The sequence below is a fragment of the Martes martes genome (assembly GCF_963455335.1).
Source record: "Martes martes genome assembly, chromosome: 16".
Lineage (NCBI taxonomy): Eukaryota > Metazoa > Chordata > Mammalia > Carnivora > Mustelidae > Martes > Martes martes.
In genome coordinates, this window is record NC_137904.1 from 53,434,546 (window position 1) to 53,678,338 (window position 243,793).

Here is a 243,793-nt window from a genome sequence, read left to right on the forward strand (position 1 = left end):
CTTCTATTCCTGGTTTATGAAGACTTAAATTTTTTTAAGCCATAAATTTTTGCAAATATTATCAAATATGTATCAAATCTGCATCTAATAAGGTAATAATGAAATTTTTCTTATTTATTCTGCTAGCATCGTGAATTATAGTGATTGATTTTCTAATGTTAAATGAGTCTGGCATTACTGGGATAAATTCAACTTGGTTGTGATATAGTTCCCTGCATTTATATCTCAGAATTTGGCTTGGCAATTCTGCCAATTTCACTCATGATTTGCATCTGTGTTCATTAGATACATGGACCGCTGATTTTCCTTTCTTGCAAAGACCTTGTCAGGTTTTCGTGTCAAGATCATGCAGTCTTCATAACTTGAGTTGGAAAGTATTTCATCTTTCCGGTTTATTGGAGGAGATTATGTAAAACTGATGTTACTCTTTTCTTAGATGTTTGAAAACAATCTGCTAGTGAAGTTATCTGCACCTGGATCTTTCATTGTGGGAACTTTTAAATCACAGATTTAAAAAAATTTTAAATTAGATTTAGGACTATTCACATTTCTCAATTCTTCTAGTGTCAGTTTTGGTAAGTTAAAATTTTCTAAAATTTTGTCCATTACATCTAAAGATTTTGGTATATAATTCTTTATAATATCTTTTTTTGCTATTATTTTAATGTCTTTAGGATTTGTAGCGATACCCTCTGTTAAGTTTAATTTCTGATACTGGTTATCTATGACTTTTCTTTTCTTAATTTTTAAATTTTAAAATAAATATTTTTAATCAGTTTAAAGAATCAACTTTTGGTTTTATTGAATCTCTCTATTTTATGTTGGTTTTCTGTTTCATTAATTTCTGCTCTGAGCTTTATTTCTTATTACTTTCTACTTTGGGGGGGTTAACTTACTGTTGTTTCTTCTAACTTGCCGAGTTTGGTGCTTAGATCACTGATTTTCAGGTTTTCTCTTTTCTGATGTATGAAACTAAGGCTATGTAGTCCCCCCAAGTATCACTTCAGCTGTATCACACAAATTTTATACCGTGTTATATTTCATCATTAAGTTAAAAACCTTTTCTTTTCTCCATTATGATTTATTCATTTACCTATGGGTTATTTAAAAGTATATTTTAAGGATGTCAGTGTGGCTCAGTCAGTTAAGTGTCCAACTCCTGATCTCAGCTCAGATCTTGATCTCAGAGTCATTAGTTCAAGCCCTGCATTGGAAAGAAGGAAGGAAGGAAGGAAGGAGAATGTGTATTTGGAATAAGTCCAATTTTTCATGTTGTTCAAATCTATTATATTCATACTGATTTTTTTTGTCTCTTCATTTTACTGTAACTTCAGAGACATTTTAAAATCTCTCTCTGTGATGGTGGACTTAACCATTTTTTTTTCTTGCAGTTCTGAAAATTGTGGCTTCATACATTTTGAAATCATCTCATTTATTGCATGAAAATTTAGAATTATTACATGATTTGTTTATGAACTTAAACTTCTAGTATTTAAAACATTTTTTCTTTTGTAATGCTTGTTCCTTGCTTAAAATCAACTTTGTTTTAATATAGTTATACAAGCTTTCTTTTGTTTCATGTTTGCATGCATACCTTCTTCCATCCTTTTACTTTAAACCTTTCCATATCTTTACATTTTATATTCATCTTTGGGGAAAAATTGTATGGTTCCATTTTATAAAAAATAACTTATTTATAATATTTGCCTTTTAATTAGAAAATTTAGTCCATTTACATTTTGTGTAATTACTAATGTATTTGGGTTGAAATCTATGATCTTACTTAGGAAAAACTCAGTAGGTAGGCCTATAACCAGTCTAAAATTATGGGCAGAGGAATACTGTGCCTGATATAATTTATAGAACAATTTCTTTCCCCACCCTTGAAGGTTTGCTCTGGATTGAGGAAAATAAAACTTGGTACCACTGTCCTTGCTGCTTACAGAGATAGGCAGGAGTATTGATAGACCTGTTGAAGAATTTTGTCCAGCTAAAATAGAGAAAAAGTGGAATTTCAAAACTTCTGCTCAGCGTTCATGTAGCTAAGGTGGACATGAAGAATGCATGACTTTATGTGTGGTGGTAATGTTACCAGTATAATTTCTCATGCATGGATGGACGAGTGGACATGTTCTAGAAGCAGAAGGATAAACAAAGAAAGGGAAACAGAAACCGCCTATATTTCTTTATAAGGGACTAGGGACCTTTTGTCCAATAATATTGTTTTTAGAAACTGTATATCATCCTGAATATGAATTTAGGCTCTATTGTCTCTGAGAATTATATTATATCCATGGAAAATATATGTATCCTGTCCAAAATTTACCCACAGGAGTGTGAAGACTGCCCAATGAATGAAGGAGTGTGTCTTCCCTTGCTCTGGACTGTCCCACTGAAGACCCTCATGGTTTTATGCCAGACTGAGTAACTCTGATGGTTGAGCTCTATTTTGGGGAGTATTGTGTTCCATGGGTTGCACTGGTGGGTGGTGAAAGAGCTCCCAGATGAGAAAAATACCTCTGGTAAGAGGGAATATTTTCCCTAAAGAGAGACAGAGGTTAAGGAAGTGACTCTGTATTTTAGGAAAGGAGAAGACCTCAAGGCAGGGAAGGATAGCTTGAAAGCTTACCCTATTTTATCTTCCCCCATCCCTCTGGTTCTGGAAACATTCATTTTTATATTCAGTTTTAAATGCCTTTTTTACGTTAATGTTTTCCCTGTTTTTCTCTATACTGTCAGTAATGTCTGTTGCACAAACCACAGGCAACCCTGTGTTGGTGATGTGTATGTGCTGGGGGAACTGGGGTGGTCCAGGGAAGAAAGGTCTTCCAAACCAGCATCATTCCCCCTCTGAAGCCAGCATTCCCAGGATTACAAGTGACAACCAGTAGAATGATTAACAAGCCCCTGACCTCATCCCAGTTGTCCCTTCCACCCCATACATTAGAGGAAGATGCTTTTTGAAGAGGAGAAGCAGATGTTTGTGTTACAATGAACCGTTACTCTGAAATAAATATCCCTATTTATTGGACCCTCATATTTGGGCTGCATAGAAGGATAAGAGGATCTGACAGGGTCAGAAGTAGAGTGAGGTCATTGAGGTGAGTTGTGCAAGGGCATGACCCAACCCTATCGTTATTTTAAATTTTGCTTTTTTTAAAAATCATAGACTTTTTGCATTAACTTGGAATTTTCAAACCCTTGAACAAAATTTCATTCATCTTGATGACAGAGTCTTTTAAATGCTCCCTTAAATTTGTGCCCTAGGCAAGAGCCTCATCACCACACCCTAGACTAGGCAACACGTGGACACACCCGTGTGTGTCTGCACATACACAGGTTGTAGCCTCTGCTCACTCCCTACAAAATATATCACAGTGCTTTGAGCATGCCTCCATGCTTTGGCACCAAATGGATTTCCTGCCTCTAGCGCCATTTTTCTCTCTCCCCTACCTGCCTACGCAACTCCTAAGCTGTGTTCCAAGACTTGAAGTCAGCTTTAATGACCTCCCTAGAAAGAAATGATCACTGTTTCCTCCAGGTTATTCCTTCACCCTGTACATACCTCTCTCCCTGTACTCGTCACACTGGATTTTAATTATCAGCTCATGTGTCTACCTTTCTCAATAGAGTGAGTGGTCTTCATGGACAGACTGCTGGTGGCCTTGGGATCTCTCCATTTCCAGCAGCCAGCACACAGTAGGTGCTCAAGGAAATACGCATTCAATGCCCAGTGAAAACAAGGACATGGTTGCCATTTTACCAAAAAGGAAATCAAGCTCAGAAGGTTGGGACGGCTTGCTCAAGGCCACACTGGGTCAGCCGGGCTCAAAGCCAGGTCTTCTGCTGCCCACATCCAGCGCTGCGCGCACTGCCCAGAATAAGCAGCGTCCCTGCAGAGAGCCAGCCCCCACAAGTTTGTGGGGAGCCAGTGCCCCCCCGACCACCACAGCTCGCTGCCCAGAGTTCCGCACCGCCCCTGACCCACCCTTGGCAGCTTTCCAGGGCCCCGCTCCCCGCACCTCTTCCCCCAAGGAGGCTGACTCATGTGGATCCCAGCAATGTTCCTGGACTCTGCCCCTGTAGGGACTGACCACCAGCTCAGCCTCTGATCAGCACGGCAGGGTCTACCGAGATCAAGACAGCCCTCATCTCCAGAGTGGAGCGTTGAGTTTGGCCAACAACTCTGGGAGCGAATTTCCAACATACCCGAGGTGTTGCCCTCAGAGGGAAGATTTTGCAGCATGAAATAGTCTATTCTTCACAGGACGTTTTTCTGGAAAGCCTCAGGTCCTGTAAGGGAGCCACTTAGGCAGTCAGAAAGAAGGCTTTTGTGGGTTTCTCTTTCTTTCTTTCTTTCTTTTTTTTTTTTTTTTCCTTGCTTTTCTTGTCTTTTTTAACCTTCTGCTTCTGACTCTGCCAGGCTGTGTCTCTCTCTCACCCCTGGAGCTTTCTTTTCAATACTGGTCATTCGTGGAGTCGGTTCTGCCCTCTCTGCTTGTGACTGGTGGGAGAGCGGGGCCGCCTCCCTCTAATGAGAGGCCCTCCAGGTCCCACTGCCCTCATTTTTGATACCTGGGGAGAGGATGTACAGACAAGAGGCAATTGGATCAGAAAGGCCCCACTGAACAGACATCACAGCCGAGCTCAAAGAGAGCAGGAAGTAGAACAAAGAACAAAAACATTTACAGAAGTGCTACAGTGTAAGGGGAAAATGTACTAGCAACTCTAACAAGGTCAATGGTGAGGGAAAAAAAAATTTTTTTTTTGAAAGGAATTGCTGAGGGAAAAAAAGAGAGAAACCTCAAAAAGGGGCTGAAGACTCTGAGTGGGGCCTGCTGGTCGGCTCCTGGAACATTTTCCTTGATATCTTCCCATGAAGCACTATTTCTACAAGACTTCAATACGTTGGAAAAGTTTATGCAACTGGTTAGGAGGAGGGTTAGAAGTTGTGAGTCACCATCATCAGCTCTGTGTGTGTTTGCTTTCAACACGGGCTTCCTGTGGGACCACATAAATGGAGCCTTTCTGGTTCTTTGGCATGTGCTGGGGTGGGGTGGGGTGGGGTGGGAGCTCCCGGCCAACCTATTTCAAGGGAGTGTGGGACGCCCAGCCTCTGTGGCTACTAAGGACGGAATGAACGGGCTGACTTGCCTGTGCACCGGTCCCCGATGTCAAAGAATAGCAGGAAAGACGTAGGTGGCACTAATGCTAAGTTCTGTGACTTTAGGCAGGTTTCTGAAGCACTCTGGGCCTCAGTTTCTTTGCCTGTAGAATGGGTACAGTCTAACCTCTTTTGCAGGATTATCCTGAGGATTAGGATATCCGGCCGGGCACAAAGAGTTGTTACTCTTTCTGGCCCACCCCCCCTCTTTTTTTTGCCCCTCTTGGTTTTTTTTTGTTTGTTTGTTTGTTGTTTTTTTTTTTTAATTTATTGCAGAAAACGGGAATGTGGAAATAGAACTTCACAAATTTTGGGCTTTCTGAGCAAAGAGAGTGACTTCTTATAAACTTCCTTCCCGGGAGATTTTTTTGAAGGACAGGAAGCAAGAGGTCTTAGGTGTGCTGCTAAATTCTGCTTTCTTATTTTGGGGATTACCTATGGCAAATACTTTAAGCTGGCAGGCCGATGAGATTTATTTAGGGTTGTTTCCATTTGCCCACCATTTTATGTGCTCTCGGTAATGCAATTCATTTGAACATCATCCTAACAAAAATATTTGCCAGCTAGGGCTGTCACGTGCAGAAGTACATAAAAGGGAAGGATGGTCATGATTTACTGTGCACCTGCTAGACGCCAGCCTTGGACAAGCCCTTCATCTGCTTTGAGCCTGAGCCCTCCCCTATTTGCTCCTCCTCCCCTTACCCTGCTCTTTTATTCAGGTTATTTATTTCCTTCAAACCTACCAGATAACTTACTTAACGGGATACTTAAAAAAAAAAATTATTTCTTGTTGGTTGTCCCTGCCCCCGCACAACCAGAATTTAAGTCTATGAGGGCAAGATATTTTTTCAAGTACAGTTCTTTATTTTAGAATACAGTTGACCTTTGAACAACATGAATTTGGAACCGTGTGGTTCCACTTATGCATGGGTTTTGGGGATTTTTTTTTTTTTTTTAGGTAAATGCAGTCTAGCACTGTAAATATATTTTCTCTTCCTTATGATTTTCTTAGCCTTTTCTTTCTTTTTTAAAAAAATATTTTATTTATTTATTTGACAGAGAGAGATCACAAGTACACAGAGAGACAGGCAGAAGCAGGCTCCCTGCTGAGCACAGAGCCCGATGCGGGGCTCGATCCCAGGACCCTGAGATCATAACCTGAGCTGAAGGCAGAGGCTTAACCCACTGAGCCACCCAGGCGCCCAACCTTTTCTTTTCTCTAGCTTACTCTATTCTAAGAAAACAGTATATAATACATATATAAAATACGTGTTAATTGGCTGTTTATGTTATCAGTAAGGCTTCCGGCCAACAGCAGGCTATCAGTATTTAAATTTTGGGGGAGTTGAGAGTTACACATGGATTTTCTATCATGCCAGGGCCAGTCCTCCTAACCCCGGCATTGTTCGAGGGTCAACCATAGTTTTAGATTAACAGCGAGTTTGCAAAGGTAGTACAGAGTCCCTAGGCATCTTACACGGGTTAACCCCATTCATTGCTGCATACGTTTGTCACAACTAAGGAAATAATAAAAGTACATTTCTATTAATAAAACTGTAAACCTTTTTCAGAGTTCACTAATTCTTCTCAAATGTCCTGTCTCACCTTGGGACCATCCAGGATCCATCCAGGATCCATCCAGGATCCCACGTTGCTTTTAGACATCATGTGTCCTCGGTCTCTCCTGGCCTGTGGCAGTGTCTCAGACTTTCCTTGTTTTTGATGACCTTGACCGTTTTGAGATGTACCAGTCACGTGTTTTATAGAATGTTCCTCTGTATGGGTCTATCTGATGTGTTTCTCGAGCTTAGATGAGGCCGATGGGTTTATGGAAAGAAGAACATGGAGGTAAAGAGCCATTTTCACCCTCATCTTGAGAGCTATACTGTCCGCATGACTTCTCACTAACGATGTTGACCTTGGTCCCCTGGTCAAGGTGGTATTCACCAAGGTGGTATTCACCAAGTTTCCCTCCTGTAAAGTTACATTGTCCCCCTTTCCTTTAGTCTACGCTTTGGGAGCAGGTCACTAAATAGAGCCGCTAAGGGCCAAATATGCCCCCCACCCCCCCAATTTATATGGAAGCGCTAAACCCTATCCGCTAGGATAGGATATCCTATCCCCGCATATAACCATATTTGGTTATATGCGGGGATAGGATATTGAAAGAGGCAGTTAAGTTAAAAATGAGGCCTTTAGGGTTGGCTCTCATCCAATATGACTGGCAACCTCATAAAAAGAGGAAATTTGGACATGACATGCTCACACACAGAGGAAAGTCTATGTGAGGACACAGGGAGAAGGCGACGCTCTAAAGCCAAAGACAGAGACCTCAGAAGAAACCAAACCTGTCAACACCTTGTCCTTAGACTTCCCAGCCTCCAGAATTGTAAGAAAATAAATTTCTGTTGTCTAAGCCGCCCAGTCTGTGGCATTTTGCTACGGCAGCCTTAGAAAATTAATACAATGGCTCACTCTCTCGATAACTGAGTGCCTACAGAAATTATACGGAACTGTTCTCTGTGGGATTTTGTTTCTTCTCCCTCGCTTAGCTATTTGTTCAATCGTTTTTTGTATCGGTGTGGATTCATGGACTCATGGATATTAATTCTATACCTTAAATTATAATCCAATATTGTCACTTATCTTGTCACTCAAGTTCTTCCTGCTTTGGTCATTGTGAGCTCCTTCTGGTTGGCTCCCACGTAGCGAGGACACACCCTGTCATCTGGTTTTCTGAGCCCTTTTTCACTTTCTTTCTGGTGCTACAAGCTGCTCCAGGTCCCTCTTGTACCTTCCCTGCACAATCCCTAGAAACAGCCAATTCTTCAAAAAGCTCTGGCTCCTTGTACGGCAGAAAGGTGTTGGAACCAAGAGCTGGGCACTCGTGTGCTCACAGCTACTGAGGGATCTTGGCTTCCAGGCCCCACACGGGAAGGATTTTTCTAGGTTCTGTTCGCTGATGAATCCAGAGCGCTCCAGGGTCTGTCACTGAACGGGTGCTCGGTAGTATTTGTTGAATCCGTTAATGAGGGGATAATCTTCAGAACCGCTCTATAAAATCAGTGCTATTATTATTACCCTTTTATACATGAAGCAACGGGGTTGGGGAAGCTGAGAAACTTGCTGAAGGTGTACAGGAAGAAAAGGACGAAGCAAGGATTCAAATCCTGTGTGCCTCAAACGGCACCGAGTTTTTCTGCCCATTTGAATTACCTGCCTGACGATTCTCTTGGTCCCTGATGGTAATCTGGACATCTTTGGAAAAAAACAGTGAAATGCTTCATCTTTTTGTAATGTTGCAACCTGGCGAGGTGAAAATAGCTCGGAGGATAGAGTCAAACAGACCGGGGTTAAATCTGGGCTCTATCCCTTAAGGCAAGTTGACTTATCCTCCCTGTGCCTCAGTTTCCTTAACTGGAATAGAGAAGACAAGATGAAAAGCAAAAACATGGATGAGCTGTTCAGAACAAGCTCAACAGACAGTAAGTGTGTTCGTTTCCTACTGCTGCTGGAACAATCGCCACAAATGTAACAGCTTAAGACAATGCAAATGTATCATCATCAGGAATTCTGGAGGTCCGGAGTCCTAGGGTCAGGGTGTCAGCTGGTCTGTGCTCCCTCTGGAGGTTCTACAGAAGAATCCGCCGTCTTGTCGTCTTCCGCATCTAGAGGCCACCTGCCTTCCTTGGCCCTTTCTTTGTCCCTCTGTCCCCTGCTTCCCTCATCACCTCACCTTCTCGGATTCTGACCCTCCTGCCTCCCTCTTCTAAGGACCCTGAGATTGCGTCTAGGGTCTACCAGATAACCAGGATAACCACGCCCCTCCCCAACTCTAAGAGCCTCTGCAGTGGGATGTATATTTTAGACTGATGCAAGGTACAGGTCTGAGAGTGGCCCTCTCTTGATTCACTCTTCCAGATTCCACCGCCTGTTGTCGGCCACTCACGTCTTCCAGCTCCATCAACAGAGGAGGGGACCAACGAAATGTGGTTTATAAAGTGATGGCAGTAAGGTGCGGCCCCAGGAAGACGTGAGTGGCCAACTGTAGGCAGTGGAAACCACAGCAGACCTGAGGTGGTGTGGGTGGGGGCTGGGGGTTGGAAGGGAGGCTGGTGGGCTGACTCCTGGACCCTTTCCCCTGTCCATCTGTGCTGTTCTAAGACTCTAACTGTGTCAGCCCGCGGTGGGCCGAGGATGTCACAGAAACTCTGTCACTCTTCCCAGAGCCAGTCCTTCCCATTCCCACCCCAGGATCAAAGTGAGCCTCCCCTTCCCAGAAGCCCTTTGTTTATTTCCTCGATATCCTGGTGACCTACTTTCTCATCCCTGCTTTTTATTCCTGCTCTCTGAACAAATCCTTCATCCCGCTCCTGCTGCGTTGGAAGGAAAAGAGGCTGACCTTCCAGCCCAGATGGTGGCCCTTGGGCGGCTGGCGGCTCCTCATGCTGGTGGGAGCCTGGCCAGGCCTGAGCTCCCCGGCAAGCCTCGCTCTGGGGCCACAGGAGATCCCCAAGGACCTGTGGGTATGGGGGTCCCTTTGTTCTTCCAGCCCCCGCCCACAGGGTCACCTCCCGAAGCTGGAAGTGTCAGCCTCAAAGCCAGGTGTGCCCTCTTCCCTCCCTTTTGAAAAAAATCTCATTCTCCCTTTTCTCACCGTAAACAGTGCACAGATGTTTGATATAGACATTTGGATAGGACAGAGTATTAAAAAAATTAAATGAAAAATGACTCACCAAGCCCCACCCGAAAGACAACCATTGGTATTTGGTGTATACTCTCTTCTCTCACTCAAGCTCTAAAATATATGGGGATGTATTTTATTATTTACACACCTATGTAACACGTACCAATAACATAAGTAATAATAAATATCACCTAATAGATTTGCTCAAGTGTACTTGTGGTTCTGTAAGTGCTTCTTTTCTCCATTAACAGTATATTATAAACCTCTCTCCTGGCCATGCCTTGTTTTTCTACAACTTCCCTTTAAATAACTACACAATAGTCCATAACACGGGCATTCTGTGGTTCTGGGGTTCTTCAACTGGGGGCCAGAGGCCTCTGAGGACTCACAGGGCATCATCTGTTCACTCTGGGAATTTTTACGTTTTTTGCCTTGTCATCTTTTGAGACAAGTAGAAGCTATCAGGAGGAGGAATTAGGGAAGAACCTCCCAGCTGGGGAGAAGAGCCTGTTTCATGATGTAGAACGAAGGCACAGGAGACAAGCATCTAGGGTAAAGCCCCTCTATTCTGTCCCCGCCCTTGTCTCCGTGGTTCCATCTTCCAGGGCGGAGTGGAGGGCTAGTTTCCCTCCGGAGTTGTCCCCCCACTTGCCACAGACACGTTTGAAAGGTGTCTGAACGTTGAACTGGACCCTGGCTCCCTGCACAGTTTCCCCCTTGGCATTGGTTTAGACGCAAGGACCCAGTCTGATCCCCCATCCGTGTGATGGCTCCCCAAAGTGGGAGCCCAGCCTCTACGAGTCTCTAAGGCTTCCCTGCTCTGAACATCTCTAAGTGAAGTCGCCCAAACATCTTTAGCCATTCTTTATCTGAAGAGTTTCCAGACCTTTCACTGTCCCCCCCGACATCCTCCAAATGTGCTCCAGTTTCCCCATGTCCCTCCTCCAGCATTTTCTGGAACCAAAGGGGAGCTCCAGATGCAGATGGCCCAAGCCATGCAGGACTGCCTTCTTCTGCTGCAGTCCAATATTGTCTGTACTTTTTGGCAACCACATTTCATTATTGCTTCGTATTGATTTGCAGGCGACTCAAACTCTACCGTGGTTTTTTTCTTCATATGTGGTCTTGTTAAGCCATCCTGTTCTTGTACGCCTGATTTTTTTGGGCCGAGTCTATGAGCTTCTATTTGTCTATCCAAGAGCTCCTTCTTGTGTGGTTTAAGTCCCATCCTCGTCTGTCGGACTTACTCAGAATCCCACGTTGTTCGTCCAGCTGTCCCTCTGGCTTTGGGTCAACAGCCGATTTGATCCGTGTGCTTTCTAGAGTTTAGTCCAAGTCATTGATGAAGATGTTGAATAAAACAGAGCCAGTGACATAGCCCCGTGTTGCTAGAAATCTTTCTTGGGGTCAGAGGTCCCATACAGATGCTTCAGTGGCCAAATGCAACTTACAGATGTGTTTTGTTTGGCCGGCATAGGGTTTTCTTTAAAAAAAAAAAAAAATCGAAAACAAAAAAACTTTGAATCAGTGGCCAACATCTGGATTTCTAACTTCTCCTGGAAGATTGAAGGCATCTCAACACTGGGTCACCCAATTCAATATGGCAGCAACCAGTTGGTGCAGCCAGAGCAGCTGTGTGTGGTTATGTAGGTTGTGACTGCAAGACACAGGCTCTCCATTTTTGTCTCTGTCCCCACCACTCCCTGGTATCAAGCACCCAGCCCACTCCTTCTCATTGACAACACCTGTCTCACACACAAAGGCATTGGGTCAGCAGCCCCTAATCCCTATATATCAGCACCCTTTGAGTATAATCCATCAACTTGTCATAAATCCACCTCATTGTACCATCTCCCAGGCCATATCATCTCCCTTGGAATTGACAAGGTCTTGTCAAATTCTGTATGCCACTCAGTTATCAGGGGTCTCTGCCTCTCTTTGATCTACCAGAGTAAGACTGTGGAAAATGACATTGAGATTAGCTTGTCCTGTCTTGGTCTCCAGCCACTATCTACCTTTCTAAGAGGATACAAACTGTCCTTTAAAAACATTGTTTTTTAGGACTTTTGGGGATGGAACCTGGAATTGGTAACCAATCCACCAAGCAAGCTTACCCTCTCCTTATGAAGACCAGAACGTCTACTCATCTGTAATTCTCAGGTACTTCTGTTGCTCTCATTTTCACAAATTCTCTTATGATCTCTGAAGTAGAACCATGCAGGCCAGGAGATTCAGTCCATCTGGAGTCAGTAACTGTTCCAGGTGGGGCTTTGATTCCTTTTTACTGATGTCCTTTCTGCTCTGGTCAGTCTTATCATTCTCTTCCTAAACAGAGAAATCTCAGGCAGGGAAACAAGAGGAGATGAGGTATACCATATTCCCTTCTCCATCAGAAGTAACCTGCCACTAGACTTCGAAAAGAAGGTCTGCTCCTTTCTTGATTATCTTCTTGTGTTAATTATCACTTAAAAGTTTTTAGCAGACACAGCAAGCTGTCTACCAACAGTTTATGCTTCCCCTTCCCTTGGACAGCATTGTATCTGGGAGGAGCTGCCTTGCTAGGGACTACATTTCCCAGCCTCCTTTGCATCTAAATGGTGCCACTAACTAGTTCTTTCCAGTGGAATGTGGAGGAAGTGATAAGCATCCCTTCTAGGTTGAAGGGCTTAGGATGTGAGTAGTCTTCTCCACCTCCCCTTTCCTCACCTCCACCAAGTGAGGACAGAGGGCTCTGAGACCCTGGCAGAGGGTGGAAAAAGAAGGTAGAAGAAGCATGGATCCCTGCATGACCACGTGAAAGTCTGCCTGCCAACGAGGGCCCCCTCCTTGAACTGTTACATGAGTGAGAAGCTAGCTTTCATGATGATACACCACTGAACATGTTCTGTTGGCCTCAGTGGCGAGCCTTGCCCTAAATAACAGAGTCACCCAAAATATTTCTCAGAAGTCTCAGCCACCCACCATTATCGTCTCAACTCTAGACTATATCCACCTCATCCTCCTTGTGCACTCCTTTCCGTTTGGGGTCGTATGTGTCCTCTTGGAACCTCAGCTCTCCTGAAGTCCCCTTTGCAGCCCATCTCTTCAGGCTATACCCCAGACTCTGCTTCCTCCCTGGGACCATTTGAAATTGCATTGTCAGAACTACCTTTTTACAAGCTTCCACCTCTCTTGAGGCTTGTTTCTGCTGCCGCCATTGCCGTGGAGGTGTGTACAAGACTCCAGAACTGTCCACCTGGGCTCCCTTCCCAGCATCACGTGCCCTCTAGAAACCTCTCAGATCAATGGTATGAGTTCTTTCAGAGGCTGAATTCTAGTTCAGATAGCACCACATGCTAAATAACCCCCAAGGTGTACAATGGCTCAAACAACAGAGAATGTTTATTACTTACTTACATTAAGTCAAAACGGGTTTCCCTAATGGGAGACAGGCTTTCTTCTGATTCAGGCACCCAGTCTCCTTCCATCTAATGGCTCTGCCAGCGTTAATACCTGCGTGCCCAGATGTTCTGATGGCCAAGCATGGTGCTCATTGTTTCTGTATTGCCATACCTGCGTTGTCGTCCCACTTGGGGCCACGGGAGAGAAACAGTACCCAGCCAGTCTGCTTAGTCTCTGCCGCAAGGTTTAAGGTTCCTTATATTTTGAAAACCACGTTCATAAATATTAGCTCCTATTTTTAAAATTCAGTCACTTATAACATATTTGCGGAACACTCACTGTGTCCTAAGGGTTTAAGATGGGATGGGTCTTCTGTACCTCCTCTTTTCCCCCAGAAGCATTCACAGGTGCTTCTGTGCTTGTGAATTTCTCCACTCTTAGAGACCCTGCGGCTGGGCTGGTGAGATTTGGCTCCCTCTCTTCCACCAGCCCAGTGACTTGGCAGCTCTCAGGCCAAGTGGTTTCAACTTCCAAATCACGACAGATCCTTTCTCCAAATTTATCTTGTTGCCAAGCACTGCACAAGCCACAGGAATACAGAGATGGTGTGTTCAAAATAATTTTGTAAGGTAGGCAGGGCACTTTTTTTTTTTTTTTTTTTGAGAAGGAGAGAGAGTGGAGGAGGAGCAGAGAGAGAGAGATAGAGAGAGAGAGAATCCCAAGCAGACGCCACACCCAGCTCAGAGCCCGACATGGGGCTCGATCTCATCACCCTGAGATCATGACCTGAGCTGAAATCAAGAGGCAGATGCTTAGCCGGCGGAGCTCCCCGGGACACCCAGAGAACATATTCTTATTCCCATCTGAAAGCTGAGTCAAACAGCCTGCCTGACATTGCACATACAGCCACTGGCCGACAAGGGCCAGTATGCAGGCCTGGCACCAGAAGGAATTTGAAGCTTTGTTGGTTGTTGGAAGCTGGGGTACCAACACTTGAAAAAACGAGGACACGTACATCCTGTCCTTGCTGCTGTACTCGGTCGGACGGGTAGAGCTCCCATCAGCCTCTCTGCTTGAAGCTGGTGGAAACTGACTGGTAAGTAGGGACTCCCCATTTTGGGCCTCCTTGGCGACAATCACACCTCGAGATTTGGCCCCGAAGCTCAGGCTGTTCCATTCTGGTGAGTTTCTCCTTCCGGACTGTCATGCTGTCAATTCGTTGGCGTCCTTCTGAACAAAGCCCCAAACTTTTGGTTTGGGCTTTGTTCCTCAAGTTACCACTTACCTAATATGCTTTGGTTCTGCTTCTAAGTAACACGGCTGCAGAAAAGCATGCCACTGACCAAGGTCCTTGCCACCGTGTGGCTCCTGCCAGGCTCTCCCTGGGCCCGAGCATCAGCCACACACACAGGCCTGCCAGGAGCCCGCCACGGGAGAAGCTCGTCTCTGGACCCTTCTCAGGCTGCACCAGGGCACAGAGACAGGCTGGGTCGTCAAGAAATAACCCCAGACTGGAGCAATGGGGCCGGTGGGTTTACTAGAGGCTGAGGTCTTCAGGAGTGCCCTGCTTCGAAGAGGTTAAAATCATCTTGAGCCCAAAGTCTGAAATTTATACACACTTTTTTTTTTGTCTTATTATACCAAGTAAGTTGTGTTTATTACAAAAGCTTTTTTTTTTTTTTTTAGATTTTATTTATTTATTTATTTATTTGACAGACAGAGATCACAAGCAGGCAGAGAGGCAGGCAGAGAGAGAGAGGAGGGAAGCAGGCTCTCCCCTGAGCAGGGAGCCCGATGTGGGGCTCGATCCCAGGACCCTGGGATCATGACCTGAGCCGAAGGCAGAGGCTTCAACCCACTGAGCCACCCAGGTGCCCCAAGTTTTTTTTTTTTTTAATAAAGGAACTAAAATCTACTTCTATCTTCATCCCTTGGATGTAATTACTGTTAACATTTTAGTCTCTGCTGTGGATCGAATTGTGTCCCCCCACCTCCAAATTTCATACGCAGAAGCTCCAATGTGACTATATTTGGAGATGACGGTTTTGAGATGGAATTAGGGTTAATTGATGGCATGAAGGTGGGGCCCTCATTCGATAGGATTGTGGCCTTATAAGAAGGAGACCCCATCCTCGTATGCACACGCTAAGGAAAGACCACATGAGGACACATGGAGAAAGTGTCGGCCTCTACGCCAGAAAGAGCAACCTCATTACAAACCTAATCAGCCAAAACCTTGATCTCGGACTTCCCAGGCTCTGGAACCGTGAGATAATAAATTTCTACAGTTAAACCACCAGTCTTAGAGTATTTTGTTATGGCTAATCCAGCTTATTTTTATTTTTATTTACCAAATACAAAATCTTATTTTATATATCTGACTTCACACATTTCTTTCATATCTTAACTATATAGTAAGAAATTCCTTCTATGACACTGATTGTTGTTTCCCATGTCCTGTGTCATGGCTGTAACTTGGGTAGGATAGAGTTTTTTTTTTTTCTTTTTTTTTTAGGATCTATTTACTTATGTGTGAGAGAGAAAGACTGAGCTGGTGCAGGGCTGGGGAAGCGTAGCAGGGAGAGGGAGAGAGCATCTCAAGCAGACTCCACGCTGAGTGCACAGCCTGACACGGGGCTCGATCTCACGACCCCGAGATCACCACCTGAGCCAAAAATCAAGCGTCGGACACTTAACTGACTGTGCCACCCCGGCACCCCTAGGATAGAGTATCCTTTGGTGGGGATCTACTGCAAATCATTTAAGGACACTTCTTTTTTTGTTTTTGTGTTTTGTTTCTTTGGACACTTACATTGTTTCAAAATTTTCACTTTATAAATAGTGCTACAAGGAACATAGGGATAGCCTGGGCTCTGGAGCCTGAGCGCCTAGGCTTGAGTCCTAGCTCTGCAGTTCGCTAACTCTGTGCCTCAGCTTTTTCATCTGTAAAATGGGGATAAGAAGAGAATCTGCCACACAGGGTTGTTGTGATGATCAAACGTGCTGATCCAAGTGAAGCACTCCGAACAGAGCCCAGCACAGAGTACGTGCTCAGTGCGTAAGCTATCTTGAGGTCAAAGGATGGTTCTTGTGGCCTCCCAAGATCCTTCCAGCCCAGGTGAGCTGTGTCTTATCTTCCCCCAGATGGTTGCAGCCAGGTCCCTCCAAGCCCCTTCCCTTCCTTCATCTTGTGCCCATATAAGTTTGGCCCTACTCCCAACAGCAAGAAGGAACGGATACCCCGGGACCACCCGAAAGCTACAGAACAGTGTGGAGGGGCACCCGACTGGCTCAGTCAGAAGAGCATGAGACTCTTGATCTTGGAGTCGTGAGTTCAAACCCCACATTGGGTACAAAAAAAAAAAGAGTTAAAAAAAAAAAAAAGGATTGTGTGCAGCCAGCTCCCATGGTCTTCTGTGTTCCCAATCAAAATATTAGGTTCTTTAAAAAGAAAAATAGACTGTCTCCAAAGAGGAGGGAGCAACAAAAACCGCTCTGTGGTTAGTATCAGAAAATATCTAACCCAAGCACGCTAACAAATGAGTGTGCTCCTCGTCTGAGAGACCCAGTTGAAGGGACTGGGCTTCCAGTTAAGCCCTATTGTCCCCTCTTATTATTAATAGCGGTCTGTTTCTGCGGAAAAGGAAGAGAGAGGAGAAAAGTGAGTGGCAGCCTCACTCCCTCAAAAGGAAAGAAATCCAGATTTCAAAACGCTTAGACTTATTTCTCTTTCAAAAGGCAACTTCAGAAACCTGTTCCTTCCTCCATCAAAGAGCAGAGCTGTTTGAAGCCACCCCCTCCCCAAGCCTACCTGCTGATTATTCAGGGAAAAAAATTATATTGACATGACTCTTTAGAATATAAAGGCTTCGCGGTGTTTGGGTACAACCCCGTGACTATCTTGTACCCACACATGATTAAAAATTTAGATGGCTAACTTTGAAACAATCAAATGCATTAGAAGCTCCTTAATGAGCCACTATCTGAACTACAAACTTCAGAAAAGTGCTTCTGTGGAGATTCCATTGTCTTTGATCCGAGAAAGTCACGGCGGGGTGGTTTTATTTCAAGTTTATTTTTTGGCATACTGGTCCTCCCGAAATATTGGGAGATATCTTTCTGAGCAAGATGCAGGAGAAAACAATGGTGCTGTCTCTTTCATTTATCTGCAATTTGACAGGAGTGCAGTTTATTAACTTGAAAACAGGCAGAGACATTATCTGAAGCCCGGAGACTCTGGTGGGGACCGCCTCCCTTTTGTACCAGTGGGAGTTGGCGACATTTTGAACCTGCTCACCATTAAATGCCTTCCTGAGTAGGGGAAAAGCCTTTAAAAAGAAAGCCGATGCATTTATGATGTAAATTCGTTATTTTGACAGTCTTTGAAATCTGTCATATTCACATCCAATTTAATGCCTTGCAAAAAAAAAAAAGTCCCTTTTCTTTTAAAACACTTTTAAGATTTTCAAAGCCATTTTCATGTAGCAAACTATTGTTATACCTAATATATCCTGAAAGTATTTTAGCAAAGGAACTTACAGGATTCTGTTTTAAGTCATGTTGAGTTTTAAAACATGGCAGTCTTCAAATAAGCTTTGAGCAGGATATCTCTTTTTGATTAGTTAAAAGCTGGTCTTGATTTCCCCGTACACAATTAGCTGGCGTATATGCATTTAACCGGTTTCCGCCATCGTTTAGCAAGCTGGGAGGTGGGGCCCTGTGAGTGACCACATATGTTGTTGTGTATTTTAGGTGATGGAATCTTCCAGATCATTGAGTACAAGGTCTCCTATTGGCTATTTGGAACACCGCTGAAACCCCAGAGCGAGGGTTGCCCCCCAGGGGCAATTTTGCCCCCTATGAGACACTGAGCCATGTCTGGAGACATTGCTGGTTATTCCAGGTGGAAGAGAGGTGCCGTGGCATCTCGGGGGTTGAGGCCAGAGATGCTGCTAGACATCTCGGCATGCGCGGGCCAGCCACTCACAGCAAAGAGTTACCCATCCCACCATGGCAGAGATCATGAGGTTGAGCTGTCCCGCCCCGGAGGCAGGCCATGAATTTCTCCTTCTGCAGGCCCGGACTGGGTATTCCCAGGCCGATGCCCTAGGCTAGTGGTTACCAAACTTGCAAAGTGTGAAGACACGGGGGGGTGGGGGGGGTGGGTGGTGGAGGTGGGCATCTTCTCGACAGAGAGAAATTCCCAGAGGCCACCCTGCGCCCGTGAAACAGGTCTTCCGGGGAAACAATTGTGGGCCTCTGTACCATTCAGATGCTCCTCCAAGCAAGGCTGATGTCATTAACGCACAAGCGGGCATCCAGGAACCATCACATTAGACCGCAGACATCTTCTCACTTTTAGAGAGCCTCTGCCTTGCTCAGGAGTATGAACTTGTACGTGGTACACAATGTTAGTGACATGGCTCCTTTCCTGGCTCAGGATGTATTAATAGTACGGCGGAGCTGGGAGTACTGACTGTAGCAGAAAGTGACAATATCCAATAGAAAAGGAAGAGGAAGAAAATTTACAAAGAAGAAGAAGAAGGAGAGGAGGAGGAAGGGGAAGTCAGATACAAATTCCCAAAGCACAGCATCTTCATTAGGGAGCTGGGTAGACAGACAGTAAACAACTGGGTGAACCAGTAAACAATTACCCCATCGGCTAGTAGCCAGCACTACACAGAGAATTCAGATAGGGTGATGGTGGGACTGGGTAGCTACTTTAGTTTGCAAGGTCAGTAAAGGTCTGCCGAAGCTGAGATGAGAACGAGAAGAAAGCAACCACCAGGAGATAACTTTCCAGGCCAACAGCCAATCTAGTGCAAAGACCCTGAGGCAGGAATGAGCTTGGGATATTCCAAGGAAGAGGAAGAAGGCCAGAGGCTGCTCTGTGATGGCCCAGAGGGAGAGGGGTGGGAAGTGAGGTCAGGGTATCGGCAGCAGGCACCTTGTATGCCCTGATAGGGAATTTGGGTCTCTTTCTAAACACAAGAGGAGGCCCCTGGAAAGCTTTAAGCAAGGTAAGGACGTGATTCGATCGTTTTAATAAGATCGCCTCGCCAGAGGGTAGAGAATGGATTGCAAGGGGCAAGAGTGAGAGAGGGGAGGTCAGTACGGTAGGCGGGCCGGTGGTGGTGGTGGAAAGGCTGGGGAGAAGCAGGCAAATCCCAGATAGGTTGGCAGAACTTGCCGGTGGATTGGACATAGGTGAAGAGGAAAATGAGAATCAGGGATGGGCTCCAAGACCTTGGGCTTGAGCACATTAGTTTAGGGAGGGCCATCTACAGAGATGGGATTGGCTGGGGACCATGTAGGGGACTCAGGGGCTCTGTTTTGTCCTTGTGAAGTTTGAGGGGCTCCTGGGACATCCATGTGGAGATGTCAGTAGACAATGAAATACGGCGGTCAGGAGTTGCAGACAGAGGACACCACACACCAGCAAGCACTGGCACTTAGACACACAGGGCATCACTAGGAGCTGGACGGGAGAAGGAAGCACAGAGGAAGGAGCAGACCGAAGGAAAAGCAGGAAAGGGAAGAAGATGCCAAAGCAGGAGGGGGTGGCTAGCGACGTCCCTGAGGCAATCGAGACATAGGCACAGTGCCCCGTGAGCTGGGGATGTTCCCGCCAGACAATCCCTTTGTGTAGGGAGATAGTGAAGATGCTTAGGCGCTGATCGGACTGGCCGATCAGGGCAGACACTGGGCGTCGGCAGCAGGTGTAGGATCTCAGAGACCTTCGGTTGGGTCAGGTGTTAATTCTGTGGTGTCTGAATTGTGGAGGAGGGAAGGAGATCCTGGGGGAGGGAAGGGCAATTGAGGCAGCAGGTGGCACTCGGGGGGGCTAGAGGCTGTTACCAGCCCGTTACCCCAGTAGTCCGGTATTTTTACCACCAGTCAGGATATACACAGCAGCAGCCCGCAGCCCGCCTCTGTGGCGTTTGCTGGTGTCAGCTGGGTCTGGAACTACGTTCAGCAGTCGGGTCTGGGGGCTCCTGGGCGGCTCAGTGGGTTAAGCATCTGCCTTCGGCTCAGGTCATGATCTCAGAGTCCTGGGATCGAGTCCGACATCGGACTCCCTGCTTGGCGGGGAGTCTGCTTCTCCCTCTCTCTCTGCTCTTCCCCCGACCCCACTTGTGCTCTCTCTCTCTCTCTCAAATAAATAAATAAAATCCTAAAAAAAAAAAAAAAAGAGTTTGGTCTTGCTCACCTGCATTAGAAGCCCTTGGGGTCTTACTAAAAACCCAGTTCGCTGAGTCCCACCTTAGACTATGCAACTAAGACTCTGTGGCCAGCACCCGGAATCTGTATTTCATAAGCTCGGGTGATCTGTGCACCTGAGTAAGCCTGAGAACCACATCATAGAGGAAAAATCCTAAGAAAGACTGAAGGACTTTCCAAGTCGGAAGGTAGGGGCACTGCCGGGGTGGGGCTGGGTATCCCCGGTCTATGGGATCAGGGTGGGGATAAGGGACTGGTGTTTGGGTTCATTTTGGATTAAATCCAAACCTCACGTATTTCAAACCTGGCTTCCATCCAGACAAACCTCGGGTTCACGAATGCCTATTACGGAGTGGATTTTAGCGGGATGCGCACTGCCTTATCGGCGTGCAGGACGTTTTCATCTCGTACGGAGGTCTTCCTGCAGTTCCGCTTCAAAGTGGCCAGCCCAAGAAGGCTGGAGAAGGAGTCTCAGCGAGTGTTTACAGATGCCTTATCGCTTCTGGGGGCAGGGGTGGGGGGGGCGGAGGTTTGGGCCAAAGAACACGTTTCTCCAAAGCGGCGCAGAGCTCACCTAATCTGGTGCGGTGATCAAACAGTAGCTTGAAAGATCTCTCTTACAAAGAGAGAAATTAAGTTTTCTGGCTTGTCCGTCACCCAGGATCTAGGCGGGTGTTTTCTAATCGGTAGACTGTCCTTTACGGGGTGCTTATTACAGGATTCTGGGGGCAGCTGTGTGAGGGTGTGCAGACACACACACACACACACACACACACACACACACACACAATTCATCTTGTGTGTGGGTGTTCATGCATGCGGGTGGGTGTCCGTGTAATTAAGAGGGAGAAATGTCTTTCTTCCAACTGCCCTGGAGAGGGAAAGTGCTCACTTTGAAAACCTTTATCTCTATTCCGGAGTTGAATGGGGGGGGGGGTGCGTGCGGGGCAGGGGACTGGTTTTTCCGAATCATTCACTCTTTATTGCCCGACCTGAGGAAGGGACATGCACTTACACTGTCTTCTTCCCTCCCCGAGGAAGCTTCTGCCCCTCCCAGGGCTTCCCCCCCGCAGAAGGGAGGCTGAATGGGTCTGAGGCTCAGGGAGTCTGACAGGCAGGTTAGAGCTGCACAGGAGAACCTTGGGCCTGGCTAGCGTTGGCCCTTCCTCACCCCTCGAGGGGAGCGTGGCTCAGAGATGGGGCCTCTGCGTCTGGCCTTCTCCTCCTCGGCATAAGGGAGGCACCGGCCGCTAGGGAAAAAAAAGAAGAGAAAAGAAAAACCAAAAAAACACAACCCAGTTTGGAACTTGGCCTAACAGCCTTGGTCCTGGTTCAGAACACAGTAGGCCACAGAAACCACTGGAACAGGGCTGGGGGGAGAGAGGGCGCCCCGTGTTTGGCTAAACTGTGGGGGATTCCCTTTGCAGACAGCATATTCAATCACGTTTAAGTATAGGTTTGTTGTGGTGGGGGGAGACGTCTCTGCTCTCCTGGATTTTTCCCACAGAGGGCTTGGCTTCTCCTGGGTCAGCCGCTAAGCATCCGGGGCCTCCCTCGGACCCGCCTCCCCCCGCCGTCCCAGAGAAGCCAGGCTGTAGCCAGTCAGGTCACAGTCAGGAGATCACCTTGGGGCTGGTGGTTCAGCCTTATGGCACCCTACAGTTGCTCAGAACTCACAGCCTCTTCTCTCTTTTCAGTTTCCTCCTTTCGTAGGGTTGGTGTGTGTTTTGAGGATGAACGCCCCATGGGTCTCCCGGTTAAGAGGAATCTAGAGCTGTTGTCACCTGCTGCTGTCGGGCTTAGACCTCGGAGGGTCAGTGAGCTCTTAGCACCTCGGGGAGCCCTGCTCAGGGGCAGGACGGGGTTAAGCTGGGCCCTGAGCAAGCAGGCTGAGAAGGTTCTCCCCTCTTCCTTCCCGGTCAGCGGCTGCCGGCCTCAGCAAAGCGTCGCCCCTGTGCTGGGATCTTACTGTTTATTTTTCCACTAAGCCTGGGGCTCCAGACTCTCTTCTCCCTGGTGAAGGGGACCCCCAGCTTCTACGTGACCCGCTGCAGTGCGTCCCTCGCTGGCAGCCAGAGCCGTCTGTTGCAGCAGGAACCAGAACTCTCCACCCCCTGCTAGAATCCCTCCAATAAACACCATGTCAGCACCTTTCCACAACCCGCCAAGGCCCCTCGGTGCGGCCCCCTTGGCCTGAGCTCCTCTCTCGGCAGCCACCCCAGGCCACGTTCGGAGCCTCTGACTTGCCAGGCTCACTCCTGCTTCAGGGAATCTGCCCTAGCGGTATCCACTACCCAGATTTGGCTTCTCCCAGCTCCGGATCTCAACCCAAATGTCACCTCCTCAGAGAGGCCCTCCAGGACTACCTGAGCCAGAGCAGCCCCTCCCCTGCCAGACGCTTCACTCTGTGCTTTCATGGACCTGTGTGGTGACCTCAGATATGTGGCACAAGCAGTTGTGACTCAACTGTGACCTCCCCAAGAGCTCAGCCCGCCTGACACACCCCCTTTTCCCTGAAACCCAGGACAGGACGTGGCACACGCCGTCATCGGCATCTATATTTTCTACATGATGGATGGAATGCTGTCCCTTGGGGCGCTTGGGGGACTCAGTCAACCGAGCATCTGACTCTTGGTTTTGGCTCGGGTCGTGATCTCAGGGTCCTGGGATGGAGCCCCTTGTGGGCCTGTGCACTCAGTGGGGAGTTTGCTCCCTCTGCCTCTCCCCCCACTCATGGGGGTGCATGCTCTCACTCTCCCTCTATCTTAGACAAAATGCTGTCACCTATTTTGGGGGGCCCTTTGAAGTGGCTGTGACTCGGGATGTGAGGTCTGGGGATGGAGGTTATGGATGATAATTGTTCTTGTTGCTCTTGTGGTCTTGGTCTATGTTCTTATGGGATAGGGAAGCCAGTGTTTCTAACACTTCTCTTTCCCCCGCTTGTGACCCCTGACCTCATGCCAGCTGTCATTCCCTCAGTCTTCACATACCATGTGGTCTCCGTGAACCCCAAGCATTATCTCTGGAAGGGGTATCACAGTCACCTGTTTGCTTAAGTCAAACTCAGTTGTAGGCTGAGAACAGAAGGGCTTTAGGGAAAGTAAATACAAACTTGTTGAAGAGTAGGAGAGGAATAAGACCGTCCAGGTCAAGGATGGACCACCTTATGAAGGTCAGATACCTTGACTGCCCAGAGACATCAAAGTAAGCTCAGTTGGCAGGTGGTTAAGACAGAACTTGAACCCGACCCACTGGTCCCTCCTGCTGAACCCGAGGTGTGGGCAGTCTAAGAGCTGCCTGAGAGGGTCAGAGATGGGTGGGAAAGGAAGAAGCACCAGAGGATAGGCCAGCTGGTGCAACAGAGTTCAAGATGAAGGACATCATTTCTCAGTCTTGACCTTGGCCCATGGCCATTGCTGCACCTGTCTGGAAGAGACCCTGAAGCCCCAGTTGGCCGACCCTGCCTACTCCCAACGCCTCCACCTGTCCCAGAAGCCCTGCTCCAGTCTGGCTTCCCAGGAGAACCTGCAGGTTGGCCAAGGCCAAGGCGACATGTCCCAGGGATCGCCCAGGCTTGGCTTCCCGGCTCCCAGGCTAATCACTGTCATCATCTGCTGCCTCACATGGTGATTGCCAGGATGAAAGAGCTGGAGACTGAAAACCCTTTTGATCTGGGTGAATGAGAGGGTTTGAAGAAGAGAGCTGGAAAAAAGCAAAATAATGGGCGATGGGGGTAAACTGCCACTCTGGGTGCCGCGAGGAAAATCATGTCACTTCTCCAGGCTCACGCCACCCTTTAATTCAGGAGTGGTCTTTCTGCAACCACCACATTTTCTCTCCCCCTCCCACCAGGAGACATACAGATGGAACGACGTGACTCCTCGTTGACCCCCGATCACTCTCGAATTGCTTTGGATTAAACGAGCCAGGCTCAAAAGCCTCTTCTGCGACTCAGAGATGTGGAGAGAGGGTCAGAGAATGGGACATCATGCCTGCTGCTCACCTGACAGGTGCAGACAAGCAGGACACCTGGAGAAGGGGAGAGGGTCAGTGGTAAGAGGAAGGCGGATAAACAGAAAGGTCCCTGAGCCTTTGTGGAGGAGAAAGGCAGGTGTGGTCCAACCCACTGGCAGGTGCAGCCCAAAGTCCTTCAACTGGCAACCAGCCCCTGGAGGCAGCACAGTTGGGGAGCAGTTTGCTTTGTGATCTGAAGACTGTGGTTTCTCCGAGGAGGATGAAAACATTGCCAGACCTGAAGACTCTTCTTAAAGGAGGTGTTTCCTTGTGTTATAGTCTTGATGTCTCAGGAATGGGAGTGCAGAGTGGAGAGGAGATCTAGAGCACCCTGCCTGCTTCTTCGTGAGCAACAGTTACAGGTTGGGTTCACCAGTGTTCCAGAGCTCTCCACTAAGGTCACCTTGACGGGGGGGTGCGAGCAAGATGTGAAACGGAGACGGAGAGCGGTGGGGCTGGGCTGGAGGTGACGTCCAGCCAAGCAGAGGCTGTAACCAAGCCAGTGCAAAGTACATATTTCTGATTCTAGAAAGTCTGTGATTACCCTTTGCTGGCAACACTCTCTCTTCTGAAGCTCAAAGTGGTTGGATTGCAAATGACAAGAAGTCAGGGTTGGGATGAGAAACGTTGAGGTGTTTCTCCAGCAGCTTAAGAAAAGCCTCCAAAAGAAGACACTTAAGATCATAAGCACTTGCTGATGACCCAGATGGGAGTCTTAGATCTCCACCGATGCCAGAGGCAAACGCAGACCATGTCCGAATATCCAGGAACAGTTCTTTCTGGAACCGCTCCAAACTTCAGTCTTCTTTTAGCATTCCAGGGAGGGGGTGGGAGTTTGTTGTTTTTTTTTTTTGTTTTTTTTTCCGGGGGCGAGGGGGCAGGAGATAGGCAGCAAGAAAAGGAAGCACTGAAGGGACACAAAGTTGTTGTCTGAGATTCCCTTTTAAAAGGCCAACCACTGTAATTAAGACTACAAAGTGCAGGTGCTTTCATATTTCAAATATGAGATTGTAATCGTTCCTCTTTCCCTGTACTCCCTCTCATCAGATGTGTGTGTGTCTATGTGTATGTATATTTATGTATGTATATGTGTACATATTTGTATAGAAATATATATATATATATATTTGTTTCTCCCTTCATCTGGACCATTTGACAGGAGGTTGCAGAGAGCATACCCTGGTACCCGCTTTTAGTGTGCATTTCCCAAGAGCAAGAACAAACCTCTTACGTAACCACAGCGAATTACCAAACTTGGGGAATTTCCATTAAGACAATGTTCTTATCCAATCTACCATCTGCATTCCAATGGCATCGATAATCCCAATAATGTCCGCTATAGCAACGTTTTTCTTTCTGCTTCTGTCTCTGCTCTGTCCAGAATCGACAGAGAGCAGGGATAATCTTTAGGTCCCAATGGAACTTCATCAATGTTCCTCCTGTCTTGTTCCTATACTCTCCACTGGGTTTCAGAAAGGATTTCAAACAATGTATCAGAAAGCCACACATATGTAATAAGATAAAACATGAGTTTAAAATGTCGGATGAAAAAAACTGAAATATTGGACGAAGGACATGAAACAGAGAGATCTGAGAAAGGGAACGAGACACTGAAGCTGCAGACGAGAGGCCTTCATGATAGACAGCTCAGGAAGTCCGTTATGTTCGTTGCTGGAAGTCAACCATGTTTTTGCCTTGAGCTCTGTAGTGGCCCAAACAAAGAAGGAAACAAGATCTGATAGACGTGGCGATGGGGGTGGTCCCAGGTGGGGGTTTCTGTCTTCTAAGGCAGGTTTTTTGTTTTGTTTTGTTTTGTTTTTCATATTAATGTCTTTAGTTTGTGACTGTGGTACATACTTTCTTCCCGGCTTCTTCTCCAAGCTCGTGCCCCCACTGAGCTCTGGAGAAGGGAGACAGAAGCGAGGAGAGGACCCGGAAGCCTGGTAATCAACAGTGTTTCCCACGCTCTCCTGCCGGGGTTCACTACAACCTCTCTCCTGCTGGAGCGGAAGCTCCCGGAGGGCAGGGACCCCATCCGACCGTTCCCCCGTGTTTCTCTAGGGCCCAGAACAATCCCAAGCACCTGATGAGTGCTCAAAAGCTTTCGCTGAGTAAATGAGTGTCCCCGGGAACCTGCTTTACCCCCTCTGCACACGCAGCCCATCGCAGGTCCCTCGTTTCTCCTCTGCCAATCCTGAAGGAGGCAGGAAGGGGGCTTGAACCCCATCCTGCGCTCCAACGTGGAATGCAAACTCTCGGAGGACGGGGGACAGCTGGTGGACACTTGCTGACAGATGGACATTGGAGCCGGCCGCGCAGGGTGGGGGACAGAGGCCACGTTGGCCAAGGAGGTGAGGACACCCGCCCCCCTGCTCTGTGGGCTGCAGCTGCACAAAAGAGCCATCTGGGCCACACCCGGCGGGAAGGGGGGCCCAGTGGCGCCAGTGTTCCTTGTGAGCGCTGGGCAGCCCTCCGCCTCCGCCCCACCGCCCTCCTCTCCCGCGGAGCTCGGAGCCTCGACAGGCGCCTCGTGGCATTGGGGCTCCAGCACCCCTCGCCAGACGCTGGGCTCCCGAGGGTGCCCCGCCAGCCACACCACTGGCTGGCACCTTCGCGCGGCCACCTCCGCGCACCCTTGGGGCGCACGCGCCCGTTCTCCCTCCGCAGCCCCAGCCCCGGGCTCCCCGCTACCTCCACCTCCTTCCCCCCCGCCCCGCACACGAGGCGGGCTTTGGTTTCCCCAGGATTCAGTCAGAGCCTCCAACACATCTTTTATTAATATTAATTCTAAAAAAAATTTTTTTTTCAGTGCTATTTACCATCTGTTTTTTCCCTTGGCTGAAAATAATTGGAGATGAACCGCCTGCTGCTCGGGTCCCCCGCGTCGCCTCCGAAGGAACAATGGGAACAGACAATGACTGCATTTTTTCCCCCAGCAAAACAAGCTCGAATAAACTCCCCTCCCCGGGTTGCCGAAGCTGCACGAAATCCAGTGGGTCTCACATCCTGGAATTTCTTATCATCTGCCTCTCCCGAGCCTCGTGCATCTTGGGTCCAGAAAGCCTTCTGGTGGTGGTGGGGGGGGGGTGTCTTTGATTTCTATCACCCGAGTTCACTAATTTTTCTCTGTCCTAACAACATCTGGTGCATTTGATGTTCCACTAAAGTTTGCACCATCTGTAAATATAAATAGCCTGGTCTTGATTCCATTAGAGGCTCATGAATGGAACAAAGATATTCCAAACTGACTGCCGTGAGACCGGGGACCCCGAAAGGACCAGGCTCCTGCTCTGGAAAAAAGGAGACATGTTTTCCTCCTGCCGGTGGAGCCAGTCTTTTCGGCTTCCCTGGCCGAGGGGCTCTATGCCTCCCCAGATCCCTTCAGAATCACGGAGCTGCGGGCCCCTGTGGAAGGGAACTTACAGAGGTTCCCTTGGCAGACGAGGTTCAGGGGGCGGGACAGGCTGTGCTAAGTCAATTTCCCGGAAGCAGGCCAGGAACCCAAGTGCCCTTTCAGCAGGGAGGTGTCTTGGGGCTGCCCCTCCCCAGGAAGCAGCGGCCAGGGACATGCAAGTCCCCAGGGACGCTAGCCCTCGTCACTCAGGGGCACTTGTGGGCACCTGGCCGATGTGGCGCTGGGCCCTCGGGGAGGGTCCTGCCAAGCGGTCCATCTCCTCTGTCCTCGTGCCCATCCACAGGCACAGGGACCTGCTGTCACTCCATGAGCTTGGCATGCAGTGGCAGCTGAATTCCAGTTGTTAAGGGCACTCACGGACACCCTCTCCGTCCCGTCAGATTCTTGGCTGCCTCCTGCCCTGATCTCCAGAGGGACATGTCTTCTCTGGTCATTTTGTGCGTCCTTCTACACCAGGCTGGGCTTAGGCAATCTGCAACCTCTCTGTCTCATTCTTTCACTCCTCTTGATTTCTGAGGGAAAACAAAACAAAACAAGACGGGATCCATGTCGATCTACGTGTTCGAGACAACATGTTTGTGTCTCCTGCCAAATTCCCGCATTGAAACCGGGAGACCCCCAATGTGATGGCGTTGGGAGGGACATCTTTGGGAGGTAATTAGGTCATGCGGGTGGGGTCCTCACAGTCGGATTAGTGCCCCTAGACAAGAAGACGGGAGAGGGTTCTGTCCCCCCCCGCCCCGCCCCCGCATGGGGACACAGCCAGAAGACGGTGTCTCTGAACCAGGAAGCAGGCCCTCAGCAGACACTGAACCTGCCAGCGCTTTGATCTCGGACGCCCCAGCCTCCAGAACTGTGAGAAAGAAGTGTTTGTTGTCTCAGCCCCCGTCTGTGGTATTTTTGTGAGAGCAGTTCAAATGCACTAAGACGCTCGCTAGGCCTCACGCCCACCTCAGCTGCAGGCAGAAACGGCTCTTGCCAAAATACTACCTCAAGTTTGACCCAAGAATGCCCCGGAACTTGGCCTGTTGTCCTCCCACCTGAGCTGGTCTCACAGCTCCCGTTTGCTTCTATCCCACAACACCCCAAACAGCTCCCGCAACATAGGCGGACGTCCTCCCCCAACGCCACACTCGTCCACCCGTGTCTCCACGTCCCCCACTGAGACGTGTCAGAACCTGGCCCAGGGGGGGCCCACCTCAGTGCACGGTCATCTGTGTCTCCTTTCAGACAACGCTAACTTCTGCCAGCCGTTCTGGAAACACGGATGTCCTCTAAACATCCTGCAGTGTTCTACTCCAAAAAGGAATTTGCTAGATAAGAAGGATTGAGACACTATGTGTTATGGACTGAATATTTATGCCCACCCCAAATTCCTATGTTGAAGTCCTTGACTCCAGTGTGGCTGTATGTGGAGATGGAGCCTCTAAGGGAGAATAATTAAGGTTAAATGCGGGGGTAAGATTAGGGCCCTGATCTAATAGGATTAGTGTCCTTTTAAGAAAAGATACCAGAGAGAAGGTGGTCGTCTTCAATCCCAAAGGCAAGACCTCACCAGACACCAACCCTACCCGCACTTTGATCTTGGACTTCCAACCTCCAGAACTATGAGAAAATGAATTTTTGGTTTTTAAGCCACTTGGTTTATGGCATTCTGTTATGGCCGCCCGAGCAGCAGAAGACGCTGTGTTAAACCAAGTGGTCGGAATGTTGGTGATGCCTCGAAATAAAACAGATACAAAGCCCTTGGTGGCCGCAGCATGGGCCACAGGTGGTAATCATCATTTTGTCACATGTCAGCCCTGCCCTGGGTGGAAATGGGAGGATTCGAAGGCTCTGGTCCAGGTTCCATGAGCAAATCCCCTAGCTCCCTCCAATGGCGCTTCCCCATCCAGAAACCTGGTTCCTTTCGGGGAAGCCAGATCCCAATTGTCTTTGGGTACCTCTTAGAGCTGCCCACCCCCAGGCCTGGGGGCTGCTGTCCCCCGCAAGCCCCATCTTCCACTTGGCCTACAGACCCCGCACCGGGACCCATGGAGCCTAACCCTCTATTTTTATTTATTCAGCGGTAATCATTCCCCGGCACTTAAGCAGAGGTCTAATTATGAAGGCCTCATTCCACATTTTCCCTGGCAGGATGATAGCCAGCGTGTTCTTTGATCTGCAAGAACTCCATCAGAGTTCAAGATGGCCTGGATTTGTGTTTCCACACTCTGATCCGTTTTATTATCCCCCTGAGGGGCCGGCAAAGCTTTTTCAGACTTGTGTGTTAAGAGCACCTTGCCAGGTCCTCTGCCTGTTTGTTTTGCATGAGCCTGGTCACCCCACTCCCCCCCTCCCCAGTTCACCTCCCTATTAAAACTCTTCGGGTATTTGCTGAGATCTGGGATTAAAATATAGCCTCTCTTCGCCGAGGTTTGACCTCCAATATTTGTTTCTTCTTTCCACATGTTCTTGGTAGGTATGCCAGGTCCGAAGAAAGGGGCTTGACTCGATCTCTGCCTCCAGTTCCCTGAGTGACAGTGGGCGAGTTACTCCAGGGAACGGAGTCCTCCAAGACCCAGCTTTCTCTTCTGAAGGGTTGAAGGATCTCCTGATGTGTTTATTCGTTTGCTCGAGCTGCCCCAGCAGAGGACCACAGGCTCGGGGGTTTCAACAACAGAAATGCATTTGCTCACATTTCTGGAGGCTTGAAGCCCAAGATGGAAGTGTGAGCAGGGTTGGTGTCTTGTGAACCCCCCCCCCTTGGTTTGCAGGAGGCTATCTTCTCCCCGGGTCCTCACGTGGTCTTTGCTCCGTGAGTCTATCTGGGCCTTCATCTCTTTTTCTCAGAAGACACCGGTCATGGTGGCTTCAGGCCTGTCCTCAGGACCTCCTTTTACCTTCATTCCCTCTCTAAGGACCCCATTTCCAAACCCAGTCACAATCTGAGGTCCCAGGGATTAGGACTTCAACATATGAATTTGGAGGAGACACAATTCAGATGCAACATAACATGGGGGGGTCGGGGGGGGGGTGTTGTGTCCCACCGTATAAGGTGCATCGTGGAAACCACATCGGCTGGCAGCTTAGTGCCTTAGTCATTTGACAGGTTTCGCGAGCAATTGTTAGTGATCACCTCACGAGTTTCATGCTTCCCCAAGGGAGATGGGGATGCTCTCGTAAAGGGCACTGTCCAGAGTATTTGCGGTCGGAGAGGAGTCTGAAACCGCATCGGACTGCCCGCCTGAGCGCCAATCCCACGGCCACCACTGTTCTGGTGAATCTCACTGATTCACGGATTCTGGTGAATCTCACTGTTCACCAGCGCCAGGAACTCAAACACCTTATGTAACTTTTCCGCCGGGCCTCATCGGAAGGCAGGACCATCCCGGGACCGTGGTACCAATGAAACAAGATAACCATGCAGAGCTCCTGGGAAGGAAAGCCCAGAGCATAGTCAATGCACCTCTGGGATCCAGCAGCAGGACGCCCGGCCAGCCCTCCGGAGGAAAAGAGGCAGATGGCAGGAAAGTCAAGGCTGACACGGGGTTTGGGGAGTTCCTTTCTGGAGCTGGGTTTTTCAGACTCTGCCTGGCTTTTTCCAGGCGAAATAGTTCCAATTCCTTTAACCTTGCTTCACAGAGCCCCGTTTCCACAGCTTTGATCATTTCTGTGGCTCCTGCCAGGACACCCTCCAGCCTCTCCCAGCCCTTCCAGGAGGGGTGACACAGACTCGACCCAGCAGTCTGTTGAGGAGCGGACGAACGCGGACCCGTGATGGGGGAGGACGTGGGGGCCGGGGCATGTCACAGGCCTTTCATGTGTGCAGAATCCAGCGACTTTGAAGAAGGCAAAAGGCTCTGCTGACTACGACCAGATGCCCGGGATTTTCCGGGACAGGCTTTTTGGAGATGGCTCAGATTGCAAGTATTCTATTTGCTTGTCCCCATAAACCAGCAAAATGTCCCAGAAGAGCTAACTTTCTGCAACCCAGCCAGGCAGGCCCCCGAGTGCCTCTTACACGGGTCTAGGTAGGTTTCTCCAAAAGCGTCATTGCCACGAACATTTGCGTCTCTTATCTAATTGGCCATAAGGCAATTTTGCCATAAATGATTAAAAAAAAAAAAAGTAACGGGTTTGACGGTTGATTGGTTTCATCCACTGGCTGGCAGTGCACTTTCAGTTTTGCATGCCATGCTAGTCCCGTTTTTATGTTATAGAAATCTCAGCCCTCGTGATGGTCTATGCAGCGGGGCAGGATTTCGAGCCCACGTTTCACACAGAACTCTGGAACAGCTCTCAACAGACACGTGACGATTCACCAAGAACAAACGACAGCGTAGGCGGCAACACTCTTTCCCAGCGTAGTACAAAGCTCCCCGGCAAACAGGCATCCCGGTATTTGGAAAGGGATACCTTGCTTAATGAAGGAGGGAAGTTGAGCCAACAAAGAAGGAGGAGACCCATCAAGATGCAAAAAAAAAAAACAAAAACAAAAACAAAAAACAAAACAAAACTACAATAATATGAACGAAAGACTTTGAAGACAAGTACACAAAGCACAGCTATTTGCACAGTATTGCCACGAGTCTACTCATGCTTGACATGCATTCAAATATTTTGCGTTTTGCAATAAAGTCTTTTTAATCTTATTATTATTATTTTTTTAGTGTTTCATTGTGTCCCTTTCAAATGGATGTCCCTCTCTCGTTTGTCATGATTTTATCTTTTACAGCAAAGCGGCCCTTCAAGCAATTAGTTACGCGGCCAACATGCTTGCAGCGAAGATGCTATGGTGAAATCGTCAGATATGCTCTTACATGTAGCCTGGGAGGGAACAGACGACGCCTGGATATAGCGAGGGCACAGTTCTAGAGTGGGAGGGTTGTCCTGATGCCAAAGACCCTTCCCTTTCATGAACCGGGAGTTGGACTTCGCACCAGACAACTCTGTTGGGATTTTGTAGGCAGAAAATATGGTTGCGGGGACGATCCTCCTCCTTTTTCCTCGGCGTGTGGACAGTAATCCCCACTGGCTCTTCTTTCTCCTAAAACCTATCCGTGTCCGGCCCCGAATCATAACTGAAGGTCCGACTCCTCGCCGGGGCTCACCTGGTCGTTGAGACCGGTTGGAAGCTGGTCCTGTCTTCCTCCTAAGCATATGGTGGCCGCTTGTAGCCCTCAATCTGTCACCTTATAATTGTACTATTGAATTTCATCTGGTTTTTTAGAGCCATGTTTTCAATTTGCCACGGTTGTTTTGAATTTTATTCTTGGCTTTCCAAGTGCGAGCCACCCCACCAAATTTAGTATCATGTGAGCATCTGATGAGTACAACCTCCCTTCTTTTGTTTAAGCCATTAGTGAAGACGGTCCCGGCCGTTCATCCCCGGAGGAGCGGCATTCTGGCAAACAGATGCCACAGCGCCGACTCCCCAATAAAGAACAGCTTCTCCCTCTGGCTGTAGACACATGTGTTCATTGCAGGACATTTACAAAGGGCAGATAAGTGTAAGAAGGAAATAAAAGTAACTTGTAATCCCCCCATGCTGATGTCAGTGCTGTCATTTGATGTGGATCCCTCCTGTATCTGTGAACGTCACTTGGCATGGATGGAGTGATCTAGGGGCCCTAAGACGGGCTTCCTGGAAGACAGGATCGTGCAGCATGACCCCCGAGAGCTAGTTCTTCCTCCCCGACTGCTACACAGACGTTCCAAATCAAAAGACTTTATAGGCAATGTGTACACACACGTGACCCAAACTATGTTTCGTGAATACCTGCTCCGTGAGGTGGCCCAAGAAAATAGAGGCAGCGTTGACAGTTCCTTTGAGAGATGCTTTTCCGCACACGCTTCTAGATCCAGGTAGAAGACATAACAAAAGGTCTGAGAAGTCCTTCAATTACAAACAAATCAAAACAAAACACTATGTAACTTTTTTTACCTCCTCATCCCCCCAATTTAATTATCCATAGGATAATTTTCTATTCCTTTGAGAAACATTTATAGAAATGCAGTTGAAGGGGCCCCTGGGTGGCTCAGTGGGTTAAAGCCTCTGCCTGCGGCTCAGGTCATGATCTCAGGGTCCTGGGATCGAGCCCCGCATCGGGCTCTCTGCTCAGCAGGGAGCCTGCTTTCCCCCCTCTCTCTGCCTGCCTCTCTGCTTCCTTGTGATCTCCGTCTCTCAAATAAATAAACAAAATAAAAGAAAAAGAAAAAAAGATGCAATTGTAGATTAAATCTTAACGTCAGGATGAAGAGTAATTGCAATTTTTAAAAGCTTCTTCCACTCAGGTCATGATCTCAGGGTCGTGGGATCGAGCCCCGTATCGGGCTCCCTGCTCAGCCGCCTTCTCCTCCTCCTCCCTCTGCCCTTCCTGCCGCTCTCTCCCTCTCTCCAATAAATAAGTAAAAAGCACATGACTTAAAGTCAGGAGACAGGATCCCTCCTCTGCTCTTAATGAGCACATGACGTTGGCCAAGTTTTGTCTGAGTCTTGGTTTAGCAAAATGGTGGGCCTCCTCCAGGAATCCCAACCTATGACGTGCTCCCCTTACACTGAAGCTCAGTTGCGGTCACATTGTCCGGGATGATGTATGCTTTACAACCTCATTTGGTCATTTCGTCTTGTCCTTTGGAAACCGTGGCCATGGCTAGAGCACGCCACGCAGGAGGGCTCACCGGACCCTCATGTCGCCCTCATGGTGAGTAGCAGCCCGAGCGGATGGATTCACTTGCCCTAGCGCCGCGTCCCCAGAGCGAGAAGGCGGATTGGAACACTAGGACCCCTGCTCTTGGTCACTAAGCTGTCCCACCTCTGTGCTCCCCCAGATGGTCGGCGACTTGTTCTAGCACCTTCCCAGGAAAGCTTCAGCCACTGGCCATTGGCTAACAGTTCATTTGCTCCCTTTTTCCTCCTCGAAGGTGAACAGTCATTTGCCACATAATATCCACAGGGATCTCCTGGTCCCCTAATGCCACAACAATAATAGTTCCACCCTGACATGCACCGGCCCTGCGGGACCCCTCAGGGGCCTCTCTGCAGGTCCTGAAACTTAGAATTGACCCAACTTCCAGCGGCTTCTCTCCTCCACGAGGGCTTGCCCTCAGCACAGAGACTTCACCCAGTCCCCTGGTGGCATCCGATCTCTGTACAGAGGAAAGGAAAGGGCATTCCTGTCTACAGCCCTTTTCCATTGGCTTCTTCTTCCTATCTTTAACGGGAGTACGGGCAGGTAAGCAGGTCCCCGCCTCTCCCGCCTGCCTGATCTGCTTACTAAGAAATCACAAAGATGTACTGAGTGCGTACCATGTAGCAGGCACTCTTCACGTGGGCCCTCATCTCAACAACCCTAGGGGATCTTCTATCTTCAGTTTACAGGCAAATCCACAGAAACAGAGAGGTTGAGTCATTGACCTAAGGCCACACAGCTCATAGAGTTAGAGCCATGATGCAAGCACAGCCCTTCCTCTGGGGCTTCTCTGTGACACTGTCCCCCACTTCTCAGGGGTCCCTCCCCCTCCCCCCCTTCCTACCCACTGTACCCAGGGACAAGGTGCCCCCCATCCCCCCGCTCTGCAGGACCCCTTCCACACTGCTCAAACCTGCACTGCCTCCTGTTCCTTCCCAGCCTCCTCTACAATGTTCCCTCCTTCCTTCCTTCCAAGAAGCCAGGGCCTGAGGAAGCCCCAGAGCATCCCTTGGGCAAGGTGGGCCGTGCCACTTGGCAGAGAGGGAGGGAGGCATCTGGTTTGTGGCGCCCGTCCTGCAAGGACTGAGGGGACGGAAACGGCGTGTAACAGAGACACCTGCTGGCTGCTCCTTGCACAGGGCCCCCAAACCCCGGATCCGAGCACATCCCTTGGAGGGCCGGGTAGACAGAGCCATTCAGCAGGGTTTCCTGTCTGGCCTGGCGGGACTGGTCCTCGAGAAGGCCTGTGAGGACCCTGGTCTCTTCCTCTTGTTCTGCTCTGAGGGCAAAGCCAAGGGAAAGGGGACAACTTTTACTGCAAGGCGTCATCTCCTTCATGAAGCTGCTCACAGATTGGCCAGGTCATCAGGAAGGAGGGGACAGAGCCATTTATCACCAAAAAAACAAAGGGTGGCTTTTCTGTAATGCAAATGGAGGGAGGAGGTTGGTCAGGTGTGGAGTGTATTACTCAGGAAGGACCACCCTCCTGGGCAGGCTGTCTCGGAATCAGAGTTTACAACCCCATATCCAGGGCCCGGCCAGTCTGGGGAATTGCCGTAATTTGCCAGTTCAAATATTGAGCTATAAGGTGGCTAGAGAAGGGACTTCCCAGGAAATCACCGAGCCAGAAGATAGCCAGAGTTTGTTACTCAGATGTTCTGCCAAGGAGTGGGGTGGGATGGGACACCACTGCCAGCAACACCCCCTCCCGCATCTCCCCCATCGCAGAGGGACATCAGAGCTGGGGCAGATCACACAGAGGAATGGGGGACAGTTGTCTCCAAGGTGTCCCCAAAATCCTGCCCAGATTCTAACCCGCCCGAACCTCCCTCCATTCAATTTGTTCTTCTGAATGGGGACCTCATTCTCCGTGAACTCTATCCATAAACATCTATGAATATGATGTGTCTCGCGCAATACCGGGGTTTTAGGAAACAGCCAGCTGCTTAACTATGATCACCATGCATCTCCAATGTGACAGGGAGATACAGGGTTTAAAACACCTTCTTTGGTTATCCTGGTGAGGATACTCCTGTGAGGCAAGTCCAAGGAAATACAAAGTCCGTGAGATAAAGATCGAAACCCACGAAAAGTTAAGGAGCAATACGTTCTGTTAAGAACAGTTGCACACACACACACACACACACACACACACACACACATAAAAATAAATTTAAAAAAAAGAACAGTTACAGGCCAGAGCTTCCCCAAGACCGTCCAGTCATCATTTCCAAGTCCTTAGTGAAGACATGCTCAGAAGATTCGAAAGGTGGCCGTGCACGGTGTCCACTCTGAAGGCTTCTCGGAAGAGGAGGGATTTCAAAGGGTCTTAAAGGATGAATAGATTTCCACAGACAGACAGAAGGAGGGGATGGGGCCAAGTGAAGAGAGCATGCGGGGAAATATACCCATGTGTTCAGAAAGGGAAGAAAATCCCTTCTGACAACAAGGCTCCAGAAGTGGACTGTAGCCAGTTTGCAGTAGGCTTTGAAACCCCGGCCAAGGAGCCCGGGCTTCCTCTCGGGGTCAAGAGGCTGCCACTGAAGTTTCTTCGTTGGGGATCGATACGTTCAGAGCAATGCACCTGGAAAAGCGCAGAAGGAAGGGGTGAGAGTTAGCAGCAAGTGGTAAGAAACCAACCAGATGGTTCTAGAAGAGCAAAACCAAGATGGCCACGTGACTGGTGGATGCAAAAATGCAGTTGCGTTGTGGGGCGGTGCGGGGAGCACAGCTGGTGTGGAGGAGCAGGGTTACTGGGTCTTTTCTCCGATGATGCAGGTTCAAGTCTGGGGCATTTATTAGACGTCCTGAGCCTGGTCTTCAGGGACTCAGATGCAGCCACGGTTTCTCCAGGAGTGGAGCAGGTCTGGGGCCGGGGTTAGACGGGGCAAGCCTAGGGCACTAGCATCAGCATGTCACCGAAAGGACTGAATGCAAGGAGGGACAAGCCAAGCCAGCACTCTCTAAGAGAGACACAATTCTAGACTCATATGTAATTTGAAGTTTTCTAGGGGTCACATTTCTTAAAAGAAAAAGGAAAACAGGTGAAATGAATGCTAGATTTTTTTTAAAAGATTTTATTTATTTATTTGACAGACAGGGATCACAAGTAGGCAGGGAGAGAGGGGGAAGCAGGCTCCCTGCTGAGCAGGGAACCCAACATGGGACTTGATCCCAGGACCCTGAGATCGTGACCTGAGCCGAAGGCAGAAGCTTAACCCACTGAGCCATCCAGGCGCCCTGAATACTAGATTTTTAATGAGTCCCAAAGAGCCAGAATATTCCCTTTTTTAAAAGATTTTATTTATTTCTTTATTTGAGAGAGAGAGAAAGAGCATGAGTGGGAGAGAGGGGCAGAGAGAGAGAGGGACAAGCAGGCTCCCTGCTGAGCGCAGAGCCCAATGTGAAGCCCAAACCCAGGACGCCGAGATCATGACCTGAGCCAAAGTCAGATGCTTAACTGACTGAGCCACCGGCACCCCCAGAATATTCTCATTCTAACATGTGATGAATGCTTTAAAATGATCACTGATGTATTTTCCTCTCTGTTTGCTTGTCTTGTACTCTTTGAAGTCTGGTGTGTATTTTATAGTCTGAGCCCATCTCAATTCAGACCCATTACATTCCAAGGGCTGGAGAGCCACATGTGGCCAGTAGCCACCAGACTAGACCTTTAGAGTACTGTTTCTCAACCCTGGCAATTGTATTCCCCAGGGGACATTTGACAATGTCTGAGGACAGTTTGGGTTCCTACAATAGGGTATAGAGGCCAGAGATGCTGCTAACCATCCTACCCAGCACAAGGCAACCCCCCATCTCAAGGGAGAACTATCTTGCCCCAAATGCTGACAGAGGCAAGTCAAAGCTCTAAGGAACCCTGGGAGGAAGTGGGTACTCCATGCCAGGTTGTCAGGGTGATGCCACTGCACACTCCCGCTAGAACTCAGGCCTCGCCTCAGACAGGGCAGGCTTCCAGGCGCCAGTGTCAGAACTTCCTGGTGCTTTGTGATATGGCATGGACTACACCCTGAGCCACTCAGATAAACCAGATTGTGTTTGTAATGATTATACTCCTGCAATTACCCTCACTCCACCCCACCCAAACCTCAGCATTGTGGTTGTTGTATAGTGTGGTTCCCGCTCAGGCAAATGTGCAATGAACAGTCATGTGAACAGCAACCCCCATGTTGCGCAGTGCACAACCTATGCAACTGTATGCGGCAGCTCTCCTTCCAAACACCAGGATACCATGTCTTATCATCACAGCAGCCTCTTTTGGTTTTCTTCTTGGCCACCCCTGTGTGTAGAAGCTCTAAAGAAGTAGAGAAGTTGATGATTATGCATGTAGTAGAAGACCCTTTCTTTCAAGGTGGGGGCCATAACCAAGAATCAGAAGTGCCACTGAGTTCCTGTCCCGCGTTCCCGCTCTTACGACAGAGAACTCGGTCTTTTTATAAGGACAGCTGTTCTCTCCTTTTCTCGTTCCTTCCCTCCCATCCTACAAATATTTATTGTAGTGCAAAGTTGAGAGCTTATAAGGATGTTGGGCTAGGGCTCCAAGCAGATAAGGGTAGAAGGATCACTGCTGGTTACACCGGCATCTTTGCAGGAAATCAAGATAAACTTAGAGCAAACTGTTTCCAATAGAACCAGCTCAGTTGATGTTAACAGGTGATATCATCAAAAAAATAAGGGCCATTCTGAGTTAGAGCAAGAGTATACACAGCGTTAGGATTACGAGCACTCTGGAGCCAGGCTTCCCGGATTAGAAACCAGGCTTCTCTATTTGCTAACTCTGCTATTTTAAACAAGTTACTTAAATGCTGTGTCTCAGTTTCCCTGTTTGTAAAGCAGAATAATACCTATCTTGGAAGTTTGCCATGGGACTTTTAACATGCTAATATAGGTAAAATGCTGAGAATCATGTTCACCACAGGGTAAGTGTAATAAATGTTAGTTTGTAAGGTAAACAGTTTTGTTTTCTTTACTGCAGAATTGCCCAGAGTCTTTGATATGCTTAAACACACCCTGACTCTCCAAGTGGGGAACAGGATAAAGTAGGCAATATTGCCTAATTTTATTTGACCACTGTTTTTGACATTGAAGTAAAGATGAAATGGCCAGTGTTTTCTTTGTAGGGTACAAGCCTTGGGGGGCAGTGAGGGTGAAGGAAGAAGGCAATGGGAGAAGAAGCAAGACCCAGCCATGCCTCCTCACACTGGCTCCTAATTTCCCATGAGGTTACCCAGCAGGTGGGTTTGCTGGGTACACGGCATTTCTCCAGAAGGGCTGCAAGGAGGAAAGTAGGAGCCAGAGGAGTCCCCCAAAGAGAGAAAGAGGGATTTATCTGCCCAGCTTCCTTCCATGTCCTCTTGGTCAAATTTCCCTCCCCGAGGAGCTGATTCCACTGGTTGTGCCATCTGGCCCCTTGGCAGCTACTCCAGATTCCACACCTGGAGGTGTGAGTTTCCATCTAAGTCTGGAAGAGTGTCCTAGTGAGGGTGGGAACCAACCCAGAGCAGAGAAGACAGACACAGTCAAGGGCATCTGAGAAAGCACATGGGTTCACAGCAAGCAGAACCAGAGAACCCACTGAGAGGAGCTGTCTCGGTAGATGCTCTGAGAAACCGGCTTCCATGGGCCTGGAAGGGCTCCGAGAGCCACACTCCCGAGCCACACTCCCAATCCTTGCCCTCAAGGAACCAAAAGGAAATTGCTACAATGTGAAAAATATATATAGCAAGTTTTGGGAGGATCCTGCTGGGTTTGGAGAGGTGAGAAAGTGAGGTCCGATGTAGTGAGGCTAAATGATCAGTAGGTGTGGGTGGAGGGAAGGTGAGACCGGCAGTGGAGGGTCAGTGTCCATGACAGGGGATGTTAATTTCCTAGGTCCACCATAACAAAGTACCATAAACCAGAGGCTTGAAACAAGAGAAATTTTTCTCTCTCAGGGTTTTGGAGTCCAGAAGTCTAAAATCAAGAAGTCTACAATCAAGAAGGAGACTTCCTTGCCTTGGAAGGAAGGCAATTTCTCATGGTTGCAGGCAATCCTTGGCCTTCCTTGGCTTCTGTCTGCATCTGTCCGAGCTCTGCCTCACATGGCCTTCCCTCCTGCATGTTTCTAGGTCTCTTCTTATAAGGACACCAGCCATATTGGATGGAGAACCCACCCGACGCCATTATGACCTCATCTTACATTACATCTGCAACAATCCTACTTCCAGATAAGGTCACATTCCAAGGATCTGGGGGAACATGAGTTTTGGGGGGAATGCTATCTAGCCCCTATATGGGGGGGACAGCATGGGCAAAGAAAGAGGAAGCCAGGCCAAAAAAGATGGCCAGAGGGGCCCGTGAGGCTGGAGGAAGAGTGTGGTGGACCCCAAGGGCTCTGAAAGCTCAGGGGCTTACCCTAAGCAGGGGACTGAGGGCTGTCATCACATGTGTGGTCTAGACCCGTGGCCCCTGCATGGAATACAGTTTGGAGAGATCTGAGTTGGGCCATGTGAGGTTGTGATTTACAATAAGAAATATGCACATGGTCTTGGTCCTGTTTTGAAATTTCCTGAGTGATGAGAGCAAGAAAGGTAAGGTTTGTTATGTTAATGAGATGACTTTGGACCTAATGTCAGGATGGGGGCTGGTTGCCAGGAGACCCAACCAAGGATTAGAGGGTTGGAAATTTCAGTCCCACCTCCCACCTCTTGACCTCTCCCACCTCTGGGAAGGGGAGAGGGGCTGGAGGTTGAATCAGTGGCCAATGGCCCATGATTTAATCAATCATGCCTAAGTAAGGAAGCCTCCATAAAACCCAAAAAGGCCTAGTTCGAAGAGCTTCCAGGTGGGGGAACACTTGGAGATTTGGGGGAGGGTGTCATACCTGGAGAAGGCACAGAAGTTCACGCTCTTTCCCTATCCCCATGCCCCACATACATCTTCCATCTGGCTGCTCCTGAGTTCTATCTTTTACAATAAACCAGTGATCTAGGGAGTAAAATGTTATTCTCTGAGTTCTGCAAGTGGCTCTAGGCAATTAATAAAACCTAGCAAGGGAGTTTGGAACTTAGAGTCAGAAGTACAGATGATAATCTGAACTTGCAATTGGCATCTGAAGGAAAGTGGGGGCAGTCTTGTAGGACTGTGGGCTCTAGTGCTTTCTCTAGGTAAATAGTGTCAGAATCGAGTTAACTTGTAGGATGCCCCACTGGTGTCACAGAGAATTCCTCAGTGGTGGGAAAACTGCCACCACCTCTGCCACTGGAACTGGTGTCAGAAACTGATGCAAATTAACCTGGGAAGGCTTCAGGATGAATTTGAGATTTGAGCTAGGTCATGTCCAGATTGGCAGGGAGGGTGGGACAGACTAAGAGCCTCCCTAGAGCCAGGAACAAGCTGTGTATTGGTTCCACAAGTGCTTTTCACTTGGTTCTAATGGAGACAACATGCTGGAACAGGGAGCAATGCTGGGTGGACTGGGAGGTCCAAGGTGCAGGGGTCCTATTGTTTGAGTACAGACCCACCCACTGAAGGAAGATGACTTTGCTGGCTTCTGTGGTGGGCAGTTCCTCTGAGGTTGGACTAGCATGAGCTGAGCCACAGTTCTGTGGCTCCTGACTCCACCCCAGACATCCTTTGAAGGACCTCAACCTCTCCTCGAAGCTTCTAGAGGCTTTCCTGGAGATGGGTTTTCTGAGACAAAGCTACAGAGGAAGCAGTGCTCCCTGTCCCCAGGGGGGTGGATGAAGTCCTCTAGTCCCTCCTGCTCTGCTCTCCTCCTTCCCCAGTGCACCACAAAGCGCAGAGGTGGGAATGTGCAAGAGCGCTGTGCAGGAAATGCTGGGGTCAGGAACTTCGGGAAAGAATGTCAACTATGAGAGGGGTCTGCTGACTTAAGATGTGGGTGGCTGGGAGCTGCAGGGGATTTCAGATGAAAAGAGTTTCTGAAGACACTTCTTCAAGGTCACTGACAGGAGGATCCAGGCCCATCTCGTGCCTTCTGCCAAGAATTCCAGAGGCCAGGACCCTCTTCTGGGAGCCGAGGTTGGAGAGTTTCCCATGGAGCACCCTCATGGGGGCAAATTCCAACTTTGCCCATGTTTCCCTCCTCTGGAAGCCAAAGCTGAGGGAGATGTCAGCTTGGGGTAGCAGAAAGTGGGAAAGTGCTGGGACAGAAAGACACGGATTTGAATTCCATCTCTGCCCTTATGAACTATGTGATCTCAGACAACTGACTTAACCTCTCTGAACCTGTGTCTTCGCCATAGCAGTAGATGTAAAATGCTTCAAGGCACTGACATGTACAATAGATACTTGCTCTCCTTTTCCTCTTAGAAACATGACTAATGGGGCGGGATTGTACACAGGCACCACACTGCTGACCAGAGCTAACCAGTCAGCTTTCATTCATTCATTCCCGCACACATGTAAAAAATAATTCTTGAGAACACTACCCACCAGTCGCTCTCATGGGCACTAGGGATTCGGCAATGAGCAAAGCAGTCCTGAGAAGCTTGCACTCTGGTGGAGGGAGACAGCAATAAATAATCAGGGACACCTGGGTAGCTCAGTCAGTTGAGCGTCTGCCTTTGGCTCAAGTCATGATCCCAGTGTCCTGGGATTGAGTCCCCCATCGGACTCCCTGCTTTGCAGGGAGCCTGCTTCTCCCTCTCCCTCGGCCCCTTCCCATGCTTGTTCTCTCTCTCTGCGTCAAATAAATAAATAAAATCTGGAAGAGAGGAAGGGAGAAACAAATATAGAATATATCAAAAAATATATCAAAAAAATAAGAATATATCAAAAAAAATAAAGCAGCCCACAAAGCCATAAGTGCTGGGAAGAGAGATACCTGAGAAGACCAGATCAGAACTTTTTTTTTTTTTTAATGTATTTTTATGGGGAAGCATTTTAAACAAGGACTCCAGGGAAGATCTTAAAGTAAATGGCCTTTAAAGAAAAACCAGAGTCAAGCCAGGTAGAACTATAAGTGAAAGGGCCCTGGGAAAACAGACAAGGAGCAACCACAAGGTCAGGACAGTAGAAATGCAGAGAACAGAGGAGCCAGGGGTCAGAGGTGAGATCAGAAGGAACTGAGCACGTATCATGGAAGGTCTTGTCAACCACAGCAAGAACTTTGGGTTTTATTGACAATGAGATGGGAGCCATGTTATCAATTGTAATTGATATTACTTTTATTTATTATTTTATTTTATTTATTTATTTGTCAGAGAGAAAGAGCACAAGCAGGGGGAGCAGCAGAGGGAGACAGAGAAGCAGATTCCCCACTGAGTAGGGGGCCTGATGCAGGACTCAATCCTGGGACCTTGGGATCATGACCCGAGCCAAAGGAAGACACTTAACCGACTGAGCCACCCAGGAGTTCCTTAACTGTATTTTTTCCTAAGAAATGCTAATTAGGCTCCTACTTGGTCCCTGGCATGGGGCTAAGCACTTGACATATACTTCCCTTTTGTAAGAACCCCATGAAGTGTGTACCATTACTTACAGATGGGAAAGAGCACGTGTAGAAATCCTGGAGCACAACCCAGCCTAGAAGTCCCTGACTCGAAATACTCCTTAGGTTATTTGAGGTTATCCTTCCTGCAGTGCCTCCAACTCTCCAACTTACTTCCTTGTTATCAGAAGAAGAAAGCCATGTGAAGACAAGCACGGACTGAAACAAGACACCTACAAAGCAGCCAACACCCAGAGTTGCCAGCAACCGCCAGGAGTTTGGAGACAAGCATGGAACAAATTCTCCCTCAGAGCCTCCAGAAAGAACCCATGCTGCCAACACCTCCATTGTGGACTTCTGTGCTTCAGAACTGTAGAAAGGATAAATTCCTATTGTTTTCAGACACCTAGTTTGTGGTAACTTATTATGGCGGCCCTAGGAAATGAAGAGAGTTTTGTGTGGCATGATGGAACACTGTGTTTAGAATCACACCTCCTCGCTTTAGCTCTATACCTCCTAGCCTTGTGTCTTCACACAACTCCATGACTTTAACCCAGGCTTCAGTGTCTTTCTCTGTAGAATGGGTCCACTATGACCTAGGTCTGGAGGCTATAGTGGGAATGAAATGAGATCAAGGACAGCATAGCTAAAGCATCTGGAAGAGTCAGCAGACCTCCTACACTGTTGAGGGGTGGCTGTCGGCAGACGACATGATGAGCTGGAATCCCTAGTACTCAGGATAGGGCTCAGGACAGGGCTTGGAAGCAGCAACTCCTGGGCATTTGCTTCCAAATGCTCCACCGTGTTGCTGGCAAAGTGGTTTTTTCCTGACATCACCTCCTGAAGAGGGAGAGTCCAGCTCCTGGGCCAGGCAGAAGTAACCATTTGGAGAATGAGTCAAGGACCCCTGGCACTTGGATATTCAATCATGACCTCCTGCCAGGATTCTGGGTGTGTGTGTGTGTACAAGAGAGCCCTGTGCCAACAAGAGTCTTAAGGCTTCAAAGCCAAAGACAAGGCAATTAAGTTTATGGTGGAATTAGTCTGGAAATTATAAACCTAGGACATTACCCCTGTACAGTAGATCCTTTTAGCACCATCTGAGAACACACTGAACAGTCCAAGCCTTGGTTCCAACAAAACTGTCTCTTAGGAGTAAATTTAGAGTCTAGACAAGGTTACCACGACCTCCTTGCCACCCCCTGGGTCTTCATATGTCACCACGTTGCGGAGTGTGCCCAGTGATAAGCCAAGATATTCCAAGTCCTGGGCCCCCAGCCCTAACTCTACCCCTCCCTGAATCTGGGAGGGGCCAGTGGAGAAACATGGGAAAGAAACTGGAGATGGGGCATTGCACAGCCCATCAGAGCAGGCTAGGCTTGAGTGTGACTTGGCCTCCTACACTCGACTGGACTCACCCCAGTCCCCACAGTCTTAGTTGGTGAAATCAGGTTTTAAGTAACCAAATGATGACTTGTAGGCTACAGCTAAGCATAAACGAGCTCATTTCATAATGATAAAAGGATCAGTGAACACGAGGACATAACAATCATGAACATTTATGTTGCTAACAACAGAGTTGCAAAATCCATAAGGCAAAACTGAATAGAACTGCAAGAAGAAAATGACAAATTGACAAATAGACAAATTTCATTTGTAATTTGAAATTCAAGCACTCCTCTCTCAATAATTGATAAATCATGTAGACAGAAGATCAGCAAAGATATAGTAGACTTGGGTGACACTATCATCCAACTTGACCTAATTTACTGGAAATAACCCAAATGCCCATCAACCGGGAATGAATAAGAAACCTTGGTATATGTTTCAGTGGAATACTGTCTGCAATAAAAAAAAGAATGAACTATTAATCACTCAATGACAAGGATAGATCTTTAAATAATTACATTTAGTAGAAGTTGTTTAACAATGAAAGAGTACATACCCTATAAATCCATTTATATCAAACTCTAGAAAATGCCAACTTATCTATGATAGAAAGCAGATCCATGGTTACTAGGCAGAAGGACGAGGGCAGGAGGGGTAGGGAGTGACTAACAAGGGACATGAGAAAACTCTACAGGGAGAGAACTATGTTCACTCTCTTGGTTGTGGTGATGGGTTCATGGCCATATACATTTGTCACAATTTGCCAAATTGTACATTTCAGGTGCAGCTTATATGTCAAATATGCCTTAATAAAGCTATTTTTAAAAATGTCTTCAGGCTCTACAGAAGGCAGAAAGGAAAGAATCCACTTGGAAATCTTGTTTTCAAGGTTGTACAGTTTGCTTGGTGCCCAGGCTCATATGTTCCACTCCTGAGACATTACTGGAAGACATCAGAACACCTCGGCTTTCTCAGTTCAGAGGCAGCATCTCTCGGATCCCAGGGAAAGTGCCGAGTGGCCCAGGTAAAATCCCTTCCAAGAAGGGAAAACGAACACAGATGCTTTGTAAGTAACTACAAAGATTTTACTGGGGCAGAGAGACATAGAGCTCCTATTTGTGCCAGGGCTGGACTTCTGGTATTCCTGGCACCTGGAGTTGCAACACCCAATCCCCCGGTGTCTATCTCCATCAGAGTCTGCACAGGGACAAGGAGCATGCTGGGAAATAACCTTCTCATACACAAATGTCATTCAGTCATTCACAAACATACTTGGCAAACTTTGGGTGGCATTACTGGGAGGGACCCAAGTCATCTGAGAGAGAACCAGTCATCTGGGGAGAAGGAGTTTGGCCAGAGGGTGCCGACTCAGCCACAGGAACCAAAGAACAGTGTTGAGGGGAGCTCTGGGCAGAGCACGCCAGTTGGGTCTTGGCCCAGCTGAACATGTGAGCCCTGGGAAGGAAAGTGGTTTCTTGTGTGAACTAAATCATCCCACTGACACCAAAGTCCCTGCTCTTAATTTATGTACCATATTGACCCCCAGACCAGCGGTCTGCAAACCACTAGCCTCAGGCTAATGCAGCCCACTGCCTACTTGTGCAAATAAAGCTTTATTGGAACACAGACACCTCCATTCCTTCATATCGGGCTATCCCACCGCCACAGAGTTCCTGTAGCTCCATGATTGCAACAGAGACCCTGTAGCCCATAAAGTCTAAAATATTTACTCTCTGGCCCCCACAGACTTTGTGATGTGAAGAACTTGCTTCTTGTATTTTAGATGTATGTATACGTAAATACACATATATGTTTTATTCATATATTTATATTTATCAAGTGGAATCTTATTCAGCCTTTAAGAAGAGGGAAATTTTGGCACAGGCTACAACATGGGTAAACCTTGAAGACCTGATGCTACATAAAGCAACCAGAAGCAAAGACACGAACGTATACTCTGATCCCACTTCCGTGCGCTCCTTAGAGCAGCCAAATTCGTGAAGACAGAACCTAAAATGTTGCTTGTCAGGGGCCGGGGCCAGGAGGGTGGGGACTTACTGTTCACTGGGGACAGAGATTTGGTTTGGAAAGATGAAGAAGTTCTAGAACTTGCACAACAATGCGAATGCATCTGCCATCACTGAACTGTATACTTAAAAATGGTGAAAACAATAAAGTTTGTGTTATAGGCATCATATTACAGTTTTTTAAAAGAAAGACAAGTAGAATGTGATGAAGTAGAATGCAACTCTCCATGAACTTTTTTTTTTTTTTTTTTTTTTTTTTAGTTCAAATGTTACACGTCTAAGAATTTTTGGGCATCTTCAGTCACCCCTGCCCTGGGGGACATGCGGTGGGGGGGGCGGCGGAGATTTCTCCAGAAGCTCTACATGTCCCCCAGGTTTCCCAGGTGCTCTGAGGGACTCATTTGATTAAATTCCTCTTGGGTCCAGGGAGCCCCATACGTTCAGGATGCAAATGAAGGACTTTCTAAGCCCAGGGGGCATCTCAAGAGGGCGGCTGCCCATGGGCCTGCAGGAGTGGGCCGCACCCCAGCTGGTGGGGTCCTTGGGGCTCAGAGACCCCGGTGCCACGTCTGGCATCTCCCCCTGACCACACCGTCTGAGATCTCCAAGGGAGAAGCAAAAGAGATCGCAGAGGGAAACGTGCAAAGACTTTTGTACAAGCTGAGAGCACGTGATGACGGCCGGACGTCTCCTGGGCCTCCAAGGGGTCACGTCTGTTGTTACAGGTGGTGCAGTGGTTACATACGTGGGCCCAGAAATCTGAGGACCTCCGGACAGGCCATGGCTCTATGACCTCCCGGCTTTGGGACTATCGAGGCGAGCCTCTTTCCTAGGGTGTGAAAGGGAACGCCAACAGGTGGCCACGTGAGTCAGTGAGGTCTTGCACAAAACCCCCCGGGCATGTTCTCGGTGTGGGCTCAGGTCCTCATGCCCCAATGAGCCTTGGGGTGGGAGGGAGCCACTGGGCAGCCAGCTTGTCCCCAAAAGTCTCTCCAAAGACTGACCTCTCACCCCCAAACCCGAGGGGGGTCTTCACGGTAAGGGTGGTCTGAGAGAGGTTATCGGATCCCCGCTTGGGCCCCACGGAGGCCAACATCTGTGTGTACCCGCCCCGTCCCGCGCCCACAGGCCTGTCAGAGTGTTGAATGAAGCTGTCACGAGAACCCCCACTGTTCAGCTGACTTCTAAGCAAAACAGGGCAAGGTGGCGTGGCCTCAGAGCAGCACTGATTATTGGGACAAACTGATCTACGGGCGGAGTCGTGGAGTGGCCACCAAATATATTGTCAGCATGGGGGCCTTCCGTGCTTGGAGGGGGGAAGGAATAACAGAGCTAAAGAACCAGGAGACCAGAGCCCACCAGCAGGACGTCTGAAGCATGAGCCACCTTCCTGGCCTCTGGCGGGACTGTCCCTGTCACAGGAGCGCAGAGCTCGCTGTCTGCAGGCTGGCCCAGAGCCCACCACTCAGAGCTGGCTTTTGGTGCAACAGGCTTTTGGGGAGAACCCTGGAGGAGCCCAGCGCGCGGGGTTCCTGCAGGACTCAGGGGACGCTGCCCTCAGACGCCATCTAGACCCGGAGGATTTGGATGTGATCAGGTTCCCGCTGTCGGCACTGGGGAGAGGCTGCTTGGGGTACTGGGCTGAATGGGAGAGACGAAGAGAGGGACAAACCCCGCCCGGCTGGATGCTTTTGTGTTCAGAAACACACACACCCCACGGTCTTAAGAAGGCTCGCACTGACCTTCCTCACCAAAACAGAAGCCGAAACTGAGAAATGAAAACAGCGCTGTTGCTGTGGAGATTTTTTTAAATTAAATAAAGGGGGAAAGCAAATGATAAAATGAAGTAGATGGCTCTGGGCTAAGGCTTCCCATCTGCCCCTCTATCCAGTCGGCAGGTGTACGAAGGGACATCCACTCTTCTCCTCTTTCTGAACGCTGCTGGATTGTCAAATGACACTTTGTTGAAAATATTAAAACCTAGAGGTCACGCCAAACCCAGCTTGAAAGCCAGGAGACGGTCTTTCGTCTTAGCACAGGTGCATATTTGGAATTGTAAATGCAAATTCTTTAGAGACAAACTTGCCTTCCTGGCCGGCAAGTACAGACGGAACGTTTGAAAGCAGGTCTCGCTTTAATTTTTGACAAGTGTTAGGAAGAGATACTCTTCACAGCTTGAGAGAGAAGGAGAATGAAAACCAGCTTTCAGGTCAGAGTGTGTGGGGGGAGGACGAAGAGAAGGGGCTTGGCTTCTGGAAGGGACCGTCGGACTCAGCTCCCACCTCTGCTGATGACTCTCTGGGACGGTAAGCCAGGGGCGGCAGGGATGTCACTAAGGGGAGCCCAGTGATATCCCGGCAGCCAGTGCACAGGGGCGGGGACCTGGGAACCTGGTAAGCTACCTGAATTTTTCCAGTGGAGGGGAGAGGAGGCAGCGACAGAGGCTCAGGTTCCCAGAAACTCATCAGAGTTCACCTGGTTTAGGGTGGTTTGCCGGTTTGGGAAATTCACCCAACCTGAGCCTTTCCGTCCAGCTGAGTTCCTGAAGAGCTCAGGGGAAGTAGCCCTCATAGGCAATCTCGACCTGATGGGTTTGTTAGTGAACATATTTCCCTCCCTGTTAGAGGCTGGGTGAGGGTACGTGAGGACGCAACTTACCCCTTCCCCCATCCTTCCCCCATGCCCGTCCTCTCTTGTATAAACACTGAGCTCTCACTACCCTGGAGGAGAAGGGGAAGCGAGGCATGAACATTAACATTGACTAGATACAGACCAGGTGCCTGGAACTTGACAGTGAGTCTTCCCACCAAACCACATTGTAGAGGAGGAAATTCAGGTTGATGGGGCCAAAAACCAGCCCAAGATCCTCCAGTGAGCAAAGGGCAGAACCAAGATTCTGGCTTGTGAGGCTCATGTTCTTTCTTCTGTGCCAAACCACCCACACACATAAGAGAAAATCAGGATGTATCCAATGGCCAGATAAAAATCGTGAAGCAATGGAAGAAACAAGCCTAAAATATGCATGTCCCTGTCACCTAGTTTGAGCCACTGTCACTATGAACATGTGACCTCTTGCATGCCCCACTCACATTTGATGATTATGAAAAATGCTAGTGTGGACAAGAGAAGTGAGTCTTGATGCTACTAAGCTCTCGCTTGCCCCCTTCACTCTCCTAATCCATTTCCCTAATTCATTCCCATGACTTTTTAAAAAATTTTAAAATATAATTCACATACCATAAAACTCACCCATTAAAAATACACGGTTCTGTGGGGTTTGGTGTATTCCCAAAGTTCTCCAACCTTCACCACTATATAATTCCAGAATATTTTCATCACCTCTAGAAGAAATCTTGTACCCATTAGCAGTCACTCCCTCGCCATCCCCAACTCTTAGCCCTTGAAAACCACTAATATATTTTCTGTCTCTATGGATTTGCCTATTTTGGACATTCACATAAATGGAATCTTGTAATATGCGGCCCGTGTGTCTGGCTTGTTTCACTCAGCATCATGTTTTCAAAATTCCTCCATTTGTAGCATATATCAGTACTTTGTTTCATTTCATTCCCTACAAGGGAATATTTTTCACCAGTTGATGGGCATGTGGGATGTTTGCACCTTTTGGCCATTATGACTAATCCTGCTGTGAACATTCATGTACCAAGTTTTTGTGTAGACATTTTTTTTTTCCAGTTCTCTTGGGTGTTTACCTAAGAGTGAGTTGCTGAGTCTTATGGTAATTCCATATTGGATTTTTTGAGGAAACTACTGAACTGTTTTCCAAAGTGGCTATACCACTTTACATGCCCACCAGCAACGTTTCTCCACATCTTCACCAACATTTGCTATCGCCTTTCTTTTTGATGATAGCCGTTCATGTGGGTGCGAAGTCATATCTCATTGTGGCTTTTACTTGTATTTCTCTGATGATTAATGATGTTGAGCATTATGTGCTTATTGGCCATTCATCTGTCTTCTTTGGTGAAATGCTTATTCAAATCCTTTGTCCATTTTTTAATTGAGTTATTTGCCTTTTTATTTTGGAGTTGCAAGAGCTCTGAACACTAGACCTTATCACATACGTGATTTGTAAATATTTTCTCCCATTCTGTGGGTTGTCTTTTCACTTTTTTGATAGCATACTTTGAAGCACTTAATCTTTTTTGTTTGTTTGTTTAAGATTTATTTATCCATTTTAGAGAGAGAGAGAGAGAGAGAGAACATGAGGGGGAGGGGCAGAGGGAGAGGGATAGAGAATCTCAAGCAGATTCCACACAGAACATGGAGCCCAGTGTGGAGTTCCATCCCAGGACCCTGAGCTCATGACCTGAGCTAAAACCAAGAGTCGGATGTTTAACTGACTGAGCCACCCAGTCACCCCTGAAGCAATGAAACTTGATAAAAGTCCAATTTATCTTTTTTTTTCCTTAGTTGCTTGTGCCTGTGGTGTCATATCTAAGAAACTATTGCCTAATCCAAGGTCATGAAGATTTTCACTAATGCTTTCTTCTAAAAGTTTTAGCTCTTATATTTAGTTCTTTGGCTGTTTTCAGGTAATTTGTCTATATGGTGCGAGGTAGGGGTCCACCGTCATTCTTTTGCATGTGGATTCACAGTTGTCCCAGAACAATTGTTGACAAGACTATTCTTTCCTGCATTGACTTGTCTCAGCACATTTGTTCAAAATCAATAGATCGTAAATATATGGGTTTATTTCTGGATTTTTAATTCTATTCCATAGATCCATAGGTCTATCCTTATACCAGGATTGATTATTGTAGTTTCATAGTATATTTTGAAAGCAAGAGTGAGTCCCCCAACTTTGTTCTTTTTCAAGATTGTTTTGGCTATTCTGGGTCTCGCATTTCTTTTCTTTCTTTCTCTCTCTCTTTTTTTTTTTTAAAGATTTATTTATTTATTTGAGAGAGAGAGAGAGAACATGAACATGAGTTGGGGAAGGCAGAGGGAGAGGGAGAGAGAGAATCCTCAAGCAGACTCCTTGCTGAGCATGGAGCCCAATGTGGGGCTGATCCCAGGACCCTGAGGTTATGACCTGAGCCAAAATCAAGAGTTGGATGCTTAACTGACTGAGCCACCTGGGGCACCCTTGGGTCCCATGCATTTTTATATGAGTTTTAGGATTGGCTTGCCAATTCCTCCAAAAAGGCCAGCTGGGATTTTGATCCCATCACCTTTAATACCTGAAAGGGGAGGGAAATAAAAGGTAGGGCAGGTAAGGGAATTTTCTTAGCACATGAATAATGGGAACAGGACAATATCTGTCCTACAGACTAATTATCTTACATAGGCTAATGAAAACTGATATGGCTATGACTCTGTGATAACGGCTGAATAACACAGGGTTTTTGTCCAAGCGACCCCAACGCAGAAGTATTTTACATTTGCCTATCCATCAATCCATGGTCCCTTCAAAGGAATGAACTAATTTCCATCAAGTCTAATCTATCACCAAGACTGTCAAGACGCACAATGAATTTGTTTTGGGTTTGGCATACCATCTTGAAATTAAATGATGTATCTTCTGTGATTTTTAACCAAAGTCCCTGAAATTTTTAACCAAAGTTATAGAAGCCTCATTGTGCCAAATTAGATTATTATTAATCAATTAATGCCACAATTAATTATATGTGGACACTCGGTGTGGGCATCATTTTTCTCATCTGTAAAGAGATCAGTCTTTGGTCTCTTTCAGCTCTGAAGTTCTGTGGTTTCTGTGCTTGGCTGAGTTACAGCGAGCAGCTCCTTCATACCTCAGGTCCTTCCCCAGTGCAGGAACCACCACCTCCACTGGTGATCCTCATTGAAAGGGACTCCTCAGAGCTACTTCTTGGCTGAACACAGTGATGAAAGGAAATGTATCCTTTTGAGTACATCCTGCTGCTTTAAGAGGTTCTCTAAGATAAGAGAACAAAGGTCTATAAGACCAGGGGAGCTCACTTTAGTGACTCTTAGAGTGCTCTTCTCATACAACTTTGGGTTAATAATTCTGACTCAGGGGAGGCTCGTCTTATAGGATCACCAATACTGTTCTTTCTCAGCATCTTCTGAATCTTTCTGCATAAGGCACTGATCAGCCTGATTAAACCAGGCCCATGTGAATCCGTTCCAAGTTCTAAAAGTCTTTCATTATTGTCTTTAAGCCCAGAACAATGGCAGGCAAGTATCCTCTGACCCCTCACCCTCTAAAAACTTGTAATCTATCTCGGAGGAAGGAAACGAGTGTTTGTGTGACCTCATGCACCAGCTCCCACGGATGGGTAGTGATTTCTTAGAGTACTGTGTTAAGAAGGATTCTGAGGATGAATTTCAGATTCAGCAGGAAAAAGAAACAGAATGATGGGGTGAGTATGCACAGGATGGGAGCCTGGAGACATAGACTCTACATAGTGGCCATGCCTCATCTATATACAACAGCAGGTTTCTATGTATGTGTGTTTACCAATCTTTGAACACTAATGTAACTGAAGATTCCCAAATCATCTTGATACACAGCATTATACATAGAATGAATAAATAATGTCTACCACGGACATATGTGATGATTTTTCAAACATAAGTAGATGAAGTAATAAAATACAAACTTATTTCAAAGAATTATTTAAAAATTATTAAATTTAGGGTGACCTGGGTGGCTCATTCGGGTAAGCCTCTGCCTTTGGCTTAGGTCATGATCCCAGGGTACTGGGATGGCACCCCATGTCAGGTTCTCTGCCAATGGGGAGAATGCTTCTCCCTCTCTCTCTGCTTGCCTCTCTGCCTACTTGTGCACGCTCTCTCTCTGTGTCAAATAAATAAAATCTTTTTTAAAAGAATTTTTAAATTCAGAGTAGATTTCTTTCATTATATATTTTCTGTTTACACATAAGGAAAATCCAGCCACTACTAGGTGGGGATCTGCAACAACTTTTTGATATTTAAAGGGGTCCTCATCCTGAGAAATGTGGAAAACACTCTTTAAAAGCCATTCCATGAGCAAAGGCTGAAAGACAAACAAAGGCACCAGACATAATCATATCATGATGATTTGACATGAGTCACACATGCTCAATGAGTTCTTTATATAACCTGATATCAACGTAGAGTCTTCCCAAAAGCCAGGTGAGCCTACTGTCTTGGGAAGGAAGGTCCTGATGAGTAAATGAATTCCTTCTCACACTAATGGGTCCCCAGGAACGAAGGAACGACCCCACTCTCACCTTTTCCTAATTTTGATCTCCTAGAAGATGAGAACCGGGGGCCCTTCTACACATTTGCTTCCATGGGTCTCAAACAGTGCTCTGAGTAGCAGATTTCTTCTGCCGCAAGATCTTACCCAGATCTAGAAAATACAAAACATTAAAAGGTAGCCGTTTCAGTTTAGGGGAGAAAAAGATACCCACAGTCCTTCCTGTTGGTCATCATCAGTGGCTCTACCTGCAGACTCCCAGGGTTGGGCACCAACTACATTAAACCCCTGACCTCACTGGCTGCTTTTATCACACTGGGTAAGGAAACCCAAGACCCTGCCCCCCCCAAACCAGGTCCCATCCAATTGACTTAACAAAACCCAGGCAAGCCAGAGGGGTTAGCCTCTTTCCAAAGTGGCAAGCTAAAAACAGCCACTGCATGGTGCGTGGACATTAAGATCATCATGACACCAAAGGGATGACCAGGCAAACCTTGAAGGTTCTCCATTCTCTTGATGACGAATCCTTCCAGGCCTTGGCTTTGTCTACATCTTTCAAAAATAAACAAATAAAAAGGAAAAAGATGCCAAAATGCAGGCATACGGTGTCTCGTTCGTGCGTGTACCTGGACAGTAAAAGCCGCCCAGAAAGTCCAACTTCCCCCAACCTCCTTCCTCCCTTCCTCTCCCCCGCCCCCATCTCTCTTCCCACTGTTTCCCTCACCCCACTGCGAGCAGGGCTGAGTCAGCCTTGCCTGGGTCCCGCCCCCATGGTCTCCGGCCTGAGCAGCCCGCAGAGCAGTGAGGGCCCGACTCGGTTCCACGCCACCCCCTGGGCAGTTCCTTGGCAGAGATTTGAAACGTTTCTATTTAAATGACATTTGAACAAACGCGGAGGGGTTCCGTTGTACTTCAATCAAATTCCGTGGGATCCAGTTGGGAGCCGGGTCCCCGTGGACAGTGCGCATGGAGTTCCCTCTGTTTTCTGATTTGAATTGCTTTGTTCTCTTTCCAGGAAGGAGGAAAGAGGGGGGATGCATTTGGCCTAAAATGAAACATTTCCCTTTTAAGTCAAAAACTTGAACATGGCTTGAAGGAGCGAGTTTAAGCTCCATAATCCCTGGTCCGGAGCAAAGCAGTAACAAGCCCGCAATTTCCGTTTTGGAGGAGAGAAGTCAGGGCCGAGCAGCCTGGCGCCCTCGGTGAGCCTGCCCTGAGCAGCATTTCCCATGCTCCTGGGGCCACCGCTCAGACAGGCTCTGTGCTTCAATCAGTTGGGGGAAAACCCCAGGGGCAGCTTCTCTGTGGCTCCCAGTTCTTTTCCCACTTTCCGAGCCTGGGCAGGGCCCACCCACTGTGCCCATCACCACACCGGCAGCTTTTGGTTCTCTGCTGGCCCTGCTGCCCCAGAACCTGCGTGTTCAGTCCCCTCCTGGCGCACCAGCCACCATGGAGTGATGGCGTCACAGGTCTTGGCACAAATCCCTCAAGTTCCCCAACTTTGGGTTTGCCCATCCCAGGCATGAGAAAAGTGGACCAGATCACGTTCTGAGTTACCATCCATTTGAAAGTGGGTCAAATCATTAAGTAATAGCACCAAAAGGGATATGAGCAAGTATCCAACTTAGATTTTCTTATTTTTATCTGATGAAAAAGAGCGCATCTGGCTGAGCCCCAGCCACCAGGCACAGAAAAGTCTTGCTAATTTGAGCTTGACCTCGTGCTTCCAGCCTGCCCTCTCAGAAAGCCTTGTGCCAGTTCTTTCAACTCTATCAATATGTGTTTAATTAAAGGGCAAATGTAGAGAGAGATGGAGAAACAGATGAGTGGATGGATGGAAACTCTATTAGATTAATGAATATTTACTATCCTGCCCAGGGTTGATACCACAATAAAAAGGACCAGAAGCAGGTGTCAGACACAGAGAAGAAGTAACCCAATGTGTCCCACCTTTCCTTCGCCATGAAAGACTTCCTTGGCCAAAGGTTCGTTTCTTTGAGGCCAGCCTTGCCTCTGATTTGTCCATTCTGGAGGAGGAGATATTTCACATGGTGATTTTACATCCTTGGAACTCTGAGTTCTTTTTCCAAGGAGAATATTGCACACTTCTAATTCAATTTCTCCGTGTTAATATTTATGTAGGAAGCTAACAACATTAATTAGAACACTGTTGGCTGCACATGCCAGAAACTTGACTCAACCTGGCTTATTCCCTAAAGATAATTTATTGGTGTACACAGTTGGTCCTTGAGCAAGGTGGGGGTTAGGGGCTCCCAATCCCTTGCACAGTTGAAAATCTGAGTATGAACATCAACTCCCCAAAAACTTAACTAATAATAACCTATTATTGACCAGACGCCTTACAGACCACGTAAACAATTAGTGTATATTTCATCTATTGTAAGTATTACATACTATATTCTTATAATATATTAAGCTAGAAGGAGAAAATGTTAATAAAATCATAAGGAAGAGAAAATACATTTACTGTGAAAAAAAAAAAACCTCCATGTACAAATGGACATAGACAATTCAGATCTGTGTTGTTCAAGGGTCAGTTGTATAAACAAAGACTCCAGGGGCACCTGGGTGGCTCAGTCAGTTAAGCATCTGCCTTCGTCTCAGGTCATGATCCCAGGGTCCTGGGATCTGAGCGGGATATCTGCTTCTCCCTCTCCCTCTGCCCCTCCCCCAACTCCTGTGCATGCTCGCTCACTATCTCAAATAAAGAAAATTTTTAAAAAGAAAAAATTCCAAAGGTAGATCTGCCATTGTGCACAGTCAACACCAGGTCCATAAACAACATGATCAGAAATCTTTCTTGTTCTTCACCTCTCAGCTTTGCATTGTGGTAAGACAGGCTCTTGCACACGGAACCTTAGCAAAGCTGCTACACAGGAAATAGGTCTAAGCTTGCCTGATCCTTAGAGCCAATGACTCTCCAGGATCTCTGGCTGAGGCTCCATGGCTGATTCCCATAGGCCCGGCTTAGGCCAGGTGACTATTCCTGACCCAATCGCTGTGACCAGAAAAAAATGGGCTACATATTCTGATTGGTCAGGCCAGGATTATGGGGCTGGCTGACTGAGAACGGGTAAAATGGACAAGGAGGGCTCCATGTCCAGCAGAGAGGAAGGGATATGAAGAACACAAAAATAGCACCTGGCCACTACACTGACTTAGCTTTCGTGTCCCAGGCTACAGTGTATTTTTCTCCACTTTTCCCTAGGACACCTTTATCCTTATAAAAGATAACGTTTATGGTCTTGTGAAGCAATTCTGGAGCCCATGGTAAGGGATCCTGGCAGATGGCCCTTTCTAACAATGGCGGCAATACTGTCTTCTTTCCCATACCGCCATACTATGAGGAAGGCCAAGCAACCCATGGAGAGGCCCATATGGACAGGCCCTGAGGCCCACAGATCTGGCTGAGACTGAGTATCTGAACAACAGCCAGCACCACCTTACCAGCCCTTTGGGGGAGCCATCTCTAAAGGGCATCCTTCAGCCACCCCCACCCCCAACTGAGTTACTCCAGCTGAGGCCACATAGAGGAGGGGTGAGCTATTCCTTCCAAGTGCTGTCCAAATTTCAGACTCATGAGCAAAATAGATGATTCTGTTGTTTTAGGACACTGAGTTGTGGCATAGTTTATTCCACAGAAATAGATAATGAATAGCCCAATCTAACAGTGATGGAGGCTGGAAGCCTTGAGTTAATGACGTACCTTCCACTCGTGATGCCTCTTTCACCTGCTCGGGATTTTGATAAATTAGATGTCACTCTGTGCAGAGAAACCAGAAGATGTGCAAGTCATCCAGTCTATACTTCTAATTAGCTATGCGACTCCACAACAGGTATTTCACATTGCAAATACGCAAATACGAGTCCCATCATGCCATATGGCAAATGTAAATCACACGAGGCACGTAGAGCTTTCTGTCGAGAAGATTCTCTGCAAGCAGGTCATGGTTTCTGACTCAGGGGCTACCCGCATATTTAAACTGTATTGGTACCTATAACCTGCCTTTCTGGAGATACGTTAACTCGGGACACAAACTTGCCATTTATAACAAACATCCCGCTTGGAGGTCCTTAATTAATCTTAAACTTAGTCAATATTAAAATCAGAGCTTAAAGAAACCCAGAGGTTCTGCCAAAATGAAAGTAGGCTTGGGCAATGAGTTCCCCTCAAGATAAAATTGCACATAAGACCCTGACCCAGCCTCACCCCAGTCTGAATTTCTAGGTTCTGATCTGTCCCCAGTGCCTCCTGGGCTCGGGTTTTACTAGATTTCTGACCTGTCACTCAAAGGTTCTCATGGTCCTGCTTGTACCCTTTCCTCTGAGTGGGACTGCTTCTCTCCTGTCCCCTCTCCTTCTCCAACACGCCTATTTATGCTCCATGACACACCTCAGAAACTTGTTCCCCCCATGCCTTCCATGGTGCATTGCAGAGTCAATGCCTTCCTCTCTCTCCCCTGTTCCTGCAGGCATCCACACACATGGATCCCCTGGGATGAGCTCGGCTCCCAGCTACAGAGTCCTGACAGAGGCTGAAAGGCTCTGATTATCTCCCCTCACAGGAAGTCCGGGGCAGGGGCTGTTCTGGGCTTGGCACAGCAGCTCAACAAGGCTCTCCGGGAATCTGGCTCCTTTTCCTTTCCGTATTGCAGAACTTAGCATTTGGCTTTTCACCCTTTGTCTTGTCCCAGTATAGCTTAGCTGCCTCCTCTCCACCTGCCATGTCTGTACACAACCATTCTCGAGTCAGGAAGGAGGAGGCGAGATCTCATTGGCCAGATCTAGTCCCATGCTCACCCCTACACCCACCCCTCCAAAAGTGGGAATTACACTTGTCTTGGTTCAGTCATGGTTTATCCCTTGGGACTGGGAGGGACACACCTGTCCCGAGAACGTGGTCACGTGGAAAAAACCTCAGGGCTCTATAAACACAGGCGTAACAGAAAATAGTTGTTGCGGGGCACCTGGGTGGCTCAGTGGGTTAAAGCCTCTGCCTTCTGCTCAGGTCATGATCCCAGGGTCCTGGGATCGAGCCCGGCATTGGGCTCTCGCTCGGCGGGGAGCCTGCTTCCTCTTCTGTCTCTGCCTGCCTCTCTGCCTACTTGTGATCTCTGTCTGTCAAATAAATAAATAAATAAATAAAATCTTAAAAGAAAATAGTTGTTGCATAGGCAAATTAGTGGGGATGGTTTTTTGGTCTGTTATCGCATACTGTAACTGCTAGTTATATACACAACTGTCTTCCAGTGGGACTGAGTTTTCCAAAGAAAAGAACGATATTTATTTCTCCCCATGTTCACAGCCCTACACCCGGAGCCAGAGACTTTGAAGGAACTCAGTAAATATTGCCCAAATGAAGATCAAATTCCCTTTGGAGTCCCCATATGCTCCTCTTTCCCTACAAACCCTTTATACCTCCCTTATGAGTAACTTCTTAGCTACCCCCGGCTACTCAGGATGGCTCCCTGAAAAGACAAATGGGTGAATTCTACTGTTTCTAATCACATACATTCAATATCATCACTCAAAATTAATATGGACTGTGGAAAACTGTATGTCAATAAGCATGAATAAACTTTACATAGACTCCAGAGATAAATCCTGTAAATATAGTGTATGACCCATTTATATGATGTTCAGAAAATTCAATCTAAGGCAAAACTAATCTCGGGTGTTAGATATCAGGGTGGTTGTTTATGGAGGGGGAGAAGTAGCTGGCAGAGGGCACGAGGGGGGAACTTCTGGGGTTCTCGAAATGCTTGTTTCTTGATCTGGTTGCTGGCCACTTGGGTATGCTCGCTTTGAGAAAATTCATCAAGCTGTATACCGACCGGGTCTCTGTGTGAGCCTCTCTATTTATGTCAAACTTCAATGAGAACGGACCTTAAAAAAATACTGCCTAGTTCAGAAATTACACTGAGCAGATCAATGTTGATGCGATTCATGTGCCTTTGTGTTTTAATAACAGTTCAATTCTTTCAAAAACGATTCTTTCATTGTTACATCAATATAATTCATCATGGCAAGTTTTCCTTTCACACTGTACGGACAGCTGTGTCCTCGGGCCCCATGCTGGCCAGCCCTTTGTATGGACTCTTCTGTTTATCGGCAAGGCCAGCTCTGCTCAGCACCTGTGCTCCCTTGGAATCCCTAAACCCATCCCAGATGCTTTGGCTAATTTCATGTTTAGCAGAAAAAGTTCCCCTGATAGACAACAGGGCATGGTGGAAAGAACACAAGACTTGAAGCCACAAAAGACCCGCACTGATAGCACTTATCTGCCACGTGAGGTCAGTTGCTTACCTTCCTGGAGCCTCAAACGTCTCATCTGTGAAATGTGCTCACCACGGTACCTACCCCAGAGGGCAGGGGTGGGGAATGAACAGGATAATGTAGGTGGCCAGCCCACTTGTGGCGGTGACCATTTCTCTCTCTGTACAGATGTTGAATCGTTGTGTTGTACACCTGAAACTCATGGGCGGTCGTATGTCAGTCTGACCTCAATAAAAAATAAAACAAAGCACTAAAGGCTGAAAGCCCAGCGTGTTGAGTTTCCACCCTTAGTAAATGTGAGCTATTGTTGTCATGGAAGGATCTGCAGTCTCTCCTATACCCCTTCCAATTTCAAAACTAATGAATGAATGTTCTATTGAAAACACACACACACACACACACACACACACACCCCACAGGAGATCACCAAGAAAAAGCAGTAATCACTCAGCAATAACCACCGAATCATAATTTTGAGGTAAGCTCCTCGAATCTTTTCCTGTGACTTAGTGAGCTTCAGGTGGGCAAGAAATACATCTTTATTTCCTCTAGATCGACTTGATTTCTGTTATGAGCCCACACTGCTCTGCAGGCGGGAACGCAGTCTCGCTAGGTCGGCCCCTCTCCTTTCCCTGGGGTTTTCTCTAAATTACCATGGCAGACGGGGAGGGTGAGAAGGACACTGAGCCAAAAGAGGCAGGGGGAACGGGGTCTGGTCCGTGGATCTGGGCATCCGTCTAGATGGTTTGCTGCCTGGAGCCCCTCCCTTCCTTCTGCAGGCCCCATAGGTCCAGTGCCTCTGCCTCGTGGGTCCCCTGGAGCGTGGGGACAAACCAGGGTGTGTCGCAGAAGGTGAGCTGAGGTCTCATCACCGGACCCTCTACCCACAGTGTCCCCTTTTAGGAGGTCAAAATCCTCTCAGGGTTTGGCGTCAGGTCCCCTTAGTTCTTGGAGCCTTTGAAGTATCCTTGGCCTCTGGGCAGCTTCCAGCATCCCAGCCAAGTGATAGACAAGGCTCTGGACTGTTTTCTCAGGAACTCCCTAGCGTCTAAGCTCTCAGCAGTTCTCCTCCTGCCCCAACATACCCCTCCCTCCTCCCCCTTATGCCCCAGCCCTACTCCCCACCCCTGTCCACCCCAGAGGATCTTTCCCGGGGTTGAACGGGGTGGGGGGGGGCAGCAGGGGGGGGGTTATCCGCCCTGACTTCTGTTGCTGAAGCCCCTGTTGACTTTCCTTTTCTGCTGCTTTCTATTCACATCCCTTCCCCGAGGCAGCAAGCACCAAAGAACTGAACTTCAAGACCAAGGAGAGTGGGTAGGGAGGAGGTTCAGCAAAGGGTAAAAGGAAATTCAGATACAAAAGTATCCCTTAATGTTTTAAAAATACTGTACACACACACACACACACACACATGCACGCACGCGCACTCACACATGCACACGCCAGTATGATGCTGCTTTGTGACCTCGCTTTTCCACTTAACCACGCATTAGGGACCCATCCCTGCATCCTTATGGCATTTTGATTGGCTGCATACTATGCCACAGTATGGAGGTATAATTATTCACCTTCCTGCTCCCAGGGTTGGAGAAATACGTTATTTCCAAATCCTTAGTACTCTAAGTAATATTGCAATGAGCATCCCAGGGGCACGCCCCTCTCAGCAGGCAAGGGTGAAAACCTCTCCGAGTCCCGGCATCCTGATGTGAAATCACGGACAATACCTCACAGAATCACTGAAAGACTTGAAGGAGATAATATACGTAGGGCGCGCAGTGAGCTCATGTTCAAGGATGATGAAGGCGATGGTGTAAGTAGCACAGGTTCTTAGAAATCCCTATTTTCCTCGGGATTCAAACCAAGACACTAAACTGCTGGATTAAATGATGTGTACATCTTCTAAAGCCTTCTGACCGTGAACTTGACTTACCCTCCGTATACCCTGCCCAGGGCCTCTTTGCCGGGCTGCTGCACCTGCCTCCCAGCTGTGGTTCATCTCGACAGCAGAGGGCTCAGTGCTGCACCGTTACCTGGGGAATTGCCCTTCGCCAACGGGAGCCACATCCCCGGGAAGAACCTGGAATGTTGGGCTGCCCACATCAGCCAATGGCTGATGGATACAGGGTACAAAGGCCAGCCCCTCGCCTCAAGGTGGGACAACCTATGCAGTCATTCAAGCCCCTTAGTACCCCAAGGGATGAGCTAAGACCAAGCTTCAGCTTTGTTGGGCTTCTTCCTCTATCCTGTCTCTTTATTCCTCAAAGGTCCTTCTCCAAGAACCTCCTTCCACAAACACATCACCTACAAGAGTAGCCCTTATGTCGAATCCGTCCTAAGAGACTCTTCCAATAGTGCGTATGGAGGTGTTCAGGGGGGAGGACTTAGGTTCTACATGGAATGTCGCTCTTTAAAACTACCTCCAACAGAGCCAGGTAACTATGAGGATGTGGGCTGGTGGAATGGGGTTCTCAGTCCCAGAAAGCTCCTATTCCAAATGGTTGCATCTCCCCAAATGCATGTGCACAGGATGTCTGCCACCCCCGCCCCCAGCCAGCCTCTGGGGTCCAGGAGGCAGAGTGGGGGCCAGCAAGCCATTCGAGGACCTACGAGCCAGCAAGAGAGGGAGACGGGGCTTCCCCACCCTTCACAAAGATGGACAACAGAAGCCAGGAAATAGCACTGGGGGGACCAGGAAGTGGTGAGAAGGATAGATCGGGAGGCTGACAGTGAACACGAAGGTAGCCGAGACAAAGTTCAGAACGGGGCCAAGGTGAAACAGGAAAAGAGCCTGCCCCAGGTCGTGTACAACCATTTAACAAGGACACTCATTGATAAGCAAACCACCTGATGCTCGCATACTAGAAAAAATAATAATAAAACACCTGGTACTGCCTTTGGGTTGATAAAGCCAATATCTTTCATCTTTCTCTTTCTTTCTTTCTCTCTCTCTCTTTTTTTCTTGATGACTGAAGTACCCACTCTGTGCGGCCTTCTGCTCAATCCACACTGGTAATAGTGACAAGACTTTGATGTCCTCCTCATTCAACAGAATGTTGTTTAGTTCAAAGTGAAGAACAGAGGCAATTCTTTGCTTTTAAATTATTAGCTCCCTAAGTCTTCTGTAATGATATAGTTTGACTGAAGTGTGCAGTTTATTAACTACATAAAGACGACATTATCAGAGCGGAGAAAGGCCGCTGTGAGTTTTGCCTTTCAGCCTAGCAGCGGGGGTTCTAGGTACTTTGATCTCAATCAATGCTAAATGTCTTTGTGAGATAGAGAGAGGGCTGAGATTATCTTTGGCATGGCGGCTGCATCAATTATTCAAGCCCTTTTCCTTATGAATTAAAGTGTTCTTCAACTTCCACCCCACTTGTGGGTTTGGGTTTTTTTTTTCTTTTTTTCTTTTATTGTTGTTTTTCCAGTCAGGAAAGGGCCTTGGAATAAATCTCCAAGCGCTCACGAACCATACTCGAGCTGACCTTTGAAAATCCACATCCACCCCTCCTCCTCCTCCTTCCTCATTGCTCTCCCCACCCTCACTCCCGGCTCTGGTCTTCCCTGAGGTGACCCAAAGGACAATTTAGAGAAAAGGGGGACATTGTTTCTGTTTGGATGTGTGCCAGGATGGTCGGCAGAGGCCAGTGATGTAACCCTTGACAGAAACATTGGTTTGAAATCTGATGAAAAGGAGACATCCACGGGCTGTAGGAGTCCCCCCAAGCTGACGTCAGCTGCTCACTGTGCCCCCCAAGGAAGAGTTTGACTATCAGATTGCCCTTATGACCAAGACCCAGGTGTTCACAGGCCCACCGTCTGGGATGGTGGTTTTCAGACTGCAGGCTGAGACCCATGAGTGGGTCATCAAGTCACTTCAGTGGATCGTGTCCAGCAGAATAGGAAGGAAAAGAAAATATCAGAGTCATTCGATAGATTGGACTAAGTATTGTTTCTTGAAACGTCTGTTTCAGAGATGAGCATATGAGATCACAATGTATCATCACCACCTCGTTGCATCCAAAGAGAGCCTAAGACAAGGCTTTGAGATAAGTAGTTTATTTGGGGGTGGGGAGGATGATTCCAGAAAGTACTGTGAGGTAGTGAAGTAAATGAGACAGGAAAGGAGGAAAGCCAGTGAAACATTCATTAATGAATGAGCTACTACTACGAGCCACTGCAGCTCAACCCTCCGGGGACCCTTTAAGGGACCCTGTGGAAATGCCTCAGAGTTGTCCTCCTGGAGGTATGGAAGCTGTCCACAAACGTCTATCCTCCATTAGTTAGGGTCTCACCTGGGCATTAGCTCCCTAGCACTTCTAGGATGCCCTACACATAGACTAAATATGTCCTCTTGGCCAGAGGACACCTTCTGGCTGAGAGACAGAGCGGCTGTCAGAATGCAGAGGAACTATCTGTGATGACCTTGGAATAGACCAAAGGAATCTAGATGGAGCATCGGCAGTATCTGCTCTGTCATGGAAAATGTATTTCTTATCACGAATGGCAGTCACCATGCTTGGTGCTTTCGGGAATAGGGCCCTTACAGTGCTGATGATCTGACTGGAAGATAAACACAAGCAAAAAGTGCTGGCTAGAAAACAGCACGCAACCAGTCAACCACCAAGTCAGAAATGAGAACTTGTCCTAGTGTGATGGTTAGTTTAATCTGTCAACTCACCCGGGCCATTGATGCCTAGATATTTGGTAAGTTAATCTCCATGTTTCTGTGAAGATGTTTTTTTTGGATGAAATTAACGTTTAAATTGGTGGACTTTGACCAAACATACAGAAAGGTGGAAGTGCCTGGAAGAGTATACAGAAAGAAACATGAAATCCTGTGAGGCACGGCTTACATTTCAGAATTCCCCTGGGAAAAGATACTGAAGTTACTCTCCATTCTTCTGAAGTCCATCCTTACTTGGCTTCTGCCCCTTCCCTGTCCTGCTTTCCCCACTACTTGACTAATTTTACTAGAAGCACTTCCATAATAAATCACTTGCACCTGGGTCCTCATCTCAGGGTCTGCTTTTAGGAAACCCACCTACAACATTGCTGTTGATGCTTTACTGCATCTTCTTCCATTCTTTTTCAATACATACAATGTATATCATATGGTACGGACACGTTGTACTTTATGAAAGATTTGGCTCTGATCTTCCCAGAAGCCAGCACTCTCAGAGCCATGATTGGTCTTATGACTCATGGCATCTATGAGCTTTAAAAAAAAAAATCATGACCAGGGAGAAGAAGAAGTATTTTCTGGCATTAAGTGCAGAGAACATTTTTTCCTGTGGATTGTAGAGAACCACATCCTCAATGGCTTCTTACAAAGATGATAGTAACGAATTCCATAAGCTGATGGCAAGAAGCCCAAGTGGTGTGGTTGAGGGAAATAGCTTTTGATGCTCTGACAAAATCCAAGGATTAAATTCAGTGTGTAATAAGGGATTGCACAAGCAAACGCCTACAGGGGCAAAGTGGGTAATGTAAATGAGGTACCATGTAAGAAAAAAATCATGGGAAGCACACTTATTAGCTGAGAGAGCCGCTACTCAGGTCTCATTGGGAGTGACCATGGGAGAACATTGATTCCAGATCTTCAAGAGGAACTGGCATTTTCAAGAAAGACATAGAAACCAGAATTTACATGTAAAATAGCTCAATTTTAAAATATTGAAGATGAATTTTATTTTTAAAACACTGTGCCAGATATGATTGTAGACCAAATTCAACCCATGACTGACAATTTGCAACCACTGTTCTAAAGGGGAAAATATGCCTGCTTTTCAGATAAGTCATCAAAACGACTACCTCACACACAATTTAGCTTTTAATTGCATTTTTCTATTGCTAAAAGCATGTTGTATAGTCAGTTTTATATTATGCTATTTTCTTTATCATAGTATAACCATTTTCATACATCATTAAATGCCATCCATTAACAATAGATTTTAATGGCCGCAACATTGAAGTACCGTGATTCACTTAACCATTCTCCATGTTTGATAACTTAGAGGGCTTGGGGTGCTGTAGTGCATATTGTGTTTCAGATACTTGCCCTGCAAACATGTATTTCACACCTAGAATTAGTTGATATGACTGGGCTCCAGGCTTTGTTTGGGTTCTGGTCCTCATTCCTGGACATGCTCCGAAAGAGCTGGGTTCATCTGGGATATGCTCTTCTCAGACTGGAGGGCAGAAGGTCCAAGAGATCTTGTTGGAAACTTGTTGTGCTTCTTAGGACCTCAGCCAGTAATTGGTACATTGTCATTTTCTCTCCCACTCCCATTGGTCAAAGCAAATCACATGGTTCACAGGGAGGGAAGTCATTGCAAGAAGGAACGAAAATTTTTATACAAATAGTAAATCTATCACACTAGTAAACCAGAAAATCACTGAATTTTGAATTATTGTCTTTAATCCTCTTACTGAATTCTTAATTGATTTAAGTAAGTTTAGGTGATTCTTTTGAGTTTTCTGTAGTTACAATTGTATTATTTACGAATAATATTTTTCTTCTCCTTTTCCAACTCCAGTCTCAACTCTTATTGCATTATTAGCAAAAATAATAGAGATACCTTGGTGGCTCAGTCAGTTAAGTGGCTGACTCTTGATTTCAGCTCAGGTCATGATCTCAGGGTTCTGAGACTGAGCTCCGCATTGGGCTCGGCACTCAGCAGGGAGTCTGCTTGAGATTCTTTCTCTCCTTCTGCCCCTCCCTCAGCTTGTGCTCTCTCTCACTCTCTATCTCTCTCTTTCTAAAATAAATAAATACATTTTTTTTCTAGGATAGAATGATTAAGATGGTATAAAACTATTATAATGAGTAAAATATCATGGTGTGAGTGTAGGGACAGCAGAAATACTTAGCAAAATTTATGAGAAAGTGTTAAATGTGCAACAAATTGAACTTGAGGGAAGTATACAAAAATGAACTTTGTATATCTTGGTACTAGGATAGATTATAATGACATTTATTTATACGTCTGTCTTCCTAAGGAGACATTCAGTTTCTCAAGGGAAGGGACAGTTTCCTATATATCTAATGTCCGATCAATGTTTCTGGCATTGATATTTGAATGAATGAATTTATACCCTGGCTAATAAATGTCCCTGAACACATATATTCCTTCTGGCATATAGTGCTGTGCCTCTGTGTACACTGCTCCTTTGAAATCCATGTGACCTTACTTTGCCACATCCCCAACCTGAATTCAATTCCATTAAACACTGTCTTCTTATCCTTGACCCTCACTTTCCTGTATCCCAATGGTCCCCCAAGTTCTGTTGATTCTACTACCTACACATCTCTCAACTCTTTGTTTTTCTCCATCCTCGTTGCCACTTCCTTATTTCAGTTAATCCATTTCCCCCCCACATCACTGTTAGAGAGAAATTTCAAACATGAAAATTGCACCCTATCCTTCCTGATTTGAAATCTTTGGATGTTTTTCCACTGTATTCATAGAAAACTCTCATAATTAGAATGCATTCATGATCTGGCTTACCCCTCTAGCTTTATCCCTGGTCCTTCCACCTCTCATACCAATTTCCAGCAGTGCGAGAATCCTTGCAACAATCTGAAAATATTAGAAGAGCTAAGGATCAGAAGGGCTCATTGGGAGCTACATAATTTTTAATTAATAAAATGGGAAAATGCTAAAGAAATGCCCTTTCTAAACTCCTTCCAAATCTGGTAAATGTGGGTGGAATGGGGTATAAAAAAGTCTTTACTGGTGTGGTTAAGGAACCACTGAGATACAGATGAAACATAAATGATCATAAATATGGACGAGGGAAGGAAAAATAATATTATCACTTGTATGTCTGTCATCCCATGTGAAGGGCGGAGGAAGTGGGGAGAAATGTACAAGAAAAGTTTTTCAAGGATAAAGCATGTTTTCCTACATACTATATAGAAGTGATGTCACCAGAAAGTTACAACTATGTCTCGGAAAAAAAGGAGAAGGGGTTGAAAGTCACCAAAAATGTGACTTTGTGAGGTCAAATATGTAGAGTCGGCCTACAGGGAGAACGGACTGAAGGATATGTTTGGACACGTAAGTTAGTAGCGGAGCTGAAGCATCTGCATGCCTGTGGAACTGTGACATGGAACAGCCACACCACTCCCAACTGTCCTGGGCACCCCTGGTGGACAGTGAGGTTCTCCAGCCACCAGTGGGTTCTCAGTACCACCAGGCCACCCTTCCTCTTGCCATCCTCACCCCCACTCCTCCAGGTTCTGCTTTTATATCTTTTGTCTTCTCTCCCTCTACTCTGTCCCTCAACACCCCCATCTATTCCCAGGCCTTCTGTATTTTCATTATGCCCATAAGGGAGTCCACAAAATTGACCTCTCCCTCCCTGTCTCCTATCCCAGAAACACATTTGACATTTTCAAATGTCATGAGTTTATCTTCCTGCCTGATTTCCTAGTCCCTTCCCATGGCCACTCCACTCTCTAGTGCCCTGGGTTCCATATGTCAGCCAGACTTCACCCTGTTCTTTCCCCAAAGTCACACTCCAGGTCTGTTCAACTCCTTGGACTGTTCTCTCCAGCCTCATTGCTGTCATCAGAGTGTAGTCCCCTTCCTGCTGCAGTCCTGGGGAGATCTGAAAAACTTACTTCCCAGCCCATTTGATCCCTGCCTCCAGACTGACTGTTGAAAAATGCAGATCCAGTCAGCCATCTACAGGCTCAAAAGCTCCCCATGGCTCCCCATTGCCTATCAACTGAAGTGTCTCCTGAACTCAGCCCTGGGACCAACCCAAGTTTAAAACATTCTTTCCCATGTCCCTTTAATAAAATGGAATCCTCACTGTTCTCAAGCATATCCTCCCTCCTTTCCCTTGCCACACTGTTGTCCTCATGGTCCCCTCCAACAGGAGTGCTTTCCTTTTCCTCTACTTGTCATGTAAGGTTCAACCTAAACTCACCTATGAAAACCCCAATGGCACCAGTGGCATGATTCTCCCCACTTTGAATCTCTGTATTCTCTAAGCCATTGACCACATCCTGCTTTGTACTATTTTAATGCATGTTTTAGTGCCCTCATAGCTTGGACAGTTCTTGAGGGTGGAAGCCATGCAAGCCATCCTTGTATCCCCCAGCGACAACCACACAGTAAGTCCTCCTAACGGGTGTTGAATGAATCCTTAAAATGTTGGTGTTGCTGAGACTCCCTGAGCCAGGCCACATCTACCTCTTCCTCCGCTCTGCTATGAAAAACACACGCACATCATCACGTTTGTGCTTTCCTCTCAAGTCAAGGAGGGCGTGTGCATGCCCTCAGTACAGACCCATCCAACTGCTCTGTCTTCAGACCAGAGATCTCTTGCCCTGAGGGTTTCGAGCCAACTCCTCCAGACCAGAATCTCAGTCTCAAAGCTTAGCCAACTTCTGAGAGCCTCGTTCTCTGTCTTCCTGTCCCCAGCTTTCTGCTTCTGGGACAATCCCCAGGCCCAGGAGCAAAGCCAAAGTTTGACCCCAAGGCAGTGTCCCCTCGGAACCAGCTTAAGAGCAAAAAAGAAACTCTGCCTTCCCTGAGATCAAAGCTCTGTGCAGCCGGATCACCCGTGGCCTAACGCCATGCTGCTATGGCAACGTGAATTTTAAGCAGTCATCTGCAGAACCTGCTCTTCTAGTTCCCCAAGCCTGGAGCCAGCCTCTTCAGGACAAGACTCCCCACAAAGAGGGTCCAGAATGCACCTGAGGGACCTGAGTCATTGTGGGGGGGGGGGGTATCAGGACAGTCCCAGCCAGTAGCTGACATCCTGACACCTGATATGGGGAGAGAAGGGGGTGGTCATATTTATGTCTCCAGAAATAGAGTACATTGCTGGGGAAACCATGGGGGGCACCACCAGCCTCAAGGACACAAGCCTAACACGGAAGGTCTAGATAGACAGCTCCTTGCTTCTCTCCCTTCCAAGAACCCATGCTCCTCTCTGCCTTTTGCATCCACACAAAGATGACTGAAGTACTGCCCAATCCTGAAGACGTCACCATCTCTAGGGAAGATAAATCACATACTGAAACAACACAAAGTGTATTGCAACTGAGGTCATCACAAAGATTCCCTCACTTCCCATAAAGCTGCATACCAGACACGAATCCATAACGGGGGCACCAAACAGACAGCCAAAGCCCTGGCAAGGCTGGGACGTCCCAGAGGACAGACAGGGAGGCTGTGGTTGTCCCCACCACCCCATCCTCCCAGGGAGACCGCGGCCCCTGACATTCTCAGCTTCGAGCACTGGGCTCTAGAAGAATGTGTATGACTCCCTGTGGCCTCACAGCAGACCGCATAAACACCAGCACAGACAGGATCACAGTGCCAATATCAGCTCTCTCAGGAAATGATTGCCCTCGTACATCGTGTTGGTAGAAATCTCAATGCATATAGACTTCTAAAAAGGCAATCTGGCATGGTGGATTGGTCTGTGACATAAGCATGCTTTTTAACCCAGCGATTGCCTCTTGTTCCCTTTTGTCCCAGGAACGCACCTGGTGTTCATGACATTATTGTCATGAAAAATTGGAAACAACTTAATATTCATTTATAGAATAATCAAGGCATGTTGTAAGCTTCCCAGAGCTGCTATAACAAAGGGCCCCGAACTGGGTGGCTTAAAAGAACAGGAACGTATTCTCTCCCACTTCAGGGAGCCAGAAGTCCAAGGTGTCAGCAGGGTCGAGCCCCCTCTGAAGGATCTAGGGGTGGCTCCTTCCTTGCCCCTCCAGCTTCTGATGGCCCCAGCAACTCTCAGCAATCCCGGGCTTACAGTCACACCGGTGCCATCTGTGCCTGTCTTCACACGGCAGCGTGTGTCCCCGTGCGTCATCTCCTCTTATTAGAAGGATTCCAGTCATTGGATTCAGGGTCCACCCTAATCCAGTATGACTAATATTTCAGTAAAGTTACCAGTAGGGATATTTTTTGGGGGAAAAAAAAGACACTAAAAATCTCAGGCCAGTAACTCCCATGAAGTCATTGACTTTTCATCCTATTTCAACAAAAATACTAGAGACGTTAAAAAAAAAAAAGTAGTAAAAAGGCCACCGATTCACAATATTAGCCTTAATTTATAAAGTGATATATATGTGGGCATTTGCTGAATAATCAGGAGATGTTTATCTTAATAGATGATCCAACATCTTCAACACCCCGCTCCCCAAACTGAGTTAGACACTGCCTTGGGCTCTGGACAAAGATCAGGCTGCGGCTATGACTCCTGCCTTTTAGAGTTCCTATTGTTGACATTTATTAAGATGAGAGAAATGAGCCGTATAAATAAAATTCAATGACAACCGTGACATAGTGACAGAGGCATGCCCTCCAGTAATCTAGAGGCTTGGCCAAAAATCCCAGGAGTGCCATGTTACTACAATGCTTCAAAATCTCCTTGCCTTGAAGCCAAAGGAGAATGAGAAAGCACTGAGGACTGGCCCAGGGAAGGACCAGAGCTGGGGGTCTATAGGAAAGCAGAGAACTCAGCAATCTAAGTTGTTCTGATGTCTAAGGAACACACACAATGGAAGTTACTCATGTGGATCGGGTGGTTGGACCCAACTAGGTACAAAGCTCATTGTCCTCTTGGGGTGCATAGTCATGTTTCCCTGCTGGCTGAAATACATTCTGCTCCTTCCTTGCTCCTTGGGTCTCCAGGAACTGGATCCCAGAAGATATTTTATGTCAGCTTCTTACTGAGGTGGATGTCTCCTGCATTCTGCGCCCCCTTGTTTCAAATGGGTAACATCTCACCATGTTCTGTTGCATTTAATTGAAGGTGAGTATTCTGAGATTATTTTTGTATGTTCCTGGCCTTTCCTACTACATGTTCCTCACGGGAACTAAAACTTTCCATACACTAGCCCAACACATACACAGAGCCACATTCTGGGGCCAACAAGACTTTCTAGAGGTTCTTTTTTGCTTCAGTACCACCTCGTATATAAAAATAGCAAATATTCATCAAGCACTGATCTGAGCTTTTTACACAAATTAGCTCATAATCTTCACGCCCTTGTACAAGGCAGGTATTACCCTGATTTAAATTTTATGTGAGAGAACTGAGGTTTGGAGGGCTTTAATAAAATGCTTAGGTCACTCAGCTAGGAGAGAGTGGGACCTGGATCTTTCCTGCAGCAGACGAGAGCAGTACACACCAGGCAGTGTGCTGCTAGCTGTCATGCTCTTACACCCCTGCCAATGCAGTGTACTCTAACTCGTAACTTAAAAGTATGCTTTCCAACTCAACTATGAATCCTTGAGAACAGGACCTAACTTCAGTCATGAGAGCATGCAAAGTATCTAGTAGGCACTTGGTGTAACTTGGATGGATGGTTGGATGGATGGATGGATGGATGGAAGGAAAGATGGATAGAAATATTAGGAGAAGAAAAAGGTTTTCCCTCTACCAACTTCTGTTCAGGGATGGAGGGGGGCCTGAAAATTAACTGACAAAAGAAAGACTAACAGATTAATAGAGATTAATCCTCAGATTAACAGAGAAAAGACAAAGTTTATTAACATGCATGAGAGCACACAAAGAAATGGCTCCTGGGGCACCTGGGTGGCTCAGTTGGTTAACTGGCCAACTTTTGACTTCTGCTCAGGTCGTGATCTCAGGATGATGGTGAGGTCGAGCCCTGCGTTGAGCTCAGCACTCAGTGGGGAGTCTGCTTCTCTCCTCTCTCACTCTCTGCCCCTCCCCCCAACCCTGGCTCATGTGTTCTCTCTCTCTCTCTTAAAATAAATAAATAAATCTTTAAAAAAAGAAAAAAGGAAATGTCTCCTCCAAGAGCTAAAGTTAAGGGTTTGTATATCATCCTAATAGGAAGAGAAGTTAGCATTTCAAGGAAAAGCAAATGGTGGGAAATAATGAGAAACAAGTAGGGGAAAACCAGCAAAAAGAATGAAAGGCATAGAAAATTTTGGTGAGGTTTTGTTATGTAATTTCTCATCCAGGTACAAGAGGTCCTTCTCTTCTCTAACTGTAAACTTCCTGGAGAGGGGATTTATGGAGGACACATTTTGAGAAGAATTGTTTAAGTCAGGAAGAAAGAAGTTTAGATATTTTTTTCTCTGTGTCTGCTGTTTGTTTAGATGTTTTCTAAGTTGAGCTTTGTACCACATCAGCTGTCCAAATGGATCCCATCTGTTGGATGGATGATTGGAGGCATGGGTGGATGGATGGATGGAGGGATGGATGGAATGTTGAAGGCAGATAGTATAGACTCATTTGTGTGTTTATGATGGAAAGTGAAGAAGCATTTCATGGCAGAGTCACAACCAGAGTCAACCTCATAAGACATTCACTGACTGTAAATCTCTGTGCCCCTAAATTATTTCCACAGCATGTTTGGGGCCTACCATCCTAAGTTTGGAGATGCATTTTCTTGAACCAGAGGTCCCTGTTAAAATGGTGCTACAATGAAGAGGGAAATACACACATACATACACACATATATATGAAATATATGTATATAATAATAGGAGAGAGAGAGAGATGGCTGTGTGGCTGTGTTGTGGTAAAAAGAAAGGCCCTGGGTGGACTTCTAGTCCCAGCAAGAGGACAGCTGAGCTAACATGGACTCCCCTCTGTTATAAAATGTGGAAAACATATTGAATGAAGGTAGAAATGACAAAGGCCCTGAAGGAGAGCAGTAGGGGGCTGCTGGGGACCCAGAGACTTAGATGACTTGACCTAAGACCGCTCCTTCAACCCGGGATACCAGAAGGTATCCGGGATACCTGCTCAGGCCAGGAAAAGGGGACTCAGAAAAAAGGAGGGACTTCTGTCCAAGGTATAACAAACATATAATAAGAGCTGCCAAAAGAGAACCAGAGAGAATGGAGAGGAAGGAGAAACATTTGAACAGACAATGGGTGAGAATTTTGAGACTGAAAACCAGACCTGAGTCCTCAGACCGAGGAAGAACCACCAGAGCAGGATACCCACGAGCACATCCATTCCTAGACGTGCTGCAGGAGAACTACAGAATGCTCAAGACAAAGACCAATGCTCAGAAAGTAGAAAAGAAAATCTATGAAATGACAGCAATTGGATGTCTCATCAGGAGCAAGACTGGGCAACAGATGATGACATAATTTCTGAAGGGCAGAGGGGAAATTACTCTTAACCACTCATCCCCCCCCTTTTTTTTTAAAACAACAACAACAACCACCAAGTTCTACGCCCAGTGTGGGGCTTGAACTCACAACCCGGAGACCAAGAATGACATGATCCACTGACTGAGTGGATCCACTGACTGAGCCAGGCAGTTGAGGTGCCCCTCAATCTATCCTTCTTTATTCAGGCAACCCATCATTTAATGGTAATGAGAAAGATAAGAATAGGGCACATTTTCAAGCAGAAAACTCAGTTTGCTTCTCCAAGCCGTCAATGAAAGAATCACTCAAGATGCACCTCAGTACAAAGAAAACAGGACTTGAAAGGAAAAAGTAGGGTACTAGGGGCAGAAGTGAGCAAAGAGCGGGGTGCACGTAGAGCTGAAGCTAAGTAAGCACTGACTGTAAAACACAATGGTAACAATCACAATGACTCATTTTTCAAAAAACCACAATGAAACTCACAACATAGAACAAAGGTTGGCAAGCTTTGACCCTTGAGCTAAATCTGCTCAGCAGCCCGTTTTCCTATGGCCCTCGTGGTAGAAACACTGTTTATATTTTTTTATTGTGGTAAAATACACACGACATAAACATTACCACTTTAACCATTCGCAAGTGTACGGTTTGGAGGCGGGAAGTACATCCACATTGTTACGCACCTGTTACCACCGCCCGTCTCCATGGCTTTCTCAGCTTCCCAAACTGAAGCTCTGTTAAACAATGATTGTTTAATAATGGGAGGTGAGGAAGCAATAACTTCCCATCCCCTCCTCCCCCAGCCGCCGGCAAACCTCCGTTCTACTTTCCGTTTTTGTGACTCTGACTACTCTAGGGACCTCATGTATGTGGAATCATATGGTATTTTTTTTCTTGCTGGATCATAGGGTGATTCTGGTTTTAACTTTTTGTGGAACCATCATACTGTTTTCCGTGGTGGCTGTACCATTTTTTTAAAAAGATTTTTTCAATTTATTTGGCTCAGAGAGCAAGCGAGAGCATGTGCACAAGCAAGGGAGAGGGAGAAGCAGACTCCCCGCTGAGCAGGGAGCCTGATGTGGGGCTTGATCCCATCACCTTGAGATCATGACCTGAGCTGAAGATAGATGCTTAACCCACTGAGCCACCCAGGCGCCCCGGTGGCTGTGCTATTTTATGCTCCCCAGTAGCACACATGGGCTCCAGCTTCTCCACGCCTTGCCAGCACTTGTGGTTTGGGGATTATCTGATAGTAGCTACCCTAACTGATATGAAGTAGTAAATCACCGTGGTCTTAATTTGCATTCACCTACAGATTTGTGATATTAAAGCATCTTTTCATATCTTCAGTGTATATTTGCATATTTTCTTTGGAGAAATACTTATGCAAATCCTTCACTCATTTTTTCATTGGGTTGTAGGCATTTCTGCTGTTGAGCTATCGGAGTTCTTCATATATTCTGGATATTAAGCCCTTGTCAGGTATAGGAAGGTTTTACTTTTTTTTTAAGTAGGCTCCATGCCCGGTATGGAGCCCAATGCAGGGCCTGAACTCATGACACTGAAATCGAGACCTGAGCTGAGATCAAAAGTCAGACACTCGACCAACTGTGCCATCCAGGTGTTCCAAGATTTTATTTTATTTTTTTTGTTTTTATAAAAGAAGAATATGTGACAGAAATCAATTATAACTTGCAAGGTCTAAAGTATTTGATGACTGAAATATTTACTGAAAAAAAAATGCTGACAGATGCTGTGATTTTTTAAAACATCACAAGTAATTAGGGCAAAATGTAGACATGAGTTAATTCTAGGCATATTTTTAATTCCAAAATTTAAATCTAATGCACACACACAGAAAATCAAGTGCACTAGGCATCCGTGGTAGTGTTCCTATCAGCTGTAAGTGGGAAATCACATCTTCAAATGAGGGCAGTGGTGCTGTCCCCCAGTGGTGCTGTAGTGAGGATTGAATTCAAGCAGGAACTTACGGGACGAGATTTTAAATGTCTCCTGTGAACCGGGGCCAACCAGATCCCTAACTCCCTTAGAGAGCTTCGGGACAGGAGAGCTTGGTGGCTTCCTCTGGGCTGAGAAGGAGGAACAGGGGTTACCAAAGCTGGCTGGGAGATGGACAATGAAGGATTTCTTTCTGAAGGTTCCAAGAAGAGATCCACTATACGTGTGCTGGGACCAGTCCGGAGCTTGGCCTTGACCCTGTCCATTGAACCTCACTGCACCCCAGTCCCCTCATCTAACACACTGTGTCCACCTCTCCCTGAATGTTTGGGTCAGAGAGACAGAGGCGTTCTCCATAAACATCCACCTTCTCAAGAACATTCCTAAGGTGCTCTCCATGTGTGCCATGGTCTCCACGTTCACTGCCGAGTGACTGTGGTGCTGGGTGTGCACAGTGTGGCGTCTGCAGCCGGCGCCAGCCCCCTACTCACGGCATGCCCTGTGTGCCCCACACAGATCCTCCACGCACCACGGCCCACGGTATACACACGTAATCCCACCCGTGTGAACACACACACCTCTCTGCACGTGGCAGGACTCCACCCCTCCTTGGACATGAATGGATGCTGATACCCCAACGGCTAATCCCTACTATGCCTCTCCTACCCACAGGGACCTTTGACTACCCTTGTTCGACTGGGTGAGAAGCAAATGAACCTGTTCCTCCCTAGGTCCCCTGTCATATGGCCACACACAGTTCACTCCCATCAGCGGAGAGGTTGAAAAGCTTGTTTTCGGATGCCATGTATTTGCCCTAAATACCTCCATGCACCAGCCCCTCTGGCTGTCCCAGGCCTCCAGCCTCACCCGCTTAACAGAGGGTCTGACAGATCACTGGGGCCCGGAAATGGACCCTGAATGAGGCCCTGTCAGCTCCCAGTCCCAGGGGACAGAGATTTGCGCAGAGGAAGTCCTCAAAAAGTAGAGTTCTATCACCGATCTATGAGCGGAGGAGAGAGGCTCTTTCTGTGGGACTTTTCTGCAGAATCACAACCCTCACCCAAGTCCAGTAGGAACAGAGCATCAGCCCCTCGTCCCCCCCCCCCCCCCCCCCCGAGAGCACAGCAGCCAGGAGAACCTTGCCTGGTGGGGGGTGGAGGTGGGGGCACAGCCAAGAGCAATGAGCAAGGAGCTTCTCTGGCAAAGTCCCTGCCTCCACCAGTTCCAGGGGCTCTGGCTCCGGGGACAGGAAAACAAAACTCAGAGGGGAGGCCCGGCTGCCCTCACTGCCCCCCAGCACCCTCTCCCAATCTGCACCTCTAAGTCCCCTCCAAGCCTCCAGAGCTGGGCTCTGAATTCCTACAGGAAATCCTAGCCTCCTCTCTTTGGGGATCTGTGAGCTGTGGACTCCCCCTTCTGGTGAAGCATGAGGAGGCGATGCCCAGAGCAGCAGGCAGGGCCTCTGAGGCGGACAGGAGTGGAGACCCCGTGTCTCCTCCCCCTCCCCTGCTCACCTTCTCCACACCCAGGGACCCTGCAGTATTTGGCCGGCACAGTCTCCTTAAAAATATTTCTTCTTTTCTTTCCTGGTAAAGAAGCAAGGGGCAGCACTGTCTCCTCTCAGTTTCAACAAATTCACAGCCTCAAATAAGCCATCAAGAGTCCCCTCTCCAGAAGGCAAAAGCACAACCACCTTAGCACTCCCAAAGACATTGCTCCGCTCATAGCTTTTCAAGAGAAAGAAAACGAGCGCCCTCCTGACACGGTGACAAACATAACGGAATGTTAAAATAGGAGTTATTCTGTCTCCATTTCTGCTGTGGCCACAGAGGCCAAGAAGAAAACAGTAGGTGCCAAGCACTGGCCAACCAGGTCCAAACACGTGGGCATGACTAGCACAGGGGGTGGTCCAAAGTCATTCTTGCAAACCCTTTCACGGGATGAGGGTGCTTGCCTCTTTATTAAGCTAAGAAAGGAGTTTTACGAGTCACTCAGAGGACTAACTTGTGCGGTCAGTGAGAGGGAGGGAACCAGAAGAAAGCCGAGCTCAGGTAAAGCCATGCAGCAGAGAGGGGAGAAATAGGGCAGGGCTGCCCGGCAAGGGCAAGGATGCCAGGGTCTGAAGGATCTGGACAGCAGGAAGCTGGTGCCTAGACATTTGACTCTTGCCCCAGCATCCAGGGGTGTGATCACAGCCGAGATGTGGACCATGGGATGAATGTCTCACACAGCCAGCTGGAGGGGACTTGTGGTCCCTTCTGACCAAGGAGGCTGAGACCAGAAGATCCCAAGAATCCAGGAAAACCCCAGCTAAGGAAGAGCCCGCAGGGGGATCCCAGCAACCATCATGACCGATGATGCTTTTGTGACCGTCAACTAAGAACTTTCTGGCTCACCAGCCCACCCCTCCAGGAGCCACGGGCTACATGGTGAGTGGGGAAGAAGGAAAGCAGAGTGACACAGCAAAGAGAGAAGAAGCTGACTGCCTTCCCCAGTCTGACTCAGTTCAAGCTGGAGGAGGGAAGGAGCTTTACCTTTGGATGAAGTTCTGAGTTTCGCTCAGGACGCTCACATCTGAATGGCACGCGGACAGAGCTACATTGTCACTGACCGTGCTTGGAGGATTTATTAACTGAAAGCGACCAGGAAAGTTATGGGACTCGCCAGAGCTTTCATCCAGGGTTGGAAAACCAAACTCACTCAACAGTGTAGGTTTACAGGGAGAGGGGGCTGGGGAGGGCTGGTGGATAAAGTTGTTCCTTCTTGCACCCTGTAAAGTTCTGAACAGGCAAAAAGTTTTATATGTATCATTGCATTTTGTGTGACTTCAAATAACTCTATGAAGACGGTCCAGTGAGCAGCCCCCAGCTTGCAGATCAAGGAATCAAGGAGCTGTCCCATGCTGGGAAGGGGCGGGCAGGACTCGAGTATCCTGTAGTCCTGCGTCTACCGGTGACCCGTGGATCTGACTTCCCCGACTTGCCTCTGAGCAATAAGGGAGCCCCATGAGAGAATCGGCTGCACTCCTCGCCCCTCCCCTGGTGTTTGGTTTTCATCTGGATGAAGGCAGAGCCACCCAGTCGCGGAAGAGAGCAGAGCTGCGTTTTGTAGATATTGAACAAAGATTTGGCCAAACGCAAACGAATGAGCTACTCCCAGCTTCTCTTGCACCACCTCCTACTTTCTCCTTTTTACAACCACTTACTTTCCATTCCCTCCACCAAGCCCGTGTAATCGTTTCGGTGGGGGAAAGACTGAGCTCCCCCAATATCCGTCCTACCCATCTTCCTTCCTACTGTTGGAACCTCCAGAAGGTTAGCCTGTGACAAGCCGACCTAACCGGAGACTACATTTCCCAGCATCCTTTCGGCTAGGGGTGGCCATGCAAACAAGCACAGACCAACGGATGGCCAGTGGAAATGGCAGCTGCTACTTCTAGGTTGTGAACTCAAAGCCCCTCTACTTTCTCCTTTCCTGCTGTCTCTCTGAGCGTGAACATGGACGTGGGGGCGGGGAACCAGCTTCAATCACTACCCCGGGCTGGTGGTTCTCGAGCTTCTCTGGACATGGGAATCATCTGGGAAAGTGTCTTCAAAAATCCTCCTGCCAGGGCTCCACCACCAGAGACCCTGACTTGATTGGACTGGGTGTGGCCTGAGCATCGAGATCTTTCAAGGTTCCGGCAGATTCTAACATCCAGACAAGGTGGAGAATGATCGTGCCGGTGACTAGGGGATGGATGGAACCCTTAGATCTCTTCTCTTCCCTGGAATCCACTCACCATTGTCTGCCTCCCCACTTTGGGCAATGATGTCACAGAGTCAAAAACTCCTTCATGTTCGAATCCCTTCCTTCCTTCCTTCTGGGTCTATCGGTTACGCACTTGAGTCTGGACCTCACCTAATCCGATCAGCAAATCCTGCAGCCTTCAGTATGTGATGCTGAAAATTCAGGTGGGCTTGGTTTCTCTTTAGGTCCCTGGGGGCTTAGGAGTGGAGCCCCATAGCTGTAGGGTGTGAGTCTGGGCATGCTGGCCGCTGGTAGATGAAAGGTCTGGATTGCTTTGCCTGTAATCTCGTGTTGGACCAGCTTTGCCAATAAAGACACCAAATCATCGATCTACTCGCCTTCCAAGAAAGATCCAGCCCAGTCTCTGTACTCTCTGGAAGAAGTTTCCTTACCCCTCAATGAGTGACCCTCGAGCCTCCAGGAGTGAATTCCATAGAATGTAAAACAAGATGCTCCCTCCGTACGAAATCATCTGTGTTTCCCTGCATGGTTGGCAAGTCCAGGTGTGGGCCGTGCACCTCGTCACCATTCAGGCTCTGTATCAGGGCAGGTGACTCAGTAGCCCCAGGGTGCATGGGCTCGATAAGGTAAGTTGTCCAACATTCAAATAAGTGAGGGGCTCTCGTCTACTGATCGATATCTGATGAAGCCAAGAACTAAGGGGAGCGGCACAACGAGCGGTTTGGCAACACACTTGCATTTTTTTTCCTGTGAGAACTTTCCATGCAACTTTTAAGAAAGGTTTTCTGGTTTTGGTTTTGTTTTATTTTGTTTTGTTTTGTTTTGTTTTGTTTTGTTTTACCGTGTAGCCCTTAACCTCAACCCACTGTTTAATCCACTCAGAATCCAGCAGGATCCCTTCAGGTAACACATCAGGGCTTTGAAACCAGAGACAAGCAGTGCTTGGCCAGCAGCACCGGACGTAACCTGTAACCTCTGTTCTAGGAGCCCTCAGCGAGGCCACTTCATGTGCCGGGTAAGATCACCTTCTCTAGTGACGGGGTAGGACACTCACCCGTGCTCTGTAGAATCTCAGCCGCACCCCTGCCCTCTACCCCTGGGTGCCAGTAGCATTCCTTGCACCCAAAAACATCTCGAGACACTCCTCAGTGTCCGCTAGAGGCAAAGCTGTCCCTGGTTGGGAACCACCGCTGTAGACGAATTGCAGGAGGCAAGGAGTCTTACCCACAGCTGCATGCCCAGGACCTAGCATGGTGCCTGGCACATAGGAAGGGCTCAATAAATACTTGTTGCGTAAACAACCGGGAGAAAAGGGTGGGGCACCACCTCCAGGGTGCCTACCAGATTGCATGCATCGGACAGGAACATGCGTGCTCAGATCTCCTGCCGCAGGGAGCATATGGACAGATGGCCACCAGTGTGTCCTTGCCGGGGCCAGGCTTCCCGAAAGGTGTCACCCACCAACGACCTTGCATGTGGAAGTCTTAAGGCAGAACCATTCCTGCCAGACAGAGGACAGCTCCCATGGTGACGTTGCCTCACGGACACCCCAGCAGCGCGGCCAAAACTTTCTGGGAGCTGCACTGCCATCTGAGGCTCTCCCTGCCTGCTCCCCCGGAGGCCAGCCCCGCACACGCCCTGAGGGCCCTCACCTACTTCTCCGGCTTCCATTCTTCATGCTTCACAGGTGTTTCCCCCAGCACATCCCCATCTAATCCCACCTTGTTTCTACTTCTTGGTGGATCCGAAACAACACACCTGGCATTCTAGAAAGATGCCTTTCCCCAGCACCCCCTTTCCTGCGTGGTGTCACACTCTGGGGGGCTCCGCTGATAAGAGTGTCACGCACAAACCCATGCAGACAGGGAAGGCGTTCTTGACAGTGACTCAATGTCCCTTTGTCCCTAAAACCGAAGCAGAAATGAGTTTAACACATAACCTCATAAGTAGTAGCTCCCTAACTAACTAATAAAACCAGACACACACTAACATTCCAATCCAAAAGACCCTTACAAGTTAACCTTTTATCGGTTTTAAGGCAGCAAGTAAAGTCGTCTGATCCACATGCCTTTCTTCTGCCCAAGGGAGGGAAGGTCAGGAGAAGGGTAGGAAGTGGCCATCGGGACCCCAGCCAGGGCACACGTCCCCATAACCCAACCCATCTTGTCTCTCTGGCCCCCAAATGTGATCGCAATGCACTTTGGTTCGAGGGCAAGCGTGCCCATGGTCCCATCTGGCGGGGTCTGCCGGGAGCCTCTTCTTGGTCCGGGGCCCCGGGCTCAGCTGGCTTTCCCTTGGGCCAGGCTCTCCCAGGGGCAGATGACCTCCTTCTCTACGGCCTGGTCGCCCGAATCTCCTGTCCCGCCGTCCTCCGGGTCCATCAGGCAGGCCCCACTCCGTGCAGGCACGTCCACTTTGATCTGGAAAAAGCTTCGGGCACAAAAAGAAAGCAAGTGCATAGGGACAGGAAGGACACCATGTCCTCGCTGCGCTCACATCCCCGGAGAAGGGTGACACGTGGTGTATTTGCCAAAAGCTCTGGGTGCAGCAAATGGCTCAAGGGATCTCTTTTGCTGGCAGAGGCAAGGGACTCCTATTTTCCTGCTGAATTAAGGCTGAGTCAAAAGATGCTTTAGCTTCTTTTTTGAGGGCCTTGAATTCTTGTGGTTTGGGGGCGTTCAGGAGGTCCCAGGAGGGCATGCCTGCACGGAATCCTCAGTCTAGCTAGACTGGTGGTGACACCTGAGCAAAGAGCCTCTTAAAAGCCCCAAGCCCGTGTGTGTGGCACGGCAGGGGCTGCAAAGCTCGAACATTCCCCGAGCAAGGTTAGTTGGGAAAAATCGATGGACGGGCTCACCCTCGATCCTCACCCCCCTCCCGCCTGCCCGGACTGACCGAGGCAGCAGAGAGGCAATCACCTCTGTCCCCTGCCGTCCCCCCACGTACACTTTGAGGCAGAGGCCGGGGACGCAACCCGAGACCTCTGCAGGGAGCTTTCCTTTCCCGTGCCAGGCGAGGCCAAACACAGGAGCAGGTTGCTTGGTGCAGGGATGCCCCTGACCGTCTCCCCAAAGCCAAATAAAGGTGGGGGCTGGTTCTCAGTTTTGCATGGTCTGCAACTTTCCTTTCTGCCACTGGTCCAGGAGCTACCGGGCACCCCTCAGAGAGTTCTGCACCCCAAAAGGTGCCTTAGCACACGTGGGGTTCTCGGAGATCAGGAGATCTCGGAAACGGGGTAGAGAGGGGTCACCTGTCAGAAGAGACTGGGCACAGCGGTTTTCACGGGAATGACTGCGGAAGCAGGGATCCCTGCCCGCCCCTCTGGGAGCCTGCAGGGGGATGCAGGGGTGGGGGTGGCAAGGCGAGGGCACCTCAGACAGGGAGGGGACTGGAGTCCCCACCCCCTGTCGTTCCCACAGCCGCCACTGACCCCTCCTGCCCTTTAAAGGTGTGATGGGTTCGTTTGATTAATGTGATGGGGCAGAGTGATGGGGCAGAGTGTGGGCAGCCCAGAAGGGGGAACAGGATAGAAAGGAAAGACACCTGATCCTTTTCTTCCTCAGGAAGTAGGGAAGACAACACTGAGTTTCTGGAAACTATCCCGAGGCCAAACAGCCTGCTCTCGTGTCTGCTAGGCTACCATCCTCGTTACTCAACCCACCAGCCCCCAGTTCTAGACCATGGTCAAGCCACAGTGCCCCAGCACCCACCACAGACATACATGCACACTCATGTGCCCACCGACAGATGTGCACACACACACTCACATAGAGAAACATACGTGCACACACACGTGCTCACACAGGCAAATGTGGAAACGTACACACATACACAAAGACATATGTGGATGCTTACACACAGGCAAGTGTGCACATATACACACAGGCAAGTGTGCACACATGCACGCTCACACAGACAAATGTGTAAACGTGCACAAATACAGATATGTGCAAACATGCATGCTCACACACACATGTGCGTGCGTGCACACACACAGACGTGCATACATGCATACGTAGAGACGTATGTGCACACACGCACGCGTACACACGCAGCACCACCCCTTCTGGTTCTTACTTCGCAACTCTCCTGGATTTCAGCCGTGGTAGCTGCTGGCCCACATCCCCCAGGGGCTGCACCTTCCCGTGGGACACAGGGGGACACTTGGGAGAGAGCCTGGCAAAGACAGGGGAGGCTAAACAGCCGCGTCTCAGAAACCTGCTGAAGGACAGAGCCACGCGGGCCTTGGGCGGGGCCCTGGGCTGGGGCCGGGGCCAGGGGTTCTCGGCGCCGCAGGCCTCACTCGTGTCAGTGTCGGAGGGCCCCGGGCAGGCACTGGATCCGCTGGCCTCCCCCTTCTGCTCGGAGCTCTCCAAGGCCACCCTAATGGGTGAGGGGCAGATGGCGCTGCTGGGCCTCCTGATGAAGCGGCTGGGTGAGGGGAAGGGCCTCCTGGGGGAGCGGCAGGACGGGGAGAAGGGACTGGAAGGAGAGGGGGGCACGCAGGTCCCGGTGTACACGGCCAGGTGAGGGCTGGGAGCAGTGTGCTGGCCCGGCTGCAGGGAAGGAGAGAGAGAGCTCAGAGTGAGTGGTGTCGGCTGCTCACTTAGCCCCTAGGTTCCCTGAGCACAGCCTGCTGAGTCTGCTCACTGGGGAGCTGGGAAGGGGGCCCCAAGCCACCCGGGACATTGGCACAGCCCCACAGAGGGCTTCTGCCAGGGGGCCTGCCCTTTCCCGAGCACCGGCCTAGCGCTGGGCGGTCACATCCCATGCTGGTCTTCCTCCGAGCCTGGGGTGCTGGGGTGGGCCCAGGCAGGGATTTCCAATCGCCCGACTCCCGTCCCCCAGTGAACGGTGTTTAGTACGCAGCACGTGCCGGGCCATTGCACCTCTCCCCTGGTGCCCAGCCTGAGGACTGGAGGCTTCTAGACATGGGCAACAGAGCATGGCGGGGAGACCAGAAGGCCCCCGCGTGCCCTGCTGACTCTGCCAGGCCTGAGACCACCCACCTGGTCCTGAGCCCCGGCCCATGTCCCACTGGCCGTCCTTTGGGGAGGGCCCAGCCCCGGCACCGGCCTGTGCCTCCCGCAGTAGGGTGGCCAGAAAAAAAGGCCAATGTGGAGCCTGGACATGTCAGAGGAGAAGGGGAGACGCTCAACCTCCCTGGGCTCCCGCGGCCCTGGAGTCAAGGAGCAAGGGGGCAGGAGTGCCGGACTAGGAAGGTTTCCGGCAAAGACACCCGAGGGACCTTTGAGCTGACAAAGTTAGAAATGGGATTTTCAGGGAGGCTGCCTGCTGTCCCCTCTCTTTCCTCCACAGATGGGCCTCCGAGGACCCATCAGCCCAGTTGGCCAGGCCCCCTCCCGAAAGCCGGCTGTGGCCTCGCACCACACTGAACCCCAGCTAGAGGGTGTGCGGTCCTGATGGGGAAGGGGGACCCTCTGGGACAGTTGGGCCGACATGGCCCCTGACTTCAGTGAACAGCGAACACTCTTGGAAACTGGCTTGGCCACCCAGACGCCCTGTGTACAGAAGCCTGCCTGCCCGCAGGGCCTGGGCACTGCCTTGGGGCCACAAGAGGGCAGCTCTGGGCGCTGAGCTGGAGGCCGCTGGCTCCCTTGGGGTGTGGTCTGATTTCTAGGTCACCTGAGTGAGCAGATCCCAACCCGAAGAGGAAAGGGCAGGCACAGCCAAGGACAGCTTTTGGAGGAAAAGAAGGGCCAGGAGGCCGCAGAAGGCTTTCCCACAGGGGCTCCATTCTCCCCCCAACCCCAGCTCCCCGAAGCCCAGCTCCATTACATCCTGAAACAGCAGCTGGGGGTCGCTGATTCTGTTCCTCTGCTCCGACACCCACAGGCAACAAACCAGAGCCAAGGCCCAGACCTGGGGTCCCTGGGCGGACAGAGTCATTGTAAACGGCGTTGTTCATATGCAGTGAGAACTGGCAAATAGGAGGTTCTGGGCTGAGTCCTTTCCATGGATCATTTGCACTTACTTCCGGGGCCACTTGGTGAGGTGCCCAACTCTCATTACGCCCATTTTGCAGATAAGAAAACTAATGCTTCGAAAAGCAAGCCCCAAGGACAGGCCACTGGGGATGGTGGGGCGGGCTTGGAAACCAGGCTTGTGGGCTGTGGAGTTCACGGTGTAGTTCACAGCGAGTTGCACGTCCCCAGGGGGGGCCTGCTTATCAGCCCACCTCAGGATCACCCCGGGGGTCTGCTGCAAGTGCAGATCCCAGCCCCAGCCAGATCCACTGAAGGAGACTCTCCGTGGTGCCACTGAGGGAGGGCATCTTCTACCAGACCACCCGAGGTCACGCTTTTGTTATCATGCCCAGTGGGTTTGAGAAGCCCTGCACTGTGCTTCCAACACTGTCCTTCTATGGGGACAAGGGTCTCCACTTGGGACACAGTCTGCAGACAAGAACGTCCAAGTCCTGGTTTCAGCTCAGGTCGTGATCTCAGGGTCCTGGGATCGAGTCCCGCATTGGGCTCTCCGCACTGCGGGAAGCCTGCTTCTCCCTCTCCCTCTGCGCCTCCCCCTACTCCCATGCTCTCTCGCTCGCTCTCTCTCTAAAGTAAGTAAATAAGTAAAATATTTTGTGAAAAAAAGAATAACAACAAAGGGGAAAGCTTGCTCTAATGAAGGGTTCAGGAGACAAGAATTACGGGAAAAGAGTATGACCCTATCACTTATCAAGCATCTACTATGTGCTGGGTAATCTATGTATCTGTCACTCCCCCATTTTAGAGAACAGATATTTGAGGCCCAGAAGGGTTCATCGCCCTCCCGAGGCTCCCACAACCGCCAGGGACTGTGGCAGGTGGACGGCTACGTGGTCCCTACGTTCTGGCCCTGTCTGCCAGGGTGGGTGTGAGCCGTAAACGTCCCATGATAGCCCCACTCCCAGGCCACGTGCTGTGATAGGTGACACCAACAAAGGATCATCTGAGCAAGGCTGACCTCATCACATGAACTTCAGATCTGAGCCTAGGGGGCAGAGACCGACGTCAGAGAGGTTGGAAGCATGACAGGAATTCAATGAGGGAGAAGTTCTCTGTTATTGGCTTGGAAGATGGAAGAGGGAAACCCGGAGAGGGGTTGGGGCAGCTTCTAGGAGCTGAGTACAGCCGTCCGCTAACAGTCAGCAAAAAAAACAAAACAAAACAACAACAACAACAAAAAAAAAAACACTCCAAAACTGGGGCCTTCAATCCTATAATGAGACACTGAAATCTCACCAGCCATCTTAATGAACTTGGAATAAGCTCTACCCAAGAGCCCCCGGATAGGAACACGAGAGCCTGGTGTGATCGTTGGGTGTGAGACCATGAGCAGAAGACCCAGCCCGCCTCACTTGGCCAACTATGAGCTGAAAAACATTGGTGCCCATGCGACTTTGGACAATTAACCCAGCAACTAAATGAAAATTCGACCCCAAGAGTGTGTAACCCCAGAGCCCCTGCTCTGTCTACTGATCCATATGCCATCCTCTTGCGTGTGGGGCTCAGGTAGGACCTGGGGTCCTGCAGAGTGGGCTGGAACACCAAAGTGGGGGAAATGGGCTTTGGCAAGAGAGATAGAGTGGCACCAAACTCTCCTCCTCCAATAAACTGAGGACATCCCACCTCCTGTTCATTACCTTGAATCCCACTTTCTCAGAATCTGTGATGAACTCATATCTACCCCACTTTATAGATAAGAAAACTGAGGCTCGTGGAGATGACAACTTGACCAAGATCATACAGCTTATGACAGGATGGGCCACTCCATTTGCCTTCCTCTACCCCAATTCTATGCCCTCCTCCTCATCCCACACTTCCTTTTCTAGGATGAATGACAGTCCTGTAGCCACATCCTGCTTGACTTACCTGGTCCAAGAAGGTCCTTTCTTCTGGGCAGATGGCCATAGCCCCGTTGGCCCTGGACCCCTTTTTTAGCCCATCCCCCCAGGGCTCTGGCCCCTCCCACAGAGACCTACCCTGCCCCCCAGCCCATGCCACACCCACCGCGGGTGCAAGGTAGCGAAGCTGCGCATGCAAGGCACGTAGCAAAGAAATGTGACACGCAGAGACACAGTGAAGCTCTGAGAGCTCGCTTTGTTTCATCTTGTGCTGCTGTTTTATTATGCAGGGAGCCGACAGAAGGGGGAGAGGAGCATGAAATGGAGTGGGTACGTTGACACGAGAACACAATCACAGGCTTTTCAATGGGAGACAAAGCAGGCAGTGCAAATAGATGAAATTCGTTTTCTACCTAGAAACCGGCTGAGAATTTGCGGGAGACCTCAGAGCCACCTGGAGGCCCATGTCCGTGACCCACACTCAGGTTCAACATGCAGTGTACATGGCGCCCCCTCCAGTCCCTCCTTGCTCTCCTTTCCCCCACTGCCTCCAAAAGCCAATAAGCAAAGCGGGCTCCATGGAGAGAAATCCACAAGGGTGAACACATTATTCCTCCTACCTACCATTTCATCTGGCACAGTCCAGCCCAAGACCGTCCCCTTACCGTAGTGGTGAAAATTGGGACCAAAAGATGGACAAGTCACTGCACTGCTGCTAGTCAGCCCTTCATAGACAGAGGACATGACATCAGTGCCCACTCTCCTCCCTTCAAATATATCCTAATGGCCGCTGGAGAGCAGGGAGGGCCACACTGCAAGACTCTGAGAGAGAAGCACGAAGGTTCAGGGAAACAAAGCTGTAAACACACCTTAGGAAATGCCCTAAATAATAAAGAATAATGAATCACGGTATGGTATTGCACTGACAGATGTGAGAAAGCCCAAGCTTACCCTGAGACCAGATGCTACTAGGGATGGTGGTGATGGTAGTGGTGATGAGGATGGTGGTGATGGTGATAGTGGTGATGGTGATGGTGGTGATGACTGTGGTGATGGTGATGGTGGTGATGGTGAGAGTGGTGATGGTGAGAATGGTGATGGTGATGGTGGCAGTGATGATGATGATGGTTATGGTGGTGGTGATGGTGGTAGTGATGATGGTGATGGTGACAGTGGTGATGGTGATGGTGGTGATGATGATGATGGTTATGGTGATGGTGGTGATGATGGCAGTGATGATGATGGTGGTTATGGTGATGGTGGTGATGATGATGATGGTTATGGTGGTGGTGGTGGTGATGATGGTGGTGATGATGATGATGGTTATGGTAGTGGTGATGGTGGTAGTGACGATGGTGATGGTGACAGTGGTGATGGTGATGGTGGTGATGATGATGATGGTTATGGTGATGGTGGTGATGATGGCAGTGATGATGATGGTGGTTATGGTGATGGTGGTGATGATGATGATGGTTATGGTGGTGGTGGTGGTGATGATGGTGGTGGTGATGATGATGATGGTTATGGTGGTGGTGGTGGTGATGATGGTGGTGGTGATGATGATGATGATGGTTATGGTGGTGGTGATGGTGGTAGTGACGATGGTGATGGTGACAGTGGTGATGGTGATGGTGGTGATGATGATGATGGTTATGGTGATGGTGGTGATGATGGCAGTGATGATGATGGTGGTTATGGTGATGGTGGTGATGATGATGATGGTTATGGTGGTGGTGGTGGTGATGATGGTGGTGGTGATGATGATGGTTATGGTGGTGGTGATGGTGGTGATGATGATGATGGTTATGGTGATGGTGGTGATGATGGCAGTGATGATGATGGTGGTTATGGTGATGGTGGTGATGATGATGATGGTTATGGTGGTGGTGGTGGTGATGATGGTGGTGATGATGATGATGGTTATGGTGGTGGTGATGGTGGTGATGATGATGATGGTTATGGTGATGGTGGTGATGATGGCAGTGATGATGATGATGGTTATGGTGATGGTGGTGATGATGATGATGGTTATGGTGGTGGTGGTGGTGATGATGGTGGTGATGATGATGATGGTTATGGTGGTGGTGATGGTGGTGATGATGATGATGGTTATGGTGATGGTGGTGATGATGGCAGTGATGATGATGGTGGTTATGGTGATGGTGTGATGACTGTGGTGATGGTGATGATGGTGATGGTGAGAGTGGTGATGGCGATGGTGGCAGTGATGATGATGATGGTTATGGTGGTGGTGATGGTGGTAGTGATGATGGTGATGGTGACAGTGGTGATGGTGATGGTGGCAATGATGATGATGGTTATGGTGATGGTGGTGATGAGGGCAGTGATGATGGTGGTGATGGTGATGGTGGTGACAGTGGTGGTGATGGTGATGGTGACAATGGTGGTGATGATGGGGGTAGTGGTGGTGGTGATGACACTTATGGTGGTGTTAACAGTGGTGGTGATGACAGTGATGGTGATGACAGTGTTGTGAAGAGGAGGACGGTGAAGATGAGGATGACAGTGATAACTATGACACTGGTAACAGCAGCCAGCATTTATTGAGCACTTACTATATGCCAGTCATTATCCGATGTATCTACCTATTGTCCCTAGCCCTTATATTACCCCAACCCTCACAAGAACAGTCCTCACTCTAAAAAGGAAGCTTGAGAATGAAATTCTACAAAGGAAATCCTGGTACTTTACCTCATAGTTTATAGTCTAGCGTAAGATATACACCGCCATGGGTAGAGAAACTCAAGCTATTTAAAATACGCCATTAAGGAATTAAGACAGCACCTAAGTACACAGATAACAGAGACCATCATAATCACTTAAATACATCAGTAATAGTGTCCAAACAAGTACTACTTTCGAAGCTACCTAGATTCAAACAGACTTCACGGGGCTATGTTACGTCTGTCTCACAGAAACAAGGCCAGCAGGGACAGCTGCCACTTGCTGGGACCCAGCAGCAGACCCTCTTAGGAAGCCCCCAAACTGGGGTCAGAACCTGTGGCTCCTTGTCCAGCAAACATGAGAACTTCCCAGTGGAGTCCCTTTCGGTCCTCCAGGCTAGATGACCCTCTCCTACCTCTGCGTGCCCCCGGGGTGTTGTACAGCACCCCATTCAGTCCCCCTTCTATTTCACATGGCAGCCATTTGCATCCACACACTCTTGTCAGCCCCTCAAGGGCAGAGAACCTCGCCTACATTTTTGTATTTGCCGTAACACCCTTCATTGGTCCTTACCTAGAGCGGGTGTTTAAGAAACCCTCGTAGGATGGATGCTCTCTGGGAGCAAAGCCCTTTATCTCCTGCCTTCCTTCAGATGGGGAGTGTGGCAGTGCTCATTCATGCATTTATCCCATAAGCATGATAACCAACTTGAGCTACATGCCTGTCTGTGCCTCTCATCAGACGGTGGGATCCTTGTGTGTCAGGCATTGAGAAGGTTTCCACTGATATGCGTGGTGTCCCTCCCAGGTGCCTAATACAGAGCCCCTGCTAGTCGGCTGTCAGGCAGACATGTCCCATGCGGGGAGTGGGCGGGCAGATGACTGAGTCAAAGATGAACACAACCCAGTTTGTAACGGGAAGAATTCACGATGCACTTGACACCCCGCCATCCTCATCACCATCGTGTCAGGCATGTGATCTTGACTCATGAGGGGGTAACCGGAAGGGGTAGTGAGTACATATTCCTTGTTTCATGCTTCTCAAGCTTCCCTAGGAAAGTAGGACAAACAGCAGGAGAGCCAGGTAAACGTCCTCTCCCAAGAGTCTGAGGGCAGAGCCTGAACCTGCCACAGCCAGGCATGAAATGTCTTTGATGCCTCAATTTTTATCTTAAAAAATTCATGTCCATGTTGCATTCTAGTTCATAATCTATTCATGATTATTTTAATGCAAAAAATGGAAAATTACCTGTTTCATCCCATTCCAAATCTTCATGTAAAATGGAGGCCCCAGGCTGGGTATATTCCTGGGACTCACAAAGTCTGTTTCAAGAAACAAGCATCTGGTCCCAAGCCCTCACTTCACGAATCAGGAAGCAGAGACAGTGAGCGACTTGTTCAAGGCCACACGGCTAGTGCTAGAACCGGAGACCGAGAGGCCGTCTCCAAACCCAGGGCTCTTTTCCTTCCTTCCTACCACCCTCCCTTCATTCCTTCCTTCCTTCCTTCCTTCCTTCACTCATTCATGTGAGACATGCTTCTGCAGAACCCGCCAGGCCTCAGGCATTAGGCTCCAAGCGATGAGACATGGCCCCACCTCGTGTCACTCAATATACAATGGCCATTACCAGAAATTTCTGCTTGGAGTACTCTCCCTGAGTTGGAGGACTCCGACATTTTTCAAAAGAGAGATGACCAAAACATACCTCTGGTGGCCCTTCCAAAGTGTAAGCTAGACTACAACTACGGAAAACGGAGGGAGTCATGGGATCATTTTGCCAACACAAAACCAAGAGCCACAAACTCCTTACGATGACTTAAAAAGTCCCTGATGACCTGGCCTTGCCCACCTCTGTAAGCTCAAGCTGAACCGTTTCTCCCGCACCCACGAGGCTCTATTCGCCTGGCGCTGCTGTCATTCAAAGCTGCCTCCCCTCAACGGGCCTTTCCTACACCTGCGGTCCCCTCTGTCTGGAAACTTCTCCCTGCCTGCCCACATGCTTTGTAAAACCCACCTCTCCCCATCCTCTTTTCTGTCACTGCCTCAGAGAGGCCTCCCAGTAGACGCAACCCCTTCCTCTCCCCTGTCATGGCGCCGTTTCCACTTCCTTTCTAACACCTGGTACAGGTCTTCCCGCATCTTGGGGATGTTGACGGCAACGATGGCTCCCATTCTTCATCCCTTCCTCTCTCGTCTTTTGCAACAAGACTTTACCATTTCTCTCACTAGAGAGAGATAGAGTCTTTTTCCTCACCCCTTGATTCTAGCTTGGCTTTGAAACTGAATCTGGCCAAGAACGTGAGGTAGAAGACCACACACCGGTTCCAAGTCTACACCTCAAGACTCTGGCGTTTCCACTCACTGCCTCGCAATTCCGCCATCGCCACAGACCGTGCCGAGGCCAGGCTGCTGGAGGACAGGAGACATGAGAAGCGGAAGAGAATCATTCCACTCATCGCAGCTCAGGCTCCCACAGACCAAGTCCCCAGGCAGGGAGGTGAGCTCCGAGATCAGCAGAGCCACACAGATGACCCCAAACCCATGAGCAATGAACACTGATTATCACATGGCGCCCCAGCTCTGCAGCTGTCAGCAAAGGTACTGATATGGTCGCCTTCATTATGGTTTGTCAGTCCTAGTCTGTGAGCTCCATCCATTGTCCTCACCAGTGCCTGGTACATAGTGGCTAATCGGAAGAAGTGTCAAATGGGTGAGTCTTGTGGCTGTGCAGTGTTTGTGCCTTTCTGGCTGACTTGTTCTAACTCCTTTGCGTTCCTACACAGGTGTATGAGGTAAGGCTGGCTCCAAGGATTACCCTGTAGTCCTCCCAAGGTCAGAGCTAGAACTGCCCTCCCTCGCCACCCTGACCACAGGGCTGACCCAGGCCACAGCTACACAGGAGGGAAGCACCAACATCTAGAAAAAGATCTGGGGGAGTATCCTCTTGGACCCTAACTTGTCTTGAAAATGTCCAGATATCCAGCTACCCTCTCTCTTCCCACGAATGAAGACACCAGCGCCTTTCCTGTATCCAAACGATGCTCAGCGGAAGGCCATTTTCCCTTGGCCGCTCTGGAGGCTTCCGGCCCCCGTCCGTCAGCCCCACCAGCTACGTATTCCCCTAGCAGGTATCGGGGTATGGAGAGACAAAAGAGAAGGACCCTCCGTAACTGCTTCCGAGAACAAGCTCACCAGCCCTGTCTCAGCAGGGCCTCTCTGCGAAGATGCAACATGTCCAGGGACGGGCGTCTCTAGGGGACCCTGTGGCTAGTGCCTTGGAGGGATCTCAGACTGCTTTAGAAGCAGAGTCTCGAGTGGAGAAGTGGGGTAAGGACCTTCAGGAAGCTGTTTGACACGGAGGTACCTGCAAGGAAGATGCCTGGAGGGAGGAGGGGGCCCTTCTCATTCATTCTCCAAAGCAAATGTGGGACACGGAGCAGCCTGTTTTCTCTATGCTCCTGCTACAAGAAGCCCCCCAGGGAGACAGGCGGTCACACGGCAACCAAGTCAGGCGACCTCCCCCCACCACTGCCGACCCTGTCCCTTGGTGAGCTGGAGCGGGAGGACGAGCTCTAGTTGCCGAGGTACTGGGAAGGCCCCCGGGAAGGAGTTCAGGGGACTCCGGGGTGAACCTGGCCGTTCCAGTGCCCCACTAGCGCGGAATGGCATCCTCTAGACTCCGACCGACCCCGGCCTCTTTGCTTGCCTCCCGCAGATGCAGCGCCCCCCACCCCCGCCCCCAGCAGCCGCGGATTTATTTCGGAGGTGGCTCTTTTTTGAGTTGGCTCCTACGGTCCAGCTTGCTCATGACCTGGGTGATGTCCACTGTGTTGGCTGCTTCTCGAGCCTTGGCTTCTTCTTCCAGCTGCCTCAGGATCACGGGGCTCGGGCTGGAGCGCAGGTGGCGCCGCATGAAAGGGAGGCCGGAGCTGGAAGGCAGGACGGGGCTGCGGTTGGTGGAAAGCCTCCCAGCTGGCCCAGCAGGGACGCGGTCACCCCCAGTGGGAGACGGAGCTGCAGGACCAGAATCTGGGCTTGTTCCCCCATTTTCCCGGTGAGCCCCAAGGTGGGGGGACTTCAGGGGCGTGTTCAACCTTAGCTCTTTCTCCCCCTTGGGAGGAGGAGCCGGTGAGTCCAGCTGCCATCGGACTTCGGGCTAGGCCCAAGGGGGACTGCCTATGGTGGTGATAACATAGCTTCTAGAATGTTTGGAAATCAATGTGCCAGCTTAACCACCCATGGGCTCTTCCTAAATGAAGGGGGCAAGGGGAGTTTGACACTGGAAGCCCAAGGGTTCTGGCCTCAGGGCGGAGCTGGAGCATTTGTTTTCAAAAGCCAAAGATCTGGGAAGGAGGGAGAGCGCTGGGCTGTCCAAGAGGACGAGGCGGGGCCCACAGAGAAAGGGGGAGAGGCCTGGAGAGGGCTGGGCGGGGGGCTGGCGGTGCTGGGTGCAAACACTGGGTGAGTCAGAAACTTGACCGAAGTCACACATGGGTTCTTGGGATCCAACTCTGTCTACCACGGCCTTGGGTACAAGACAAAGCTCCAGGTGTCTGAGTGAGGCAGGAAATGGGGAGTAGCTGAGCCACCCAAATGCCCCCAAAACAGGTCTTTCAGCAGCGAAGGTGGATTTAAAACCTAGGATGTCCCCAAAGCTCCGGATCACAAAAGCCCAGAGAATTCTTGGATCTACCCTAGGGAAGAAGGCGAGGACTCCCCTACTAGTAAATCAGGACGGAACCTGGGTCTCCCACCAGCCCTGCCAAGGGGGAGCCTGGAGCTCGATTTAACTTCTTCTAGAGAAATTAAGGTTCATATATTGCCTGACACCCTCGAGTCTTGGGACAAAGGCACCCACCACAATCCCCACATTTACGGGCTGAGCTCCCCTCGGTACGAGAACATCCGCCTGTGTCTTCTCACTCACAGGGACATTCTCAGACCACAGTTCCCCACCCCAAAGCCAAGTGGTGCGGCTGGGGCCTCCCACCATCCGCAGCACCCCAGGCACCCGGGGCGCTCCAGAAAAGAGCCCAGCTGATTCCTCAGGTCTGCCCCAACTGGTAAAATATCTGGAGAAATACGAGACTCTTCTTCCTTTCCCTCTACTTTCTGGCAGAACTTCTAGAGCAATTACCCCCCTTTCTTGTGGCTTAAAGGAGACCCTTTCAAGCCCCCAGGGATGCTAAACTAACCCCCTTCCCCGGTAAGCCTAGAAGAATGGCACCACAGAGACCTCCTTTCTCTCCTTTTTATAACAGGGCCATTATCCTCAAGAATGAAACCAAGTTGGGTTTTTTTTTTAAAAAGCTCCTTTAATAAAGGCTCCGGTCCAACCACCCCTCTTTTGAATTGACCGGCGACACTGGAAAAGAGCCCAGCGTGGGCTGAGCCGGCAAACAGGGGAACGTTTACTAACCACAGGGGGACAGGCCACGCGCTGGCGCCAGGAAAACCTCCCCCAAAGTCCCATGTCTTTGTTCAAGCTGTTGTTGGTTCCTCTTTGGAATCCTCAGTCCCCACAGAGTTTTCTTTTTTCCCCCAGAAAAGACTTCCAGCTGGTCCTCAGACCATGTCCTCCTTCGCCCACAGGTTCGGCCAGAGGAGAAGATCCACATCTCCAATGAGGAAGGTGAGCACGAACCAGTTAGCGGGGGGACTTGCCAAAAGGCGGTCGCCGGGGTCAACAAGGAGGCTTACAATGTCGGTGCTCATCTCCCCCAGGAGCCTTGCCCTGGAGTCTGCTTAGCTAAGGTCTTAGGACTTCCCAAGGATACAAGGATGTGGCTAAGCTACTTCCCACAAATCAGTTCCAAGGTGGAGAAGCGCAGCAATTAACAAACCAACGAGATGCTTCCCTTTGCGCTGGGGTAATGATCACTGCGATAATCTGCACTTTTTCCAACCCACTTTATTGGCAGGAATTACTAAGGAAATCTTGCTAGGCTCCTATGAAGCCAACAAGGCCATCCTACCCCTAAGAATTTCCTTCCCGGTCCCCGGTATTTTCATCAAGCAAATTATCTCCATCATGGCCATCTGGCTGAAAAGAAGACCCTCCCTTCCCTGTAAACAAAACAGCAGGCAACGTGCAAATTGCCAGTGTCTCCACTTGCCTTCTCTTGGTGGTTCCCTGCGGTTCAATAGCTTTGGCCAGCATTTCCTTATAGATGGGAGATTTTAAATAGCGGGCGTAAGAATCCTAGGGGGAAAAAGAGAGAAACAGTGATTAAGAGAGGAGAAGCGTCAAATCAACGGACTATGCTTGCTGTTTTCGAGCCCTCCCTGGGCACCGAGATGGCAAAGTTCAGGGAATCTGCATCCTGGTGGGAAAGGCATTCAGATGTGGGTCTAAAGCAGTGATTCTCCAGTGCGGTCCCCAGACCGGCAGCGTCAAGTTCACTGGCAAATTGCTAGAAGCGCACGTCTTCAGGCCCACCCAGTCCTCCGAAATCAGGAATTCCTGGGATGGGACCATCAGAGTCTTCACAAGCCTTCTGTGGGTTCTTTCGTACTTCGGCTGCTCCGTGGTCTCTAATCCCCCACATGAAAACCAACCTTGGTGGGGGAGGGTCTTTCATGAGCCTAGCATGAGATGACAGGACATCTGTATCCCACCACTCTCCTCCAGTACCTCCTTCCCCAAAAGAATGAGCTGCCATGAGCTTAGAACCCACCTCAAAGCCAACAAACATCCTTTTCTGCCCTGAATTGGGGTATGAAAGCAAGAGAATTTAAAAAAAAAAAAAAAAAAACACCAAGAGTCAGGTTTCTCTTGTGCGGCTCTTTCCTGGGACGTTGGGCAGGCTCTGAGAAGTGGCTTCATGAATGCTAGTCACCTCCAAGTCAACTCAAAACTCTCGTTCTAACAAATACGGGACAATGTCCACAGCAACAACCCAGGGACTGAGAGGTTTTTAAGTTTATCAAAAGGGTCCCATCCTAAAGACTGAGTGGTGGCTAAAAGTTACGAGAACCACAACAGTCTGGGAGTGGGCATTATGGATCATCGGGTCACACTGAGTTTACTGGCATAAGACGCAGCCTCTAATGACACACAGTCCGCTAAGCGTATACACCGATCTCAAGTTACCCACGACTCCATTTCGTTCTGCCTAGTTTCCGGCTTCCCTGTGTGTCTCTGTGAGAGGCTGTATAAAACCACATTTTTAAGAATCAAAATGTATGTGAAAATAACCCAAAGGAAGTCCATTAGTAAGGGTACCTTCCTGTGAATCTCCTCACAAGGCAACCAGAGAAACCCCACTGATGGAAATCAAGTGGAGAAGGCAATGTGGCTTGGTGAAAATTCTAAACTATTACATATCTTAGAAGCAAAGTAAAAGTGTTTCTTTATAATAAAACATACATCAAACACTAAATAAAATATAATTAAGGGATGCTAATAAAAATTTGCCGCTCAGTCATCACATAATGAAAATTTCTAGAGATACTCTATCGTAAGAGGAATAACTATAGTACTGTGAAGTTAAAGCAACTGTAGAAAGTCTTATTTGTTTTAAGATGAATTTATTTTTTTGACAGGGAGTTAGAGAGAGAGAGAGGGAAAGTGGCGGGGAGGGCCAGGAGAGGGAGAGAGAGAATCTCGAACAGACTCCCCCTGAGCACAGAGCGGGGCTCGATCCCACGACCCTGAGGTCATGACCTGAGCCAAAATCAAGAGTTGGCTGCCCAACCTACTGAGCCACCCAGGGGCCCCTGAACAAAGTTATCAGACCAACTAAGAACCAAACTGGACAACCTCTCTTAGGCCAATGCTGAGCCCCCAATTCTAATTTCTTAAGAAAGGAAGTGACTGACTTCTGTCTCAACCTCCCCCCACCCCTTTCTTAACAGTTTCCTAAAACTTCCCACCATGTTCACTTTTATTAATAACTCAGAAAGGCTACCTGAATTCCCACTGGGTTTTACCATCCTCACACTGAAGTTGTCTCTTTCCCATACTAAACGGCCCCCCAACCCCAACCCATGATACATGCTTCGGGCCGGGGCCACCAGAACGGCCACTATCCCCTGGTAGAGACTAAGGTCAGCCTTGGGAGGCAGGCGGACACAATTTGACTCCTGACTCCACCTCCAAGGAGACCCTGGACAAACTAGACTCTGGAGAAGCAAGTCCTGCCTCGTGGGTGGTCCCCGATACAAAGTCCCATGCTTTGCACCGTGACTGCTGCTCCCAAGTCCTTGGTAAATAAGACCTATTCCAGCAACGTCCTCACCACCCATGGCATGGGTGCCCGGACCACTGTCACAGAGTGACAGCCCATAAGGACACACACAGCATCTGCCTGTGGTACCCCCCCATCCCCCAGATCCCGAGACTGGAAGCCCAGCGAGGTTCCGGAATAATAAATGGGGGGAACAAGGCCATTGACCATCCTGCACCCCAACACCGGCCAAGCAGAAGCCACACGGTATCTCCCCCTATTCCCGTCTCCAAAGACTCTCCCAGGTGCCCGAGAAGGGAGGGGCTGCCCGGCCCCCCAGGACCATCCGCACAGAGCCCACCTACCTTCTTCATGAGCATGTAGATGTGAGTCTGCGCCGCATCTAACACATAGCGGTGAGGATGTCTCAGTCCCTTGACGGTGATGTCCATGGTTTTGCCATCTATGTTTATCCACCGTCTCGCCCCTGGGGCCAAGAAGAGCCTGGAGCGGGGAGGAAGATGTTAGCCGGCAGCTCGACCGAGCTGGCAAATGAAAAGTTCACGGCTGCCTGGGCGGGAGGGAGGGCCGTGACTCAGGTCACGCAAAGGAAGCGGGTCACCGGCAATGGCCAACGCCAGTCGTTAGAATAAAGAATCCAGTTTCCAACTTAACGCCTTTTGCCTTATTGACGAGGATTTGGGGCCCACAGGGAACTAGGCCGTTCCAAGCAGGTGTTCCAGGCCCTCTGCTCTCCCTTGGTTCAGCCTAAATGTATTCAGAGTTTTTTTTTTTAAAGTAATCTCTGCGCCCAATGTGGGGCTGGAACTCATTGACCCCAGACCAAGAGTGGTATGCTCCGCTGAGCCAGCCAGGCGCTCTAGAGGTATTTAGAGATGACCCTCAGAGGCTGAGTTAGGAAGCAGTGCACAGTCCCAACACCCAGAGGCTGGGTGGCTGGGGTGCCCCTGCCGACGGCCCCAGTGAGAACCCAAACTCCGCTGCATGGCTCTCCAACGTTTCCCATTCTGACTTGTTCAGGGTTAGAAATCCGGGAGTGCTTTCCCACCCTCCGAAGCTGCACATTAAAATTTTGGATTTCAGATGACGATGACGTCATGGGGAAGCCTGGGGAGAACCTGATAGAAAGGCGGAGGCTGCAAGGTTTTTTCTAGCGGAATTCTGGAGTTAGGAGCCGTGCGTGTGTGTGTCATGGTGGGCGAGGCCATCAGGAACCACTGTTGTGAGCGTGGCTGTCCCAGGACCTTCCTGGAAGGACAGCCCCACCGGCACCTCCTCTTCTCCCTGGGGGCGGAGGTGGGGACAATCCTAAGAAAGGCCAAGAGCCTCCAAGCATGAGAAGCGAAACCTCAGCTCTTCCCTTCAGTGTTATCGGCGCCTTCCGGAAGGTGCAGTGGTCCCTTCTGAGTCGGTCAGAAGGACAGACAGACACCAGAGGTCCAAAAGGGCAAGTGCTCGGAGGGGACAGGACCTCTGGCCTGCTGCCCAGAGCTCGATGCCACGGTCTGGGGGCTGCCGAGGGCCCGGCCCAGCCCAGCTCAGCGCTCGGGCTTTGAGAACCACAGTTATGTGTGTGGGTGTGAACTGAAGGTGCTGGGCCCTTGGGGCCCAAGGCTGGTGTCCACTAGGACCGGTGCAGAGAGAAGGGCTGGCAGGGAGGGCCCCACAGCAAGACAAGGCCCACCCGGCTCAGCTCGGGAGGAGGGAGGGCGCGCATCTCAACAACCGGGCACCTGGCAGTCCCCACCGGGCCAGAAGAAGTAAGCCTGGCTTTCTGAACTGAAGCCTCAGGTTCTTGGGTAACACGGAGGGCAATTTTGGGGAGAAGCAGGCCTGGAGCAGAACACTCACTGCTACACGGAGCTGTGGGGTCTAGAGCCATTCCATGCAAAATAAGAGAGGACCCCACATTTGCACCCCAAGCTGGTGCACGGGGCGCAGAGACTTGGGGAGGCTCCCTCCCGTTATGGTCTTCACTCCCCTAGATGGCTGGGGACGGGGGTGGGGGGCTCCTACGCCACCTGTTGTCCCTCTCCTCGCTCTCAAACATGCACGCATGCACACCCCTCTTGGGACAAAGAAGAGGGGTTAGTCAAAAACAAAGCATCACATGGTAACTCAGGGCAGCCGGCTTGAACTCCCGAGCACAGTCCCCTTGGAGAGGGCAGTGACCTCACGCGCCTCCCAGACTTTCTTCCAAGGAGCCCCAAGTCTTAGTGGGGAGGTATCTATGGACAGCACGGCGGGTGGATTGGTCCCCCCACTCCCTCTCAACCTCCAGCACGACGAGGGTGGCCCACGGGGAGGCTCTCCCAACCTTCCGATGAGTCCTCACTTGTAAATCTCCTCTGCTTTCTCCTTGACCTTGGACTGATCTCCGTACTTCAGATCTTCACAGGCTTCCCAGAATCCCAGATTCTCCCCTGCATGGGGAGGAAGGGTCACGCAGACGAAAGGCAGGCGGGAAACACGGCGGGAGAAGAGAAGAGGGAAGAAGAGAGCTGGGTCAGCGGAGGCCAATTCAGTCCCCGCGGCCCAGGGAGCCTCTCCTGTCTGCAAAACCGGCCGGAGCAGGCTGTGAGGCTGGACAGGACAGCCCTCAAGAGAAGGAGCCAGGTCTTACTTCCAGGGCCCAGGAGAACATCGTTAACCTGCAACCACCCCACAGGTGGTCTCTGCAGTGAACCAGACTGGAGTGCACCACGTTGCAGCCGTACGCGGCGACCGTGCCCACCGGCCTTTCCCGGGCGACGCACGGGTCGGAGCTCACAGCAGCCCCCTTGGACTGCCCCAGCCTTTTCTGCCCTGGAGTTTAGCTGGAGCAAAGCCTGCTTGAACAAGTGAGCCTGGGACCGGCTCGTGAACAAGTCCCGAGAGGCTTTCTTCATAAAGGCCACTGTTCACTGTGCCCACGTTCAGCGACTGCATGGGACGGCTGCCCACTTTGTGGGCGTAGACCACCTCCCCAACAGCCCCCCACAGGGCAGAGTCCAGCAAGAGGTCCTCAGAGAGAAGACCTCAGGAACGACGTCACAGAGGGTCACCTGAGCCACAGAGTCTCAGCTCCTCAGGGCCCCAGAGGCAAGCCAGTCTCCTCCCGAGCCCTCCCTTCCTTTTCAACTTAGAGCTCTCCAGGCACCCACAGGCGGTGTGAGCCCTGGGGTACGATCGTCCCAGGTGGTCATTTTTGCCTGAGAAAATCAAGATGATCATACTGGTAGGAAAGCAAGTGGCTGCGTGTAAGCATGTGTGTGTGTGTGTGTGCGAGCAATTATGTACTGTGTGCATGTGTGTGTTGTACGTGCATAAGCGTGTGCCTGCATGTAAACCATGGCACACTGTGGGGTTCCCCCACTTTTCACAGCATTTGCCAGAAAGCTCCCAGGTGCGTCGGAATGGAAAAAGCAGCACAATTCTCAACTAGTGGACGTCTGTCCCACAACTCGAGAGAGGTCCTTCCTCTTCAACATGAGCTTCAGGGTGTTCTTAGGCCTGAGGTCACGGGCAGGAGGAGACAAGCCAGCGATGCCTTTAAATGACATCCAGTCTCACGTTGAGTGCCGCTAGACCACCTTATCCAGGAGAAAGACAAGCCGTTTCTTAAGGTTAAAATGAAATGAGCAGCTGTTCACAGGCAGCCAAAAGTGGAAGCAAAAATGTCCATCAGCCGATGAACAGATGAATGCAGCATAGACATACAGTGCAATATGATTCAGCCTTAAACTGAATCATATTCATCTATATTGTAGCCTGCGTTCGAATAAAATTCGAACGCAGGCTACAATATAGGTGAACCTTGAAGGCATTACACTAAGTGAAATAAGCCAGTCCAAAGGGACAAAAAGATACGTGATATATGATATGATTCCCCTTCTACAAGGTACCAAACATAGAGAAATTCATGGAGACAGAAAGGAGAATGGTGGTCGCTGGGAGCTGGTGGGGGAGGGGGGAGAGGGAATGGGGGTAGTTAGTGCTTTACGGGGACAGAGTTTCCTTCAGGGAAGAGAAAAAGTTCTGGAGATGGACGGCGGTGATCGGAGCGCAACAACGTCAGTGTACCGACCGCCACTGAACCATACATTTAAAAACGGTTAAAATGATACATTTTATGTGATGAATTATTTATTGCCATAAAAAAGTAAACGAGCACACGAAAAGGTGTGCGGGAATGTGCAAAGCAGCGTTAGTCACGATAGCCGAAAAGTCTAAACCCAGAGGGCCACCGAAGGATGAATGGATCAACAAAACGTGGTCTACCCACACAACGGGATATTATTTGGTCATAAAAAGGAAGGAAACACTCTTAAGAAGGATGAACCCTGGAAACACTATGTTGTGAGAAAGAAGGCAAAAAGCCACACATCGCATGATTCCATTTATATGAAATGTCCAGAACGGGCATATCCGTGAAGACAGACAATAAATTATTAGTGGTTCCCCCAGGTGGGGGAGGGAGAAGCAGGGGGAGGGGCAGGCAGAGGAAGAGTGTGGAAGAGGGAATGACTTTTAATGGGTAAGGGGTTTCTTTGTGAGGTGGTAAAACTGTTCTACGATTATATAGTGATGACAGTTGTGCAGCTTTGTGAATATACTAAAAACCCCGGATCTGTAGCCTTTGAAAAGATTAACGGCATGTGAATTACATGGTACATGTGTTTATGGTATGAGAAGCAGATCTCAGTTTTTTTTTTAATGTCATTTAAATGAGAAAACTCATGATTCATCTTCCCTGCTTACCCCTGAGGCCTTGGGAAATCTCTCGCAGAGATCACCAGAAATACTATTTTAATAACACAGGGATTTCTTTTCAAAGGATTCTCACTGTTAACCAAGTACGGGGTTGGTTGTGGGGGGCGGAAATAAGCCCAGGGTGCACTTTGTCATTTTGCCACTAGATGGCACCCTATCCCCTTCCTCTGGAGTTGCTCAGGGGCCCCAGGGCCCCAGCTAAAAGCACTTGCCTTTCCCATCGTCTATTCTGGGTTTTATCCTATCATGGCAATTAGGCTTGATTAGAGAGAAGGATTGTCAGGAATCCGTATTATGATGTAATGCGCTGCATCAGGCAGTCAAACGGGCTAATGGCACGTCCCCTGGGATTAGTTCCAGGCGCAGCCCCATAGACAAATGGGTCTTGGGAGCAAGCAGCTGAGAACGGAGGTTAAATATGATGATACCCAGCAGGCTGGGGAGTCAGTAAGCAAGTGAACAAACCCCATAAAAACACATCTTCCAGCAAAGGGTCCTGATCTTCCCAGGTGGTTCTCAGGTAGTGTATTTAAGAGGCTACGGGTGCCTCCCTACCATGCTGAGACACCCCGAGATGGAGTCTAAGACGGGGCCCCGCCTGTCCCCCCAAGACCGGCACACTCCTAGGCCCCCGTACGTGGGCAGCAGAGCGGGGGCTGAGACCGTGGTTCTCAATCACAGCCACGTGAGAGAATCACCTGGGGAGTTCTCAGACCTGCGGGTATCCCAACCCAAACCAACGTAAAAGGAGCATCTGGAGAAAGGATCCGGCGGGTGTGTTTGTAAAATTCCCCCAGGTGAATCGAATGCACAGCCTGGGCGGAGAAGCAGGGGGCTGAAGGAAACCAGGCCGCCAGACAAAAAGGGAAAGCTGGATTTTCCGCTTCCCTTCTGGCCAGGGTCTCCCCACGAGCTGCACTTAGCGACAGGGGACGCGGGGACTCGGACCGGTGACCCCAGAATCAGCACGAGGAGGTGGGAACAGCAAGAGGGGACAGAGCCCTTGCATTTGGGAGGCACGCGGCCTGGATTTTGTCAGCAGAGTCAATCCCCTGCCCCTCGGCTAGGGGGGCCTCTTGGAATGGATGGAGAGGACGCGTCCAAGAAGGGCGCACAGCAGCAGAGCTGGGAACACATCGACTGAGAACTCCTCGGAACCCTACGCCAGACATGACAGGAGTGTTCCTGAAAGTAAAAAAACGGTATTAAAAAATCAAAAGACCCACCACTGAATTCTTTCTTGAGAAAGTACTGGAAGCTCTGCCGGCCCTTGGGGTCTCGGATCAGCTCACTGAAGTTGAAAGCCCATCTTTCCACTCGCATCTTGGTTGGGATTTCCACCCTGCAAAGATGATGGTTTGTAAGTGCACCAGACGCTCGGAGTGAGGCAGGGCCCCCACTAAGCTCACGAGTCCCACGCCCCAGGGCTCAGCCCGATCCTCCCCCCTCAACCCCCCGCACAAACCACAATCCAAGTATCCAGACACTAGGAACTGCAGCCTTAGAGGAGCCCCCTGGGGCTCATGTGGGAAGCTGGTACCCAGAGGGGAGAAGGATGCCCACAGCGACAGCCTCACACTCCCGCCCGCTCCCTTCTTCAGGGCAAAGGAACACAGATGCCCCCCTCCAAGGCCTGTGGAGACTGGCCAGCAGCGGGTCAGTCAGGCTGCCCCACCAGACCAGAAGATTCCAGAACGGCCCCGGAGATGGGTGCTGTGGCTACTGCCTCCCCACCCCACGCCCCTTCACCACGGAGCACAGGGGCATCTGGAAGGAGTCGATGATTCTTCCCATACCTGCCCTCAGGCCCCAAGCCCCAGGCAGACCCTCTGTCACCAATGCGCCCTCCCCCAGAGCCCCCGCCTAGATGCAAGTCCCATACCACTTCCATGTTTGGGAAGGTCTCGCTGCTCCCAGCGAGGACATTGGAGCACAGCTGGCTGAGGTCTAACATTCCAGAAAATGAGGAAGCCTTGGCTTTTCTCCTATTCCTTAGGAAACCCTCCAGAGCCTAACACAGCGCCTTGGAAACAAAGGTTTCCAAGTCTACGACACCACCCGTCCCACCGAGGTAGCCGCTAGAACTGTGACCGGCTGCCATTCACGACATCCACATCAGCCAAGCAGGCTCGTGCTTTCTCTGACGGCAGCGTGAAAACAGTAACAACGCTGTCCTAACATTAAGAGTCACCTTTCACAGAGGGCCACCTGCTGGGAGGCCCCACGCTCTACATGCACATCCCCAGGTGAGAACGCTGTGAGCTGCCCGTTGTCATCCCCGTGTTACCGCTGAGAAGACCCAGGTTCACCCGAGAAGCGGACCCAACAACCAAACAAAGACAAACAGTGGCGTGCAAGCTTCAGAAAGGCCTGAGAGATTCATAAAAGCACAGACTGCCGGGCGCTATCCCTTGAGTTTCAGGTTCACAGGGGTCGGTGGGGCCCAAGGGTTTGCATTTCTAGCAAGCTCCGGGTGATGCTGCCGCTACTGGTCCAGGGACCACCCTGGGCGCCGCTGCGGCCAACCGGTGTTAGGAATCCCAGCTGTTCGTTAAGGTCAATGGGAACTTTGAAAAACCACTGCTGCGGACCGGAAGGCAGCCCGGACCAGTTAAGAGGCTCTGGGGGCGAGGGCTGGACATTGATATTTGTTTGGTTTTTGCTTTTGAGGCTCCCAGGTGGTTTTAACACAGCTTTAAGGTCTTAGCCATTCAGAACAAGGCTTTCTGTTTTCAGGGGGGCACTTGGCTTCACCCCGTAGCACCCTCGGACAGACGGTTCCTACACAAAACATCGCTCCCGTTCTTCTCCCCAGCAAATCTCTGCCTCACCCCTCAATACCATATTCTCCCTTTCATTTAAAACTGGGCAGCTCTCCACGTCTCCGTCCCAAGCCCTCCCGGGACAAAACTTTGCCCAGCCAGGCGGCTCTGCCTCCTCCTCCACGGAGAGCCAAATTCTGCACAAGAAGATTTGGGTCGCTCCTCTGCCCTGACACGCTGGGAGGCTGGTGTAGGTTCCAGAAAACCACCCTCAAAACTAGAGCCCCCAGAGCGGGAGGGAAGCCTCTCTAGAAGGTGGTTCTCAAGTCTTTGGCTCTCTAGGGGACACTAGTAGAGAGGTGACCCCAAACTCTAGATGAGAGCCCTCCTTAACCCACCAGCAGCCCATAGCAGGCCAAGAGGAATGGGTGAAAGCGTTCCCCAAGCTATGGGGCAGCTAGGCCTCTTGACTTGGCTGGATCTGTGCTACCTGCACGTTCCTCATGCCTTCATGGCAATGACCTTGGTGGTGACCTGAACTGTGATACGCACCTGATGCTCTCGATCTTTCCCATCACCCCACCTGCCTTCTCCGCTCCCACCGGCCCCTTCCTTCCTCCCCTCCTCCTCCGTCTTTCCCTGAGATGCGACTGTACTTCCCTTCTTCCTTCATTGGTTTACGCTCTACCCTTCGCATTTCCGCCTTTGTCAGGAGCCCTAACGGTTTAGAATTCACAAACAGAGCAAAGGAACGAGTGGTACAGTCAACGAGGCGGGTGTGGAGCCCTGCCCTCCAGGCACGTATTTTTTCTCTAGTTAGAGATAAAAAATGCAAAGCCATAGGGGCGCCTGGGTGGGTCAGTCGGTGAAGCATCTGCCTTAGGCTCAGGTCATGATCCCAGGGTCCTGGGATCGAGCCCTGCATTGGGCTCCCTGCTCAACGGGAAGCTTGCTTCTCCCTCTCCCACTCCCCCTGCTTGTGTTCCCTCTCTTGCTGTCTCTCTCTCTGTCAAATAAATAAATAATCTTAAAAAAAAAAAAGTAAAGCCATAAACATGATTGTTTTTCTTTTCAGAACCAATACATTGTTATTATAAAGTTACCATCTAGCCCAGATTTTCCACTACCAGGTACACACCCAAGAGAAATGGACACATATGTCCACATAGAAACCTGGACACGAATGTTCGAATGTGCGCAGCAGCGTTACTCACGACAACTAAAAGACAACCCGAATGTTCATCAACTGATGAATGGATTAAAAAAAAAAAAGCCTATCTCCTTACAGTGACTATCACTCAGCCATAAATAAGGATGGAGTACTAAACCAGCGCCCCACACAGATGAGCCCCAAGAGCATTATGCTCAGTGGGAAAAAGCTAATCACAAAAGACCACACAGTATATGAATCCATTTATACAAAATGTCCAAGGTCTGGGGCACCTGGGTGGCTCAGTGGGTTAAAGCCTCTGCCTTCAGCTCAGGTCATGATCTCAGGGTCCTGGAATCGAGCTCCGCATCGGGCTCTCTGCTCTGCAGGGAGCCTGCTTCCTCCTCTCTCTCTGCCTGCCCCTCTGCCTACTTGTGATCTCTGTCTGTCAAATAAATAAATAAAATCTTTAAAAACAAACAAACGAACAAAAAAACCCCCCACAATGTCCAAGGTCGGCAAAGGCACAGAGACAGGAAGTAATTTGGGGGTTGCCTAGGACTGGAGGGGTTTGGGGTGGGGGAGGGGTTCTTATTTAGGTGAAATGTTTTAAAATTAACTGTGGTAATGGTTGCACGACCCCAGGAATATAGTAGGAACCACGGAATTGCACCCTTCAACTGGGTGAATTGCACGGCACGTGAATTATAACTCAAAAAGCCATTTTTTAAAAAACACCAATATATCCGATACGTACAATTTGGCATTTAAGTCCCAGAACTGGGTGTCATCTGTTATCCAAGGATTGCTGGGGAGGCAGCCTGACATGATGGCGTCATTGGACAGAAACTGCTCACTGTATTTGACGATCCTGAAAAGCAAATGGGAAACGATTTCCTAGAAGTTCAACACCCAAGAGACGAAATCAATACTCGGGTTGATTGACCGGCCTGTCCTCTTTTCTCCTGATCAATTTAGTTACATACTTATTACTGCCTTCTTGGAAAAAGGCTCGAATAGCCCTCGGGATTGGCAGGTGTTTGACGGGACCTGTCCCTCTTCTATTGGGGACATGAAAGATCGTCTTCCCAGCCAATCCCTTTGCAATTTCTCTACCGCACCATTAAAATAAGCCCTCTTTTTATATGGGATCAGGAGTCCATTAAAATAAGCCCTCTTTTTATATGGGATCAGGAGTCTTCCAAATTTAAAGCCAACTCCATTTGCATGGCGCCATCTTGGAAGCACGAGGTCTTCTGAGATTCTGTTGTCACGTTCCACCCTTTGTCAGGAGATCGCCCAAATTTGGGAACTAAGATTCATCCTTCAGAGCCTGTGGTCTCACTGAGGTGTGTTCACACATTCACAAACGTGAGCAAGAGCTAACGCCTTCTTCGTGAGTTGGACCTTCCCAGGCAGCACATTTCCCGGTGTGCGGGCAGTCTGGAGAACCTGCTGTGCCTCCACCCCTTTGGTGGGCCCTGTATCCACTATATACCCGTAAGACACCTGCTATGACATCTGCCCACAGCCAGGAGATTTTGATAGAACAGAACCCATGCCCCAGAGATGTCCCAGAGCATTAGGTTTCTAGGTCTGTGCAACACTCAAGCCCCTTGGCTTCATTTCTCCCAAGACCCTCTTCTCTCTCAGCAAGACCTTTACAGGAGAGCAACTGAAGGAAAGAAAAAAAGAAAACTGGTCCACGGGTCCAACCACAAGTGATGCTGCATTCTGGTAATGAAGCACTAAAACAGATAAAAATTGGAAAAGAAGTGTAAGGAATATCCGATAGCCTTTGAGTCTCCTTCAATGTGCTTTCTGGTTCGTTTCATTAAATTGGGTTTCTGGAACATCACAGTAGATGGTTTTTACTTTATCATACAGCAATGATTATCGTTATAACCTAAAGCTGAGTGTCCACTGAGTATACGGTTACACTCTCCTCTGTAACCAATGGAGCCCAGCAGGGGCAGACAGAAGTGGTTGAAAAATGTGGGGGAGATCCGGGCACATTTTCTCAGTTGGGTGGTATGTTTGCAAATGAGAGATTTGGAAAGATGTAAAAAAGGTATCAGAAGATTTTTATAGGAGCCTAACCCTTAGCCCTACTGGAAGAAAGGCACTGGGCAAAATACAACATCTTCCATCTTGATCAGCACCATGACTCGAATCTCAGTCACAATAAATGATCAGTCAGGCTGTGCCCGTCCAGAAACAAGCCAAGTCCATTTTCGTGTGTGCAGGAAGAGCTTAGAGTTAGCAAGGTGGTCCTAAAATGAATTCCACCTTTTAAAAAGATAACTGCTTACACGGGGTGGGGGGGGAGGGGGGAGGGGGGGGAATAAATCCTTTTGTGTCTCCCCAGTGATGTCGTATAGGGGACTAGATCGAGGTACCCTGAATGTTCAAGAAGTCGAGTGTGAATTTCCAATTTATCGTAACTGGATTTTAAATCAAAGATTAACATTGGACATTCGATAGTACACTGAACCAGTACACGTAGCCTACAGATCTCTAATAAATTTGAGTGGGTACTGGTAGGAACACAGGCAAATGTGGATCCCCCACGGGGTCTAGTCTATGAACTTCCAATTCTCCCCACCACCTCCATCCACACGGCAGTGCTTTCCAAGAGAAACGAGGCTTATATAAAACCTCACCCATCCCTGATTTGCCCAACCCAGATGACACCTGGACCCATGCCAACTGGGGAACAAGGAATTGAACCCTCGAAAGACTGGTTTCGTCCCTCCGAGTTCCTGAGGAGCTTGTGCCAGCCCGTGACTGCTCAAGTGTGCCTGGAAACAGAAAGTTCTCCTCTTGTCTACCTCTTGTTCCAACCTCAGCAAGACCAACAAATTAGGGACATACCCTCCAAGGGACACTGAAGACTTCACGGTGGACCTCATTAAGGCCTGTTGGTAATACATGATCTGAAAGAGACACAGTGGTTAGAGGATGCCCAACTTCCCTGCCCCCGAGTGTCGCTAACACTGGCCCTTGCATGTGGCCTCCAGAACCATCCCATCCCCTCAAGCCACCCACCACGGTACGAACAGAGTCCAGGTCCATGTAGACAGGTGACCCCAAACTCCAAATGAAGGGTCTCCATAGCCCATCACGTGTCTGTCCGGGAAAAGGCACCAACCGGAAATGCAAAAGGTCCTAAGGAGCATTACGCCGAGACGGGGGGACAGATGTCTGGCTTTTCTCTCAGGGGCCTCTGGTTAGCAGGGCTAACTTCAAGAGCCAGTGCCTTCCAGGGCTCTGCCTTGGGCCCTGGACACAAGATTTGCCACAATAGGTAGTGTGCCTATTCAGAGAGATTCTGAACGGCCCTGTCATTGTAGGAGCCGGGGCCAGGGTAGGGAGGCAGACGCTGTGACAGCCAGCCCACGTCCCTCAGATCTGGGCCGTCTGGTGGTGTTTCATATCCTGAGCCTCGGCACCGATCCATTTAGATCTTACAAAAGACGCTTTGTCATTCTGTGTGGTCCATTAATTTAGAAATAATTGAACATGACACATGACTTTTCATTTCATTACTGAGGGCAGAGCGCAAAGCCAAAATACATGTAATTTGTTGGAGGACTGAAAATCAAACTTCCCTGGGACCGAGAAACTAATTACCTCTTTCCTGACAGCAGTGATGGTTTGTTTCTGTAAAAACAAAGAAGCAAAAACCATTAAACAGATGCCATTAAGTCACTGCAGTTCAAATATCCATTTGAGAAATGAAGATCTTTGCCCACGAAAAAAACCAGTTTTTCACCTTTTCTTACTTGAAAGACAGAATTTCCCCATGACCCCCGCCACTGGAGAATTAATTCACTAAGGCTCTGATGAGGGGAGATGTACGATTTACTACTATAACTGTACGTTGTTCCCCAAAAAGCCAAGATGAATTCAAGACTATGTCTTGGATTCGTCCCAATCTACAAGACTGCCTACAGAGCCCTCCTGAATGGAATGAGACACACAGATGGGGAGACAAGTAGGCAGCTAAACGTTTGTTTCTTTCCTCCCAGGAGAGAGCTCCGAATGAGTGGTGAGATCCATTCCTTGCGTATTCATAACAACTTGACCAATGCAAATTGGGGTGGGGGGAGAAAAAGCCACATTGCCAAGCATAAAGCACGCTATTTAAAAAACTGAGACCAGCGTCCACCAGAAGCTAGGTCCCAGAGGAGAGCTGTATCCACGTATACCCATGTGATATCCACATATCAGGTGGGTCCTATCCTTGTGTTGAAGCAGCCGGAGCAAGTTCATGACTGGCGTGAGTGGCAGAGCACCTCCTCTCTGGATTTTTTGCAAGCTAGCAGACTCTATAGTCAGAAAAGCTGACTCTCAAAGGAGACTCCATGTATAGGTTCTTAGAAGCTCCTGGAAACCATTCATACCTGTCTCCTACTAAAATTCTCTAGAACCTGACATGCTTCCTTAGCATCACTTTTCCGCTCCATGTAGCTCCCAGACTTTGGGCACAGTGGGTGATTCCAATCTCGGTTTTTCTAGGTTTGGCTGCTTGGTGCTGACTCTCATACTTTAAATCGATCATCTTCGTTCCTGGCCGTCAGCATCCAAGCAGCTTAATAATACAACCAGATCTCCACTGGGAAGGGAATCAGGAGCTCAAAGGAGGACACTATTTCCCGGAGCCTGTTAGCAAAATAAGTACTGGCTCATGAGCCCATTGACAGGGAATGGAGGAGAGTTTGATCTGCCCTTTCCATACGTATCTCTCTTTTCTAACCCATGTGGGGGTTCACTTTGCGTCACTGGATTGCTTTTATGTAATTGCTTTCCATAGGAAATCCTTTTTCCTGGGTGGGGGGGAGTAAGGAGAGTTATCTCAGAAAATTAACGGTAGGTGTCCCTGTCTTGGGCTCCCATGCACCCTGACTTCTTCCTTCACAGCACGTACCCACAACCGTAATTAAATATTTGTCTGTGTCATTCTACTTCATACGTGTATCACCCACCGGGCTCCATTAAGAGCAGGGTGACCACGCCTGCCCCTAGCATAATTTGGGTGCGCAGGAGACGCTCAAAAAACCTCAGATAAACGATGACTGCCATGTGCTTGGAAGCCTAGAAAAATGGAGAGGTAGTCTAATAACAATACTTTTCCAACTCAACAGTTGAAGACATTCCCCAGATGATCCATATTTTGGCAGTGACACTGATTTTCTGTCTCCATTGTCTCTTAACATAAGGCACTATTTGAGAAGACTCACATTTCAGGAAGAAAAGGACCCTGGGACCAGAGTGACTTTGCATTCAAATCTAATATAATCAGGCTCTCTCGTTAGAGTGTGCTCGAGTGGATTAAGAATCCTACCTACTGGTCTACACCTTCTGTTCAAAGCCGATGCTGGACCTGTGCCTAAAATAGTAACCACTTAGCAATGACTGCAAAGCAATGTACATCTCTCTGATCCCTTACAAAGTTTAGGGGAGGCCGTTTTCCTATTCTGATTTTCAGCTGGGGATACCGAGCCACTGAGATGTTACGGGCAACTTTCTCCCTACCTCCTTGTCAGTAACTAGTTGAGCCAGGATTCAAACCTAGATTTTCTGTTTGCAAACCTGAGGAGTGACCCACAAGCCTCAGAAGACAGCCTACTCTTCACCAGTTCCTTCTTTGCCTTAAAGCCACGGGTGCTGCACTGAGGACTGACTCAGTCTAGCCAAGTCGTTTAAAATTAAAGCAAAAAGAGAGCCAAAGCCCGAATCACAGGATGCGGCAGAAAGACAGGAAACACTCCTTAGTCAACACTAATGACAGAAAAACAAATTCCCAGCTATGAGAAATGAGATCTGGGGCTTGGACAAACAGCACAGTGACTTTAATGAACAATACTGTTGATATACTTGGAAGTTGTTAAAGAGTGTAGATCTTACATGTCATCAGCCCACACACAAATCTGACTTCTGCAATGGCGTGGAGGCGTGGACTAACCTTATCGTGGTAATCATTTTATAATATATGCATAGCACTCATGATCGCACTGTGCACTTTAAATTTATATACATTATATGTTGACCTCTCAATAAGACTAAGGAAGAGAAAACACTAACAATGGTGATGATCGCAATCATACTAGACCTGGGCTCAGCAGACAGAGGGCACGAACACCCTCCTGCCAAGCGCCCAGGAGCCCAGATCAAACCTCCTGCAGGCGCGGGGCTCCTGAGTGGACCAACAGAGACAAAATGAGCCAGATTCTCAGTCCGCCTGACCTTCTCTGGGCCCCGAGGCAAGCTGTCCCTGCAAGTCAACCACAATCACGTGCACTCTATCATCTCCCCTTTACCTGGCATGGCCTGGCTTTCAGCCTAATATGTGTCTGGGACCATGACCTCAGTCTTCGGTGTGTTAAAATGTTGAATATTTTAATTCACTTTTTTTTAATTGTATTAACCCACAAGGGCTTCTGCACTGGTGGTGCGGTTTGCTGACTGTTTTCGGGTTCCTAGGATTACCAGCCACCCCCTGGGAGCGGGATGGCAATGGCTTTGGTGGAATCCGAGGCTCCCCTCCTCTACCTTGGATTTCCCACATGGATTTTACTGCTTTCTAGCTGTAAAAATAGCTTTCCATGGGATCGGCTTCCTCTAGACGGACATACAGGGCACATCTCTGTCCTGTTAGGGGTATGGACATAGGGATGGTACGGAAGAGGGTCCTAGACTTTTCTAAAAGACAGAGAAGGAATGGGATTGGGGAGGGGAGGGACAGCTTAGGAAAGAGAACAGACTTCCAGATAGGGCCCAGGTAAAATTCCTGATCCTGTCACTTACTGGTTCCACGACTTTAGATGAGTTGTTTAGCTGTCAAAGCCTCTTTCCTCATTTGTAAAAGGGGCTCAGAAAAGGGGGAGGGCATTAAATGAGATCAACGCAGAGGGGACGGGCACAGAGCAGAGGCTCAACAGACAGCAGCCACGGAGTAGGGTTCATGCACTGCTGCCAAGAGTAGGCACAGTGCAGTGTAGACCCCCAACTCCAAGACAAGACCCAGGACGCCCCTGCAATTTTGGGGACCTACGTACACTAAAGAAGTTATTCGTCATTTATCTGATAATCAAATTCAACTAAGAATCCAGTATTTTTATTTGCTAAATCTCGTAAACCTGCCCAGGTTATTATTACTTAACCAAAGGCCATAAAAAAGACGTAAAGTGGAGTTATTTAAAAATGCGCGTGTGCACACACACACACACACACACACGTGTGCCCATTTCTAAGCAATTCATAGACAACCGCTTCGTGAAAATGTAAGAAATGAACATCTTTTTCCTCCCCGTAATTCATGCACAAGCTCCCTGCCTTCTTGACAGGTGGCCCTCCTGGAGGGAAGTCACCGCTTTATTCCTCATCCGAGGGACACACTTTGCTACAGTAAGATACTCTGCCTAAGGAATCATCAAATGCTACGCATTCTTGGAATTCTAACTTATTCTTTTCCCCTTGTGGAGTTACCCAAATAGGGATGCCTCTAGAGCCTGCTTACACAGCTGTGTGGGGGGCTTGTTGGCCTCCCAACCCCGGGGGGGCGGGCTGCAGACAATCATGACAGGTGGGAGGGGCCGGGGGGCCATGCCCTGGGAGACCCTGGGGCCACTGCAGACAGGGGTGTGGAAGCGAGGAGGAGGGACAAGCAAGGACCCTGGGACCAGGCAACCAGGCAGGAATGTACAGGGAAACAGAGGCGAGGGGTTGGGTTAGTCACAGAGTGAGAATCGAGATAGAGACAACCATGAGGAATGGGGGAATGTAGGCATTGAGAGCAGAGAGGGGGTCAAAAGTCAGAAACCAGGAGGTCTGGGGACGGATAGGGTTAATGCAAAGCAGACAGGAGATGGGAGGCAGCTCCCTGCCCAAAGACTCAAGAATTTGAGGTTGCGATCACCTGAGGTTGTCTGTCCTGCCGTGAGCTTCCTGATCCAGGTGGAGGCAGGACAGACTGCGTGCGTAATTTGCAGGGTCTGGTGCAAAACACACCTACAGGACCCCTCGTCCAAAGAAAGCATTAAGAATTTTAAGGCAGGGGCACCTGGGTGGCTCAGTGGGTTAAAGCCTCTGCCTTCGGCTCAGGTCATGATTCCAGGGTCCTGGGATCGAGCCCTGCATCAGGCTCTCTGCTCAGCAGGGAGCCTGTTTCCTCCTCTCTCTCTCTCTCTCTCTGCCTGCCTCTTTGCCTACTTGTGATCTCTGTCAAATAAATAAATAAAATCTTTAAAAAAAAAAAAAAAGAATTTTAAGGCAGTGCCAGGCGAAATGAACCCAAGCGCAGAGCCCTACTGAGTGTGGAGCTGTGGCCCAGTGCCCAGGTCATCCCCCCACAATAGTGACCCTGGGGGCACACTGGAAAGGTGTGGTTGGGGTGGGGGAGGATGGGGAGGGATCAGAGGGATCGTGGGATCAGAGGAGAGCAAGAGCCACAGAACTAGGAAGTCATGGAGCCAATAAGTGACAGAACCAGGAATTTGACCTGGGCCCCATCTGGAAGTCCGTTCTCTTTCCTAAGCCGTCCCTCCCCTCCCCAATCCCATTCCCTCTCTGTCCTTTAGAAAAGTCCAGGACCCTCTCCTGCACCATCCCAGAAATGACCTCACAGCATGGCGACTGTTGGGATAATGACAGCTACTGTTCATGGAGTGCCTCTACATGTTGGACACCATTGCAGACACTTTGCATAAGTGATCTCATTTAATCCTCGGAGGAAGGAGCTACTGTTATTCCCATTTTGTGGATAAGGAAACTTAAGGCTTTGAATAACTCAAGAGCTTGTCCAAGATCACACGTCCAGGGAGTGGCTGAGCTGAGACTCACGGTGAGGTCAAAGCTTTCTTCAGCACACCACACTGGGCCTCATCACAAAAATGACTACGGTCACCCTATCTGGGTCAAGAGAGGAAGGGCCAGCCCTGTGCATTACCACCACGCATGGCCAGGCTAGTGCCCAGCCGCCATTTTGTCTCCTCAGCGAAGTAAAAGGAAGATGGAAGATGGGGGGCTGTGTGTGCCCCAAGGCATGGGAACTGAGAGAGGACACGCTCTCTGGGTGTGGCCCTGGGACCACAGGCAGTTCCTCCCAGGGCTGGGCGGCCACACCAACCAGCAGTCGCCAGCCTGCAGAGATGGGTCACCTGGAGCCCCAGGACAACACTGACTGAACAGCCTCTTTCTTATGCTTGCTGGTGTTCATTTCTTTTGGGTTATTTGCCTCCATTTAAGGAAAACAGGCATCTTTTCAAGAATTTACTAATTCTCAGAAATGGCCTCTCTTCAAACCGGGAATGAGAGCCCTTCTCCGGAATGAGGCAAAAATCCGGAACCTCTGCATGCCCAAGGCCTCACAGAGATACCTCACGTTCTCTCGACCCTCTCCCCCTCAGAGCAGACAAACCGGGGAGAACGGAGGACACTTAATCAGTCGGTGGGAAACGCTGCCAACACATCAAACATGGCACCAGCCTCCATCCCCCCAAGTGGCTGGGCCTGACACACACTGGGGCTGACGGGGCAGGACAGGTCCCCCTCGCATGAGAATTACGGTTCTTTATTCTTCGGAATATTCCAGAGCAGCCAGAGTGCAGACAGGAAAAAGAGAGCTGGTGAGAGAGAGATAGAGAAAGGAAAGGTAAACAAAGTGTACGCTCCCCGGGGTCAAACATGGCTGCGGGAGGGACAGCCCCCAGCCTCACACACTGTCTGGTGCTCTGACTCGGGGCAAAAGTATCGCCAGCATCTGGCAAGGAGTGGGTAGAAAGTGCCAGAAGGTAAGCTCTTCTCCCATCCTGACTGCCCGTGAGCCTAAAGATGCTTCCAGTGAGAAGGGGTCTGGCCAGGCCTCTTGGGAGCTACCCCCCAAACAGCATGGAGGAGAGAGCACCTCAGCTCCTTGGCTGTCCTGCCAGAGCTGGAGGGTAAGGCCTCCTGCACCACAGACACACGTGTACACACACACACACACACACACACACACACACACACACACACACACACACTAAGCCAAATCCTGGCGGGCAGGGGTCAGAGTAGAGTGATGTGCTTTCCACCTGTACCCTCCCCTCCTCCACACCACAGAGATTTCCAGAACTGCCAGTTACCCATTTAAAAAAAAAAAAAAAAAGCAGATATTCGTCCCCGGTTCAGTATTTTCCTTGATGCTTTTGTTTCCACAGCAACCAAGCCTACAAGCCTCAGCAATTATCCTTCATCGGATGAGGTAAACGTGGAAAAGGCGGTGGAGGCTGACAGTCCCATACATGTATTAAAGGCAGGGTCACTTTGAGTTGTGGGCAAGGGACGCCCTCTGGGGACTCGATGTCCCCTCGCCACATGAACTCCACCCCTAAACCCACGTCTCTGTCTCATGCACTGGACCCGTGAGTTCCAGGTCCCAGCAGACTGCCTTCTTCCTCCTTTCTGGCATATTCCTCCCATCTTCCTCTCAAGCTGTTAGGCACTGCAAAGGCTTAGAGGTGACACTCGAGGCTGAAATGTCCCTGACCCCTTGCTGCCCATGGACAACATTAGACAGAAAGCCAAAGAACCATGTAACACTAGTTCTAGTGGGTTTTAGGCTCCACGGTTCTCATTCGGGGCCCTCGTATTCCGCCGGGCACACTGGACCACGTCTGGGACATCTGTGATTGTCAGGACTGGGAGGCTGGCGGGGAAAGGCATGGAGTGACAGGTGCCCAGTGGGCAGGGTCCAGAGGTGCTGCCAAACATCCTGTAGGACATGCAGAAAATCCCCCCAAGGAATTATCTGGCCCCAAATAACAGTGCCATGGTTGAGAAGCCTTACCCTCGATGCCCCGTTTCCATAGCTCATGCACTGCATTTCTTTAAATAAAAAACTGTCTTGGGAAAATGGCCACCCATTGTAAATGGTGGCCCATTTGGGGAAAGGGTGCCTCTAAAACTCAAAGCATAAGAGAATCTTTGCAAAGGCCCTGCCCTACTGAGATGCAAAAGAAAGTGTGACATTCTGGGTCATGTGGATTAAGGTTTAACTAAACCCAAAGTTGATTCAAAGGTTTTGAGCCTGGGGCCTATAGTCTCCAGGAGGTCAGGGAACTGGCTGAAACTGTGGGCAAAACATCTGTCTGGGCATCGTTGGAGGAAATGGGTACATAATTTCCATCAAGTTTTCTAAGGGAGATCTGCCTCAGAAGTCTGAAGCCCAACCACCTACATCCCATTTGCTCTGACCTGTACTCCACATTCTCTCGTCTCTCATCACACAAGACCCTGGTCACAGCCGGCCCCCTTCCTGGCACTGGCACCACAAGATATCTTCTTGGCAGTCCCAAAAGGGCTACATCATTGACCCAACAGAGACAAATAGACAACAGTCGTGTGGACACCTTCCCAGTCTAAGAACTTTACCCAGGTCCTACCCAGAGTATGCAGCCGAGACCTACCTGGTTTACCTGAACTTCATTCGGATTGGTCACTCGGTCCAGGCCATAGTCCAGCACGTTGTTCATTCCCGGCTGAATGGAATAAAAAGAGTGTAAGAACCACTACTGGACGAATCTCCAGTTTCTGATTAACTTTGGGTCTTGGCCAAACTGCCAGTTATGAGACTGAGTTGAGAAGGGCTTGTGGCTTAGCCCATGGGGAACCACAGCTGTTGTAAGACCCTCTGGGTGAGCTGGGAAGCTTCATGGGGCTGTTCCACCACCACGGTATCCCCAGAACCCAACACAGAAGGCTGGATGTATGGGTGGGTAAGTGTGTAAAGTGTGTAGAGTGGTGGGAGAACAGACGGATGGATGGATGGATGGATGGATGGAAGGAAGGATGGACGGATGGGTGGATAGATGGATGGATGGATGGACGGACGGACGGATGGATGGATGGATGGATGGAAGGATGGACGGATGGATGGATAGATGGATGGATGGATGGACGGACGGACGGACGGACGGATGGATGGATGGATGGAAGGATGGATGGATGGATGAATGGAAGGATAGATGGATGGACGGATGGATGGATGGATGGACGGATGGATGGATGGACGGATGGATAGATGGATGGATGGATGGATGGACGGATGGATGGAAGGATGGTTGGATGGATGGATGGATGGAAGGATGGAAGGATGGATGGAAGGATGGACGGATGGATAGATGGATGGATAGACAGATGGATGGATGGATGGATGGATGGACGGATGGATGGATGGGAAGGGAGGGAGGGAGGGAGGGAGGGAGGGAGGAGGGAGGGAAGGAATGGATAGATGGATGGATAGACAGATGGATGGATGGATGGATAGACAGATGGATGGATGGATGGACGGATGGACAGATGGGAAGGGAGGGAGGGAGGGAGGGAGGGAAAGAAGGAATAGATAGATGGATAGATAGACAGATGGATGGATGGACGGATGGATGGATGGATAGATGGATGGATGGATGGACGGATGGACGGATGGATGGAAGGATGGGAAGGGAGGGAGGGAGGGAGGGAGGGAAAGAAGGAATGGATAGATGGATAGACAGATGGATGGATGGACGGATGGATGGACGGATGGACGGATGGATGGAAGGATGGTTGAATGGATGGATGGATGGAAGGATGGAAGGATGGATGGAAGGATGGACGGATGGATAGATGGATGGATAGACGGATGGATGGATGGATGGATGGATGGACAGATGGATGGATGGGAAGGGAGGGAGGGAGGGAGGGAGGGAAGGAATGGATAGATGGATGGATAGATGGATGGATGGATGGACGGATGGACGGATGGATGGATGGGAAGGGAGGGAGGGAGGATGGGTAGACAGATGGGTGAATGGAAGGAAAGGATGGACAGGTGGGTGGTTAGAAGGATGGATGAATGAAATGGATGGGTGGGTGGATGGGTAGATGGATAGAAGGAAGGAAGGAAGGAAAGAAGGAAGGAGGGAAGAATGGATAAATCTTAAACTCAAGAGTCACTGGGATTAGTACGTGGGACTCTGACTCCTCTGGCAGTGCTCCTTCCCCACCCCACCCCCAACTTCTAAGGCAGTGCTTTGGAGAATCCGGGCTTCAGTCCGCACCTTTGGGTTTCAGTCCTGGATCTGTCACTTCCTAGCAGTGAGGGAGATTTTGGGAACTACCTCTCTCTACACTTGCTACCTCTCCTGAGAAATGGAGATGATCCCTCCCGCCTGTCAAGTTCTTGCCGAGGATTTAACAAGAGGATGTGCAAAGCTCTCAACAGAGGGTAGCAATTACTGAGCAAGGGCTTGTATTCATTTTAAGATGGTGTTTGTAAAGGCCTGGCCCAAAGAGGGGCCCTTGGTCATTACCAGTCCCCTTCTCCATCAGGAAACCAAATCTGTAGCCAATCTTGCTTGGTCTCTCCCAATTCCTTGGCCAGAAAGTTGGGTCTTTCATGTCCTTTTCTGTTAGTTTTTTGCAGGCCACCATCAAGTTCCCAGCACATGGGACCAACCAGGCCCACTACACTGAGGCAGAAGGCCACTGAGCTTTGCCCCCATCAGATTCAAGCTCACCCACATGTTCGGTCCAGACGGATGGTTGCCGAGGAAAATACAGGATGCCCAGTTAGGCTGGGTGTTCAGACAAATAAATGACAGATAATTTTGATACATGATTTACATAAAAATATATTCCATATGCTTTTGATATAAATATACAATAAACATCAAAATAATGTGACATGAATCATTTGCCGTTTATCTGAATTTCAAACTTAACTGGGCATCCTCTATTTTACTTGCTAAATCGGCCAACTTAGCTCAGCAGGCTACCATGGGGGGCACATATTGGGCACACAGCAGAGGCAAGGAAGAGAAGAAAGAATGTAGTGGAAAAATCGGTGGGGAGAAAGACAGGGTTAAGGGAGTGGCTGTCCTCACCCCCGCTGTCACAGACGTGGACCTCCATCAACAAATAGTTATCAGGCACTTCCCGTGGCTGACATGGTGCTCAGACTGGGAGCCTGTGGGGGATATGACACTTCCAGGCATTTCCAGCTGGCATCCCAAGGCACTTCTGGTCTCATGGGCAAGGCCCCTGGCGATTTATCACACAAATGATAAATCACAGTTGTGACAAGTGCTACAAGGGACAATACAGAAGTCCCAGCCAGTCTTCCACGGATGGAAGGGGGCAGGGACTGGGGGAGCGGGGGGCGGTCATCAGAATCTGTGCCTTTCCCTAAAGTGAGTTCTAGAAACTGTCCTTTCCAGCTGGTACAAAGAAATCCCCCCAGGGTAAGTGAAGACAGACAGACACACACATACACACACAGCTCGAGCTCCTGGCCCTCACAACCTCAGCAGCTTCGGAGCATGTGTCTGCCCAAGTCTTGAGTTAGTTCTCCAAATCTTTCCTTTGAACTTGACCCACGTTCTGCTATCACTCTGGCTGCCCCGGCACTCACAGGTGGGCCTATATAACAGTAATGAGCCCCACCCACCTTGCTGCCCCCGTCTCCTGCCTCCCCCCACTGAGCCACGGTCCCCTCCCAGTGCCCTGACTTCAGAACTGCCCAGGCAGCTGCCTTTGTACCTCCGCTGGTTTGGAAGACTCCCAACCTGGCTGGCTCCCTCCCTCCCTCCCTCCCTCCATCCATCCATCCACTCATCAGGTAGCATCAAGTCTTTGTTCCCCGCGCCCACTGCTGATGTAGTTCCTGGCAGGTGAGGGTGATCGACACTCAGGTGACCCAGAGCTGCCTGCAAGTGCACAGGAAACCAGGGCAATCCCTGCAGCGGGCTGCTAGCGGAGAAGGAGACACACAGACCCATCCAGCCCCAGTGCCACACGCAGACAGCCCACAGACAGCCAACCCTCCCTCGGCGAGCGCCAGGGTGTGACGCCCCGGGAAAAACCCTCGGGCACAATCCGAAGAGGCAATTTGCTAAATGCGTCATAATTTAGGTTAGGAAAGAACCTCTGTACCGCCCCCACGACTGCTCCATGAGGAGGCGACATCCCGGGAATCAGCATTCCAGAGCAGCACCCGACCGGAGTACTCCTCCCCTATCCCTCCTGTCCCTTCTCCTGTTCTGTTCTCCTTGACCATCACTCGTCTCCCTAAGGTATCAGCTCCGTCGATTCTGGTGCATGGGACAGAACGCAAGTAATAAAATACCAAATAGCTGTATCAACAAAACAAAGCGGGGGAAAGAGACAGAGCTAGGGCAGCCGTGGGGAGATGGGTTTTGGCTGGAACAGCGCTTCCCTGGGGAGCTGTGCCCAGGCCCTGAGCTGATACAGGACCCCTGTCTCTTTCCCGCTGTCCTGCCTCTCCACACACATTTGCCTGCACATTCGCTCCTGTCTCCGTCTCTCCACCAGACTGTCAGCTCCTCGAGGGCACAGGCCGCCGTCTGTCCTGGCTCATCGTTCAAAAACCCCCACCTGGTACAGGGTGGACACCCACGAACTAGATGTCGACTTCTTTCTTCCTTTGAATCAGAGAGAGTATGTGGGTTTTCCACCTGTTTTTACAACATCACGTTATAGGTCGGACCATTTTCCTAGGTCAATGACTGGCCTTGGAAAATACAAAATTTTAATAGCTTCCTAATGCTCCCTCATGTGGATATCGTCTCATGTTCAAAGATTTAAATGCATCTATTTATTTATTTAAATCTATTTTGCTGTTTCTCCGTTGTTGGACATTTAGCCTGACCTCGACCAGAAACGGAAGGCAGAACCTTCTTCTCTGGTGAGTGTCAGTGTTGGTGGTTGACATGAAGGCCATTTAGATGATATTCAGACAAGAGACCCTGTGGTTTAGAGCACACAGCACCACTGTCCCTGGACCACAGTCTCCATATATCCATAGTTCCTATGTCAGTGGACCCTATCCTCGGGTCCACTGTGACTTCTGTGACTTCAGGTCCACTTCACTTCTGAGACTCAGAAGTCACAGACAGTGCCGCAAAGATGCACCAAAGGCCCCCAGATGACTTCTCTAAGGGAACCATTCTCTCTCTGTTGATTTACACAATTAACCGTTTGCTTCCCGTCCAGATCTGTACTCTGTTTCACTTGGGTAAAAAATGGGAGAGGAACATCGATTTCCTTCACTATTCTCCCCTTCTAGACCCTGTCCCCAGTACCTGGATGCTGAGTCCCAGGCAGCATCTGGGCTCAGGATGGGAGTTGGGTCACATCCCTCAGCCACCACCACCCACATCTGGGCCTGGCCTCTGCCCACGATTGTATCCCTGATATAGCATCTGACACCACACTCACGTGGGTGTCCCCTCCTAGAGCAACAGCCCATCAGACAGAAGTAGATTCACACCCCAGGGCTGTGCAACCTCCTGGCCTTCTCTGAGCCTTGATCACCCCATCTGAGTGCTGGGGGTGGGAAGACTCCCTACTCGCCAGCATCATCATCAGGTGAACAGGATCGTCCACACCGAGAGCTTACCATGGGCATGCAGCCGGTGCTCGATGATTTTTAGCCGTTATTTTATGCCCAGCACCAAACTCAGCCGGCACAGAGTCAGGGCCCGTGAAGGTTTCACAGATCAAGGGACAGACAAGGGAACAGGGGAACCGCTGCGGGACAGCAAGCCGCGTCCTGCGCTACGACAGTCGGTTACAGACAGTCCACAGACCGGCTGCTCCACGCTTCACGGAGCCAAAAGTTAGTCTGCCTGGCTGGCTCTCTTCCCGCCAAACTGACAGCCTGTTTGGGTCTCCTGGAGACGGTCTGACAGCCCCTAAGCTCCCGGGCTTCGCGGGTTTGTCAGGGAGACTGCTCGATTTCTAGGCTGAGACAGACCTCCAGCAGGATGCCCCTCAAACAGAACACCCCGCCCAGAGGCTGCCGGGGATTTAGGGAAGTCAGGGAGAGCAGGACCCAGAGGCAGCCCAGCCCCATCTTGGACCGCCCGTGCAGTCTGGACCCAGGAAACAGCACTTCCAGAGACCGGACGTGAAAAACAGTTTTGTGTCCATGGGGTTGAGAACTCAGCTCCCCGGCGCTCTCAAAGAGGGACTGGTTACCTTTGAACCCCGGTGTCTTGTTAAGGCAGCAGGGACTCATGCAATGGTCTAATGACCAAGGAGGTGACAGAAAGGACTTCGATGCCCTAAGACATCCCATGCCATTGTGGGGGGAGGCAGAAGAGCACAGGGGCCAGGAGACAGTGCTCTATAGTCTGGGCCTTGCTAGCTGTGCGACTCTAACAACATCCCTGAGCCTCAGCTTTCCCATCTGCAGAATGGGATGAATAACAGCACCTTCCACCCAGGGCTGTGAAGATGAAATGAGAGAACAGACCCAGAGTGCAGCCCAGCACAGTGCCCAGCACACAGTGATGTGTGCAGTTCAGGTCTGCCGTGATGATGATGATGATGATGGTGATGATGATGATGGTGGTGGTGGAGGCGGAGGAAATGGCAGCGGTGGTGTAGGGCGGGGAGTCGAGGCAGGGCAGGTGATGGCGGAAGCAGTAATCAGAGAGTCACATGGTCAAATTTTAGGGAGTTCTGCATCTGCATGTGAAGAACCTCTCAGCCATCTGCCTGGTACGGGGGCCGAGAGCTTGTCTCTGGAGAAGTCAGGGAAACTCAGATCATCTGTTTTGCACTTTGTCCCCTATGGGTCTCCTGGTTTCAGGGACAGAGGGGAGGAGAGAGACCCAGGGCAGGTCCTGGGCACCACCAGTTTATGCCGCTTTACCAGGGACACAGTCACAATGGCATTTCCCCACTATGGGGTCTCTGTAAGTAATGTGAAGCCATTCTCCACCCTGCAAGGAGCCGGGTCCCCTCCCCATCATGAGTGCCACGGGCACCAGGGTGTCTTGCCCAATGAGTGGCTTCCCCACTCATTGTGCCCTTATCCCTGTCCAGGCTCCCCCTTCAGGAACAGATGACAGAAGGCAGGCTGAACAATGCCAGTGTCCTTGTCCTACAAAGATCTCACTCCTGAGCTACAATGAGGCGGTGGGGACAGCAGGGGAACGTGTGCTTGGCTGTTTCTCTAGAAACCTCTCATCCCAGCCGTGTACTCCTTCACCTAGCTCCAGGGACCCGTGTCAGGCATCAGCTAACTGATTTGTCTAGAGGAGGAATCCTGGAACAAAGCAAAACCAAATGAGCTTCTTGGGGATCAACCCCAGGACCTTAATCTCAGCAATGAGGCATGGAAACCAACACCCCCATAGATGGAGCACCGTACACGTTATCTCTTTTGAATTTAGAAAGAAAACAAGCAAAAATGGCCAAAATCTGATGAGTTCCAAGGTCCAAGATCCAGAAGCTTTGGCACAGGGACCGGCCCGGTTCACTTTCTGGTTCTGCGAATGTGGTCAGCTGAGCAGCAGGGAAACTGAAGGACGAAGAGGAAGGACATTCGCTTTGACCTCTTCACCTTCCAGAATCCCCCTGACAGCTCCCACCTCCAGCGACCCGCCGGCAGTACCCAGGTGGGCCCCAGGAGGAAACTGAGGCAGGATTAAGCCCCGTGGGTGACCATTCCCAGTAACGAGCAGTAACGAGCCACACTACTTATGCACAACGTGTTTCTCTGGGCCCCTAAAGTCCCTGAACCAGACACACAATGTGCTCTGAGGCATGAGGCATGGCACACACTCACTCCTTCTCGCCTCCTCCCACCACAGCTGCTGGGGACGGAGCTGGAAAAGAAAAAGGAGAGGAAGCAAGAGACACAAGTCCTGGCTTGGGCTGTGCAGACTTCCAGTTCTCTACCGCATTTCATGGGGGGCCTCGGTTCTAGTTTTTTCTTCTTGTATTCTTTTTCCAAGGTGTCACAGCCAAAAAAAAAAAAAAAAAAAAAAAAGTCCAGCCCTCCTAAAAGACAAGCTCATTTGGCTTCCCCCCAGAGGTCACTTCGCTTAGACCCAACACCACCAGAGGAACCATGAGCTCACTCCACGCAGGCAGTCTCTGTCCTCTTCCACCAAGAGGTGCTCGGACGCTAACCCAACACCGAGAGACCCACTCGTGCTGATTCCATTGCAGGCCCAGTGGGAAATGGACCGGCTGAAGGGGTGATGAGTACAGGGTGGGGGTAGGGGAGGCGTGAGCTGGGTAAGGCAGCTGGGCCAGGGAGGCCGATACTCACGGGGCATCGGTGGACCAGCCAATATGCCTTCTCCTGGCAATCCAACGCGTACCTGTCCGCCTTAGTCCTTTCCTTTCCGGTCCTGAAAAGCCAAAAGCCACGTAAAGGCCAGTCAGACTTCGCGCTTTTGCTCAGTGATGTATCCGATTCCTGATGCCCCAGACCACTCTCCCCGCCTGTCCAAGTAATCTGTGTTTGCCAGAATCATAATGACAGCAAACACGAGGTATCATACGAGCACTAACTCACTTAATCCCCCCAGGGACCTCGTCCCCCAGACTTAGAGGCTCCAGGGATGGAAGCAGAGGTAGCCTAAATGTGTCCCGTGGAGGGTCACGCTGTCAGCAAGGAGCAGAGTGGGACTCGAACCCGCCTGTGGCCCCCAGGTCCAGCTCCACCCCAGCGTGGTCCAGCCACGCTGCGGCTACCCCAGCGTGACTGGCCCCAGCATCGGACCTCTACCCCTTGCACCCCTGCAGCGGGTGTGGGTGACATTCTGAGCTGACATCTGACGCCCCTGGCTTCACGTTTCCCTGTGGTGATAAACAACGTCGTCAACGTCTGGCCATGCCTGCGCTCCGTGCCAGGGAAAATTCTGGGCCTGGGGGAGGGGGACGGAGAGGTCCTTATGTCTCCCTCCCCGTCCCTTCCGCTCCGTCTCAGGGTTTTTCCAGACCTCACTGATGATCGTAAAAGGCTATTTATTTTCCCGCTTATCTCTGTCTCCCCCTCTCCCCACGACGGAGAGGAAACTATGCTGCGCTTCCCTCCCACGGAAGCCGGGCCACATTAACAATCGTGCCGTGGGTCTCATTCAGCACCATTTCCACGGCGACCTGCACTCACACGCGGATGCTTGTTTGCCCGGGGAACGTGGGATGACGCATGTGCCCACCCCGAGACAGGGACGGCAGCTTTATGGGCCCACTAACGGATTGTGAATAACATCATCGCATCTAGAGAGCCAGATGCAAGCAGAGTGCCATTCCGGCGGGCTGTTGGGCCAACCTCCTCTGGAAATTAAATATGAACACTGTCATTTCCACTTCCCCTTGCCAGCCTAACTGCATTTTCCACCAGGTTGACGACCCTGGGCCTCAGGAGGGGGGGGACACAGATGGCCTGAGGCACCGTGCGGTCTCTACCATGGCCGAGGGACTTGCGCATTGAGTCGGTGGCTAACTGACAACAATGGTCCTTTCTGGCATTGCTTCTGTGATGGGTATAACAGGAGACACTCTCCCTCTCTCCCTCTCCTGTGAGGACACAAGAAGGTGACCATCTGAAAGCCAGAAAGAGTCTTCACCAGAAACTAAGCCCTGCCATAACCTTGAGCTGGGACTTCGCAACCTCCAAAACTGGGAGAAAATAAAAGTCTGCTGTTTACGGCGCTCGGTGTGTGGTGTCCCAGGGTAGGGAGATGGGGGCTGATGGAATAGGGCAGGTGGGGTGGAAGGAGTTTTGCCAGGGGTGGCCCACAGGACTGGATGACCGGACACTGGGCATGGGGGGCTTGGGGGTGGGAGGAAAATGTGGTCCCTTGCACGGGTGTGGGTAACACTAGAGGACGAGGTTTGGGGTATGAGGGAGAGAAACACTCAAATACGAACAAGTGAAGTCGGAGGTGTGACATCAACATGCGATGTTAAGTAGCTAGATACGGAGTCTGGGGTTCAGAAAAGAGGTGTGTGTGGAGAGGCTGAGGATGACAAAATGGCTGCCTCATGAGCCAACCCAATTTTGTGGTGAGACCCTCTGTTTGTATTAATCAGGGCTCTTCAGAGAAATGGAAACAGTAGGAGATTAGGTAGATAGATAGACAGAGGCACAATTTATTTATTTTAAGGAATAACACACAATTGAGGTGGCTGGCAAGTCCAAATTCTGCAGGACATGCCAGCAGGCTGGAGATGCAGGGAAGGGTTGATGTTGCAATCTGAGTCCAAAGGCAACCTAGAAACAGCACTCCTGCTTCAGAAAACCTGTCTTTATTCTTAAGTCCTTCAACTGATTAGACAAGGCCCACCCACACAATGGAAGTAATCTACTTTACTCAAAGACTACTGATTTAAATGTTAATCTCATCTAAAAACTACCTTTACAGAGCACCTGGCTGGCTCAGTCTGTGGGGCATGAGACTTGATCTCGGGGTTGTGAGTTTGAGCCCCACACTGAGCATAGAGATTCCTTAAAAATCAAAAATTAAAAGAAAATTAACTTTACAATGTCATCTTGGACTGGTAGTGGGCCACTTATCTAGGTACTGTGCCCTAGACAAGTTGACACACAAGATTAGCCACTTCAGACACAAAATCTGAAATCAGAGGCAGCCTTTGAGTCAAGCAATGGAATCAGTGGCGAAAAGCCAGTATCTCAGAAGGTGAGAACCTTTTATAAATTTCTCATCCCAAGATATCTGGAAGGGATGGAGGGGAGGATGTCCTATGGCATGGGCAGCATGGAGCTTTATCTAGGCTGAGGCCAAGGCCCAAGTGCTGGGGCCTGTGAAAGCCACTGAAAATAGCTCTGAACTGCACAGGCAGCTAGCGTGTCCTGAAAAGTCTATGTCAGGATCTGTGGTCCTGGGGATCACTGGGCTATCCTTCCTGCTAAGAGCAGAGAGCTAGAGGAGGACGAGGAGGTTCCATTTCAGTGTGGAACACAGTAGAAATTCAAAACTGGAGACCATAAGCAGAGCTCACCAAATGAAGCCTTATGAACAAATACAAGTGATGGGAAGTTAGAGCATTCCCCACAGCTGCTCTGTCTCTGACACAGCCGGGCAGAAACATGTCAACGGTGAAAGGCCCAAGCCAGGTCTCTGAGTAATGCTCCTCTACCTGAATCTCAAGCCTCAGAGCAGATATTTCCCCTTGGAGGCAATAAAACCATCTGCAATTAGAATTTTTGTGTTTCTCAAACTGGCACTCCTGTATAACAGTGCTCACCTCTTGTGATGGCTGATTTTATGGGTCAACTTGACCGGGTCGTGGGACACCTAGATATTTGGCCAAATATTATTCTGGGTGTATCCCTGAGGGTGTTTTCAGATGAAAGTATTTTAAGTTGAAGGCCCGAGTAGAACAAAAGGGATGATGCTTCCCTAAATGACAAGGAATTCCTCCTGCCTGATGGCCTTGAGCTGGGACATCAGTCTTCCTGCCTTCGGACTCGACTAAAACATTGACTCCTGGGTCCCCAGCCTGCCAAATACAGGTCTTGTGACTTCTCAGCCTCTGAAATTGTGTGAGCCAATACCTTATCATAAATCTTTTGATATACAAACATACATATATATATATCCTATTCTCTAGAGAGCCCTAACAATCCCTACTACTCCAATCCCAAGGCCACTTGATGAGAGCCTGCTGTCCAGCCCAACTATGCACCAGTAAAGGCAGACCCTCCAGAAACTGGACCTGTCAGAGTGAGTGGCTGGGCCCGCCAGACTTACCCATTTTGGTACTAACTGGTATTGGTCTCCAGGTACTCTAACTCCCCTTTGTCACAGGTACACAGTAGGATCGTACATCCCTACCCAAATACCTTTGAAGTTGGGCACAACCATACGAGGAGCTACTCTGGCTAACGAATTGTGAACAGAAGTGACAGGCATCACTTGTGACCCGCACAGGCTTTGTTTCCCTCTGTTCCAGCAACAGGCAAAGCCTGGATGGTGCTGTTCCTTCAGCATGGCTTCTGGAGTGGGCACAAGGCACGTCAGGGCCCCCGCTAACCCAAGTGGGCATGTAACGCAAGCAAGAAATGAACCCGTGGTTTCGTGCTCCCAGGACCTCGGGGCTGTTTGTTATGACGGCCTGACCTCGTTCTGACTGATTCATTCTCTCCAACATGTACACGTGGCTCTCAGAGACAAGGCAGAGCCTTCCAGGGACTTCCGGCTCTAGTTCTGAAGTGGACAGCAGGCAAATGAGAGCAGCAGTGGGTGGTTCTACCACACGAATCCACTTAAGCTTTGTATGGCCCCTCAGGGCCCTTCGCACAAAACCCGCTCACAATCTGCTCCTGCTGACATCTCGGGTCTCGCTCCTTCAGTCCCAGGTTCCCTGCTCTCTGCTTCAGCTACACTGTTCAACTGCATCAAGCACGTGTTCTTCTGACTCCAGACTCTGGTTCTGTCTGCTTAGAAGATCCTTCCTCACACCTCGCCCTTCCTCTCCATCCACCACCACCATTCTTCACCTGGAAAATGTCTATGCAGCTTCCAGGTCCAATGTTGTTCCTCCAGCTCCTTCTGGAAACTCCTGTGCGAGGCCCTCACCTCAGTGTAGCGTCACAGCCTGTTTGCCCATCCACCTGACCCCAGACTGTGCCTTTATATCCCCCAGGCCCAGCCCACTGCTGGACACATAAGTGCCCAAGAAAGGTTTGTTTTAATAAAAAGAAACAAAGAAATAAGGGAGGAAGGAAGGACGACCAGTAGACAAACATTTTCTTCTGCTTACCTGTACTGCTCTTTGGCCTGCATAATGACAAAGTCCCATTTGTAGTTAATTTTTTTGTTCAAGAAATCATAATTTTCCTAGAAATGGAAAACAAAAAGAACACTAAACCCCGTGACATACCAGTGTGCAGAAGGCAGAAAGCTCTAGGTCAATGATGGCATGCCTCTGGCCCTACAGCTATCTAGCCCCAACCAACCAAACGGGATCTCCCATCCCAGCTTTGCAAAGATATTCATTCAAAGGGTAGCACCAAATTCTCAAAAAACCTTTACAACAAAAGCCACACCCTGGCTTTAATTTTTTTTAAATAACTATATCCCAAATATGATTAGGAAGAGGAGAAGAGAGTGGGAGAAAATGCAGAAACTCAATATTCAGTGACAGAGCATCACAAAGATGCACAAAGACAAGTCCTAACATTGGTTTGATGCTGGCTCTTCCAAAAATATGTTTGTAAAGAATAAAAACACAGCAAGATTGTTGCTGTCTGCCCAGAAATCTAGCCTTTTGAGGGTGAGGGTGTGTTCTTTGAGAAATCTGACTCATCTGGCCTATAACAAAACTACACTATTGTTTTCCCATCACAAACTCTAGTTCAAATCTGTTCATCACATAATATCCATTATCATATTAATTGTCTCATTGTTTTAGAACAGCAAAAGGAAGGTAGTAGCTACTGTGTGTCCAGTAGCCACTGAGGCAAGAGCTTAAATTACAGCAGGAGAAACTGAAGTTTGACAGGGGGGAGGAATTTACTTCAGGAATTGCTTCTAAACAGATGGATGGATGAATGGTGGATGCATGATGGATGGATGGATGGATGGATGGATGGAAGGATAGTTGGTGGATGGATGGAAGGATGGTTGGTAGATGGATGGATGGATGGTGGATGATGGTGGATGGATGAATGGTGGGTGGATGGATGGTGGATGGATAGATGGGTGGATGGATGGATAAACAGTGGGGTGATGGATGGATGATGGATGAAGGGTGGATAGATGGGTGGATGGATGGATGGTGAAGGGATGGTTGGGTAGATCGTAGATAGATGGGTGGATGATGGATGAAGGGTGGATAGGTAGATGGATGGATGATGGTTGGATAGATAGTGGATGGATGGATGGATGGTGGGTAGAGAGATAATGGGTAGATGGACAGATGATGGATGAAGGGTAGATGGGTGGATGGATGGGTGGTAGATGGATGGATGGATGGTGGATAGATAGTGGGTGGATGGACATATGATGGATGAAGGGTAGATGGGTGGGTGGATAGATGGATGGGTAGATCATGGATAGATGGATGGATGCATGGATGGATGGATGGATGATGGATAAATGATGGATGGTGGATGGATGGACAGATGGCTAGATAATGGATGGAGGGATGGATGATGAGGGTACATATAATGTAACAAAGGGAGAAGCAGAAATAAAACAGCTCAAGATTTTATTCCAATTATAACAATTTATACTTGAAAGCATCTCTGTACCTTTTCATATTCTTCTAAAATCCCTTTCTTCTTTATATTTCGCTTGGCTAGATAGATGGCTGGGAAAAAAACCAAAGATATTTTCCATCATCATCATATCTTAAAACTGCCTCTGCACCCTTTCCATGCGTGAGGCTGCTGTGCTTGGCTTGATGGGAGGAGGTCTCAGCAGACCCCTGCTCCCTTCTCTGGGAACACTCCCAATACAGATGTGAACTGACATAAAGTTTGTGACGACAGCAAGACAAATGTCACCAAAATGTGGCAAGTAAATAAGCAGTGTGTTAAACATACCAAAAACATGGGGGAGGGTTGGGGTTTTACCATAGTCTGTATCTTCAGCCGGCCACTGCTGGGTGGGCCAGAAATACGGCGTCTACAAAAGAAACCAGGAAACCATGCTTAAACACTGGGCTGTGACTGTCCTCCCAGGCCCCCAGACCTGTGGCTCGAGATGTAACTACTTTAGACCCCCCCACCATTTCTAAAGTACTGAAAGTTCTGATCTGTGAGGCTATGAAGCCACACAATTACCTTCTCAGATAAGATTAATCCCATATGAACACCAACATCGAGGCCAAGACCTACCTGAAATCGGTAGAGGCTGTTGTCAGGCTTGAGAACGAGATTCCTGGGATCTTGCAGGGGGTAAATGTAGCCATACTTGACAATGAAGTTGCCCAAGTTCTGTGCCTCTGAGAAGAAACAGTTAAGACATGGAAGTCAAGAGCAGACACCGAAGGCAGAAGCAGCTCATTGCCCGACTCCCACAAAGCACCCCACACTCCAGGAGAGGTGCCCCCATGCTAACAGTACTTCATCCAAGAAGTGAGGGCAGTGTTTCCTGAACTTGGCTACGGGCAAATACCAGCTGGGGAGCATGGTAAGAGGAAGATTCCCCAGCCCGACCCCTGAGAATGACAACTCCCAGGTCCAGATGGAGCCCATGAACCCAAATGTTAATGGGTACCACACGTGGTTCCCTGCAGATGTTAGAGAAGCTTGCTTGGGCCTCTGGGTCTGGCAAAGTCCCCAGGAGCAGGGAAAGAATGTCTCTGACCAACAGAAAGTTCCTCGCTCAAAGAGGAAAGGAAAGAGAAGGCCGTGTTTATTGTCAACTTCTACTCCAAGTTCAATCCTGCTTGCATCCCAGGTCCAGATCCCACTCCTCCGCACCTTACTTTAATTCCAACCACTTCCACCGTGCTTGGAAACAGTTTTGCTTCTGGATTTGCCTCAGTTAAAGAAGAACCTTCCTGGCTCTTTCTCAAAGGCCCCAAGGTAGCAGGTGTCTTTCCATCCATCATTGAGAGAGAATTCCATCCCTCCAGTCCGCAGGCCCAAGGACCCAACCCACGTCCCATCCCCTATCTCAGTCTCCAAAGCCTAAGAAGACTTTCTCCCCAACCCTCCTTCTTCATCCTCCATGTCTCATTCCCTCCATCATCGACAAGTCTCATGTTTTATGTCTTGTTGTACCAACAGCCTTTTTTCTAGTGGGAAGTCTGTTCCTCGGATTTTTTTCTGTTCTGATCCATCCCTCAAACTCCTGCAGACATCCTAACTTATATATGATTATAATGCACACTGCCATGCTCAAAAGTCCCCCATGGCTTCCTATTACTTGTCTCCCAGATAAAACTTGGAATTTTCAGGGATGCTGGATGGCTCAGTTGGTTAAGCATCAGTTGGTTAAGCATCAGCTCAGGTTGTGTTCTTGGGGTCCTGGGATCGAGCCTGAGTCAGGCTCAGCACTGAATCTGCTTGGGATTCTCCCTCTCCATCTGGTCTCTCCCTGCACATGCTCTCTCTCTCTCTCTCTCAAATAAATAAATCTTTTTTAAAAAGCCTGGAATCTGAAGACATGTCTACTATACCCCTATCGCTCCACGGCTCTCCACACTCAGCTGAAGCCATTTCTCCCAAGTTCCCCTCATTCCCACTCCTTGTCTCATTCATTCCATTTCTACACCACTGCTCAGGGCTCCCCTCCACAATTCACGAGTACCCCTTCTTTCAAAACTAGCTGTATGTGGGCATCACCCCCTCCAAGAATTCTGTCTTGGTTGATGCTTCCCCAATTACCCATTATTCACGTGCTCTCATATTTGGTACGAAACAATTATTTTTCCCCGGATTATCACGCCTTCACTTTTGATTTGGGCTGTTTTACATGTAAATGCCTTGTCTTCTGATGTCAACTTCTCAGAGACAGGGGTTAAGCCTCCCTTTAGTTTCCACCCTCCAGGGCTTCTCTGGGCACACACAGCTGTCCTTGTTGCCGGCGTGCCAGACAAGCGCTCACCCAGATTGGAGATCCAAAGCCGCTGGGCTATCCATTGTAGAACGTCACTTCCTGCAAACCAGAAGTATTTGGCCATTGTCAGAGCTTCCAAGCACATCATCGGCCTCCACTCCCTCCTCCATGCTGTTGCCTGACTGGTCTCCACTGGGCTCAGCTGGGATCTCATCCCTCTTCTGCTCCAAACTTTCAGGGGCTCCCCTCCCCCACCCCTCCCACGATGTTCACTCCAAACCCCGCAGCCCATGATTCAGGGTCATCCAGGATCTGACTCCAGCCAGATTTCCTGTTGAACGTCTCCCATACACCTGCGACATTTACCTCTCCGGTAGTACTTATTTTCTTACTTTACAACAATTTGTGCATGGATTAACAGTCATCAGATAGGAAGTAAACAGCCCACGTCTTAACACTAGAAAAAAAATGGACCCAAGGCGTGCTGTCTGTGGGGACCCAGATGGAGCCTGGCCACGTGAAGGTAAATCAGAGTAAGAGATGGGAGGAAAAGTGGGAATGAGCTAAGGGTGAGGGGATGGTTTGCCTAGGCTCCCAAATTCCCAGACAGACCCCCAAAGAGTCTAAAAATTCTAAATTTAGACCTGGTCTCTCAGATCAGTGTAAAGGTACTCTGGTCAAAGCAGGAGAATGGGACGTATTTGGGTAACACTCTGTGGGCTGATTTATAACTTCAGACAAGGAGATGTGGACTCCACTTGTAGTCTTGGGTTCTACAAGTCTTACGGGCTGGCCTGGGGACATTGCGGAGTGAAGACTGGTGTGGGGAATAAAGCAGAAGGGGCAGACAGGGACGAGATCAGGAGAGGTCAGGAGAGAACGAGCACTCCCCCCCCCCACCCATCCCCCAAGGACTCAGATTTTTTTGTTTTTAATGTTTTATTTTTTTATTAACATATAACGTATTATTAGTCCCAGGGGTACAGGTCTGTGAATTGCCAGGTTTACACACTTCACAGCACTCACCACAGCACATACCTTCCCCAATGTCCATCAAGGATTCAGATTTCTCTAAGGACCAAAGCAAGCCAAGTTCCACCAACAATCCAGAACTGTCGCTGGACCCCAAGGAAACTCTATGCTTCTGCCTCACCCTGGGCCCTGCAGCCCCGTAAGCAGAACAGGCTTCTTGGAGGAGGAGGACAGCAGCTCCGAGGAAAGACAAGATGCCCTCAGAAAAACCCACCCCAATTCAGACGCCATCTTGCAAACACCAATGACCACATTTTCCAGCAAGTTCAGCCTGCTTTACAAAGGCCAAGCTTGGCCCTGATTGCATGGGAACTGGCTCACAGAACATAGAGAGAAGAAGGACCTGGGATTTGAGATGCCACTGCCTGTGTCCTTGTGGCTAGACTGTTCCAAATAATTCCTTCCTCAGCGGAAGGGAAGAGGCATTTCTTCCGGGCTCCGGGAGCCCTTACGACCCACTCATACACTCTCTGGGCTTCATTACCTGCCCAGGGCATGGCTAAAGATGGACAACCCACAATTCTTATCTTCCCCCCCAGTGTCCTGGGGCACAAGTGTCCAGACGTGACCTCTGTCTATGCCCACATGCCCAACGTTACTGCTCCCGGTGGGCTCTCGTCTGTCGCTCTCAGTTTTATTCAACCCTGGTTGGCTGTTCTAAAGCAAAACTCTTCATCTAAAATCCCACATCAACTCCTAGCTAGGACTGGGGGTCTTAGACTTTCTCCCCGGGGTCTCCTCGAATGCTGCTCAGAGGTATGCAGACCGAGAGACAGAGAGAACCCAGGCAGGCAGCAGCTGGACCCGTGCTCTCCACCAAGGAGCTGAGGGTTTTCTCATCCACTTGACTGCTTCCTAAAATAGACCAAATAAGATTACAGGGCCACCAGCTTCTCATCACGTGGTCTTCTGTGTAACGGTGCGGCAGGCTCCCACGTCAGCCGCCTTCCTCCCCAGAAGTCCTGGGTCACCTGCCATCCCAGGCATCCAGCTCCATCCATCCGAGGAGCTGGGTGCTGATTACCCAGTTAGCTTGTATCAGCGCTGACGCAGGACCCAAGGCTTCAACCTGAGCCCTGTTGCGAAGGCAGCTGAAATTCACCCACAGGACGAACAAGAGAAAACATGGCGGTTGGGCGGCCTCACCCGAACCCAGGAGCCAAGTGCGCCCTGTGTGCAAGGAGAGAAAGTAGCTTATGCACACAGACCGTGGGTCAGGGATGGACACTGGGGTCACGTTGCTGGGGTCAGATCCAAGCTCAGCCATGTGCTCGTTTAGTGACAGGGATACCAGTGGCTGAAAACTCTTGTCTGCAAAAAGCAGATGGTCCCATCAACCCTGAACTTGATCGTGAGCGTTAAGTGATACAGTGTAGGAAGTCACCAGCTATCGCCACAGGTCAAGCTTCCATGCCCGCTGACCACGTGCTCAGTACCATCCCACTGAATTCCCACAGTCATTCTCTTCCCCAGGGGTTGCTATTCCTGCTTTTAAAATGAGATGATTAAGACAAGGGCTACACAGCTTGAAAGAGGCACCCGAAGGAGCCAATCCCAGGGTAACTGACTCCACGGCCAGTACTCCTCGCTCGGTGCTAGACCCGCACAGACTCGCACATTCAAGAACCTTCTATTAAACCGCCACCCTAACAGCTAGGCTGAGCATGGGAGTCACCCAGGTGAGCAGGACAACATATCTCCCCTTGAGGGCTTTCCAATCCCATGGAGAATTCAGGCTGGAGGTAAGGACAACCAGAAATGGAGAGGGGAGGGGCCAGGGACGCCTTCGAGAAGAATCGCCGCAAGTACATCTTAAATGTCGGGGGAACGCAGAGCCACCCTGAGACGTCTGCCCGTCAATCCCCACTCTTTGGGCACCTGTGCGACTCAGGTTCCCAGCCTTTCCCCAGGGTAGCTGGTCAGAGTTTCCTTTCCTTCTGTGAGCTATTCTGTCCCATTCCGATCAACCGCTGTTTTGCTTCCAAAAGCCAGGCTGGTTTTCTGTCGCTTCCACTCAAGGGAAAAAAGATGGAGACACGCCTTCTTCCAAGCAGACAGAAAGGGAAACAGGGGGACACTGTCGTCCAGCTTGCCTCGGCCAAGACCAGAGCACCTTGAGTGAAAGACAGTCAGGCTATGGTGAGGAAGAGAGAGAGGGTTCGCAAAGAGTGGGGCAGGGTGGCGAGTCCCTGGCTAGTGCTTTGAGAAGCTGTTTCGGCAGACAATAGGTCTCAGTAGGAAACATACTCTCTACTGAAAGACCAAAATCATCAAACACATGCAACGCATTTATCCAAAATCATTCTTATTCTGCGGTTCAGTCAGAAGGGTCTGCCGATAGCCTCAAATGATGCTCCACATCCAGAGGAAAGAGACACTGGTGCCGTCCCCGTGGCGTGGTTAAGAAGGGTGTCAAAAAGAATCAGGAACGGGTAGAGCAAAGACCACATTTTTTTTCTGCCAAAGGGTATTTTTTTTAATACTACCTGATTTCATGAAAACCGGGCAAACAGAAAATGGCAGCACAAGCTTTTTAAATGACCTCCTGGGAGGGATGGCTTCACAAAGTGACCTATGGATTCCTTTTCTCCTTTCCTTTCTGAACCCTTCCTCAGAAGGAGCCTGTGGTCCAGGAATCAGCAAATTCCCTCTGTAAAAGGCTGTAAATATTCTCAGTTTTGTGGGTCATAATTCAGTCTCTGTACAACTACCTAACTCTGTCATTATAGCATAAAAGCAGCCAAAGACAATATGTAAAGAAGGACGTGGGGGCACCTGGGTCACTCAGTCAGTTAAGCCTCTGTCTTCAGCTCAGGTCATGACCCCCAGGGTCCTGGGATCGAGCCCCACATCGGGCTCGCTGCTCAACAGGGAGCCTGCTTCTCCCTCTGCCTCTGCCCCCCCCCCCACACTCATGCTCACTCTCGCGCTCTCTCTCTCAAAAATAAATAAATAAAATATTTTTTAGAAAAATTAGGGATGTGAATGTGCTCCAATAAAGCTTTATGCACAAGCACTGGCCGTGGGCTGCCCTTGGACCTTGGGCTGTATAGATCGTCAGCCCCTGCGTGTGGACAGTTCCAGGCCAAGACCAAGTCACGAGATGCATTACCTGTCATGGCGTGGGGGACACTGGTGACCAGAACCTTCTGGTTCTGCATCCTGACCCCCGTCTCCGGGTTCTGCATGTCCTTCACCAGGGTTTCGATCTGCAAAACAGAACCGAGAACATTAGCTAATCAGAGCTGTTCCAAAAGCCAGGCAAGGCCCCTCTCTGCACTACGGAGGGAGCAAGAGATGCTGAGAGGAATGCAGGGAGCTGACCATCAGGAGCTTGTGACCCGGATGGACCCTGAGAGATCGCAACACAACCAGGTTCGGCGTGCAGTTCACAGACACAAACCCCCCGGCTGGGTGCGGGAGCTCAGAGAAGTGTGCTCCGGCTTGGAGATTCTGTACAAGCTCAGAGGAAAAGGGGAGACGTGGGAAACGAGGATTTTGCTGGACAGAAAGTGAGAAGACACAGGAGCTAGAGGCCAGGGCGAGAGAGGGACGGACAACAAAGCAAGAAAAGCAGCTGGGGCCAGATCACAACGGGCCTCAGATGCCATTCCCGGAGCGTGCATCTGGCTCCCGCAGTGACCGCTGGGCAGTGGCGTGATTCAGCCCAGGCTTGGGGAAAGTGGCCCATGACAGAGAAGATGCTGAGGTATGAGGAAGGTTGCCAAGGAGACGGAAAGAGGGGAGGTCCATTTGAAGATACTGCAATGGTCCCAGCAAGCAATGGTGGGTCTGTCTCCCCCCTTGCCACTTCTCCTCCTTCTCGGGAGAGCAGCCAGAAAGACTCCTCCAATTATTTTAGAAGATGTCACTCCTCTGCTCAAAACCCTGCAGGGGCCATTCCACTCAGAGGCAATGGCAAAGTTCCCCAACGGGTCGACGTGGTGGGGACCCCTTCCTCCCCGACTCTCTTCCTACCACCACCCACGTGGCTCCCGCTGATCCAGCCACCCTGGTCACCTTGCTGCTCCCTGACCATCCCAGCCTCCTGCTCCAGGACAATTCCTTGGGCCTGGACGGCCCTTCCCTATGTAACGAACTCACTCACCACCTTCTTCTGCTAACATGCTCAGGAGGCCAGCCATGACCATCCTACTTAACACTACGACCTTGAACTCTATCCGTGGCATTCCCGATCCCCTCCTTGCTTTTTCAAGAGCACTCACCCTGCAACATATATATGTTAACATATATCTGTAACAATTATCTGCCTCTCGATTACATTGTTTATTATGTGTCTCCTTTTTCCTAGACAGTAAACTCTTCAAGGGCAGGTCTCCTGTCTCTCACGGTCTGATGCTGTTATCATGCGCGCTGGCACGATGCTGGACACGGCCACGGCCATGGCCATGGCCACGTAGCTGGTACTTAATAAGCAGCTGGCGCCTGAGTTAATATGTAAATGAAAGCAATGGCAGGGGTGAGAGGAAGGCACCGCTTTAGAGCCCTAGTTAACTCGAGTGAACTGTACTTGCAAGTGATTGACTTGTTCAGTGAGGGTGGCAAAGTTTCTAACTCCCATGATCGGAGCTGCCGGTTCCCAGAATAGAAAATGTAGATGTGCCAAAGAAGGAGCACCTTCCGAAAGCAAAGGATTCTGCTTTGGAATGCTGACCGAGCTCCCCACGGCATCTGGCAGGGGATGGGAAATGAACATCCCAAGTGCGAAAGAGATAAGGGTCAGAGAGACAATTTAGTCATGAGCCTCGGAGAGAGAGTTGACGCAAAGAGAGCCAGAGAGTCCCTCAAGGGAGAGAGACTGCAGGACGACAGCCACAAGGATGGCCCTCGTGCTCTTTATTTTTTGAATTTTATTAATAAAAAACAGTTTCTCACTTGAAAAAAATCAAAGGGAAGTAAAATCAACTGAAGGGTATTTTCAAACAAACTGGATGGGGAGGCACAGTTGGAAAAAAAAAAAAAAAAAGACAACCCAGGTGTGTCTCTTGTCAACGTTGTCAGTGTCTCTTGACACTGACAAAGCCTCCCGTATCCGAGGTTTCCACGCATCTCCCTGCCTGCCGTGCGCTTGCCGTGGTCAGTGAGTCATTCAACAACCAGGCAGTCACTCTGGAAAACCAAAGATAAGGCGATGTGGTCCCCGAGCCCAAGGAGCTCACTGGTGCCAGGATATTATGGGACAACATGGGAGGTACAGTGACAAAGGTGAGTGCAGGGTATCATGAGAACACAACAGCGCCAGGAGAGGGTTAGGAGCGGCGACTCCTGGAATGATTCTTAAAAAAAAATGAATAGGGGGCACCTGGGTGCCTCAGTGGGTTAAAGCCTCTGCCTTTGGCTCAGGTCATGATCCCAGGGTCCTGGGATCGAGCCCCGCATTGGGCTCTCTGCTCAGCGGGGAGCCTGCTTCCCCCTCTCTCTCTGCCTGCTGCTCTGCCTACTTGTGGTCTCTGTCTGTCAAATAAATAAATTTAAAAATCTTAAAAAAAAAAATAAATAGGAATCGGGCACCAGAAAGGGGGGGAAATGGTGGGCCAGAGCATTCCAGGCTCCAGGGAGAGCAGGAACAGAAACAGAACACGAATGGCCAAGTAGGAAGGAAAACCTTTCCCGTCCTTCTCTGTCCAGAAACCCTCTCCTGCCTACAGCTGGCTATATCCAGTGGAGGCTATATCCAACCCAACCCGTCCACGTTCCAGCCACTACCCAAACCAAAACAGGTCAGTGATTCACCCACTTCCCCTCAATTTAACTAACTTGGTTATCTTACCATTATTCTCCGGCTTTTAAATAAAATAACATCCCCTTGCTCCGTGCAACACTTTACGATTACCAGTCCTTTTGGACGTTGCTCCGTGGCTGTGGTACAAAGAAAAGAAACCCAAAGAGAAAAGAAATCTCACAGCTCCATGGGGCTTCCTTTCTCTGCCCACGGTGGGATTTCACTGAACCTCTCCAAACGTCCTTTCTCTACTGTAAAATGGGGACGGTGACAGTCTGTGCCCAGGTAATTGACATACTTTTGTAATTTCTTAGAATCTCATTAAGTACTTGTGTAAAAATGCTTTATAGGGACAGACATATTATATACTCATAAAGATATAGACTTCATTAAGGCGCCTGGGTGGCTCAGTCAGTTAAGCATCTGCCTTCAGTTCAGATGGTGCTCCCGGGGTCCAGGGATCGAGCCCAGTGTCGGACTCCCCACTCAGCAGGGAGTCTGCCTCTCCCTCTCCATCCGCCTCTCTCCCCTCACCCTACTCTCTCTCTCCAATAAAATCTTTCATAATAAAAAAAGATACATACTTTATCAGGAGAGATTCATGTTCGTGCTTATGGTTAGAATCATTCATATTAGTAGCTTTTGTATAATTAATGCATCTTTGGAACTTTGCATGCGGGGCTGTGTTTAGAGGCCTGTGTGAATAAAAACCCCGCTCTCCTCACTGTTCAAATATTAAACACGTACTTACTGAGCATGCTTAAGTGCATTGCATTTTGTATATGGGGAGTGTGGTACAACAAGGCGGAAGACATACTCCAAGTCCCCAGAGAACTGGGAAGACGTTTGTCTGAAAATAAAAAGTTAACTAAGGTAAATGCTAGAGATCTGGATGCAGAAAAAGCCCGGTTCAAATCCCTGCTCAATGTAGAAGCTAGGTAAATTCCTAAATGTCACTAAGACTCATTTCTCTGTAAAACAGAGATGACAATAGCACCTGTATCATCAGAGGGATGTCACGGAGATTATCCGAGATTAAGCGTGTAGAGCACTTAGCACGGTGCTACGCACAGACTACTCAGTAGACAGCGAGGGCGGGCTGAATTCGGCACCAAATAAAGGGGAAGGTGCTGACCCCAAGAGACCCAAGAGACGACAAGGACGGCTGAGAAGATCTCCAAAAACTGTGCCCAGAGGGTGGATGGGATCTTCCCAGACGGTGAGGATGGAGTTGTACTCCAAGGGAGCGATGGTCTGAGACGGCCAGGGCTTCTCTACGCGGGAAAGTGAAGAGATTGAACTTGGAACCCTTGTGCATTGTTTGGTGGGAAAGCCAGACGGTGCAGCTGCTACGGAAAATGGGACGAAGGTTCCTCCAAAAATTAAAAACAGAATGACCGGCAATCCCACTCCTGGGTGTATACTGAAAAGACTTGAAATCGGGATCTCGAAGAGATATTAGCTCCGCCACGTTCACGGCAGCCAAGACAGGCGAACGGCCGAAAGGTCCGTCAACAAAGGAAGAAGTAAAATGGGGCAGAGACAGACGGTGGAACATTAGTCCGCCTTTAAAAAGAAGGAAACTGCAACAATACGGTCACCACAATAAGGACAAACCCGGAGAACATTCTGCTACAGAGAACATTTTGCCAAGTGCGACCAGCCATTCACAGATGGACTGCATGATCCCACTTCGGTGGGGTCTCTAAATTCACAGAATCCAAGAGTGGGAAGGCGGTGCCAGGGGTTGGGGGAAGGGAAATGGGGCGTGGCCAGCCGACAAGCATCGGGTTTCAGCTAAGCGAGGTGAAGCCGGTGATGCCGCTCTAGAGACCGGCTCTGCCATACGGTTTGTGCACTCCAAAATTTAAGGGGGTAGATACTCACAGCAAGTGTTCTTCACTCAATAAAATACAATTTTAAAAAGAATGATAGACAAAGACTGACCCCGCTGCCCTGGAGGAGAGGGGTCACGCAGGGGAGCAAGGCTGAGGGCCTGTTGCACCTGCCCAGATACATTCTTGGCTCACAGATTGTCTGGGAACAGAAACTATCCCTTTCGGCTCCATTCAGAGCTGCCATTCTTGGCCTTCTGCAAGGTCAGTGCCCGGCAGCATCTTGGCCACTGCGTCAGCCCAGAGCCTGTAGCAGTGAGGGAGGGAGCAAAGGGGCAAGCCCAGCACTTCTCCTGGACACCGGGGACCAAGAGGCCACAGGTGGTGAGGGTCACTCCTTCCGCAAATGTACAGGCTACTCCAAGAAGTAAGGAGCGGGCTTAGGTCTCCCCTTTCCCCCATTCGCTGCCAGATGAAATCCCATATTTGTTCAAACATTTTTTGGATGAAACAGCCATGTTTCCTAGAAACAGGGGGCCCAGATGTTGGAGAAGGAAAAGAAATTGCCTTAAGAGTGAGAATTCGGAGTCCCTCCAAGAGAAAGTCCGCGGATTGGATCCCGTCTCTTCATGTTAAGGGGGAAAAAAAATCTAGTTATAAAGAGTTTGAAAATAATCTTCAGGGGAGGAATAATGAGAGTTATTTTAAAAACACAATGAGGGGAGTCACATTTCTCTCCAGCAGGTGTGTCACCGTTCACAGAAAAGAAGGGCCAGTGGGAGGAGGGAGCATCACATGAACCTCGGGAACATATCGAGGGCGTTCAGCCCGGTGCGGTTCCGATCAATTTTCCTTAGAACTTTCCTCACACAAATCCCTCTGAGGGGCCTCCCCAGTCACACAAGGAGACACTGAGAGACTCTGTTATGGGCCGAACTGTGTCCCCCACCCCCAAATTTGTATGCTGAAGACTTAACCCCCAGTACCTCAGAATGTGAGTGTATTTGGGGAGAGGGTCATAAAGTGGCCATTTAAGTAAAATGAGGTCATGAGGTGGGCCCCGATCCAATATGACTGTGTCCTCATGAGAAGAGGAGATTAGGACACAGGCAAGGCCATGTGAGGACACAGGGAGAAGGCAGCCCGTCGTCAGGAGCCAAGGAGAGAGGCCTCTGAGGAAACCAGCCCTACCGACCCCTGGTCTCGGATTTCTAGCCTCCAGAGCTGTGAGGAAATCACATCCTGTTGTTTAAGCCACAGAGCCCGTGGTACTTTGTCATGGCGCCCCCCCCAAAAGAGTAGACTGCGCCCTATCATCCACCCCAAGAGAAAAACCTCTCACCCATCGCAGAGAGGAGAGAATCCCAACCATTTCCAAGTTCTCCAGAGAGCCAGCGAGAAGCCCTGGCCTTTCTACTCCAAAAGGCTGCCAACTCTCACACCTCCCCCTGGTGTCCCGTGGGCGTCCCCGGGAGCTGAGGCCGAGGCCGGCCTTCCCCACCATCAAATGTCAAGGCCCACTCCCAACCAGATTCAGCCAAATCTCGTTCCAGGCACAAACACACGCCGCACAGCCAGGCCGCGCCGGGCCGCCTGGGACCCCGTGTTGGGGGACAGCGGTGAGGATGGGGGGTGCGGGCCCCACATTTCTGCTCTCAGAAGCCAACGTGCTGCGGTGTGACTGTGGGCGTGCCAGGGAACCCCGACATCCCAGAGGAGCAGACACGGTGGCTTCGACGCCCCAACATCCCACCGTCCACGCCCACGCCGCTCCTCACATTAAGGAACTGTCAGTCACCGTGCAAGATCTCTGGGGCTGGAATTTTCCTTCAAGCCGGAGAAGGCTCCCAGGGGGATGAGACTAATCAGCCCTTCTCTGTACAAAGAGGGTCAGAGTGATCCAGAACCACCAGGCTGTTTTGCTAACAGACAGGAAGGTGTCCCTGTTAACCGACCCGGCCACACAGAGGCCAGGTGACACCCCCGCCACCTCACCCTGCCATCTCACACACCCTCGTGAGCTGCATACCCTCGTTGGTACTCAGGGGTCTTTCCCCAAGTCCTGCCCTTCCCACCTTGGTCAAAGGCCCGGGAAGCATTCTAGATGGCCCCAGACAACAGCAGCCAACTTCCGCTGACTCTGCTTTTGCTTCTGAGGTGTGTCTTACCTGCCCTCTAAATCCTGACTCATGGGACCTTCCTCCCTCCCCTCTGGACCATCAGGCTCTGCCTTCCTGCCACGTGCCTTTCTACTGGCACAACTCCAGCCCCCGTGTACCATCCCTCCAGACCAGGGTCCCCCCCCCCCCCGCAGCACTGCTGACATCTGGGTTCAGACCATTCTTCATTGGTGGACCAGCTGCCCTGTGCATTGAGGGACAGCTAGCAGGACCCCTGCCCTTCCCCGCTGGATACCACCTGCACCGTCGTCTCCAGGTGTGACAACCCCAAATGTCTCCAGGTGTTGGCAAACGTCCCCAGGATCCTTTAGCTCGACGGTACAGTCAAATCCCCTGGAAGTTTTTTTTTTTTTTTTTTTAAGTCACCAATGCTTGGACTCTACGGCACTTAATAAGTTAATTACCTGGTAAGAAAATCAGAAACTCAAAGGATGGGGACTTGGTGTCAATCTGTTGTAAGGCCAGCCAGCGCAGAGAAGCACTCGGACCCTCGAACCAGAATCATCCCTCTAGCACAGAAACCGACTCATTTTAAAACATCCAAAGGCTGGGGCGCCTGGGTGGCTCAGTGGGTTAAGCCGCTGTCTTTGGCTCAGGTCATGATCTCAGGGTCCTGGGATCGAGTCCCGCATCGGGCTATCTGCTCGGCGGGGAGCCTGCTTCCCGCTGTCTCTCTCTCTGTCTGCCTCTCTGCCTACTTGTGATCTCTGTCAAATAAATAAAATCTTTAAAAACAAAACAAAACAAAAACATCCAAAGGCTTCTCACTGAATGCAGAAAGACTCTAACTCCTCAGCACGAGGCATCCAAAGCCCCCAGGTCTGGGCCCTTCTGAATTAGAAGCCTTAGCACCCGACAGCTGCCCGCTCTCCCAGCCCCGGATAGCTCTCCCGCAGCAGCGTGGGGTTCGACATGTCTGTTGTGTATCTGCCCCAACAGTCGCTCATCTTCCCATCCTCCTGGCAAAGAAAACGAATTTCTTGTACCTCAACTCCGTTGCGAGGCCCCCTTGTGACACCTGTCCTGATTCCCTCACCCCAGGCAGATAAGGGCACAGTTACGTATCATGGTGAATGAAAGAAGGACACAGCAAAAGATACCCTGTTCTGCCCACACCTCCTAATAGTTCTGTTTCTGCACTCCCTTCCCAAGCAAACGCAGACGCCAGAAGCCACACCAGAAAGCACAGCATCCAACAGAAGGCTGCTCCATGCGGCACCATGAGAGCCAATGCCACGGTGCTTCTCAAGGACAGCAGTGACTGGTACTGGCGGGGATGGTGATCTGGTAATCACAGAGGGGACAGGCCAGCCCTGGCACAGGAGGCCACAGGTCCAGCAGCCACAGGGAGCGGCCCACCGCGTGTCACACACACACTGAGCACACACCGTTCCCTCTGCCTGGAACGTCCTTCTTTCTCTCTGCCGATAACACCCACTTATCCTTCGCTCTCAGCTGCACGGCCCCCAAGCATCCAAGTCAGGCCTTCCCACAACCTCCTCTCCACCCAAGCTCACAGCATAGTATTGCCTTTGGCGACAGATGACGGTCAGTCCTGTTTTTCCTGGTTCCACCCCTTAGTGGCTATATGACTGGGGCAAGCCCGCTTTCTCACCTTCGGTTTCCTTCTCTGTAAATGGTGATGATCATGTCTGTCTTTGTGGACACGCATGCCCCCATGACGGGGACACAGCACACTTTATAAACATTCACTGAATATTTCGTCGAATACTCCTCGAGTGAGTGGTGAATGACACTGCACCCATGTTCACGTTCCTTTGGTCTGGATCCTCCTCCAGAACCCCAAGCATCCAGTTCAGCGGGCTCAGCATGCAGGACCCCCCTCCCGACCCCCCCCCCGGCAGGGCTCTTGAGACCGGCTCTGGGGAGCTCTGGGACCTGACTGGGGACCTCAGAATACATAGACAAGCAGGCCCTCCCAACAAGGCAAAGGGAAAGAGCAGTCCAGGGGGTGTGGGCAGAGTCTGTGGGCAGCAAAGGAAGTGGCTCGGCTCCAGGGGCTGGGGAGAACCGGCCTTCCCAGCGGAGGAGTGGGAAGTTGGCAGGTGAGGAGGAGAGAACGAGCTTTCCCAGGAGAGGAGCCTGAGGTATGAAAGGGCGCAGAGTTCCTAGAAAGATAGGGAGGACATTGAGGTGAACGCCCCATTGAGGACTGTGGCTGCTTTATTTTGTTTCCCTGGAGGGCAGGTCGGTGGGAGGGACAGAGAGACAGGTCAAAGCAGGATCCCGAATGCCTGGGCGGAGCGGGTTGTACTTGATCCTGTGAACGTGGGAAGCCAGGGGAGGGTTTTAGGCTGAGGAGATCAGCATTAGCTTAAGAAAGAAAAAGCAATGTGTTTATGAAGCATACCGTGGAGATAGGCAGGCTGGGGTGTGCGGAGGGAGGCTGGAAACCAAGACACCAGTCAGAAGACCTGGCCAAGAGAGGAAAATCTACCAGGTAACAGTCATGATGGAAAAGAGTGTCGAGATTCAGAAAACAGAATGTCTCCAGACCGTTGCTCTCTGAGCCTCCAAGCCAGAGCTGCCCTGTCTGGGAGACAAAGGCAGTCCCGGGGGATCCTAGAAGATGATTTATGGCTTTCAGATATCAGCGTTAAGGGGTTTCTTCTGCTTTTAGGAAGCTGTTTGCAACACAGGCTCTAAGGCTTCTTTTTCTGGATGACCCTCACACCTCAGCCACCTGGAATGTTCACGAGCTTCTTGAAGGAGGTGGTCCACGTGGGACCAACTATCTCCATTGTGCCTGGGACTGTCCAGGTGTTAGCACTGAAAGTCCTGGTCAAATCAGGACACTTGGTCCCCAACTACACCAGTCTGCTGAGCTCCAAGGGCTCAAGGCAGGGCTCTTAATTGTCACAAAGCATTCAGCTAATTCTACTCAACAAGATAAGCCGAAAAGGGGGACACTGCACTGTGTGAAATGGCTGCAGATGGGGTGAAGGCTGGGCAAGTGACCTGGGACCTAATCCTTTATCTATCTTCTCTGACGCTAGTTACCTCAAAAGCCCAGAACAAAAAAATGAGCCAGTCGGAACCCAACACATCACCCCACAAGGTGCATGCCGCATCCCAAGTGTCCACGGGCTGGATACCCTGTGCCTGGCCACTTGGTCTGAGAAAGCCTTTGAAATGGAAAGGAAAGGCTCTGACTTCTGCTGCCAACACAGACAGACCCAAGATACACAAATACACACACTTGAATGAGGAATCTAGGGGCTCTGAGAGCGGGGTGTCCCTTTATCCTACAAATCGCACCATTTTTGTGGTCTATGTGTACACACCACACACACTCCGACTTAAAAATACTGCAACTGGGGATTAGAAAAATAGCAAAAATGTCAAATGCAACATCTGGGAATCTTATGAGACTATCAGGATTCTGTCTGTAATCTGACACAGCCTTGGCTGAACTGCCTTGTGGTACCCTCCTCTCCAGAGTAACAGGTTGTTTTCCAGCTTTCAGTGGACCATCGCCCCTGGCTTCAGATTCCCCGCTACGAACAGGTTACGTGGAAACCTAATCATTACAGTCTTTAACACACACACACACACACACACACACACACACCCTCTCACAAGGCAAATAAGTCATTTAATAACACCAAGCAGCACCGACGGACCACAGGGATGCCCTCCACTCCGGCCACACGCGCCGCGCCTCGCCAGCATCTCCGCGGACACTTCCCAGAGTTGGGACCCCGCGCACCTCCCCGGGGCCCAGGGCACCGGACCGCGCTCACCTTCTGCAGAAAGGCCATCCTCGGCCTGTACTGTTGGCCTTGGTGTCGGATCGTCATCCTGGACCCTGGATGAAGGCACCACCAGAAGCAGAGCGGAGCGCAGGAGAGGAAGCCCCCGGCCAAGGCGCCCGCGTGCCCCGCACACGCCCTGGCGTCCCGGGGGAGGAGGGCGGCCCGGAGCGCGGGGCGGGGGCGGCTGCTGCCGGCGGCGCCCCTTTACTCTGCCTTGGCCCCCGCCCCGGGAAAGCCGCTGGAATCCGCGCCAGCCAATCAGCGCGCCGCGCCGCGGGCTCATTAGCATGCCCTGCGCTGGCAGCCACCTGCCGCCAGGGGGCGGTGTCTGGTCCCGGCGGGACCCCGCGGAGCCTCAGGTGAGATCCGCGTGGGTCTGGCCCGGAGAGTGGGAGGATCTGTCGCAAAAAGCAGCCTTTTCACCTGGGCCAGAAGTGAGTTATATGCAGAAGCGAGACAAAGAGGCCTCACTAATAAGCGCGGTGGGAAAAATGGTCTTTCCCATCCCAGCTCTGCCACTAGCTAGCTGGACAACCTTGGGCAAGTTTCTTAAATTCTAAGCCTCAGTTTCTTACCTGAAAGGTAAAAATGAAACATGGGATGGTCCGATCCAACGGACGGGCTGCTATATCATGCAATGGGGAAATGTGTGACACAGTGCTTGGTCCTCAACAAATGTTTAGCAGTGTTTAGGGAAGCAAATTGTAAGTGGCTTGGTGAGGTGTTGGTTAATGAAAGAGGGGGAGGGGGAGGGAAGGAAGGAACACAACACCAGCTCAAGTTTGCAAACAATTTCAAGGGCTTCATGGCTGGTCCCCTTTGAGAGGGGTCCACAACTCCCTTTCACTTTAGAAAATCCAGGACCCAACATGTGTCCATTCATGCAGAAGACCAGAGATCCTACTAAGCAAACCAGGCCACTGGGAACTATGTTCCTAGTGTGAACTACAAACCAATATCCTTATTGAAATATGACTTTTTTTTTTTAATGGAGTGTCTTTGGGGCCTGGACTTACACAGAACACACACTGGGATATGCTGGAGCAGATGAACTATGAGTTTCCTTCCACCTTCAACGTTCCTTGATTCTATAAACCCTAAAGGGAAAGGAGAAAAGTGGCTTTCCCGCAATCAAGGAGGAGAAAACTTAAATTTTTCAGGAGCAAAAACCGGAAAAATACATGAGCTCTTGCTCAGGAATCAGATAGGCGAAACTCCGTAATGCATGCCAGTGTCTTCTCCTTCACTTCTATCAGATCCTGCCCACCGAGCAACCTTATTTTGGTGGGACTCACCCTCCCTTAGCTCACTGGACCAGGGATGCCGAGGATGAGAACCACCAGCCACTTCCTGCTCAGGCTGTGGCCATGATATGGATCTGAAAAGCTTAAATGAGCTTGCTAGATTATTACCTTCACAAATGTCAGCTTGAGCCAGACAGAGGTAAAGACAAGGCCAGAGAAAGCTGGGGCCAAGTGCAAGGTGACGTTACAAGGAACACAGAAATGAAAGTGGAGCAGAGAAAGCCCATTGGAAAAAGAAGCAAAGAAACTCAATAGGCTGAGAACAGAGGAGGGGCCGTGAGGCTGACTGAGAAGTCCCCAGAGCTCACCTGGCTCCCTGCCTTTCCAAGGGCACGTGCCATCTCCACAAATCCTCCCAAGTAGCTTGAGTCTTTGTTTCTCACAACCGAAGGGGCTTAACGCATAATGTGGTGTCAAGACTTTAGTGACAGCGTCCTGAAAAATAGAATTGATTTAATTCACCTACGCATTTAAACAACAGACTATCGCACGCCACGCATTGTGCTAGAGCAGAATATGACCCAGTCCCTGTCTGGAGGAGCTCACAGGTTCATGGAGGGAAAGAATACTTGAACAAAAGTAAGTTATAAACTGAATGTATATATCATGGAGATCCCATCAATAGAACACAGAACTTTGTAGAAGAGTACCTTATCCATGAGTGGAAGAGAAAATCAGGGAGACATCCTGGAAGAGGAGTCCTAAAGGAAAAAGGGATCGCCACAGGTACATCAGACAACAGCAAAAGAATAGGCGCAGAGGCAAGGATTAACATCGTTTGAGGGGGGTGGCGAGGAATGCATTGGACGCAAGGTCTTGGGAGATTGATTAGAGGGACATGGGCAGGAATCAGACATGGTTGGCTTTGGGTCAAGGATTAAATGGAGAGGGGTGTAAGGGGAACTTTCTGGAGTGACAGAAATGTTCTGTATCTTAATAGGTATGGTGGTAACCCAGGTAAATAAGTTTGTTGAAACTCATCCAACTGTACTCTTAGAATTGGAGTATGACCCAGTCTACAGACCATACCTCCACAAAAGGATTGACTCCCAAAAGCAAGGATTATCTTCCAACATGGTAGAGGGACATGGTACAAAACTGAAATCCTCCCATGACTCAGGTGGGTGAGCATTCCATCATCATCGTCTCTATTGTCATCAAAGGCTTCCTTCTCGGTGTCATTCAGACCCTAAACGGGTCATGTTGCCCTGGCTAGTATTCAGTGTCATTGACATGGGCCTGAACCTTGTCCCCTGTAGGATAAACTTCATCGAGGCACCGTGACGTGGTCAACCATATGGCAGTGTCCTTTAAAACCCAGGTCTAAGGTCACCTCCCGGTAAAATATCCCTGATCGGCTCAACAGTTCAGTTCAGCTCACAGTGCTGAGGAAGTCAGGCTTTAGAAAGCCACGCTCGCAGGTCCCAGCCTGGGAAGGGAGACAGAATCTTCAACAGCTCATTCCCACATGATGGATGTATCAGACCACTTCCTGGCAGAGACTTCACAAAGGGTCTTCTTCGAGGGGACACGGGGTTAAGGGAAACCCTAAAAGAGGTCAAGGCACCCAGAGATCAACTAATAATGGAAGCTACTGCTATTATCCAGATATAAAGGGCTTGGGGGGTTGGTGGGCAGAGCCTTGGTGGAGGGGCTGCCTTGCAGGGCTGTCATCTTGGAGGGACACAGCCGTGGCTAGATAGGATGCCAGGAGATTAAACACTCTGACCTGCTCTCCTCCTGGTGCCTCCCATTGCTTAGTTGTGACCAGGAGCCAGGGGGTAGTGGAATCTGGGTGAGGCACCTGTTAGGGTCAGGCTCCTGGAGCACACAGGGGAGGGCAAAGGATTCAGGAGGTGGGAGGGACAGAGGGTAGGTACACCACGAAGAAGCAGCATGACGTGTTAAATGTCTTTGATAACTCAGAAGCCCAGAGGATCATTCTCAGAGTTTATCTTGTGTCTCCAAGCACTTTGAACAGTAACAGCGCCTCCCCTACCTGCACAGATGTCTCCCTGACTCAGACAGAAATCACATCGAACTCATTTGACTTCCCGGGCCACTGCCCTTTTCTACCCCTTGTTTGCATTTCATATAATTTTGTCTTGTTTGAATTTGTTACAAGTGTATATTACATATGTGATCCTACCAAATCATTTAGAGGAAAAAAAAAAAAACCACCTTCCATGCATGAATGTTTCTTCCCAGCACCTGCTAGAGAGGCAATAGCTCATGAAAACGTATTTTGGAGGGAAACCAGAGGAGGGTGTCTTTCTCCCATAGTGAGCATACCAGGCCAGCCGGACAGAATCTCTCTGTGCGCCCACGGGTCAGCTCTGGTTGAGTAATAAAGTGACGTGTGGGTGAGACCCATACTCCCTTTCTCACCGAACTTTCACCTTCTCTACGAAGAAGCTATTTTAGACCTCGGGAAGCTGGCCACACCTGGTGACCCTGGCTGTTCGATCTGGGGGTGTGAAAGAAAAAGAAGACTTAGAACCTTTCTGGAAGGTTCCCTGCCTCCTCCTCATGCAAGGATTGCTCAGAAATTATCTTGGCCCATTAGGGGGTCATCAAAAGTACAGTACATCACAAAGCACAGTTTTTTGTTTCTTATTTTTTGGGTTTTTTTGACAGACAGAGATCACAAGTAGGCTGAGAGGCAGGAAGAGAGAGAGAGGAAGGGAAGCAGGTTCACTGCTGAGCAAAGAGCCCGACTCGGGGCTCAATCCCAGGACCCTGGGATCATGACCTGAGCTGAAGGCAGAGGCTTTAACCCACTGAGCCACCCAGGCGCCTCACAAAGCACAGTCTTATGAAAACTCCCTCCTCTATCTTTTTTTAAAATCCAAAATTACATTGTCTGGCTGTATCCAGAGAGCATACCTTTCACAAGGAACCACCAGGCATGAACAGGTAAATGGAACAAAACCGTGCCTTGCGCTGTCCCCACTCTCCTCCCAACTCTGTGGGGTACCCTGCTGTCTATCTATGGACCAGCTCCCACTGGAATTTTCTCGAATGAATGACGTCTGCTACTTTCTGGTGAAGGGTGTTATTATTTTATATTTATATCTATGGAAAATTTGGAACTGTGGGGTTTTTTAAAATGACATTAAGAGAAAAGGCATTTTTCACAACTTCACGTGGGCTTTGGTTTTCAAGATAGCGTTGGGGCTGAGGGGAGGTATGAAGGCCTCAAGGTACAAGATGTGTGTTCTGGGCCCTGCTCTATTTCTCACAGGATGTGTGACTTTTTTTAGACCGCTTTATTGAAGTGTAATTGACATACACCAAAAAGCACCATATTTAAAGTGTACAGTTTTATAAGTTTTGATATACCACATCCGTGATCAAGGGAGGGAGCATATTCATAACCCCCAGAAGTGTCCTTTGTGACCCCTCCCCCTGCTGTCCCTAGGCAACCACCCCTCCTTTTTCTGTCACTATGAATTAGTTGGATCAAGCCGCCTAATCTCTAATCAAGTCACCTAATCTCTCCAATTCACTAGTTTCTTAGTAGTAATAAGGAAAGATCGGATTTGATGAATCTAGAAGTCCTCTCCTATTTTAAAATCATATGATTTTAGTATTCAAAGTAGAATGAAAAACTCCATCGGCCCCAGGGCTGGCAGAATGGGAACTAGTGCTCCCTGCGACGCCCCTCTGAACTTCAGCCAGCCACCCCCAAAAAATGGGATTCCGTGGAACAGACATTCCGAAGTGCTGAGTCCCCAAGTGATTTCACTCATATGTGGAATTTAAGAAACAAAATAGATGACCTTAGGGGAAGGAAAGGAAAAATAAAATAAGGTAAAAACAGAGAGGGAGGCACACCATAAGAGACTTTTTTTTTTTTAAGATTTTATTTATTTGACACAGAGAGAGAGAGATCACAAGTAGGCAGAGAGGCAGGCAGAGGGGGAGGGGGGAGCAGGCTCCCTGCTGAGCAGAGAGCCCGATATGGGGCTCGATCCCAGGACACTGAGATCATGACCTGAGCTGAAGGCAGAGGCTTAGCCCACTGAGCCACCCAGGTGCCCCCATAAGAGACTTTTAACTCTAGGAAATAAACTGAGGGTTGCTGGAGGGGAGGGGGGAGGGAGGATGGGGTAACTGGGTGATGGACATTAAGGAGAGCATGTGATGGAATGAGCACGGAGTGTTCTATGCAACTGATGAATCACTAAGTCCTACCCCTGAAATGAATAATACGCTAGATGTTCACAAAATTGAACTTAAATTAAAAAATAATAAATTTTAAAAAGTGCTAAGTGCTACCGTCTACGTATCCCAACCATTCCTGCCGCAAGTGAGTAAGAGGAGTGGGGGTGAGAGGGGAGAAAGTCCCACTTTAGGAGAAGAGACCCCAGGAAAATGTATCACTTGGTTCACCGCAGGAGTCTGGGTCTCACTGAAGTCCCCTTCTGTTGTCAGACCTGCCGTGCCCATCCTGCGAGGATGCTGAAACCAAGTGCACGCAGCCTGGGGTCCTCTGCTGACACTTGGACTCTCCCCCTGCCTGTGTGGGTGGTTCGGGCACCACTGCCCAGGCACCACTGCTCCCCTGCGGCCAGCAGCCATCACTGCCTTTCGTGAAGAGACCAGAGGGCAGCAGAGAGCAGATGTCTTTCTTAAGGCTTTCCAAAACAGGGGATTTTTCAAAGTCTCTGCCCCTTCTGCTTTTCTCTTGGTTTCCCCAGGAAAGGCAACGTCTGAAAGGCTATAGCAAGACAACCCATAAAGGAAATGCAAATAAAATAAAAACATTAGCCCCTGCTAGACTATCTTCTACCATCTGTAAGTCCTTTTTTTAAAAGATTTTATTTTATTTTATTTTATTTGACAGACAGAGATCATAAGTAGGCAGAGAGGCAGGCAGAGAGAGAGGGAAGCAGGCTCCCCACTGAGCAGAGAGCCCAACGCGGGGCTCGATCCCAAGACCCTGAGAGCATGATCCAAGCCGAAGGCAGAGGCTTAACCCACTGAGCCACCCAGGCGCCCCTGTAAGTCATTTCCTTCAGAGGTTGCATTTGAAGACCTACTACTTCACCCCTGCTCCTCCCTCTTCGCTCCCATGTCTGGATCTAATAATGCTTTCTCTCTCTTCTTTCTTTTTTCTCCTTTTCTCTCGTTGGAGAAAGAGGGATGTCCAGATACATCACCTGAACCTTGAAAAGCCGGTTCTGCTCTTCCTTTCTCTGTTTATCTTTGGTAGTCAGTCCCTCTGGGTTCAAACCTCAGGCCACTTTACAGATATCAGGTTTGGTGTTTTGTAAAAAGCGCAAACCATCCTGGAGCGCCTGGGTGGCTCAGTGTGTTAAGCATCTGCCTTTAGCTCAGGTCATGATCCCAAGGTCCTGGGATGGAGTCCCGCATCAGCTCCTGGCTCAGTGGGGAGCCTGCTTCTCCCTCTCTCTCTGCTCATGTTCTCTCTCTCTGTGTCTGTCTCAAATGAATAAATAAAATCTTAATAAAAAATTAGAGTACAAACCCTTAGGACAGGAAGGAATCCCAGGGAGTGGCTTCTAGTGAGTATGGCGCTTCTTCTTGGGTGATGAAAATGATCTTCAATGAGAGAGTGGGTAATGCTGGAATGACCTTGTGAATATACTAAACAGGTTGAACTATACACTCTAGAAGGGGCACACTTATGGTCTGTGAATTACACCTCAATTCTTAAAAGTGCAAACCTAGAGAATTAATTTTCCCAAGCTATTGCTATTATTAGGATGTCCCTCCCTTTCCAAAAGAGGTAGTACCTCCCATTCTCCTCCCTAATAAAGTTCATTCGTTCATTTGTTCAAAAATCAATGTGATTTTTCGGGCATGGTTTCCCTGCTCATCAACACAAGCGGCCTTTTCTAACCAGACCTGAAATGTTCTTTTTCTCCAGCCCGTGGAGGAATTTTTTTTTCACCATTATGTCTTTTCACCATTATGTCTTTTCTCTTGGTGGGTGTTCTGCTGATAATCCCCTGGTGCCTGTATTAGACAAATAAGATGCTCTCTGCTGCCCTCTGTCGGAATCCAGATCAAGTTGTCCCCCACCACCCAAGGGGATACTTCCCCTCCCACCCACCCCCCACCCCACCCACCTCCCCCACCCCCCCCACCCCCCGGCCCCGGCTCCTTCCACATGGAGTCTGTGCCTCGTGTTCTCCACTCACAACTTCGGGTTTGCAGCTACTTGCTGCATATCTTACATCCCCTCCTCATCCATGAGTTTCACCAGGGATAAGGGCAGCCAGTGGCTTGAGAGTAGTGGTTTCCCATTGCTGTGGTATAAATACTCCTACTAATGTGACATCGGTGACCACAGAGATACTGGATGGGACTTCTCTGTTAGTTCATGGTGCAGCACTAAAGATTGCAAAGGATTAGCAAAACCTGAATTGGGACATAGTTACATAAGAAGCAATTAGTGAAGCCACTATAGGAACACAGAAATGGATGGAAGTTAAGATGAGCACAGTGATGTTTCAGCAGGGCTTGACTTTAAATTGAACAATGTTTTCTCTTCCTCATCCTTAAAGCCTCCTGCTCCCCTTCACTTGTTTTTTGGTGCAATCCTTTCTTCCAGGAACTCAGCGTCGACATTGACATCCCGCTGACCTCAATGTATACTTAGTAACGAGACTCCCCTGACCAGTGCCCCCGCTGGTGATGAGACCACCTTGAAGATGTGACCAACCCGGCTGGCAGCATGGACCAGATTCCAATCCAAACCGCCCAGACTCTGTATATTCCAGTAATACCCCCCTCAGTCTTTCAACCCTGGTGGGTCTGCAGTTTGGAAGGCATTAGCCTGCTCCATTCTCTTTCGCCTGGCAAAGCAATAAAACTGTCGTTCCCCTGTATCCCCAAAACTCTGTCTTCATGTTATATTTCAGCTCCAGAACACAGAGGTCAGTTTTTGACAACGTTAGGACTCAGTGCGAAAACTTTCTAGCCACTAGAACTGTCCTATAAACTAAATAGTTTATCTCTTGGCCCAGGAAACTGGGTGTCGTTGGAGTGTCATGGTCTACACCACACTCAGTGGTAAACTATTTAACTCTAAGAATTTTTGAGTCTCAGATGGGCATGACTCCAAGGCCATATGGCAAAGAAATGGATGCTGTTATGACTCACCCAGTGTCACGGTCAGAAATTTAGGCAATCACCCATGAGAAAGGTTTCCTGGCTGGCTTGATCTACCCCGTCCATCCCCCTAATGAAGCCTTCCTCCCTTAGGCTCCCTGTCCACTTTGCATTATCTGTGTGAATTTTGCATATGAGCATTGGGTTTGCAGGGCGGTATCTGATATCCTGAGGGCAGATTTGATCTCTCCAAAGGCAGGAGCCATTTTTCCAACAATCTCCAAGGGAAGAGACACGTTCTAAATCAGGGAAAGGAAACAATAATTCACCAAGTCCGCCTTAGGTACCACTCTGTTGCTGAAATTCAACTGCCCATTATATGAGAACAAGTCCGTGACCAAGAGAAAATGGAATCTGTAATCTCCAGGAATCAGACCATGTTTTGTAAGAAAATTTTTCTGACATCATGCAATTTTTCTCTACTTCCCTTTTATCATCTAACATTTATTACATTTTCATTAGCTGTTCCCCCTTTCGCCGCTCTGTGTCGGAGAATACACAGTTTTGTCCAACTAAGCCTTTATTGAGCACCGTTTCTGGGGTGGGTACTCCTTAAGCACTGAGTAAGATACGGTCCTGGCTTCAGGATGTTTCCCGTGGGAAAGAAAGATATAAAATATAATTCTGGGACCATGCAGTGGATGATATTGCAATTTAGGGGAGGCAGAAGGAAAAGTAAAACAAGGAAGGGTGGTAAGAGCTTGCTTGAGGGCAGACAGTGATAACAGCGGTAACTAACAAGCATCACTACACCTGCTTCATTCATCAGTCCCCACCACAACCCTATGAAGCAGACCTCTAGCCTTCATATCCCCATTCGACAAATGAGAAAATGAGACTCACAGAAGATAAGTAACAAGCTGGGAGCAGCACAACCAGAGCTGGGAACCTGGCAGTCGGGTTCTGACTTTGCACCTTACCACCTGGCCAAGCTGGGATATCCTGATTGGCCAAACCTGGGTCACGTGCCCACCCCGGAAGTAGATTGAGGTTCAGGTGGTTTCCCACAGAAAAAATCATTGTGTTAGAATCAGAAAACAACAACAACAATAACCAAAAAAGCCTGGTTCTTCAGCAACCAAAATCAACAGCTGTCCACTGCAGAATCACTTCAGGACAACAGCTCTTCCTCTCTCTTCAATTATCTGCTTGGGATGCATTTTCCACAGATGGGATCAAGTAGTTTTCCAACAGGATTGCCTCTTTTCATCCTGTTGCCCGGAATGAACTTATTTTACCACACCCTTATCTTTGACAGATGCTATTGGGTTTAAACCTAGACAATGCTGGGGTACCTGGGTGGCTCAATCCGTTAGGCTTCTGCCTTCCCCGGGGGTCCTGATCAGGGATCCTAGGATCAAGCCCTGCCTTGGGCTCCGGGCTCGGTGGGGAGTCTGCTTCTTCCTTTCCCCTGCTCCCATGCTCATGCTCATGCGCACTCTCTCTCTCTCTCTCTCAGTTAAATAAATAAAATCTTTTAAAAAATGAATAAACCCAGACAATTCTTATTTTTACTAGATTCTGTATTTATATTTGCATAGTCTTCCCTTTCGCCTTTTAGGGCAGAAAATCCAAGTAAGAAGTTTATATATAAGTTATATGTAAGTTAACACCAAGCTCTTAACCAACAGATGGTCCACTTGGGGCCCTGGAGGAGAGGGGAAGGACAGGTGTGCCCACTCAACCCTGCAGTGTCAGTGGAGGAAAGAACTGGGTCTGCCAGAAGAAAGGAGCAGCAGGTCCAGCCCCACCCCTGGGGTTCAAGTTCAAAAGGTACTTTCTATGTAAAACCTTTTTTTTTTTTAAATTTATTCAGGGTCTCTTCACCCCTGTTACTGTTTTAAAGTTAGACCTCATGCCAGTAAAAAAGGTATGTGCACCTCTGCTAATAAAAAAAAAAAATAGTTAGAGGGGCGCCTAGCTGGCTCAGTCAGTAGATCATGCCACTCTTGATCTCTGGGTTGTGAGTTCAAGCCCCACCCTGGGCATGGAGCTTAACGTTAAAAATGTAACTACCTAACTAAATAAATAAAACTAAAAATATAACTAACTAAGATAGAGATAGATTAGATAGATAGATAGAAAGCACTGGGGTTTTTTTTGTTTTTTTTTTTTTTAAGCTAGAAAATTGAGACATTCCAGAGTGCCCCATTGTGAGTCCGCATCTCCGGTTTTCTAAATCGTGAAGATGGCAATTCCCATCTGTCTTCCAGTAATGCTGCCAGATGCACACGTGAAAAAGGCCAGCAGGGTGTCCCGAAGACAGAGATCGCTGCTCTACTCCGCAGGCCGGCGCCCGGTTTCTGCCTGGCCATACAGCCGCCGGCGTCCAGACCATAGAGGTCAGGGTACCTCCAAAGTCCTAGAGAGGAAACGCGACTCTCGGAAGGCGGACTTCCGCTGAAGGCCTCTTCCGGCTCCGCCCCAGCCCGGCGGTGGGATGGGTTGGAGGGTGGGGCCTGGGGTTCCGTCCCCTGTTCTTGCCTCAGGCTCCGGGCTCTGGGAGGCGGGAGAATTGGGCGAGGGTCCCAGAAGGCGGGTCCGGGGGCCCCGCATGCGGCCATCTCCGAGGGACCGACACACCGCAGGACGGGAGGGCGGGGAGAAGGACTTCCGGGAGGGGCCACCCTGAAGCCGTGGCGTCGGACCCTTTGTCCCCGAAGTGATGCCTCGCGTTCGGCCCCTCGGATACCCAGAACCGTGGACTTGTTTCCTTTCGATGACTTCTCGAGGCCGTTTGGCTTGTAGAAAATAACGGCGACACCCCAACTGAAAAAACAACAACAACAACAAAACACCGTTTAGGGCCCGTTCCCGCGTACCAGAGAGAACGACCTCCTTGTCCATTTAAAACGGTTCAGTAACTAAAACAGAAATAAGTGCCTTAGTATTTCATTGTGGCCAGAAAAGGGAAACGGGAGTCGGGTCGAATCATGATGAACTGTGGCCCGGGAAGAAGGGGGGCGCGGGGGAGACAGAGCAGCCCCCAGAGGGCAGTTGGGAAGGAGGTGGGGACACCCTCCCTGTGGCAGAGGAGGGTGCAGGCTTGAAATAAAGAAAGATCTCTTTACCGAGGGGAAATGGGACGCTCGCCATTGCAGATTGTTTGCGGGATGCAGGCCTGGTTCTTTCTCTTCTTCTGACAGGTCGACTGCCTGAACCTTGGAACTCGATTGTCCTTGATTTTATTTTTTTTTCTTAATTTTATTTATTTATTTGACAGAGATCACAAGTAGGCAGAGAGAGGGGGAAGCGGACTCCCCGCTGAGCAGAGAGCTTGATGTGGGACCTGATCCTGGGACCCTGAGACCATGACCTGAGCTGAAGGCAGAGCCTTTAACCCACTGAGCCACCCAGGCACCCCTGTCCTCCATTTTAAAGTGAGGATAAAAAGTAATAATTATAAAAAAAAAAACTCAGTGAAGATGATGCCTGCCATCTCTCCTGCTGTGCGTGATTGTACAGTGGTCTGGGTTCTTTGGTGAAACTTATTTTACTAGATCGTGGAATACTTCCCATAATAGGTTCCGCATAATGGACGAAGAAGTTTTGGATTTGAACTGTGGGCTCTTGGAACGGTTAATAAGAGAACACAGAATTGTTCTGAGAAGCCCTGCAGTAATGGAACTTGTCTAACTTTGTTTAGCATGGTGTTTCTCAAGCATCTGACCACAGAAACTTTTGAGTAACACCCTATTAATATCTCTCCAGTGCGGTTTTTCCCAGAACAAATTTTGGGAAATACTGACAGAGAAACCATTCACCTGGGCGCTGACCAGCTCAGAAGTCACTCTCACTTCTCAAAAGCCATTTCATAAGGGCTTTTTTGAAAATCATCTGGATTTCAGTAAAGACAGTTGCTTGAGAAAATGGTCCATAATTAACAAAGTACTACAACCCATGTAACATTTGGAATAGGAAGTAAACCCTCCTTGCCTCTCCTCCTACGTGTCATGGACAGTAGATAGTATCTCAATATTATTGAGCAAATACTATCAATATATAATTAAAAACAATGGAAATAATAATCTGGGGAGAAAAAACATGAATTGTTCCCAGCAGAAATTCTACATTTAAGCCTTCTTGATGACAAACCAAGGAAATCTATTCATGGACTCCTAGAAGGACCTACTTTAAATAGAATGTCCTAGAAGGACCTACTTTAAATAGAATGTAGCTAAAAACCATGTGAGTGAGTTGTACCTATGACATTCAGTGACATTCACTGCAAACTTGCCCTAACATAGAATAAAACGCAATACAAGTATCGTCTTGAACTTTGCTCAGGATTGCTTAGTTACTGAAGTAACAACAGAAGCTCTTAATGAGGTAGTTTCAGGTTTGGCACAAACCTCTGTCAGGGAGAGCTTTGAAGTAACTTCTTAGTATGTTACTAAATTTGTGGTTTGGAGTAAAACCCGCCTGAAGATGAGGATGAGAATAGGTTGGACTGTTCTTGTTCCATTATGTAGTGCCAGAAACCTAGTTTTATTACTTTGCACAGAGGTAAGAAGGCTCCAGAGGACACACTAATACTAACCAAACTTGAAAGGGATTGATGTATAAACCTAGAGTGTGAGTTAATTCCTTTCTAGTGAAAAATACAATTTTCAGTCATCCGGATAATTTTACTTGCGAACAGTGTGTTCCTTCTTGAAGGAAGGTCTACATGGGAGACCTGATTGTTACAGTACCATATGTTGTATTGAAGACAAATCAACAAGGAGAATGATATCCAAGTTTAATAGCATCTGGTTCCTTCACTCTACAGATACACCTGTCAGCTTGGCTGGATATTTATGTTCATGACTAAAAGGCACTCTCTCCTGTGGTGCTAGAGGCAAGAAAAAAACTTGCCTTTTGAACGCCCTTTCAGAAATCCTCTCCCATATTCTTTCTCAAGCTAGAGTGCAATGCAATTCACTTGGTTTAAGCTTTTCTGTTTATAGCCTCTATCCAGCTGTGCCTCCCTGAAGTTGCTCCCAGCTCACCAAGTTTGGATTTGGGGTCTGTGTAGATAGTCTCTTTGTCCTTTCCATTGATGATTGGTTTCATTTTATATATTTGATCTCTTTCTGAAATTGAAGTACCTACTGGCCCTGTTGTTGGTTCAAACCCTTGGGAGCTTCCTGGGTGAAATCTGGAACTGTTCCCCATGCACAGAGCACAAGGAGAGACCAAAGAAAAAGGCCAACCCCAGATTAGTAGGTAGTGGCTCTAATATGCAAGGCTTGTCTTGAGTGGCTATAAGACGAGTAAATCTCATCCACCCACCAGAATCTTAAAAGTTTATTTAGGAACCTTAATGGGGTTCAGTCCTGTGTACTGTCCAGATGAACCCAACACACATTGCTCTCTCAAAGCTACGTCCTTGAAAATGACTCTCACCATGGGAACAGCAGGCAGAATGTACACTCCAAGGATGGGAGGGGTGAGGAGCCTCCAATTGCCCAGGTCCAGCCTAAAGGTCAACTGGTGACTGGTGTCCACTTGATGACTTCCTCCAACACCCATTTAACCCAACCAAGAACCAAAACCCGTATTCATGTATTTAATAATCTCCACTCCTCTATGACACTGTACTTGATGTTAAGACTAACTGTACATAATTTTCTAATCAAATAGGACCCTTCAGTTCCATTGGGTACATGGTCAAAATTTGTCCCTTATTGAGATATTAGAGCTATAATTATCTAGATAGTTCTTAGGTATTTTCTCCACTTCTAATTATAAATTCTAGTAGTAACTGGCCTTGTGTATATTTTATATATGCTCCCAACAGCAGCTGTCATTTATCTACAGTGGTCATAATTTAGTATACTTGAAGAGTGGCCCAAAGGAGGAATTTCCAGGAATTTGAAGAGCTAGCTCTTGGGGTTGGAGCTCAACAGCACCTATCTGTGACAAATTAATAATTAAAGGGCTGAAGAACTTAAGGTCCCCATCTCTACCTGCACAAGAGGAGGGTGGAAAAAAAAGACTACTGGGGGTGGAAATGCAGCCAGGAAAATAGCACCAGGCCAGGCAAGAGATCTTACATCAGCGGTTTAGAAAATTCTCATGCCAAGTGATGTCAACAGCCCATGAGATTTTGAGCAGCTCCAAGAGCTGTGTCGTGAACTGAGTCCAGACATTCACATGGGAGAGCGGGTGCCAGAGCTGCTCACACCACAGTAGTTCCTATTATTCTGCAAGAGGATGCCAGACTCCAGTGGGAACAGCACCTACCAAGTGCAGAAGGAGTTGCCATTGTTCTAGAAGCTCTTGGGGGAGATTCAGGATAATGGGTAAGATGCAGGAGGTTTGAGCATGTGGAGAGTTGGGGAAGGGGGGCACAGAGGGCTGGGACCACCAAGCCAGATGCGTAGTCCCAACAGCGGTAGACGGGATCCTGAGATGGTCTCTGCCAGGCTGGACTGAAAATCTTGGTCTCTCCAATCCGACTCCCTCAGATCTTGCCCTACAGCTTACTGTCCTTGGAAATGAGTGACGATTTGGCCTTGTTGCAAATCTGGCACACAGCTTCTAAACCCTTGGCATCTCAACAGTGTTAAGAGTGTCTTTTGGATGCTGAAGAGCTAGCTGGTGGCTGGAGGCCCTCAGGGATGATCTCCAGAAAGACCAAGGCTTGACTAGAAGGTTGGAAGTTTCAGCCCCATCCCCTGACTTCTAGAGTGAGGAGAGGGGCTGGAGTCCATCACTAATGCCTAGTGATTTAATCAATCACGCCTATATAATGAAACCTCCATAAAAACCTCAAAATGATGGACTCAGGGAGTTTCAGGGTTGGTGGACACATCTAAGTTCTGGGGGGGGTGGCTCACCCTGAGAGAGCTTGGAAGTTCCAAACACCCCAGCACCCTCCTGTACTTTGCCCCATGCATCTCTGCCATTTGCTGGTTCCTAAACTGTATCCATTATAATCAACTGCTAATAGTAAGTAAAACAATTTGTGAGTTCTAGGAGTTGGTCTAGTGAATTATCCAACCAAGTGCTTGGGGATACTGTGGATTGATAGCCAGTCATCGGAAGTACTGGTGACCTGGGACTTGGACTGGCATTTAACGTGGGGACAGTCTTGTAGGACTGAGATCGTAAACATGTGGAGTCTGATGCCAACCCCAGGTAGTGTCAGAACTGAACTGAACTGTTAGACACCCAGTTGGTGTCGAAAAACTGATTGGTGTCAGGAAAGAAAACAAAAAACAAAAAGCCCCATTCTTGAATACAGATGCAAAATCTTCAGTAAAATATTAGTAAATAAAATCAAGCATCTAGGGGTGCCTGGGTGGCTCAGTCGGTTGAGTGTCTGACTTCAACTCAGGTCGTGATCTCAGGGTCCTGGGATGGAGCCCCATGTCAGGTTCCCTGCTCAGTGGGGAGCCTGTTTCTCCCTCTTCCCCTCCCCCCACCTCGTGCATGCGTGCAAGTGCGCGTGCTCTCTCTCTCAAATAAATTAAATCTTTAAAAATAAATAGATAACGTAGATAGATGAAATCTTTTTAAAAAATCAAGCATCCAACTAGGGTTGCAAGGATGATTCAATATTCTAAAAATCAATCAAGGTTAATTCATCACAGTAGAAAAAAATTCATTAAACTTTAGAGATGCTTTGTTTTGTTGTGCTGCATTTTATTCACATCACAGATCCTGTGTTTTTCGCAAATTGAAGGTTGGTGGCAACCCTGAGTCAAGTAAATCTTTTGGCTCTGTTTTCCTAGCAGCATTTGGTCACTTTCTGTCTCTGGGTCACATTCTGTAATTCCCACAAAATTTCAGACTTTTTCTTTTTTTTTTTTAAGATTTTATTTATTTATTTGAAAGAGAGAGCACAGAGGGAGAAGGAGAGGGAGAAGCAGACTCCCCCACTGAGCAGGGAGCCCAACGCGGGGTTCGACCCCGGGACCCTGGGATCATGACCCAAGCTGAAGGTAGCCGCTTAATCGACTGAGCCACCCAGTCCCCCCTGAAACTTTTACATTATTATTATATTTGTTACAGTGATCTGTAATCAGTGATTACCACTCACTGGAAACTCAGGTGAGAGTTAGCATGTTTTAGCCATAAAGTCTTTTTAAAATAAAGTATTTTTAATTAAGATACATACATTGTGTATGCAAGCATAACGCTCTTGCACATTTACCAGACCACAGTATAGGGTAAACATAACTTTTACAGACACTGGGAAACCAAAAAATTCACTTGACTCGCTTTATTGCCATGTTTGCCTTGTTACAGTGGTCAGGAACCAACCTCAAAATATCTCCAAGGTAGGCATGTCTCTAGATATACACATAAAATGATGACTTTGGGGAAAGTGATTTCAAAAAAGTGACACTGAATTCATCTTGCCTTCCTCCCTCCCCCTGAGTTTTGTCCCTCCAGTTTGGATTAATTTGTAGGGAGCTGTAGTGTCTGCTGGCCCTTGCCTGTGCCATCGACTATACCATTTGTCATGTTACAAGGGCCCTTGATTCTGTAATCACGGCCCCCCGTGGCTTTACACATTGCTCCCCATCTCTGGCTCTGCGTCTTTTACTGATTCTTCAGTCTGCAAGACAAAACAGATAGAGGCTGACAAGCAGGTACTACTGAGTGACTTACCGCTGTAGTAAGTACTCCGGAAGGTACCAGACGGACAGAGAGGAACCGAGGTTCTCACCAAAGGTCCCAGTGCAGATAAACGGCAGGGCTGAAATGTGAGATGTGAACCCAGTCAGTCCAGTTCCAATATTCATCCTCTTAATCATTCCATGTCCCTAACTCCACAGGCACTTAAACCAGCCAGGATGCTAAGCACTGTCAGACAGACATAAGGTACCCCTACCATCAAAGTACAAAGGAAAGTGATTAGTTCTGAATGGGTATGGGTTGATTCTGGAAAGCTTTTTTTTTTTTTTTTAAGATTTTATTTATTTATTTGACAGAGATAGACATAGCGAGAGAAGAACACAAGCAGGGGGGAGTGGGAGAGGGAGAACCAGGCTCCCCACTGAGCAGGGAGCCCGACGAGGGTCTCGATCCCAGGACCCTGGGACCATGACCCGAGCTGAAGGCAGGCACTCAACCGACTGAGCCAACTAGGCGCACTGGAAAGCTTTTAAAGAAAGAGGTAGCAGGGCTCCCGGGTGGCTCAGCCGGTTAAGTATCTGCCTTCGGCTCAGGTCATGATCCTGGGGTTTTGGGATCAAGTCTCAGGTCGGGATCCCTGCTTAGCTCACCATGGAGTCTGCGTCTCCCTCTGCCCCTCCTCCCACCTCTCCCGTCACTTGGGCTTGCTCTCTTTCTCTCAAATAATAAAATCTTTAAAAAAAAAAAAAAAAGAGGTAGCATTTAAATGGGGACTTAGAAGGTGAAGATTTGGGCAGAAGATAAGGCTGTATTAGGACAGACTGGACCACACTGTGGAATCAAAAACTTAACACAACAAAGACCGATTTCTCTTATGCAAATGCGAATTCCAGTGGGCCATGGTCTGGGGCATTCTGTCAGGTGTCCTGACTCTGAGATGCAGGCCACTGCCACCACTGGTCCTGCCTTCCAGCACCTGCTTTCCTGATCTTGATGCAGGGAAAGAGACGACACTGTGGGGTGTACACACCTACACTTCACTGCTTTCAGTCCGGGAGCCGCACACATCCCGTCTGCTTGCGGCCCCCTGGTTCTAACAGGAGAGCACAGGGTGAGAATGCCTCGCCTTGCCACAGGAAAAGGGGGCGTCCCAGACCAGGGGAGCAAACGTGTGCAAAGGCCTGAGAGCATAAAAAGGCATGGTGTGCCTGGGGGAGAAGCAGAGGGAGGCAGGACCCAGAAGACTGCGAATGTCATTTCATAACGTGTATCGGTCCCTACCCTAGAGCAAATTACCATCGATGGGGTTGGACAGGGTTGGCCTAAACAACAGAAACTCTTTTTCTCCTGGGTGTGGAGGCTGGGAAGTCTGAGATCAGGGAAGTCAAAGTGGGTTTCTTCCAAGCCTCTCTCCTTGGCTGGCAGGTGGCCATCCCTCTGCCTAGTGTCCCTTGTGTCTCTCTGTGCGTCTTAATCTCCTCTTATAGGAACACCAGTCACACTGGATGAGACCCTACCCTACTGGCCTCATTTGAACTTAATAACCTCTTTGAAGGTTCTGTCTGTCAGGAACTCAATGTTTGTGACTCTCCCCCTCCCCATCTGGACGGTGAAGCTCTCAACCACCAGGAAGACTGTATTTAGAGATGGGGCCTTTCCGGAAGTCATTAAGGTTAAATGAGGTCAGAAAGATGGGGCCATGCTCAGATAGGATTGGTGCTTATAAGAAAAGACCTGAGGGCCCCCTCTCCCCCTTCTCTTTCTCTGGGGTCTCCTGCGGACCCAGCCAGAGGACCGCTGCCTACAAGCCAAGGACAGAGTTGTCAGAACAAAACCCACCTTGCCAGCACCTTGCTCTCCGGCCTCCAGGACAGGGAGACAGGACATTCCTGTTGTGGAAGCTCCCCCAGTCAGTGGGATTTTTATAATGTCTAAATACAGTCACATTCTGAGGTCCTGGTGGTGAGAACTTGAACACGGGACTCTGGGGCAGAGGGGGGGACCCGATTCAGCCCGCAGCCCCCGGCCACTGGGAGCTCTCAGGAAGGAGCATCATCGTCTGCCTTGGTTTGTAGACGATAAGGAGAAAGGGGGCGTGCAGCGGTGGGGGCCCCCCAAAAACTGGTGCGAGCTGTGGTCTGGGCCATTGCAGCAAGGACAAGACGGAGCGCAGGCCGGAAGCACCTGCAGGTGTGGGTCGTTGTCCTTGGACACCGGGGACAACTTGGTGAGGGAAAGAGAACAGGATTCCGGGCTTTCCAGCCTCCCTGCCAGGCAAATGAAGGCATCTGGGTCCAAGCTAGGAAAGCCAAACGCAGCAGCCTGTTTGGGAAAAGCAAGACTTTGGTGGGTGCTGGTCTGCCGGAACAGACGCCCAGAAGCATCCAGGAGATGCCTGGACCTCCAGCCTCAGTCTCCAGCTCCAGGGAGGGAGGGAGCAGGGCATCCCAGGATGCGCGCACCGCCCAAGCAGAGGGAGGGACGCAGGAAGTATCCCGGTTGGTGCAGATAACCACAGTGAGACCAAAGGTCTTTCCTCGCCATCCCCACAGCCGCTGGGTCTGGCCTGCCACATCTCCACCCGGAGGACCCCTGCCAACCATGGCTCCCTCTTGATTGAACTCTTTCAATCCTGCAGTAGCTTTTTTTTTTTTTAACGTGTTTATTCATTTGAGAGAGCAAGAGAGCCTGAGCAACAGCAGAGAGAGGAGTAGACTCCCCCCACCACCACCACCGCCCCCGAGCAGGGAGCCCAACACGGGGCTCAATCCCAGGACCCCAAGATCATGACCTGAGCGGAAGGCAGAGGCTTCCCCAACTGAGCCACCAGGCACCCCCCCCCTGCGGCCGAGGAAAGTCGGCTGCAGCGACTTTCCTCCTATTCATCCCAACTCTGTGCAACATTGTACAAGCCCTGAGTTCACAAAGCCCTCCCAGTGCGTGAATGTACCTGCGGTCCCAGTGGGACCCCTGGTCTTCCCTGCATCAGAGAAGCGTTCAGGGTCAGCTGTGTGACTCTGCGCCCATCATTTACCCTCTCTGAATCTCTGCAATTTTATCCACTGAGGGGAAGAAATGTAATTCCTGTCCCATCTATTTAAAAGGGTAACTGTGAAGAGCAAATGAAAACATTGACGATGAAACAGATACTCTCTAAGGCAACACAGAAACAGTGACAGCTGGGGTGGGGTGGGGGTGCCAGTGACAGAAGTTATTGTCATAATCTGCCCTTCAGGGACCAGTCAGTAAAGCTACAGAAGAAAAACATAGCCGGACAACCTAACCCAGAGAGAGAAATGTAATTGAATTCTTCTTATGGATCCAATGCCTCGATTGCTAAAAAGATACAACATTATCTTTGTCTTCCGGGAGCTGGGGTAGCAGGACAGCCAGAGGTCAACACAAAGCACAGAAGAAAGTGTGCCCCACGTGGACCTCAAAGGGAGCCAAGATGATCAGGGTGGTCAGGGAATGCTTCCTGGAGGAAGCGGACTTGGAAGGAAGACCATGATGCGGCCAGGTAGGGAGGAAGGAGGTATACACTGACCCGGCTGCGCTGGAAAGAAGAGTTGGGCAGGGGAGCCCTGAACTGGAGAAATTCTACCTGCCACCCCCTACTCAGAAGTCAACGTGCGGGGCAGGGGCTGGGATTCCTCTTTCCTTCTATTGTTAAACCAGTATTTGGGGCGCGTGGTTGGCTCAGTGGGTTAAGGCTCTGCTTTCGGCTCAGGTCATAAGCCCCGCATCAGGCTCTCTGCTTAGCAGGGAGCCTGCTTCCTCCTCTCTCTCTGCCTGCCTCTCTGCCTACTTGTGATCTCTGTCTGTCAAATAGATAAATAAAATCTTAAAAAAAAAAACCAGTATTTGGTGCTGAACCTCCGTCCTTAGAAAGGGGCTGGAATCAGGTGCACTGTCCGTTGAAACCATTCCAGACGCAGCCAGCCCGTGGGGGCCCAGGTGGCACTCAGGGCTCCTCGTGCAAAGCTGACTGCACACTTCATCTGCAGGGACACTTTCCGGGCTCACAGATGGCTCCGGAACCGTAACAGCATCTTGGCCACTGGGCCAGCCAGGGGCCCACAGCAGCAAGGGAGCAGAGGGGCTGGGAGGAGGCTGCACCTCCTGGACATCGGGGGGCTGGGGGAGCCACTGGCTGTGGGGGTGTGGCAGCAGCCAGAGGTACCTTCTTCCCCAACACACACACACACACACACACACACACACAACCTGTCAAGCTGGAGTTAGTTTCTAATGACATGGCTGAATACTTCCTCCTTTACTCATAACTTCTCTAGGTTATATATAACTTCTACCAAAAATACTACATTTCACTGGATGAAATGGCCATCTTCTTGGTGGGGGGTCAGGGTGGAGGGTAGGGGATCCTAGGCAGCAGACGGAGGAGCTTTTACTCACGGGGCCACTTAGAAACTGAAACTTCTCTGATAAATATATCCAGCAGGTTCCTTTCTTTCCCTTTGTGTTTAAAAAAAAAAAAAATCTGTCCATGAAAAATTTGAAACTAACCTCCAAAGATCAATAAGAACTATTTTGAAACACCCAGGAAAAAAGAGGCAGATTTCTTGCCAGCAAGGAGGTCCCACTGTGTACGAAGGGAGGTTTCGTCAGGGAGAGAGGAGTGTGTGTGTCCCACGTGTATCTTTCAGGAGCTGTTATGGGCTGAATATTTGTGTGACCCCAATAGTCATAAGTGGAAACTGTTAGAATCCAAAACAAATGAAGAACAGCCTTGAAAATTCCCTAAGCAGGGAAAAAAAAAAAACAACAACAACAAAAAGCCAGTTTAGTTGTACAGACAAAGGTTGATTTAGCTTATTTTGCAAGGCTAACTTGACCTGGGTCGTTTCTTGCTTACACCTCTGGAAATTACAAGCAAATGTGAACTGTTGCCCCCGGTTGAGGTGAGGTAAGCACGGCCGACTTCCTTATCATTTAGGAAAATTCTAATATTAAAACCAATCCCTATAAAGAATTAACTGTCACTGCCTTCACGCGTTCTAAGTTGTTTTTGAACAATATGTCCCTGAGCCCCATTCCAGGCTTGGGTCTGAGTGCTCCTGTTTTGCAAACTGTCTTGGGGGTGGGGGGCGGGGGGAGGACCATCAACTTTTACTAATTATCACCTCGGTGATTCATTAGTTTTATTTCTGTAAAGTCTTCATCAGTGACATTAGCGCCCTGAGAATCAAAGAGACCCCAGCGAGCTCTCTGGCCCTTTCCACCATGTGAGGACACCGCACGAAGTATGGGGCTGGGAAGAGGGTTCCCTCTCACCAGACCCGACCAGGCTGGCGTCTCAGACTTCCAGCCTCCTGAACTGGGAGAAATAAATTTCTGTTGTTTATAAGCTAGCCAGGCTGTGGTATTTTGTTCGAGCGGCGCGGAGCTGTCTAAGACAAGAATCTTTCCATCTGGGTCCAGAAATATTTTCTTCTGACCTTTTCCAATGTAAATTCACTTAAGTGGTTCCCTAAAAAAGAGTCATCATAAACCTAACATGTAAAATGTGGGACCGACTCCCAAAGTCTCAGAGAGGTGATCTTGGCCATCTCCTTGTCCACCAATAAAAGAAAGTGCACACGCGCATGCACACACACACACACACACACACACTGCTGTCCAGACCACAGCCTCCTGGCTCCCTAGAATCCTGACTTCTCCACGACTAACTCCTGAGGCCACAAACAAAAGCTGCAAGAAAGCGGTCGTCCTTGGCTTCTCTGACCCCACAGCGAGCCTGGTGTTGCCCTTCGCAGAGTCCCCCTGGCTGAGGTAGGACATCAGACACTGCTGAGAATCCAGACGGTCACTACAAGTCCGTCAGAAGCAAGAGAGTCCATAGCCCGTCCACCCAGGCTCACAGTTTCCCCTCACGTTAAGTGGCTGTCACTCTCCATAAGGTGTCAGAGAGCAGAGTGTTCCTATAAACCAGAGAGGGCTCCCTGGTGACCAACCTAATCGTATCCTTCATTGTGCAAAGACGTTACAGGGTCCCAACTACCCTACTCTCTTCTCCAGCAGGGCTCCCATCCCGACGCCACTGCTGCCAATCACAGTCTATAGGCCCGAGTCCCACATGCCTTGCTAGCTGTGTCCAGCCCCAAAAAGTCCTCACTTCTGTTACATTCTCAACAACCACTGAGAACCTTTCCCAAGTATTCCAGAACCTCCCTCTGGAAAGAGAACTGCTGGTTGGCCAACACCATCCAACTCCAGTCAACAACAGACACACCACAGATCCCCAGCTAAGTGCATGTCCTCCTGCTCCTGTATCCCTCCCCCTTCTGACACCCCATCTGTCTCAAGAACACCCTCGCACCCTTCGAAAGCCAGCTAAACCACCACAGAACCTTCCAGAATCCTTTCACGATACTGCACCCGGGATGCAGTGAATGTGCCCGCATAGGCACTTCCTCTACCTCCAAGTGTCTGTCGTGGCACCTGTGATGAGCCACGGGATTGGCGTATGTGGCCGTCTCCCCCTACTAGACTAGAAGCCACTTGTAAGCAGGGATCAGGTCTCAAATGTCTCTGCCATTCCAGCATCTAACGATGTCTGAAACACAGGAGATCTCCGTATGCATGTGCTACGTGGAGGCATATACATATATATATGCTTTCCAAGCTATTCTAGATTTTTTTTTATTCACTTATTTGACAGAGAGAGAGAGAGAGGAAGCACACAAGCAAGGGGGAGAGGCAAGCAGAAAGAAAGGGAGAAGCAGGCCCCCCACTGAGCAGGGAGCCCAAAGCAGGGCTTGATCCCGGGACTCCCGGATCATGACTCAAGCCAAAAGCCCAACCAACTGAGCCACGCAGATGCCCCTCCCCAAGCAAGTCTAAATCCCTCCATGCCTTCTTAAGATCCCTACTCCTTGTAGTCCTTGCCCAGGCCCAAAAGCCTCCCTAAGTTGAACAGAAAAACACTTTAGAGGCCTGGAGGAACATTTTGTCCACCTCACCCCTAGCTGGCCAGAGCTGCCAGGACACAGGAGATAGGCTGGAATCAGAACAGAGCCCTGTGGGTGTCGGGGGCCACATCAGGCTGCCTAGACACACTCTTCTGTCCACCGTGTGTCATTGGCTCACTGCCCTCAGGCAAAGTTCCTGGACTATAGACTTTCTACCTCTTTCTTTCTGCCGCATCTTTTTTTTTTTTTTTTTTTTTTTTTTTTTTTGAGAGAGAGAGAGAGACAGAGGTGGAGAGCAGCAGAGGGAGAGGGAGAATCTTCAGCAGGCTCCACACCCAGCACAGAGCCCGATGCAGGACTCGATCTCACGACCCTGAGATCATGACCTGAGCTGAAATCAAGAGTCAGCAGCTTAACCAACTGAGCCACCCAAGCACCCCTCTTTCTGCCACATCTTAAGCAAGCCCAGCAGGCCTCCCTGGTGGGGTCCCAGTCACCACGTCCTGCAACAGAAATCAGAAGTGGGCAGCAGTGGGGGCTGGTGGGCCTGTCTACCCGAGAGGTGCACTGGGCCTGAGATGGGGGCATGGCAGCCCGAGGAGAAAGAAGCAACCTCTGACCAGTAACCTTTCTCCCGGTCCTTGATAAGCCTGTCACTTTCTAGGCAGCTAGAGTTGTGCTGAACACAGGAGGACTTGGGTGAACTCTGTAAGCTCCGGGAAAAGAAGACATCCCATCTTTCCTCTCCTTCACATCAGGCTGGTCTTTTGACCTTGATTTTGAGCTTGAATCTGACCACATCACTCACCTGCTCCAAATTCCTCAGTGGCTTCTTCTGGGGGAAATCAGGCCACCTCTGAAAGGCACAGGAGATGGGTATGATCCGTTGTGGCCTCCCTGTCCAGCCTCACACTCCCCTGGTATAATAAATTCAGCAATAGCAAGCAACCCGCCTCTAACAGCAGACTCGCTCCCGCCTCTGCTCTGGCACATGCCACCCCCACCCCCTGGGGCTTCCCTTCTGCCCTTCTTGGGCAGAAGTCCCTTCAGTCTCAGCCTCAAGGCTCTCTCGACTTGGGATGCCTCACACGGGATTGGAAACTCCAAGCCACTGCAGGCAGCACACTTCAAGTTTTTGCTGTCCTAGGGAGACCAGTTTCACCAAATTGCACCAGTTCTTTCAGTCCTGGTCCTCAACAACCTGTTCCTTTACCTGTAAAATTGGGGGAAATAATGGGACCTCATAGTGTCGGTGAGAGGGCTGATCTCGGGAAGCAGCAGTAGGTAGCTGCGGAAGGGAGCCAGGGGAAGGCAGGAGGGCAACACAGCGGGCATTCACGTGCAGGTCAGCCTGCGCATCACCGGAGTTGGTGGGAACCGCTGGGAGAAAGGGCGTAGAACACCCTCGGAACAGTCCGGCCTGAGCTCATGGGAAGCTCTTCACCCTCCGACTTGCCGCCCAAGCACTGCTGATTCTTCAAGACCAGCAGGCAGCTTGGAAACCTGAACAGATCATGTTATTACAACACACGCCAGTCACTGAAGACCACGGGGATGCCCTCCCCTCCCGGCCACGCGTGCCGCGCCTCGCCAGCATCTCCGCGGACACTTCCCAGAGTTGGGACCCCGCGCACCTCCCCGGGGCCCAGGGCACCGGACCGCGCTCACCTTCTGCAGAAAGGCCATCCTCGGCCTGTACTGTTGGCCTTGGTGTCGGATCGTCATCCTGGACCCTGGATGAAGGCACCACCAGAAGCAGAGCGGAGCGCAGGAGAGGAAGCCCCCGGCCAAGGCGCCCGCGTGCCCCGCACACGCCCTGGCGTCCCGGGGGAGGAGGGCGGCCCGGAGCGCGGGGCGGGGGCTGCTGCTGCGGGCGGCGCCCCCTTACTCAGCCTCGGCCCCCGCCCCGGGAAAGCCGCTGGAATCCGCGCCAGCCAATCAGCGCGCCGCGCCGCGGGCTCATTAGCATGCCCTGCGCTGGCAGCCACCTCCCGCCAGGGGGCGGTGTCTGGTCCCGGCGGGACCCCGCGGAGCCTCGGGTGGTGACACCTGTGTGTTCGGGGCGCCGCGAGCTAGTGGGAGGCTCTGTCGCAAACAGCGAGCCTTGGAACGCATCCCTGAAACCTGGGGAAGTGAAGACAGTATACCGTGGAGTCTGGATCCCTGGCTAGGCTGCCACCGAGTCACTACGTGGCCCTTAGCAAGCTGCGTCATCTTTCTGAGCATCAGTTCCTTATCTAATCGGAGAAAAGCGACTGAGCGGTGAGAAGTGACACCTGTCTGACAAGGGCTTTGAGGTCAGACGGAAGAGCCGAGTTAATTGGCAGTGAAGTGTGATGCTCACCTGCCGGTCGGCTGGCTGTGAACCCTGGATTTCCCCCAGCTTTAGCATCTCAAGCAAGTTATGGAAATTTGGGGGGGGGGCTTGGTTTTCTCCATCTGATCAGTGAGGCTAGGGCATCCTCCTCTTTGTGTTTCTTTTGTGGGGGAGGGGGCATTGGGCTGTAAGATTACTGAGCTGATGCATGTAAAAGCACTTAGAATAGTAACTGACAGGTGGTGAGTATCAGGTAAACCATAGTTTCTCTCGTGTCTCTTGGGACACTTTCTTCAAAATGACCATGCCTAGTGGCTCCCTGGTATACATAGAGATATAGGTCATCTCAGTAGAGTATGAGAACTCTTGTTGTAGAAAATGGAGGTAAGGGTATATACAGACTCTGGAATCAGATCACTCGGGCTCTAGTCTCTACTCTGGCTGTGTGTCTCTGGGTAAAACACTTAACCCCTCTGTGTTTCAGTTCCTGTAAAATGGGGATGGTGTAAGACTGCCTGCCTCATACAGGTATTAAGGGCAGATGAAGGAGTAAAGAAATGAATAAACATCACTTGTTACTATTATTAATATTAACAACATTAAAGAGGCTATAGTAGTAAACACAAAACTTGAAATTAGGCTCAACTTGGCAGTTACTTCCTTCCCCTTGTCAGTTTCTTCATCTGTAAAGGGAGGCGCTAGAACTAACCAATCTCTGACAGGATGAGACCTCCCAGGTCCAAGACTCAGGATTCTCAGGGTCAAGGACATGTCTGTGTTTCATTTCTAGAGCCGGGAAGCTGGAGAGTAGCCCATGAAGCTGCTGTCACAGAGGACAGGCAGGCATTTGCTATAAGAGGCACAATCAGAGACCATCTCTGCAGATAATCTCGTTCCCATCCTGGTGGAAGAACCAAGTTCCTCCCACGCTATCCAGATATCTTAGCTCTGACTTAAAGTGCTGGAAAACGGTTTCAGAAACCAAATTCTGAAGTCCGGTTGACTCACAGGAAAATGACTTGACAAAAAGCCATGAGCTATAGCTCCCAGCCCCAGCGAGGCCACTGCATTGGTGCATGACAGACAGCCAGGAAAGCACTCATTTCATCCAGGCTTTCAAATTTATTGGAATGGGTTTTAGCGAAGTAATTACAGAATCCTTTTAAATGTTTCTCCACTCTATTTTGTTGATTTGGGCTCCCTTTTTTTCTTGATTAGGTTAGATCACAATTTATCTATGATTTATCTATTATAGTGAGATTGTGTGTGTGTGTGTGTGTGTGTGTTTACTTGAGAACTGGGTTTTATTTAAAAGTTAGGACTTTAAGATCATCCAGTTTATGGATATTTATGATGTTGAGGTTAGTTAGCAGATCAGAACTGCAAACTAGAAGAATCTTTACATCTGTAGGATGACCACCTGTGTCACTTGGCATCTCTTCTCCTGAAATAGTTCCACTTGTGGTCTCAAAGTGACCATGTTTGGGTGATAAATTACATGATCACCCTAATTGTGTGTTAATTTACTCCTCTAACACTAATCTAATCAAGCCCCTTCATTTCCTAGCTGTGGGAGACGTTATGGGGCATCAGAGAGAGAGAATAGGACTAGGACCCAAGAACTGGATTCTGAGCACAAATCTATTCCTGACCCATCGGGCAACTGCAGGTAAGACACATCACCTCTCGAAGCCTCAGTTCCTGGTCAAAGTCCTCATTGCTTCCCCAAGCTTGCTCTACAAGATGCTTCTCAGATGGTAATGCCCACACTGGTCCCCTGGGGATCTTGTTGAAATGCAGAATCTTATTCAGCAGTCGGTGTTAGGCTGAGACCCGTTGTTTCTAACGGGTTTCCTTCCAGTTGATGTCCTCCATCTGAGAATCAAGAGTCCAAAAAGACTTGTTCCACAGACTCTAAATCAATACGACATTTTTTTTTTTTTTAATGCAAGGAAGGGACTATAGTGAAACACATTCAGAAATCCATACGCCTAATATATTTTAAAGGATTGCTGGGGTGCCTGTATGGCAAAGTCGGTCAGGCAGCAGATTCTTGGTTTCAGCTCCGGTGGTGATCTCAGGGTCGTGATCTCAGAGTCTTGAGATCAAACCCCGTGTCAGGCTCCCAGCTCACCCACCTCCCCCAAATAAGTAAATAAATCTTAAAAAGAACAAAAAATAAGAGGATTGTTCAATGCAGGGCCTTTAACATACTTTCAAAGAGAATGACGTCAGCCACTCAGAAGAAGAGATTTTTTTTCATAAAGACAGATTGTGAACTGATGTAACAGAGCCGGGAGGGCGACCAGTGTTCCCAGGCTTATACTCAGTCACTGTCCCAGATGAATAGAGAAAGGATCGTCTGCCACCCTTGCATCTCATTGCAGGGAAAACGCTTTCACCCATGGCTCCTTCCACATCCCCCCTGCCTCCCCCATCCACCCCTACCCGTCTGGTATTTTGGACCATGTTACTTGACCCATCATGGTTAAGTGATCTGAGACAGTACCCGACCAAGGCCACCAGTCCGTAGACTGGCCAGCAAACTAGACCATGGCCGCATATAAAAGGATGACCTTGGGAACCAGATTAGTGCTCTTGGACAGAGCCCCATGAGCCAGCGAGCAGACTAGTAGACGCGGCCAGATCTGAAGAGACGCCCCCGGGAGGAATCAGGCCCACGAAGAGGTAAAGCTATAGTTGAGCTGAAGTTACGAAGGAGACAAACGAAGCAGGCGGTGGGAGCCTGGGGTAGATCTGAGAACAGAAACAGCCCAGAGCAATGCAGAGAAAAACCCCCAGAGCTCCTAGAACTTGGAAGTGGAGGCCTTGGGTGACTATCGTTGGGTCACAAAGAGCAAACGATATCATCCTTAGTTCTGGGTGGAGGTGATGGCTACAAGCTACGGTTGTGCTTCAGCCAGACGTTTGTGGACCAGAGCGGGGGGGAAAAAGTGAACTTTGCTTCTTCTCCTCCAGGAAGCCCTGAGCAAATACGCAGCCAAGTTGTAACAATAGAAGGACTTTATTGCCATCCTATCTTCCTTCTGGCCAACCTCACCCTATACCCACCCTGGTCTTGACTCCATATTTACTTTGTTTTCCTTGTCCCGATTTTAAATTTATAATTCACCATTTTATATTATGCCTCTTCTGTATGCTGCACTGACTTAATTGTGAAAAGAGACGGGGTATAAATAAAGAGATCAAATAACTTAAGTGGGTTCATGTCTGGATAACTGTGTCCCCTATTCCCCCTTAATTATCAGTGTAGGCATAGAGGTCGAATGTCCACTTGCATGTCATAGGATTCACCCAAAATGCATCCTATTAAAAATCAGAGTGACTGGGGGCGCCTGGGTGGCTCAGTGGGTTAAGCCTCTGCCTTCGGCTCAGGTCATGATCTCAGGGTCCTGGGATCGAGCCCCGCATCGGGCTCTCTGCTCAGCAGAGAGCCTGCTTCCTCCTCTTTCTGCTTACTTGTGATCTCTGTCTGTCAAATAAATAAATAAAATCTTTAAAAAAAGAAGTCATCGTAAGAACTAGCCACATGAATTTCTTTTTGAAAAAATTATGATTTGATCCAAAAACTGTTGCCAATATATTGTCCATTCTGTTCGCCCGCTATGTACCCTAGGAGAGATTTCTTTCAAAGTGTAGTACCAACAAAAATTTAGTCTTCCCTAAAAAACAAACAAACAAACAAACACCCACAATGTTTCCTTTTCCCTGATCAGGAGAGATGTGTATCCTGTTTCCTTTCACATCCTGCCCAGCAGAACCCTCCCACTCCAGCATTAGCCTCTCTTGAAGCAACAGGAATTAACATTTCATTTTTTTCTCCACTCTGTTTGCCCATTTGAGTTCATGTACTATTGGTTTTATTGTGTGGGCTTTTTTTCTTTTGGTAAGCCACAACAACTTTTTTGAAGTCACTTGGGGAATAAATAAATTATCTATGAAACGATGAGTGGGAGACGGCTTGATGAACAGAACCAGGCGGGGGAGAAAGGAAAAAATGAGCTCTCTGAACCCTCGTCAAGATAAGTAACTCTATCGAAATCAAACCCACGTTGTCTCCTTTCAGTGCGTGATACCTTGCAGAGAGAGAACAGTACGGTGAAATGTATTTGACTTTGACAAACATCTTGCCGTCCTTATAAGACCATTGATCAGAGTCCTTCTGTCCATCTGAATGGATCAGCTTAGCTTGAAAGTAGAAGGATGTCTCGTTCTGCAAGCCTGGATGGCCTCTCTCCTTCCAGCACCTCCGTCACCTCCAGGTGAGATGGGTGAGGAAGGGAGGCAGGGAGGAGGGAGGGATGTGGATGGGACTTAAGGGACTTCAGAATAACCTGACCTAAGTGAGACCTCCTAGTCATTCCCAGTCTGCCGTCCTATAACTAGGAAAGTCCCCCTTTCCATCCTTTCCATCTTAAGGAGTGGAGTTCCCACAGTGGGTCCAGGGAGAAAATTTCCCGGAAACACTTGCTTGAAATTGTCAAAGGCAAATATGACAATACTGTCTCATCTTCTGAACCTCCTCCCCATAGAACACCACAGTGTGCCTCCCTTAAACCAGACTCAGGTTTAGCAGGGTTCTGCTAAATAATATCAATGTCCTTGCGTTTACACGTCTCTTTTTTTCCCACTATAATAGGCACACTCACTCCCGAAAGTTTAGAAAGAGAAAAAAGCAAATTTTTAAAAATTTAGTACTATCTAATATGGGAAAAGAGGTGAGCATGTCTTGAAATGAAAAGGGACGTACCAGGAGGCAGGAAACGTGGATTCTGGTCCCAAGCCTGCAAGAGTTAGTTGGTTTGGCCCTGGGGCAAGTGACTTATTCTTGATTTTTTTTCATTCATAAAAGGAAAAGTTTGGGCCAGGCACACCCACCGTCCTAGCACTCCCAGGTCGCAGAACGAACAGGCAGATGCTATGGCCTGACTGACTGGGTTAAGGCTCCCAGGCTTATCCTATACGAGTTGTTTGAGCCAAGGCAAATGTCATAGTCTATCTGTGTTTCATTGTCACCAACTATAAATGAAGACCACGGTAACAGCTCTCAGGTCCTGATGGTTCAGTGAACTCTGGCTTCTGTTGTTACCTTCAACATGATCCAGTCTGCCTGTCCAGCCATAGCTAATGTCACACAAGCCCTCTCTTCTGAGAGACACATGCCCTATGTTGACTTCACCTTAACCGCCCCCATGTTATTTGGAAATCTCAGCTTTGTGATGTCCCAAAGTGAATAATTCCCCATGCGTCTCAAACCTGGGCCTCCTTGACTGCTCCCTATCTCAGCAAATAAGACGAACGCCCACCCACTTGCTCAACCCCCAAGCTGGGCGTCCACCGGACAGCCCTTGGCATTTCTCCTTAGCATTTCTTTTAACATCAACTTCTACCATCTCCCCTGCCACCAGCTAAATCCAAGTTACCAGAATCTCTTGCTTGGGCAACAACAACGGAGCCTAATCGGGTCCCATTCATTCCTGCTCCCACACTTACTTCTAGTTTCCAATGCTTTCTGCTCATGGTGACCAGAAAAATTATTTTTAATATTGGGCATTTCACCTTTCTGCTTTGAGGACATCAACTGGGCGCCGTAGCCCTTAGGACGCAGCCCATTTGTAATGACTGCTACATGACCCTGAGACGCATCCCATGTCCCTCTCCCTCGTCTTTATGCCCCGGCCACACTGGCCCCCTTTCCATTTCTGGAAAACCCAAGCCTCTTTCTGCCACAGGGCTGTCACATGTAGCCAACATTCTTCCTCACTGACCTTTTACCTGGCCAGCTTCTCATCTTTGAGGTTCTAGCCAATATGCGACTTCCTCAGGCAAAAATCTCCCCTGACTCCTCCCGCCAAGACTGGGGTAGGTCCTTCCGTTATGCCTCTTCTGGGTCCATTTTCATTGAATACATTTTTTTTCTCATTCAAGGAAAAGATAGAATTTTTATACCCACATTCATAGCAGCTTTGGTCCCAATAGCCCAGAGGTGGAGGCAGCTCATGTGTCCATCCAGGGATGAGCAGATGAGTAAAATGAGGTCTACACATACAGCCTCATATTATTCAGCTTTTGAAAGGAAGAAAATTCTGACACACGCTACAGCACAGTTGGTAATTATGTGCTTCCCTCCATGCTGTCTGTCTCTGTCTGTCTGTATTCCTAACTGGACTATCAGCCCCCTGAGGACAGGGCTTGCTTCTTCTTCTTCTTTTTAAGATTTTATTTATTTATTTGACACAGTGAGAGAGGGAACACAAGCAGGGAGAGTGGGAGAGGGAGAAGCAGGCTTCCCGCTGAGCAGGGAGCCTGATGCGGGCTTGATCCCAGGCCCCTGAGATCATGACCCACACCGAAGGCAGACGCTTAACCAACTGAGCCACCCAGGCATCCCAGTACATAACTCCTACTGCATTGCAAATGCCCCTGTAAGCTTGTTATAAATGTCTGTGGAGTGAAAACACAAGAGACGTGCAGCAGCTCAACGGTAGGAAAGGTTTCTTCTCGCTGCCTGAAGTTTTCTTCCTCCACCGTGGCCCTATGAGAAAGCCACAGTTATGATCCCCATTTTACAGGTGAAGAAACTGAGTCAAAGAGACTTTGAATAACCAGCTCAGGTCGGGTAGCCTTGAGCAGTAAGTAGCAGAGCTGAGATTTTCCCCCTAGGCAGGTTGGTTCTAGAGGGAACCCTCCACAGGCTGCCCTGGGCTGCTTCGGCCCAGGTGAACACCAGCTTGATGATCCTAGGGGACACAGGTTACCAACGTCTCCCTGCCTCTAGGGTTTCAGGGTCCCTAGTGTTCCCATGACAGGCACAGACTCGGTCTTCTGGACCTTCAGCCCCTCCTTCGGCTTCTAGAAGACAACAGATGGGGAGGAACAGATGGGGGAGACCCAGACAATGTGTCTGTCCTACTGTGACTTTCCAAAGCAAGGGGCTTTCCAGAGTTCCGCCCAGCTGCCTTCTGCCTCTGGCTTTCCCAGGGAAGCCTCCTTCTCGAAGGGCGCAGGACGATGACTGATCTTGGATAAGCAAAGGAAATGAAAGTGGGGACACCTGTGAGGATTTTGACATCTGAAGTTTTCCCTTTCGTATTTAGACAGGCTGTTCCAAATCCCACTCCCCTCCCCCTTATTTCTCCCGGCTCCCACAGGTCTAAACTCAGCTTCTCTACCTCTCTCCCCATGCCCTGCTTTGCTCCCTCCTTGCTGGCTTTCTCTTTCCCCAGTAACATGAGTTGTCACCCCTGCCTTGGAAACAGTAGCTCTGTCCTTTTGCACCCTCTGTCTCTCTTCGGCAGCCAGGCAGCTCTGCTAGGTTCAAAGCCAAGGCTGCTCTACAGACAAATTTTTTTTTTTTAATTCAAAGCCTGAGAATTTATCTTCCTCAAGGATGGCTGGCATGCTAGCATCCCTTCTTCCAAAACCTTCTGTGACTCCCAGTTGCCTCGCACGCACCTAAGGACCGCAGCCCTCATCCTGCCATTCTAAGGACACTCCCGAAGACCCTGTTCGATGGTCAGTTCAGGTGACTTGCTTTCTCCTGGGCGCACGTTGAACCTGCATTTGGCTCTGGCCTCTCCCTCTACCTGAATCCTCTCCTCCACATCCTTTGCCATTGTTGCAGCCCCAAAGCCCTGCTTCGGTAACAGCTCCCTGCACCCCAGCAGAGTCGCGTTTCCTTCCTCTTTGGCCCTGGTGCGCCGGTGCCCGCTTGTGACCCTGGCTGCTCTGGGAGCCGGAGCGGGAACACCACAACCCCTCCAGACTGCAAACATCCCCAGGGGCATAGCGAGGGGCTCCAGCAACCTCTTCACAGCCCTCACCCTGCCCCTGCATTGTACCCTTGTCCACGACCCCCCTCCCTCCCCATCTCGGCCATGCTCCAGAAGCCCCCTTCCTGAACAAACTCCCCTCTGTCCTCCTCCCTCAGTTCCTCTCCCTGCAGAACTCAGCCTGCCTGGGGAACTGGGCAGCCAGCCCGAGGGCACCACCTCCCTCGCTTCTCCCCTGCCCCCTCCCTCACGCCCAGAGCGGTGGCTTCCTGCTTCCTCCCACACTCCCCCACTCAGATGCTACAAGCCCTCCTCCTCTGGGGCTCATTCTGCCAGATACCGGGTCTCCAGGTTTCGCCCCGGTATTCAGTCTTCAATGTTGGGTGACTTCAGAGCCCGTCCCCCACCCCCAGGTGACCCATCCGATGTCCCAATCTCATAAATTCCCTAGGATCTCTGCTGCCTCTTCACGTCAGACACCCATGCTCCAGGCCACCCCCTGGAGCTTTCTTCACCCAGAAATAGGCCTCCTTCAAAACCTGGCTTTCCACTCCTGGCCGTGCGAGCTGCTTCGAGCTGCTTCCAGCCCTTCCAGCTGTTTCCCTCACGCTCTCTCAAATGCCCCTCGCTGCCAGCGGCCAGCCCTCCGGGCCCTCCCTGCCCACATTTCCCACCCCACTGGGCCTGGACTGCAAGTCGTTGGAATGAACTAACTTCTCCACAGCCTCTTTGAGCACCGCCCCACCACCCGCCACCCAGCCGGCGGACCCTCACAGCCCCCCAGGCAGGGTAATTCCGTGTGCAGTTGCTGAAGAGAAACTGAGGAAAACCCCAGTTGTGAAACCTGGTCTCCACAGTCCTGGGCTGCTATCAGATTTGGGTCAGCCCCTCATTGAACTTGGCAGCTCCCTCTGCGGGTCTCCCACACATCAGCCCTCTTCTCAGGCTTGAGCAAACCCCCAACCCACTCATCCTCCACAGGCCGCCCGGTATGAGTTTGGCTAAGCCTTCCCCTCCCCCACCACCTGGCAGCCTTGAGTCCTCCCCGCCCCCTCCTCCCCACCGCCACAAACGCCTCCTCAAGAGCCTAAGGTGTCATTTCTCCTGTTCAAGGCCACCTTGTCCAGCTGTGTTTGCTCTTGAGTCTTTTTCTTCCTCTCTCCTCCGTGACCTTGTCTATTCTAGTACTCTCTGGTCTCTTGTCTCTGACTCTTTCTGTCTCCTGCCTTGGCTACGAGCCTTGCCAAGAACGGTCTGGTCTGGTATGGATTGAGTTGTGTCCCCTCCAAAAAGATATATCTAAGTCCTGACACCCAGTACTTCAGAATGTGACCTTATCTGGAAATAGGGTCTCCACAGGGTCAGGTTAATCTGAGATGCTCCGAGTCCTTATCCAAGGGGGAAATTTGGACCCAGGGAAGGCGATGTGAAGATGCACAGGGAGGGGAGGGCCGTGGGGGTGGAGTGATGCATCCACAAGCCGGGGGTGCCAAGAAGTGCAGCGGACACCAGAGGCAGTAGCAGCAAAGGGGGATTCTCCCCCAGAGCTGGGGAGAGAGTGCAGCCCTGCCCACACCTTGATTTAGAACTTGAGCCTCCACAACCGAGACAAGGCATTTCTGCTGCTGCAGTTTGGCTACTTTGTTAGGGCAGCCCCGGGGAACTCTTGCAGGTGGGGTGCTGACCCTAAGAAGGGCTTCAGCACGTCCTTGCTTTGAGGCCGGGCACCGACACACAGCTGAATGTGGAGGCTCCTTGAGAACCCTCTAGAACACCGAGTGCCTCCCTAGGGAGTTAAAATTGTGCTCGCAGCTGGCTTTAGTGACCCCAGATTCCGCACCATGGGGTAATTTATAAACCTGAGCCCCGACCCCCACCCCCCTGCCTGGGACATATCCTAAGTACATTCAAATCCCCAGCTCCTAGCCCAGACCCAACACCTGCAGGCTTCCAAGGCTAGGCATGGGTCAGTCAGTTCTGGAAAGCTGAGGGAACAGGAGTCTGTGGAGGGTTCAGGGTGGTGAGGGGTGTCCACCAGCCTGACATAGCTTGGGTTCTACAGACCGCTTCCCAGGGGCCACTCACAGCTCCATGGAGAGCAGCAGGTTGGGACAAGAGCCTGGGCTTTCTTCTCCTTCTGTCTTTCCAGGAAAGACAAGAAGCTCTTGGAACAGGATGTAAAAGCAACTCTCCTCATGGAGCCAGGCATCCCGCTTCCAAAGGCGAGAGGCCAAGCAGGCCACAGAGATGACATTCGAGTGACCATGACCATGATGTTCCTATTTGAAAACAGCAGCCCAGCAACTGCTCTCCTTCTCCCATGTCCAGGCCTTTAAAGTGGTCTGATAATACATTCCTCTTTTTATCAGTCTTCCTCACTAGACGTGCCCCTCAGAAGCAGGGGCATATGTCATATGAATCTTTATGGGCTGGGGTTCGGCTCCTAGCAGGACCTCAACAAATGTGTCATAAATGAGGTGTTTTGGTTTTTTTTTTGTTTTTTTTAATAATTTTTAAATTTTTTTATAAACATATAATGTATTATTAGCCCCAGAGGTACAGATCTGTGAATTGCCAGGTTTACACACTTCACAGCACTCACCATAGCACATACCTTCCCCTATGTCCATAACCTCACTACATTCTCCCCACCCCCCTCCCCCCCAGGCAACCCTCAGTTTTTTGTGTGAGATTAAGAGTCTCTTATGGTTTGTCTCTCTCCCGATCCCATCTTGTTTCATTTATTCCTTTCCTACCCCCTAAGCCCCTCACATTGTATCTCCACTTATGAGGGTTTTTTTTTTAGAGATGTATTTATTTATTGGGGGGGGGAGAGGCGGAAGGAGAGGGAGAGAATCCCAAGCACACTCCCCCCACTGAGCTCAGAGCCCGACGAGGGGCTCGATCTCACGAACCTGAGATCATGACTTCAGCCAAAATCAAGAGTCGGATGCTTAACCGACGGAGCCCCCCGGCACCCCTGTAAATTGAATTTTTAAAGCAATTATTGAAAGGCAGGTCAATGTTGGAGCAAAGTGACACAACGGAACCACTCGGAGGAGGTTTGCGGGACATCCCTTCCATCAGGCTCCCTCTTGCATTCCATACGGTGACCGTCTTCAACAAGGACTCAGTTGGGCAGATTTCATACCTTCTTTTTTCCCAGGGTCTCCCAGCCTGGACCCCCAGACCAAAACACAGAAGCTGACGCGGGCTGACATTTGCGTGGAACCCGAGTGATCGTGCTTTCGAATGAAACTGACGCCAGCGCTTCGTCTCCCCGATGAAGGTACTTTTAACATCCCCCAGGCCCCTGGTGGGAGCTAGGCACCCGGGAATGGACAGGAGAGAAGCCTCAGAGGAACAAGGCGTGTGGGGGGCCACAGGTCCAACTCCTGCAGGAGTCTGTCTACAAAAGTGCATTTTTTCCTGCCGCGATGTCATCTCGTGCGGTGGTGGCTTTGCTCTGGAAAAGCTTTACCGTATTTCCGTGGGATTAGTGCCCCAATCCAGCGGCTGAAGGCTGAGTGCTGAGCTAAGGGATACGTACATATGCAAGCATTTGTCGGGCACTTATGATGTGCACATGGTGGTGGAGAATCCAGGGCAAAGGACACAGTCGCCAGGGAAAGATCCTGCTTGTACGGGGAAGCCGAGAGCCACCCAGAAGAGAGTAAACAGCGTTGGGAAGAATGGGGAGAGGTCACGGGCTTTAGAGCCAGGCTGACTTCCAGGCTCGGCTCTAGGTGCGCCGGACCCGTTCCTCAACCTCGTCCCATCTCAGTCTCTTGAAGTGGAAAATGGAAATGATACTCATCATCCTACTGACTACTTCGTAGGGGCCACTGCCGAGCCTGGGATGGAGTACGTGTGAAGCTCTGAGGGCAGTTTCTGCCACTTGGTCGGGTGTTCATTGATGTGATTATTACCATTGGCTATACTGTTAAATGAGATATCGTTTATGAAGTGCTCAGCCAGGCCTGGTACTTCTCAAGCACTCAGTAATGCTAATGGCCATTGTTAGTGTCATTTGCATTTTGAAGTTCTGGGTTAGTTATGTCTTGCTGCATGACAAATGACACCGCCTCCCCCTCCCCCCACCGATTCCACAGCCTTGTGCAACAACACACACTGATCTCTCATAGTTTTCTTGGGCCTGGAACTGGGCAGGAGCATATCGCTTCATGGTTCTAGCTCAGAGCCTGTCAAGGACTGGCAGACAGCTGTGGCTGGGGTCTGCTTCCAAGGTGGCTCCCTCCCCTCCCAGCATGTTGGTGCTGGCCCTGGGCAGGAGGCTTCATTTCTTTCCTTACCTGGACCCCTGCCCAAGTGTCCTCACGGTATGGTGGCTGGCTTCCCCTCCGGGGAGTGATCCAAGACAGCGAGGCAGAGACACGGTTGCTGTATCGTGAAACTCCACGTCACCATAACCCACTGGTTACACAGGCCGGCCCTGCTCATCTGGAGAGGGGCTACCCAAGGGTGTGAGTACTAGTAGAGACTCACTGGGGACTATCCTGGAGCATGGCGACCCCAAGTCCCCAGCCGTGTGGCAAAGACATGATTTCCATAGGAGTTCAGATGAGAGGGAGAAAAATGGAGTGTTTGGGAACATTTGGATTTTTTTTTTTTTTAAGCTAAATCTTGACCATTTCTTTTTTTCTCATCTTCCTTACTTTCCTAGCACTTGGGAAGAGAGGACGGTAGGACTCTTACAACCAGAAGGGTGAGAGGGAGGCAGGAAGTATAGAGAAAAGTTTAAAAGGGGTAAACAGGACCTGTGGGAGGGATGGTAAGAGAGAGAGACTGACGTTGGGCATGAACAAAGTCCAGAAACAGAGACAGCTGGGCCGCCAAGCCAGGTAAATGGGCTGAAACCAGCTGCGGTAGGAAGTCAACGTTAAGGGCAGAAGGCTTTGGCTAAACACATTTTCAAAATGCCTGCAGGCTTGTTTGATGTGGGGGAGTTGAGGCTGGGTGACGGCTTTTTGAAGGTGAAAAAATATTCTCCTCTAAGGGACATTCACTCCGATGCAAGGCTGCCCTGGAGAGGTCAAGGCAATGCCAGGAAATGGACTTTAATAGCTTCCTTCTATCAGGGTGGGAAGCTTGAAGTTGATAAGGAAGTCAGAACCAAGCATCCCACTTGGAGAAGTCTCCCCAGAGGAAGCGTTGGAGGGGGAGATAGTCAGTGTTTACACAGCACGCCGCGAAGTCTACAGTTTATACAAACGGAGCTTGCTCAGGCCTGCAGAAGACAGACCCGCCTGACCTAGAAAAACCCACATCTGCCGCCCCGCCAGCCCTGGGAGGAAGTGGCTGCTCCGACCCACCCTGCCAGGAGGCTCGGACCTGCCGGACACATCCGGGGCTGGAGCTCCCTTCCACCACTCACCTCCACGCTGGCCGCTGCCGTGCTGGGCAGGGCTCTGACTGTCACTTCATGTCCTTTAGGGATCCCCTTCATGTCCTAATGGAACCACCTGTTTGACCCTTCCAGTTATCCCCGGCAGCCACAGGGAGGCCCTCATGACCACCCTAAGACATGACTTCGGTCCACTTATCAAGACAGGAATAAAACCTAATGTTCGTAGATCCGTGTGGAGGTCCCGAGGGCTCCCAGTAAGAGGCCGGGGGATTTGCCAACCCTGGAGTGTACTGGGCGCTGAGAGGGGAGGCATGAGCTGGTCATTTCTGGATTCGAATCAGCACCAGCTCTCGAGCCTGACCTTGGCAAGAGCATTTTACCGCTCAGAGCTTTGGTTTCCTCGTCTGAGAACTGGGGAGCAGGCTAACAGATAAGGTGCTCTTGGACAGCGCCCAGCATCGAGCAATGACCACCGCCATACTCTCACTATTAGTCCATTTTCCTTCCACGGCTCCCGGGCTTCATCTGGGTGTTACAGGGCCCTCCTTCCCAGCCCCTTCTTCTTCTTTCAAAACTCTGCGTCCAGTGGCCCCTGGATGACTTAGTCTGTCAAGCGTCTGATTTCAGCTCAGGTCATGATCTCAGGGTCCTGCGATCAAGCCCCGCGTTGGGCTCCACGTTCAGTGGGGAGTCCCTCCCCCTGTTCGTGTACTCTCGCTGTCTCTCTCAAATAAATAAATAAATAAATAATCTTAAAACAAACAAACAAACAAAAAACCCCCAAAAAATTGTACTTCCAAAGAGGCCCCACACGGAGCTCTGTGGCTGGTGGAGATGTTCTAGCTCTCGTGTCCCTGGGCAGCTGTCCCTGCTGCCATCACTTAGCACAGTAATGGCTGGCTGACCAGTTGCCTGTGCCCACAGTGAGCTCCTCGTGACCTCATTCTCCTTTTGTTCCCCCACAAGTAGCACAGGGCCTGGTCCAAGCAGGCAATCCCCACATGTCCAGACAATGCAGTGTCAGGTATGTTTCCTAGTGCCAGGTCAGATCTGACTATGTGCCAGCGGCCCCCGGAGGTTTGCTTTTGACCTGGACCACTGACATTTGGAGATGGGAGATGACAGTAACTCAGTCCATTTTGTGGATTAGGGGGGCCCAGGGACCAGCTTCCTTTCCAGCAGAGCCTTCCCCCTTGCATCTAACAAAACCTGAACTCAAGGTAGAAGTAGTGCTTTTCCCAGAGAAGGTGTCAGGTGTACAAAAAAAACTAGCCAGGGAGTAGAAGGTTAGACCTTTCCTCCGACTACTGAGAAGTCCTTAACTCTGCTCCGACCTAGACCCCACACCCCAAGGAGTTCCCTAGAGCTAAGGAGTGTCTTCCACAATCTCAGAAACTCTGGGCAAAGTCCAGGGTCACTGTGTGATTCAGAGGGTGGAGTCAGTGTTATAAATTGTACATTTGCCTTAAAAAAAAAAAATCCATAAAAAACACAGTCTCCTGGGCCTGGATTCAGCTACTTGTCTAAGGGGAATTACTTTCTGATAAGCACCAGCACCCTGGTCCCTTGAGCCTTTCCATGTTAACCCAGTCCCCCAAGTACGCAGCCCCCAAGCCTCCCGCCACCTTGCCCCTTTCCTCACCCTTGCCCTGAAGAGCCTCATCGCTTTCTAAGCCCCTAAACTGGGCTTTGAGAAGTCTCTGGAGGGTTCTTCTCTTCACTTTGCCAGCTGCTATCTCTGCGTCTGAATTACCACAGCCACCTCCAAGCTGCTTTCCCTGGCTGCCGACTCTCCCCTCTCCATCCCCTCATGGGAACCAGATGGATCTTCCTAAAACAGTACAAAAGTCACCCACCCCCTGCTCAAAAATACTCCAGTACCAGGTGCCTCAATGGCTCAGTAGGTTAAGCATCCGAGTTTTGATTTCAGTTTCGGTCATGATCTCAGGGTCATGAGATCGAGTCCCACTTGGGCTCCACACTCGGTGGGGGGTCTGCTTGAGATTCTCTCTCTTCCTCTGCCCCTCCTGCCACTTGTGTGCTCTCTCTTTCTAAATAAACACATAAATAAGTAAATAAAATCTTAAAACGAATACTCCAGGGTTCCTTTTTAGCAGCAGAATAAAATTATAATGTCATAACCGAGGATCCAAACCCTTGACCAGGTTCTGATCAAACTAGGTCCCGTGTTGTCCTGGGCACACACCGGGGGTATGCCCACCTTGAGGCTGTTGCACCTGCCTGGAATGCTGTTCCTTAATCCTTTCCTTGTAACCAGCCATTCAAGGCTTCTGTCTATTTCCCATGGATGGGCCCAGGAAAGAGCCACTAGTTCCATGTAGCTATTGAGCACTTGAAATGTGGCCTTGAAATGTGGCGAGTGACACTAAGGAACTTCATTTTTTAATTTTATTTAATTTTAATAAATTTAAAGAGTGATACTTGATTCATTTAGTGGGAAATATTTAAGTGTGTTTGGAATCTACTTTTGTGAACCACTTTTCAACTCTAAATTTTATGACATCTAAATACAGACCAGGTCTCTCTGATGACAATTCAGCAACTGAATTGAGACGGCCACGAATGTAAAATGCACGCTGGATTTTTAAGACTTCGTACCAAAGAAGAAGAATGTAAGATATCTCTTTAATAATCATTACATCAGTTACATGTTGAAATGATATTTGGGGTATATTGGGCTTAATAAACCAGATTGTTAAAATCAATTTCACCTTTTTAAAACTTTTTCTAATATGGCTACTAGAAAATTTAAAATTACATATGCGGCTTGCGTTATATTTCTCATAGTAGCCATGCTCTCCACTCTAGATCCCTGAAGCAATGATCAGTATAACCCATTTAGAACTTAGCATATGTGGGCCACCTGAGTGGCTCAGTTGGTTAAGTGTCTGACACTTGATTTTGGCTCAGGTCATGATCTCAGTCAGGATCATGAGATTGCTCAGCAAGAAGTCTGCTTGAGGCTCTCTCTCCCTCTGCCCCTTCCCCTGCTTGCTCTAAAGAAATAGATCGATAGACTAATACAGTATTTTTAAAAAGTGTTTTTAAAAATTTAGCGTATGCAACTTTGCATTAAAAAAAAATCTTGATATGACAAAATCCTTTTAACCGCTTTTAACCCCCAATGCCTCTCAGCAAATGCTACTATTATCTTACAGCTATTTGGGACTAGGTACTTTGCTACGTGCTTTGCATATTTTATGGCACTTCATTCCCCCTGCAACCCAGGGAGGTGTGGGCATAATTGGCCCCATTTTTCAGATAAGGTAAATGAAGCTCAGGGAGTTTATGTGGTTCATGCCAGGATCCTGATGACGGATACAAGAGATAGCCGAATTGGGATTTGAACCCATACCTGTCCAATTCTCGCTGACGTTCTCTGTGACCCCAGCTCATGCCTGACGAGAATGGGCACCCACTAAGTATCTGCTGTTGCTCAAGTTCAAGTTCCTCACTGAGAGGTACAAGCACTGTCCTGCTTGCCCCCTCTGTGAGCAGGCTACGTGGCTGACATCCAACAGGTAATGGTGTGTCCCGATCACCCCACCCCACACACACCCTCCAGCTAGTTCAAGTCACTCAGTAACCCATACTGTGATATTATCTAGCCATTCCAAGTTAGCGCAGTGTGTAGCAAGGCCCAGGTCCTTGGTTCTGACAAGTCGGTCTGAGCCAGAGGTATCTGCCCTACTCCGTGTATAGATCCTTCCAATCCTGGAGGGCTGCAAATCCAGCTGGCCACCCTCAGAAATGAAGGAAAGAGACTTGGACATAGCCAGATGGTGGCATACTCATTTAAATTACATACATTTAGCAAGCCATCGGGATATGACGCGCTAGGTGTTGGAGATACTGGATAAGTTAGCTGTGTCCCTTGCCTCAAAGGGCTCACATTCTTGAGCAGTACATGAGGGAGGGACAATTACAGTGTCACCTGTGCTGTGATGGGATGAAGCCAGGATGCTGTAGGACCAAAGGGGCCAGGTACTTCCTTTGAACCAAGCTGGGGAGGGAAAGATGGGAAGGAAGGGCTGGGAGGAGTAAGGAAGATAGGATAGGGCAAGTGGAGGGAGGGCACAGAAGGAGGGGAAGCCGGAAGAAAAGGAGCTGGGGAAAGAAGGATGGGAGATAGAGGAAGATAGTCTGGAAACCCAAACAGGGAGAACTTCCGGTGTTTTTCACCACCGCTGGCCAAGCTAGAAACACGGCTGGTACTGTTTGGAAGGGGTGAAATTTACCAAGAGAGTAATTCGTCAAAAGAAACATCTCCCTAGGAAAATGCTATTATTCCATGCTGGGGTTATACTGGGGGTTTGTCAGAAGGCTTTTCAGAAACATTTCCTAGCCGGCTGTCAATAGAGTATTATTTGCTCCCTAATGTATGGAGAAGGTTAAATCACGAAGAAGAGGCACATGGAGGAACAAATCTTTTGGGGACCCAAGACAGCAATGGAGGTCTAGAGTTCGTTCATATTTTCCATCAGAACTCATTGCGCCTTCCCCCCTGTGAGCCTATTGGGTCAAATATGGTTGTCCCAGGAGAAGTTAAATAGCCCCCAAACCCAATGTCTTAATGGTTGTAACAAATTAGCAAAGACTCTGTGTGATTCTTGGAGAGAAAACTGCCTAAGGCAATAGGTGTTAGCCTTTCTAAATCAGAGCCCCTGGCCCTTTCTGCCCTCCAAAATATACGGAGTTCCTAAATTACAGAGGATGAGTTTTGCCTTAAGGGCATCACCCCTGGCCCGGCGGAGCCCTGCAGAGCAGCCTCCCCTCTTACAGTTGGGTTTAACTTCGAGGCAGTAACTTCCTTTGCTTTCCCTGAGGACCTTAGCAGACATTTGGGGTGAAGGAACACCTGAGGAATGGTCCAAAAGGCATTCATTGTGTATCTCCTAGTCCATAAAGTACTCATTGACTTCTTGCCCAGAGCGGCCTTGGGAAGGGCAGGGATGACCCCGAAATTTAGTGGGTTTCTACCAGAGAGGCATAAAAGTTCCCAAACAAGGACTGGCTCAGGAATGACTTAAATGCAGTGTTTCGGCCATTATTTCTGCCGGGGTCCACTTCAAGATTCTGGGAAATTGACCGTTTCTGAGGTTGAATGTAGGTCCTGTGGCTATAAGATGGGGGCAATTTAGATATGATCTCATTATATCCCCCAGATCTCATTATATGTCCCTGCTCTGCCTATGGTTTAGAGGGTCCTGGGCTGGCTCTGTCCTGGTGCTGTCCCTACTTATAGGGTAAGACCAAGGGACCCACCCAGAGCCTGTGCCTCTCCCAGAACAAAAGCCAGGTACCCAGGATCCCAAACTACCTTATCCAGGCAGGCCAAGGCTGTTTCCCTGAATATGGGTCTGTCCTAAGGGGTGATGGCACCACAGGTGTGCCCATATCTAGGCCCCCGGCTGTCCAGGGGTGTCTGTTGGTGGGGGTATGATCAGTGCACAGGCCTGTACCCACAGGCATGTCCGTGAGACATCCCTCATTATCCATAACCTTCATGACATAGACACCAGTCCGTGAATCAGACAACTAAACTCTTTGATAGAAAGAACCGTGATGACATTGACCACAAAGCCTGCTCTGTCATTTCATGTAACTCCCCACAAAACCTCTAAGATGATTTTGTCCATTTTACAGATTGGAAAACGAAGCCCATGCTCTTATCGGACTGTGCCAACATCTCCACTTGAACCTCTGCTCTCCTAGCCGGTCCCTTACACTCCCAGTACTGATGGGAACTAATAAAGCCTGCCCCTCTTCAGAGTTCAAATGCGGGGGACAACCCCTCATATACGTGTATTTTCTCATTCTTGTATTAGGTTCTTTTGACCAGAAAGAGATCCTGTTGGGGGAGACACAGAAACTGCTACAGGCAAACCTGTGCAGAAGGGATGTCTTTAAACTCGGAAGGAAGAAGTCATGAAAGACAGGGAGGCCGTCTGGACCAGGACAACATTCCTAAACCTTCAAAGCATTCTTAAAGAAGTTTCGATGCTCCTTCCTCCAACAGCCTAAAACTGAAATGCTCGTGTGTGGACAGAAACTGAATGCATTTGTTCTATAATTTAATCCTCAGGACAGATCCTTCTGTATAAATGCTCGCATGTTACAGATACGAACTTGCGCGAGGCTCAACGAGGTTGTGCTCTCACCAGTTTCCTGCACCCATTCCACATCCCCTCTCTGGCAAACTAGCCAAAACGACCAGCAAACAGTCTGATATGATTCGTATGGTTTAGACAGAGAAGTGGATGACCTCACCACTTAAGAGAATTTTTCTTATGACAGCAAAGACAAGGGAAACAATCCTAAGGGCAAACTTGCTTGACACAGAATCGATGGACAGGGGGAGTGGCTTCCGCTCGTTTATATTTCCTCCTCCTTTCTCCTTCTGGGCAGGCCTGGCATCACCCTTCCATAGCCAGGAGAAAGCTAATTCCTAAAGCAAGAGACAGGAACCTCGGTGACACAGCTTCTGTTTCTAGACCTTCGATTCTGTGATTTTGACTCAGCAGCTGCCTTTCCCTGAATCCTCCCATGAGCTAGCCCTGCTTTCCTTAGCAGCTGACACAGGAGTTTGGAGACAGAGGCTTGGGTGACATTATTTGCATCAGGAGCCAGGCTACCTGGCTAGCCAGCTGGCCAGGACCATGGTTTCTGGAAACAGCAGGTCCAAGCATGCACTCCAGTATTCTGAGGGAAAGAGAACTGCATCCACCCAGTTTGGGTCAGAAAATGTTAAGATGCAGGAAGAAATTGAGACTTTGCAGCCTTCAGCCTCTCTGGAGAAACAGAACTCACATTCAAGGTACCTGTTTCTGGCAAGGGGCAGTCCATTTACAGGCAATAGAACTAAAAAATATCCCTCGTCTTTAAAAGCTCTGAGGGGAACTAAAGGAGAAGGACTGGGCAGGATGTTTTGCGTTTCTCAGAAAGAATCTCAGATTTACAGGCAAAGCTTTTTGTTAGTGTCATATAAATAGACTGCCCATAAATGAGTCCGGGGCAGCCAGCAAGGTGTAAGAAATTTCTATGGGTGCTGGCTTGTGTCTTGAAGACAGCACGGGCTTCTGACTTCAGATAAGCTGAGTAAGGTCACAGCTGGTCACCAGCAGCTCGGGGATCTTTCTCAGCGGCTGAGAAAAATACAACCGGTAATTAAAGTCATGTTTTCCGCTAACAACAACAACAACAACAACAAAACCCACCAACAATGCAATTCCACATGACTCGTTTCACACAAAACTTTCCACATGAGAGGCACATTTCATCACCCAAGAAAGTCGCCTCTTTGTATCTAACTCACGTTAAGGGAACGTCTGGGGTTTTACGCATCATGTAAATATTGCCATAAGCTTGGCTCCTCTTTTCTAATTTCTACATCAGCCACCTGGAACATTTGACAAACCAGGGGCTGATCTCAAAGTATGGAACATCTTACCAGAATCAGTCTAAGAGCTGGTGAACTTCAAGATGAGAGCCAGCTGCAAAAATTCTGGAGAAATCGACCGACCGACCAACCAGCCCACCAGACTGTTGGACTCTGTGTGCCTCATGGTTAAGCACAGTTAGTTAGCTACTTGTTTTTTAAGTCTGGACATCCGGGGCACTAGCACAATTGTGGCCTATCGGAAGGAGCACTGGACTCAGAGTCAAAAGAGGGTCATTCCGGGTGCTGGCTCTGCAGCTGGCCAGGCTGAATGAGGCTTAGAGTGTGTCACTTTTCTCCCCATCAGCCTCCCAGTGTGAGACAGGAGGGGAGTGAGGGTGATACTGGGTGTTCCTAGTCAGGCTATTGTGAGCAGAGAAGGAGATAAAAGTGGGTCAAAGTGCTTTGGGGCGTTTCAAACATTACACACATATAAGGGATTTGTGTCGCAGGAGGGCTAGGGAATCCCCTTCTTTTTCTAGTATGGGAAAGGAAGATATGAAAAACCTATGCCTGTTTTATGTTTATGTGTAAGAAATAATTAGAATTGACCTATTTTATATTACTGAGGAGGCAAAATGGAGTTGTATGGCAAGAATGTTGGATGTGTTGTCATCTTTGTTAGAAAATTAGCACAAGGTTTAACCACCGAGTTACGTGACTGATTTTTAAATAAATATACCTAGATGGGTGGTGTCCTTTCTTGAGTGGTGAATAGTTACTTGGACAGGGGAATCACTTACTTAAATTATATTTTCCATCATTCCAAAAAAGGGTTTTTTTAACTCCTCTTTTGGAATTGTTCCTAGAGCTTCTGGCATATTCTTTTGAATATGTCTGAGGGTGAGGAATTATTGTCCTTTCTGGATAATAGTGATTTTTATAAATAGCCCCAACGTATTTGGCATGAAGGTTGGTAAGTGAGCGAAATAATGCCATTTTTTTAAATTGTAAAAAAAGCTGTGACTATAAGATAGGAAGCCTGTCTTTCAGTCTCAACAGGAGAGTGGCTAGTGGTTGGTTTCAAAAATTGGCAGTATTGCTGGAAAGGGCTGGTATCCTTCTCCAAGCGACCATGTCAGAGAAGAGAAGCCACTGAGAAATGTGTTTCTACATTTTTAGTCACAACTTCACTATTTATCTTGCAAGACTGTTTGCCACTAGACCTTGGGTTTCCAGAAGGAATAGAGCATTGCACCCAATCAACCATTGGATGATTTTCTCACAGCTCCTCAGGGCATGTGAACCCCTCACCTGCACGTGGATATATGCGATAGCAACAGAGACAGATGTTTCCAAAGAATTAACATCTGGCTCTACCGGAAATAGAGCACCCAGCAGATTCAATTCTAACCAGTAGACTCTACTCCCTTAAAAAGTTCGGATTTTCTTTTTCAGTTATGAAACAATCTATCCGGAAATTAAAATATCACTGATATCATGAGAATGTAACCTGAAGCAGCTGCTAGAGTACACTTCCTTTTGGTAGAGATCACTTACCTTGTTATATTAAAACAAACACAATCACACGTTCATTCATTGGCTAGCTGTGAGTGCTTTACTGTTACATGATGCCTTTTCTTTTATAGAAAATATTATTTTCCCCACCTCATTTTTTTTTATTGTGGTAAAATTCACATAACATCAAATTCATTGTTTGACCATTTTATTTTATTTTTATTTTTTAAAAGATTTTATTTATTTATTTGACAGACATAGATCACAAGTGGGCAGAGAAGCAGGCAGAGAGGGAGGAGGAAGCAGGCTCCCTGCGGACCAGAGAGCCCGATGCGGGGCTCGATCCCTGGGCCCAGGGATCATGACCTGAGCAGAAGGCAGAGGCTTTAACCCACTGAGCCAGCCAGGTGCCCCTGTTTGACCATTTTAAAGTATACAATTCAGGGCATTTAGTACATGCACAATGTTCTGCAACCATCGCAATGTCTAGTTCCTAAACATTTTCATCACCCCACAAGGAAACCCTGTCCCCATAAGCAGTCACTCCCCGTTCTTCCCTCTTTCTAGCTCCTGGCAGCTACTGATCCACTGTTACTACGGATTTGTCTGTTCTGGACATTTCCTATAAATGGAACCTTACAATATCTGGCTTCTTCCACTTAGCATAATGTCTTCAGGGTTCATCCATATTATAGCATCTGTCCATCAGTATCCTGTTACTTTTTATGGCAAATAATTCCATTTTGTGGATATACTACATTTTGTGTATCTCTTCATCCATTGATGGATATATGGGGTGTTTTCATCTTCGGGCTATTCTGAATGGTGCTGCCATGAACACGGGTGTACGATTTTTGGTCTGAATACCTATTTTCAATTATTTTTTATATACACCTATGAGTAAAATTACTGGCTCATATGGCAGGTCTATGTTTAAGTTTCTCAGGAACCCCAAACCCCTAACCTACTTTCATTCTTATAACTTCAAGGTGGACTTGATTATCAGACAGAAGCAGTGGGACTGCTCTAACCAAACCTCAGGCTGGGCCCAAAGGTGTCTATTTTTCAGAAACACCGACTATAGCAGCTAGGTCTGATCTGAGCCAACCTTGTTCCAGCACAAGGTTACACGCTGGGCTTTGAAGAGCTTTCGCTGCTGCTCTGCGTGTCACAACATGAACCGGCCAGGCAGGAAAACCTTCCTGCCTCCTGGGCATCCTTGGTTCTCCATTATGCTGCACACACTTTTGGACAAAGAAAAAAAGAATATGTTCCCTGCCTAACTTACAGGCATCCCTCCTGATTTTGCAGAGGAGCTCAGATTAGCATCTGGAGTCCACATAGAAATGGTGTGTGAGAGCCAAACCCGCTCTCTGGTTGTGGGCAGATGTTGGAGAACGGGGGCTCCAGAATACAACTGAGACTCTAGAGAGATTTTCCATCCAAGGTCAGGCATTTACCATACATTTTGTGTGAAGGCACCACCCCATGATTCTGACCCTATCCATCCACAGATACTGGAGCTGGACCTACCCTGCTTTGTGTATTGTGGATTTTCCACCTCTGGGATCGGCCAGGACAACAGGAGATAATCCTACCACAGCCATTGTTCATTGCAGCCTAGTTACTGAGTCACGAGGCTTCTCAGCCATGAAGCCAACCTGACTGTAGACTGGCACTGAATTTTTTTTTTTTTTTTTTTTTCATTTAAACCTGTCATGGGCCAACTCAGAGTGCTGACCTCTTACCTCAGCTCCCCAGCACACAGGCAGCTTTGGAGTCACAGAGGCCCAAATCAAGGAGCACTGCGGTGCAGAAGAGAGAGAAACCAAAACGGCTGTTTACACCTGCAACTAAATACCCAGAGTAAAGAAGTTGGCTTCTGGGGTCCTTGCTCCGCAGTCTATCAATCCAGCTGTCCCTTGTGCCTGGTCCCCTAGCAGCCCTTTCAGGTATCCTGGCCTGAATCTGCTCTTGGGGCAGAAAAAAGTCCCTTGGCTGGTCACATCCTCTGTAATCTGGCAGGAAACCGAAAATTTGCTTGCTCCGGTCCTCGGTCTGTTTGCTTATCTGCCTGCTTCCTTGTAGGGAAGAGTCTGCTTCACAGTGTCCGGTTTAGGGGGATTTTCACCATGACCTCACCCTCCGCAGCCACCATCCACTGACTTCAGCGCGACAACTCGAGTGGGAATCCACATTAATGAGACATTAACCGCCCCTCCTCGCACGTCTCAGATTAACCACAAGTCCAGTTTCCTCCCCTGAAAGGAGAGTCTTCTGCAGGGTCTGCAAAAGGGGGTTGGGGGGCTGATGACGTCTGGGTATCGTATCACTCCGGGCTCGGGAGAGCAGGATGTCCGAGAAACCACCTTCAGAAAATGCACTAAAACCTTCCAGACTCGCGCCCGCGGCCTGAATACCGCTCGCGGCAAGGGGCTCGAAATTAGGCGCGCCAAGGGTGACAGGAGGCGGCGGGCACGTAACCCAGGGGTAAGAGCGTGGACAGCGGTAGGAGAGCCCAAAGGGCAGTGTCTGGGACCTGGTCTCGGGCCTCCAGGGTTCCGGGAAGAGGCTTCTGCCCGTCAGTAAGAGCAGCTAATTAAAGGGAAACAGAAAGTCGGGCTCCGCCAGCGCGCGCCCGGACCGGCCGGAGACCACGTGACCATTCCCAGCTGCCCCACCCCCGCGCGCGCCGGGCTCGAGCGTGACCGGTGGAGGCCCGGCAGGCTGGAAAGCCGCCGCGGTGTGCGTGCGTGCGCGCTCCCGGGAGGCGGCGGGCGCGCGCGCGCCCGGGGGCCACCGCCCCTCCTGGGCCCGCCCTCCTTCCCTCCCTCCCCGGCTCGCCCGGCCCGCCCTGCCCGGCCCGCCCTGCGAGTCACCTCGCTGGTTCCCTCCCTCCGCCGGCGCGCTCGGGCCGCCGCAGCGCTCCCCGCCCTCGAGCCTCGTTGCAGGAGCCGCCCGCCGCCCGAGGAGGAGGTGGAGGGAGCCGGAGGGGCCCGCCGAGGCGGCGGCGGCGGCGGCAAGATGGCGGACTTCCTGCCGTCGCGGTCCGTGCTGTCCGTGTGCTTCCCCGGCTGCGTGCTGACGAGCGGCGAGGCCGAGCAGCAGCGCAAGTCCAAGGAGATCGACAAATGCCTGTCCCGGGAGAAGACCTACGTGAAGCGGCTCGTGAAGATCCTGCTGCTGGGCGCGGGCGAGAGCGGCAAGTCCACCTTCCTGAAGCAGATGCGGATCATCCACGGGCAGGACTTCGACCAGCGCGCGCGCGAGGAGTTCCGCCCCACCATCTACAGCAACGTGATTAAAGGTGCCGGGCGGGGGTCGCGCGGAGACCGTGGGACCGGGCCGGGCCGGGCCGGGGGGTGGGGGGGGGGGCGGAGGCGGCCGGCGCGGGGGCCGGGCACCGCCCTCGTTCGCTCCTGTCCCTGGCGGAGGACCGGGCCCGGCGGGCGGGCGGGAAGGGGGCGCGCCCCGGGCGTCGGTCCTGCTTGCGCCGGGAGCCCTTGCGCCCTCGGGGAGAGGATGCCCGGGGGCGCCCCGCTTTCCCCCTTGCCGTTCGAGAGGGGGTCACGGGTGGTCCCCCACCCCCCCACGCCCGCCGCTGGCCTCGTCCCCTCGGAGAGGGCAGTGAGGCGAGCCGGGCTTCTCGGGGTGCTGGGTGATCGCGCCTGCCTTCCTCCAGACGAGGCCAGAAGACCCAAGAGCCAACCCCGGACCCACACCCCCATCCGCCGGCCCGGCGCTGCCTGCCCAACCTCGCCGCCCCGGGTGGGTGACCCGAGTCACATGGGGTCAGGGCTGCTCCCAACTCCCTGCTTCTTTGGCCGCCTCCTAGGCAAGGGAGTCCTGGAACCGTCTCAATAAGGAAACTTTTGCCTGAGACTTGTCAAGGGCGAAGGGTGACAGTTCCTGGGCCCTTTTGGGCAAAGGTAACGCAACTTCAGGGAGTCCTGTGTACTGGGCTGGCATCAGGAAAGAGTAGACCCATACAGTTAGTCTGAAAAAATTAGCATCAGTGGTTTTTCGCCCCCTTGTCACGGTCGGGCAGGATGTTTTGCCTGCAATCACTATGCAACGCGTTCCTCTCTCCTTTTTGCTTAATAACTGGGGTGGGGGGGGCACCACCACTTGCTCTACTATTTAAATGAAGTCGTGCTTTGGTATAAAGAATCTTTGGCCTAAAAAGTGATGCGGAGCCTGTACAGGTTGAGTCACTGAGTCGCTGTCGGCTTGGATCATAGGCTCTGCTTCTATTTGACAAGTGTTTTTTAAAAAATCAAGCTGTAAGTGAAAAGTACACAGGTAATTTTTGGGCTTTCGGAGAATTGGAGAAGATGGTTCTTATTTCAGTGACAGTTACGTTCATTTTTCTTAGTACCAAACATTTTCTAGTTTGTAAGAGTTATTTTGGCAAATTTGAGATACAGAGCCTGGTACTTCAGGTGCCGCTGGAAGCCACCATCTGGGTAGCAGTTCTCCAGGGGTTTGCTACAGATTTCAGCAGATTTGCCAGCAGCATTTCTTTAAGTGGGATTTTTTTGTTCAGGAAGTTCTTAAGCAACACCTTCTCATCACCTTTTTTTTCCCCTCCCAGAATTGAGTTGAGGAAAAATATCCACCACCCCCAACCCCCAACGAGGGGGTGGGGGTCGTGGGGTAATTAGAAGAGCACTAGGCGCGGAGCTCACAGACAGCTCTGAGCCCTGGCATTGCTGCAGTTAGGCTGTATAAAACAGTTGTATTTTTCCCATCCTACTGTTGAGCACAAAACTAATTAAGGTCTCTTTCAAGGCTTAGGACTCCGCCTTGCCAGTCCTTAATTAAAAGTAGCTTTGTATCCTGATGCCGCTGAACTTAAGGAGTTATGTCAATGAATAGGGTCAGCATGTTAACTGATTATGGGCCAGGTAAACACCTGGTCCTTATTGTGCACTGGGTCCTAAGTGTGACCTACTTTGAGCACTGGTTACGAGGTGAAATAAGTCACTAGACATCTACTTTTTTGAGTTGGCATGATTGGAAGATTGACAGCAAAACGTTATCCAGACAATTGACTGAGTAGTCATGTGACTGTTAATTAAGATGGACCAAAGGTAACAGTTCAGTGATTAGAAATCCTGGGTTTGGATTAAGCTCTGTGAGTTGAATTCTCTGTTTCTATGTAGTTTTTGCAGTTGCTTTTCCTTCCTGTTGGGGAAATCTAAGGCTTTCCTGTGACTTACACTGACTAGATGCTTGGTTTGGGAGTTTTTGAGTTTCAAATGGGTTCTTAGAAGACTTGGTGTTGGGGCGCCTGGGTGGCTTAATCTCTGACTCGATTTTTGGCTCAGCTCATGATCTCGGGGTTGTGAGATCTAGCCCTGCATCAGGCTCCACATTCAGCTTGGAGTCTGCTTGGGATTCTCTCCCACCCTCCCCCTTTGCTCCTCTGCTCCTTTGTGCGATCTCTTTCATAAATAAAATCTTAAAAAGAAAAAAAAAAAGACCACTCGATACTGGGTTACAGCCAGGTGCTGCTTAGGGAGCAGACAAACTCAGAGTGATAATGTTTGACTCTCGGCATTTCATAAATATCTTTGAGGGGCTCAGAAAATTTTAACTGCAGCTGTTTTTTTCAGAGCTTGAAAGTTGGCCTGTGCAACGTGATTTCTTTATCCTTTACTGGTTTTGGTTCTCTTGTGACTACCTTCTTCTTCTTCTTCTTTTTTTTTTTTTTTAAAGATTTTATTTATTTATTTGACACAGAGAGAGAGCACAAGCAGGGGGAGCAGCAGGCAGAGGGAGAGAGAGAAGCAGGCTCCCAGCCGAGCAAGGAGCTTGATTTGGGACTCTATCCCAGGACCCTGGGATCATGACCCGAGCCAAAGGCAGCGGCTTAACCAACTGAGCCACCCAGGTGTCCTGTGACTACCTTCTATTAAAAGTTTATAAAAAGTTATTTTATAAATTAGAACATGTTAAAATCGTTCAAAAAGAGCAATTGTGTTAATAGTATTTGCTTTTCAAGGCTCTAATCTTATGATTGTGAACAAGTGTTAGTTTTTTTTAAGCTCTGAGAAGTTAAGGGTGTTTGTTTCAGTGTTGGTCTCCAGATTGGGAGGAGGTGGGCCTGGAGTAGTTAAGCAGCTTCAGAAGATAATAATGGAATAGAATCAGTGAGAATATCTAATGACTCCTAGCACACCTTTCTCTTTCTTTTTAAACAAAGGTATGAGGGTGCTGGTAGATGCTCGAGAGAAGCTTCATATTCCGTGGGGAGATAACTCAAACCAAGTGAACGGAGACAAGATGATGGCGTTTGACACCCGGTCTCCCATGGCGTCCCAGGGAATGGTGGAAACTCAAGTTTTTTTGCAGTACCTCCCTGTTATAAGAGCATTATGGGCAGACAGTGGTATACAGAATGCCTATGACCGGCGTCGAGAGTTTCAACTGGTAAGAGATTTGTTCTTTTACATTTTTGTCATTTTATTTTAATAACATTTACTGGTAACTGATTCTAACATACCTTTTTTCACTGACTTCCACATTAAAATGTATCTATCCAGAATTTTAACCTCAGAAATTTGGATTGCTATATAGATGAGCTTTTTTCTGAAGCAAGATAAAAATAAGGTAAACCCCTAAGATTTGGTGAAACAGTTATGTGTAATTGGTCATTATTCCTTTTTGTGAGTGAGATGGTAGTGATTTTCTTAGGTACTTTCTCCTAATTTTATTCTACTTTTGAAAATAGTTTCCTCCTGATTGTAGCAACAGTATTCATCCTTCTGAAAAATTGGTCTTTTTTTCTCAGACTGTGAGCTCAGTAACTGCACCTCGTTGTTCAGATGTGTCATCTATATGGCCTTTTGATGTACTCCTTTTATGATTCAGATTAATTTATAAAGAGATTAAAGTCCTTGATAACATTTAAGTCATTGTTGCATTCTGTGTGTGTGTTTTTCTAAGGTTTCTAAGCACATTTTTCAAAACGTTTCTTCTTTAGAAGCAAGATAATCTTAGACTACTGTAACATTTATAGCCGTTACACAGCGCTGTGGAGAGGGCGGGAAAAGAGGATCTGATCTAGGTTAAAGATACACAAATAATGATTGAAATCAATTTTTTTTTATCAAGTGTTTTGCAGTTTAATTGTGAATGCTTTGATTGTATTCTGGGTTTTATTTGCCGAAGACCGGAAAGATCCCAGGAATGATAACAATCTAGACTGTATGCAGTTTGGAGGTAGTTCAGATTTGAAGTGTTTTACTGTAATATGATCCCAAAGAAGTGACAGTTGAAAGTAAAACTGCTTAGAGAGTTGTGTGATGATGTCATTGGCATTAAAGTGATCCACACTTATGGGTGTGGCTATAGAACGATACGCAGCTGGCAGTCTTTGCTGTTATAGTTTGTACTCAGAAGCTATCTTGGCTATTAAAAGTTCTAGAACCGTGTTCATGACGGCTTTTTATAAAGCTGAGTTTTGGATCTTTACTTTCTCTGCATTATGACTCTCATGGGCGCCGTACAGCGGTAGCTGCTGGTTACCTACTGTGTTGTATAGTTTTCCTCTTGGGTGTGTGTATCTCATCAGGTACTTTGTCTGCTAACGAAAGGCAAAGACTATCTCACGTTATTATTAAAATCAGGTCGTTGGCAGCATTATATATTGACAGTTATGAATTTAACTTGACAAGTGACCTCCGTCCAGTTCTCAGACTCATGGTTGATTTTTGTCCTCTGGTCAGTATTTTTTATTTTATAGCCGATAGTTCCTCTGCACACTGTTTCTCGTCTCTCGTCACCCTCCGTCTTGCTTTTAGGTGCTGCTTATTCTCCTTTCTTCTTAATTCATTTTCTTGAACAAACCATACTTCCCACGCTAAGGTTTCTGAGGACGTTATTCATCCTTCTAGATCAGGGGAGAAACATCCAGCTGCAAAAGCATATGGTTGGTATTGACTGGATGAAGGAGTAAACAGCTGTACTCTAAAGGTTTCTGAGGGAAAGTTCTCTAAGTCCATTTAATTGAAGTTGGGCCTCACTGACACTTGATTTTGGATGTTACATTCTTTTTTCTTTCTTTCTTTCTTTTTTTTTTTAAGATCGTATTTATTTATTTATTTGTCAGAGAGAGAGCGCGCACAAGCAGGCAGAGTGGCAGGCAGAGGCAGAGAGAGAAGCAGACTCACAGCTTAGCAAGGAGCCGGATGCGGGACTCGATCCCAGGACGCTGGGATCATGACCTGAGCTGAAGGCAGCGGCTTAACCGTCTGAGCCACCCAGGCATCCCTGGTCGTTTACATTCTAACAGTTTTGTATCAAGACTGTCCTGTCGTGATAGTGGAGAAAAAGCATTCCTGAGTATTTGCCATTAAGAACAAATAACCAAAACGAGTCCGAGTGAGGGCCTACATGTTCTTCACTGGGCTCAGCTGATGCTTTAGGAACAAAGAACGTCTTGAGCACAAGGAGTGACAAGCTCCAGAAATACTTTTCCCCATAAAAAGTAGGGACAGAAGAAGAGGGGAACAGGGAAGGATGTAATTTTAAACTCCTGGAGGACAGGAATTTTTTTCCTGTGTGTATTCTTGGCATTGTTAATGGTGCCTGTCAATGTATAGGAGGAGTTCAAGTATTGCGTTGAATTAATGACTCTTGTGCTTTGGCTGCTGTGTGGTGCTTGGCACAGTGGTAGACATCGAGAAGGCACCTGGCTCGTTTAAAATATTCCTGCCGGTCCTCTTTAATTCCTTTTCTTCTCTACACGCAGCAAATTCCCAAGTCCTGTTTTTTCCACCGATGAGAAATCTCTTGCATCCGCTCCCTCCATTCCCTCTTTCCACTAATGTCTTAGTACCTCTTGCTTGGACTCCCAGGTAATCTTGTTCAAACACCACACGGGTTTGTTCAGAAAGCTGTGTTCTTTCCCCATTACCTCCAGAACAGAGTTCAACTCTTCATTTGAGTCAAGCCTAGCAAGCTTGCCTATGATTCCGACAATGTATTCATTAGACTACCCCACACACCCGATAACCTCTCAGTTCCACATACCCTGATTTTCTGCTGCTGTGGCTGTCTTTACAAGGTCTTTCTGTCAGGGTTTTTCACGACTATATCTATTGAGTAGGCCCTACCCTTGACTTAGAAGAATGGTAATCACGTTTCAGTGTGACTAAATGTGGTCCTCGGACCCCTTGCATCGGATTCACTGGAATGCCTGTCTAATACAAAACAAAACAAAAGCAGAGTTCTAGACTCATCCCAAGAGACTCTGATTCAGGAATCTGGGATGGGACCCGGTAATGTGTATGTATAGCAGATAGTCATCAGTGATTTGGATGAATTCGCTCCTTGGGCCGCCTTGAGGGACAGTGCCTTAGGGTGGGAGCTTTCTCCAGCCCTCCGGCTGGAATGTGGCTCTGTGCCCTGTGTTCTCCTCGCTGTGCTTGCTTCCAGCCCTCGTTTGGTTGCCTGTACTCCACTTGTTTGCACTTGTGTTTGGGTCTCCCACCAAAGTAGAAGCTCCGTTGGTATGCCTTGTTTGTCTTTTTCTCTCTCACTAGCATAAAAGCCTGACACTTGCTTTATTTCCTCCTTTTTTAGGCATTCTGAATTATAAGGTTCTTCTAGAAAAAAAGAAACATCCCACATTAAGTGTCTTCTGGGAAATAGGAATCATTTCTGTACGCTAGTTAGTCTGTTGATTTTTTAGGAGCTGGGAAGTCCCTATATTATAGTCATAATTTTTCTTTTTGTGTTTAACAGTGTATATTCTTGAGTCTTGGATAGAAAAAGTAAAACCAGGTGGTTGGGTTATGGACATTGGGGAGGGTATGTGCTGTGGTGAGTGCTGTGAAGTGTGTAACCTGGAGATTCACAGACCTGTACCCCTGGGGCTAATAATACATTACATGTTAGTAAAAAATTAAAAATTTTAAAAGTAAAAGTAAAACCTTCAGGGGAAGAGAGAAGAGTTAGCAGATAGATAAAATTCATCTTTTTTTGTTTCAACTAACGATTGATTATTAAATTTATTAATGCAGATTCAAATCCCCCCCCCCCAAAAAAAACAACCCAAACAGGAATAGTTTTTAAGACTTTTTATGGTTTCTTTGCTTAAGATGAGCAACTGCCTTGTAATCAGTCTTCAGGGCAAAAGGGATAGGGTAGTGGGATCACAGCTTAGGTTTTTAGCCAGCCATTCATTTGTTAGTAATAATTTCGGGTACAAACATGAATGTTTTCTTTTCCAAGTTCCCAAAGGCAAACATTTCCTTTTCTGGTTAGTTTCATTATGGGTAAGCTAAATAGTTTACTGTGGAAAAAGAAAAATCCAAGATTTACATTGCTCTTCTAGCTTTTAAGATACCTTTCTAATTCTTATAAACGAGCTCCTGGGATATACATACTCAGAAGCGGTCTCTTAGTACTGGATTAACTATTTGTGATGCTGAGCTTCGGCTGTGTGTTCACTATGGCCTACTACTACACACATGAGATACCCCCTCTGGAACAGCGTGTGACTGTGGTCAGGGAATTCAGTAACTTACATGACTAGAGATGGGAGTCAGGGCTTGGCTGTAAAGTGTGTAACTGCAGATACGGAGCAAAACTAACAAAATGGCCAGGAATCTTTGTCAGTTAATTTTTTTTAGATATTTAATATTCAGTTACTTCTTTGAAAATGTAAGCAACGTTAACAGGACTGGTTAAATAGGGCAGGAAAGTGTGTGGCTGGGAGGGACACTCCAGAGCTTCCTAGTTTCTATAAACACTTTAACTTGTCAGCACTAATACAGCTTCCTGTAATGACCAGTCTTTCTTTGCAGTTCTTGAAACCAAAGTTATTTTCTTTGTTATCGTGGTACCTTCAGTTAGACTTAATTTTTCTTATTCAAGCAGTACAGTTTGTGCTGGACTTTACACTTCTTCAAGCCGATGAGGTAGTTTATCCACTAAGACAGAGCAGCTCTCAGTCTGGACAACAGAGTAACTATTTAGCCCCATTCATTGACCTATAAAGAGCTGAGCGCTAAGTAAAATAGGAACTTCAGTTGGGACTAACATATTTATTTCTGTATTTATCCTGCAAAATGGATTTGAAATGCTGTAGAATTAGAGGCACTGGTTTATTCTTTAACTCTAATTTGGATTGGCTTTAAAAAAATGAATCAGTTACTACTTTCAGTGGCAAAATATGTTTCTGTTGGGGAAGGAATTGGTCTGTTTTCCCCATGAATAAAATCAAAACAGGATTTTGACTTCAAGCTGCAAAAAACCTACTGTCTCTGGATTCGAGGATTATGGTAAAACACTTGAGCATAGCTAACAAAAGGATTATATATAACTGTGGAGATTTTAAAATTTTAGGTCTCCGTAGATAGAATTGCTTCTTGGTGAATTTTCGATCAGATGAAAGTGGTTTCTTTTTATCCAAATCTTAGCAACCCAGAGCTATATAGTACTATATGTTAAAAACAGAGAGGCTGCTTTGGCATGTGCTTATGGTGTAAATACAACTTAGTGAGATTGTCTGGATGTGTGTGCATTTATATGCATGTGTATCTCTTGACGTAGTATGTCGGTGTGTTTGTGTTTATATCTTTTTTATTTATTTATCTTTTTGGTGAAAACTTAACTAGCTATGGGATGTCTGGGCTCTAGCCAGGTGTTGTAGATTACTGTGCTGCTTTATTACGTGTTACTGCTGAATAAAGCTAGTGGTATAGTAATTTATGCTGCTCGGAAAATGTTCACTAAACAACTAAGAGATGAAGCCAAGAAATGGTTTCGTTATGAAAACTAGACTTCAGTTTCAGAATTCCTTAGAGTGGACCTAGCCCGGGAGAAAGGCTTGTGGCCTTTAGTTTAAGAAAACCATAGTTGGGGGCGCCTGGGTGGCTCAGTGGGTTAAAGCCTCTGCCTTCAGCTCAGGTCATGATCCCAGCATCCTAGGATCAAGCCCCGCATCGGGCTCTCTGCTCAGCAGGGAACCTGCTTCCCCCTCCCTCTCTCTCTGCCTGACTCTCTGCCTGCTTGTGATCTCTATCTGTCAAATAAATAAATAAAATCTTTAAAAAAAAAAAAAAAGAAAACCATAGTTGCCGAAGGCCTCCCCGGATTGAATAGTCCCTTTTCCTTGTTCACAGATAGGAAGCAGCCTGACCAAGCTGGGGCACCTTGTCCTATTAGCACAAAACAGGTGCCAGTTTCTTTCTCTAGAAAATCAATTCAAGGGCTGATAATTATATCACTCCTTATTACCTTACATTTTATGAAAATCGCTTTGTACTTTTCAGAGTCCTATCATGTATATTACCATATAATCCTTTAAAAACACATGAAATACATGCTATTGTCTCCATTTCACAGAGGAAAAAGTTCAGACGCAGAGAGGTTTCTTGATGCTTTGGGTCACAGCTAGTGAAAGGATAGACTAGACCCTGGAATCCTGGTCTGCCAACTCCTAGTCCACAGCGCTGGCCGGTGGACCATTGTGGAGCACTCAAGCATTATATCCGTAGAACATTTTTTCCTTCCATGCCCAGCCTCTTCTGGCCAACACCCATGCACACAAATAATTAACACTCCCCTAGAAAGTTCTAGCACGTCATTTTAAATATGTATAAGGCTTTATTAAGAATAGATGGCATTGCACTGGTGGTTGCACAGTTCTTCTGTTCTGAACTTTCATAATGTCCTTGTGCTGTTCCTTTTTTAAATTCAGATTATAGTTATGATATAAATCTTAAATGACTGATGGTAGATTTACTCATTTAGTGGCACAGTTCATCCTAACCACCATTCGTCATGATAAAGGTGGTTTGAATCTTCACCTCCTTGAAAACTCACTATACTAGTGATCCTCACCTGATGTTCCCTCAGTGAACATGGTTTGTAATGTGGGCCCTGAAATGGGAAAGTTTAATGATGGCTGCCTGTTATCTGACAGGCAGCTATGTATTTTTTAGGCAAGTGTCATTTGGTAATTGGCCTGCCTGGCATATAGTTGCCCAACTTTGTGCTTGGTATGCAGAAGGGGTTATCAGAAGCTTTGTGTTCTGTTATTTTATGAGCTCTTTGCAGTGTTTCTCACGGAGCGGCCACAGTTTTTATGCTGCTTGCGAGCCTTCCAGATTGCAGTTTGTTGTAAGTTTTTGTTCCAGTTAGAAACTGCCTATTTTTTTGAGTGCATATTTCTGAAAGTTGACAATTATTTTTATTTCCTTGTTTGAAAGTGCTTTGTCTTTTTTTCCAGCTGTATGATAGAGTCTACTTTAGTCATTATCGTGAACATATTTTTTTTACAAGATGCTCTTTTTTCCAGAAGAATTTGATTCATCCGCATTAGCAGAGCATCATTAGAATGGGCTGATGGGGATCAAGGAAATAGTAATTTTGTTTCGAGAATCAGAGTTCAGTGGCCTTGGTTAAAGTTACCAATCTGTTGCAGTGATGGTCGCAGTTTATCTTACTCCTTCCAATTTAATCTCTTTCTTCTCTTGGCAAAATGAATAAAAAAGATTTTTAAATCAGTGCAGTGGGCGAACTGTTTCATCCCCAACGATTACACAAGAGATGCAGAAAACTCGTAGTAGAATCACTCTCCATTGGTTTATTTTGGCTTTAGGTCTAAGTCATTAAGACTAGTGTGCTTGGTTTTGCTCCATGAAACTTTGTATTTTCCAGGCAGATTAGAAAATAACCATATCCAGATTCATTGATTTATTTTACATGTTGTAAGACATTTTTACAAATGGTTTTAATGTGATGGTGTTCCACTTTGATGTGGTTATCTGCCGTGCGGTGGGATAACGTGGAACTGGATGACCAACTAGAACTTGTGTCCTGATTCTGCCCTTCAGTGTGTGAGCCTGAGGCAGTCCCTCAGCCTTTCTGTTTCTGAAATTGTAAAAGGGGGACTATCCGAAGACCTGTTATTATTATTAGTTGATGTAGAAATTGCATGAAATGATCCCTATAAAATAAGCCTGTGGCCCAGTGCCTGACCCATATTAACCATATTATTAACATGAGCCGTTACTATTTCTAATAAGCCATACGCGCATAAACGCGCATAAGTAGCTTTGTAACCAAAAAAAGCCCTATAAGCATTGATTTGCTTCACTCTCTGAACTTGTTTACAAAAATCCTGAATTCTGAAAAATGCAGAATATGACTCATATTCTCATGACACCGTATGTTGTCTCTGCCGAAGGTAGAACATCCGAGAGAGAACTGAGCTCCTCTGTGTTGCTGTATTGGTTCACGTTGCCTTCTCATATCACTTCGCTTGATTTTTAATCTAATGTGTGGGCTGAATTAACCAAATCCTCATCTTCTGCTGGCGGCTCGGTAGGATAGCCATCGGCAGGGGCTCCGGCACTCTACCCTCTCACTGCACGCACCTCTCTGCTCCATTCTGCGGTGACCCTCCACCCCCACACGCATGCTCTCTCCCTCTGTGGTCCTGTGCCTGCAGCTGGTCCAGGCTTTGCAGGTATGCAGGTCAAAGAGGCTATTTGAGCTGCTTTTCTAAGGTAAAAAAAATTCCTTACACAATACAGAATGATTTTTTTTTAATTTCATGTTACTTTTTTTGAGATTTTATAACTTCTGATCATTTTGCATAACAGCCAAGTAAAAGCACTAGTAAAACGGTGTCTTTGGGTTTCTTGAACCAGAGCTGCCACATTTATCCTGTTAGTAGGACGTATTTTTTTCTCACCCTTCTAGAAAGGTTAAAAGAGTGGAACTAATGAATAATTGGTGTGAGAGACTTTGACTTTCCTTTTCAATATCCTGGTTACTCTTATTCCCCGGATAATTTTTTTAAGAATTATTTTTCTGTTAACCAAGACCAGCTGCCTAGTAGGAGTGTCTGTCATCTTATGTCGTTGTGTGACTTTTCATTTAGGCCTCATGATGTGCACTAATTGATATTAAGTAAAAGAAAAATGGAAGCTACTAGGTTTTCCTGGTTGCTAGAGTCACAAGTTATTGCCTGGCCAACTCCGTGTTATAGGAGGCCTAACAAACAAGAAGATCGTGCTTTAGATAGACTGCTGTTCCCGTGTGAGATGGTCCCTAAATTCCTATGTATTGATTTTAAAAGCCTAAGTAAGTGAGTGCTGTATTTTCACAAAGCTGCAAATAGTATTTATCCTAGTTTAAATATTTAAAAGAGAGTAATGTAATTTAGCCTATTGAGTTAAAATATTGCAATAGTAATGATTTGCTCTTTTTAACTGTTACTTGCTATGTTTGCAGTAAAACTATTGTTTGTTAGCTACAGCTTCAGAAATTATAGGGACTTTATACCATATAGATGTCACACATTTTAGTTCTAGAAAAGGGCAAGGAGAATTATATGTACTTGCTTAATTTTTTCCTTGACTTTTTAAAATTATCTTATGATCAAATGTTGCAACCAGTGTTAAGGTTGGTGTTACAACTTAGTAAGAAACCAAGATTTTTTACCTGTTAAATAGCGTTTTGCACATCAGGTCATAATGTAAGATAACTTCGTTTTGAAAAAGAAGCCTCTTTTGTTTTGTTTTGTTTTTTAAACTTTCATTGCGTAGAAATGCATTCTTTTGAAGGGAATGTGTATGTTCATCTTTTTTTTTTTTTAATGTTTTATTTATTTAAGTGATCTTTACAGCCAGTGTGGGGCTTGAACTCATGTCCCTGAGGTCAAGAGTCATGTGCTCTTCTGATGAGCCATCCAGGCACCCCTCATCTTGTGTTTTTATATGTAATTCTATTCTGTATGAAATGCAGGTATGAAGGTTTAGAGCATTACTTTGAGTATCCATTCTCCTTATAATCTTTCTCAAATAGGAAAAGTAAAGAGCAAACAGGAAAGACGATGTGGGCAAGAAAGCCTTGAGCAGCACATCTCAGGAGATCTGTTCTTCACCGGGTCTGGTGACAGTTAACTGGGAGCTCCCAGCAGCCCTCCAGTCACATGGTAGTGAACAGCTGTTCATGAGCCAGGCCCTTTCCACAGGCTGGACATTTGCTGGCGAATCCAGTGAGAGCAGTGTCTGTTCCCGCTGATCCTGATCGCCGGAGGAACCTGCGTTCGTGGTAAATGTTCTGAAGGACAGGAAAAGGCAGCCCCGAAGGAAAAAGGAGACGGTCTCAGGAGGCGACCCGTAAGTTAGGACCCCGTGGGTGAGAAAGGGTCAGTCAGGCGAGGAGAAGGAAGGTGCGGCAGAAGGAGCGCCGTGTGTGCAGGACGTGGCGGGGGGGAGAGCTTGCTGGAGTGTGGAAGTTGGGGGCAGATGAGAAGAGCCACGATTAGTCAGCGTCAGCGGAGCGTCGTGGAGAGGCCCCGGATGCTGAGCGGTTCCAGGGTTAGGAGACTGTTGCGGAAGGAACAGCTGGTCATCAGGTGGAAGCTGTGAAGATGGAGCCGGTGGCTTCGGGATGCGCTTTGTAGGGCGAGTCCCGGGGACCTGACAGGTTGGAGATGAGGAGTGAGGGGGAGGCAGACGGCAAGAGTGACTCGGCTTCGGATTTAAATGGACGGGTAGATGGCGGTGCTTTTTGCTGAAATGAAAAGATTTTGTGAGAGAGATTTGAGGCGGAAGGTGAAGACTTCCGTTTGGGCATATTAGGTTGAGATCTCTGTGAGCCGCAGAGGCGGAATCAGGTAGGCGGTTGGACACAGGAGTCTGGAATCCAGAATGGAGCTGTCAGCTGTAGCTAGAAATTCAGGAGTTACTTGTATTCGGGTGATCTTTAAAGTCTGCGGAACGTGTGCGTTCACTCGGAGAGGGTGTGAGAGAGAAGAGGGCTCAGGGTGTGGAGTCTTTAGGGACCTTCAGGCTGCTCGAGAACACTCAGAGAAGGGGATGCTGGCAGACGTGGCCAGAAAGGTAGGAGAATTTCAGGAACGTGTAGAGCCCCGGGAGCCGAAACGAGTGGACGGCGGTGCCGCGTGCCGCTGAGGCGCAGTAAGGCGAAGACTGACGCGGTCCTTGATGTTGGCAACTGGAAGGTTGTTGCTGACTGGGGCAGGTGACCTGGTGAGGGACAAGCCAGGCTGGAAGGGCTCGAAGAGGGAAGAGAGTTGAGGAAGTGGAGAAGATCCACTTGAGATGAAGCTGACTGTTCTCGTTTCCCTTTTGCAGGACTTTGAACCACCTGGCTTGATAGGTTGGGTTTTTTCAAGCCTTTTCAGAGTTCAAAAGGACATTGTGTTTATACTGACCAATTTCTTTGCATCTCACTGTCTCAGAAGCAGAGTTCGTAGCAGGTGATAATGCTGTTAGCATTAGGCCAGGCAAACACGGAAGGGTTTTTCACTTTGTACGTGATTGTTTTACTTATGACCATTTCCTGTTTAGCGAGGGCAATAACTGGATCAGTAAAACACATTCATTCCTTTGTTCCTTCAGCAGACAGGCACTGAACACCTGCCCACACCAAGCTCGGGACCGCGTGGGCCCTGGAGCTTAAGAACGGCTTGTCCGGCTGCCGTGGTGCATCAGGCTCAGTCTGGTGGGAGCCGGATAAGCCAGCCCCAGTGCTTGCCAGTGAGACGACGAACGCTCTAGTATGCTGCTTTTGCTGCCTTTCCGCCAGGAATGTGCACAATCACTGTTTACTAGCCTAGAAAAGACCTTAGAGAGTATGGGTCCCGTTCACTTCACCTTGTACAGAAAACATGGGTCCGTAGAGGTTAAGGTTCACAGCAGGTTTTGATTCGAGCCACTACTCAAAGTCAGGGCTGTATGACTCCATAGCCCATGGCTGCTACTCACTACCATGCTTTCCTGCATCCCTTCGTGATATAATTAACTCGACAGTGATTTGGAAACAGGAACTGATAGGCCAGCGTGCATTTTGAACTATTTCCCACATTCATCGGTGTTTAGAAACATTCACAGGTTGCACTGCCTTGCTGTCTGACACGACTGATCGGCAGATGGGGAAAGGAAAGGTAGTTAATGCCCTTGAAGGCTGTGTGGAGCTTCTCTGTTGACGAGAGAACTTGTGCTGATGGACTGAACACTAAAACGGAATAAAGTGATCTGGATTTTCCTCCCATCTGCTGTGTGATTTTAGGCATAGAATTTCTTTATTAATGTTGATTGTTAATGTTAATTAATGTTGCAATTATTGCATAATGTTTGAGTTGTGGGGATTTCAAGATGCATTGTAGCACATCATCATAGAGCAGAAATTTCCATCTGGTGTGCATTCAGAAGGACTCTTATAGGCCCCCCTATTTAGACAGCAGGGGAATTGAAACTGTATTTGGGAAGTATGTCCTGTGTTGGAAGACTGTATTCTTTTTTCCTTTTTTTTAACAGTTGAGGTCATTTCTTTTTGAGAGTAAAAAAAAAAAAAAGATGTTCTACTGAAGATTTTCGTCCTGGCAAAGCTTAATGTTTCTTTATATATTAGCGGGATTGTGTATGATTGACCCTTTTCAAAAAAAGTATTTTAACTTCGGAGAATTTTTTTTCAGAGCTCAAAACTTTAAGCTTTTTAGTGTAATCATTAGGTAGAAACTAAAAAATAAGAAAAATCATTTTCTTTTTGTTTTTTGAGGAAATTACTTCAAGGCTCCAGAATCCAAATTAGCTTTTTAAAGTTTAAATTTTAAAAATACATGTCCATTTTAGAAAATCATCCAGTTAGCCCTAATCACCATTTTAAGATATCTTTGTTGACATTTTGGTATATTTCCTTCTGATACTTGAAAATAGTATTGGAGGTGGAGATAAACTTTTCTGTACTTTCTGTACAATTTTATATCCTGTTCATTTAATATTGCAACGTTAGCATTTCTTGGAGGAGGTGATTTTTCTCAGAGAACTGGTAAGGGATTCTTCCAGAAATGGGTAAATTTTTGACTTAAATGTAAATTCTTTCCTGTATATATATATTTATGAGCAGGAGGTGGTGGTGCTACATGGGAACATGAGCTAAATCTTACCAGGTGCTACCCAGTTGAACAACATTATATATGATATCGATTCTAGCCCTCCATCTCTGCCATATTAAACTGCTTCTTCACATTTAAAATGTGTATTTAGAGACACTGGGTGGCTCAGTCAGTTAAACGTCTGCCTTCGGCCCAGGTCATGATCCCGGGGTCCTGGGATCGAGCCCCTAGTTGGACTCCCTGCTCAGCGGGGAGCCTGCTTCTCCTTCTCCTCCCCACCTGTGCTCTCTCTGGCTCTTTCTCTCTATCTCTGTCTCTCCCAAATAAATAAAATCTTTAATTTTTAATTAAAATGCTTAATTTTTGAGGGAAGATTTTAAAAAGGAATGCTGACCTCCATTCTGAAACTTGTGTTATTTTAAAGAAGGGATTGTAGTTCTTAAGTAGGGTTTAAAGAATAATTGGTACTCAAGATAACAAAACTGAATAGCTTATATACGTTAGGTATATGTGCATAAGTAGAAGAGACATATGTATCTATAAATAGTTACTAAATATATGGCTAAACTTCTTTGTTTCTTCAGGATGAAATGTTTTAATGAAAGTAAGGTTCTTTTGGGCACCTGGGTGGCTCAGTTGGTTGGGCGACTGCCTTCGGCTCAGGTCGTGATCCTGGAGTCCCAGGATCGAGTCCCACATCGGGCTCCCTGCTCGGCAGGGAGTCTGCTTCTCCCGCTGACCTCTCTCCTCTCATGCTCATTCTCTCTCTCTCTCTCTCTCTCTCAAATAAATAAATAAAATCTTAAAAAAAAAAAAAAAAAGAACGTAAGGTTCTTTTTTGTGATTTCTATAGTAGAAGAATTACCAAACTGCATTGTACATGTTGTATTATGTGTGAATTGGAATTTGGTAGGACTACAGAAATACTCTTAGAAAACTATGATCATTAGCCTTAAATTTTTTCTGGTGAGAAATCTCATTGAAAAACTGGATGTAAAAAGGAACTGATTAATTTGTGAGCAATGGCATTTGGAAAGGGCCGTTTATAAGATAAAGCAATAACTTAGTTTGGTCCAAAATTTTCCTGTTTTTAGTCTTGTGTGCGAGTTTGTTTTTACAGCTCATATGCAGGCAACGTGGAAATTAATTGCCTAAATTAGACAAAACTTTTTTGGGGAAATTCTGTTTAGGCTGTTATAAACTATCTTAGATTACTCAGGAAAAGTATTTACTTTGAAAAAATGTTTTCAAATACTGGGGTGGTTTTTAATGTAACTGACTAATTTCTGGCTCTTCTGGAAGTTTTAAGTGATACACATGGAAAACGCTGGCCAGAATTTGAAACTGCATTCAGTTGGAGTCCACTGAATATTGACCTGTTTTCCTTTGACAAAGAACAAGAGCTTATATATTTCTAATATAAGTAAATACTGTCTTGTTCCTCGTGAACCAAACCCGCACGAGTGATAGTACTTTAATAAGTATGCTTTCATCATGAAGATGTCAGCATGACCCTCGCTCCAAAGATGGAGCGTGTATCACATCGGTACTTTATAATGCTTTTTTCCAGAGAAAAAGGAATAGGCAAAGCCATTTTATTTTTTAATTTTTTTTTAAGATTTTATTTATTTATTTGACAGACAGAGATCACAAGCAGGCAGAGAGGCAGGCAGAGAGAGGGGGGGTAGCAGGCTCCCCGCTGGTCAGAGAGCCTGGTGCCGGGCTCGATCCCAGGACCCTGGGATCATGACCTGAGCCAACGACAGAGGCTTTAACCCACTGAGCCACCCAGGCACCCCAGGGAAAGCCATTTAAAAAAAGGGGGAGAGGAGGCTGTCACTTCGAAGATATGGAATAATAGGTCTTTTGTGAAGAACAGGTGAAAGGAGAATGTTGGAAGGACACTAACAGAGAGAAGTGAGCCTGCCCCGTGGCCAGCTCTGAGGACCAGGGGGAGGGTTTTGTGCGTGCCCCGTGTGCTTACGCCGTGTAAAAGCTGGCTGGCCTCTTTATCGTATTTTAGTTTGAAGAAAAAAAATTAGCTGAGGGGAAGGACATGGAACTCTTTAGAGAGCTAGTATATTTCACATATTTGAAATACAATGGTTTGAAGCTCTTCTCACTTTATTGTCATCTTCAAAGGTATGAATAAACTTAAAATATAACTAGGCCACGTTTTACGTTTACCGACTTTGAGAAATTAAGTATAATGTTAGAATCTTAGACTTCAGATAAATAGTGTGAGCAGAGCAGTATCATGGTAACTTTCATAGTTTCTTAGTTTCTTGTGAATATGTGAAGAGAATAGAGAAAGGACCAATCTGATGGGAAATTGAGTCTTTAAATAATTTAAAAAATATGTATCATCTTCTGCCTTTGTTATTAGCCGCATCATTAGATTGAAATGAAGAGTCTTGATTCATTAACCAGCTTTAACCCCGAACTTTTCTGTTCTGTACCTTATTTATATTTGCCATTTGCTTCTTACTATAAACTTACATAAGTAAATGCTAGGTGGAAAAGCTTACGTTGCTCAAAATCTATTCATAGAATATTGCCCTAAAGTCTCCTTATTTAGATATGGCTTCATCATGGTATTTGCAGGGCTTAAATTACTAGTGTATACCAATATAAATTACTGTGTTGTTGTTTTTTTTTTAAAAAAGCATATATGTTGGGGTGCCTGGGTGGCTCAGTTGGTTGAGTGTCTGCCTTTGGTTCAGGTCTTGATCTCAGGATCCTGGGATCAAGCTCCCCCACCCCATCCCACACTCATGCACATGTCTTCTCTCTCTCTTAAATAAAATCTTTCAAAAAATTTAAAAATAAAATAAAAGAACATATAGGTCACTTTGAAAGGTGAGTGATGTTTCCTTTTGAATAGATTTTTCCAAACATATGCTTAATGAAGCCTACCTAATGAATATTCGGGAAACTTTGATCTGGCTTAGTTTGGGGGATTATAAGACTGATGAAAATTAAAGGCCCATTACAGGCATACCAGAACCTTCTTGTGGCGATGGAAGTAGTACAACTCCCAAGGGTAATCAGTTTGAGGAGTAAACAGATTTCTGGTTTTCTCTCTAATCTCTTGATTGTTTTTCATCTTTAAAGTATTCCAAACTTGCAGATGAAAGACTTCACATGCATGGGAAGTGTGTAAACAGCTTTAAACCATTGCACTTAGCCATTTTAGAGCCCAGACATCTATTCTGTAGTTCACTAGTACTTCTTCAGGTAATGTTTTGCTGTTTTTAGCATTTGGCTAGTGATTGGTTCTCTATATGAAGAGAAACTGGATATTAACTTTGAGTTCTCATTTTCAGAATCATATGTATACTTAGATTTCAGAAGAAAATTTCTCACTGTTTAATTACCTTGACAGTATAGATTTTCTCTACTGTTTATTGTACTGCCGTGTTTATTTTTAAACAGAAAACTAGGGGCGTCTGGGTGACTCAGTTGGTTGAGCCTCTGACTCTTGATTTTGGCTCAGGTCATGATCTTGGGGGTCCTGGCATCGGGCTGTGTCGGGCTACATCAGGCTGCCTGCTCAGCCAGGAGTCTGCTTGTCCCTCTCCCTCTGCCTTTCACCTCGCTTGCACTGTCTGTCTGTCTGTCTGACTTTCTGTCTCTCTCAAATAAATAAATCTTAAAAAAGAACAAAACAAAAAACTGTTTTAGGTAATGGTGGTCTCATAACTAACTAAAAGGGCCTCAACACATAAAAATGGGATACTTTTTAATTCACTGATTTTTTTCTGATTGACTTCTTTTTTCAGTGAGTTTTCTGCCACTTATAGGCACAGTTAATTAGCCTGCAGTTAAATTCTAGATGTTTTGCAGGATTAAACAATGGCAGTTTTTTTTTAATAGTAAACTAAAATCTGATACATTTTCCGCATTTTTTTCCGCATTCGATTGAATTTTATTTGACCTTTTCATCCCACAGAGTACTTATTTAGCAGGTAAAAAGATAGTCAGTGCTTCTTCCTTATTAAGCACCTTGAGTTGCTTTACCTTATCATGCAAAAGTTTAAGTGTCTGTTGTAGGAGCAAAGTAATTATCTAGGTTTAATTGAGGTTTTAAGTTCTTCAGGATCCTATGCTAAAATATAAGTAGTGGTTCTAGTCACTTTTCTCATTTATGCTTTTATAACATTTTAACAGTGTAATGCTTATTTGCCAGGTTCATCAATTTTTGACCATAAAATTCTCAGGGAGTTAGCTCTGAAGGCTGCAGACTCTGGTGGACATTTGAAAATAGGCCCTAGGGATATGGAAAGGAAGGCAGCTAGAATGGCAGTAAGGTTTGCCTGGAGTGACCAATAAAGGAAAAGCTCTGCTTGTAGTCTTAAGTCCACTGTTTATGTCACATTTCATATCTGTCAAAGGAAGGTGTAATGTTTTACTTGTGAGACCTAGTTGAACGAAAGTGATACCTGAAACCTCCTTTTACAATAAGATAAAGCCAAGTAAGTTTCTAATCTAGTTTCTTGAGAGCTTGTTTTTGGAATTTCTAGCTGGGGGACGCAGCTGCTCATATACCCTTGACCAAAGAATGGTCTTCCTCTATCGGGGAAGGTTTTCCTCTTGACTGAGCGCACAGCTTCGGGAGGGACGCACATGGAGCGGTGAGGGAGGAAGGGGACGCCTTGCCTAGTCAGCCAGACCAGCCAGATCAGCCCTGGCGATCCATGCGGTGACACATACCCAGCCAGATCGCCCTCACATCCTCTAATCTAGTTTCTTAATATTCTTGGCATTTTTGCAAGACTTAAAAAACACAACTGACTTGGTGTAATCGATACCAAAAGTCATGAAAATGTCAATATAAAATCCAGCTTTGAGTAAGATGGGTGTCCAGATCTGAGCTGACTCTGGAATGGCTACATTAGAGTCTCCTCTTTTAGAGCTTTCTTTTTTGATCTGGTAGATTTGTGGTGGACCTGGGAACCTGTAGTTTTTTTAAAAGACTTATTTATGTATTTAGAGAGAGAGACACACAGGTCTCGATACTCAGTCCCCTGACCCCAAGATCAAGACCTGAGCTCAAATCAGAAGTTGGATGCTTAATGGACTGAGCCACCCAGGCGCCCCGGGAGTCAGTATCTTTGCCAAGCACATTAGAAGTGCTAAGGCACTGCCAGGTGTTAAGACCCTGGGTCTAGAACTGGAGTCAGAACACTGTTTCTGAAAGGGGCCAGTAGTAGGAGTATAATATTTTAGACTTTGCATGCCAGCAGGCAAAATCAAGGGCATTATATAGGTATTTATATAACAAAAAACACAAATTTCCACAAGTTTTTTGTGGGTGAAATTCAAAATAGAATAAAAATTATATAGAGTGTTTTATAGTATATAGGTTTACTAATGAGAAGAGTGGGATTCTTTTGGAGATGAGTAACAGTTTGCTTAATTGGGGTTCAAATTTGAATGTTCCCTCTCACCAAACTAAGTTGCAGATGTTTATTAATGCTGATCTGTACTGAGATTTTACACAGTTCATCCTTGAAAAAGATGTCTTTTCATACAGATAGGTACTGCCAAATGAGCATAAGATTTTTTTAAAGATTTCATTTATTTATTTGAGAGAGAGCAAGTAAGAGCACAAGCTTTGAGGGAGCAGAGGAAGAAGCAGACCCCCTGCTGAGCAGGGGAGCCCCACTCTCCCGGGCTGTATCCCAGAACCCTGGGACCATGACCTGAGCTGAAGGCAGACACTCAACTGACTGAGCCACCCAGGTGCCCCTGAGCATATGATTTTAATTGAGCATCGTCATTGCTTGGAAGACATTTATAGAATTCTGGTAGATTCTTCTCAGTGTTTGCCTCTTGGCATGTCATTTACACTGCAAATTATCCATTTCCAGTTGATGGTTAGGCGGAAGCTCCTCATTGTACAGTTAAGTGGATTTTGAAATGTGACAGTATCCTCTGTCCTTGCATTGGGATCTGAAAGATGCTCCAGAAACTATAGTTTGATATTGGAAAAATACATGCTGCAAATTTATGTGACGATGGTGGTCTCACTTCCTGTTTTAACTTTTGGCAGCAAAGAAATTATATATATATAAAACAGTTTAACATTGCTTATGATTAAAATAATGCCAGTTGTTGAAATGAGTTATCACAGTATAAGTTTTGCAAAAACTAGTTTGCCTTTTAACTTGAGGTTAAATTATATAAAGATATATAATCAGATGTTCCCTAAAGCTAATTTCTAGAGCCATTCATGGTCTGCATTAGTGATTGAAGGCCATTCTTATTTGGAGAAATTCACTTTCATCCATTCGTTCCAAAAATCTCAGTAAAGATTTACCTCTGCTAAGCTCTTGAACTGTGTAATAGGACAAATCAGCATATTCAGCTTCTATTTTTTACAGAATTCATGGAACTGATGAGACATAAGTCCATGGGAAGTGAATTAAGTTTATTATTGACACTTCTCTGGTTCAAAAACACATGAGAGACCCATCTACTTTCCACAAGTACCGAGTCATGCAATGTGCAGTCATTGTTACAGTCTTCCTAAATTTGTCCTTTTTTCTGCTGCGCACATACTTCTACTACGTACATCAGTTGTAACACACACTGGCACGTTACAATTTAGGTGAAGTCGCTCTCAAGCTTTCTCGGCTTCTCTGAGTGTATGCTCATGTGTAGCTCCCGCACACAGACTGTTCAGACGGGCTGAATCTTCGGTGCCTTCAGACTTGGCACTGGTTGCTGGAGTAAACAACTGCGGAGCGGTAAGTGGGAGTCCTTGCTTGGCCAGCAAACCTGAACCACTTGGAAACTGACTTCAGTTTCAGTCTGTTTCCATCTTTCGCGAAGAAATCCTGCTGTGATGAACTTTTCCCTTTTAAACTTTGTGATTTTTTTTTCCCTGTTGCTTTCCTGTGAGTTGGGATTATTTTTGAAGAGTGTTTAGTCTGGTGATGTGGACGTATATTGTATTCTCTTAGCACAGCCACGGTACCGCTGCTAATACACACGGTGCTTTTCCATCGTGTGTGGTATATCAGAATTACCCACATTCCGTTGTGCCTCAACAGCGGGACATTTAAAGTCCTCTTTTGCTTTGTGTTTTGGTGGATATTCACTAGTTTAAAAAAAGAAAAGAAGGTCACGCTCTGGCACTCCCGGGGACACGTGAGACCTTTTCAGGCTGTCACTGCGTCAGAGCATCGTGTCGAGCGTGGTGAGGAGAGCCCCACACTCGGCCGTGTCGTGACCGCTTGTGGCGTCTGCAGCAACCGTCGCCAGTGCGCAAACAAATGAGGAAGGTCATGTTCGATACAGCTTTATTTATGGACCTTGAAATTTGAATTTCATATCATTTGCAGATGTCATGAAGTATGCTTTTGATTTTTCTTTCCCCCCAACCGTTCAGAAACGGGCCACACGGAAACCAGCAGTGGGCTGGCCTTGGCCTGCAGGTCATGGTTGGAGGATCCGTGTTCTAGAAGATAGGGAAGAGGAGAACTCGGATAGCCCCGAGCCGGCCTTTCCTTCTGCCACAGTGGCACTATCACTGCCGCACGAACATAGATTTTTCCTATAGTTCTGCAGTGAGGATCCTGTTTAAAGTTCCTGTTACCCATTGCCAAGCTGCCTTATCTAGAATATGCATGCCTTGCTTTTTAAAAATCTGTATTAAAGTCAGCTTAAATTCCACATCCTTTTAAAGTTGTAGATTCTAAAGTGCTGTCCTTTGTACATTTTAGCTGTGCAGAAGAGACTGTTGAATACATCTTGTTCAGTAACTGGGCAGATAAACTGCCAAGCTTTCCATACTCTGACTACACATTTGCTTAATAAAAATCACATTTTCATTTGTGTTCTCAGCTTCTCTGTTACCTTTAAACTCGGTCTCTGATTTATTTTACCCCAAGCAAAGAAAGAACCTTTGTAGCTCATGATTCTTGTGGGATAACATTCAGGCCATTCCTAGTTTAGATAAAACTTACAAAATTCAGTTTGTAGAACTAATAGGATTTTTTAATTCACCGGGACACTGGAGCTAATTACCTCTCTTATCATTTTGTTCTTGAGGTAACTTAAGCTGAGTAGAACTATCTTGTCTCTAGAACCCAGGCCCACTGGCTGCTGTGCCACACTTAGACAGTTATGCCAGTATTCCGAACAGAGGCAAAAGGACTAAGAGATGACATGAAACATTTAAAACATTTTAAAAGTCATAAGTGTGACTTACTGCTTTTCTTTGCAATTTTATGAATATTTCTCTTTGGTAATATAAAACAGACTGAGGAAGGCTATAGTAGAGTTTCAGGTCATCACCAGCAAAAAGTGAGTGTTAGACCCATGAAATATCATGATATTTCTTGCCTGACACATGAAATTATTTACTCCTGTATTAGCCAAGAGACTAAGCAACAGCATAACTTGAATAATGAGTCACAACAAAAGTGGGCTTAAGATTAACAGATGCAGAGATATAGGGAAAGGAGAACTTAAATCATTTGTATAAACTGAAATTGTTGCATAGAGCAGAACTTCAGTAATTATCCATGGAACCACGAAACTTCCTCATTTTATTGACAGTTAAACTGAGGCCTGGAGAAGTTTAGAAACTTGCCAGATTGCTGTTAGAAAAAGGACTAAAATTCACATATTTTCCTTAACGTTAATAGTAGACAACTAGAAGACTTTTTGATCATTTCTGAAACTCCTTAGAAAAAATACTTGAGGGAAATTTCTCCCTGGTAATTCATCCTTCATTCGCCACTTTTGGGGAGGCAGAGAGGAGGCTGCGGGTGCTGGGCACTGAACTAGATATAAAATTTGCCTAGAAGCAGTAAAGCACGAACAGAAGGGGACCTGCAGAAGCTCTTGGGCTTACTGAGAACAGACTCGAGTATTCATTTTCCACATCCTTCATGATGAGATTGCAAACAACACACGTTTTATATTTTCTAATTTGGGATTTTTTTTGAGGTTGTAAAAAGACAGGTTCTCTCTCTCTCTCTCTCTCTCTCTCTTTTTTTTTTTTTCCCCAGTAACACCTTCTAAAGCTACTGTGGGAAACTTCTCCTTTGAAAAAAAATTTTTTTTTATTGCACACATATGTTTGCACATGCTTGTGTGTGCACAAACGCTCACACTTAAGTCTATGTGTGCGCATACGCTCACGCTCATGCTTACGTCTGTGTGTGCATGGGTTTAAAGTTGCTTGTTTCACAGTAGCTTAATCTGGGGGGCCTGAGCACTTAACAGAAGGATTCTGGCTTCAGTTTACAGCCGTGCACAGTAAAAGGTACTAACACCATCCTCATGTCTCTCCCACTCTCGGGTTTCTAACTATAATGGAAGGATCAGTAGTATAACCTAATGGTCTAGAATGGTGAATTAACATTGTTTTTTATGTTTGGGGTGTTATTTTAACCATACTGTAATTTTTATAGGAATGATAAGTTGAAATATTTATACTCCTTAAATAGATACTGGCCGAGTGTCAGTGGAGAAGGCAAAGCATAGTCACAGTACAGTCAGCTGGCAGTAGGGCACCTTCTTGGGGACTTCAAATACTAGAGTTAACCCATGCGTTCAAATACGTGAAAGTGATTTTATAAATATTGTGTACAGCCTCAGGTGCAGAAAGGACTGTGTAAATTACACTGATGAAACTTCAGTAGAAACTTCAACAGATGAAACTTCAGTAGACGTTGAAATTTAACAACAGGAGCAAATGCATATTTCTCTAATTATTATCATTTGATTTGGGTGAGATTATGAATTCCCAGTAAACAGAGAGGCCTGCAGTAATTTGAACCTAAAAGATCTCAGATCCACTCTTAGAGAATGTATTTAAATCAGGACACATCAGGGAAAAAACTTCAGCTTGTTTTTATATTTGTAATACCAAGAGAAGAACAAATAGGAGCCATTTTCTTTCTTTTTTTTCTTTTTTTGAGAAGAGAATATAAGTCACTCATTGAGCTACAAAGTTACCTTTTCCATATTTAAAAGAGAGTAGTTAAAGCATACATACTACGGACCCATTCTTATAAATCCTTGAGTCCGAATTTGTTAATGGAATTAGGAATTTTTAGATTTCAGAAAGCTAATATAGTACATATGCTGTTCATTTTGTAAAATCCATAGTTTTGCAGCAAAATGTTTGAGCAGTTTTACTAAGTGGGAGCAATAAAGACCATAAAGAGCCTAACGTCCATCCAGGTCAAGTTTTGCTCCCAGTTAAATGTTGGAGCCAAGCTTACCAAGAGCGTGTAGATAAGGGGTTATAATTTCTTTGTAACCTTCACTTGGTGATCTAGTATGTTAATTTAGCACTTAATGGTGTAAATACTTCATGCATGGCAATTGTATCAAAATAATTATTATTTGATGACATGTAATGTTATTATATTAGTATAACAACATTTATTAAATCATTGCCCTAATGATAAATGGAAAAGTGAACTTCCAAATCTTGCTGTCATAGGTAATGTTGAATAAAATATCTTTTGTTTGTAACATTTTGTTTATGTCGAATAAATTCCCTAGAATGGGTAAAAGTTCATTAAAAGTTTTCACCCAGGGGCGCCTGGGTGGCTCAGTGGGTTAAAGCCTCTGCCTTCGGCTCAGGTCATGATCTCAGGGTTACAGAAGGGTGGTCAAGTGAAAGATCCATTCCACGTACGGGGAAACCAGTGAACTTCAGTGTGACAAAGTCTGGAAAGTTCATTGGGAGGCTTCCTGTGACATAGTGAACTAACTTAAAAAAAAAAAAAAAACTACCACTTGTCAAGTTTTGGTATAGTAGCAAAAATGTCTGCAGTTATCTGAAAATATTGTATGAAAATGCTCCCTCTCCAACTACATTTTTGTGAAAGACCAGATTTTCTGTCCGTACTCAGCCAGGACAACCTATAGCAGCCGTTCAAATGCAGAAGCAAATGAGTATCTCACTGTCTTCGATTGAGCTCTACTAAAATGCGCTACTACGGAATGTGTGTATTAGTAAAATGTTTAAATGAATTTTCAAAATATTAGATTTTCTCAGTTTTCCTTTCTAATACGGTAAATGCTAATAGCTGTAGCCCACATAAACAAGGTCTGTTTGGGGATCCCTAAGAATCTTAAAGATGTGTAAAGGGATTCTGACACCAGAACAAATCGAGAACTTCTGTGAGGTCTGTGACCCAGTGCGGTCCCAGAAGTCACCTGAACTGCAGAAACTACTGGTGGGTTGTACCCCACCCCCACTCCCCAGCCCCAGGTCAGAACCTGTAGTCACCCAAGATCTTCAGATGATTTCTCCTGTACATGAAAGAAGCGCTGCCTTCCGGAAATTACGGAAGCAGCTGCGGGCAGGGGGTGCTGTGATATGGCGGTAGAAATCCAGCAGCAGCAATCCAGCAGCAGCGTGAAAAAGCAGGGAAAGGGTCCTGGGAGAGAGAGCCCGTCTTGTCCCAAATGGCTCCCCTCTTCTCTGTCCTCTGTTCAAGTATTTCCTCTTAGGACTGTATTCTAGATATTCAAAACTGACTGGAAGTGTGATAGAAATCTGGGCTCAAAGAGAGTAGGCTGGTCACTCAGGAGAAGACCTAAGGGAGACATGAAGCCTGCAGTGTTAATTCAGAATCTTTCGGAGGAAGGCGTGTCTGTCCAGGCAAGTGCCTGTTACTGAAGGATGTTACAGTGTCCTCGCCTCATCTCTGGTTTGCTCTTGTCACTAACGATAACCGCCATTGATGTACACTTAAGGTAGAAAAATACAGACAAAAAGAATCCCCCTTAAATTGTATGTTTATCTCAAAAGCAGTTTTTACCTTTTAATTACATCTTCCCTTTGGATACCTAGATGGTTCTATCAGTAAGCGTCCAGGTAATCCCGGCCATGCAGACGGTCACTGGGGCACCGCCTATGGAAAGCATTTGTGAAATTACCCAGCCTGTAGCGCTGGGCAGAGGCAGACACTGTATACGTTCTTAGTGGGGTCAGTTATTCAGTCTGAAATTTGTAACTAACAAATGGTGTTTAGATTAAGTGTACAACCAGACAGTTGAATGTAAACTGTTGTAACAGAATCTTCCATTTGTAAGCTCTAATAACTGTTTATTTTCTTCTTGTTTCAGGGTGAATCTGTAAAATATTTCCTGGATAACTTGGATAAACTTGGAGAAGCAGTAAGTTTTTGTTTATGTTTATTGCCCTTTGAAAGCAGTAGTCAGGATATTAGTGGGAGGTTTAGAGAAATTATGTATTAAAATAGCTGTTTGCTTCTTCCTTTTTCCTAGTGGCAGGACTCCGACTCTCGCTGCTTCATTTTTTTCTCCCTCTGTTATCCAGATCTCTGCCGTTTCCCTGGGAGTGCCTTGTCCACTAGTTCATGAACGTGAAACTGTTTAGAGAAAGAAGTTTATGTTTGAAAATGAGATTGCACATTTTCTCTTCGACTTTGGGGTCTTTCGTGTGGGTTTTTTTGGTCAGAAGAAACAGAACACAGTGGGTTGCTGGATTTCAAAACCCTTTAGGAAACGGTATTTTTCAGTTCGGTAAAGGCCTGCTGAAGAGCCTCCATGAAGCAGGAGAAGGAGTCGCCCCTGGAAGGAGGGTGGATGGTTTTCCTCCCAGCTGGCACTGTGGCCGGCTCCGGCTGCCTGGGCCTCCTGCAGACTCGCAGCTGCTCTGTCTTCTCTGGGCTGGACGCAGGCCAGAGACTGAAAGAAAGGTTGCTGTGCTCAGAAAATGCTTGAAAGTCACTGCCCCAGAGTCACGTGTTACCCTCTGGAGTTACCAAAGCATTATTTGCCTCCTCTTAAAGCGGCTTTCTGTAATACATGTTGGTTTAATCGTATGGGTTCTTTGAGATTCCCTTTAAAAATAAAACCAAAAGAAAGCACAAAATGAAAAGCCCACGGCAAGTAGGAAAGTGGCACACTGATATATCCAGGACTGCGACAGTGTGCCTTCTTTTTGCAAGATAATTTTTTGGATTTTTGGATAATTACTTTGGATTTTGCGAAATTGTGCTTGTCTCCCCTTAAGCCAGTGTGTTTTTCTCCTAGACACGTGTGTTCCAGAAGTTGGGATCTCCATATTAATGGGTTTTTACTCACTCCTTCAGTGAAACTTTGTATTAAGACTTTATTTCATTGTCTTTTTCCCATCTGATTAGATTATGAGCCTTGGGGGGGGGGGGGGAGTTACATGTAGGCCAAATGCAGAGAGCCCCAGTAAGAGTTATTTCATGTTTTCCCATCCAGACAGGGCTGCTTTGACCTGCTCTTCCCAGTTGCCTTTCCAGATAAGCTGTCCTCGACCGCACCATGCAGAGCAGGTCCCCCTCTTGTGTTTGCATCAGCCCTTGCTGTTTGCAAAGATCGTTGCTCTTCCTGCAATTGGTTTATTTATTTGTATGTTTACTCGTCCTGTACCTTCCTCTTGCCGTAAGAGCAAGGACCTCATCTCTTGATTTTGAAGAGTAGAGTTCTTGAGGCCTGATGACAGTGCCCGGCACACAGTGGATACCAGCGAACAGGGAATGAGTGACTCCAGGCCGGCTCTAGTCCGGCTGTGCGAGCTGCTTGCAGTCAGGTTGAGCACAGTTCTGAGGCCACACCTGGAACGAAGCAAAGAGAGTGCTGCGGGCAGTAGGTAGGTGTAAAGGAGGGAAGAATGGCCCCGGCGGCACCACAGATGGGTCCTTCCTTTTGTGCGTGTCGGACCGGTCCCCAGATGGCATTTGCTTCTCCCGTCTCTGATGGGAGTACCGGGGCCACTGAAGCCCTGCTGTGGGTCCAGCCCCGTGACCCTCTGGGCGGGGGAACAGTGCAGGGGTCGGCAGCGTGGGCTCTGCAGCCGGACCACCTGGATCCCGAGGCCAGTTCCCTCACAGACCGGCTCTATGTGACCACAGGCATCCCTGCGCCTTAGTTTCTTCATGTCATGGGTGTAGTGAGAGCGCGCATAGGGTTATGGGATGATGACATGGAATAAACCCCAGGTCTTGGTCTGCTCAGGCTGCCGTGACGGAACACCACAGACGGGGTGGCTTCGACAACAGACCTTGACTTCTCACGGTTCCAGAGGTTGGAAGTCTAAAACGGAGGTGCTGGCATGGTCGTTTTCTGGGGAGGACTTTCCTCCTGGCTTGCAGACTGCGGCCTTCTCTCTGGGGCTTCTTCACGGGGCTCTGGCTCAGCGCACACACATGCACAGAGATCTCGTACTCTTACAGGACCGCCAAGACTGTCTCCTTAGGACCCTCTGACCTCATTTCACCTTAGTAATGTCCTATAAATGCCTTGTCCCAAAATACAGTCACTTTGGGGTTAGGGCTCCAGCGAATGAACTTGTGGGGGACAGAGTTCAGTCACTGGCTCCCACTAAGGTATTCAGAATTGGGCCTCGCATGTAGTAGTAAAGGCTCATTAGCTGTTTGGTTCTTTGATTCCTGTTTTTAAGGAACTCATTCTAGTCGGAGACAAAACTGTGCCATACATAAAATAAGCAGAGGACAATTAAGTGCTACGCATCGTGAAGACAGTGTTCGTCCATAGAAGGGGGAGAGATGCTCTGGCCCGGGGAGCTGGAGCTAGCCCGTAAGAATGGGGATCCGAACTGTCTGAAGGGTGAGGTGGATTTAGACTCGGAGAGAGGAGATGCGGCCCACCGAGATGGGGGACAGCGGGGTGGGTTTAATGTTAGCAGGCACATCTGTCTGACAGAGGACCTGTGATGTTCTTGGCTCTAACGTATGAAAACCAATTCCTAGAAGGCAGTAGCTTGGACGCATTGTTCATTGTAGTTGCACGACTGTACAAGTGAATGGTCATGCAGCGATACCAAGACGTGCAGCTTTGGTCGGGTCCTGACGCGAGGCTCTGTGGTTAGCCTGGACAGTGTAGAGCAGAGTCTGCCAGTTCCAGAAAACAAGGAGTAAAGTGGGTCATGAAAGCCAGTCAGCAGAGTTCAGATCGGATGCAGTGAGGAAGCTCCCCGTAAGTTCTGAGGCTATGATGTAGGAGTGGGGCAGAGGGGAGTGGCTGACGGGACACACGACCGCACACGAGACCACATGGCACGTACACCGTGTGCCTGGGCCGGTGCCCAAGCACTTCCCCTATTGAACTCACAACCCCCTTGATGTGAGGGCCAGTGAACGTTATTGTCTGCATTTCACAAATCAGGAAGTGGAGACACAGCAGGATGAAGTGACTCGGCCAGGGTCACACAGCTAGTCTGTGAAGCGCTGGCTCCAGAATTCAGTTCTCGAATGTGTTCTGCCGCACCAGTTAGCACTTGATGACGTTGTCCCGGTCTGGGGGCTGCGTAGGAGTTAGCCTTCAGCTTCCTAACCAGATTGTTAGCCTCGAAGTGAGGGAGGTAGAACTTGTAATTTTTATGGAATTAGAAAATTAAAAAACAACAACCCAGGGCTGGCATGTTTCTGCAGCAGCTGGCACATGCATGCATGGCGTTTCTGGAAAGCAGTTGGGCTCTAAGTGTCCAGGGTCATCAAAATGTTCGTAACCTTTGACCTCGTGATCTTATTCCTGGTTATTTAGTCTCAGGAAATAGTCCAGAAGGGGACGGGGGAATATGTGTATGAGAATTTTAATTGTGGAATTTTTACCAAAATAAAAAATTGGCAACAACCTTAGTGAACACTAGTCAGGGAATGTTTATGTAAATTACAGTACATTCACTCATTTGGCATATTTACACTCCTTTGAAGTGAAATACAACTACATCAGCATGTGTAACAGTCCATGATGAAATGTTAAACAAAAAATTCGGGGTAGGTAAAAATTGTGTGGGTGTGCTGATTCTAGGTAAACTAGTTAAGTATATGAACAAAAGCTAAAAGGGAACCTGGAAACCTAATATGTTTTATGAAGCCCTAGTGTTATATAATAAGTGGTTGTGGATTTCAGGTAACTGAGAACTGCCTACTTTTTTTTTTTTTTCTTTTTTTATTCTAACTCCATTGCACCATTTTGAGGAGATGAATAATCACGTACTGAAATTTCAAAATTATATCACACTATTTGGAAAAGCATAAGGTACAGCATTATAACAATCAGTGTTGTTTTAAAATCTTGCCTCAATTAGAAAAAATATGTATTTTGACCTTGACGACGAGCATTAAAAAGTTCTCCTGTTCAGTATTGCCCAAGAGCTAAGTCAACGTTCTGGAAAAACACTAGCCTGGGAAGAAAGAACCAGTTATACTGCATCCGGAAGTCCGCTGGCCAGGATAGCCACTGACTCGTGAGGCTGGCAGCTTCTGTCTGTCCAAGGTCTCGGAGCTGACTGGTCCTGTTCACAGAGAAGGGGTCTTTGCATAAGCTGTCCCCCTGAGGCAGGTTGGCCTGGTGCGGTCACCTTCGCTTCACGGGCCGAGGCACAGGCAGAGTGACTACTTGTGTCAGAGTGAGAGGGCAGGAGCATAGCTGCTCGGACTGGACGTTGGAAGCAAGCCTGGGCTGCGCCCCGAAGTCAAGTCAAGTGCGTGTGGTATGGCCGTGGTGAGGCCGTGGAGTGACCGTCGTGGGAGTTCTTGGTCATGAAGGTGGGGCACAGGCAGGGAGCGTTTAGAATGAGCTAGAGAGAGGTAGGCAGAACGTTGCACTGGGAGGTGACCCTCAGGATCTGGCATTTCAGCCCTCCCTGCTTTTCGCAGAGAGGCAAGGAGCGGGTGGACGAGTGAGCAGGAAGGTCCCTGGCCGGAGCCGAGGGTGGGTCCGTGAGAGCGGAGGTGGCTGCACGGCGGCGGTGGGCGGGGCGAGGGGACACCTGGTCGGTGAGACTTCGGTCTACAGACACTGCAGGAGTGAGAAACATAGACTGTTGAACCAATCTTCCTTCCCTAACATTATAATCGATCTCAGCGGTCTGTGACGAAATAATAGTAGCAATGCTTTAACGCAGCCAGGAGAAGCCATTAAAGAGACAAGTTGGTGGGGCGCCTGGGTGGCTCAGTCAGTTAAGCGTCTGACCTCGGCTCAGGTCGTGCTCTCTGATCTCGGGGTCCTGGGATCAAGCCCTGTTCACGTCTGCATCTGCTTCCAGGCTCTCTGCTCTGCAGGGAGTCTCCTTGTCCCTCTCCCCTGCCCTCTGCTTGTGCTGATGCGCGCTCTCTCTCAGATAAATAAATAACATCTTTTTAAAAAATAAATAAATAAAAAGATGGGTTTGTTTGCGTATCCATTCACTCAACCACTTAGTTCAGTAGAAACTTTACTTACTCCTGGGTTACTGAGTATAAAGCAGTTTTTCTTCTTTTCCAGGATTACATTCCCTCACAACAAGATATCCTGCTTGCCAGAAGACCCACCAAAGGCATTCATGAGTACGACTTTGAAATTAAAAATGTTCCTTTCAAAATGGTTGATGTGGGTGGTCAAAGATCAGAGAGGAAACGGTGGTTCGAGTGCTTCGACAGCGTCACGTCAATACTTTTCCTTGTTTCCTCAAGTGAGTTCGACCAGGTGCTGATGGAAGACCGACTGACCAATCGCCTCACAGAATCTCTGAACATTTTTGAAACAATCGTCAACAACCGGGTGTTCAGCAACGTCTCCATAATTCTCTTCTTAAACAAGACAGATTTGCTTGAGGAGAAAGTGCAAATTGTGAGCATCAAAGACTACTTCTTAGAATTCGAAGGGGATCCCCACTGCTTAAGAGACGTCCAAAAATTCCTGGTGGAGTGTTTCCGGAACAAACGCCGGGACCAGCAGCAGAAGCCTTTGTACCACCACTTCACCACCGCTATCAACACGGAGAACATCCGCCTCGTCTTCCGCGACGTGAAGGATACCATTCTTCACGACAACCTCAAGCAGCTCATGCTACAGTGATGTACAGAAAGACTGGCCGTTTTCATACCTTCTGTCCCTTGATTGTTTTCTGTTCGTTTTGTTTTTTTAAAATAGCAGTTTACAACAGGAATTAGAAAAATCTGGATTCTAAGTTTAACTTCTTGGAAATCTTAGTCCCCCTCCTGCGGACTCGGGTTTGTGGCCGAAAGCTGCTGAGTAACACATCGCCGAAACCTGTTGATGTTCAGCCTTTGATCTGTTTCACTGTGGCTTCCCTTTGAGGGGTTTGTAGCTTCCTGCCAAGCCTCTGCCTAGGGAGACTTCGGGCTCCAGCTTCTCCCACTTCTCCAGCTGAATTCTGTAGTGCCAAGTTCCGAAGGTGTCCTCGAAGCTTTATTGGTATGAGGTTAAGGACATTCAGTTCCGAAAAAAGCAAGACCCCTTTTATCTGCCCTGCACCCGGCAGCGACCCTCGTGCCTAGCTTTAGGGTGACCTTGTTTGAAAGGGCTGTCGGAAAAAGGTTTGACCTAAGGACTGGCATTCTGTAGCTGTACACAGATTTAGCCTTCGTGTTTTTTTTAATTGCTTATATAGCAACAGTTGATTAGTTTTAAAATTTCTGTGGTTTCTGAAGGTAATGTTCTTGGTGTTTTACAGTTTACATAAGGATTCCTAGTCTGATGCTCGTGGAGTTTCACAAATGGTACAGGGCAGGGGGAGGGGAGCAAGAGGTGAGCCAGTGCCCTACAGAGTGTTTGATGCAGAGTAATGAGTGAAATACAATGTGCCCTTTTCATATTTAAATATCATGTCATAAATGTGCCACACGTGAAGCATTCTGGCCATCGCAGCAACTATAAAAATTACAAATCAGTTGATAACAGCTTTCTAAATAAAACATACCCCTTCCAGGGCGTTACGTGCTCTACGCTCAGACTTGTTTGTCCTGTCTCGGGGCCTTCAGGTCCTCGCTGCAGAGAAGCACTGTTGTACCGTCACAGACATCTTTCTCTTGTTCTCCTGTCTGTTCCCATCAACTCCGACTGTGGCGTTCATAGGAGTTTTTGTTTATTTGGAGCTTGCCAAGGGCAGTATTTTCCTGTCAAACGACTCAAGAAGGCATGATTTGAGATTCCTGTTCATGTGTCTCTAAAAGATGCATGTTTCTATCATTATTGCTAATGAAATTCTAGCTTTATTGAGGTACATTTTGAATGTCTTGAGGATACTTCTAAGAATAAGTAGTGATTTTTTTAGTTCACACCGAAAGATGGTTACATTTGACCTCTCCTCACCACATACGAGATGAACGTGTACCCTTGAGGACAGATTCGGTCGTGGTGAACTCATCAGAGGGGCTCGTTTGCAATACTGAGAATACTGCCTGCTAGGTTGGGTGTGGTGGTGGAAGACGGGGACTAGAGAGGCAAACGCCCAAGCCTGGTGACAGTTGGGAAAATCGGACAGCTTTTCTCCTTTTCCTGAAAATTGGGATTAAGACTGTGATGTCTGTCACTTTACTGTAGAGCTGTGTTCTCAGGTATTCTATTGGCTAGAAAGTCCTTGAAAGATTGGTCAACATTACAGATCACGCAGCCTTTCCAAGGCCATGGCTCTTGGTCTGTCTGGTGTCTAGTGCGAGAGTAGGGCTTTCCAAGGAACTAACCAGGGATTGTTCTTAACCGTTCCTGACTTTTCTTGCATTTGAAGTTCCACCATCATTTTATCCATAATAACTTTCAGTGTGTCCATGCCTTGGTCATGCACGAGCTACAGACATGTAGCCCAGCGTCCTAAAGCAAGTCTTCATAGTATATAGCTCATGCATGTTTGAGTACTTCTACATCCAATGCTTCTCGCCAAAAAGAATACAGTGTTTAAATTCACAAATTAGGGTAACATCAGTGCTAGCGGATATCGGAATGCGTGCACAGTAACATTTGGACCTTTTGCTGGAGAATCTATGCACAGATTGCACAACTAGTTTAATTGAATGACCCAAACCATCGCACTCCAGTGAACGCTACAGTTCCCTGTACAAAGAGGAAACTTAGTCTTACTCGAGTTGTGTTTAAGATCTGTGATAGGAACGGTAAACACTGCCTGACAGCAGCAGTCACCAAGTTGTCCCTTTTGCCTACCACCAAGACTTGTCAAAACACCAGATAGGTGAGGTATTATTCTGGGTGTTTGTGATTTTCCTTCCTGATGCTTGTGATCTCTCAATGTTCTTTTAAAATAAAGTCTAGACCATACTTTGAGGCAGCAGGTTACTTCTCCTTAATGGCAGGCTTGTTTAGACAGTGGAGGTGTGAGGCTCAGTCTGAAGGCTTTAGCTCACATTTTTTTATAGACTGTATTTTAAAACCATTTGAAGGAGTCTCAATACCTGTGTTATGAAAACTAGATCCTTTTGAAATACCACTGTATGAAGAAGGAGATGGAACTTAGTGAACTAAATTAAAAAGGTGCTCACTGCTTTCACCCCGCCAGTTTCCCCTCATCTCTAAAAAAAGTGGCTTAAAGTTCTTTGGTCTCTTTGCTTTTTTAAGTCGTAATCAAGGTCATGATTTGGAATAAAATGTGCCTAATTCTCTATTATATTGTGTTCCTCAATTCAAATGTCTTCTCGTTGAATTCTTAAGAAATGTCACAAAAGTGCCCTCATTGGCCTCGAAGAAATGTATAATATACAGAGTTGCCTTATAAATCAAAGAATGCCATGAATTCGGGCCCTGATTTTCATAGGGAAAAGGTTTTGCCAAATGTTTTCTGAGGATCCTGGCAGTGGCTTGCCTCTGCCACTTAAATATTATGTTTTTAATAACCCAAATCGTTGCTTTCTGCCAACCAGCATATGACATTGAAGTCTTCACTCCAGCGTTACTGTGTGGCAGAGGCACCGGGTAGCTGGAGAGCAGCCGAGGGGTAGGGGGCGGCCCCGACCACCTGTGTCTGTTCTGTTTTCTTGGAAGTTGCACCGGCGACCTAGGCTGGGAAGCTCCGCTGGTGAAACTCTCAAGTTGAGGTTGTTTAGGGAAATCCTTTCTCAGCTGGTGGCAGTGATTGGTTTCAAGTAGAAGGAAGTAAGAGTATGTCAATACCAGAGATGATGAGAAGTAGTGATTTAGATGCAACGGAAATCGTACGCCCCTGCCATTTTTGTGTAAGAGAGAATGAGTAAATCTGAACTTGCAGTGTGGACCGAAGTACTTGTATTTATGCTTTTGACAAAAATGTATTTTCAGCCTTAGTACCCATATCCGGTTATGCCTTATTTATGTGAAGAATGAAATTATCCCAGTGCTGTTCTGTTATGTTCTGAAATTCAAATCACTATTGGAGAAGGCCTCAAATTGGTGCTTTCATTATGTAATGATCCATTTAGACAAAACCCCAAACCAAGCCATTTGGAACAAGTTTCTCTCCATTGCAATTTGTAGCAATGTTATTTCTGTCTGTGTAATAAGAAGGCTAACGATCAGTGTTAACTCTGAATTTCTTGTTTGAATCCATGAAATCATGCCTGTAAAAGCCCAGTCAAACATTTGTAACAAACTCCCCAATAAATCTAGAGAAAGTCGCTCTGTTACCTTTTTATTGCTTTTAGTTTAATTGAAGGAATTAAGCACAGAAAGTTTGCACGGGTGTTTTCCAATCGGAAGTTTGACTTCGTCCCGGGTCACTTTATGTCGCTTTCCCGTCATTTCCGCATGTTCGCTTCCGTCCGTCAGATACGCACAGGGTGTGCCACTTCCTTCTAAGGACTGATTTTCTTCCATTGATAGGGTGCAGGCTGCCCATTCACCCTAGTAAAGCATGAGGACCGGGGATTGTACGAGAGCGGGTGTGGATGAGTCTCCACAGTCCAAGTGAGGCAGATGGTATGATACTTTCCCATTATCTTATGGTACGAGATTAGGGCTTCAGAAGTTTATACTAGAAACTAAAGTAAAGGTCTACACCTGAGCATTTTAAACAGGTTGGACTTTATGGCTTTATCAAGTCCCATCAAGGCCATGTTAGCCTTAGGCTGGCAAGTGGTTATTAACAACATTTGAAGTAGTGTTTGCACCATTATCATTCTTGTGTCTGTACTTGAATGTATAGTTAGCATGTAAGGGGACATACTCATTCTTGTGGCATCCAGGTCTAACTGTCTGATTTCAAATGCCAGAGCTCATATGGAACAAAAAGTGAATGATGGGGCACTATTTCCTGGGTTGATAGCAGGTTTGGGGACCTATCCATATCTGCTGTTGAGAAAAAAATTTCCAGCTCAAACTTATGCTAGGACCCATATGCGTACATTTTCATTGTGGAAGTGGTGATAGAAATAACGCTACTTCCTGGGTATCTGATTTGGGCTTGTACTTAGAAAGCTTGTTCATGATATTTCTTGCCATAGTAAGTGATACATCTGTCCTCAGTTATGCCCATTTGATGGTACCAAGGGGGAACAGAGAGGGGGCCGGTAGGGATTAATTCTTGGAAGGTATATGTAACAATGCAACAAACTATACCATTTACTCTCTCCTTTACCTCTTACTTGAAAGCAGAATGGCAACATGTTTTAAATGGCTTTTCTGTACCACTCTACCTGAGAGCTCATTTACCACAAGAAGCCTTATCCGAAAGTATATTTTGTAACAACCTCACAGATACTGTACCCATCAAAACATGATTTGTATTAGCTTTGTATAAAAGTATTTGTGGCTTAGATTTTTTTATACGTATTATATCTTTTTATAAGTTTCCAGGAACTAAGAAGCACATTATCTGATGTTGTACATTTTTTTTTTCCCTGTCAGTGCTTTAGTTCAGGATTGGCAATAAATTATTTCTAAAGGAGGTCTGAAAGTGGAAAGCGTGGTTTGATTTTACACAATGAGTTGCTAGTCATGAAGGCTTTTTACTTTTGTACATATTTTGCAAAAATTTTGCCTCTTGCTATTAATATTTGCTTTGTAAAAATTACTGACATTTAATAAACATTTATAAACTATTCAATACCATGATGTTATTTAAGTCAACAGTTCGATAAATGTGAGGTATAAAGCAGATAAGTTTGGAAGCAAAAGCGTAGTGATTTGAAACACTGAAATCTCAGCAGATCGCCAACAATATTTTGCATTCCTATTAATCTATAAATTTGTCCTTATTGTAGATGGGAAGGTGGACTTCATCCAAGGAGGCTCCCAGACACTTAATATGTTTGCATATAGGAATGGGAGAAGGGCAGCCACCCCTTTATCTCCCCATTCTTTCTTTTAATCTTTTTTTTTAGATTTTATTTATTTATTTGACAGAAAGTGAGAGATCACAAGCAGGCAAGCAGAGAGAGGGGGAAGCATGCTCCCTGCTGAGCAGAGAGCCCAATGCAGGGCTCGATCCCAGGACCCTGAGATCATGACCTGAGCCAAAGGCAGAGGCTTAAACCACTGAGCCACCCAGGTGCCCCTATCTCTCCATTCTTAAGATTGCTTAAATCACACTACAGTGTTAGTTGTGTTTGCCCACCTGCGGGAGTAATGCTCTTAGGTCTGTTGTGATCAAAATGGTGTTTTAAAAACAAACCCACATATGACCACTCATTTTTCTTAATAAACTTCATTGTAGATCGTGACTTACAGAAAAATTGCAAAGGTCAGAGAGTTCCCCAATACACCACATCCTTTAAATGGTTGCCCCAGTTAATACACTGTGCCTTAGTCAGGTACATTTGTCCTAAAGAACCAATACTGAGATTTTTTTATTAACTAAAGCCCACACTTCATTCCCATTTCCTTAGTTGTTCCCCGATGTCCCTTTCTGCTCCAGAATGCATCCGGGATACCAGAGTGCCTAAAACTGTCCTGTCTTCTTCGGCTCCTCTTGGCCACTACAGGTTCTCAGATGTAATTGTTGTTGACTGTGGCAGGTTTGAGAAGGAACACTGTCAGGTATACTGTAGCTGGCCACTCTGTTGGCATCTGCCTGCTGCATTTCTCCTGATTGGTCTCAGTTATGTGTAGGCGGGACTGCAGAGGTAAAGCCCCACCCTCATCAAATCCTATCCCGCACACTACCCATCTTTTCCCTTCACAACTTCAGCTAAATTAGAAGTTGTTAAATATCCTTGGACATGCTCATACCTTTGCTTAGGCGGCATATATCGAAAACAGCATGTGCTTGCCCGAAGCAGAATGAAGGGCCATTCCCCACAGTCAGAATCATAACAGGTGTGAATAAAAGTTCGGTGGCCTTAGCAGCAAAGAAACATTCTGTTCTGAGGTCTCGTCTTGGACATGAATTTCACTGTCCCAAGAAAAAGGGAGGTAGAAAGATTTGGACTGAGAATATCTACAAATGTATAAATATCTATAAATGTATAAATATCTACAAATGTACCTTGAAAACAGGCCGTTGAAGGCTTTCTTTGAGAGACTGAAGTTCTTTTAAGGTTGAAATTAAAATCACGAGCATTTGAATCCCCAAAAGAAATCAAGAAGGCTTAAGAAAAAACATTTTTTTCTCCTGCTATTGTTGGAAAAAAAGAATATTCCTCTGTCAAAGGAAGTAGCTTAAGACTCCATGATTGTCCAGTAAAATGTTTGGGCACCATCGTGGTAATGGGCGTGAGATGCTCTCAAAATGACCTGTTCCCTTGCCCGCAGTGTGGGTTGTCGGAAGAGAAAAGAGACTGGTTTCAAGAAGGCCGGAAACTCAAGAGAGTTTTTAGGTTAAACCAGAGGTTTGTTTTGGTGATGGGAAATTTGGCAAATCCTCAAAAAACAAATGACCGAGGACAGTGTTTTAAAATACATGCTGTAATTTTTCCTCAGAAATTAGTGGGGCAACCAAAATAACAGTACTGTGGTTGCGAGGAGTATCTGCAGAAACACTGCGCAGCTAGATTTCACAAGGGTCCCTTTTCAAGTAACACGGAGACAACAAAAGTCTCAAACAAGGGTTCGATACAAGCGAACCATTCAGGGCAGTTGTGTGAAGCTTCTCTGCCGGCCAAAAGAACACGGAGGGAAGTTGTGTCCAGAATTAACATTTATACTGAGTGGAGGAGTGTGTTGGTTTTTCCTTCCCCGTAGAGGTACATGATAAGAAAATGTAAGCAACAACGTCTTTTTCAAAGTTGATTGTCCTTTTGTAATTAACTACACCGCAGCCTCAGGCTTCCGTTTGAGCTCCGGTCTGGGTCAGACATCGCACAAGAGGGAGAACATGCTTATAAGATGAAACTGAAGGTCAACCTGCTGACCTTGAGAGCGAAAAAGTATACTTAGTTTTTTGTTGTTTTTTTTTTTTAATTTTTCTGTGGGAAACCCCATTTTGTGTAAGCCTGGCGGGATTTAACTAGCTGGTTTATTTCAACGCCAGAACGAGCTCCTCCAAACTTCATCCCGAATAAAAAGAGCATCACAGCGCCTATGGCTCAGCGATATTGGCGACGTCCCATATTAAAGCGAGTTCCGTCCATGCAATCCTTGCATGTATGTAGCGAGTTTAGAGTTTGGGGAAAGATGCTGTGAATCAGTGTAGAATTGATGACATGCCAGGCTAGGACCTGGGTGGAAATAAAGAGTACCAATTCAACCCAGGCGTCCCGTACGGCATAAGCCTCTGTGAAGTATACCGGACAGAATTACACTCAGCCGCCCTGCCCGACATTCAAGGCATCTAGAGCCAACCTCCCTTGCCAGCCAACCCTCCCTTCCAGCTGCCTTCACCCCTTAAACCAGCTCTGCTGCTTCCCTCCGTGCCCCCTTCTCTCTGGTTCTCTTGGCCCCCAGGCCAGATCCTACTCACCTTCAAGCCCAGCTCTGATGAAGATTTCTGGCTTCCCGCCCACCCCGAGACCAGCAGCAGTTTCCTGCCCTGGTGTGCCTCCCCCACCTTATTCCTCTCTCTCCGGGCACGTCAAACCTTCCACCTTATTTTCGAGCTATTTCTCAGCCCCTCTCCTGATGGTGACGTGAACTCCAAATTGCTATGCAGATGTCCTTGCTGAGCTCCCTGAGTGCTTGTCGGACACACCTGACTATTCCTTTTATTTATTTATTTATTTATTTATTTTAGATTTTATCTATTTATTTGACAGGGACAGACACAGCAAGAGAGGGAACACAAGCAGGGGGAGTGGGAGAGGGAGAAGCAGCCTTCCCGCAGAGCAGGGAGCCCGACCCAGGGCTCGATCCCAGGACCCCGGGACCGTGACCTGAGCCGAAGGCAGACGCTTCACGACTGAGCCACCCAGGCGCCCCACACCTAACTACTCCTAAGAGTAACCAACACAGCGTCCACTTCTCAAGAGACTCCCAATCCTGACAGGAGCCTGAGCGAAGCCAGACTGTGAAGAAGTAGCCTCTGAGTTGACTATCACCAGCTTCAGGAGGGACCTGATTCCATTGCTGATCTGAGACACCAGGAGGCTGAGCTAATGGCTTCCATGTTCTTTCCTACGTTCAGATTCTCGAAAGCCTTCTAGAATATTCCAACATGTAACAAAAATGGTTTATAGAAGAATATAATAATATCGCAGTCTCTAGTACAAAACTCCTATGATAAGGTCTTTAGTTTTTCCTCAAAGAAAGAAACATAATAAAGAGGGGACTGCGAGGGGAAAATTCTTTGAAGATGTTAAGGGTAACCCAACAGGTTTTGAAAAAATGGACCCACAGTGTTTTGCTATTTTTTTTTTCGTGCACTCTGCCCTCAAAGGGAATTTCCCCATAACAAGAGCATGTTAGTCTTCCTGAG

General features: G+C 48.2%; 3 protein-coding genes across 3 annotated transcripts; 1 reads left to right on the top strand and 2 right to left on the bottom strand.

The window, feature by feature from the left end:
• Positions 1-95,017: 95,017 nt before the first annotated feature.
• On the bottom strand, positions 95,018-150,047 carry RGS9 (regulator of G protein signaling 9; the record flags this gene model as incomplete). Its single annotated transcript, XM_080827119.1, has 17 exons — positions 95,018-95,192; positions 97,380-97,465; positions 99,797-99,935; positions 101,788-101,875; positions 105,431-105,546; positions 108,874-108,987; positions 110,991-111,052; positions 111,750-111,779; positions 119,573-119,635; positions 127,222-127,303; positions 131,688-131,764; positions 133,180-133,238; positions 133,504-133,555; positions 133,768-133,874; positions 135,485-135,535; positions 139,581-139,677; positions 149,991-150,047. 17 exons carry the CDS (start codon positions 150,045-150,047, stop codon positions 95,018-95,020), a joined length of 1,455 nt encoding a protein of 484 aa, XP_080683245.1.
• Positions 150,048-160,569: 10,522 nt separating this feature from the next.
• Positions 160,570-189,529, bottom strand: LOC308357208 (uncharacterized protein; the record flags this gene model as incomplete). The annotated part of the gene is made up of 5 exons (XM_080826673.1): positions 160,570-161,218; positions 167,054-167,141; positions 175,621-175,839; positions 188,874-188,943; positions 189,458-189,529. 5 exons carry the CDS (start codon positions 189,527-189,529, stop codon positions 160,570-160,572), a joined length of 1,098 nt encoding a protein of 365 aa, XP_080682799.1.
• An 11,761-nt stretch (positions 189,530-201,290) lies between these two features.
• GNA13 (G protein subunit alpha 13) lies at positions 201,291-240,041 on the top strand. Its single transcript, XM_080827577.1, has 4 exons — positions 201,291-201,654; positions 204,556-204,782; positions 229,345-229,395; positions 234,505-240,041. The coding sequence occupies exons 1-4, from the start codon at positions 201,372-201,374 to the stop codon at positions 235,075-235,077; spliced, it is 1,134 nt and encodes a 377-aa protein (XP_080683703.1). The 5' UTR covers positions 201,291-201,371; the 3' UTR covers positions 235,078-240,041.
• Positions 240,042-243,793: the final 3,752 nt, after the last annotated feature.

Coding starts and splice junctions, on each gene's coding strand:
- GNA13 (XM_080827577.1), top strand. CDS start 201,372: ATGGCGGACTTCCTGCCGTCGCGGTCCGTGCTGTCCGTGTGCTTCCCC. Junction 204,783..229,344: donor GGCGTCGAGAGTTTCAACTG/GTAAGAGATTTG, acceptor TTCTTGTTTCAG/GGTGAATCTGTAAAATATTT. Junction 229,396..234,504: donor TGGATAAACTTGGAGAAGCA/GTAAGTTTTTGT, acceptor CTTCTTTTCCAG/GATTACATTCCCTCACAACA.